At 38.5% G+C, this 288,358-nt stretch overlaps 2 protein-coding genes and 1 pseudogene across 31 annotated transcripts; 1 reads left to right on the top strand and 2 right to left on the bottom strand.

The window, feature by feature from the left end:
* The first annotated feature begins 21,233 nt into the window (after positions 1-21,233).
* On the top strand, positions 21,234-59,207 carry DCUN1D1 (defective in cullin neddylation 1 domain containing 1). Of its 13 annotated transcripts, none has more exons than XM_045386573.3 (8): positions 21,234-21,337; positions 36,359-36,575; positions 38,463-38,631; positions 41,174-41,304; positions 44,328-44,414; positions 54,949-55,031; positions 55,249-55,345; positions 57,380-59,207. In XM_045386573.3, exons 2-8 carry the CDS (start codon positions 36,401-36,403, stop codon positions 57,457-57,459), a joined length of 822 nt encoding a protein of 273 aa, XP_045242508.1. In that variant the 5' UTR covers positions 21,234-21,337; positions 36,359-36,400; the 3' UTR covers positions 57,460-59,207. The 13 variants fall into 13 exon arrangements, 12 of the variants coding, with proteins under 12 accessions (XP_045242508.1, XP_073887575.1, XP_015301056.1 ...); XM_015445570.4 differs by lacking the exon at positions 21,234-21,337 and adding an exon at positions 21,417-21,575; XR_012430892.1 differs by lacking the exon at positions 21,234-21,337 and adding an exon at positions 21,866-21,917 and having other exon boundaries at positions 44,341-44,414.
* Positions 59,208-81,778: 22,571 nt separating this feature from the next.
* Positions 81,779-217,631, bottom strand: ATP11B (ATPase phospholipid transporting 11B (putative)). 18 transcript variants are annotated; one of them, XR_012430889.1, is made up of 32 exons: positions 217,349-217,631; positions 192,444-192,560; positions 179,978-180,067; positions 178,412-178,492; positions 173,625-173,732; positions 173,297-173,425; positions 172,601-172,704; positions 167,599-167,646; positions 164,230-164,294; positions 159,023-159,104; positions 149,535-149,685; positions 148,213-148,410; positions 141,557-141,799; positions 140,872-141,047; positions 139,846-139,914; positions 138,173-138,246; positions 137,991-138,094; positions 134,455-134,636; positions 132,993-133,196; positions 127,380-127,533; positions 126,049-126,151; positions 122,560-122,705; positions 121,442-121,501; positions 119,740-119,867; positions 117,920-118,058; positions 107,441-107,506; positions 106,799-106,902; positions 105,424-105,589; positions 101,612-101,697; positions 97,696-97,821; positions 89,784-89,917; positions 84,703-85,723 (listed from the first exon to the last, which is right to left on the bottom strand). XR_012430889.1 is itself a non-coding variant. In XM_065540248.2 (31 exons), the coding sequence occupies exons 1-30, from the start codon at positions 217,373-217,375 to the stop codon at positions 89,812-89,814; spliced, it is 3,510 nt and encodes a 1,169-aa protein (XP_065396320.1). In that variant the 5' UTR covers positions 217,376-217,631; the 3' UTR covers positions 81,858-81,977; positions 89,784-89,811. The 18 variants fall into 18 exon arrangements, 15 of the variants coding, with proteins under 15 accessions (XP_065396321.1, XP_065396320.1, XP_065396323.1 ...); XR_012430891.1 differs by having other exon boundaries at positions 126,083-126,151; XM_065540248.2 differs by lacking the exons at positions 84,703-85,723; positions 97,696-97,821 and adding an exon at positions 81,858-81,977.
* Positions 98,110-98,537, bottom strand: LOC123571853 (alpha-ketoglutarate dehydrogenase component 4 pseudogene; annotated as a pseudogene).
* Positions 217,632-288,358: the final 70,727 nt, after the last annotated feature.

Below are 288,358 nucleotides of genomic sequence, written 5' to 3'. Positions count from 1 at the left end.
AGATTTTTAATAGCCAGAGCTTTCAGATCTGCAATTACCTAATTATACTACATGCTCCATTTTCATTCCTATTTAATTCAAGAAATTAAGGATCTATATTATCCCTGTTTTCAATATCAAAATCTGAACAGGTAGTGTGATAATTTTTCCTAATTTGTGAATGTGTAGTTACGTAAAACCTTATTAAAGAGCTATTTTATTATACGTTTAATTAATTACCTTTGTTGTGAAGTCTGGGCATACATACGGGGGCAAAGCACTCAGAAGGAGGCATAAACAAAACAGTCCCTTGGCTCAAGCACTTAATAATTTACTAGGAAATCAGAAACATAAACCTGAATCAATTAACTTGCTAAATAAAGTTTATGTTCTTAAAAAAATGTATAAAACATCCAGGGAAATATAAATACAAACTAGATATTTGAAGACATTCAGGAATGATTCCTTTTTTTTTTTTTTTTTTTTGAGTCTCGCTCTGATGCAATCTCGGCTCACTGCAAGCTCCGCCTCCCAGGTTCCCGCCATTCTCCTGCCTCAGCCTCCCAAGTAGCTGGGACTACAGGCGCCCGCCACCTCGCCCGGCTAATTTTTTATGTTTTTAGCAGAGACGGGGTTTCACCATGTTAGCCAGGATGGTCTCGATCTCCTGACCTCGTGATCCACCCGCCTGCACCTCCCAAAGTGCTGGGATTACAGGCGACAGCCGCCACGCCCGACCTCAGGAATTATTCTTAATTTTGTAGATGAGTTAACGGTATTGTAAGTTCTCCCCCTAGAGCCACCTTCTTTTCAGGACATATCCTGAAATATTACAAATCAAATGTTATGATATCTGAGATTTGCATCAAAATTATGCAGATTGACTGGGTGCGGTGACTTACACCTGTAATCCCAGCACTTTGGGAGGCTGGGGTGGGAGGATCACTTGAGTCCAGAAAGTTGAGGCAGTAGTGAGCTGTGATCAAGCCACTGCACTCTAGCCTGGGCAACAGAGCAAGACCCTTTCTCAAAAAAAAAAAAAAAAAAAAAAAAAAAGCAGCTCATGGGGAATGAATGCGGTATAGATGAGATGAGACTGGCCTTGAGTTGATAATTGTAGAAGTCAGGTGATGGGTACATGGATAGGAAACCATTCAGTCTACTTTTGGATACGTTTATAAACTTTTAGCATAAAAATTATTACACCTTATTTAATCTTTCTTTCATTGTGAAATGGAAACACTAAATATTACTGGAGCCTCAGTGATTTGCCATCACCATTTGAAGCTCTCTCAACTTTAAGATCCCAGCAAGCCTGCCTCTTGTTTCCTCCATTGCTTCTATACAGGTCTCAGTATCTGTCCTGTGGTTCTCAGAAGCATGTACCCTGGAGGGATATAATGACAATGGTTTGGTTAGTGAGAAACTGATTGCTTGACTCTTGCCTGAACTTTAAAATCTCCACTTATTTAGGAATAAAACAGAAATAGTTCATCTTATGAGTTTCCTCAGAGGCCAGTGAAATCCTGAATTCTCTTGGATGAGAGAAACCTACAAGGATGAACTAACTAAAAGACGTGTCAGTTCTTCTTGTCTCTGATCTTGGTGTCAAGGCTATTCTGCAGAAGCTAGGGCCTTTGTCAAAGAACTGAACACTTAAACCTGTCCTAAGAGTTGGAGAAGCTAAAGGAAGATCCAAGGGAAAGAAATTTCAGGCTTGGCTGCTGCTTCCCTTGTGCCCTTCAAATCTCCCAGGAATCTTCCTCAGGGCCCTTCCTAATGGGAAACATACAAGGAAAGGAATACAGGGAAATATAGTTGAGATGCATTCCAAGCCAGCACGAGTTGTGTTCAGACTATAAAGTTCCTGAAAATCAAGCTAAAGAGTTTGGTTGGGCTGGGCACAGTGGCTCATGCCTGTAATTCCACCTGGGAGGCCAAGGCGGGTGGATCACCTGAGGTCAGGAGTTCGAGACCAGCCTGACTAACATGGTGAAACTCCGTCTCTACTAAAAATACAAAATTAGCTGGGCTTGGTGATGCATGCCTGTAATCCCAGCTACTCAGAAGGCTGAGGCAGGAGAATCACTTGAACCTGGGAGGCATAGGTTGCAGTGAGCCAAGATCATGCCATTGCCCTCCAACCTGGGAGGCATAGGTTGCAGTGAGCCAAGATCATGCCATTGCCCTCCAGCCTGGGCAACAAGAGCGAAACTCCGTCTCAAAAAAAAAAAAAAAAAAAAAGTTTGGTTGATATGGACAATGAGTGGCCACTGAAATCTTTTTTGAGCCAGAAGCGACATGAGTGAGGCTGGGCATGGAGGCTCATGCCCGTAATCCCAGCACTCTGGGAGGCTGAGGTGGGAGGATTGCTTGAGCCCAGGAGTTCAAGACCCAGGAGTTCAAAACTAGCCTGGGCAACTTAGGGAGACACTATCTCTACAAACAATTTAAAAATTAGCTGGGAGTAGGGGTGCGTTCCTGAAGTCCCAGCTACTTGGGAGGCTGAAGTGTGAGGATCACTTGAGCCTAAGAGTTTGAGGCTGCAGTGAGCTGTTACTGTGCCACTGCACCGTGGCCTGGGTGACAAGATTGCAGTGGTGAATAGGACAGACTGGAGGGCCTGGTTCTGGTGCCCTGTATATATTTCAAGTGAGGGGTAGCTAGACGATCTGGAAGGCTCATGTGGAAAAGGAAGAGGCAGAGCAATGACTAGAAATTTTGCTGCTGGGTCTAGTATGCAAAGCTTGCTTTTGTGTGTTTGGGGGATAAGAGCAGATCTACACACAAAGTATTCCTGCCCTTGACATTGCCTTTGTCCCTCCATTTTTTAAGCCTAGAACATTTAAACTGGGTCAACATCCCAAGTTTGTGACCCTAAACAGGGTCCTGAAGGAGAGGATACAAATGGACATTTATCATGTTTTGTGACACTCAATAATAGCAATTGAAAACCCTTACTGTGAGGGAAGGCACCAAGTGGGTGGAGGAAAATACAAAAGCTGGGCTGAAGCAGGAGAAAGCTGGGAAGCCTACACAAGGCTAAGCACACCTGGGCTCCTTCCTGGCCCCCAAGAGCTCCGGGGGAATGGGAGAGTTGAACTGGCAAGGAGCAATCCACTCTCACCATCGGCCTCTGGAACCCTGTCAGGAAGAGACCCCTGGACCACAACAGACACTCAATTTGGCAGGGAGAGCTGCTTAGAGAAGTGATAGCGGCAGCACACCAGTGGATGTGGAGCCCAGAAGATGTCACGTGGGAGCATCTGTAGCAGAGCACAGCCAGGGATGTCAATCCCCCTAGATTCAACTTGCTCCCATAAGAGACTTCTGCCCTAGGGGAACTGATGGACCTGAATTCTGCAGGGTGGTCTTGTCCAACAGACAGGGCCAGTTGGACCTGAGCACCCCTTGGTCTGCTGGCACTGTCTGACGGGCCCCAGCCTGGCTATGTCTGCTTGCAAGTCAGCTTCAGGTGCCCTGGAGTCCCACACCATAGCTTCTGTGCTGGTGGACTGTGTGTGACTGGTGGAGAGCTCCAGAGGGGTGGCCCCTACAGCCACACACAAGCCCACACACTCCCTCCCCAAACTGCAGCTTCCCCGGGGTCCATAGCAGCTCCCCACATCACTTTGTTGGCACGCATCTGCCTGGGTGGGTTTTGCAATCCTTGACCTGCCAGTATGGGAATGCAACCACCCCCATTCCCCCACTGATCAACATTGCAGATGGAGCCTTGGCAAACAGAGTCGGCCAGCCCAGCCCCTGTCAGCATCCTACCCTTCACCCTAGGTGACCACTCCTGTTTGTGGGACACAGAGAAGGTACCCAGACCTGCACTTGCCAGCACTCTGCCCCCAAGCCAACACCACCTCCAGCACGATCACATGCACAGTCACCAGCAGAGGACCCCTGCACATCCCCAGCTTTGTTGCCTCCACCACTGTGGTGAATACCTGCAGGGAGGCAGATACCCTGCCACCTGCTAGCTCTTTGCCACAGCTGCCACTACCACTGCCACTGGCATGTGCAAATGAGGATGGATCTGCTGTCACTGCACTACTAAATGCTTTGGCTGACACCATCCATCAGAGTGTAGTGACCAGCAGTCCAGGAGCACCTCACTCCACCCCCTTACAGTGCAGTGGATTCCTAACCTTGAGGAGTCAGAGAACAAAGTCAGGGCCCAATACAAGTTCCCTAGAGTTAGAGCATACAGTCCAGGAGTTGAGGGCTGAGTGCTGGACCCCTAAAATCTTCCAGAAACAAAACCAGTCAGTGGAATCCACCTTATACCACAATCAAATCCTCAGGGTCATCAAATAGGATAAAAGAAAAAATTATATACAAAGGTCAGCAACCTCAAAGATTGAATGAAGATGCGGCCACAAATATGAGAAAGAATTAGTGCAAGACAGCTCAGAAAGCCAGAGTACTTTCTTTCCTCCAAATGACTGCATCCCCTCTTCAGCAAGGGTTCTAAACAAGGCTGAGATGGCTGAAATGTCAGAAATAGAATTCAGAATATGGAAAAGAATGAAGATCATTGAGCTGCAGGAATATGTTGAAACCCAATCCAAGAAAGCTAAAAATCATGATAAAACAATGCAGGAGTTGACAGAAAAAATAGCCAGTATAGAAAAGAAAATAACCCATCCGATAGAACTGAAAAACATAATACAAGAATTTCATAATGCAATCACAAGTATTAATAGCAGAATAGACAAAGCAGAGGAAAGAATCTCAGAGCTCGAAGACTGGCTTTCTGAAATAAGATAGTCAGACAAGAATAGAGAAAAAGGAATGAAAAGGAATGAACTAACCCTCATGTTTAGGTTTAGTTTACGTAATCTTATGTAAGATTATGTAAAAGAGACCAAATCTATGACTCATTGTTGTCCCTGAAAGAGATGGGGAGAATAGAACCAACTTGGAAAACATATTTCAAGATATCATTCATGAGAACTTCCCCAACCCAGCTAGAGAGGCCAACATTCAAATTTAGGAAATGCAGAAAACTCCAGTGAGATACTTCACAAGAAGTTCATCCCGAACACACATAATCATCAGATTCTCTAAGGCTGGAATGAAAGAAAAAATGTTAAAGGCAGGTAAAGAGAAAGGCCAGGTTACCTACAAGGGGAAGCCTATCAGATTAACAGCAGACCTCTCAGCAGAAACCTTATAAGCCAGAGGAGACTGGGGACCAATATTCAACATTCTTAAAGAAAAGAAATTCCAACCCAGCGTTTCATATCTTGCCAAACTAAGCTTCATAAGCAAAGGAAAAATAAGATCCTTTTTGGACACCTTTTCAGACATGCAGATGCTGAGGGAATTTGTTACCACCAGACCTGCCTTACAAGAGCTCCTGAAGGAAGCACTGAATATGGAAAGGAAAGACCATTACCAGCCACTACAAAAACACACTGAAGTACACAGACCAGTGACACTATAAAGGAACCACATAAACAAGTCTGCAAAATAACCAGCTAACATCATGATAAGAGAATCAAATCCACACATATAGATATTAACCTTGAATGTAAATGGACCAAATGTCCCAATTAAAAGGTGCAGCATGGCAAGCTGGATAAAGAATCAAGACTCATTGGCATGCTGTCTTCAAGAGACCCATCTCACATGTAATGACGTGCATAGGCTCAAAATAAAAGGATGCAGAAAACTACCAAGCAAATGGAAAACAGAAAAAAAGCAGGGGTTGCAATCCTAGTTTCAGACAAAACAGACTTTAAACCAACAAAGACAAAAAAAGACAAAGAAGGACATTACATGATGGTAAAAGGTTCAGTTCAACAAGGAGATCTAACTATCCTAAATATATATGCAGCCAACACAGGAGCACCCAGATTCATAAAACAAGTACTTAGAGGTCTTCAAATAGCCTTGAACTTCCTCATAATAATAGTGGGAGACTTTAAACCCTGCTGACAATATTAGACAGATCATTGAGACAGAAAATTAACCAAGATATTTAGGATCTGAACTCGGCACTGGACCAAATGGAGTTGATAGACGTCTACAGAACTCTCCACCAAAACCAACTGAATATACATTCTTCTCATCGCCACCACATGGCACATACTCTAAAATCATCAAATAATCAGAAGTAAAACACTCCTCGGGAAATAAAAAAGAACTGACGTCATAATAACCAATTTCTCAGACCACGGTGCAATTGAATTATAAATCAAGGCTAAGAAATTCACTCAAAACCATGTAGTTCCACGGTATTTGAATAACCTGCTCCTGAATGACTTCTGGGTAAAGAATGAAATCAAGGCAGAAATCAAGAAGTTCTTTGAAACTAATGAGAACAAAGATACAACATGCCAGAATCTCTGAGACACAGATAAGGCAATGTTAAAAGGGAAATCTATAGAACTAAATTAATAGAACTAAATTTATAGAACTAATCAGGCTGAGCATGGTGGCTTATGCTAATAATCCCAGCATTTTGGGAGGCTGAGGCAGGCAGATCACTTGAGCTCAAGACCAGCCTGACCAACATGGTGAACCCTGTCTCTACTAAAAATACAGAAAACTAACGGGGCATGGTGGTGCGTGCCTGTAGTCCCAGTTACTCAGGAGGCTGAGGCAGGAGAATCACTTGAACCTGGCAGGCACAGGTTGCAGTGAGCAGAGATTATGCCACTGCACTCTAGCCTGGGCAACAGAGTGAGAGACTCCGTCTCAAAACAAACAAACAAACAACAACAACAAAAACAAGAACTAAATGCCCATATCAAAAAGTTAGAAAGATCTCAATTTGACAACGTAGCATCACGGCTAAAAGAACTAGAGGCCAAGAGTCCACCAATCCCAAAGCCAGCAGAAGACGAAGAACCAAACTCAGAGCTAAACTGAATGAGACTGAGGCATGAAAAACACTCAAAAGATCAATGAATCCGGGAGCTTTTTTTTTGGAAAAAATTAAAATAGACCACTAGCTAGACTAATAAAGAAGAAAAGAGAGAAGATTCAAATAAACACAATCAGGGTCAGGCATGGTGACTCACGCCTGTAATCCCAGCACTTTGGGAGGCCAAAGCAGGTGGATCACTTGAGGTCAGGAGTTCAGACCAGCCTGGCCAATGTGGTGAAACCCCATCTCTTATAAAAATACAAAAATTAGCTGGGCGTGGTGGCACATGCCTGTAATCCCAGCTACTTGGGAGGATGAAGCAGGAGAATCACTTGAAGCTGGGAGATGGAGGTTGCAGTGAGCCAAGGTCATGCCACTGCACTCTAGCCTGGGCAACAGAGTGGGACTCTGTCTCAAAAAACAAACAAACATAATCAGAAATGTCAAAGAGGATATTACCACTGACCCCACAGAAATACAAATAACCATCAGAGAATATTATGAACACCTACGTGCACATAAACTAGAAAATCTAGAAGAAATGGATAAATTCCTGGACACATACAGCTTCCTAAGACTGAATCAGGAGGAAACTGAATTCCTGAACAGACCAATAACAAGCTCTGAAATTGAGTCAGGAATGAATAGCCTACCAACCATAAAAAGCCCAGATCAGATGGATTCACAGCTAGATGCTACCAGATGTACAAAGAAGAGCTGGTACCATTCCTGCTGAAACTATTCCGAAGAATTGAGGGCCAGGTGCGGTGGCTCACACCTGTAATCCCGGCACTTTGGGAGGCCGAGGCAGGCGGATCACAAGGTCAGGAGTTCGAGACCAGCCTGGCCAGCATGGTGAAACCCTGTCTCTACTAAAAACACAAAAAGTAGCTGGGCATGGTGGCACGTGCCTGTAATCCCAGCTACCTGGGAGGCTGAGGCAGGAGAATTGCTTGAACCCTGCAGGTGGAGGTTGCAGTGAGCTGAGATCACGCCACTGTACTCCAGCCTGGGTGACAGAGGGAGACTCCATCTCAAAAGAAAAAAAAAAAGAGAGAGAGAGAATTGACGAGGGGCGCTCCTCCCTAACTCATTCTTTGAGGCCAGCAGCATCCTGATACCAAAACCTAGCAGAGACACAACAAAAAAATAAAACTTCAGGCCAATATCCTTGATGAACATTGATGTAAAAATCCTCAACAAAATGCTGGCAAACTGAATCCAGCAGCACATTGAAAAGCTTATCCACCACAATCAAGTAGACTTTATCCCTGGGATGCAAGGTTGGTTCAATATTATTCAAATCAATAAATGCAATTCATCACATAAACAGAACCAAAGACAAAAACCACATGATTATCTCAATAGGTGGAGAAAAGGCTTTCAATAAAATTCAACACCCATTCATATTAAAACTCTCAATAAACTAGGTAATGAAGGAACATACCTCAAAATAATAAGAGCCATCTATGACAAACCCATAGCCAACATCATACTGTATGGGCAAAAGCTGGAAGCAATCCCCCTGAAAACTGGCATAAGAATGCCCTCTCTCACCAATTGTATTCAACATAGTATTGGAATTTCTGTGCAGGGCAATCAGGCAAGAGAAAGAAATAAAGGACATCCAAATAGGAAGACAGGAAGTCAAATTATCCCTGTTTGCAGATGACATGATCCTATACCTAGAAAACTACATAGTCTCAGCCCAAAAGCTCCTTAAGCTGATTAAAAACAAAAAACAAAAAACAAACAAAAAACTTCAGCAAAGTCTCAGGATACAAAATAAATGTGCAAAATCACTAACATTCCTATACATTAATAACAGTGAAGCTGAGAGCCAAATAAGAAATGCAATTCCATTCACAACTGCCACAAAAAAATATAAAATACCTAGGAATACAGCTAACCAGGGAGGTGAAAAATCTCTACAAGGAGAACTACAAAACACTGCTCAAAGAAACCAGAGATGATACAAAGAGAAAAATATTCCATGCTCATGGATAGGAAGAATCAATATCCTTAAAATGACCATACTGTATAAAGCAATTTATAGATTCAACGCTATTCCTATTAAATTACCATTGACATTCTTTGCAGAACTAGGAAAAACTAACCAGGCATGGTAACATGCACCAGTAGCCCTGGCTACTTGGGAGGCTGAGGCAAGAGAATCGCTTGAACCCAGGAAGTAGAGGTTGCAGTGAGCCAAAATAGTGCCGCTGCACTCCAGCCTGGGTGACAGAGTGAGACTCTCTCAAAAAACAAACAAACAAACAAAAAAAACACTAGAAAAAACTATTTTAAAATTCATATGGAACCAAAAAAAGAGCCCAAATAGACAAGGCAATCCTAACCAAAAAGAACAAAACTGGGTCGGGTGTGGGGGCTCACTCCTGTAATCCCACCACTTTGGGAGGCCGAGGCGGGTGGATCACCTGAGGTCAGGAGTTCGAGACCAGCCTGGCCAACATGGTGAAACCTTGTCTCTACTAAAAATAAAAAATTAGCTGGTCATGGTGGTGCACGCCTGTAGTCCTAGCTACTCAGGAAGCTGAGGCAGGTGAATCGCTTGAACCTGGGAGGTGGAGGTTGCAGTGAACCAAGATCATGCCACTGTACTCCAGCCTGGGAGGTTGCAGTGGGCTGAGACTGCGCCACCACACTCCAAAAAATAAATAAATAAATAAATAAATAAATAAATAAATAAATAAGAAGAACAAAACTGGAGGCATCAAGTTAACAATCTTCAAACTATACTACAGCTATAGTAATCAAAACAGCATGGTACTGTTACAAAAACAGAAACATAGACCAATAGAAAAGAATAGGAAGCCCAGAAATAAGACCGCAAGCCTATAACTATCTGATCTTCAATAAACTTGACAAAAACAAGCAATGGGGAAATGATTCCCTATTCAATAAATGGTGTTGGGATTACTGGCTAGTCATAAGCAGAAGATTGAAACTAGACCTCTTCCTTATACTATATACAAAAATTAACTCAAGATGGATTAAACACTTGAACATAAAACCCAAAACTATAAAAATCTGAAAGACAACCTAGGCAACACCGTTCTGGGCGTAGGAACGGGCAAAGATTTCACGACAAAGATGCCAAAAGCAATGTGACAAAAGCAAAAATTGACAAATGGGATCTAATAAAATTAAAGAGCTTCTGCACAGCCAAGGATACTATCAACAGAGTGAACAGACAACAGAATGGGAGAAAATTCTTGCAAATTACGCGTCTGACAAAGGTCTAATATCCAGCATCTATAAGACACTTAAATTTACAAGAAAAAAAAAAATCCAAACCCATTAAAAAGTGGGCAAAGGACATGAACACTTTTTAAAAGAAGACACACATGCAGCCAATAGTCATATGAAGAAAAGCTCAGCATCACTGATCATTAGGGAAATGCAAATCAAAACCACAATGAGATACCATCTTACATCAGTCAGAATAGCTATTAATGAAAAGTCAAAAAATAACAGATGCTGGTGAGTAAATAGAAAAAAATAAATGCTTATGCACGGTTGTTGAAAGTGTAAATTAGTTCAATCATTGTGGAAAGCAGTGTGATGATTCCTCAAAGACCTAAAATAGAAATCACATCCCATCCAGTAATCCTATCATTGGGCATACACCCAAAGCAATATAAATCACTCTATCATAAAGACACATGCACACGTATGTTTATGGCAACACTATTCACAATTGCAAAGACATGGAATCAACCTAAATGTCCATCAATGGTAGACTGGATAAAGAAAACATGGTACATATATACCATGGAATACTATGCAGCCGTTAAAAAAAAATGAGATCATGTCCTTTGCAGGAACATGGATGCAGCTGGAGGCCATTATGCTTAGCAAACTAACACAGGAACAGAAAACCAAATACTCCATGTTCTTACTTATAAGTGGGAGCTAAATGATGAGAACACATGGACACATGGAGGTGAGCAGCACACACTGGGCCCTATCAGAGAGTGGAGTCTTGGAGGAGGGAGAGGATCAGGAAAAATAACAAATGGGTACTAGGCTTAGTACCTGGGTGATTAAATTATCTGTACAACAAGCCCCTGTGGCGAGGTGGCTCACACCTGTAATCCCAGCACTTTGGGAGGCTTAGGCAGGCAGATTACCTGAGGTCAGGAGTTCGAGACCAGCCTGGCCAACATGGTGAAACCTTGTCTCTACTTGTAATCCCAGCTACTCGGGAGGCTGAGGCAGGAGAATTGCTTGAATCCGGGACCCGCAGGTTGCAGTGAGCCGAGATCCTGCCACTCCACTCCAGCCTGGGTGACAGAGCCAGACTCCATCTCAAAACAACAACAACAACAACAACAACAACAATCACCAAAAAAAAAAAAAAACCCAACAACCCATGATACAAGTTTACCTGTATAACAAACCTATACCCTTGAACACAACAGCTAAATTTTTAAAAATGTAAATTAAAACAGCAGGATATTGTTATTTTTACCTATTAGATTGGCAATAAGTAAAGGGGATTACAAAAATATGGATTTGGCAAGATTTGTAGGAAATGTACAATCACACACACTGGTAATGGGAGTACAAATTGGCATAACTTTTTTGACGGTCAATTTGGTAAAGCATTAATATGTGTTAAAATATCCCTTAATTCAGTCATTCCTCTCTAAAGAGGTTTTTTGTTGTTGTTGTTTGTTTTTTTGAGACAGATTCTCGCTGTTGCCCAGGCTGGAGTGCAGTGGTCAACCTCCGCTTCGCGGGTTTACGCCATTCTCCTGCCTCAGCCTCCCGAGTAGCTGGGACCACAGGCACCTGCCACCATGCCCAGCTATTTTTTTTGTATTTTTAGTAGAGACGGGGTTTCACCGTGTTAGCCAGGATGGTCTTGATCTCCTGACCTCGTGATCCGCCTGCCTTGGCCTCCCAAAGTGCTGGGATTACAGGGGTGAGCCACTGCACCCGGCCTTGAAGAGTTTTTTTGTACAGATATATCCACACAGGCATTCCAGGATGTATGACTAAAAATAATCATTGTAGTATTGCTTGGAAAAGAAATTTTAAAAATAAAATGAATAAAATAAAATAAAATTGGATTTCTTGTCTTACTATTGAGTTTTTAAAGTCTTTAACATATTCTGGATATAGGTCCTTTATCAGTTATATGATTCATTGTCTGGCTTGGTTTTTTTTTTCTCTCTCTCTCTCTTTTTTTTTTTTTTAGACGGAATCTCACTATGTTGTCCAGGCTGGAGTGCAGTGGTGCGATCTCGGCTCACTGCAACCTCTGCCTCCCGGGTTCAACCGAGTCTCCTGCTTCAGCCTCCCGAGTAGCTAGGACTACAGGCATCTGCCACCACGCGCAGCTAATTTTTGTAGTTTTAATAGAGACGAGTTTCACCATGTTGGCCAGGATGGTCTCAATCTCTCGACCTTGTAATCCTGCCGCCTCGGCCTCCCAAAGTGCTGGGATTACAAGCGTGAGCCACCGCGCCCAGCTGTTATTTGACTTTTTAAATGATGTCTTTTAAAGTGCAAAATTTCCAATTTTGATGAAGTCAAATCATCCGGCTGGGCGCAGTGGCTCACGCCTGTAATCCCAGCACTTTGGGAGGCCGAGGTGGGCGGATCACGTCAGGAGATCAAGACCATCCTGGCTAACACGGTGAAACCCTATCTCTATTAAAAATACAAAAAATTAGCCGGGCGCGGTGGCGGGCGCCTGTAGTCCCAGCTACTCACTCGGGAGGCTGAGGCAGGAGAATGGCGTGAACCCGGGAGGCGGAACTTGCAGTGAGCCGAGATTGCGCCACTGCTCTCCAGTCTGGGCGACAGAGTGAGACTTCGTCTTAAAAAAAAAGAAAAAAAAAAAATCATCCATCTGAAGGATTGGGATCAACCTGTAGATCCTTCTCAGGCACAAAAACAACCAACCCAATAAAACAGCTGGCTCATTGGTGGTGAACTAGGAAGCTGGGCTCTGTGCCATAGACTTCACCCAAGGTATGTTGCTCCACCACACTTGCACAGACTGAGCGAGGGATTCTCTTACACATTTCACAGCTATGCTGTTACTCTGTAGGGCTGTATCCTATTGATCAAGAATGAAAATAATCCCTTCCTCTCTCTTAACCCTTCCCACGTGGTGGCAGTTCTTTCCAGCTAGACCTGATCTGCCTATTGTGCTGTCACCAACACCTCCCCAGAGCTCACCCTGGCAGGCTTGACATGGACCTTTCTGCCTCCTCCTCTCTCCTCAGCTCCCATCCCCTGCATCTCCCTTCTGTGGCCAGGCTGTCCACAAAATTATTTTGCTTCAATGTGGTGATCTGTGGCCACAGCATTTTCCTCTCTTTTATACCTTTGGTCAATTAAGAGCTGCTATGTTACATTTGATCTCTATTCTCTCTCTCTATTTTTTTTTTTTTTTTTTTTTTTTGAGATGGAGTCTTGCTCTGTTGCTCAGGCTGGAGTGCAGTGGCGTAGTTTCAGCTCACTGCAACCTCTGCCTCCAGGGTTCAGGTGATTCTCCTGCTTCAGCGTCCTGAGTAGCTGGGATTACAGGCGTGCACCACCATGCCCAGTTAATTTTTGTATTTTTAGTAGAGATGGGGTTTCACCATGTTGGTCAGGCTGGTCTCGAACTCCTGACCTCTTCATCCGCCCGCCTTGGCGTCCCGAAGTGCTAGGATTACAGGCGTGAGCCACCGCACTGGGCCACATTTGATCTCTAAAGACCTTTGCCCTGTCATCTCCCTGCTCAAATGTCCTGAAGGAGTCTCTCTCTCCCACAACAGATTAAGCTGTTTGGGCTGCACCTTTATTTGTGCGTTTGTGTGTGTGTGTGTGTGTGTGTGTGTGTGTGTGTGTGTGAGACCTTTAGATTCTCTCATTGATTTCTTTTTTTTTTTTTGAGACAGAGTCTCACACCGTTGCCCAGGCTGGAGTGCAGTGGCGTGATCTCGGCTCACTGCAACCTGTCCCTCCCAGGTTCAAGCGATTCTCCTGCCTCAGCCTCCCAAGTAGCTGGGATTACAGGTGCCTGCCATCATACCCAGCTAATTGTTTTAAATTTTTATTTCTAGTAGAGATGGTGTTTCACTATGTTGTCCAGGCTGGTCTTGAACTCCTGACCTCATGATCCACCCGCCTCGGCCTCCCAAAGTGCCGAGATTACAGGCTTGAGCCACCATGCCCGGCCCCTTCATTGATTTCTTTTGGTGCATACATTCTCAGAATGCTCATCTCACAATATTAGCATTGTGTTATTTTTATTGTTTTCTTTTTTTTTTTTAATTCTCTTTCACAGTGCTATAGGCTAACCTGACCCTGATACTAACCTTTTTTGGTTTTATTATATTTGTACAAAAACCTTCCCTTTCTCCAAACTCTTCTCTCTTCATCCAGCCCAAATAATTTCTTTTAAAAGTGTGACATATCACGAAGGCAATGGAGAAAACGACATTTATTTACTGTATAGCCCCACAAAAAACACCTCGAAACTCTAAAGTGCTTGTGAAATGTGTTTCTGAGTTTCATATGTCTTATTTTGATTGAAAAATCCCTGTGCAGAAACTACATTGAACAGGATGACATGCTCAGGGTCAAGCAAATTATAGGTGCTTGGAAGATTTTATAAATGTGTATGTGGTTTTCCTAGTTTGCTATCTACACTGAAAACATTCATCCAAGAGATATTTATTTTTTAAGAATAATTATTATTTCCCCTTACCACATGCTTTTTTGCAGTTGAACTATGCTAACTTTCCAAATACTAAATATTTCTGTGCTTACTCTTGGTTATATATAAATATTTCAGGTTTGTTTCGGTTTTCACTTATTTCTTGAAGTTAAGAGTACTTATTACTCTCAATTGTTGAGCATCTACTCCAGCACAGCCACTGCTGAGGCACATGCTGGTCAATATGGTAGCCACTACCAACTGAGGCAACACTTGAAATATGGCTCGTCCAAATTAAGATATACGTTAGGCATAATAATATACACATCAAATTTCAAAGACATACTTGCAAAAAGAATATAATATATGTCATTGATATTTTATATTAAGCACATGTTGAAATGCTGATATTTTGGAGATCTTGGGTCAAATAAGATGCTATAAACAGGCCGGGTGCAGTGGCTCATGCTTGTAATCCCAGCACTTTGGGAGGCCAAGGTGGACAGATCACTTGAGGTCAGGAGTTCGAGAACAGCCTGGCCAACGTGGCGAAACTCCTTCTCTACTAAGAATACAGAAATTAGCCGGGCGTGTTGGTGGGCGCCTGTAATCCCAGCTACTTGGGAGACTGAGGCGGGAGAATCACTTGAACCTGAGAGGCAGAGGTTGCAGTGAGCTGAGACCGAACCACTGCACTCCAGCCTGGGCAACAGAGAGAGACACTGTCTCAAATATTAAAAAAATTAAAAAAAAAAAAAAGAGAGATGCTAGAAACAAAACAGGTGAAGCCTGTTGTTTCTTTTTACATTTATTTTACATTTGCTAGTTTATTTATTTATTTTTTTGAAACCAAGTTTCGCTCTTTCACCCAGGCTGGAGCGAATTGGCATGATCTCGGCTCACTGCAACCTCCACCCTCCGGGTTCAAGCAATTCTTTTGCCTCAGCCTCCTGAGTAGCTGGGATTATAGGCACCCGCCACCATGTCTGGCTCATTTGTATATTTTTAGTAGAGACAGCATTTTGCCATGTTGGCCAGGCTGGTCTCAAACTCCTGACCTCGGGTGATCCACCAGCCTCGGCCTCCCAAAGTGCTGGGATTACAGGCGTGAGCCACTGCGCCCGGCCCATTTGCTAGTTTATTTAAAGTACATAATAAAGGATACAGAAGACAATTTAGATGAAGAGAAGCACAGGGCAAGGCGTTGTGGGAGAAGGTGCAGAGCTTTCATGCTCTCTCCGGGGTGACGCTCTGCAGGCACCTCCACGTGTTCAGCAATCAGGATGCTCCTCACTTTGTAAAATGACACTACAAGGAAAGGTAAACTTTATTTGCCCGGTATTTGTCGCTTACATCATATTTGCCAGACAGTGCTGGTCTCAGCACTTCATATATTTATAGTGAATGAATGAGTGAAAAAATGCAACTGGCTATACTTTTCTGATCTTTGAGGGCAGCTCACAATAGTCTACCAGGAAGGAATCAAACAAAGTTACGGTTTGACGGAAATTTATTGTAATTCAACTCCATCTCATTTTGTAATTGAGAATGCTGAGGCTCAGAGATATGTTCATGCTTTATATACTATCCATGGAATAGACAGGAAAGCGGGGGGTGATTCAATACCACCATCCCTCTGTCATCATCGGTGGAAAATGTCTCAGTGAGGATTTCCAAAAGTATCCAGGGACAAATGTCCAGGATTCTAGAGGACCCTCTAGCTTGCTACCTGTGGAACTGTTTCACTCATTATGGTTTCAATGAATTCATTCTCTGCAACTGACTGGAGCTGTCAAGGACAAACACCCCAGGCTGAGCCTTGGTCTCATCTAGGAGTGGCCTCACCTCAGCTGGGGCAGGGAGGTCCAGGGTAGACGCTCTGGGACAGTGGGACATTGTGACATCATCATTGGTGGTCTTGGACAGTTTCTCATTGCTGGGTCTCCAGTCCTAGCTGTTACTGTAAGCCCATGCCTCTACCATGAGGGTGGAGGAGTTAAAATCCACAGATCCACATGTACCTTGAGGCGACAGACTGGCTCTGGTGAATATTCCCATTTTCCTATTTAGAAGTTGACCCACTGAAATACTGCTTTTGTTGGTTCTTTTGTATGAAAGGAGTAATGGTGCCCAATTTCCTAGGGGCAGTTCTTGAGGTGTACCCCTTCATCCTGATTAAGAATCCCTTTTATAATGGTTCTTATTTATTTACTTTTAATTTTATTTTTTATTTTCTGAGACAAAGTTTTGCTCTTGTTGACCAGGCTGAAGTGCAATGGCACAATCTTGGCTCACTGCAACCTCTGCCTCCCGTGTTCAAGCGATTCTCCTGCCTCAGCCTCCCAAGTAGCTGGGATTACAGGCATGTGCCACCATACCCAGCTAAATTTGTATTTTTAGTAGAGACAGGGTTTCTCCATGTTGGTCAGGCTGGTCTCGAACTCCCGACCTCAGGTGATCCGCCCACCTCGGCCTCCGAAAGTGCTGGGATTACAGGTGTGAGCCACCGCGTCTGGCCTTAGAATGGTTCTTAACATGGAGGAAAGAGGCTCATGCAGTCATTCCTTTGGCATCACCAGTAACACTGGCGGGTGAGCCAAAAGGTTCTTCTGCTTCTAGCCTCCACTGATAAGTTTGGTATGAGCTTTGAAACCGTGGCTTTCATGTTAGACTTCCTGTGGCTTCACTAGGGCCCACTCTGACTGAGGCCTAATCCTGTCTGCTTTACCCTTTAAAACATGGTTATAATTCTGAATTCATAAGATCTAAATGCCATGTTTTACTGAAAACAAAACAGGCTCCATCAGTCAATCGCATTTACCCTTAGGTATTTATAAATCAGCAAGCTTGAATCCAATAAGGACATTAGTGTAAATGTTGGGCAAAATTGAGAGCACCCAAGTTAAGTGTGGGAGGGTGGTGGCTGTGTATCTCAGACTAGTGGCTTTGAACTGTGTCTGTGTATAGTCACCCTGCAGGCTTAATTTTAGCTAGATGAACTACCAGAAATGTTAGCAATCTGTCTTTTCAGATTACTTCTGCTCTTTCTGCTAAAGACAGATTCTAGAAGTATGAAATCCTCACTTTTACATGTTTCCTTGAGCAGAACTGCAACTATTTTATCAGTGAATATTATGTCTTAATATGAAATTTTAAGCTTCTGTGGCAACAAGTATTTACATATTTATGAGTGCTGTATTAATTTTTTCATCATTCTAGGTATACAGTGAGAGGGCGTGTGTGTGTATGTGTTGGGGGTGGGAGGGGGTAGAGAGAAGAGGAGAGATAGAGAGACAAGATAGTCAATTTTGGCTAGATGTTTCCATCTTATTTCTTATTATTGTACTGAGATTGTTACTATGGAAAAGTCATTAGAACTCCTGTACTTGAAAAAACTCAAAGCCTTAATTTAAATATCTGAAACATGACAAACAAGTAATATGAGCATATTAGTTAATATTATTTTGTTAAATATTGTAATTTATGCTTTATCTTCAGGATGCTTTTCCACTTAAAAAATAATCAGGACAATTTTAACAAATACGTTTATCTCACCCAATCACGACGATTGAGTAATAATTCTCCATTTCATATTCAGTACTGAGCCAGGAAGTACAGTAATGGATACAGTTGCTACTACATTTACCATCTGACCATATGGTATAACATACATCTGCCAAGGAGGACAAGCATTCCTTTACAATAACAAACAATATAGGCACTGTCTTAAGACAGACATCAGTTACATAACTCTTTCTTTTCATTAATTTATCCCACTCTGACTATGCAGCACATATATGTCGGGCACTCACTTTGACACTGAAAACCCAAAGAATTGTGCAACCAGGCCTCTGACCTTAAGCAGTGCAGTCCGGCAGGGGAGATGGTCATGTAGGCAAATGCTTATCATATGATATCATAAGTATAACAGAAGTACATGTAAGGTGTCAAGAGAAATGCAGGGAGAGAAACTTGCCTAACTGCTGGAATCCAAGGATCAGGTCAGGAGACAATCATAGAGAAGATGGTCTTTGAGTTGAGTACTGACATCTTGGTGGGAAATATAATGTGGCAGTCAAGAGAACAGACTCTGTAGCCAGACTCCGGGATTTCAAATCCCAGCTCTACTACTTGCTAATTATGGAATCTTTTTTTTTTTTTTTTTCTTTGAGGCAGAGTCTCACTCTTGTTGCCCAGGCTGGAGTGCAGTGGCGCGATCTCAGCTCATTACAACCTCCGCCTCCAGGGTTCAAACAATTCTCCTGCCTCAGCCTCCTGAGTAGCTGGAATTACAGGCATGCATAACCATGCCCGGTTAATTTTTGTACTTTTAGTAGAGACGGGGTTTCGCCATGTTGGCCATGCTGGTCTTGAACTCCTGAATTTATCTGCCCGCCTTGGCCTCCCAAAGTGCTGGGATTACAGGCATGAGCCACTGCGCCTGGCCTAGCTAGGGAATCTTAGGCATATTGTTGAATCTCTCTGTGCTTCCATTTTCCCCTTTGTAGGATGGGCATGATAACTGGGCATGCTCATAGGGTAGAAGTGAGAATTATATGAGTTAGTATGTGTCGCAGTGAGGATTACATAAATTAGTATGTGTCATGGGCTTTCCATGTATCAGACACATGGAAAGCCCTCAGTCAGTATTAGCTAGGAAGCCAGGGATAGGAGAATCGGAGAAAGCAAGGAAACATGCAGAGGTATGGCAGTCTTGGTTTGTGAGAACTGAAATATAAGGTGCATTTGGGTGGAGGGTGGTGGAAAATGGCAATGGGAGCAGATAGATTAGAGAGAACTTCAATGCCATGCCAAAGAGGCTTATGCTTATGCAGCCCTTGGAGAATTTTAAGGACAAATTCAAATTTGCATTATAGAAAGACAACCATGGAGCAGTGGAGAAGTAGAGGCTGGAACATTAGCTAAGAAGTTATTGATAAGATGAGGAGAGATGATAAAGAAAAATCTCAGTACTTTGGGAGACTGAGGTGGGCAGATCATGAGGTCAGGAGTTCGAGACCAGCCTGACAGACATGGTGAAACCCTGTCTCTACTAAATATGCAAAAATTAGCTGGATGTGGTGGCACGTACCTGTAATCCCAGCTACTCAGGAGGCTGAGGCAGGAGAACTGCTTGAACCTGGGAGGCGGAGGTTGCAGTGAGCCAAGATTACACCATTGTACTCCAGCCTGGGTGATAGAGCTAGACTCCATGTCAAACAACAACAAAAAGAATTGGCTAAGAAATAGTAGGGTGCAGATTTAAAAGTCATTTAGGAGGGAAAATTGATGAGATGTGGAGTAAGGGGATGAGGCAGGAAGAGTGGTGGATGACTCTTAGATTTCTAGTTTGGATGATTTGATGAAAAGCCAGGAGGAAAAGTGGGTTTGGGGATAAGGTTTTAGATTTGGTGAGCTTGATGGACCTGTGGAATGACCAGAATGAGTGTTTAGGCCTGCCACTTGGGGACTGGAAGTCAAGATTTGGGATTCCTCTGGATATGGGCAGTACTTGACATCGTGGGAACGTGACAGCGTGACACAGGTTGTATACAGAAGGATGTTCAGGAATGGTCAGGAAAGCCCAAAGAGAGTACAGCCAGCAAAGGAGAGTGGTCACAGAGCAAAGAGGAGATGCAGGAGAAGGTGGAGTCATGGAAAATGAACAGGAAATTCAAGGAGGAAGTGTTCAAATGCAGGTGAGAGGTCAATTAGAATAACTAAGGCCTGTACCTTGGTAGAGCTTAGGAAAACTCACAAACGATTATTTCAATGGAGTAGAACAGAGTGGAGCAAGAGACACATGAATCCTCTTCATTAACACCCTAGGTGTTATGTTAATACTTTAGGTCAAAAGCTAGGTAATCATGGAGAACATCCGCGGACATAGTCCAGTTTCAGGCTTGCTGCATGAGGCAGATCTGGCTTGTCCCTGCAGGACTGTTTACTCAGAGCCCAGCAAGGAGCTTGGCACATTCACATGCACCCATTAAATATTGGGGGAAAGAATGGATGAATGGTTTGTGGCGGCCAGAAACCTGCCTTGGTACAGCGGTGGGAGCTCCCAGTACACGGCTAGCTCCAGAAATTCAGGAGGCCTTTGGGAGTTACTACAGAAGTTCTGTTGTTTTGATGAGAACAAATTCGTTAGTTATAGGGTTGATCTGGTCTTTTAATGCCTGTGCTGGTGATGATGGTGATAACGGGTCTACTCAGGTGGGTCTTGCTCTGAAACATAGGTAAGCTCTTGGTCCAGTTTCAGATGTGATTTTCTGAGTGGGTTTGCTTTCTTAGCTGTTTTATTTCCTTCCTGTGTGAATGTGTCTTACCTCTCCAATTGGATACTACATTTCTGAAGGGTAAGGACCACTCACTCCACAGGAGTCTTCTGTCCACTTGCAGCACGAATTTGTCCACTTGATCCTCAGCTCAGAATCCTAGTGCTCCTCAGCCTCGGCCGACTTAGCGCCCAGGGCAGGTCACACCTGGACTGTCCGCCCTGCCTGACTCGACCCTCAGTGAAAAAATGTGTAGTTGCTTCCCGAATCTCACCCTGGACAGGCCGAACTGAGGGGATACTGAGAGCTAGCAGTAGGCAGGCCACCTGGACTCCCGCAGCCGGGCCTTGGGTCCCAGTGCACCCCACCCCACCCCACTCTAGGGTTGCCCCACTGTCTCCCAGCTGACACAGGTCTGGGGAGAGCCTGGGCCTCACTAACAGAGTGACAGCTACCGCAGGGCTGGACTAAGGTCTCCCCTGGGATGCCCACGCGAGGGAACGGATCTAAGTATGATACTGAGATGGGGGGGAAAAAGAAGAAAACACGGGGCGGGGGTAGGTGTTTCCACTATCTTCTCTCTTTTTTTGGTACTGATGGGGAGGGGAGGTCTGGGATGGATGAAGCTCCTCAACCATCCGTTTCAGCCGCCCCCAGCCGCTCAACTTATCGGCCGCCGCTCGTCCCCGCTTCCAGCCCGCGTAGACCCGGCCGTGACCGTCCGGAAGGAACCGCGTAGGAAACGGAGGTGGGGTGTCCCCCGGCGCCCCCACTAGAGACCGCCCGGCGCGGCAGGAGGATGTCGGCGCGCGGAGGGCTTGCGTCGCCCGCCCCTCCCCCGCCGCGCCCCCCGCCCCCGCCCCGGGGGACCCCCGCGCCCGGGGGAAGCCCCGCGCGGGGTGCCCTCCGCCCGCCTCCGTCCCTCCGCCTCCCCGAGGCCCGGGGCTGCCTCCTCGGGCCGCGCCGGGCCGCCCCGCACTGCGCATGAGCGGGAGCCCGGCAAGCCCGTGAGAGGAGCCGCCGCCGCCGCCGCCGTCCATTCGCTGCGGAGCCGGAGGAGGAGGGGAGAGGCCTGGAGGACACCAACATGGTGAGGCACTGCGGCCGCCCGCCCGCCCTGCCGGCTGGGGGCCGGCGCTGCCGCGCACCCCCGCCCCGGCCGCCCTCCGCCCCGCGGTGACCCTGCAGCCCCGAGCCTCGGCCCGCGGCCTCCGTCCCGCTCCCAGGCGGGGGCTCTCCTGCCTGCCTCTCCCTTCCTCCTTCGCCCCTTCCCGCCCGGGCGCCGCCGCTACGCGAGAGCCGAGGAGGCGGAGCGGAGCCGGGCCTAGTCGGGAGCCCCGGGGAGTTTGGGGCGCGGGGAGCGGCCCCGGTGCTTCTCTTCGGGGCCCGGCACGGGTGGGGGAGGCGTTGGGGCGGGGGGAGGGGATGGGGCAACGGCCCTGCCCCTGCCCCTCTGCCGGCTCCATTGTGTCTGGCCGGGGACTGGGGTCTGGGGTTCCGGGTGAGTAGCCTCCCCCCGCCCCGAAGCCGGGGCTTCCCTCTTCGCCCGGCCGGGGAGAAGGAAAGACTTTCCCGGCGCGCCTCTCCCTCCTCCGCTCCCGGCTCCAGTACCCCGCAAGTCTCCCAGGCAGTTTTGCTTGGGGCGGGGTATCAGCCCTTTTCCTTTCTCCATCACCTCTCGAGGCGTCCCATGCTTTTGGAGAAGGAGAGTTTCCCCGGCCAGTTGGTGGAGGTTATATTTACCTCTCTACTGAAAACATGGGAGACTGCTGAGCTTGGGGGAGGGGGTACGGAAGTGCAACCTGTTCTCATTTCATAAAATTAGGGAACACAGACTAGCGAGCGCCCTTTCGAGCACCTATTTTATTTGCTTGGGGGTGGGAGGAGTAATTGCTTTATTATAGTAGTTAAGGGCCATTTGTGATTTTTTTTTTTAAAACAGTTTGTCAAGTTACTCTCCTTTTTTGTTTGGGGGCGGGGGGGAAAGAAAGTCCTTGGCTTGCAGACCCTTGTGGTCGAGTTGTTTACTTTGGTAATTAAGTACCTGACTCTGCTGGAAGCTCTTCGTGTTTCAGAAGCGCTGTTTGGCATTGTACAGTCTGAGCGTGAGTTGAATTCCGTGCAGGTTACTGTATGAATAGTAAAAATGATATTGTTGTCCTTTTGCTCATGGGGAACATAAAGGCCTCTTTGAGGAGGGTGTGTGTGCGGGCCTGTGTTAAGGGAATGCCCCAGTGTCTTTGTTTTTAGTTGGTCTTATTTTTGCTGAACGACACTTCTAGTCCCATCCTCCAGCTTGGCAGTATTTTGTTGTCATGTATGGATATATGGTTTAGTCTGCCACATATTTAACATTTATGTTCTGTGGCAAGTTGTGTAGGAATTTACAGTTTGAATTTGTAAGAAAACTTTCCTGTAAAGTGCAGGTTAATGTATGGATTAGTATTACAGTGTTCAGAGATCCACCAGGCAGTCTGAACAGTTTCTAGTTTCTTAAGTATTTACATGGTCGCAGACATTACTCCTGAAGTTTCCAGACTCTTAGCATTTAGATGAGTATAGTAAGCTCGAAGTAATGACATTAATTCCCTGGGAAGCACTCAGCCACAGCTGAAATGTGTGCTCTTCAGGATGGTTCCAGATCCGCATCATCCCCTAGATCTGGAGTCATCACCTGTTCAGGAATTCAGGATTCAAGTGGTTCATAGGAGAGTTCAGCTTGTAAGCTGCTATTCTTTTGGTTAATATTAAAATTAGCTACTTTTGAAACTTAGCTATAACCCATGTAATTCTACCGTTGGTGACAAGATATTAATTAAAAACATATCCTGTGGCTGAACTCAGTTTATGTCATGAGAATTGTGATATTCTCTGGTTTAGAAACTCACCATGGGGGCAGGGCACGGTGGCTCATGCCTGTAATCCCAGCACCCTGGGTCACCGAAGCGGGAGAATTGCTTGAGAGCCTAGGAGTTTGAGACCAGCCTGGGCAACATAGTGAGACTCCATCCCAAGGGGAAAAAAAATAATATTAGCCAAGCATACTGGTGCTAGCCTGTGGTTGCAGCTACTCCAGAGGATGAGGTGGGAGGATTACTTGAGCTGGGAGATTGAGGTTGCTGTGAGCCCTGCCACTGCACCTCTCCAACCTGGCTAACAGACCTTGTCTCTTAAAAAATATAAGAAGAAAGAGACTCACCACTGGCCCTAATAGAAGTTAGGCAGTAAGAACTTTATAGTTAAGAAGTTGTTTCATTATAAACTTATCTTACATATAATTGTTTCTTTATACAGTTTTTGGGCTGTGAGTTTTTTGGTGTCTGTAGCTGCAGCCCATTTCTAGAGTACGTTATTGTCAGTTCTAGAGCAAACTTAAATGATGGGATATTTGAAATATTTTGTATAAGTAAAAAAGTTGTTCTGTTAACTTATTCCCTCCCCCCTGTAAATGACTCCAAAACTAGATAATATTCTGTTACTTTGGAACTTTTTTTTTTTTTTGAGATGGAGTTTTTGCTCTGTTGCCCAGGCTGGAGTGCAATGGTGCAATCTTGGCTCACTGCAACCTGCGCCTTCTGGGTTCAAGCGATTCTCCAGCCTAAGCCTCCCAAGTAGCTGGGATTGCAGGCGTCCGCCAACATACCCGGTTAATTTTTGTATTTTTAGTAGAGACGAGGTTTCACTATGTTGACCAGGCTGGTCTCGAACTCTTGACTTCAGGTGAGCCACCTACCTCGGCCTCCCAAAGTGCTAGGATTACAGGTGTGAGCCACTGTGCCCAGCCTAGAACATATTTTTAAAAAGTGTTCAAAACGTGTGGGTGGTTTTATTTATAAGATGGCAGGATTGGACTGGATGATTTCTAAAGTGTCATCCAGCATAGACATTTTGTGATTCTAATGGTTTTCTAGACTCATAGCATCATAGAATTTTTAGATCTGACATAGACTGAGATCATCTAATTTACTCCTCCCCATTTTTACACAAGAAGAAATTGAGGATCAAGGAGGTTTTGAGGTTCAAGTTTGCAGGATTGTTGGTTGCAGAACTGAAACTATTTTCTCCTCGTCTACCATTTCCCCCAGTATTTGTGGTATATATAAATCTGTTTACTCATGAAATCCAGAAAATTACATTTGAAATTAAATCATATTGATCACTTAGAGGAAACCACGTGTTATTAATGAATATGTTAAGTAACACAATTCATATTAATGGGCGATCAGTGATGTTAATGCCTATGTTTTCAATGGCTTTAAAAATATATGAACTTTGAAATTAAGATTATATTGTCAACAAATACTAGAATTTGTAAATTCAAATGGATGTAGATTTATTCAAGGTTGTCTTTTCATAGCTTGTTGCACATTCTTTGCATATCTACAAGTAAATTAAACGAGAGTATCAATTCTTTTCAATGATTGTTATACATCTGTGTGCCAGACACAGTGTTAGGCACTGGAGGGATGTATGTATCACAGAAGAGACAAAAATTCTCACTCTGGTGAGGGTTACCTTTTAGTAGGGAGACATAAATAATAAACATGGTATATAGTTTTCTTCTTTACTGTGTTAGAAGGTGTTAAGTACTGTGGGAGAAAACGGTGTTAGGGAAGGGGATTGGGGGTGCTAGGGCATTGATGGAAGTAGGGTTACTAAGTATCTGTATCACCGGTGAGACCATTTTGAGCAGACTAGGGAATGAGGGAATAAACCATGAAGAAATATGGTAGAAATCTTGAGGAACAGTGAGACCAGTGTGGCTGGAGCAGTGTGTGTGTGTACGTGTGTACATGTGTATATGCAGGGGATCATTAGAGCAGATAAGGCCTAGGTGGTAAGGAGTGGGGATAGGCATGGGTCGGCACTGTAAGGGTATTGGGCTTTTATCCTAGAGAGAGGGAAAGCCATTGAAGGATTTTGAGTGGTATGATATACCTTGTTTTTTTTGTTCCGTAGTGTGCTGTAACAGTATTACAGATAATTATTTTTTAAAGCAGTTTTTTCAAAAGACCCTTACTACAGTTTTCTTTACCATGCAGCTTCTGTGTACAGAGTTTTGAATTCTGTTTAAGATGACTGTCTAATGTTCAATAAAAACTAATGGATTATCAAGTATACCTAACCACACTAGGGTTAATAAAAACACAACAAAACCTCTTTGATAGATTGTCGAATATGTTCTCGTGGTTTGTATTTCGTTCAGTGACTATATGCAGAAAGCCGGGCCTTTCGTTCAGTGACTGTATGCAGAAAACTGGGGACAAAGAAAGGAAATTAACGTTTATTGAGAAGATACACTCTGCTAGTCAGACAATTTACAGTTGTCATTAATCTCCACTCCCACTTCTGAAATAGGCATTATTACTACCTTTTTTTTTTTTTTTTTTAATTTATTTAGCATATCGGGAATGAAGGCTTAGCATTCTAAATGATTTGATGCTAGTGTGTGGCAGAGCAGCGGTTAGAACCCTGGTCTCTGGTTCCACACTTTATCTCCCCCTGACCCTTACCTACTCCCATTTTTCTGTTTTTTTTTTTTTTTTTTTTTTTTAAACCCAGCAAGCACTCCTTCAGTGTAGATGTAGAATCTTTGTTTAGTTTTACTCTGGTTTCTTCCTTGTCATGCTGAATAATAGTGACCTAGTTGTTTCCATGTACAATCAAATGATTTGATGTAAACATTAAGCAATTGAAAAATTATAACTTTTGGTGCATATAATAAGAAAGTTGGAGGTACAATTAATTCTGTGTTAATTTTTGGCTGGGCACGGTGGCTCACGCCTGTATCCCAGCACTTTGGGTGGCCGAGGCCAGCAGATCACGAGGTCAGGAGATCGAGACTATCCTGGCTAACATGGTGAAACCCCATCTCTACTAAAAATACAAAAAATTAACTGGGTGTGTTGGTGGGCACCTGTAGTCCCAGCTACTTGGGAGGCTGAGGCAGGAGAATGGCATGAACCCGGGAGGTGGAGCTTGGAGTGAGCCGAGATCGTGCCACTGCACTTCAGCCTGGGCAACAGAGCTAGACTGTCTCAAAAACAAAAACATAACAAAACAAAAAAAATTCTGTGTTAATTAAAAAAAAATTTTTTTTTAAAAGAACAGGTCATTTGGGTCAAGTGGCTACTTTGATTGTGCTCTTATAGGTTGGGTCAAGCATAAGGAAAATCTGGGAGAAAACTCCGTTAAAATTTCAGTATTGAGTTCAAGTTATGGTAGTGTTTGCCATGAAATTTGATGAAAAGAAATAGTTCCAAATAGGATTCAGTTGCTTTGTGGACAGAAACAAGCTCTTGACCAATTTATATAGCCACTTTAGGTGTGCACCCACCCCCACAAGAAAAAGCAAAACAGAAGGAAAAAACAGTCACTGAAATACAGTCTTTTATTATTTTATTGAATTTGTTTTATGTAATTAGTACCTAGTCACTGAGAGTGATTAGGCTGCCTGTCTGTATTATAAAATTTTAAGGGATTTAGTTTTTTTTTTTTAAATCTATAGTACTTTTGAATCACTCAACACAGAGATAAGTTGCTGAAGTACACAGCCCATTCCCTCATTAGAGTAGGGTATTTTCGTTTTAATAAACGTGGAGTGTTTATTCAGAGGATTCTAATACTTCCTGATTTAGGATTTGAGAAAATATCAAACACTAGAATTAGAAGATTTCATTTTTCAAGGATCATTTATTCTCTCTAAGAAATATAGTATGTTAGATCTTAACTATGGAATTTTATAAATCTCATTTAATTTTTCATTTTTTTGGTTTTTTTTTTCTTTCTGCCTCAGTAATCCTTTATTAACTTGAGATTACTTTAGAAAACAATGTTAGTGGAGAGAGGAAAGTAAATTTAAATTAGCTACTTGGATTTCTTGTTAGAAGTTCAAGCAATAAGTTTGAGAGAATCAATCGAGATGATGACTAATGCAAGTATTTTAAGATGGTTATTTCTTATTTATCATCAGAAATTAGCAAAAATAACATTTTTTTGTTTGTTTGTTTTGAGACAGGGTCTCACTGTGTCGTGCAGGCTGGAGTGCAGTGGCACGATCTCAGCTCACTGCAACCTCTGCCTCCTGGGTTCAAGCGATTCTCCTGCCTCAGTCTCCCGAGTAGCTGGGATTACAGACATGTGCCACCATGCCTGGCTAATTTTTGTATTTTAGTAGAGACAGGGTTTCAGCATGTTGGCCAGGCTGGTCTCAAACTCCTGACCTTGAGTGATCTGCCCCCCTTAGCCTCCCAAAGGAGTATACCTCCTGAAAGGCCAGACGAGGCTGGCCTTTTGACTAGTAATTTTAACTAGTAATTCTGAGGGGTGGAGAGAAAATCTTTTAAATTTTTACTAGTTGCCTACTTTTTAAAAACCTGTGAAGAAAAGTATACGAAAGTCTATAATAATCTATTTGAATCTTACAGATATACTTCTGAATATTTTCTTTTGAGCTGGAGTTTCGCTCTTGTCACCCAGGCTGGAGTGCAATGGTGCAATCTCAGCTCACTGCAGCCTCTGCCTCCAGGGTTCAAGTGATTCTCCTACCTCAGCCTCCCGAGTAGCTGGGATTACAGGCACACGCCACCGTGCCCAGCTAATTTTTGTATCTTTAGTAGAGACGGGGTTTCACCATGTTGGCCAGGAGGGTCTCAATCTCTTGACCTCATGATCCGCCCGCCTCGGCCTCCCAAAATGCTGGGATTATAGGCGTGAGCCACCATGCCCGGTCACTTCTGAATTTTTGAAAGGTAGGTTGCCATAATATATCATCGTGCACAATAATCACATAGTATGTATATCATTCCTATGGACTTAGTAGTACAGTAGTACCCTCTTGTCTGTGGCTTCACTTTGCTTGATTTCAGTTACCCATAATCACCTGGTGATCTGAAAATATTAATGAAAAGTTCCAGAAATAAACAATTCATAAGTTTTAAATTGTGCGTTGTTCTCAGTAGCATGATGAAATCTCATTGTTGTAGCCGTTGGTCATCCCTTTCTTTGTCCATCTTATTCATGCTGTATTCACTGCCTACTGTTAGTCACTTAGTAGCTCTCTTAGTTATCAGGTCAAAAAAAAAAAAACCAAACAAACCAGAGTGTATATATAGGGTTCTATACTATCTGTGTTTTCAGGCATCCACTGAAGTCTTGGAATGTTTCTCCCTCCCCCACGTGGATAAGAGGGAACTAATGTAATACAGAGCCTCTTTTTTTTTTTTGAGATGGAGTTTCCCTCTTCTTGCCCAGACTGGAGTACAATGGTGTGGTCTTGGCTCACCACAAACTCTGCCTCCTGGATTCAAGCAATTTTCCTGCCTCAGCCTCCCAAGTAGCTGGGATTACAGGCATGTGCCACCATGCCCGGCTAATTTTGTATTCTTAGTAGAGATGGGGTTTCTACATATTGGTCAGACTGGTCTCAAACTACCAACCTCAGGTGAACCACCCCCCTCTTGGCCTCCCAGAGTGCTGGGATTACAGGCGTGAGCCACTGGGTGTTGCACTGTTGTTCAGGCTAGAGTTAGTGATGTGATCATGGCTCACTGCAGCCTCAACTTTCTGTACTCAAGTGACCCTCCTACCTCAACCTCCTGAGTAGCTGGAACTACAGGTGTGCATGACCAGATATTGCTATGTTGCCCAGGCTGGTCTTGAACTCTGGGCTCAAGCAGTCCTCCTGCCTGGACCTCCCAAAATGCTGAGATTAAGGCGTGAGCTGCCTTGCCCAGCCTCAGCACCTCTTAAGAAGGAGTTAATTTCAAGAGTTATTCAAAGTGCAGGAAATTTAAGAATGAATGAATAAGTAATTGTTATCCATAAGCAATTATTTTAAACTTCAGATTTGAATACTATGAGGGTTTTGTTCGTTTTGCTTAGTATTTGAAATTGTACACATTTCCATATATTTTCTGGCCATAACCTATATAAGTATTTGTATTTTCTCTGAGTTTCAAGCCTTCTCTTTGGAAAAGGGAACCCTGACTTCGAGTGCCCTGTAATTTTTTTTGTTTTCAACCTCTGTACATTTAAAGCTATAGATTATAGCCATCTGTTTTTAAAATAGACTGTGAAAGGACTATAAACACATTTTTCTTTCTGTTGTATTGCTTGTCTTAAAAATAACTTATCCTCTTCCTTTTCTCCTTCCTACCCCCAACCAAAAAAAAAAAAAACCCTAAATAGAAGCTCAATCCCCAAATTATCTTTTTAGTTAGGTTGTGAGAGAATGCTTAATGGGGACTTTTAGTTGGAATGCAAATTGTTCACATTTGACTACTTTTCCATTAAAATAGGTGAAGAAATATTGCTCACAATTCTCCCTTCAACAGTCAGTGGTTGCACTTTTGTCCTTTTGATTTTCTTTTCACTTGAAGGCAGTATATAGTAAATGGCAAAACTGCATGCCTTGAAACCAGGCAGCAGGGCTTCATTTCTGGCTCTGCTACTTTTTGAATAAGTAGATAAATTATGCTGGAAGTTTGGTTCCTCATTGGTAAAATGGAATCATCTTGCAGGATTAATAAGTACCTAGTGCAGTGCCTGGCACACAGTAGAAGCTCAAATGTTAGCTGCTAGTTTTATTATAGTTTACCATTTAAATTTTTTTTGTGGAGTATTTTTTTTTTTTCTTTTTTTAAGATAGGATCGCACGCCTTCTCTTGTCCAGGCTGGAGTGCAGTGGCGCCATCATAGCTCACTGCAGCCTTTATCTCCTGGGCTCAAGTGATCCTCCCACCACAGCCTCCCAAGTAGCTAGGACTCCAGGAATGCACCACCATGCGTGGCTACTTTTTTGTTGTTGCTAATTTTAATACAGACGAGGTCTTGCTATGCTGCCCAGGCTGGTCTTGAACTCCTGAGCTCAAGTGTTCCTCTTGCCTTGGCCTCCCAAAGTGCTGGGAGTACAAGCCGTGAGCCCACCACACTTGTCCATCTTTCTTCCTCTATGAACTTATGTGGAGTCCTTACCATGTGCTAGTTACAGTTCTAAGAGTTTAACCTGAATTGATTCATGTAACCTCAACACTCTGTTTACGGATGAAGAAGTTGAAGCACAGAAAGATTAATTTTCCCAAAGTGATAACGGCAATTAAGTGGCACCGGTAGAGTTAAAATCCTGACAGTCTGGTTTGAAAGTCTGCACTCTTCTCTAGCGAATCATATTATATTGCCTCTCTGTACAGGTGGAAGGAAAGAGATAGAGCTACTCCTGCCTAGATTCCTATGCTGACTTTCCTGGAGTAGAACTTTGGTTTCTAGGTGAAAGTCTGCTCTAGGAGTTGTAGGTAGGCTCATTGGTTGAATTGATTTTTTCCTGCACTTTTGACTTCGGACCTATAGTCTATTGGAAGGCCTTTTGTGAGTGAGTAGTTTTGGATATTGGTAACGTTTTCCTGTGTTTGCTGAATACCATGTATTATATATGGAAAGTATGATCTTCTAAAGTTAAAACTAGCTCTTTAAATTTCAGATGAAGTTAAACTGTCAATATGATAATTACATAACAACATACAGAGCTTTTAGTGAGAATTATGGGTGATCATAAAAGTGTTTTGATTTTGAAAGCATTAACTTTTGTGAGCTAGATTCATCAAATCCTAAGTTAACAAGAATTGAGTTAGAAAATTAATTCCTCTAAAGATATAAAGGCCTAAGTGTCTGTTTCTGGAATTCAGGCAGAAATATAAACTTAAGGATGAGAAGATAAAAATTCAAGACAATAGAAATAAAATGGATCTTAATTTTTTCCTGTAAAAATATCACTTATTAAAATTATTTCTATTTTGAAATTGTTAGGACTTAGTTGACTAGAAAGTCATTTTCATGTTTGTTGTTTTTCCTTGGGGAAATACTTTTAATAGGAAGACTTTTTAAACTTTATTAATATTTTTTCTTCAGATAAGCTATTATTTTAAATGTGATTCTTAAATTTCTTTTCTTTTCTTTTTTTTAAGATAAGATTTCACTCTGTCACCCAGGCTGTAGTGCAGTGGTGCTGTCTTAGCTCACTGCAGCCATGAACTCCTGGGCTCAAGTGATCCTCATCTTCCCACCTCAGCCTCCCATGTAGCTAGGACTACAGGTGTGCGCTACAACAACCAGTTAATTAAAAAAATTTTTTTGTAGCGATGGTCTCATTGTGTTACCCAGGCCAGACTAGTCTTGAACTCCTGGCCTCAAATAGTCCTACTGCCTCCGCCTCCGAAAGTGCTGGATTACAGGCGTGAGTTACTGCACCTGGCTGATTCTCTAATTCTTGAATTTCTTGAGTAAAAAAAAAAAAATGCAAATATGCTAGATTTAAGAATAAAACAATATGTGTTGATAACTTGGCATGTTATATTTTGGAAAGATGAGCAAATAAATTCATTTTACTCTTCAGATTATGATAGTATTTCTAATTTTGGTAATCTTTGATACCGTTGTAATTAGCTTTCTGTTACAAGAGATAGCATTTCTCTTCTCCCCCTGCTTTTTTTTGCCAGAGTTAAAAAGCAAAATATATTTTGTTTTATGCATTTTACATCCTTTCCACTATTGCGTTTTTTTGAAAACTTCATAATATCTAGGTAGTTTTAACATTGGAATACTGAAGATTGTATTGCCTGATCTTATTTAATGATTACTCTAGTTTATTCCCTTTAAATAAGTATTTAAATAAATGGCATATATTACATTTGAGTGCTGAATCATTGTAGCTGTCACATGATTTTGCTCTTGGGAAGTTCCCCACTGTGTTTGTAGTAGAAACAGAGAAAAAATCCATCTGTTTTTTCTTCCACCTCAATTTTCTATCCACCCTCTCATCCCCTATAAAATAATTCTTCTCTGGTTAGTCACCTTTTTCTCTTCCTTATGTTGATACAAATTTAAACCTTTGGTGCCATACTGTCAACATCAGAACACTGCCTGGTACGTCTTTGTGGCTTAGGAAAAGGGGATGGGAGTGTTACAGCTCCCCTAAATTGGTCTGGTATACTCCAGCTTTATTCTAGGATAGCCTTTGAGACTACAGAATTGAATTCCCTTAGTAGGGAATTGGGTGTTACAATGTATTCTAGGAACAGAGAGCTGACAAAGAAATGGTAAGAGTGCACTGTGAGTATAAGAAGTGGAGGGTACTTATCAGACTTTATAGGAATGGGATTGTCAATATCACTTGGCTTAGCTGGAGTCCATACTGTCACTTCTTGGCCCAGTGTAACTCAGTAGCCTTTATGTTGTTGGAAATGGGTAGGTGCACCCTGTTTCTTCAGATATATTGATATTGCCCTGTATAATGGAAATTTATACCAAACCAGTTAAAATAGTTTACATTTGGCCTGGCCGGTGGCTCATGCCTGTAATCCCAGCACTTTGGGAGGCTGAGATGGTTGGATCACCTGAGGTCAGGAGTTCAAGACCAGCCTAGGCAACATGGCAAAACCCTGTCTCTACTAAAAATACAAAAATTAGCTGGGCACGGCAGCACGTGCCTGTAATCCTAGCTACTCGGGAGGCTGAGGCAGGAGAATCGCTTGAGCCTGGGAAGTGGAGGTTGCAGTGAGCCGAGATCGCACCACTGCACTCCAGTCTGGCGACAGAGTGAGACACTGTCTCAGAAAAAAAAAAAAAGTTTACATTTATATATGCGTGTGTGTGTGTGTGTGTGTGTGTATATATAAAATTTATTACATAAACATTTTTCAAATAAGATATGACATGGAATTAATTCGTTTGTATTATTTTGTTTTTAGTTTGTGTGGGTAAGACAGTTTTTTATCTTTGTTTCCCTGGTCTTCTATTATCCTGCTTTCTGATAGGAATAGAATAGTAGAATGACTAGTTCTTTTTGGCCGGTAGAAATGACTTAAGCTATGATTTTTCCTTTCCTCCCTTCAACAAAGGTGATAGACCCTGCAGGGAACAGAGCACTGGATTTAAAACTATATGATAAAACCCCAGCTAAATCTGTTTGTTTTGCCACCTCCAACTTTTAGGAGGATGGGGGAAAAATTACGCCAATAAGTTGTATCAGGTTTAATTAAAAAGTAATTGCCAAGCCAGGCACAGTGGCTTACTCCTGTAGTCCCAGCACTTTGGGAGGCTGAGGCAGGTGGATTGCTTGAGCCCAGGCGTTTGAGACCAGCCTGGGCAACATAGCGAGACCCAGTCTCTTAAAAAAAAACAAAAAAACCTACGTATTTTCCAGGATATGGTCTGTGGTTGGCATACTTGCAGGTTAATCTCCAACACTTCCTGCACCATTATACGGTGGTCACTGATGATCACAGTGAACCTTTGGTACTTTACCTTCTTTCTCAGAGGAGAATTAAAACATATGTTAGGGTACTCTATCACTCAAGGGAGAAAGGTATACTAAGTTTTAAAATAATTTTCAGTAACAAAAGTTGGAATCAAAATGATTTCCTTGTTAACTTTCATTTAAGCAAAATTAAATTAGGACAGTTATCTTCCTTGGCATTTGATTTCATTGTGAGTTTGTTGTCATTGAACAGTAAATCTCAAGGAGGAGATGGTTTTCCAAAGGGAAGAATCCTAGACACTTGAGGGATGTGTTTTGCAATGGGATATGACTTATCTGATGTCCAGATGTTGTAGAGTTATTAGTGAAGTAGCAGAAGAGTAGTGAATTTATAGTTTCTCAATTTTAGTGGAGTACAGAGGTTGAGATTTTAATCTGTAATCTTAACAGTAACATATTTGCAAAGAGAGAAGTGTGACTGACAGATCAGATTCTAGAGCATGGACATTTTTCATATTGCAAGAAATAGGGAGATAGGGTTAGTTTTCATATTTGATTTTGTATAGTGTTGTTTTTACTGTGATCAGTAGAAATATGTTGTAAAATCTCAAAAGCTTTGTAATTATGTATAGCAAGCAGTGTGATTTATGGAAAGATTACTCAGATTCATGAGAACTCTTTGTTCTTGTCTCATTTCTACTAATAACAGCCTGAGTGATATTTTTGAACAAATGCCTTAACCTTCTGGTTAGGGTTCTCTGATCTGTCTAATCTGGAAGTTGATGTTTACGATCTGTCTGTTTGGGCCAGATGAGAGCATCTGGGGCTCTCAAATGTGTTGCTTAAACCACAGGGGAAAAAAAAATATATATATATATATATGTGTGTATGTATGTACATATATATATATATTTTTTTCTTTGAGGTGAAGTCTTGCTCTTGTCCTCTAGGCTGGAGTGTGATGGTGTTATCTCAGCTCACTGCAACCTCTGCCTCCCGATTTCAAGCATTTCTCCTGCCTCAGCCTCCCGAATAGCTGGGATTATAGGCACCTGCCACCATGCCCAGCTAATTTTTGTATTTTTAGTAGAGACGGGGTTTCACCATGTTGGCCAGGCTGGTCTCGAACTCCTGACCTCAGGTGAACCGCCTGCCTGGGCCTCCCAGAGTGCTAGGATTACAGGCATGAGCCACCGCGCCCAGCCAACCACAGAATATTGTGTCTATTCATGAGTATTCTACTCAAGTTTTCCCTCTTCATTTACAATAGTAACTCAGGAAGAACCCAAGTATTTTGCTAGAAGATGGTATTGGAGCTTGGGAGGAGGAAGAGTAACAGTGATGAGGCTGCAGTTGCTCAGAGGCTGGCTTGGGTGAGAGGGAAGGGAGAACATAGTCTTTGATACTGGGAGAGAGTACCCTGCCTTCTTTTCCTGTGGGTTTAGGTCAGATGAGAAATGAGTCCTTGTCAGTGTGCAGCAAGTGAGAAGAGGTGATTATCTCTTCATCTCTTCCCCTCTCTGAGAAGAGGTAGAAGGGCTGTTTGGAGAGACCAAGGGTCTCTGCTAGGCTCTGGCTAAGGGAATGACGTGATTCTTCCAGGGGAAAAAGAAAAAAAAATTATTGCGGTAGGAAGGATGCTTCTCCTGATGTGAGTGAAAATATGAGGAAATTTTGTTGATAATTTTCTTGGTTTCTGAATACAACTAGGAGAAATGTCGGATCCTTCTATTTTATTGCTTCCTCCTATTTGATAAAAACAGCAAGAAAACAAGGTAGGTGGTGTTGGGGAGGGAGGATCCCCGCCCCCTAGCCCCATATCCTTTATAGTGGGTATTAGGACTGCAGTAAACACCTGTTAATCTCATGGTTCCCCAGGGGCATTTGCTCACTGGTCAGATCATGTCAACTTCTTCCCCACCACTACTTGTGCATCCATCTCAGAGCACTGTGCTTGTCCAGGTTTGGAGAGTAGCACCGCTTCCCTTCTGCAGCCTTTCTGTATGCTCTCAGGACCCACTGTAGGAGAAACACTGGGTGGTTGAGCTTCCTTCGCTTCTGTCCTATTTCTCTTCCAAAACTGTACCATATTTTTTGTTTCATATTTTTTAAAAGTTAGTCTTTCTGATTAATAATAGATCAAAAATAAATCTTAAGTTAAACTGTTTTAATGTTTTATGAGGAAAAAGTATTACTAAGAATGTTTTGTCAGCCATATAGAAATATTTAGTCTTACGTGATTTTACATAGAGTTTCAGTTTATTTTCTGGTTTCAATAGAACAAGTTGAAATCATCGCAGAAGGATAAAGTTCGTCAGTTTATGATCTTCACACAATCTAGTGAAAAAACAGCAGTAAGTTGTCTATCTCAAAATGACTGGAAGTTAGATGTTGCAACAGATAATTTTTTCCAAAATCCTGAACTTTATATACGAGAGAGTGTAAAAGGATCATTGGACAGGAAGAAGTTAGAACAACTGTACAATAGATACAAAGGTGAGTGCTTGCTTGTGACTTTAAATAAATTTTGGACCAGATTTTCCAAAGTGATGGGCTTGTGAGAAATCAAATACTATATATAACATAAATTGGGGGGATGTGTCCAATAGAGGTCTGTAGATCTTAGGGTTATTTCAAGAACTCTGAGGAGAAATTATTTTCTTTGCACTAAAATTTCTTCTTGGCCTCTTTATTTTCCTGCCCTCCTTTTTTTCCCTCCCCCATTGTCCAAGTTGAGCATGGGGATGGGGAACTGTTTTTTCTCCCCTCATATGTATAAAACTCAGCTGAACCAGTCTTTAAGAAAACCTGCATACTAAATCTTTAAAGAATTATAAAATAATGCATAGTTTTTAAAAAGTTCAACTGCATAATAGATGAATAAGAAAAGGTTAATAGTTTGTCTTTTCCTTATTCATTCTCCTTATTCATTCTCCTGAGTAACCAATGGTGTGGATCCTTCCATATCTTTTATGTTTTTGCAGAAATACATTTACAGAATTTCAAAGTTTTTCTGAATATGGGATGTTTTATGCATAACTTGTGCTCTAAAGTCAAATGATGTACATGTTTTTTATTGCTGGAGATATTGCCAGATTACTTTAAGAAAGGTGTTAGCAAGGCCGGGTTTGGTGGCTCACACCTATAATCCCAGCACTTTGGGAGGCCGAGGCGGGCCGATCACAAGGTCAGGAGTTCGAGACCAGCCTGTCCAATATGGTAAAACCTCATCTCTACTAAAAATACAAAAATTAGCTGGGCGTGGTGGCGTGTGCCTGTAGTCCCAGCTACTCGGGAGGCTGAGGCAGAAGAATCGCTTGAACCTGGGAGGCAGAGGTTACAATGAGCTAAGATCATGCCACTGCACTCCAGCCTGGGCGACAGAGTAAGACTCCGTCTCAAAAATAAAAAAAAAAAAAGGTGCTAGCAAATCATATTGGATAGCAGTCTATGAGTGCCTCTTTCTCTTTGTTATTTAAAATTTTTGCCTCTTTGATAAGTATTGATTTTTTTCTTTAAACAAAAGATATTTACGTTGTTGAGATTAGGGTTGAATTACATAGTTTAGTTTACAGTTTTTCTGATACTCTTAAGAAGTGGTTGTTGTGGGAAAGTGAACTTTGTTCTAAGAAAAAAAGAATTTCTGTTCAGAATGCCTACCTAAGCAAAATATGGATATATTGAATTAGAATCCCATGTCCCTATATACGAATGTCTGATTTTCTGAATGTGTATAAGTATGGGACATATTTCACATGAATAAATGAGACTTAAAAAAATCATGTCTCATCTGCATGTATCTCTTTTGTACACTTTAAGAATGCTGTTAGAGAGGAGAATGGCTTTAAAAAATGGGAAAGTGTATGTTAGAGTAATACTGTTTCATGCCTTCCTAGAGAGGAGAATGGCTTTAAATAATGGGAAAGTGTATGTTAGAGTAATACTGTTTCATGCCTTCCATATATTGTGGTCATTTAAAAAATGACATATAAGGCCGGGCGCCGTGGCTCAAGCCTGTAATCCCAGCACTTTGGGAGGCCGAGACGGGCGGATCACGAGGTCAGGAGATCGAGACCATCCTGGCTAACACGGTGAAACCCCGTCTCTACTAAAAAGTACAAAAAACTAGCCGGGCGAGGTGGCGAGCGCCTGTAGTCCCAGCTACTCGGGAGGCTGAGCCAGGAGAATGGCGTAAACCCAGGAGGCGGAGCTTGCAGTGAGCAGAGATCCGGCCACTGCACTCCAGCCTGGGTGTCAGAGCGAGACTCCGTCTCAAAAAAAAAAAAAAAAAAAAAAAAATGACATATAAAGCATTATCTTTTTCAGTTTTAGTAATGTAGCATAATATGACACTACTTTAATATTGCATTATTATTTTTAAAGACCCTCAAGATGAGAATAAAATTGGAATAGATGGCATACAGCAGTTCTGTGATGACCTGGCACTCGATCCAGCCAGCATTAGTGTGTTGATTATTGCATGGAAGTTCAGAGCAGCAACACAGTGCGAGTTCTCCAAACAGGAGTTCATGGATGGCATGACAGAATTAGGGTGAGTATATAATTACAAAAGGAAATTAGATATGTTACTGTGGAACTGAATTATGTCATGAATTTTTTAGTGTAAATTTAAAGATTTGCTGGCCTACAAACATTGGTATAAATAGAAATGGGTTAACTTGCTAGTTTCCATGTTATACAGTTTTCTGGGTTTGTCAAGTTATTTGTATAGTTAGTACAGCCTATTCTATTTGGATATATTCTTATCATTTGCTTCTAAGGCAGGTTCATTAGTATTAAAATTATGCATAAATATTTACCATGGAAGAGTGAAATGACCAAGTTTTAAAGTTATTTCCTAATGTGAGACTGTGAACCCTGCGTTTATAAAATCCTAGAATTTAAAAACTGGAAGATGCCTTAGAAGTTACTACTTGTTTCACTTACACTTTGACAGGTGATTAGCTGAATGTCTTCGGGTAAATTGATTGAAAAGTCATGGGTAGAGGTTTTACCTATGACCTCTAGTTGTCCATATTTAATGAGGTTGCAGACAGAAGTAATCAGTCTGTTGGTAGGTAACAAGTTGCCCTTTCTGTTTTTAGAGGGCCACTATTAAATGATAATAGCTAACATTTATTAAACATTATTTTATTTCAGTTAACTGTGCTAAGTACCTCTTTACAGCAACTTTTTGAGAATAGTGTTTCTCTCCCCATTTTAGAGATGAAGAAATTGAGGTACAGAGAAATTATAGAATTAGGTAGTATGAGAGTCATGATTTGAGCCTGATTGACATTGCAATCAGTCAGGGTCCAGTCAAGACACAAAAACCACACCAGGGGCCAGGTGCGGTGGCTCATGTCTGTAGTCTCAGCACTTTGGGAGGCCAAGGCAGGTGGATCACCTTAGGTCAGGAGTTGGAGACCAGCCTGACCAACATGGAGAAACCCCGTCTCTACTTAAAATACAAAATTAGCTGGGCATGGTGGCACATACCTATAATCCCAGCTACTTGGGAGGCTGAGGCAGGAGAATCGCTTGAACCCGGGAGGCAGAGGTTGTGGTGAGCCAAGATCATGCCACTGCACTCCAGCCTGGGCAGCAAGAGCGATACTCCATCTCAAAAAAACAAACAACAAAAAACAAAACAAAAACAAAAACAAAAAACAAAGACCACACCTGTAATTTTAACAGGGAAAATTTAAAGACTTGCTTTACTCTATCAAATAGATAAAAGGATAAAAGGAAACTCCAAGGCATAACAGGTAGCAGTTGCAGCAAGCTGCTACCACCTCTAGGAAGTCAGGGAAGGGCACAGACAAGGAAGAAATTTAGAAGCTTAGGAGACCCCACAAGGCTGAGATTCAGACCTGGGGGTTGAAGGGAGAGGGTGTGGCCACCTGTAATGCTGGTGAAAAAGCTGCCTAGAGGCCACTTGCTGCAGGCTGTGAGATTGCTACCACTGGTGGATACTGCTGGGACCTTCCCACACACTAAAACCCTTGCCCTCTGGAGAAAACAAACTGGGATCAGAAAAGTTCCTTCTTCCTCTTCCAGCCTTTCGTTGGCTCTTGGTAGAGCCTAACACTGAGCCAGCTGGCAAGAAAAATGACGTCTCACAGTTTGTAGTCCAATATCACAAAGTAGGGCAAAGAAGGGTAGGTTTAAAGCTGAGAGGCAGTAAATTAACTGGCCTGGACACTATGTCCTTCAGCCAAAAAGCCAGGCCCATCCTGAACTTGCTGGGATTTTCTATGCTAGGACAGGTTTCATCAGAACTTAAGGAAGCAATGTTTTTAAAAATTTGAAACTGAATTCATATAATATGTAATGAACTTTCAAATCAAAATTTTAATTTACAAACTAATGATCTGGAAGGTGTTACAAAGAATATAGAAGGAAAATAAAAGCAAAAAATGATTAGAAGGAAAAAAATGGATTTGTTTGTGGAATCTATAAGAAATAGCGTATTTCTACCATAAGGCTGTATTAGGAAACTAAAGGCTTGGTACTTAGAGCTTTTCAAACTCTTTGAAAGTTGAATGTTTTGCATGTACAGAAAAAGCTTAATATTAATTTGAGGTAATTCAGTTGGAGGTGGTAGGAGGTTCACCTGTTTACTACTATACTTTGTATATGACAAGAAGCAAGTTTCCAAAAGAAATGTTTCCTCATAAGCAAGAGACCATACTTTTAGTTAATTTAGATAGTAAACGCGATTAAGTACTGTGTCAGTAGTGTCTAATACAGTTTAAAATGATTGTTATGCTGATTACTATACATTCTTATTTATCCACTGAAGCTGACTTCTACTAGTGAAAGTGTTGATAGCCTAATGAATTATGTAATTAAAACGAATAGCCCGTTTCTTTTAAAAGTAATTATTTAGAACATTTAATCACTCTAGACTTCTTCCCTCAGCTAACCTCCATGCATGTTTGTATTTATGTAATATAAAAAGATTGAATTCCAACTATTTGATTTTTAAAAAAGTAGTTCTGGGAAATAAATGTAAGCCCTCATGGGAATAAATAAGTTATTAATTTATAGTGAAAAAGTTAATCTTTTATAAACTTAATTTTACAATGTAGATGTGACAGCATAGAAAAACTAAAGGCCCAGATACCCAAGATGGAACAAGAATTGAAAGAACCAGGACGATTTAAGGATTTTTACCAGTTTACTTTTAATTTTGCAAAGAATCCAGGACAAAAAGGATTAGGTAAGAATTTTTAAAAATTATATTTGGTGTTTCAGATATATTCAAATACATTGACAGTGTCATTTTTGTAATAGAAAGTTGTGTGTTTTGAGCATAAAGTCATGAAAATACCAATTATTGAAAAGTAATTAGAAACAGGAAACTTTTAATCAGAGAATACCATGCACACTGAATAATAAGTTTACCCTGGGTACTACATGTGAACCACTGATTTTTGTTTTATGAAAACTACAGTCAGTATAGAAGATAGTTGTTAAAATTCCACTGACATTTATTTATTTATGCATTCATTCATTTACTCATTTTTTTCATTCATGATCCTGAAGATATTTTAGGATCTTAGAATCTATAGAAATAGCACTATAAGGTTTGAGTCATAGAATGCCAGATAAATTTATTCTTTTTTGTTATGATTTATTTGAAAACTATAAGGATGAAAAAGGAAATGCTTATCATTCATAATCTTATCCAGAAATAATCACTGTAAAAGTTTAGATCAATCCATTTGTATTTGTACATTTGCTTTTGGGATAGCTAAAGGATATGAGAGTAAAAGATACAGTGTAATTTTCAAATTACCTAAAAAGATTAGATAGTGCTAGTAGATAATTACAAAATAATAAAAGTGTGTACGGGTTTTAGAGGGAGAAATGAGTAAAAGCAGGAGTGGTTGGGAAATGCTTCCTGGACAAGGTGGAATATGAACTAAAAGGTTTGGTATTTGGCTAGACAAGGGAAGATAAAAGATGTTCCAGTGAGAAGATAGTTATGAAGGTCTAAAATTTCAGCAATAAGCTTGGCTTTGTGCAAGAGAGAAGTTGTTGGTTTGATTTTAGTGGGAATGCTTGTTTGGAGATTAAATTGGTGAGACACAAGAAAGCTAAATAACCACAGACTTCTTTTGAAATCAGAAAGGGTTTTGTTTCTGTGTTTTTTGGAGTCAGAAAGGTTTCAATTGGAATTTGTGGGAAATGGGGACCCAGTGAAGATTTTGGTGATGGTGGTAACTTCCATTTAATGTGAGCTTTTAGTATGCCTGGCACTGTGCTAAGTACTGTACTTTACATATACTACTTGTCTTGTATGTAAGTCCATTTCATGTTGCTGTAACAGAATACCTGAGATTGGGTAACGTATAAAGAGGTTTGTTTAGCTCATGATTCTGCAGGCTAGGAGTGGGGCATGGCCCTGGCTTCTGCAGAGGACTTTTATGCTGCATCATCATACGGCAGACAAGGTCAAAGGGGAAGTGGACTCCTGTGAAGAGAGAGACCAAACAGGAGGAGAAGCCTCGCTTTTAATAACACACTCCAGGAACGAATCTGTTCCCTCTGGCAAAAAAACGAGAATAGCACCAAGCCATTCATGAGGGACCCACCCCCATGAGTCAGACATTGCCCACCAGACCCCACCTTACAGCACCACCACACTGGGGATAAAATTTCAGTATGAGTTTTGGTGGGAACAAACCAACCATATCCAAACCATACCATTGCCTCATTTAATGTTTACCAATTTTTTGAGTTATTCATCCTTTCATTCAGTAATTTACCACCTGCTATGTGCCGTGCCAAATACATAGTAATAAAGTGCTAGCCGTTTATTATCCTAAATTTGAAGATGAGGAAATTTAGGCACAGAAAGGTTGAGTAACTTACCCAGTGAAGGTAAGTGAGGTCTTTTTTTTTCGGTTTTTGAAGATACAGTAGTAGTTGGAGAGGCTAATAATTAGGGCCTTTTGCACTAATTCCTCTTTATTTTTTAAATTAGCAGGGGGAAAGTATTGAGAAACAGATTATATTAACAGAGATTAGACTGAGGAAGTGACGGAAAGGTAGAGAGGAAGGGATAAATGTATAACCTTTGTAATGTAGTATGGCCCCACGAGTTACTAAACATGACTGAATTGATCAAAGATTCATAACATATTTGTAAAGCGAAATTCTCAGTGATAAAGCCTTCTTGCCAGCTTGATTGTTCAATATAGATTGGATTTTATTCTTAAAGGAAAAATCCTCAATTTGCGGGCAAAATAAGCCAGGATACCTACAATTAGTTTCTCTGTCTGGGGCCATCAGTTAACTGGGATTTTTTTCTATTTTTCCCTTTCCTTTCCACAAATCTGTTAAAGTCTTTGAATTTACATGTATGTGTAAAATCTTTATTTTGTCATATTTAGAAATGTAGCACAATATTTTGATAAGATTAAATATAATGTGAATGTCAAATGTTGATTTAAAGGGACATAACCTATTTCTTAGTTATATCTCTACCCTTTACTGGAGCACAAAATAAATGGTGTTTTGGGTGAATATATACTTTTGATACTGAATCTTAGTTTTTATTATATGTGGTAAAAATTGAGCAAAATTAAAATTTTATAAGTATTGGATATATTAATATGGTAAATTAGAATTTTAGATTACAGGAAAAATTATGTGAAAGCATTATATTTAAGAATTATGTATGTTTATTCTGTTATCTAATAAGTATTGTGCTTAAGAAAAAAATGTAATATTTAAAGGATGTAGAGTTTTTGTTTTGTAAGATGAGCATTCTGAAGATCGATGGCACAGCAATGTGAATGTACTTCACACCGAACTGCACATTCAAGACATTTCAGATGATAAACTTTGTTATATGTATTTAATTACAATGAAAATATTATTTAAGACCCTCCCAAACCATACAGTGTACAATACAAAGAGTGAACTCTAATGTAGAATGTGAACTTTAGTCAATAGTAATGTATTCATATTGATTCATCAGTTATAAAAAATATACCACACTAAAGCAAGATGTTAAAAATAGTAGGAACTGACTGGGGAAGAGGGTATATGGAAATCTCTACTTTCTGCTCAACTTTTCATAAACCTAAAACTAAAAATGTCTATTAATTAAAAAAAAGAAACATGTAGTAAGAGACAAATCCTAGGTTTTTTTTGGTTTGTTTTGCTTTGGTGTTAGGTATCAGGAAATGTAATGACTTGCTTATTTGCAGAGTTTAATTAAAAAGGAAACAGTTTTTTTTAACAGCCTTTCTAAGGGTTCACAGTGCTCTTACATTACAAGAGTTGGCAGAGAGGAATTAGAAGATCATAGGAGACGAGGTAAGGCCCAAAACAAATTGGCAGAGAGTGAGTGACAACACTGTGGTTTGTTTATAAATAGCTGCGCTAATTAAAATGAGAACTGGTGTTTTCCTTTTTTTTTTTTTTTAATGCAGGGTCTTGCTCTGTTGCCCAGGCTAGAGTGCAGTGGTGCGATCATGGCTTACTGCAGGCTTGACTTCCTGGGCTCAAGTGATCCTCCTGCCTCAGCCTCCCAAGTAGCTGGAACTATATAGGCAAGCACCCACCATGCCAGGCTAATTTTCTAATTTCTTGTGGAGCTGAAGACTTGCTGTATTGCCCAGGCTGATTATTTTTTCACTTTTCATAACCTTATTTCTTGTGATACCAGGATACGGTGCTTCCTTTGTTGCCATCTGCTTTAGTAATCTGACTTAAACATTTAAAAAAAAATTTTTTTTAGATACAGGATCCTGGCTCTCTTGCCTAGGTTGGACTGTAGTGCCACAATCGTAGCTCACTTCAGTCTCAAACTCCTAGGCTCAAGTGATCCTCCTGCCTCTGCCTCCGGAGTAGCCAAGACTACAGGCGTGTGCCACCACGCCTGGCTAATTTTTAAATTTTTTGTAGAGATAAGAATTCACCGTGTTGCCTAGGCTGGCCTCAACCTCCTGGCCTCAAGTGATCACCCTGCCTTGGCCTCCCAAAATCTTGGGATTACAGGCATGAGCTGCCACACCCAGCCTGCTGTTTTCTGATAATTGCCTGAATCTTAAATTTGAAAGGGATTTCGTAAGTCCTCTATAAAATTTAGCCCACCCAAAGTAGGATCCTTACCTGGTGCTCCTTCAGCTTCTCCTTTTGCACATGCAGGGACTGGACACACATTGTTTTAGGAAGTCATCCATTCCTATCACAGAATATCCTTAACTTGTTATTACACAGTTCTTCCTTATTAAGCTAACATCTTTGTCTTTATTACTTCTACCATTGCTCTTACTTGTCCCCCAGTGCAACACAAAGGCTAAAATTAAAGATCCGCTCTCAGTTACCTTTTGTTTTTTTTCCAGGCCAGCATTCCGGTTATTTTAACTATTCTTATAGGAGACGTTTGTTACTCCCACTACTATCACCCCAAACACATTTCCAGTGTCTTTCAAAATAGAGCCCATAAAGTTGAACATCATATTTCAAAAGGACGCTAAGTAATGTATAACACTGTGGATCTGTTAATTTTTGTGAGACTATTCATTATGTTAATTTGATCAAAGATTATATATGTTCTTTAGCAGCCATATCATTTTTAGGGCCATACTGAACTTTTATTAGGCTAAAGTCTGTGAGTCACTTTCTTGTAGGTTGTGGTTCAGCTGGAATCTTATACCTCTACAATTGATTTAAATGATTTGAACATTATTCATTAAACATTTAGTTTCATATTTAGGAACAATTTTATAGTGTTTTAAAGAGCATGATCATCTATATAATCCCATTTGGTTCTCATAACAACCCCTTTGAGCTAAGTAAAAGCATATTATCTTCTCCATCATATAGATGAGGAAACTCATAGCCAGAGAGACTGACTTGTTAATAAGGTCACCTAACTGGAGAGTGGTTGGACTGGCACTGAGACTAGATCTCAGAACTTAGGACTCCACATTCTGTGTTTTGTTGTTGTTGTTATGTTGTATTAGCTGTAGATATTTCTAAGTATATTAAGACATTGTGGCTTTTGCCTGCTCCCAGTAAGGGGCAATTGTGGTTTCGGTGATGAGCTCCCAGAAGAGCAACGTGCCTCATTCCAGGCCTCAGAAGCACCGGAATATATTTAGCTTCAAAAATGACAAGTTCAGCTGGGCACGGTGGCTCATGCCTGTAATCCTAGCACTTTGGAGGCTGAGGCGGGTGGATCACTTGAGGTCAGGAGTTCGAGACCAGCCTTACCAACATGGTGAAACCCTATCTCTACTAAAAATACAAAAATTAGCCAGGCATGGTGGTGCCTGCCTGTAATCCCAGCTACCCAGGGGGCTGAGGCAGGAGAATGGCTTGAACCTGGGAGTCAAAGGTTGCAGTGAGCTGAGATCGTGCCACTGCACTTCAGCCTGGGCGACACAGCAAGACTCTGCCTCAAAAAAAAAAAAAAAAAAAAGTTTGATAAGAGTGTTCAGACCAAGAAAAGTAATGCAAAACTTCATGATGCGGCCGGGCGTAGTGGCTCACGTCTGTAATCCCAGAACTTTGGGAGGCCAAGGCAGGTGGATCTCCTGAAGTCAGGAGTTGAAGACCAGCCTGACCAACATGGTGAAACCCTGTCTCTACCAAAAATACAAAAATTAGCCAGGCATGGTAGTGGGTGCCTATAATCCCAGCTACTTGGGAGGCTGAGGCAGGAGAATCACTTGAACCTGGGAGGTGGAGGTTGCAGTGAGCCGAGATCGTGCCACTGCACTCCAGCCTGTGTGAGAGAGTGAGACTCTGTCTCAAAAAAAAAAAATAAAAACAAAAACCTCCTGATGGAGTATGTCAGCACTGTAAAACTGTAAAGAAGTTCTTGAGTGGTGTGTAAAATATAGCAAATACAAACCATTATCAGACCTAAAAAACATGTTAAATGTTTATAGAAGACAGTGGAGGATTCATATAACGTGTAGATCATGTGCCTATGAACTTGAAGTTTGCGCAAAATGTGGAAAGAAGACGTTGCTATTCTGTTCCATAAAGAACCAGGAAAAACAGAAAATATTGAAAATAGAATCTAAGTTCCAACCATAGAAGAAGTGAAGAAAGTGATGATGATTTAGATTTTGATATTGGTTTGGAAAACACAGGAGGAGACCATCAAGTGAATTAATATCACTGTATTAAAAGTCAGTTTAAGTTAGCTGGGTATGGTGGTGCATGCCTGTCATCCCAGCTACTCAGAAGGCTGAGGCAGGAGAATCGCTTGAACCCGGGAGGCAGAGGTTGCAGTGAGCCAAGATCGCACCATTGCACTCCATTCAGGGCAACAGAGCAAGACTCAGTCTCAAAAAAAAAGAAAGGTAAATTTAAGAATGTGAAATTCTGACCAACTTCTGACTGTTTCACAAAAGATACTGTGAAATCCTAATGATGAAATCAGAAAAAGCTATAGAAAAATAGATTTTAGGCATGAACAATATAAATTGTGTATGATGTATTATCTAATACTAAACTAAACCAGATTCAGAATTGATGGTTGTATAAGAAAAGAACCACCTCATGTAAAAATAAGATGACATTATTATATTGCTAGCCTCAAAAATTGGTCCTCAGTAAGGGCCTTTTGGTAAATGATCTCAAGTAAATGACTCATAGCAAAAGCCTCATCACTTGCGTTTGCATGTTACAGAGCAGAAGCAGCATTCTCAAATAATAATGTTTAACAAGTGTATAGTGATTTTTATTTGTATTTTTATATACCTCATCACATTGCTTTTACCTTTTTTCTTGTGAAATGTGCATACAGAAAAAAATGCATAGAATTTATATAGATAATAAATACAAGGAAAAGCTAATTCATTAAACAGCCAGGTGAAGAAACTACCAGCATCAGAAGATCCCAGTGAGACTCTCTCAGCAAAAGCTCATCTTTCTTCCCAGAGTTGGAAATTATTCTGAATTTTGATAATTAGAGGGACTTAATTCCTTTGCTACCCATGTTTGCGTTCCTAAACAATATAAATTAGCTTTGTCTAGTTTTTAAACTCTTTCCTCTTTTTGTTCTGAAAAATATCAATTGAAAATATCAATCAAAAAAGGTAGCAAAATAGTTCTGTGAACTTTTGCATATTCTTCACCTGGATTCCCAATTGTTAACATTTTACCACGTTTTCTTTATATATCAATGGATGGATGTACACACATATTTTATTTGCTGAACCATTTGAAATTGTTGAAGCACTGGTTTTGAACTTTATGTGAACAGACTTACACTATATATGTTATATCTCTTTTTCATTGTTATAAAATTTGTTGAAATTGATTAAAAAAAGACATTGTAAATAGGATTTTAAATCACCATTCCATCCTCCCTAGTGAGCTGGCAACATTTTGTTTCTTTTAGGGACTGTGATTGGGTCTAGTCTCAATTCATTTCCATGTTCATCCTGCATTCAGCTGATGATCTGCTGTGAAATCCCACATTATTCTTGTTGATTCTCTTTGAAAGAATAACATGGGGAGTATCTCTGTTTGCATTTTACATTTTACTGTAAGGACTTAAGGATTTATTCTGCAAGGATTCAATTTTAGGCAATAGCTTGTTATTAGGACTTGCTTATTTCTTTTTCTCTATATTTTCCTTCCATTTATTTTAACTGCTATTGCTTCTTGTTACCTTATCAATGACTTTGTTGTCTTTACCAATACTGCTTCAGAATGTAATATAATAATTCTGAAGGATTTAAAATAATGGTAATAGTAAGAACTGATAGGTTATTTACCAGATACTGTTATAAATGCTTTGTGTGTATTAACTCATTTAGCCTTAGAACAACCCAGTAATGATAGGTACTATTGTTACCTTCGTTTTAAACTGAAAGAGAAGTCAGCCCAGTTGCCCAAGGTCACTTAACTGGTTGTAGACTAGGGGTTTAAGAGACGAAAACTCATACTCTAAACTACTATGTTGAACCACCTCTCTCTAGCTAAGCTGCTCTCTTCATCACTTAGAAACTTCTTTCTAAGGGCTTCTTTTCCTATACCTGTGACAATTAATGTTTTATCCTTGTTTAATCTTATGTATTTCAGCTCTTAGTTATAACTTACTAATCTTTTTGAGTTAAAGCCTTCCTTTTTTATTCAAAAACACTTGACTGCTTACACTGAGAGCGTAGAGTCAAGAGCATTTTTAGTCTGTCTGGGGTAGTTTGCAATACCTTCAAAAAGGGTATAGTTTTTGAGCCTTGAAGAATAATGCACATTTTCAAGACCAAAGGAAAAAAGCCATTTCAGGTTGAGGGGTTAGCATGTTCACTTGCTCAGAGGTGAAAGAACATTCCACCTTTGAGGAACTGCAAGTGAGTTCATTTGACTAGAAGTGCAAATTTTATCTAAAGGTAATTGGAAATCATTGAAGAATTTTAACATGGAAGTGACACCAGATTCATGCCTGAAAGGCCCATCTCAAAGCACTGTGGCCCTTTGAAAGGAGTGAAAGCTGGACTAGAAGAGAGATTGGTTATGGAGCTATCCCAGTGATTTAGTTAGAAATGAGGAATATCCTAACATAGGCCTTCCCAGTGGGGATGGAGAAGAGATAGATTTAAAAGGTACTTTGGTTGGTTGTATATGATGAGGAAGGAAGGAGCCTTTCTCAGGGATTATCAACACTTTCAGGAGACATCTGGGGAACCTGTAGGGTTTTTGTCATAATGACCTAAGGTTTCTACTGGCCATGGGAAGGGGGTGCAGGGTGGTGGGGATGGGGGCAGTGCTAATGAGAAGTGTTTCATTGAGAAATACTGTAGTGGGTGGTGACATTGAGAGAGAGAAGGAAGAGCAGGTCTGCAGAGGTAAGACAGAGTTCAGTTTGAGCCCTGCTGAGTTGAAGTTGTTCGCGGATACCAAGTTGAAGATGTCTTCAGGCAGTTAGATATCTGAGTCTAGAATATAGAGATAGGTTTCAGATTTAGGAGCTGTTAGGGGTGGTTGAATGTATAACATGAAAAATGATACAGGTTTGAGAATCTGAGGGAGATTAGAAAAGTGGTTATTGTTGACATATATTGTTAAAAAACACCAACATTTAATGGATGAATGGAGGAAGAGGAGCCCCTGGAAAAGAAAGTGAGAAGCCTAGATTGAATGGAGGAAAATCAGTAGAGTGCTTATCATTGAAGCTGAAGGAAGTGACAGTTCTATCAGGAGGTATGCTCAGTTCTCTAGGACATAAGAGTATTCATTTAGTAACCGGAGGGTCTGATGACCCTTCAGAGTTTTAATTTCATTGGGGTGGATGACAGGTTAGACATTGGTTAACAGGATTAGAATGTGTGGGAAATGGGCAAACAGGGCAATGAATGTAGACTGTAAGAAATTCCCTTCTTTTGACCAGGCGCGGTGGCTCACACCTGTAATCCCAGCACTTTGAGAGGCCGAGGTGGGCGGATCACCTGAGGTCAGAAGTTCGAGACCATCCTGACCAACATGGAGAAATCCTGTCTTTACTAAAAATAAAAAATTAACTGGGCGTGGTGGTGCATGCCTGTAATCCCAGCTACTTGGGAAGCTGAGGCAGGAGTATCACTTGAATCCGGGAGGCAGAGGTTGCAGTAAGCAGAGATTGTGCCAGCCTGGGCAACAAGAGTGAAACTCCATCTCAAAAAAAAAAAAAAAATTCCCTTCTTTTACAACCTGAACTTTCTTTGTTTTGTGTGTGTGTGTTTTTTGGAGACAGGGTCTCTCTGTCACCCAGACTGGAGTGCAGTGGCACAACATGACCTACTGCAACCTCAACCTGCTGGGCTCCGTCGATCCTCCTGCCTCAGCCTTTCGAGTAGCTAGGACTGCAGGCATGTACCACCATGCTCGGCTGGTTTTTTTGATTTTTAGTAGAGACCAAGTCTCACTATGTTCAGGATTACAACCTGAACTTTTACTTTTGTCAGATTCTTATTTTGGTATATCAGCTTGACATATCGGCATTTATAGGTGCCACATGGTTAATACTTATTTGAGTATTTAATTGTCATCCTAATTTTATACAAATTAGTTGAAAAGGAAAAAAATACACTAGCAGTACGCTTAGTTCTCATAAATTTAAAGCATTTAAAGTGAAGTGAATTAAGCACACTAATAACAGCAAATATTTAGTCTCAACTGAACATTTTTGGCACTTAAGCCAGATAATTTTACATTGAGTTGGTAAAGAACAGAATTGAACAACCTGGAAGGAATATTGGCTTTACAGATTTTACAGATTGCAAAGATTAAAAGGGAAGTGCCATTAGAAATAGGTGTTAGGTTTTTTTTTTTTTTTTTTTTTTGAGATGTAGTTTTGTTCTTGTCACCCAGGCTGGAGTGCAATGGGGCCATCTCGGCTCACTGCATCCTTTGCCTCCTGGGTTCAAGTGATTCTCCTGCCTCAGCCTCTCGAGTAGCTGGGATTACAAGTGCCCACCATAATGCCGGCCAATTTTTTTGCATTTTTAGTAGAGATGGGGTTTTGCCATGTTGGCCAGGCTGGTCTCGAGCTCCTGACCTCAGGTGATTCGCCCACCTCTGCCTCCCAAAGTGCTGGGATTACATCTGTGAGCCACTGCGCCCAGCCGGTATTATGCATGTTTTAGTTCTCTTAAAACATGGGCGTCAGAATTTGATTTTCAAACAAATTATGTATAAAAGTAGGAGATTCTGAGTGCTATTTCAGTATTACCTGTGAAGGGAAGGAGAAAAAGGGTATAGCCAGTAAAGGTGATAAGAGATCCAAGAGAGCTACAGAGCAAGACTGTCTCAAATAATAACAATAATAAAAATAAATAAATAAACCTATTTTGATTGACCAAAAAAAAAAGATCCAAAAAAGATTTTTAAAAGATAAGTGATAACTTGGCCGAGTGCGGTGGCTCATGCCTGTAATCCCAGCACTTTGGTAGACCGAGGTGGGCAGATCACAAGGTTGGGAGATCAAGACCATACTGGCCAACATAGTGAAACTCCATCTCTACTAAAAATACAAAAATTAGCAGGGCGTGGTAGTGTGTGCCTATAATCCCAGCTACTCAGGAGGCTGAAGCAGAATTGCTTGAACCGGGGAGTTGTAGGCTGCAGTGAACCGAGATCGCGCCACAGCACTCCAGCCTGGTGACACAGCGAGACTCCATCTCAAAAAAAAAAAAAAAAAAAAAAAAAAAGATATGTTTCTGTTTCTTGATGGAGTTCAAAATGCCAGAGAACAAGGTAAAGTTGGAGATGTAGAGAAGAGGGGAAAGTGAATCAACAGACAAGATTCCTTGAAGAGGCAGGATGGTATTGGATTTAGGATAGAGGTGTAAGGGGCTTATCCTTGGATAGAAGAAAGGAGAGTTTCTTCTGTTGAGTTGGAAGGAAGATGATGATGGATTTGAAGGTAAGTACGTTTGTATGTGAAACCGTAGGAAGTTTGTCCACTTAACAGTTTCTGAATGCCTACTGTGTATTTCAGTCTGCTAGTTGAGGAATATGTAGTCTCCATCATTGAAGAAAGTTAAGGATCAGTCTTGCAGGTTTCCAGCTACTATGTGTGTATGTGGGGGTGGGGGGTAGGTATTGTTTTTTATGTTGTGTTGTCTGTTTTTAAGAGACCTCACCTGTCACCCAGGCTGGAGTGTGGTGGCATGATCATAGCTTACTGCAGCCTTGATCTCCTGGGCTCAAAGGATTCTCCTGCTTCAGCTTCCTAGAGTAGCTGGGAATACAGGCATATACCACCACGAGCGGCTAATTTTTAAATTTTTTCTGGGGTCTTGCTATGGTGCCCAGGCTGGTCTTGAACTCCTGACCTCAAGCAGTCTTCCCTCTTCAGCTTCCCAGAGTGATGGGATTATAGGCATGTGCCACTGCATGGAGCCTATAATTGATTTCTTACAAATCATCCATTTTTGACAGCGAATTAGCATAAGTTCGCTCTTTTTTGTTTGTTTTTGAGACAGAGTCTTGTTCTGTCGCCCAGGGTGGAGTGCAGTGGTGTGATCTTGGCTCACTGCAACCTCCACCTCCCAGGTTCAAGAAATTCTCCTGTCTCAGCCTCCCAAGTAGTTGGGATTACAGGCGCCCGCTACCACACCCAGCTAATTTTTTTGTATTTTTAGTAGAGACAGGGTTTCACCATGTTGGCCAGGCCTGTTTTGAACTCCTGACCTCAAGTAATCTGCCCGCCTTGGCCTCCCAAAGTGCTAGGATTACAGGTGAGAGTCACTGCGCCTGGCCTACTCTTTGTTCTTTTTTTTCTTTTGAGACGGAGTTTTGCTTTTCTTGCCCAGACTGGAGTGGAGTGGTGTGATCTTGGCTCAGTGCAACCTCCATCTTACGGTTTCAAGCGATTCTATTGCCTCAGCCTCGCGAGTAGCTGGAATTACAGGTGCCCGCCACTATGCCCAGCTAAGTTTTGTATTTTTGGTAGAGATGGGGTTTCACAATGTTGGCCAGGCTGGTCTTAAACTCCTTACCTTGTGATCTGCCTGACTTGGCCTCCCAAAGTGCTGGGATTACAGGTGTGAGCCACTGTGCCCGGCTCTTTGTTGCTTTTAAAAATTGGGGCAACACTTGCCCCAATTTTTGTCTTTCTTAATCTCTCATGGTTTCTCAATTATAAAGAATGATTTTGGCCAGGTGCGGTGGCTCACACCTGTAATCCCAGCACTTGGGAGGCCGAGGCGGGCGGATCACGAGATCAGGAGATCGAGACCATCCTGGCTAACACATTGAAACCCTGTCTCCACTAAAAATACAAAAAATTAGCCGGGCGTGGTGGTGGGCGCCTGTAGTCCCAGCTACTGGGGAGGCTGAGGCAGGAGAATGGCGGGAACCCGGGAGGCGGAGCTTGCAGTGAGCCGAGATCGTGCCACTGCACTCCAGCCTGGGCGACAGAGCGACTCCGACTTAGGAAAAAAAATGGTTTTGAGATGTCATCTATCAATAAAAGGACTTTTAAGTTACTTAGGATGTAATTTTTCTTGTGCTGAAGGAGTAAATTCAGTCATAAAAAATAGATACTTTCTTAACTACTATGGTTCCTTGAAAGAGATCATAGTTCTCTGTCATGTGATAAGTGTAGTTCTCTGTCGTGTGATCAGTGTAGTTAGTCCTTTGTCATGCGGCATTATTGCCTTCTCTACCCTTCTCTGCTCCATGCCCAATTAAAAAGTCATTTATATTGTCTTTGGCAAACTTTAAGAAATTCTTAGTTTCTTATTAATTTTAAGTTTTAGATGAGTATTTTTAATGGTCTCTTTGTGGTCAGGATCAGTCAGTAAACAATTTAGAGCATAAGGTTACTTAGGATTGAAGAGCAGTCCTTCACATTCCAACCTGTAGGTGTACCTCAGGGGTTCTCAGCTGGGTTGCCCCTCAGGTGGTCTTTGGCAATATATGGAGACATTTTTGATTGTCACCAGTGGGGGGTTGAGTGAAGCTGCTACTGGCAGCTAGTGAGTGGAGGTCAGATAGATTGCTAAGTTTCCTACAGTACACAGGACAGCACCCCTACAACAGATAATTATCTGGCCTAAAATGTTGGAAGTACCCAGGTTGAGAAATCCTGGTGTACAGTAACTAATATTTGAACACTTTTGTGAGCTACTATGTTTAACTGCATTATCTAATTTAAAATACAGAATTCCCCTGTGAAATAAGTAGTATCACTTTTTGCCCTAAAGGCCCTGGTCATTTTTGAAGGAGGAGGATATAAACTTTGGACTCATTTGTATAGGAAATTTTTAATACAAAACTATTCAGGATACAAGTTTTTTATTTTTAGACTTTCTTTGGTCTTACCTTTTATTTGTTTGTGATTTTTGCAGGGACAAATATGTATAGCATTTAAACACATAATTCTTTTTTAATATTTCAGATCTAGAAATGGCCATTGCCTACTGGAACTTAGTGCTTAATGGAAGATTTAAATTCTTAGACTTATGGAATAAATTTTTGTTGGTAAGTTCACATTTTCTGCATTTCTCTCTATTTTCTCTAAAATTCTGCTATGTTTAAAGATAAATTAACATAATGTATTGAATATAGAATGAGAAATTTGATTACCAGAATTTTGTTACACAGTTGTTTTGCATTCTTGTATTTAAAATTTTCCAAACTGTTTTTGTCCAGCTCATTTTAGTGATACAAATGTATTTTGTTTTTGTTTTTTAAATAGGAACATCATAAACGATCAATACCAAAAGACACTTGGAATCTTCTTTTAGACTTCAGTACAATGATTGCAGATGACATGTCTAATTATGATGAAGAAGGTAATGAAATTTTTTTCCACACCAATTTTTTTTGACCTGTCTTTTTATCACACACCCCTGAACTTCTTCAGTACTTTTGTTTTTCTCGGAGTTGGAATTCCCTCCTCTGAGCTTTTGTTATGATTTTTTTTTTGAGATAGAGTCTCACTGTTGCCCAGGGTGGGTGCACTGGTGCGAGCATGGCTTATTGCAAGTCTTCAAACTCCTGGGCTCAGCAGTCCTCCTGCCTCAGCCTCCCAAGTAGCTAGGACTACAGGCATGCGCCACAGTGCCTGACTAATTTCTTAACGTTTTATAGAAGTAGGGGTCTTACTGTCTTGTACTCCTGGCCTCAAGCAGTCCTCCTGCCTTGGCCTCCCAAAGTGTTGGGATTATAGGCATGAGCCACTGTGCCCAGCTCCAGGCTTTTTTTAATGCTCTTCTGAATGTATGAAATACCTTCATACATTTACCAATCTATATTTTTCTGTTTCCTTCAATTCCAACTCAGCATTCATGTCTTCCAGAAAGGCGTGAGTAATTTTCATCCATGTTTTAGGTTTTCAGTTTACTTTAGGAACCTTTTTACTTGATGTGCTTTTGTACCTATTTCTATCTCTTTTTCATCTGTTAGTCTTCTGTGTAAGCTTGATTGTAAACTCCTTAAGTTCAGTGACTTTTTTTTTTTTTTGAGATGGAGTCTTGCTCTGTTGCCCAGGCTGGAGTGCAGCGGCGCAGTCTCAGCTCACTGCAACCTATGCCTTCTGGGTTCAAGCGATTCTCCTGCCTCAGCTTCCCAAGTAGCTGGGATTACAGGTGCCTGCCACTACGCCCAGCTAATTTTTTGTATTTTTAGTAGAGATGGGGTTTCACCATGTTGGCCAGGCTGATGTCAAACTGCTGACCTTATTGTCCACCCGCCTCGGTCTCCCAAAGTGCTGGGATTACACGCATGAGCCACTGCGCCCGGCCTATTTTTTTGTTGAAACTTACTTCAAGTGCCTAATATAGTACTGCTGGCATTCAGTAAATAGTCACTGAATACTTTTCTGCTATTTCTTCATAAATGTATAAAGATGGCACTACCATCCACTACTAGGATGTGGACTTGTATTTTTCTATATGTGGCAGTGATTTACATTGATTTCTTCATACATATTTCCCTAGTCCACTTGAGAATTGGCAGGATGCAGGATGGAGATTTTTTTTGAAAAACCCCCTGTGATCTTGGTGTCTTTAAAAGTGTCCTGGAATCATTAAGGCTAATCAGGGATGATGTTATTTCTTTTCTTCATTTTCATTGTCGTTTATAATCTTCCCTCCAAAGTGAGAAATGTTGAATCATGCGTATACCTAATAATTGTGTCTTCTGTTACGTTTTACACAAAAATGGAGAGCTTTCTGAGTTGGAGATGGGCATGTGAATGTGTAGAGGCATGCATATATTGAATTTTACACCTCTTAGTAATGTATTAGCATGAAATAGGATGGAATTTGACACTTCCTGTTAATTTCCTTTGTGAGATGGCCACAGAATGCTTGAAAACTTGTTTCTCCTCCTATGCCTTCAGCACTGGCAGCATGCTATCATATCATAGCCCCTCCTTAGGCTGCCAGTTTTTTTTTTTTTTTAAGAGGGAGTCTCGCTTTTTGCCCAGGCTGGAGTGCAGTCGCGCGATCTTGGCTCACTGCAAGCTCCGCCTCCCGGGTTCACGCCATTCTCCTGCTTCAGTCTGCCAGTTTTGACCAAATTACTTCCATTGCCTGACTTCAGTGGCCTTCAGAAAATCATATTATTGATTAGTTACCAGACAAGTTGTTTTTATCACTCAAGGAACAACCAAATGTTGGGAGTAATCACAAGGAATACAAGGAATATTTGGGGTAAAAACTCCAAAAAGTTTGAGTTTTGAAAGACTTAATCAGTGGGAATAGATAAGAATGATATACTTTAACACTTATGAGGAAGTCTTAAAAAAAGGATTCTGCTGAAATATTAGTCTTATTTCTTCTTTTTCTCCCTTCTCTTTCTTTCATATTTTTTCTTTTTTCCAGGAGCATGGCCTGTTCTTATTGATGACTTTGTGGAATTTGCACGCCCTCAAATTGCTGGGACAAAAAGTACAACAGTGTAGCACTAAAGGAACCTTCTAGAATGTACATAGTCTGTACAATAAATACAACAGAAAATTGCACAGTCAATTTCTGCTGGCTGGACTGAACTGAAGATCAATCCTCACAATTCAGACTGAGGGTTGAGACAAAACTTTAAGGATACATCTTGGACCATATCGTATTTCATTCTTCTAATGGTGGTTTGGGCTTGTCTTCTAGTCTGGGCCGCTCTAAACATTTATAATTCCAACATTGTGGATTTCATCTTATATCTGTGGACCATCCTAGTTTATTCTCCCATAAGTCTTAGAAGCTTTATGGTGATTATTTTGAGGTTTTCATTCTCGCATAAAGCACAATGCTGTCTTCATCAGAAAACAGTTGGCATAAGAATTAAACATATGAACATCACAAAACAATTTATAAAAACTTCTTAAATATACGCTTTGGGCTAGTTGCAAAGACTATGCTAATAGCACTTCCAATGAGAGTGATATATTTAAGTGTACTGGATCTGGAATGGTGTTTTGGTTTGGGGGGAATTTTTTTTTCCTGGCAAATCACATGTGTTGTTGATGTGAGTATCTGATGAAAAAACAATGTCAGAATAACCAACATGAAAATTTTTTAGGATAACTTGGTGCCTACCTGAAAAATGTATTGTGTTTTAGACTCTTGATTTCAAAAGGTTCCACAGAACTTGTCTGCGCTTACCTTACCCATGTTTATATATAGCTGTCCTACAGGGAGCTTTTATTTAGAAAATGTCTGCATAATGTTAGATTCTTCTCCTGTCTACATTATGCACTACATAATTGGACTTCATTATGCTTTTGAAATGCTTATCTGCCTGTCACATAAGTTAAACTATTTAATTTGTTTTGAATGTTTTGGATTGCTACACAATACAATATTCTAAATTTAGGCATGAGGGTTTTTTTGTTTTGTTTTTACTTTTTTTTTTGTCATCGCACTATGGAACACAAATGAAATTCTCTTAATTTATAAGAAGATAGTTGCAGTTAAATTTTGAAAATGGTTGTAATGAGCCATGAAGTTCAATCCTTATAATATAGGTACTGCTCTTTCAGACAAATAGTCCATTTTCGATGACTTATTATTTTGTTGAAATTGCTTTAACTGCTAATCACTGTGGTTGCCAAATACTACTTCAGGAGCGAAGATTTTCAAACAAGCATACACGATGCAAAATACCAATCTGGCTTCTAGTCTCTCTACTGTTTTTGTTTCACTCAGATTAGCTTAGTTTTCTCATCAAAGCAGAATGCTATCTTGTATGTATTTTTTTCATTACAAGACCCATGAGCTGCTTTTATGCTGAAAATGGTCATTTCCCTGTTCCCTTACTGACATGTGAAGAAGGGTTTCTTGCTTTCTTAAACATTTCTGTAAGGCAGGCTAGAAATGTAAACTTCAAATGTCAGATGATTATGGTCTTTTGATAGGAATACATTCTGCTTGGGATATACATCCAGGCACTCTCTAAGGTTCTAGGGTTGATATTAACAAAGGAATGTACTTTAGAATAGCAGTACATTTTATGCAAATATGGAAATTATTTTAAGAAACAATGACATATCAAAACTACTTTTATTTACATGATTTTGAAATAGACTAGAAAGCTTTCCCTATAAACATATTAATATTCCAATCATAACTTTAATTCAAGAATGCAGTTTTACCAAAAGAAAAATTTGAAATTTCTATTCAGGCTACTGTAATTGGTTATTAAAAGAAAAAGGAAAAAGAATCCTGCTGCTTTCAGTATTTCCTGATTTCATTTTTTGTAAATATAAAGAACTTCAATTATGAAAAATTTTTAAAAGATATATATATATATATCTATATATATGTACTGTTTTGTTTCCTGTCTTGAACATTTTGAGTTATGGTTATTGGTTTCACATTGATTAATTCACGTATGCTGTGTTTTGAAATGAGATCCCATTAGCTTTTTTTTTTTTCCCCCAATATAAAGTGTTTTCTTTAAAAGTCTGATATTGGTTTGTGGCCTAGTGCCTTGGATTTTACATATTTTTCTTTTTAAATGCAAAACCTTTTCAACAAAATAGTGTTTGTCATCAGGTTGGTACTAAACATTTATAATTACTGTGTAATTATAAACAAAACATAAAGCTTTGAATATAATTATGTAGCATAAAAGTTAAGGTTGTTCACTATGATGGCATCTTAGAATTAAACAAAATTTTTACTAGGGCTGAAAAGAGAAGACTGATTTAATGTGGTGTGATTATTCTGAAGATAAATGTCTGGTTACAGGGAATATTTTGTACTAAAAAATGATGACACATATGGCTGTGTGTGTTTGAGTCTGTGTCTGCGAGAGAGCCAGAGAGAGAGAGAGATTGACAGAGGAAGGGAGAGAGACACACACACCCCTTGAATTGCTTTAACTCCTAAGCGTTTCAGTCCTCATTCCGGTAAACTCCCCATGCTGATTCTTTGTTTTAAACTGAACCATAGGTACAGTTTCCTTTTTGCCAAATGTCAAAACAGGTACACATTTTAAAATGTAATGCTTTTTAAATAGAAAAATGTATAAAATTAGAAGTGCCCACATATAAAAAATACTTGAGATGAAGATTATCTTTAGTGAATATCATCTGCATATCTCTGTAAGTTCGATTGTGTTTCTTACAGTCCCTGTTATATTACCAACAGAGGCAATAAAAGCTTCAGTGAAATTGCCATGACTAAATCTTCACATATTTCAGTGTATTTTTTTTATAGATTAAAAATATCCCTGAAAACTTTTCCAGGAAGAATAATTATTCATGGAAAGAGCATTGTAATGGCATGTTTTGGGGAGAAAAGACATGTCAAGTCTTGTTTACTACATTTAAAATGTTTACAACGATACTGGGCTGCTTTATTAACAATACTGTACTTGTGTAATATGGCATTATAAGTACATGTCCTTCCTTAGACTTTTAAAAGTTTTAGCGAGAGAAAGTAAATTTACTCAACAAAATAACATGAGAAATCTTTTACATAATATCTTTACTGGGGAATTCTTATTTAAGCAAGGTACACTATTTTTTCCTCAGACTTGAATGAAGTGTCTATTTTTTATTTGATGATAAGAAGTGAGTAGTAGTAGCTAACTTAATGTACACTTTGCTTAGGTTTTTAAACATGTTACTATTAAGACTACGTATTGTAAACCTTCTGTAATTTTCACATATGAATGACAGGAGAAAGTTAAACCTAATCGAAGGAGTTTTGGAATAAAAAGAAAGTGGTGCTGGGGAAATTTACCATGGTTCACAAAGTATGCCTTTGTAAAACTGAATCAACTTTTAGCAAGAATTAATTTATGTAGTTCTAAATGTTAAATTGTGTATATTTAACAGAAAATACTTATCTGGCACCTCAGTAGTTTTCTTTAAATGTTACCTTTTAACAATATGATTTATATTGAATACTTAGATGTTTTCGTAAGATTTTATCAAATTTGATAATGTAATGATAAAATGTTTTTTAAATGTGAACTATTTAACGTATAAATGAGGACACAAAACCTGAATTGTGATTTCTACATAATGTGATAATTAGGGTTCAAATTATGACTCATCATTTAATTGATTATAAATGAGTATATTTCTGAACTCTTTATTGCCTCCATTTTTACAATCATAATATAGCAATAATTTCTATTTTTATTTCATAGAACTGTGGTGAAGTTATTTATCATGACACCTTTATCTTTGATTTCTGAGGGAAAGGGGTGTGTATTTCGTAGTTAAGATAAATGAGAAAATTCCTAATAGTACAAATGCCCTTTTCCAGGTTTATCTTTGCTAATTTGTTGCCATTTTTCTTAAATATTTGCTTTATTTGTACCTGATTTCTGGAGGCAAATAGTGCTATTTTTTCAAACTCATAATACAGTTACATAAATGATTTTATCAGAGCATTCTTGCTATCTCATTTTCTTTCCTACCTGTTAGTAAGTAGCATTTCTTGCTCACCAACTCATTTATTTGACAACTTTCCACTAGGGTCAATGTTTCCTATTAATGTGTTTTTTTATTTTCCTTTGGTTAATTTTTAAAAATCTGTCACAAATAAGGAAGTTATGATGAAAGATGCACAGCCTTTGTAGTTAGTGGAATTCTTAATAAGTAATGTCTTTATGGAGTTTTAAAGGGAAATTATTTAAAGGGAATCATGTTATAGTTGTCCATTTTTTAAATTGAGATTTGAAGTGTTTTTAAGTATAGCCCCAGTTTCTATTTACTTACAAGTGCTTCATGATTGTTTTCAGTTTAAGTTTTTGCCGTTGCGCTGTGCAGAAATCATAATGTAGTTTGTAATACTTTCAAGCATTGGTCTTGAAGCTATAACTTGGGGTTGCTGTCCTTCATGAGGTAGGGCCACAGCAGGCAGGCCCCTTCCCACTTCCTTTGTGGTGTTCGACTTTTATCTGTTGTAGGCTGTTAGTGTTTCATATTTGATTTGGTTTGGGGAAAAATAGTTAAAAATTTTTTTTAATGATTGGCTTTAGAGGGACTATTACCTCTTTGGCATATCTGTCAGAGGAATGGAAAGAAATGGCGTCTGACTAAAAATCATGCCAGCTTGGTCACTGAAGGCAGCACTGCTTTGAAAAGAAGAATTTTGAACCCACGTCGTAAAAGCAAAGCCTGATGGGAAACAGTGAAGTGTTTGAAACTTAGGGGCATCATGTAAGTGGCTTAATGAGCAAACAAACTAAAAGGAACATATTCCTTTTATATTTAAAAAGTATATATGTATTCAAATACATGTTCATATGAGTATTACAATTTTATTTCCGGTTATGAAATATTCTGAGAAAACCTTATATCTGATGGAAAACTTGGGCAATATCCAATAGCAAGCAAGAGATTCTTACAAAAAGAAATACCATAGGGCACAAGGTTGGGGGAAGACAAATTAATGAAATGGCTAAGGGACAATGCTAATTCAATCGTTAACAGTGATTTTGTCACATGACTTATAGCTAAAAGAGCAATGTTTAATCAGTAAGATTTAGAGATGGGTGTACTTGGAATCCTTTGAAAGTAGTGTGTTTAGTTTTCAAGGAAATGCTAATATTCTTAATCCTAGTAGTATATTAGAGTTTGTTGTGTTGAATAAATGAGCTTTGAGCCAGAGCTTTAAAATAGTGATTTCTAAGACTTTGTTACAATGGTACTTAAAAAATTGCTTTGTATAATTTACACACTGTAAAATTCACCGATTGTAAATGTACAATTAATTGGTTTTAGTAAACTTAGGAATTGTACAATCCAGTTTTAGAACATTTCCATCAGCCCCCAAAAGTTACTCATGCTGCTCTGCAGTTAATTCACTCCTACCTCCAGCCCCAGGCAGCCACACTGATCTGCTTTCTGTACAGATTTACCCTTTCTAGAAATTTCACAGAGTTAGAATCATGCAGTTAGTCTTTTATATCTGGCATCTTTCACTTAGCATGTTTTTGAGGTTCATCCATGTTGTAGCTTACACCTGCGTGTAGTTCCTTTAGTTGCTGATTTAGTGTTCACTGTTTGGATATACAACATTTTGTTTATCCATTCACCAGTTGATAGACATTTGACTGGCCTATTTTAAAATTGTGAATAACAATGCTATGAAGATTCATAAATACGTCTTTGTGTGGACATGTTTTCATCTCAGATTCCTAGTTGTGGAATTGTCAGGTTGTGTGGTAAATTTATATTTAACGTTTTAAAAAACTGCTAAACTTTTTCCAAACTGACTGTACTTTTAGAGCTATTCCTGCCAGGTGCATGCGGGCTGCAGTGTCTCCACATCCTTGCCAATACTTGTTGTCTTTCTGATGACAGCCATTCTGGTGGGTATATATTTTATGTGTGTAAGTTACGCCTAGGCATCCCAACTCATGTATTGATTGGATGTGCAATTTGAGTGAGTTTCAAGTGGCCTGAGGGATTGCTGTAAAATTAGTTACTGTAGACACGTACTCTCTTGAAGGTAGTATTTTCTGTAGTCAGTGAGGGTAGTAATAATACTTCCGATGGGGGTTCCAGTCCCTCAGTGATCTCTGGTGAGAAGAAATGTGTCAGTGAAGAGTGGTGCTGATGACTGGTGCTTTTGCTCTGTTACTGTTTGTACCATGGTTGATACAGCTGCTCGACTAGCCTGTGACTGGTGGTGGTAATTAAATTTTATACACATTACTGTGTGCAGATAGTTACTGTCTTAATATTAAGTTTCCCAGAGATTTTACTTTTGAGATAACTGAGAATTAATGACTCTTTGAATTTATAAAAATTTAGTTGATACCGTTCAGTTGCTGCCAGCCGCCTGTGTTCTTATACCTAGGAGACACTGGAGTGAGTGCTTTTTAAAAATTTTAATGGGGTATGTAAGATACATGTAAAAGGAGAATTGCGTAATGAACTCATTTTAACATGATCAGTTCATTCTTAATTTATCTAAATGCCATTCATCTTTGAACCCCTATTTATTTTGAAGCAAATCCCAGATAGTGAATCATTTCATTTGTAAATATTTCAATATGTATGTCTAAAAGATAAGGACTGTTAAATAAAACCACAATTCTGTTATTAGACTTAACTGTTAACAGTTTGTTAGTGTTAATAACTATCCAGCAGTGTTCAAGTTGTGCCTTTTTTTTTTTTCTAATTCAAGTCAGGATTCAAATATTTCTACATTACATAGATCTCAAATGTCCTACCCAATGGATCCCCACACTCTCCACTCTTTGGCTTCAAATTCATTTATTTGAAAAAACAATGATTGCTTTAGCACTTTAAATTTCTATGCAGTTCTCAAATTTAAGGTGAAATTTTGATGTACTTAATAAAAAATATATTCTAACTTGAATATATTTTTAAAGTTAATGTAGTATATAAGAAGTTATTATATCAACAGATTTTCCTTTAACTTAAAAATACACTGTGACTTGTATCCAGAACTCCTGCAACTTAATGAAAAAACAACCCAATTTATAATTGAGCCAAGGATTTGAATGGACATTTATCCAAAGAAGATATACAAATGGCCACTAAGGATGTGAAAAGATGCTTAATATCATTAGCCATTAGGGAAATGTATATCAAAACCACAATGAGATAACACTTCATGCCCACTAGGATTGCTTTAATCAGAAACAAACAGTAACAAGTGTTGCTGAGGATGTGGAGCCACTGGAACATCTGTAAGTTGCTGATAGGACTGCAAACTGGTGCAGCTGCTTTGAGAAACGGTTTGGCCATTCCTCATTTAATAAACACAGAGGATATGACCAGCAAATCTCCTAGATATATACTCAAGAGGATTGGAAACATGTTCATATAAAAATTTGTGTGTATTTACAGCATTATTCATAATTGTTAAAAATTGTAAAACCCAAATGTCCATTAACTCATGACTGGATAAGCACAATCTTAATAGTCATTCAGTGGAATAATACTTGGCAGTAATAGGAATGAGGGAAGTACTGATACATGCTGCAACATGCATGAATCTTGAAAACATTATGCTCAGTTAAAGAAGCCAGTCACAGAAGTCCACACATTGTACTAATCCATTTGTATGACATGTCCAGAATAGGCAAATCGATAGAGAAAAAGATTAGCGGTTGCCAGGGGCTAGGGTTGGAGGTGGAGAATACAAAGTGAGAACTAATAGATACAAATTTCTTTTTGGAATGATGAAAATGTTCTAGAATTAGATAGTGGTGATGATTGCACTACTTTGTGAATCTACTAAAAATTTTAGGCTTTAAGACAGTCTTACGGCATATGAATTTACATATCCATAGTGATTTTTAAAAATATAAGCATGCATCTCTTAAGACAGTACAATGGAACTTTATAATACATTCTTTGAAAGCATCAGGATAATACATAGTTCCCCATTTTATCTGATTTTGGAGAGAACTGATTACACATAGGATTGTTGCATTTCTGTTTCATACACATGTAGCTGTACATTTTCCCTCTTCAAAATTTCCCTCTTTAAAAACAGGAAACCCTGCACCTTCTAATAATTTTTGATGAGTGGAACTTGGTAAAAACCTGAAATAGAAAATCCAGCTAATAATACTGAAGATAAAAGTATACTTCTACTTCTGTCATATCTGGAAGGAGTGTGTAGGGAATATATTTTCAGTGGTTTTTGAAAGTAGTTTAAAGCCTAGCAGACTGTAACTTTGCAATGTTTTCTTACTAGCAGGAGTGTGTGAAGGGGCTGCTCTGCATAGCATTCATGTCTGAGAGATTTACTGCCCAGCCCATGCTCAGCTGGATACAGGCAGTTTTTGGGCCTCCTTGTACCTCTACTAAGCTGCAAGGGAGAATAGGTTGGTAGTTTCTGTGGACTATCCTTATCAGGCGGAAATAATGACATGAAGTATTGATACCGTACCTAGTTGACAGAAGAATTTGGGAAGTCTGAATTCAGGTGGAATAGAATTGTTTCCTTTGATTTTTCGCTTTGAATACTCCCTAGCCTACTTTCTTCCCTTAACTTTTAATAGTGCTATGACTTTATTCAAGGGAGGATGTGTTCTTTAGACCAACCCTATCATAGCTGGAATAAATCTACATAACTCTCTTCCCCTGGATTTAAGTAGCTGGATCAGGTTTCCTAGCTGTAGCCAGTTCCTTGTTCATTAACTTGCTTGAGCTGATGAGCTGTGGGCTTTTCTAGAGGGAAGTAACCCTTGATATTTATATCTGTGAAAAAAAATAAATTTGAGATGTTGTTAAATGATCTAATTGGCTTTTATTTGCAATTTATGAATTGGGCATCATTATCTAAAAATCTACACTGGGCGTGGAAGAACAGTCAGTTTTTATAAGGTATCTTGAGCAGGAACAAGGAAACAGCGTAATACAAAATGCAGTTGGTTAACATTAGGTTACTTCAGGTTACTTTCCTTGTAAGGGTGAAATAGAGGAGACTTTCTCATCATGCAGGCTAAAACTGGCCTGTTTAGAGATTTGGCTATTCTCTCTTTCTCTTGATTTATCAGAAGCTCAGATAAACAACTTAGTTTTGGTTTGGTGGCCTGGAACTTTAGCACGAGTGACTTAGTTTTGGTTTGGTCTGTTGATGGTGCAGGAGCTCAGTCCAAATCCATGGCCTCCTGTAGGTTTCATTTAATGGTTATAGAACTTGAAGTGTGTTCCATTCTATAAGTGAAAGTTAATGTTGACTTTCATTTCAGGAAAGATTTTCTATTTATCTCTAGATGGAGAGTGATTGAGGAAGTGGTTACTTTAAAATGTTTCCTAAAAGCTAATTTATGCATCATTGCCATCTCCTCTCAGAGAGTCTGTTTGATTTGTACATTTACTTCAGAGTGAGCGATCCCAGTAAATTTGTGTAACTGCTTTGGAGAATGTCTTCCTCTTTAACCAGGCCTAGGAAGAGTCTGTCCATTGGTCTAAAGACACCGGTGCCAGGATGTGCCTTTGAAGGCAAGTTCCCAAAGTTGCATGGGAGGGAATTCAAGTTCTAAATCCAGATAATCAGTTTAGCTATTAAAGCTCCGATATGCAGGATCTTCTCTGATGACTGTTTAATCTTTTCTGGTAGAGGCTTATCTCTTCAGAGATCACAACCTATTTCCCATTGCCAATTGCATGTTTAAGTAGTAATTGGTTCAGCATGATATCCCCATCTTGATGAGCACTTTGATTGTGTTCAGTTTGAAGAAGTCATCTGTAAAATGACAATCCACCAAAAAGATGGGTCCCTTTTGAAACTGTTAGCCTGTGACTAGAACAGGCTGGCTTCTGTGCCTATTAGCTGTGGTTAGCAGGATCCCATGTTTCTGTTACCTGCCAGCCTTCCTCCTGACGGGGAGGTAGGACATATCAGTGCTTTATGGATAACTTTATTCAAAGTATTTTGAGATAGCAGAGGACCTGGTCTGTTTGCTTCAATTGGTCTGTTAATAAAAAACACCAATCTTGATATTGAGAGATCCTTGAGGATATTAATTCAAGTGTTATCTTAGAATATGTCTTCTTTTTATTGGATTATAAAAAATTGAAAAATATATTCTGGATCAAATCTTAGATATTTATTTTGTATTTACTTTTTCCTGGTTGGTGGCTTCTCTTTTCATTTTATTCATGGTGTTTTTTTTGAGACAGGCTCTTGCTCGTCTCTCAGGCAGGAGTGCAGTGGTGGAGTCATGGCTCACTGCAGCCTTGACCTCCTAGGCATAAGTGATTTTCCTGTCTCAGCCTCCTAGTAGGTGGGACTACAGGCTTATGCCACCACACAGATAATTTGTAAGTTCATAGAGATGGGGTCTCACTATGTTGGCCATACTGGTTTCGAATTGCTAGGCTATAGCCATCCTCTTGCCTTCGTCCCCCAAAGTGCTGGGAGTCCAGGTGCAAGCCACTGAGCCTGTCCTGATTTTCTCTTTGAGTGTATATTTGTGGGTCTTCAATTTAGGTTTCTTGTTTGATTCGAGTGAATTTATACATGTGGTATGTGAAGTAAGGGTCTAGGTTCTTCCTTTTTTATTTCTTTACAAAAAGATACCCAATTTTTCCAATACCATCCATTAAAAAGACTCTCCTTTCCCCCCTTAATTATCTTGGTACCTTTGTCAGCATCAATTGCCCGTGTGTGTGGGTTTATTTCTGGGCTCCCTTCTTTTCCATGGATTTCTAGGTCAAGTCTTCAACCTGTGGCAACTGCCTTGGCTACTGGAGCTTTCTGTTTTCACATCAGTGCTTTCAGTTCTCCAACTTTGTGGTTTTATGAAATTTTTGATCACTTTAGGTCCTTGATATTTGCATTTGATTATCATTATTATTATTTTTTTGAGACAGTCTTACTCTGTCACCCAGGCTGGAGTGCAATAGCGTGATCTTGGCTCCCTGCAACCTCTGCTTCCTGGGTTCAAGTCATTCTCCCACCTCAGCCTCCTGAGTAGCTGGGACTACAGATACCCACCACCACACCCAGCTAGTTTTTGTGCTTTTAGTAGAAATGTGTTTTTTTCATGTTGGTCAGGCTGGTGTTGAACTGCTGGTCTCAAGTGATTTGTCCGCCTCAGCCTCCCAAAGTGCTGGGATTACAGGTGTGAGTCACCACACCAGGCCTCTACGTACAAATTCTAGTATCACTTTTTCCTAGAAAACAACAACAACAACAAAAACCCAAAAACTTTTTTAAAAAGTCCTGCTGGGAATTTGATGGAGATTGTAACCACTGTTGAATGGTTCTCAACCAAGGGCAAATGTGCCCCAAAGGGACATTTGGCAATGTCTGGAGACATTTTTTATTACAACTAGAGTAAGGTGGTGCTACTGGCATCTAGTGGGGCCGAGGATGTTGCTAAACATTTTTTTTGTTTGTTTGTTTGAGATGGAGTCTCACTCTGTCTCCCAGGCTGGAGTGCAGTGGTGTGATCTTGGCTCACTGCAAGCTCCGCCTCTCGGGTTCACGCCATTCTCCTGCCTCAGCCCCCTGAGTAGTTGGGACTACAGGCACCCGCCACCATGGCCGGCTAATTTTTTTGTATTTTTAGTAGAGACGGGGTTTCACTGTGTTAGCCAGGATGGTCTCGATCTCCTGACCTTGTGATCTGCCCGCCTCGGCCTCCCAAAATGCTGGGATTACAGGTGTGAGCCACCGCGCCAGCCATGCTAAACGTTTTATAATGCACAGGATGGCTCCATATAACAAAGAGTTGTCCTAAGTGCCAATAATGCCAAGGTTTAGAAACCTTACATTAAATCTGTAGATTACTTTGAGGGGAATTGCCATTTTAAGAATATTGAGGCCTCCAATCCAGAAACATAGGATGTCATTTATTTAAATGTTTAATTTTTCTAAGCAGTTTTATGATTTTCTGTTTGCAGGTATCGTACTTTGGTTTAATTTATTTTTTTAAGTGTTCTTTTTTTTTTTTTTTTTTGAGATTGAGTCTCGCTCTGTCACCCAGGCTGGAGTGCAGTGGCGTGATCTCAGCTTACTGCAACCTCCAGCTCCCCTGGTTCAAGCGATTCTCCTGACTCAGCCTCCCGAGTAGCTGGGATTACAGGCATGCGCCACCATGCCCAGCTAAGTTTTGTATTTTTAGTAGAGATGGGGTTTCACCATGTTGGCCAGGATGGTCTCGATCTTCTGACGTTATGATCTGCCCGCCTCAGCCTCCCAGAGTGCTGAAATTATGAGTGTGAGCCACCGCACCTGGCCTTAAGTATTCTTTTTGATGCTGTTGCAAATTTGTTTTTTTTTAGTTTTGTGTTTTGTTTCTAGTATACATAACTAAAGTAGATTTTCATATATTGATCTTGGATCCTGGGACTGTGCTAAACACTTTTATTAGTTCTAATAGTTGTTTGATTTCTTAAGATTTACTATGTACAAGATTATATCATCTGTAAATAGACAGTTTAATTCATTTGTAAACAACGTGCCTTTAGTTATTTTTTATTGTCTTATTGCATTGGCTAGTACAATGTTGAATGGAAGTGGTGAAGATGTCACTTTTGCCTTTTTTTCCATTGTTGGGGGAAAACATTAAGTTTTTCCATTATTAAGTATAATATTAGTTGTACATTCTCTTTTAAGCCTTTGTTGAGGATTTTTATCGTGAATGGGTGTTGAATTTTTGTCACATGCTATTTTTTTATCACATGCTATTTGTGTATTGAGATCATCACGTGGTTTTTTGTTCTTTATTAATATGTTATATCACTTTGATTTTTGGATGTTAAACCAACCCTGCATTCCTGGGGCAAACAGCACTTGATCATGATATATAATCCTTTTTATATGCTGCTGAATTGGGTTTGCTAATATTTTTCATTGAGGTATAATTCACATAACATAAAATTCACCCCTTTATAGTGTACAATTCAATGATTCTTAGTATTTTCACAAGATTGTACAATGGTCAGTAGTATCTAATTCCAGAACATTTTTATCACCCCACAAAGAAACTCTGTACCCATTAGCTGTCACTCCTCATTATGCCCTCCCTTTAGTCCCTGACAGCCACTAAAATACTTTCTGTCTCTATAGATTTGCCTATCTTGGATATTTCACATAAATGGAATCATTCAATATGTGGCCTCTTGTAATTGGCTTCTTTCACTTAGCATGATGTTTTCAAGGTTTATGGGTATTGTAGGATATATCAGTATTTATTCCTTTTTGTGACTGAATAATGTTATTGTATGGATATATGTTTTGTTTATATATTCATCAGTTGATGGACACTTGGGTTTCATTTTTGTTTTTTGAGACAGAGTTTCTCTCTGTTGCTCAGGCTGGAGTGCAGTGGCACCATCTCTGCTTACTGCAACCTCCACCTCCTGCGTTCAAGTGATTCCCCTGCCTCAGCCCCCTGAGTAGCTGGGATTACAGGCGCCCACCACCATGCCAGGCTAATTTTTGTATTTTTAATAGAGACAGGGTTTTACCATGTTGGCTAGTCTGGTCTCAAACTCCTGACCTCAGATGATCCACCCGACTCGGCTTCCCAAAGTGCTGGGATTACAGGAACTACTGCGCCTGGCCAGGTTTGCATTTTTTTTTACTGTTATATTGAGTAATGGTGCTATGCACATTCATGTACAAGTAAGTATTTGCTTGAGTATCTGTTTTCACTTCTTTTAGGTATATGCCTAGGATTGGAAATGCTGAGTCATATCGTAATTCTGTGTTTAACTTTTAAATGAGGGATGGCCAAACTATTTTCCAAAGCAGTTGTACCAGTTTACATTCCTGCCTATGTAGAGTATGAGGGTTCAAATTTCTCCACATCCTCAGCAACACTTGTTACTGCCTCTTTTTGATTAAAGCAATCTTAGTGGGTATGAAGTGATATCTCATTGTGGATTTGATAAGCATTTCCCAAATGTTGAGCAGCTTTTTTCTTTCCTTTTTTTTTTTGAGTCTTGCTCTGTCACCCAGGCCGGAGTACAGTGGAGCACTCTCAGCTCACTGCAACCTCCGCCTCCCAGGTTCAAGTGATTCTTCTGCCTCAGCCTCCCAAGTAGCTGGGACTACAGGCGCCTACCACCACACCCAGCTAATTCTTTTGTATTTTTAGTAGAGACGGGGTTTCACCCTGTTAGCCAGGACGGTCTCTATCTCCTGACCTCATGATCCACCCACCTCGGCCTCCCAAAGTGCTGGGATTACAGGCGTGAGCCACTGCGCCCCGCTGAGCATCTTTTCATGTCCTTATTGGCCATTTGTATTTCTTCTCTGGAGAAATGTCCTATTCAAATCTTTGTCCATTAAATATTTTTTTTTTTCTTTTTTGAGATGAAGGTTTGCTCTTGTTGCCCAGGCTGGAGTGCAATGGTGTGATCTTGGCTCACTGCAACCTCCGCCTTCCGGGTTCAAGCGGTTCTCCTGCCTCAGCCTCCCAAGTAGCTGGGATTACAGGCATGCACCACCATGCCCCGCTAATTTTTTGTGTTTTTAGTAGAGATGGGGTTTCTCCATGTTGGTCAGGTTGATCTTGAACTCCCAACCTCAGGTTATCCGTCCACCTTGGCCTCCCAAAGTGCTGGGATTACAGGTGTGAGCCACTGCTCCCAGCCTAAATATTTTTTTGACTGTGGTAAAAAGCATAACATTTACCATCTTAACCATTTTTAAGTGTACAGTCAGTAGTGTTGAGTATATTCACATTGTTATACAACAGATATCCAGAACTATTTCATCCTCCAAAACTGAAACTCTATTCCCATTAAACAATTCCTTATTTTTCCCTGCCCCTGACTCCAGGTAACCACAAATCTGTATTATTTTTCTATAAATTTGACTACTTTAGATGCCTCACCTAAGTAGAATCATATAGTACTTGTCTTTTTGTGACTGGCTGACTTCACTTAGCGTAATGTCCTCAAAATTCATTCATGTCAATGCATGTGATAGGATTTCGTTCACTTTTATGATTGAATAATATTCCATTATAGGTATGTACCACATTGTGTGTATTCATTTATCCTTTGATGGACGTTGAGTTGCTTTCATCTCTTGCCTATTATGAATAATGCTTCTATGAACATGAGTGTGCAAATATCACTTTGATAACCTGTTTTTAATTCTTCTCGTATATATCCAGAAGTGGGATTGCTGGATCATATGGTATTTCTGTGTTTCATTTGTTAAGGAACTGCTATACTGTTTTTCATAGTGGCTTCACCATTTTAGTCCTGCCAGTAGTGCGCAAGGGTTTCAATTTCTCCACATCCTTTTGAACACTTGTTATTTTCTGTTTTTGTTTGCTTGTTTTGATGGTAGCCATCCTAATGGGTATGAGGTGATATCTCATTGTAACTTTGATTTTCATTTCTCTGATTATTAGTGATGTTGAGCATTTTTCATATACTTGTTGGCCATTTGCATATCATTTTTGGAGAAATGTCAAGTCCTTTGCCTCTTAAAAAAAGTTAGGGCCGGGCGCGGTGGCTCAAGCCTGTAATCCCAGCACTTTGGGAGGCTGAGACGGGCGGATCACGAGGTCAGGAGATCGAGACCATCCTGGCTAACACGGTGAAACCCCGTCTCTACTAAAAAAATACAAAAAACTAGCCGGGTGAGGTGGCGGGCGCCTGTAGTCCCAGCTACTCGGGAGGCTGAGGCAGGAGAATGGCGTAAACCTGGGAGGCAGAGCTTGCAGTGAGCTGAGATCCGGCCACTGCACCCCAGCCTGGGCGGCAGAGCAAGACTCCGTCTCAAAAAAAAAAAAAAAAAAAAATTTAGGTTATTTGATGTTTTTATCGTTGTTGAGTTGTAGGCATTCTTTACATATTCTGGATATTAACCCCTTATATGTGATTTATAAATACATTTTCCTATTCCATAGATTGCCTTTCAATCTGTTGATTGTGTTCATTGATGCACAAAAGTTTTTGAGTCTGATATAGACCCATTTGTCTATCTTTGCTTTTGTTGCCCGTGCTTATGGTATCATATCCAACAAATTACTGCCAAGTCCAATGTCATAAAGCTTTCCTCTTATGTTTTGTTTTGTTTTGTTTTGTTTTGTTTTTTTTGAGAAGAGTGTTGCTCTGTTGCCCAGGCTGGAATGCAGTGGTGTGATCTCAGCTCACTGCAACCTCCACCTTCCAGGTTCAGGCGATTCTCCTGCCTCAGCCTCCCGAGCAGCTGGGATTATAGGCTACAGGTGTATGCCACCACTCCCAGCTAATTTTTGTATTTTTAATAGAGACAGGGTTTCATCACATTGACCAGGCTGGTCTCGAACTCCTGGCCTCAGATGATCTGCCTGCCTCATCTCTTATGTTTTCTTACAGGAGTTTTATAGTTTTTAGTCTTATTTTTAGGTCTTTGATCCATTTTGAGTTAATTTTTGTATATGGTATAAAGTAAGGAACTAACTTTATCTTTTCTTCTAGATTTTCATTTTTCCTGACACTGATTTGTTGAAAAACCTGACCTTTCCCTACTCAGTGGTTTTGGCACCCTTGTCAAAGACCATTTGAACAGATACATGAGAGCTTATTTCTGGTCTTTTTTTAGTCCATCGGTCTATATGTTTGTCTTCATGTCACTACCACACTGTTTTGATTAATATAACTTTGTTGTAGTATGTTTTGAAGTCAGAAATTGTGAGTCTTCCACGTTTTGTTTTTTTGAGACAGAGTCTCACTCTGTTGCCCAGGCCAGAGTGCAGTGGTGCGATCTCAGCTCACTGCAACCTCTGCCTCCTGGGTTCAAGTGATTCTCCTGCCTCAGCCTCCTGAGTCGCTGGGATTACAGGTGTGTGCCACCACACCTGGCTAATTTTTTTTGTATTTTTAGTAGAGACAGGGTTTCACCATGTTCCAGGCTGGTCTAGTACTCCTGACCTCAAGTGATCCACCAACCTCCGCCTCCCAAAGTGCTGGAATTACAGGTGTGAGCCACTGTGCCCAACCTGTTCTTTTTTTCTTTTTTTTTTTTTAGTTATTTTGGCTATGCAGGATCCCTTGATATTCCATATGAATTTTAGGATGGATTTTTCTATTCTTACAATAAATGCTATTGGCATTTTCATAGAGATTGCATTGAGTCTATAGATGACTTTGGATAGTATTGACATCTTAACAATACGAAGTCTTCCAGTCTTGAACACAGAATATCTTTCCATACATTTGTTTTCTTAAATTCCTTTTAGCAATGTCTTTTCGTTGGTTAGGTTTATTCCTAGGGTTTTTGTTGTTGTTTATTGAGGCTATTGTAAATTGCTTTCTTAATTTTCTTTTTGGATTGTTCATTGTTAATGTATACAAATGCAAACAATTTTGGTGTGTGGATTTTGTATCTTGTAACTTTGTTGAACTTAACAGTTCAAACTGTGTGTGTGTGTGGACTATTTAGGGTTTTCTAACATAAGATCATGTCATCTGCGAGTAGAGATAATTTTATTTCTTCCTTTCCAATTTGAATTGGTTTTCTTGCCTAATTCCTCTGATTAGGACTTCAGTACTGTGTTGAAAAGAAGTGGTGAAAACTGGTATCCTTGTCTTGTTTCTGATCGTAGAGGAAAAGCTTTCTGTCTTTGACCAGTGTGTATGATGTGATGGGTTTGTCATATAGCACCTTTGTTATCTTGATGTACTTTCCGTCTATTCTTAGCTTGTTGAGTGTTTTAATCATGAAAGGGTGTTGAATCATGTCATATGTTTTTTTCTGCATCAGTTGAGGTGATCATGTGCCCAGGTGATCAGGTAGGCCCTCACCGAGACATCTGAATAAGTATCTAAAAAAATGAGGTAGTAAGCCATGCATATATCTGGGAATGCTTTGTAGGCAGAGGAAATAGAAACTGTAAGGGCTCTGAGTTGGCAACAAGCCTGGCGTGTTTAAGGAATATCAAGGAGGCTGTCAGGCTGGGGAGGGGGAGGGGGAGGGGGTAAGGAGAACAAGATATGAGGTCAGAGATAACAGGTAGCAAATTGTCATTCTGTTAATGTGGTATATTTTGATGATTGAGTTTTCTGTATTGAACCATTCTTTCATTCCAGGAATAACTTGGTCGTGATGTATAATTTGCTACTATTTTGTTGAGAATGTTTGCACCAATATTTATCAGGGATATTGGCCTGTATTTTTCTTGTCTTATAGCCTCTTTGGCTTTGTTTGGTATTAGAGTAATGCTGTCTTCACAGAATGAGTTTGGAAGTGTTGCTTTTTCTTCAATTTTTTTGAGAGTTTGAAGATGATTGGTGTTAATTTTTAAATGTTTGGTAGAATTCTCCGGGGAAGTCATCTTGTTCCTGGGCTTTTCTTTGTTGGGAGGTTTTATGCCCATTTTTAATTATTATTATTTTTTTTTGAGACAGTCTGACGCCCATCACCCAGGCAAGAATGCAGTGGCGTGATACGGCTCATTGCAGCCTTGACCTCCTAGACTCAAGCAGTCCTCTTGCCTCATTTTTTCGTAGAGACAGGGTCTCACTATGTTGCCAAGGCTGATCTCAAACTCCTCGGCTCAAGTGATCCTCCCACCTCAGCCTCCCAAATTGCTGGGATTACAGGTGTGAGCCACCATGCCCGGCCTAATTTGGTTATCTTGTATTGTTGACTTATAAGAGTTCTTTATATATTCTAGATATTAGACCTTTATCAGGTATGTGACTTACAAATATTTTCTACTAGTCTGTGGATTGTCTTTTTACTTTCTTAATAGTGTCTTATGGCACAAAAGTTTAATTTTTTTCTTTTCTTTTTTTTTTTTTGAGACAGAGTCTTGCTCTGTTGCCCAGGCTGGAGTACAGTGGCGTGATCTCATCCCACTGCAACCTCTGCCTCCTGGGTTCAAGTGATTCTCCTGCCTCAGCCTCCCAAGTAGCTGGGACTACAGGCATGTATCACCACACCCGGCTAATGTTTTTTTTTTGTATTTTTAGTAGAGATGGGGTTTCACCGTGTTAGCCAGGATGATCTCAATCTCCTGACCTCATGATCCGCCCACCTTGGCTTCCCAAAGTGCTGGGATTACAGGCCTGAGCCACCATGCCCAGCCACGTTTAATTTTTATTAAGTTCAATTTTATCTATTTTTTTCTCTTGTTGCTTGCACTTCAGGTATCACACCATTGCCTAATCCAATGTCAGAAGATTTTTACTTATGTGTCTAAGAGTTTTATAGTTTCAGATTATCATTTGGTATTTGATAATTGTTTAGGTTAATTTCTGTATAATGCCTGAGGTGGGGGTCCAAATTAATTCTTTTACCTGTGGATATCCAGTTGTCCCTGCACCATTTGTTGACAAGACGGGTTCTTTCCCCATTGAATGTCTTGGCACCCTTGCTAAAAATCAGTTGCCTATAAATGTATGGATTTTTGGATTCTCAATTTTATTGTCTATGTCCTTCCTTATGTCAGAACCACACAGTCTTGATTACTATAACTTTGTAGTAAAATTTTAGAATCAAGAAATGTGTCTTCCAACTTTGTTCTTTTTCAAGATTGTTTTGGTTTCTCTCTGAGTCTCTTGTACTTCCATATAAATAATAAGATCTGCATGTCAATTTTTGCCAAAGAAGCCAGCTGGTTTTTGATAGGGTTTGTGTTGAAATTGTAGATCAGTTTTGGAACCACTCATACATTTTGCCTATGTCATGTGTCCATATAATGTTCTTGATTTCTAGTGCCAGCACCTTCATTTGAATTCCTTGATGTTTGCAGTGGCTTTTTATATGTTCTCTATGGCTTTTGTCTGTTTCTCTTCCAACCACTTGTTCTCACTCTTGTCAGGATGATTTAGCTAAAAGGCTTAAGATCCTCTGGTAACTCCCCATGGCTTTCAGAATTGATTCACTAACTTATTCAAATAAATGTCTCTTAAGTCCTTAATGTGCCAGGCATTATTCTGGGAATACAGCAGTGAACGAAACAATAATAGTTACCCTTATGGAGCTTACATTCTAGTGTTGGGGATGTAATAAACAAAATCAGTCAAGTATACAGTGTGATATGTAGTGCTGCAGAGGCAAAATGAAGCAGGGAAGGGGTAAGGAGATGATGCAATTTTAAAGAGGGTGATCAGGTAGGGCCTCACGGAGACATCTGAAAAAGTACCTAAAAAAATGAGGTAGTAGGCCATGCATATATCTGGGAAGGCTTTGTAGGCAGAGAAAATAGAAACTGTAAGGGCTCTGAGTTGGCAACAAGCCTGGCGTGTTTAAGGAATATCAAGGAGGCTGTCAGGCCGCGGGGGGAGGAGGAGGTAAGGAGAACAAGATAATGAGGTCAGAGATAACAGGTAGCAAATTGTATATGGCCTTGTAGGCTATTATTAGTGCTGTGGCTTTTACAGTGAGGTGGGAAGTCATTGGAGGGGTAACAAGTCCTGACTAGTTTTAATAAAATTAGCTGATGTGTTGACAAAAATCCTGTTGTGTCGGGGGTAGAGTGGAGGTAAGATGAAAGTCGGGGATCAGTTGTGGTAGGCAGCCTCTAAAATGCCCCCAGTGGTCCCTGCCTTCTGGGATTCACACTCTTGTGTTATCTCTTCCCCTTGAGTATGGTCTGGACTTAGTGACTTGCTTCTAATGAGTAGAATATGGCAAAGTGATGAGACATCACTTCTGAGATTAGGTTATAAATAGCTTCCATCTTGCATGCCCTCTCTTGCTCACTTGGTTGGAAGCCAGCTGCCATTTTGTAAGCTGCCTTTTTGAGAGGTCTGTGAGGGAAGGAACTGAGAGCAGTCTCTGGCCAACAGCCAGTAAGAAACTGAAAGTCCTTAGTACAGCAACCCATAAAGAACTAAATCATACAAACAATCACATTAATGAGCTTGGCTGCAGGTTTAATCTCAGTTGAGCCTTCAGGTGATAGGTGATACTGCGGCTCTGACAGTTTGACTGCCGCCTTGTGAAAGACCTTGAGGCTTTGCTACCCAGATAATCTGCACCCATATCCTGGATCCACAGAAACTGGAATAAAGTCTATTCTTTTATGATGTGAAATTTTGGGGAATTTTTTTATGCAGCAATACAGAACTAATACGTCAGTTAAAGAATTAATGCAATTATCCTGAGATGATGGTGACTTAGACCAGGGTGATAACCAGGTTGACAAAAACTCTAAATATTAATGTATTTGAACTCTGGATATATTTTAAAGGTAGGTCTAACTATTTTCTGAGGAAGTAGATATAAATGGGGGGGGGGCGCAGTGGTGGTGATCATAGTGTAGTAAGAAACATCACAACCAAGTGGGATTTATTTTAGGGATGCAAAGTTGGTTTAACATTCGAAAATCAACCAAGGAAGACTGGGTGTGGTGGCTCATGCCTGTAATCCCAGCACTCTGGGAGGCTGAGGTGGGAGGATTCCTTAAGCTCAGAAGTTGTAGATCAGCCTGGGCAACATAGTGATACTCTTGTCTCTACAAAAAATTTAAAAATTGGCTGGGTGTGGTGGTGTGTTCCTGTAATCCTAGCTACTTGGGAGGCTGAAGTGGGAGGACTGCTTGAGGCCAGGAGTTCCAGGCTGCAGTGGAGCCACAAGTGTGCCACTGCACTCCAGCCTAGGCAACAGGGGGTGACTCTGTCTCTTAAACAAAAAACCATAATCAGCCAAGGTAATTCACTGTATTATCAAACTAAAAAAATTAAAACACATCATCTCAGTAAATGGAAAAAAAGCATTTTTCAAAATTCAGCACCTATTCATGGTTTTAACCATGCCTATATAACACTGTACCAGTTACAGCACACTGTACTAGCTAGTGTGCAGGGCAGCAACAAGTAATTACAGGCATAAAGATTGGAAAGAAAAAAATTAACCTTTTAGTTCTCAGATGACGTGACTGTATATGGGAAAATCCAAAGGATTCTATACAAAAGAATCCTTTGAATGTGAATATGAAGTGAATATGGCAAGGCTGTAGGTCAACAAAGTTAAAATTAATTTGTCCAGGATCATATCCTTATTTTTTTAAATTTTTTTTTTGTGAGACAGAGTCTCGCTCTGTCACCCAGGTTGGAGTGCAGTAGTGTGATCTTGGCTCACTGCAATCTTTGCCTCCTGGGTTCAAGTGATTCTCCTGTCTCAGCCTCCTGAGTAGCTGGGATTACAGGCGTGCATCAACATGCCCAGCTAATTTTGTGTTTTTAGTAGAGACGGGGTTTCACCATGTTGGCCAGGCTGGTCTTGATCTCTTGACCTTGTGATCTGCCCACCTCACCCTCCCAAAGCACTGGGATTAACAGGTGTGAGCCACTGCGCCCTGCCCCTTATTTCATATTTTATTTCTGTGTTCTAGTAAGGCTAATAGGAAAATAAATTTGAAAATGAGTCCCCTTAACATAGCATAAAAAATCATAAAAAATTAGGACTTTAACAAGAGTATTTGCCAGGTATCTACACTAAAGACTACCAGACATCGCTGAGAGAAATTAAAGAAGACCTAAATAAATGGATATACCATGTTCATGGATTGGAGGACTCAAGATGTCTGTTCTTTCCAAATTGATACATAGATTCAGAAAAATACAAATGAAAACCACATCAGGTGTTTTTTTTTTTTTTTTTTTTTTTTAGAAAAGTCAATTCATTTTAAACAGAGGCACCATACCAATTCAATGGAGAAGGAGAATATTTTAAAGAAATGGGGTTAAACCAGATAACCTTGTCAGGGGTGGGGGGAGTTGCGGGGAAGGACGATTCTCATTCCTTGCCGCCTTGCATCACACTCAAATGAATTTGAGATATCTTTGACCTAAACATAAAAGTTAAGACTAATGCTTTCAGAAGAAAACACGGGAAAATTTCTTCATGACCTTGGGGCTGACAGAGTTTGAAGTCATGAAAAGCACCTAACTATAAAAGGAAAAAAAAATTGGACTTCATCAAAATAAAACGCTTCTGCTCCCCAGAGTGACAAGTAAGAAAATAAATAGGCAAGCCACAAACTGGGGGGAAATGCTAGCAATACATACATAAGACAAAGGACTTATATCCTTACCTTAAAGATTCCTACCATTCAGTAACAAGTAGCCTAATGAAAAAATGGCCAGACTTGAACAGACATTTTGAAAAAATCATAAATCACCAGTGAGCATATGAAGAGGATTAAACATCATTATGCAAATAACCACAGTGAGATACTTTATTAGAATGGCTAAAATTAAAAAGACACCAGCAAATGTTGGCAACTGGAACTCTCATAGTTGCTGGTGGGAGTGTAAAATAGTACATATAGCCACTGTGGAAAACTTTTTGATAGTTTCTTATAAACCTACCCTATGACCCTGCAATTCTACTCCTAGTTATTTCACAAAAGAAGTGAAAACATAAGTCCACAAAGAATGTTCATAATAACTTTATTAAACAATAGCCCCAAACTGTAAAAAAACACATGTCCATAAAGAGGAGAAAGGACCAATTGTGGTACATTCATGCAATGAAACACTACTGAGTAGCAGAAAGAAAACCATGGGTCCTGGCACAACATAGATGAGTCTCTCAGACACGCTGAGCAACAACGCCGGACACAAAAGTGACACACTGTGTACTGTCATTTACATAAAATTCAAGATTAGGCAAAACTAATCTATGACAACAGGAATCAGAAAATGGTTGCTGGGACAGGACCAAGAGGGGAATATATTCACTGCAAAAGGCACAAGGGAACCTTGAGGAATGACTGAAGGATTTTTAACCTGGTTTGGGGTAAGGGTTACATGGGTGTAGAGATTTATCAAAAGTGAGTAACTATAATCTTAAAATCTATACATTTTACTGTGTACAAATCATATCTGAATACAAACCATTTTACCTTAAATTAGTATTTAAAAATCTGATTTATCACAGGGTTCTTGGGCTGTTCATAGAGAGGTGTGGTGACTTATCTCCATTTACAATAGCCTTTCCTTTGAGTCAGTTAGCTCTTCAATATAAAACTTGAATTTTTGAATTCACTAATTTTCCAGTGAAATGCTTCCAATTTTTTTGTCCTAAATTTCTTGTTCATTATTCATCATGTTCTACTTGTATATTAGAAGTTAAAGACAGTAGTCGTCCTAAAAATAGTCCAAACACTCCTTTTTAAATATAAAAACAGATGCCTAAACTGCTTTGTCTAGGATCATATTCTTATTACATCTCAAAAATACATTACATTATATAAATCATGCATTGTCATTCTTTGCAAATACTAACAGCTGGGCAAAGACAACAGCTTAACTTTTTACGCAGATGTAGATTAGACAATTATGTCTGTTCTAACTGGCAACCGAGGAAGCAGTGAAAATAACTGGGTGTCAGGAAACGGGAATATTTTATAGGGAAGTATACATTCTATCATCAGTTATATTTTTTTAAAAAGCACACATTTTCTATGAACCAGGGCATTTCCAAATTCCCAAGTGCTCTTGGCTGGCTTTTCAGGAATGATGCAATTTCTAGTCTAGTTGAGGTATGCTGGTCTTTACAGCTGGCGCATTCTTATCAGAGTCTTTTCCAGGAGTTGTACTGATGATCTATAAAAGCTGGGTAAGAACTACATTTTAAAAAACTGCAGTCAGTGAAAGGCATAAATGATATCCCTGTCCTATAATGAAGGGTAAATACAGTAAAATTTAACTTCAAACAAGTTTGGCAGTGAAGGTTGTGATAAACAGAGAGAGGCTTAAAATGCTTAAATAAAGGAACACTTTTAATTATATAGGAAAATTTTTATTTGATAAATATAACTTCATAAACTTTAAAAAAATTACTAAGAGCTGTACAATAATATACTGTATTTACTGACAATGCAGAGAATTTTTAAAGGATTACATTAGACAGCCACAGTGTCTCAGGTCCAAAATTTTAAACTAAAAGTATTGCTACAATATTTCCAGATACTCATTCCTCATAAAAATCTAACAATTACCATTATTACAAATGTATTAGTTATGATCTATTTTTTATAGGAACAACATTCAAGTTATTTCACATAAAACAGCACTTTAATAATGTTTTACTTATATGAAAATAGGTAACTCCTAGAAATAGAATGTAAGTGGGGACCAAAATCAATAAAACATGTTTTACAGAACTCTTTGGTGTGCTATTTTTATTAATACCTGCCCAATATCATACCCCAAACCGATCTTTACAGGAAAAACACCAACATGGAAGATTCTCCCTTTTCCTACAGCGATTTTCAGAGTAGCATATTTTAAAAACTTTTGGCTCTTAACTGTCAATTTTCTAGTGGCCTTGACTCCTGCTTCTCAGGAGTCTCCAGCTCTCAGGTAAGTTCAATCTCACAATCTTCTGCAGTAGAAACGGCCTCAGTCCTGGCACTAACCGTAGGGCAGAATGCAAGTGTTCCCTAAGGCTGATTTGCCTCTGTGTAGTCTCCTGTTCAGGACACTGCCTGGGCGGGGCTCAGCTCTGGAAGCCTTTGTATATCATGAGCTTTAGATCCAAGAAAGAGGACGGTTAGAAAATTCAGACCATAGATTCTCCCCTTTTCTCAACAGCAGGTCTTTGTAGCTGTAGTTCTCCCTGGCCCATACTTTGCTCCGCCCAGGGTGAGCCTATGCCTGCTAAAGCTGAGGCACGGTGCTGAGTCACTTAAAGCCTTAGCTGAGGGGCAATTTTGGAAACTGACTTGGTGCTTGCCACTATCTTCAGGCTTACAGCCCTCAGACGAGGCAAAGGAAGGCAAAAGGAGGCAAATCGATTTGAGACCACTGATTAACTAGCAATAACATATTCAGCATTTTGCTCTGCTTTTGGCAGATAAGGGTTAATTATCAACATCATACTTTCCAAAGGATTTTAAAGAAATACGCAAAGGGGACACTTTCCTTGTGATTACTGGTTACGTAGTAAGAGTTTTACAAGATGAGTATAGCACTAGAAAACTACTGAAAGCTTGTAGACTGCATTGTTACTTTCTTAAATAGAAAACTCTTCTTAAAATCAAGATAAGTTTGCTTTAAAAATGGAGTGGATTTGGGGTAACAGTTCAGGATGAGCACACTAGTGGATGCCATTTACTTTTTTTAAAAAAAAAAATAAAGTTCTCCTTAACTAACTTCAAATGGTGAGTACAGAAAATTACATCAATCACACTTTAAGCACCATTCTAGGCGAGCTGACCTCCTGTCTTGCTGCAGTTGGTCATAGGCTACTTTATGACTTTGGAGTCTTTGTCTAGTGTCAGTACTCAGTTTATTTGATGGCAAATAAACACTGTCATGTAAATGTAATGCAGGCCTATTGAATGTCATTTTGTTATATGTACGTTTTATAAGAGACTTTATAAGCAAATTTCCATATCCTCCACTAAAGTACTCTACTGAGTATATCTGCAGTATTCCTTTTCTGGAACATGAATTAGTGAATGCAGACACTGTACAGTGTATTATTCTTTTAAAGTATTTCCAGAATAACAGATCTTCCTAAATCCAACTATGGAATATCTTAAGTTAAAGAAGGACTGTTTTTGAAAATTAATATTTAGCTTAATAACTTAATATCCTTACATCACTGGAACAGACAAATGTTACATTAGCAAGAAAATAGTTTACAAGCAAACAAAGATAAAGTCTTAATTTTTGTCTCAACCATTCTTTTCCCTGCCAGCCCAATTCTAGAAGCCTTATATTCATGAAATGGCAAGGAAGCTTAGGGCTGCACAATGAATCTCCATAAAAGAATGACATTTTCAAGGGAAAACTTGGTAAAACCGCATTTAACCATTTTCTTAATATGTATACAATCATTATTTGCTTAGAGCTGGGTAATAAATAATTCTTAAGCTAATAATCACTTCTAAATCTTAAGACAACATTTCAACAAAACAAAAACAAATGACAATACAGAACTACTTGATAAATTCAGGATGGAAGTTAGGTTTTGAAGTGCAATGAGTTAATTACAGTAACATCTATCCGATTAATCATTCTTAGCATTGTAATTTATTGCTAATGTTACCTGATACAAGTTTAGCATTTTAAACTTTAACAATTTACATTCCATAGCCACACCTGAAAATATGCCTTGCACTGGGACACTGGCAGAACCCACTGTATTGTGGTAGTGTGCTATAACTTAGATAACATAACCTGAAAATAAGATTATTAACTGAAACTCTTTATTCTAAAATCTAGCTTACAAGGGGAAGAGCAATTGTAAGTTGGCCGCAGAAAGAGGCTCTTCTCTTTTTATTGATTTAATTACCCATACTATTCTGATTTGTATAATTAAACATATTTGCAATATTTAAATACTGTCCAAACTTTTTATTGATATAGTTAAACTTTACAACAATGCCATGAAATACTATACACAGAGCCTTCGGGTAAAGAGGAAAAAAAGCAAATTTAAATGTGTTAACCAGATTAAAGCATGCAAAAGATCCAATGATAAAGACATTAAATTAATAATATGTTAATGGTATCTAATTTACCCACTATAGGGTCTTCATACTCTGTCACAAAAATATTAGTAAACATCAATTTGAAGTTCGGTGAACAGACCTGATTCCTGATTTGTATATTTGATACACCCTTGCATTTATATGGCTAACTTTACAGGCTGTGTTACAGTACAGTTAGAGGAATTGGTATCCATACTGCAGTAAATAATGGTTGGAAATGATTCTCCTAATTTGCTCTGTGAACTCAGAATGCACTAATGAATTAACAACACAGGTCACTGAGGGACCAAAATTCCTCAGTATTCACATTAACTTTTCCCATGAAAAGTTTCAATATAACTCTAATAAAAAAATAGAGTTCTCAAGGCAAACTTTCAGCATAATTTACAGAAGCAGATTTAAATAGAAGAGTCAATCAAGCTAATACTAAAAAATACACGTTACTAAGATTTATCTCTTTTTTCTACATTTATATTAAAATATAATGGCCTCAGCAACAGACTGAAATGCCATTAGGAGTCCCATAAGCACAAGGGACAAACCAGACAAAGAGATGAAAAATGTCTCTTTATTCTCCAATTTTAACATGTTCAGATTCAAATTAAGGGTGTTAGGAGGGGCTTGTATTAATGCTTTCTGTTTGTCTGCCATCGTAACTCGGAGTGGGTGTGAACTGTTACAAAGATTTCGGAAATTAATTTCAGAGCTAGTGTGGCCATTAACAGGGTGATCACACTGAATTTTAGGAAAGGAGGTGAAATGGCTCCCACAAAGCACTACAGCCCCTTTAACAAGTAGATGAGTCCATTGTGGAGAGAGTCAAGACGCTCCTGTCGTTGGTATAGAAAGGATCCGATGCACTCCATGATCTAAAGTAACAATAAGAGAAAAGTTTGGCTCACCAGGACCTATGTTTTAATTGAGAAAAAAATTTACTCTAAAACTTAGGACCCAAATGCAATCACTGATTGATTCAATTAAATGCTAAAGAGAGGTTCTTCATACTAGTATTGAATGCCCAAACTTTCTATTTATATTATATAAAAACTTGGGAAAAATAATGCTCTAGTCATCATATAAAAATATTAGCCAAAATTCAAACATTCATTAGCATTAAAACAGTTTCTCTATGTAGTAAAGCATGGGATGCTTTTTAAAGTCTTAACAATTCAATAAGAAGTATGTTATTAAGAGTTATGCACATTCAGTTTTACTGAAAAGTTCAGTTTACAAAAACAAACCCAAATCCCACTTACCAAAGGCTTTGGAATGAAACAGTAGTATGTTCCTATTATTGATCATTTCATTTCAGCTATGAATCCTATTCTAAAGACTTCAGCATAATTAGCTTGAATGTAGTGAATGATGTATTCAAAAGACATCAAAGACACCTGTAGGTCACTAGTGTTTTCACTTAACTAAGAACAAACAATCCTCTACTGGTCTGGAAAAGTTAACTGGTGTCTGAATGATAAGGCCCTAAAGCAATTCATTACATAATACTTTATGTGCAGCTGTAAACTTAAATTAGCTTGAGTTAATTTAAGCTAAAATAACTCAAGACCAAAAGTAGCCTGCCATGCTTAAAATAGACTAACCTAGTTCAAGGACAATGTTAGGACTGCCAAGTGAAAGGTTGCTTTTCTTACGAGACTAAACACATTTAACAATAAATACATTTTATGTAACTTTTTCCAGGGTTCCCACCTTCCCTAAACAGAGACGTTACAGGAAGAGACGAGCGTTAAAAATGGCCCCAATTCACCTTTGTCAAATATTTTCTTTTTCCCAGAGATGCTAAGTTTGTATGTAGCTCAACTTTAATTCGACTAGTTTCTAGAAAAGCTGGAACAGTATCTACTTTAGGTTAGGGAAGGACTAGTTCACTACTGTCTGCCTAGCATCTAGAACTGTGTCTGACATATATTAGGCACCCAGTGTTTGTAGAATAAATGAATAAAACGAGAAGATGAAAATTTCTTTAACAGTAAATATTTACAGGGGAAAAGTATGCTTTTAACTATAACTTTTAACTATAATAGCTATCAATATCCCAGTTATCTGGAGTCAGATGTCCAATTCCAAACTGCCATACTTTTTATTAGTTTTTCTTCTTTCCACATCGCTTACACCCAATAATCTTATTAGGTAATGTCTCCTTTTTAATTTTTTTTTCAAAGCACACATTGTGCATTCATATGTTAAATATAATTTTTGACAGAACATTAAACACTTGAACTATGTATTACTTACTTTCTATTTAGAATATAGTTTTGATTAGGATAAAGTAACTTAACTATTAGTAATAATAGGACCAGAAAATCTTTTATTGCTAAAATCCAGCTCTTTAGGGTGCAACATGGCATATCCTTTATATAGCACCATGATGCTCCCTTTGAAACTAAGCTTGCAATATGGGATACTTCACTGACAACACCGATTAATAAAATGTAAGTCAATTTTTGTGCCTGCATGGTAAAAATGTAATCACCAAAGAAATCTGTCATATAAAAAATACTGGTGGCATTTCTCAAGTGATGCCCATTACTCTTTGAGTTTAATATGTTAATGGAACACACAGCCAAGGGCTTCCACATCTCGTAATGGCAGTCTCAGCCTTGCCTACCTCCTAGACATGAAATAGAAATGTAGAATAGATGCTGCTCTAAAGTCACAATGGAAATGCCCAACACATTTCACAAATACAATTATATGTAAAAAACAAAACCAGAACTCTACGTATCAAAATGACTTTGAAAGTTTAAATATAATCTTAATGCATCTATGGCAATTTTCACATAGCCCTTGAAAAGCACCAGGTAGCTTGGTGTTATTATATGACTTTATCCCCTAGAAAAGAATGAACAGGTCTGAAAAGACTTTCTAGATTATTCACATGAGAAAAAAGCTAAGAAAATAATAGTAACCAATAATATAACCTGTGATGTTGGAGAAAACTGGAAGGGCATTTATAGTCTGTCAAATATGGTATTAATTACTAAGTTAAACATTTTATTAGGAGAATAAAAAAATTCAGAAAAAAGAATGTGGCACAATTTTAAGTGAAAAGAAGTATAGATGATAATAGCTACATGTCAAAGTAAATTCAATAACTCCTGGGGCAGGTTCCAAAGAGGTAATGCCGCATCAAAATGGCTACGTAAAGAATAAAGGGGGTATATTACCTACATAATTGATATCAAGAAAATGGATATATATATATAGAGAGAGAGCAGAAAAAATTTGGGGCTCATTTAAAATTAATTCTAGTTTAAAAAAATCATTAACAAAAACATATATTGTCATTAAAGAGAAATTTTCATTGAAACAGAAGTTGAAAAAATTCTGTAGAGGTTCTATTGTATCTTGGTCTAACTCCCATCTTCATTCTGTGCAATGAAGCTGTGTTATTAGGTAAAATAATATTATAAATCAAGCTCTTTTAGAACTTCCTTTGGGAAACTTGCTGGCCTAGGTACATGACAGAGCCACATTTTATAATACAATTATGTGAATCATAACAAAGTCCCAGAGTTTAAGTGCTCATCCTTCTACATGAAATGAAATTACTACAAAATGATATCACAACATTATGGAAATATTTCAGATCACATGTTATAATCAAGTCAGAATAAATGGGGATTGAAACCACAGACATATGTTAACATAAGAATGCTATTTATAAATTCAATCGTAACATAAAGGCATGGCTAAGCTAAAGCTAAAGTGAGGAACTAATAAGTTCACCAGTAAAAGTTATCTGAATTTTATAATAGATGAATGATATCATACTCATTTTTTTTTTAAACATAAAGCTAACCAAATAATAAAAATCCTTTTTCCAGTAGATAGGAGTAGTGCCTTCTTCACTCTTTATAACCTGTTCCTGGGGTAATTTCCAACCTTTTCCAAGCCCTGGCACATGTAGAAAGTGCTAATATTCATGTAGCACATTTGGAACAATGGGAACCAACATCTCTCCCTGCCCATTTGTACCCTCCATGCATACCGTACACTGCTGCACTGATTTTGAGAATATGGTATCATTCACCTAAAGAACACCAAGGGTGGAAAAAGCGCTTTCTACCCCCTAACATCCTCTAAATAGTGATATAACTCTTGGGGACATGTATGAATAAATAAATTCATTGCACGTTTCAATGAATTTTAAATGGTATTTACCAAAAGGTGGTTTTTGTTGTTGTTGTTGTTATGGTGCACAACAGCAGGCATGGTGATAAACCTCAATCAAGAAATAGATTTAGAAGGGGACAAAAATGCTAAGATTCTTTTACTCCATAATTTAAAGAGCCTGTTCTAACTCATACACTTTTAATTAGACAATAAATACCAAGCAAAAGAAACTTAAAAATCATGACTCATTTCAAAACTTCATTACAGACATAAGAAGATGTAGGGGAGCAGAAATACAGCCTTTTGTGTTTATAAATACCTCAAAGCCTCAAATAAGCAACTGGAAAATATACATACAGAGTAAGAAGAGGAAAGCCTTTGACTTCACTGTTATGTTGAGATTATTTTGTAAAGACAAAAAGCAAAAAAAATTTAAAAAATAATGAAAAGGAAATAATATATGTATAATTTAAAAAAGAAAGTTATACAAACCATGAAAGAGTACCATATACACACTCCTACTCAGCACATTTTAGAAAGACTATGAGACAAAATGTTTTGTTCATTAGATGAAGTCTCTTCAAAGGTGCTTTCTCTTCCTTTGTGAGTGAAAAAGCCCCTTACCCCAAAGCCACAAAGTGAAATCTACCACCAAGGAATGCTAATAAATAGCAGACTTCCTGCTTCAGTTGGTAAAACCAGCTGCTGATTTATTAGGTATCTAGAGCTGCAGGTTCATCCTGTTCCAGATAGGATACTCATTTGCAGCAAAGGCTACTTAGAGATATTTCACACCTGCTGATGTGGGTCGGACTACATCTTCCTATAACTCGTTCCAGCATTCTTCCAACAGATGCGCACGCTGCTTCTCCTTCCGGGAAACAGCACATGGAGTCCAAGCACTTGATACCTGCATTTGTTTCAGTAAGCTGCAGAGGCGAAGCAGAAAACATTAGTTATTTAAAGATCTGGACTTCTAAAAAGCATTAGAAAATTACAACAAGCACTTTCAAATCAAAGGTAATATATATAAACTTACATGTTTTTCTATAATATGGGAAACATATGAAAGGCTTTAATTTACTAGAGTATAACCATCCAAAATTATTTTAAAGCCTTGTATCCTAAATTAGAGGTCTAGTAAAATAATTACATAAATTAAGAAGCTGGATATTATTTAAATCTACTTTTAATGTTTTATTTTAATCATTTATTATGTTCAAAATGATTTCCATCAACCACTCAGGAATGTAATGAATTCCAATTCTGCATGGAGTTTTTCTTTAGGTAAAATGCTCCTGCAATTTCAATGAAAAATGTCTAACAATTGAGAAAAGTGGAGTATGAACTATCTTGAAGACTGGGAAATAACAACCAGGCAGGGCCTCACCCCAATCTTCAATAACAACAACAATGGCAGCAAACACTTTACGTATGCTTTACTATGTGCCAGGTTCTAAGCACTCTACAGATAGCCACTCCATACTTATCTTTGAAAAAAGCATCATTTATCATAAATTGCTAAAAACTTTGAAGTGGCAATCATCCCATCATCAGCTCATCCTGCTTTTTAACAGTTAGCTGACAGCACACAGATTACAATTTATTAAACAAGTGAATAAGTAGTACTATCAAGATTTGAAACTGAATTACTTTCTGAAAGTATGCAAGATTTATGTTGATTCAGGCATAAATAGCCCAGCAAGATAATTTTATTCCACACTACTAACAATTTGAACTGAGCAAAAATGAGGGAGAAAGATGGTACGACCACGTAAATCGATGAATCCCAACCCTGGTTTTGTTTGTTAAGGATGCTCCGAAATTTTTCAAGGGCTGTTGTTTAAAAAAAAAAACACCTTATTTCAATTCACTGTCTTTTACATATATAACATCCTGCATAACACATCTTTTGAGGATAGAGGAGAATAAATACAGGGTTGCACTTCCACGAAGGTTGGGAGTCACCACGTGCTGGGTGCAGGCATTGGCAATAGAGGATGTTTGTGGAGATGCTCACAATGAACAGAAGAGACGGACATGGTGGAACAGAAACCTGGCATTCTGAACGTAAGCAACTGCTGACGTCCTGCAAGATGCATGCTCAGAAGATTCGACACCACCCAGTGTGAAACAACGTGGTTCTTATCTGGCAACTGCCTGATGACAATGTCCTAGGATCAGCTAAGCACTGAGAAAGAGCTAAACTTTACTTGTTCTTTCATTACAATACTCTTGGTTTAGAATTGTGTAGGCCACTGTTTCTTAAACTGTTTTGTGAGCTATTTACATACATTTCATGAAAAAAAAGGGCTGTGTTCAATTAAATTTGGGAAACACTAATTTAACAAAGTTCTAAACAGACTTTTAAAGTAGAGGACTGTCAAGTCAGGATACATGGTCATCTCCATGGGGGAAGCCTGAGATATCGTAATTCTCCCACTCATTTTCTTAGTGGGAGAAACCATACACTTCCACCCCACCAACCAGGAAACATTAAGCAACACCAGGAGGATCATTCATATTCAGAGGAATAGTTTAGGAAATGCTGGTTTAGGTAACAGGATTTCATGAGTTTTCCAGTGTCCTCTTTGGGTCACTGGACTCCAGTTTCCCCAATCTCAAATTTACCCCTTGTAGCAACCCAGACTCCAGGGCTCTTACATGCTCAAAGGATAAAGCCCCACACCCCATGAAGCCTTGAAGGCCTTTTACAGCCTGACCCAAGGCTGCCTTTCCTGCTCTGCTTCCCAATGCTCTGGTGCAGTATCCACTCCAGCCAACCAGGACGTGTTCCCTGCCCATGGGCATGTGTCAGGGCCTGCTATCAATCAGGGTCCAAATGCTGACCCCTACACCAGGGTTCAGCTTAAACCCCACCGTCTCCATAGAACTTCCCTCACCTCTCCAACTATGAGTCATCTCTTTTTCTGATTCTATTTCACTGCTTATTTGTATCACTTAATTGGCACAAGCACTTAAACTTCTATTGATTGAGCAAGGTACTGTGCCAGTTTCCACAGGGGATAGCAACCCTGTGCTCAATGAGGTGAGCTAAAAGTAAGAAAGAAGGTGGGAGAGAGGACAAGTCAGGAAGACATACCAACAGCGGTTACATTAGTGGAGTGCTCACCACGTATGCCCCAGTGACTATATAAGATGCTTCTCACGGATTGTCTCACTGAAAACTTAAATAGCCCTTAGGAATAGGCGTCATGATCATCCCCAGTTTAAAGAGGAGGAAACAGTTAAGAATTTGTTCAACGTCACCCACTTAATCTGGGGCTTGAATCTTGGTTTCTTTGCTTGCAGAGCCCAAACCCCTTACCACGTCACTATTCTGCCTTATGATTGTAAGAGGCAGACTACTCAGAAAATAGGAGGGAAAGCTCAAACCCAGTTGCTGTTAGTGGTACTGGTGGGAGAGCATGAAGATTTGATGAAAAAGGTGGCATTTAAAATACATCTTAAAGGACTCGGGGGGCATTTCAATACAGCAGGAGATGGCGGAGAAGAGATATTCTAGGCTGAGGGAGGAGAAAGAGTGGCTATGTGTGGGCAGCAGTGTGCTATGTATTCAGCACAAGCTTAGCCTAAGTGTAAGGGAGTGGTACTGTCCCCCTGCAAAAAGACAAGCTGTGACTCAAAGTGTGGTCCATGGATCAATGCTGATCCATAAACACTATTACCGGTCCATGAAGAAATAAGCATTTGTAATCTGTGAGAATAAGAGCTTAGAAATTTTTACAGCAGTTGGACAAACTATGTTTATAATTGTTAAATTCAATAATTTAAAAATTTGGGCTTATTTTATATATCTTTTAGATTTCATTTTCCTGTAATTCATTTTTATTGTATTTGTAAAAGCATTGGCTCAAGATAAACTGGAAATTAAAACAAAACAAGAAAATAACAAACTGGTCCTTTACCACATTTACTTGGGGAGAACTAAACCAGAAACTCAAAAGAGCAAGGATCTTGTCTGACACTTTTTAGTTTAACAACATGTGCTGTGCTCAGAGCTGGTGCTCAACCAAACTGAGGAGAAATTCATCGAGATGACACCCAGAAGGTAGCCAGCGCTTGAGTATCCATATATATGCAAGACACTGCCTTGGTCTGGATCTGACCTTACGTAATCATCTTGCTTTGCATTCATCACCTTTCACTTTATTTTTATTATTTTTAGAGAGAGGGTCTTGCTCTGTCATCCAGGCTGGAGTGCAGTAGCACAACTGATCATAGCTCACTGCAGTCTCAACCTCCTGGGCTCAAGCAATCCTTCCACCTCAGCCTCCTGGGTGGCTACTACAGGTGTGCGTCATCATGTCAGGCTAATTTTTAATTTTAGTAGAGACAGGGTCTTACTATACTGCCCAGGCTGGTCTCAAACTCCTGGCCTCCAGTGGTCCTCCCACTTCAGCCCCTCAAAGTGCTGGCATTACAGGGGTGAGCTACTGAGCCTGGCTGTCCTTTGCTTTAAAACTGAAGGACAGTTATTAAAATATAGACATCCCAGCAGAGAAGGTAAACATCTTGAAATGTCAAAAATTTTAAGAAATGACTTCTTCGGATCACTTTTTGAACTTATATATGTGTATATATAGTTTGTATGTATATGTTTCCTTTTTTCTCTAAAGAAAAAAAAAAGAACTCATCTGCTTGTTTTTTCTGAGACCGAGTCTCTGTTGTCCAGGCTGGAGTACAGTGGTGCGATCTCGGCTCACTGCAACCTCCACCTCCTGGGTTCAAGCAATTCTCATGCCTCAACCTCCTGAGTAGCTGGGACTACAGACACGCACCACCATGCCAAGCTAATTTTTTGTATTTTAGTAGAGATGAGGTTTCACCATGTTGTCCAGGCTGGTCTCAATCTTCTGAGCTCAGACAATCCGCCCACCTCAGCCTCCCAAAGTGCTAGGATTACAAGCATGAGCCACTGTGGCCAGCCTCAGCTGCTGTTAAAATGCTGAATGTTGGCTGTGTTTCTGTAAAGCTATCTATAGAAAATGCTATACTGTTCTCTAGCAAACCTCTAAGCTCTACTACTTTCCCATATATATATCTTTGATCTCAATATTCAGGAACTGAGAGCTCGGCCAGAGTACTTATATAGCCATAGTTGCCAGTATAATTGGGCGAGGGAGAATGGAGTTGACCATTTAGAGCTCATTTCATTCAAAGTAAGGAGAGGAAATCATTACATTTTTTGGGAGACCACTTATAAATAATAGAAAAGAAAAAAAAGCATAGTAATGGGAGTGAGACCCTACCTGGTGGTATCAACAGGTAACTTTTAATTTACTAGAAGTTGTGATTGGTAAGCCTCACTTTCTATCACACTTGCTCCCAGGAATGACCACATAATTTAGTGCTAGAAAGGCTGTCAAGAAAAACAACTATGCCTATTCAACATGACTATGCACAGATAATAAAAATGCTCATCTTCACAGAAATTGCCCTTTGAAATAAATTCTGGTTCACTGCTTTTATTTCCATTATTTTCATGTCAATGACAATAAACAGATATTTCTTATTGCTTATACAAAATATTTTCCTGAAATTATAAATTTTAGAAAAATATCTTACATTTCTAACATTTTTTAGTCACACTTATGACATTCTATCAAATCAAATAAAGGTTTTTGTTATTTGAAGTTTAGATAATAACTGTCAAACAATTAACCATGCTAGGTCTTTTGCCCTGAAAGGTGTTTTATATACTATATAATCAAAGTGAGCACCTTGCATGGCCTTAAAGGAGTTATTTGGAAAGAAGCTTTCTACTCTAATTATAAAAATAAAATGAAAAAAGAGGAGGTTTGTGTTTAAGGAAATGTTTTTCTTTTTAATGTAAAATCAAGTCATCAAATATTACATTTTCAAATCTGATTAAGACTCATAAAATTTCTAAAACAAGTAACAAGCTTCATCTCATAATTCAGAATTGTGATGGAGATAGCCATGTAGTGATGAAATCTGGGTAACTGGTATATCTTACTCAAGGCCTGTTTCTCCAAAACATTCTTCAAGCTCATATTCACTCTTCTAAACTCCCTTTCCTCTCTCCTTCCCTCTAAGTAAAATAAACAACTTAGAAAGATGGTTATAAAATACTTCCATAAAGTCTTTTACGAATTTCTTAAGAGAAGGAGATTTCTGTATGTATTACCTAAATTTAAGTATGAAAATAAGAATATGGGCTGGGCACAGTGGCTCACATCTGTAATCCCAGAACTATGGTAGGCAAGGAAGGTGAATCACTTGAGGCCAGGAGTTCGAGACCAGCCTGGCCAACAAGGCGAAACCCTGCCTCTACTAAATATACAAAAATTAGCTGCATGTGTAGTCCCAGCTAGTCTGTCAGCTGAGGCAGGAGAACTGCTTGAACCCAGGAGGTGGAGGTTGCAGTGAGCTGAGATGGTGCCTCTGCACTCCAGCCTGGGCAACAGAGTGAGACTCTATCTCAAAAAAGAAAAGAAAAATATGATGAGAATTATACTGATTCGGTAAATTTATTTTAATAATCTGGCTTATTCCTAGTTTGAAAGAGGACTAAGGGCCTTCTGTTTTAATGATGTACTTACTCTACTGGTTACATAAATAACAACATATGACCAGGAATTTGTAGTTTAGGTGAGGAAGAAATTAATACCTGTGAAAAATGATAAAATCCCCAAACTTAATGCAGAGGGTAAATTAACATCACAGGGTGTAAGAGAGAATTCATTTATCATTCCTTTGCAAAAGTCACCATAATAAGGCTTCCGTTATTTAATGGGAACATTCTAAGAACCCAATTCTCAACTGTATTGTACATTTAATGGACATATTAAAGCAAAGCAGTACCAGATCCACATCGTATGAAATATCCACTAGAACTCGAATGTGTGGGGAACTTTTATCACAGAGGACACAATCTTATAGTTTTGGTATTATCAGGTCTCAAGTAGATAATCTGCTTTGTAGACTGTCCAGGGCATAACATAAATCCTAGGCAGCAGCAAGCTCTTCACATGAACTTTCTTTGGAGCTCAATCAGAGCATATTAAAAAAAACTAACCATCTTTCTACAGCAAGGCACAATGCAAGAGAAATATACTGTAAATATCATATGAAGCATACCAAAACAAATAAAAATTCTGAATTCTTTTGAATATCTTTTCAACTAATATTTAATAACAGAGTTGATTAATTTTTCATGTAGGGCAATCCACTAATCTAATTTAAAAACTGTATCTTATAGAATAGTTCCGATTCTTTAAATTATTCTACCTGTTCCAAGGTCTGATTTATAGTGTTGTTAAAAGATTTACAATTTTCAAGTCGCTTTTTACAAAATTTCATCACTGCTTATCCCATATGAGACAACAGCACTTTCTTGACTAGTAATGACAATAAATAAAATAGCAATTAGTCCAAATAATACAATTATTAGTGGCAGGAAATTTTATCCTCCATAATCACTACCAATCAAAATATTCTGCATATCCCAATTAGGTCTAGAAATGTTGTCAGGGTTATTCCTCAAGAGAAAATCAAGCCCTCATCAGTTCTTATTTCTTTTTTTTTTTGAGACGGAATCTCGCTCTGTCACCCAGGCTGGAATGCAGTGGCACGATCTCAGCTCACTGCAAACTCCGCCTCCCAGGTTCACACCATTCTCCTGCCTCAGCCTCCCAAGTAGCTGGGACTACAGGCGTCCACCACCACATCCAGCTAATGATTTGTGTTTTTAGTAGAGATGGGGTTTCACGTGTCCGCCAGGATGGTCTCAATCTCCTGACCTCGTGATCCACTTACCTCAGCCCCCAAAGTGCTGGGATTACAGGCATGAGCCACCACGCCCGGCCTTTTTAAAACAATTTTTATTAAAAAGATACAACTATGAAAATTTATGAGCCAGGTGTGGTGGTTCACACCTATATCCCAGCACTTTGGGAGGCTGAGGCAGGTAGATCGCGTGAGCCCAGGGGTTTGAGACCAGTGTGGGCAACATGGCGAGACCCAATACAAAAAACTAGCTGGGCATGGTGGGATGCACCTGTAGTCCCAGCTACAGGAGCAGGGTCTGGGGTGGGAGGACCACTTGAGCCCGGGAGGTTGAAGCTGCAGTGAGCCATGATCGTGCCACTGCGCTCTAGCCTGGGCGATGAAATGAGACCCTGTCTCAAAAGATTTATGAAAAGAATGGAAAGTTTGTTGAATATCAGTCAGTAGAAAATTTCTCAGTACTAAGTCTAAGCACCCTACTCTTTGATCATTCAACTTAAAAGGTGACTTAGATAAGTAATTCAGTATCTTACTACATTAAGACAGGTAAATGATACACAACTACAACTTCAAGGGGGAAAATGATTTCAGAGAAAGCAGAAATAGCAAGACATTTTCAAAAGGAGAAGCGAAAAGGAGTATTTTCTTGAATGTAAGACAATAGGTTGTGAGAATATCTTTACAGCTTAGAATGTGAGGTGAAGTCTGATTTATCCTTGGAACTCTAAAGAGAGATTGACAAAATTTTCAGGGATGGACATATGAAAAATGTAAAGATCACAAAAAAGGAAAACAACGAAACCAAAACAACATATGAGGAACAGTGAAGGAATTAGTAACGAAATGGCAATATCAGGTGAGGTGTCCCATGACGTGCCCCCCAAGCATGAGAACTTAGCGGATGAGTCCCCAGGAAGGTCCAGCGCAGTACTACCTAGTGCACGCAACAACTGTCCTGCTGGCTGCAAGTCTCAGCTAGCAGGTGCCTACTGTCCTCCCCTCTGTGCTGGCTTTCAGCAAATTCATATGCTGAGCTGACTGAACCCTTATCTTCTTCCATCTGGAAGGACAGAAAAGCAACAAGTCTCATATTACAGAACGATACTCTTCACCATATAGAGGTTTAAAATCAAAGCAACAAGTTGGCGTCCACAATCTGAGGCACAAAAGAAATGTTCAAAGAACAGCACATTTACTGTCACAAAAGAGGGCTAACGGGAACTTTTTTTTTCAAATGTATAGTTTAATAACTATAAAGTGTATAAACAATTAGGTAAGCTTGTGGAGAAGCTGACCAAGATACATAAATTAGGAAATACAAATGTCCATCTAAATTTTCTATATTTCATTTTTTTCATAGTATTTATTAAAGGTGTTTAATACACAGTTTCTCATCTGTCATTTGGAAGTCCTTTATTGTAAAGACAATTCTATTGTCTGATGACACAGCAGCCACCATGGTTATTCAGGACCTCCATGTTGGATAAATTCAATTTCTTCTTGAGACACAAGTTTCCTTCTGTATTTCTAAGGTAATGTTTTTATTATTTCTGCAGTATCTGGTGGACCCTGATACATCAGCAAATCTGGTGATTTACTTCCCTTAGAATGTTGTGAAATTACAGAAGAGTGAGATGGTAGCCCTGCTGATCTCAAAGCTTCTGATACATTGGGTTTAGGATTGTCTCTTCTGTCAGGAAACCTTATTAATGCAGTGTGTGGTTTGACTACCTGAACGGCCCTACTGGCAGACGCCATCTTGCTGCCCATCATGACCCCCGAGAAGGGGCAGTTTCCCTAATGGGAACTTCTTAAGGGGAACATAAGCACACAAAATAAAGCCATGATTTTCCAGTGCACAAAGCTCTAACTAAACATATATTATAGCTAAGTTAAAACAAAATTTCTTTCAATAAAATTCAGTTTCTTCTATTAAATTCACTTGCCACCAAGATTTAGGGTTCTTATTGCAAAGGTATGTCCAATTTCTCACCTTTCCTGCTTCCCTTCTCAGAAGACTTCTCTATTCTAACTGGACTTCATGGCCTTAGAAATGTTGAGCATGTGTGCAAAGTGCTTCACCTGATCTATTTGTTAACAAAATAAATTTAATCCTCAGATTTTTAATGAGGGTCAATAATTTATACACATTTCAGTTCTTTTTCTGTATTTGTATTAGAGACCTTCTAAGGAAGTTTAAAGTGTGTCCACAGCCATCCTTATTTTAAATCTTATTAAATTACAAGAAAATGTCCTTAATGAATAAAAAACAATTTTGCCTCATCTCTATGTATTTTCCCAGGATTAAGACTGACCAATAATTATTTCTATGAAAGATGTAATGCTGAATTTCTGATATAAACAAAAAATTAGCAGAATTTTTTGGTTTCAAGAGTATAGTAAGTTTATGTGAAGATATCTTAATAGCTTTGCCTAAAATACAGGGGAAGAGGGGAAGGGAAAATACTCAAAATGAGTTTTGTTTATTCAAAAGAAAATTGTTAATAGTTTTGTATTGATTTTTTTTTTTTTAAAGAAGAAGTCCCACTCTGTTGTCCAGGCTGGAGTGAAGTGGGATGATCTTGGCTCACTGCAACCTCCAACTCCTGGCTTCAAGCGATTCTCTTGTCTCAGCCTCTCGAGTAGCTGGGATTACAGGTGTCTGCCACTACGCCCAGCTAATTTTTGTATTTTTAATAGAGATGGGGTTTCACCATGTTGGCCAGGATGGCCTCGAACTCTTGACCTTAAGGGATTCACCCGCCTTGGCCTCCCAAAGTGTTGGGATTACAGGCGTGAGCCATTGCCTGGCCTTAATTGTCCTTAAGAAGTACTAACTTGATTAAAGATTAAAAAGCTCTTAAAGATACCTGATATCCATACAGTTTTCCTCTCTGTCACAGGAGTAAACAGTTACGCTACTATGGATCACACCCATGGAATACTGCTCAATGCAGTTTAAAAAACCGATGCATTCAAAATTCAGAGCCTGCATCAGCAGAAAGATGTATATGGGCACTTATTCTCCATGCAGCTATGAACAAATGCCCACCTAGTGGTCACTCACTGCTCAATCTGAGTAACTGTTTCTCTACCTGGCTTTTAGTTGAGCACAGTATTTCTTCTTTTTGTTTTTCTATGATGCTGATGGTAAATAAGCAGACCACAGTATGTAAAATGATCATGTGACAGGTGAAGAACCTGGAGGCCCAGAGGTTAAGTGACTTGGTCAGGACCCACTGGGAGTAGCACCAGCTGCAGCATCAGCATTCAGGCCTGCCGCTCTCTGAACAGTGTTCTTTCCCACTTGTTACACCACCTGATTGGAGAGTGGCTTGCAGAAAGACCATCTCATCCATATCCTGTTCTCATTGTGACCTTTCACAGATGAATGTTCAGCTTACTGTTTTATCAGAGTATTACAGAATCAGTGATTTCTTTGATTTATGATTTCCTTTCTCCATTATTCTTAAATCTAGCTTTGCTAAAAAAATGTGGTTTGATTTAAGCCAGTATGATATGTGAAAATATGATTTCATAAAAATATTATTCACAATATAAAAGTTATCTTTATATGACAAAAAAGTTGGCCAGAGTGTGCTTTTAAATAATGAGCTCTCCTTCTGCTTTAGAGTTAAATAATTAGATGCTAAAAAATGTGATAGAAAGCCACTGTTTTTAAAGTCACCTACTGATAAAATTGTGATACACCTATTTGGCTGAGCCAAAAGTGAAGGTAAATCTTTGTTTTAATTTAGTTCTCATTTTAAATATAAAATTTAGTTGACTACCACTTAAACACCCATTTGTGTACTCATTTGTAATTATTACACCATTGTAATTTGAAATAGAATATTTTTTAAAGTTGAAGTTAATAACAACCTGAAAGGTTTAATAAATCTTTAAATGGCTCAATATTATGAACTTACGGAGTTTTATAAAAGGTGATTTAAGTGGTGCTTTGTAAAAGCCATTCATTTGATCAGAAAAACACAGAAAGATTAGAAACCTTGAGAATAAAAAAGAATTTAAAATTCAAATGAACATAAAGATTAGAAACCTTGAGAATAAAAAATAATTTTAAAAAATACACGATTAAGAATCTGTAAGAAACCAATAGAGCAAGAAATGGAAAAGTGCCAATTTCTAAAAAGAAAAATAATAAGTTATATTACTTTTCCCCTTCAAACCATACTTAATACATAGTTTTAGTATCTTAATATAAAAAATCCTAGAATTTAAGCTTTCATCCCTTTCTATCAAAAGACATCTCTATATTATTATTTTTTGTACAAACTGACAGAATGCATCTGTCTGTGGAGATAAAGATAAGACATACACACACATTGTTCAATTTATAGATGCACTAAATAGTAGCCAGGATATGAAATGCTTCAGCAGCCATTACAGTATACAAACATAAATATGCACATGTATTTACAATACAAATTAAGGCAAGATAAAAAAAATGGGCAACTCTCACTTCCAAATATGTAGCTTAATTACTCAACATGCAGGAGCATTCATAAATATGAATAATATGACAAGCAGAAGCATTAGAGTTGTACTAGAAAAGATAGTTAAAGTGTAAAAATATATTAACAAGGTATAGATCTCTGTTCTGTGATCATGTTGAATTTTTATCTGAATTTTCTTCTCAAAGAAGAAATGGATTTTTTTTTTTTTTAGGTTTTAACGTATATGTTAATAAAGGTCAAATTAGCCAGAGACAGGGCCATGCTAACAAAAATGCCCCACTCTTTATTCATGCCTCTGCCCATCTTTTGATATTGTTTAATTGACCTTTAGCATGCAGAAGAGTTAATGAGGTTCTACTCCTCCTACTCTACCTAAGTTTGCTCAGCTGATTCCTTGCCCTCGACAATGGCTGCAGTGCGATGAACTCGTCACTTAAAGCAACTGTGTTGGAGTACATCTATAAGTGGACAGAAAAGGGATGGACACACAACAAGTCAGTGAGCTGTATTCATCACCTAAGAGACAGACACAGGACACGCTTTGTAAATACATCTGTTCCTACAGGAGGAATAAATATCATACGTGATACACATACATGACTAACATTTGTAGGGTTGTTGGCTGTGCCATCAAAAGAATTTATTATTCACTCTTAACACCACATTGTTATTCTGGAGAAAAACAAGGCTCAGAAAACACGCTGACAGCTCTTCCTTTGATACGATTTTTCTTGCTACTTTTGGTAAACAATGAAGTAGCTGACAGTTTTCTAGCCATTTCTCCATCATTTGAAATCAGGAATGATATAAAGCTAAAATAATGATTACTGACCATAACAAAGGAATAATGTTACATATAGGATTTCAATGACCATATACTGTTTCAGCAAAAAAAAAAAAAAAAAAAAAAGGAAAGGAAAAAATACACCAACCCCAGCAGGCTAGAAGATCCCTGAGTAGAAGCAGAGATTTCCTTCTTGGATTAGACCACCTAGAACATCCAGTTAAGTCATTTAGAAGTAAATTTAGTGAGCCAAGAAGGAAGACCATACTAGCTTTTATGCATAGATAAAATGATTGATCCACTGTACATTCCATTTTTAATCAAATAGACTAAACCAATTTTAGCTTTATAGTGAAAGAACCAAAATATGTATAAGCACTTTTAATTTTCAACTTGTCTAATGGCCTACCTTAAGGTAGTCCAAATATTTCCTATGTATTACTTTAAAAAGAGGCTACCGGAAAGGTAACAAGAACTAATATTATCACCTTTTATATTATTAAGAAACCTCTATGAACACGTGTAAGTTTGCAAATGCTCTGCCTAAAGTAGAATTTCTAAGGATACATATAAATAAATCTGATTACAGGTTGAGTATCTCCAATCTGAAAATCCAAAATCTGAAACTTTGAGTGTAGACATGATGCTCAAAGAAAATGCTAATTGAAGCATTTCAGATTTTGTATTAAGGATGCTGAATCAATAAGTATAATGCAAGTACTCTTTAAACAATCTGAAATCTGAAACAAGCAGTTTGGATAAAGGATACTGAACCTATATTTACTCTTATAAAGAATTAAGTATATACTTCTTTGTGAGACGGAGTCTCACTTTGTCGCCTAAGGTGGAGTGCAGTGGCGCAATCTTGGCTCACTGCAACCTCTGCCTCCCAGATTCAAGAGATTCTTGTGCCTTAGCCTCCTGAGTAGCTGGGACTACAGGAGTGTGCTACCATGCCTGGCTAATTTATGTTTTTAAATTTTTATTTATTATTATTTTTTGAGACGGAGTCTCACTCTGTTGCCCAGGCTGGAGTGCAGTGGCGCCATCTCAGCTCACTGCAACCTCCACCTCCCAGGTTCAAACAATTCTCCTCCCAAGTAGCTGGGACTACAGGTGCCCGCTGCCACATCCGGCTAATTTTTATGTATTTTTAGTAGAGACTGTGTTTCACCATGTTGGCCAGGATGGTCTCCATTTCCTGACCTCGTGATCCACCTGCCTCAGCCTCCCAAAGTGCTGGGATTACAAGTGTGAGCCACCGTGCCCGGCCTATTTTTTTAATTTTTAGTAGAGACCGAGGCTTTCGCCATGTTGGCCAGGCTGGTCTCAAATTCCTGAGCTCAAGCCATCCACCTGCCTCGGCCTCCCAAAGTGCTGGAATTACAGGTGTGAGCCACTGCACCCAGCCTCAAGAATTAAGTCTTTAAAACAATGCCATCCATATATTTTGGTGAAATATAACTATATTTAGGTCAAAACAGGGAGACAAAGTATTCTCCATAAAGATCTAGAGTAAGTATAATGAACAAAGCCTTAAAAATAGTACTCTTTTATTGTAAATTTTTTTTCCAGAAGATTAGGAATAGTAAGCTAGGCAAACTTTCTGATATATGTTTAAGTAATATGTTGCAGAGTGGAAAAGTCTGTCCACACTGATATAAATATATATGCATAGACAGATAGAGGAATCAGATTATGCAAATTTTTTTAGCCCCAGTTGGAGATCAGTATAACAGGGTAACATTCTCATCCTCATTTTACTTACAATGATAACTGTTTTACTGAGGATCAACTATATACAGGCTCAGTGTGAGGCACTTCATACTCATTATCTCTAACAACCATGTAAAGTAGTAATTATTTATCTGATTTTATAGAGGAGGAAACTGAGGCTTATGAAGTGCTTGATCAAGGACATACATATGAACTGTTGAAACAATATCTGAATTCAAGTTTGTCAGGCTTCACAAGCCTATGCTGTCTCAATGGTGTGAATGTGTATACTGGCTAGGATTTGGTTACTGAAGCAAACAAATGCTAAAGAAATGTTGTGGACATGACCAACTGAAATTAAAACTAATGCACTGGTCAGGAAGCCTAACTTACATCACTAAATGTTTAGGAAGTAGTTTTTCTATTTGTAGGATGAATATACAACTAAATTTCCAAAATTCATCTGGCATGTTACAAGCGTGTTTAAAAAATCTCAACCTGGGAAGAACTAAATGATTAATAAACTCAGGGCATAAGAGTTGGCTAGAATATATTTTTGAGAGTATTTATCTAATACTACAATATAGTTAAAAGGACAAATTGAGAGATTTCTAGCTCAGGTACTAGTTAAATATATAAAAGAGGCACATTCAACTAAATAGCTACAATTTTTGAGCATCTACTATGTATTTGGAAATTTTTTCATTTAATCTTCACTAGAAAGGTAATACAAAAGATATTTCTATCATAATTTTACCAATGAGGAAACTGAGATTTAAAGTCACAGAGATACCAAATGGAAGACCTGGGATTTGAACTGAGATCTATCAGGCCCCCAAGATTCTTAAGCACTATGTAACATACCACTAATATTTGCTGTAGTTTAATATTTATTAATAAATGTTTAGTGAGATAATATGTTTTTAAAAATTCTATTCTGTACAAATTATTGAGGTTAAAGACCTCATTTCATATTTTTTTGGTGAAAATAATATGATCAGAAAAAATATTACTCAGCCAGGTGCAGTAGCTCACACCTGTAATCCCAGTGCTTTGGGAGGCCGAGGCAGGAGGATCACGAGGTCAGGAGATCAAGACCAGTCTAGCCAAAATGGTGAAACCCCGTCTCTACTAAAAATACAAAAAATAGCCAGGTGTGGAGGCAAGTGCCTGTAATCCCAGCTACTCATGAGGCTGAGGCAGGAGAACTGCTTGAACCCAGGAGGCAGAGGTTGCAGTGATCCAAGATCGTGCCACTACACTCCAGGCTGGGTGAGAGCAAGACTCCATCTCGGAAAAAAAAAAAAAGAAAAATTCCTCAAATTATTATGTTTCTAAAGACATGGCTATAGATCTTCATTTTATATATATATGATAGAATGTTCTGATATTACTTTAAAAATATTTACTATTATCTGGATATAACTTGATAGTTTCATATCTAAAAACATCAAGTTTTATTAACACAATGTAATTAAAAAATAATTTATCAGTAGTCATAAAATTAATAGAAATAGTAAGAAATAACTTTAAAAATATCACATTGAACAATGTTTATGTTACAAAATACTTGAAACAGGAATGGCTAATTTCCTATTTTCTGACATAAGCAAATTATGACAGCTATTCATCATTAAAGATCCCTAACTAAAAAGATAATGAATTTATTACAAAAAGTGGTTACCTGTGCCTTTTCAGTACTTGTAGGGTAGAGGTGTCGGTCAAATACCTTCTTTATGATATCAAGAAATAGACATGTAACAACCATGAGGATTATGGCAAACCAAGCAGAACCACTTGATAGGAGCTGAATAAACACAAAGTACATATTCTGGGAGCCCAAAAATGGCCTGCAAAGAAAGACAATGTGCTTAATAAAAGTGGAAACTGAAAGACTTAAATCAGGACATCATATAAAGACACTATAGTTGAACGTAACAAGTACTCCAAGAAAATGTTCAAAACTGAAATCGGTATAACTTAATTAACTGAACAACTAACAAAACAAGATAAGCTTTAATTGTTAAAAATAAAACAACTATAGTTTTTATTAGGAAAATGGCAAGCAGTTGACCAGATAACCCTATCTTAGTGGTAGCGTATCAGAAGAATAATGTACTAATACAGACTTAAGGGACCAAGCAAAGCAAGAAAAAGGGTGTAACAAAATATCTGAGAAGACTGATTATCCAAATCTTAGAATGAAAGCTTTATTCAGAAGCTCTTCTTCAAAAACATATTTTAAAATTAATGTACTCACAAATACTAGTTTTACATAGTAGTAGGTGTTATAAAGATATTCTTTTTGGGTTTTTGTATATACTACCTCAAAAGAATATGGTGAAATATAGAAACATTCATAATATCCTTTTATGATCCTAACTAGAAGCTAATGTTTAGCTAATCCAAATTTTTTTGGCCTACCTACCTTCAGAAGTTTTTTTGTCTGATAGATGAATCAAAGACATAGCAGGCAAATGTAATATAAATTCTCCAAAAGAGAGCCTTCAGTTATCCATCACTTACCAAAGAATCTTAGGAGAAACATTAATTTTTAATCTCTCAGAGTAGCCAGTTGAGTATCTGATTCTATCAATGAAGATGATGCATACTACTTACTTTTGTGAGAAAAGTGAATGATTAATATTTAATTGTTCTGTGTGACTTACTTTATTGTATATATTAATACATAATACATTAATACATAATATAACTAGTGTAAAGAAAATTAATTGTGAAATAAGACAACTGGGGTTTAAATCGTGGCTTTGCTACTTTTTTGTCTTTGTGACCCTGAGGCTCAGTTTCTACACAGAAAAAAACAGGGATAATGATTGTGATGAATCAATATAGTATCTTACACAGAAAATCTAGAAAAATTGTAGATATTCAATAAATGTTAGTTTTTTCCTCTCCATATCAGTAAGATCAAATGAAAGAAGTAAACTTACCAGGAGTCTCAAATCTGTTATGAGCAGAATATGTTCATAATGTAACCTATCACAATAAAGGTTTATTATGTCAAAGCAATCCATTTAAAATACAACATATTCACTCACCAGAGAATCCCTCCATAAAACAAGGAAAACACAAAATAAAATATAATAGATCCCCAGGTAACGAGATGGTTGATCCAAGTCCAAAAATGGGTTTCCAGAGCCATCTAAAAAAAAAGTTTTTATATCCTTAGAACTATAAACAAATAAAGCTTTACCTTAACTTTTCAGATAAAACTCAAGAATAAACATAAATATCTAAAAGTCCCTCAGAAGACAGATACAATCCCTCAAAATCCCTCAGAGATAAATATGAATGAAAAGGTCCTAGTATAAAATGAAATAATTTCAAGTTTATAATATTTTTCTTCTTTGAGGAAGCACCATTCAAATTTCACGTGATTACTCTATTTTCAACTCCATGGCCTAAAACAAATTACGTTGTCTGGCACTATACACAGAGAAGCAAAATTTTAGAGATTTTAAAAAATGTGATCATAAAAATCAGTTGAGGCTTCCTAAAATAAACTTTAAAAATAACTTTTGACAAAAATTTAAGTGAATTATTAAAATAGTAATCAGTGAAATTAATCGTTTTTGAAAATGGAAAAAGGAAAAGTATCTATGGCTAAAGAAATGAAGAAAATTAACTAATTATGTAAACAGTTGCAAAATGTGTCCACATTTCTAATTTCAGTACCATACCTTTACTGTGACTGTAATAACCATGACTGTGAAGACCAAAGTGCCAAATGTCCAGTTTCCAAACATCTAAACAGAAAGAATACACTATTACATTATGTGTTAACATAATGTTAAATAAAATGTCAGGTAAAAAGTCGTCTAATTCTCTACTAAAAATCCCTTGAATTTTTTAAGTCACGTACATTTGAAACTGGTGACTATACTCATAAAGTTAAGAGTATGAGAAGAAACAGCATAAAGCATTATTTACATGTGTTATTATTATACACAATGATCTTTTAGATATCATTATCAGACTGGAAACCCAAAGACGGGTTTAAATGGTGTGGCCCAGACTATTTTTAGTTAGAATAATGTAGTCATTAGGGTCTGCTTTATTGCTGTCGCACACTAAAAATGGTAACAAAATCCTTTTCAATCACAAGTATTTTCAGAAACCTTTCCAACCAGATGTCACAGCAGAGCACCTGCCACAGTATTTCTGGATACAGTACAGTACAGCAGGAGGAAAAAAATTTACACTTAAAACCTGTATCTGAAAGGAAGGATAATGGATCATGGAATTATTCCTCAAAGGATTCCATGTAAAAATTCTGTTATTGCCAGTCAGGAAGTATTCCCCCAGGCTTTAAGCCAAAACTTATTAAGGTATTAAACATGCAGAACCCCAAAACAGCTTCAGGATTTTATCTCTACAAATAAGAATACAACCAGAAGTTTGATAATTTAGTTTACAAAGTAATCGTTGTTAGTCCAAACTGCACCGTTTTGTAAGCTCCCTGCTATTTTGCAGACCGTGGTCAAAGTCAACATTTCACAGGGGTTCGGGACCTGGGAAACATCCTGTCTACCACCACCTGACCACTATAGAAAGATCATTATCACGCCAGGTGCGGTGGCTCACGTCTGGGAGCCACTTTGGGAGGCTGAGGCGGGTGGATCGCCTGAGGTCAAGAGTTTGAGACCAGCCTGGCCAACACTGTGAAACCCCATCTCTACTAAAAATACAAAAAATTAGCCGGGCACAGTGGCGGGCGCCTGTAATCCCAGCTACTCTGGAGGATGAGGCAAGAGAATTGCTTGAACCCGGGAGGTGGAGGTTGCAGTGAGCTGAGATTTTGCCGTTGCACTCCAGCCTGGGCAATGAGAGCGACTCCAACTTCAAAAAAAAAAAAAAAAAAAAAAAAAAAAGGACAGATCCTTATCATATCTTGCTGGATAAAGGTCCAAGGAACACCACGAAGACATCCCACCAGAACAAGGGCCAGAACCACCTCATTATGGGAACATCTTATCAATATCCTGCCGGACAGTGGGCCATACTGCCCAGACCCCTCCCGCCCATACCTGTAAGTACCCACAGCCTGTAAGCAGCTGATGGGCTCTGGCATTAGGCTGGTCCCCCACTTCTGTAGGTTTTATGCTGGACAAAAAGCTTGCATTTGCTCTTGAGCCGCCCTCTTTCTGTGTCTTTCTTTAACTCTCACCTTCCCTTCAAAACCTAACAATCATTATCTTAACACTGGTTCAAAAAAATTATTAAAAAGGCTGTGTTTTTATTATAGATTTCTAACAATTATCATTTACTTAACAAATTACTTAACCTCTCTATATCTCACTTTCTTCATTTGTAAAATAAGGATAAATCTCAGTTTTCTGTAAGTTTTCAATCAGCGTATACAAAAAGAATGAAGTACCTGGTATACAAAAGGCAGTCGGTAAATACTAGTTATGATTATCAACAATGAAACATCAATTAATATTCCTTTGAGAGCTTTTGAGGAATGTATTTGCCAAGAGGAGAATCAAAAGTCATATTGAACCTGTGGTCATCTGTCTGCTTTTATCATCTCTAGAAATGACCCAGAAATACTGATGATCAGTGGGTCTCAACTTAGCTCTCTGAGGAGGAGTGTTATTCTCCCCTTTCACAGGTATGGACACAGATACTTTTTTTTTTTTTTGAGTCAGAGTCTTGATCTGTCACCCAGGCTGGAGTGCAGTGACATGATCTTGGCTCATTGCAACCTCCACCTCCTGGACTCAAGCAATCCTCCCACCTCAGCCTCCCAAGTGGCTGGGACTAGAAGTGCACACCATCACACTTAGCTAATTTTTTTTTGTATTTTTTATAGAGACAGGCTTTCACCATGTTGCCCAGGCTGATCTCGGACTCCTGGGCTCAAGAGATCCACCTGCTTTGGCCTCCCAACATGCTAGGACTATAGGTATCAGCCACTGTGCCCAGCTGGGAGAGATACTTTGATGCAACCAGGGAACCTGGGCCTGGAAGTGGTAAGGAATGTCTATCCTTCAGTATCTGGTTTTACTGGTCCTAGACTGGGGCATGTTACATGGTATTTTCCTTAGAGGAGAATTTAGGGCTTCCTCTTGCATAGGCCCCATTCAAGGCCCTAGAAGAAGCTATACGAAAGCATTCCCATAGTTTTTTGTGGGTAAAATTATACAAAGTAATGTATTTCAATTGTAATCAACTGGTTACGACTGCTGTCTCTTTCCATTCTGATTTGCCCTTGAGCCGGTAGGTGATAATGTGAGTGGCAAAGGGCATTTTGGAGATTTGGCTACAGATGAGCTTATAGGCCGGACGCAGTGGCTCACACCTGGAATCCCAGCACTTGGAGGCCGAGGAGGGCGGATCACCTGAGGTTACGAGTTTGTGACCAGCCTTACCAACATGGAGAAACCCTGTCTCTACTAAAAATACAAAATTAGCAAGGCATGGTGGCCCATGCCTGCAATCCCAGCTACTGGGGAGGCTGAGGCAGGAGAATCACTTGAACCCAGGAGGCACAAGTTGCGGTGAGCTGAGATAGCGCCATTGCACTCCAGCCTGGGCAACAGAGCAAAACTCTGTCTCAAAAAAAAAAAAAAAAAAAAAAAAAAAAAAAGATGAGCTTACATTTGGTTTGGGATAAATGAGACATATTTGTCACTCATAGTCATCTGCATATATACTTAAGTTCATAGTTGTATGTTTTTTTAAATTTTTTTCTTAAAGAGGGCCTGTGAAAATGTTTAGATTCTACTAAGCCTGGATCTGTCCCTGCTCAGAAGAGACAGATGCTCAAAATACTTTCTTTCCCACTCTGCTTGGTTTCTAGATCACTTCTTAGATGAGAAGAATGAGTGTACCCAGTGCACTGATGAAGATCTGATGGCCTAGAACTATGTCCTAGGCCACTGCTCCATTTAGAGCGGTGGGTCTCAAGTGTGGGTGATTTTGCCTCTGTAGGGACATTTGGATGACACCGTAAGAAGCAAGATAACGTTTTCTGTTCTCTTCTAAGGTATAGCTATATCTAATACTTAATAAAGTGCCTGGAATACTGTTGGTGCTTAAATTTTTGTCTCATGAATAGATGAACATATAGGGGAATTCTATAAAGAACTAGACAAAGATCTTTTTTGCCATATAACCTTTTATTAAAAAATCTGTATCTACCTCTAGGAATTAAGTTATATGCATTCTTGAGTGACCTGACTGGTAATCACAGTAAATCATTTGAATTGAAATAAAGGATATAGCATTCTCTGTGGAATACAGATACAAGAGAGTATGTATTTCTTGTCTTAACAGAGCTCTTACCATTTGATCAGGTTTCAACAGTTGATGATAATGTACAGTATGAAAAAAAATTAATTAAAGATAGGAAATAAGGAGAGAAATCATTAAAAATTCAAGAGAAAATAGTAGTAAATACTAAACAAAGGTTTATTTTCTTTCAAAATTACAACCTGAAATTTCATGTCCTCAGTCTACCTTGTATTGCTAATTATTTACCCCCAGCTAATCTGGTTTAAATGCTTAATGGTCTAGAAGGTAATGAAGGGGTGAATAATTACATTCTCTTCCTTAATCCTTTGTTTTCCATTTAATTTTTAATGTGATATAGTATATGATTTTTTTTTTTGGAATTGTGCTGACGGTCTGACAATCAAAATCTCTACTGGAGAAGTCAAATTGGATTAAAAAAAAAAAAAAAATCAGAGATGGGATCTTGCTATGTTGCCCAGGCTGGGATCAAGTGATCGTTTTACCTCAGCTTCCCAAAGTGCTGGGATTACAGGCATGAGCTACCATGCCCAGCCCAAAGCGGAATTTACATACTTTGATAGTTTTCTACTTTTTCTTCCAATCCTATATTTTTTGAATTTTAATTCTTTTAATTTCTCAAACTGGGTACACTTCCATAAAGAGAAGAAAAATCATTAATAATAGATGCTTTCCTTTGAATTCCTGTACACTTTAGTAAAACAGACAAAACAAAAGAAACCTCTTATTTGGGCAGGATTTCATTTTAAAGAGCAGTTCGCAGTTGAGAAGAAATGGAATAGATTTAGTGTTTGGGTCACTAAGTTAAAAAAGAATTCTTTTTGTCTTTACTGTCTTTTTCTCCTGAAGCCAGGGAAACAATGACATGAAATACTACGATGGGAACTCAGCTACCTCTGAACTATTCTGGTATTTTCTTTCCTATATCAACCTAGTTTCCTGCTCTCACCATATGACAATTCCCTCCTTCTTGTTTCTTAATTGTAATATTCTTACTCATTTAATATACTCTTAAGGCAGCCATGAGGCTTTTTCCATTGCATTCTGTAGAAGTCTCTTCTAACTGGTGGTGAACTCTCTTAATCTGAATTGTTTTTCTCACCTCTCCCCATCACTTTCTTATCTATAATATCTTAATTAGTATCTTTTTTATAATTCTAAATAGCTTCTTTCCTGAGGAAGTTTCCTTGCTAAGATCACAGAAAGACAACTTAAGCTACTTCCAAAAATATTTTGTACAACAGCAACATTGTTAGAGTAAGTAAGTTATATACTAAGATGACTTATTCTGTAGGGGTCAACAAAATAAAAGATAAATTCTTCAAGAAAAAAGAAAAGAAAAGAAAAGAAAAAAAAAGAAACAGTCCTTAGTTACCCCTCTCATTTACAGTATATTTAATAAACATGTTTCATTGGTATTAACCTCCAAATTATTTAGCCTTATTTTTTTTAATAGCATGTGAGGTTTTCTGGTAAAAACCTAAAAGAGTTCTAAAAGAGCTATAACAATTATTTAGTTTTAAAAAATTATTTCATAGGTAGTCAAAGTTCATAGAAACAGATAAATAGAATGGTGGTTGCCAGGGGTTGGTTGGGGGAGAAAAAAATTGAGAAGTTATTTAATGAGTATAGAGTTTAAGTTTTGCAAGATGAAACAGTTCTGGAAAGCTGCTGCACAACACTGTGAATATTTTTAACACTACTGAACTGTACATTTAAAAATGGTGAAGATGGTAAAAAGAACTATCAAATTGTACATTTTAAATATGTGTAGTTTATTATATGTCAATTATACCTTAATAAAACTGTTTTAAAAATGATTTAAGTTTTTCTAAATGGTATATTTTGGAGGGACTTAAAATTTTTAAAGTTACATCAAAATCTCTTATAAGTATTTTATAACATAATTTTACCTTTTTCAAAATTGTAAGAAATGATGATTGTACATTTCTTTAATAGTAAATTTACTTAAAAATTTAAGGTAGCAGGACAGTAAAAATCTACCACTATCAAACATAAACCTATAGTATTCTATAGAAGCCCTGTTTAAAAACAATTACAAAAAAGTTGACCCAGACTACAGACAGAATTTAAAGTCTTAGGCTCACAAAAACAAAGATAAATAGATGGGACTTAATTAACCTAAAAAGCTTCTGCACTGCTAAAGAAATAATCAGCAGAGTAAACAGACAAGCAGAGTGGGAGAAAATCTTTGCAATCTATACTTCTGACAAAGGACTAATATCCAGAATCTACAGGCAACTCAAAAGGATCAGCAAGAAAAAGACAATCTCATCAAAAAGGGGCCTAAGGACATGAATGGACAATTCTCAAAAGAAGATATACAAATGACCAAAGAACATGAGAAAATGCTCAACATCACTATCTGGGAAATCCAAATCAAAACCACAATGTGATACCACCTTACTCCTGCAAGAATGGTCATAATAAAAAAATAGAAAAATAATAGATGTTGGTGTGGACGTGGTGAAAAGGGAACACTTTTACACCGTTGGTGGGAATATAAACTAGTATAACCACTATGGAAAAAAGTGTGGAGATTCCTTAAAGAACTGAAAGTAGAACTACTATTTTATCCAGCAATCACACGCCCTCTATCTACCCAGAGGAAGTCATTATACAAAAAAGATATTTGCATCCCCATGTTTATAGCAGCACAATTTGCAATTGCAAAAATAGGGAACCAGCCCAACTGGCCATTGGTTAAGGAGTGGATAAAGAAAATATGGTATATGTATATACCATGGAATACTACTCAGTCATAAAAAGGAATGAAATCATGGCATTCGCAGGAATCTGGATAGAATTGGAGACCATTATTCTAAGTGAAGTAACTCAGGAATAGAAGACCAAACATCTTGTGTTCTCACTCGTTAAGTGGAAGCTAAGCTATGGGGACGCAAAGGCATATGAATGAGACAATGAACTTTCGGGGCTCGGGGAAAAGGGTGGGAGGGGATAAGGAATAAAATACTACACACTGGGTACAATGTACACTGCTTGGGTGATGGGTGCATCAAAATTACAAGAACTTAATCATGTAAATAAATAAATTGTGCTGCTATAAACATGGGGATGCAAATATCTTTTTTATCTACTAAAGAACTTAATCATGTAAATAAATAAACAAACAAGAAATCTTAAGCTTATTTTTAACTTTAAAAAATAAAATGAAAAGATTACTCAATATATTCAATAAATTACTAATCTATGACTTCTTGACAAATGTCCATGGTAAGATGGTACTACTGTATTGTTAAGACAAGTCCCACTTTTTAACTAATACTTATATTTAAATACTGTGACTACTTTAAGCTTGGATAAGGGCTAGGCAAATTTTATGTGAGAGTTTGTTTTTTTTCTTTTAAGACGGAGTTTCGCTCTTTTTGCCCAGGATGGAGTGCAGTGGCCCGATCTCGGCTCACAGCAACCTCCGCCTCCCAGGTTCAAGTGATTCTTCTGCCTCAGCCTCCCTGATAGCTGGGATTACAGGCATGTGTCACCACTCCCGGCTAATTTTGTATTTTTAGGAGAGACGGGGTTTCTCCATGTTGGTCAGGCTGGTCTTGAACTCCCGACCTCAGGTGATCTGCCCGCCTCGGCCTCCCAAAGTGCTGAGATTACAGGCATGAGCCGCCACGCCCAGCCGTGAGAGTTTAACTCGTCTACTATTTAGGAAGAAAAACAAAGCTAAAAATTAGTCACTAGTTCAGCCTTCTTATTAACATATTTTTGTTCTCTGACAACTCATTAAGGAGTGATAGTAAAGGAGTATCTTTTTTATAGTGATCTGAAGGTAAAGAGCCTTCTTAGAGAAAACTGATCAAGACTTATACTTTACTAAGGGAAAGAAAGGCCTGTTAAAAAGATGTGAGATAAATACATGAAGAATGACTAGTTCTTTCCTAAGCTAAACTGAAATTAAGAACTAGTGAATACTTCAAAAGTATTTGTTGAAAATTAATATAAAATTGCTACACCCTAATACAAAAAAAAAAAAAAATGGGATAAAGTCTTAACTTTCTCTGAATCGTTCTGCCCTTAAACCCAAACTATTGCAACTCTTCCTCCTGCTCCTCTCCCAGGATCACCTGTTTGCAATGACTTCATCTTTGCCTCTAGTCACTCCTCTCAGCACTTCCCTCTAGTAACTTTGTCTGCTCTAGGCCCTCAATTGTTTACTGATATCTCATGCTACAACAATATTTAGAAAACAGGAAGCATTCAACATACTCAGTGCTGAGCAATGAGACACGGTCTAGATAGATGTCTAAAAGGATTTTTAGCACAGGGACACATAAGAGGGAGCTGGACCAAAAGGAAAGGGGTCTGTGGGCTCAACTGTGAAGAACAGGTGGTGGTGAGAGAGTCTTGGGGAAAAGGAAGCATGAGCATTCTAGAGAGGGAACAAAAGCAATGTCTTAGAATTAGAGAGTAGCATGGCGCATTCTGAGAGCCAGCAAGGTGATTTTCACAGTTAAGAGAGAGTTTCTGGGAGAATTAGACCGGGTGGTATTGAGTAGGACAGGATCTTCCAATATAATGATTTAATAGTAAAAATAACAATGAACACTGCTAAGATGCAGTGAATACTTCTATATGCTAGCCACTATGCTTAATGCTCTACAAATAATATGTCATTTAATCCTCACAGCAAATCTATAAGGTGAGGATTATGTGCCTTTTTACAGGTGAGAAAACTGAGTCTGAGAGAGGTTAACTCATCCCAAATCACTCAAACGATAGCTACAGATGCCAGGATATGAATCCAATTCTGATTCTAACGTGTGCTTCTTTATTACTGTACCTAGTATTGGGGGTAGGGAGTGGCAGATTAATTTCAATAGACAGTAAAGAGAAAAAAGCTTTCATACTAATGGCCAATAACAATTTATCCTTCACTAAGGTTTTATCTTTTGTACAAAGAATGTTCAAGATTTTATTTTAAAAAGTTACTAAAAATTAGAAACAAATTCTCAAATTAAGGGAATACTTAAATTATGACAATGTAATAGAGTATTATGTAATCATGAAAAATGTTCTTGAAGCATTTTTAATAACATACAAAATCACTTAGGCTACAATGTTAAGAAGGGATACAAATTATGAGGTTAATGAAAATAGCAAAAAGGAAGAATTGAAACAAATATGTAAAAATAACAAAGTAATAATATCTGGGTAGAGGGCCACCAGGTGATTTATTTTCTTTATACTTTTTCCTACAAACTTCAAACTTATCACAATGGGTACCTATTACTTTTAAAAATTAAAAAAAGTAGTGACTAGCAATACAAGATATCTTTAATGTCCTTTTCATCCAATGATGAAGACCCAAATTTCCTTCTTCTTAACTCTCCTCCTGTCTTAATTTTTTCTGGTTTTCACTCCACTATATAAGGTGGAAGTGTGCATACTTATTCATATGTCTATATATTTGATGGCAATTGCACTGATGGTAAGACTGTGCAGAAGGGCACCAGGTTAACAGTTGTTTCTCAAAAGAATTGAGAATCATGACTAAGCATCTAGGTTTTAAAGTCACATAGATCTGAGTCTGAATTCTATTACTGTAATTTGCTTACTGTGTGAACTTAGGCAAGTTTCTTAACCTCTCTAAGGTTAATTTTCTAACATGCAAAATTAATAATGATATTTTTCTCATACAGAGTTATGATTTAAAGAGCAAATGCACATAATGTACCAGGCACAGAGAAAAAAACTCAACAAAAAGTAGTTATTATTTGGGAAGTGCTGTAACCTTTATGCTACAAGATTCATATTTTCATCCACATCAGTCTAAATATGTCCTCAAAAGTGAACTGGCAATTATATTTATGTCCCTATTCTACAATATAAAGGGATTTTGCAGAGTTAAGGCCTCTACATTTGAAATCCATTTCCTTTATTACACCGGTGTATTTTGTTATTAGTTTACTTGCTCATTTTCTGTATCCTTTTCAAGATTCTAAGCTCCATGACCAAGTTACTTACCAGAGCCTAGTATAGTACTTGGGAAAGGCTTGTCTTCAATAAAGATCTGTTGAGCAGGTAAAACTTTATAGTGTTCCAATTTCAAATTCTGTATGTCTGTATCTCCAAACGTATTTTGCAATACTTAAGTGGTGGGAATGGAAAAGGGAAACTAAAAGTGACAACCATTTCCAGTCCACCAGAGTCCCTACAACTGCTGTCATTTCTTTTCTTCCTAATCCATTTAGCTAAGCCTTGGAAGAGAGGTCTAGCTCTGCCAAGAGTCTCCCAACATGAGCACTCCAATAAGAACACAGTGTAACAGTGTACTGTCAAAAATGCACTCTTCCCTAATTTCATACTTCAGAAAAGTGGCCAAATTAAACAGTAAGTTATGACATCTATTGAGAATTGTGAGTGTGCAATGAAGAGTATGGTAGCATTTCCTAGGCAAAAAACAATGCAATTAAAAGCAAACAAACACTAAGTCTTCATTTCTCATCTGAAAAATGAGAGTAATAATACCAGTCTAATAAGAATATTGGGAGGACTAATGGAGATATAGCATATAAAGTACTTAGCACAAAAGTAAGTACCAAATAAATGGCAGCTATCAATAAAACACAATACTAAGGTGAACAGCATGCAGGGGCAATAACATATCCCCTGTGTGAGCTAATTTTTGAATAGTAAAATTGTCTAGTAACTTGAGTTTCATTTTGAGATTACACTGTATTGCCTGTCAATTTTCATTTGTATGAAACTTTATTATTTAACCCCCAAAATTTAAATCTTTTTATATTTGCATTTTAATACTTGAAGTTCTATAATTTAAATTTTACTTTATGACAAAAGTTATAAAAAACCATGAAATATTAACAACCATTCTTTAAAAAAACTATATACTTTACCTGGCCATTTCCAAGCAGAGATGTATCTTTCCCTATTAGTAAATAGGAGCCAAAAAAGAAAATAAAGGCATGACTGAAACCCAGGATGGTCCAATAAAGAAATGTTTTAATACTTAAGAGGCGGTTTTTACTAATGTCTCTGTTAAAAAGAAGAAGAGAAAAAGAAACACATTAGGGATCATTTATTATTTGCCTACTAAACAATTACTATAATTTGATAATTAAAAAACAAGGTATTTTAAATTTAAAATTGTTGAAAATATTAGCACAAAGAATAAGTAAATCCAAATTTACAAACCACTACTTACAATACCATACATCTGTTTAATAGCTTATAGTTCACATAATATATTCAAATACATTTCTTCATTTGATAAAGAGATATGAAGACTTGGCACAATGGCTCATGCCTGTAATCCCAGCACTTTGGGAGGTCAAGGCAGGTGGACCACGAGGTTAAGAGATCAAGACCATCCTGGCCAACATGGTGAAATCCCATCTCTACTAAAAATACAAAAATTAGTTGGGCATGGTGGCACACACCTGTAGTCTCAGCTACTTGGGAGGCTGAGGCAGGAGACTCGCTTCAACCCGGGAGGCAGAGGTTGCAGTGAGCCCAGATCACGCCACTGCACTCAGCCTAGCGACAGAGCGAGACTCCGTCTCAAAAGGAAAAAAAAAAAAAAGAAATATGATAGGCTGGGCATGGTGGCTCATGCCTGTAATCCCAACACTTTGGGAGGCCAAGGCAGGAGGGTCACCTGAGACTAGGAGTTTGAGACCAACCTGGACAACACAGCAAAACCTTGTCTCTACTAAAATTAATAAATAAAAATTTTAAAAAATTAGCCAGGCATGGTGATGTGTGCCTGTAATCCCAGTTACTCCAGAGGTTAAGACAGGAGGATTGCTTGAGCCTGGGAGACTGAGGCTGCAGTGAGCTACGATCTTGCTACTGCACTCCAGCCTGGGTGACATAGCAAGATCCTGTCTCAAAAAAGAAAAAAAGAATTATGATATAGGCATAACACTTCACTTTAATTTTGAAAAGTTGATTTATTTGTTATTATATTCTTCTGTTAACATTCAGTCACTCTGCCATAATGGTCTCTTTTTAGTGAGGTTATCTGAGTTAGGTTCAGCACTGAAGCTCCTAACTTCCCTTCTAATAATAGCTATTATGGGAAGAACAATCTATGCCAATCTTAGGTCAAGCCCTGTCCTAGATAACCTGAGGAATCAAAGTCAATGAATCCAAATCTAGATAATGAGATGCCTCTATAAGTGATACTTCAATAGCTACCTCTGTAATAGCTTATGGCGAATACCACAGCTGGTACTGAGGAACAGGTCCCAGTCACATCTCTGTGATTACTTGGTTCTGGGGAAGCAGGAATAAAGCAGAGAATCTGGGGTGGGAATTAATGTCCTCACCTCTGGATTTTGCACTAATTATTACATAAATTTTGCTAACAGTAGAAAAAACACTAACTTTTAGGAATTCTAGAGATTATCAACTATGAATAACTTCTTTTGTGCACATGAAATAGAATGTTACTGGTTGCAACAGTAAGTGCAAATTACACAACTGCCCGGTGCTTTCCCAGGATGAAAGTGCTCATTCTTAAAAAACATTGGAAAAATTAATTCAAATTTTGTCTTTGAAAGAAACCTTTTTTCTCTGATATTCAACAACTGTAAATCATACCACAACTGAAGAACTTTCCTTAGGAAAGCATTAATCACCAAGACATAAATAAATCTGCTTATTTTTTACTTAAAATAACTGAGAAGGCCATTTAATACCAGAAAATACTTACCGATAGAGAGTAGGCTTATTTTGTAACACATGGGGGTCTACATGCTGTTCCAAAAGACTATATATCAGAATAGGTAGGGAAGTAAAACAAATATTGTATAAAGTCAGGTACACGCCATCATACAACGTCTAGAAAGAGAAATTGGTAGGAATGTTGAGATTCTGAATTATGCATTACTATTATGCATATATCACAACTATGCATATTAAAAACAAAATTAAACAGTTTTAAAAATTTATACTAAAATCCATTTTAGTAACTCCAATTAAATAATTCTAATTTGTTTTTAATATTGACATAAACATATAATGTTCCCAGGTTGATACTCTTTGTGCGAACTGGAATATTTTGCTATGTCAGGTGCTTCTGGAATTATAGTGAGTTAGATCAACATTTCAAGATTCTCCACAATATGATCACTGTGAAGTAATTTTATATAATTCTTCTCCATGTATTCCAGGCATCTTACTACTTGTTCCACATGCAACACATATAGTTTACCTTTCATGGCTTTGTCTCCCTTTCTACATCCTACCCTTCCTTTAAGGCACTGAACAAGACTATCTTCTTCCATGAAACTCTGCACGATGGCTTAAGTCCTTAACAATATCCTGCTCCTCTAAACAGTCACAGGTACTACTGTTGGTACTAATCACTTAGCACTCTGCCTATGCTTTACATATTGTTTTTATTGTTATTAATACTGCCTCCCAAATTACACTATAAACTCTCCAGAAAACCTAATCAAAATAGGTCAGTTTTCCTTGTCATATTGTCTTAACACATTCTTTAGTTCATTCAGGTAAACAAACTTTTACTGGTAATCAATGCCCAAGCAAATATTTGGAATTTAGAGTTACAGGTTGTAAACAGGATAAAACAGCAATTAAGAATAGGAAAAACTCATGAAAAACCTAAGATAATAAAGCTCTTTTTTTTTTCCATAAATTATAACTGATGTCTTGATCAATTTGAGATGTATAGTATGGTATGTGAAAAGGGTGCCTGCCACATTAGTCAGAAGCAGTAGGTCAAAGTCATAGTTTAGTCATTAAGTTAGCAAGACAAGTTACTTAATTTCTGTGGATTTCATTTTTCTTTTCTAGAAATTAAAACAAAGTAGATCAGGACTGGTAAGTATGTGACATGCATGCAAACAAAGACCTACCCCGTGCCCATTACAACTACTGCTAACGAATTACACTTTCCCTCTGAGCCTGCGGCTTTAGAAGCCTTTTCAATATACTCTAGGTGCCCCATCAATTATTTAAAGGGAGTTTCTGAGATAAAACCTATATGTCATCCCTGGACTAAATCACTATTGCTCCTTCCAAATCTAAGACATTTTGAACCAAAATAAAAATGAGGTGAACCTCCAAGTTATCTGGCCTGGCTTGATTTGGATTTTACAGGAATATCACAAATAAGTTATCAAAATTCTCTCATAAGCTGTTAAGGGTTATTATCTATTTTTAAAAGCATCCAGAATTATATTTTGGTATTAACACTCACCTCAAACTGAAAACCAGAATAAATAAATATTATGAATATTATGCTGGTTAAATATACTAAACAGTTTTGTCTGGTTCCCTGTAGGACTAAGAAAAATGAAAAAAGTTCCTTCAAACATCTATCAAAGTCTGAACATAAATACCTTACTCTAAAAGGACAAAACACAAAACACAAGTTTCTATTTACTTACTTGTTGAGAAAACAAACAGTAGAACTGATACAAAAACTGGGGTGTGATAAAGCACACATTCTGAAAAACAAGATGAAATGGAAAATAATTAAAATATTTAGGTCTAAAAGACAAAATAAAAAATAAAAATAATGGCTTTAAAGTATCCAAAAACAATCTCAGTTGGTATGGTAAGTAAAGGATAAGGACTTGTCTATATATAACACGAATGCAGGATTCCCATTTTATCAAAAAATGTCTAAAAACATTCTAAGCAACAGTGCAGATATCAGAATGAAAAAACCCTTGACTCCTCTCATTGCCAAGCAATACTATAATTTTGAATTTACAACCTTCAAACTATTACTCAATACTTTTCATAATAGTACAATAAGTAAGACTTACTTAAACTTTAGGGCTATGATATCTTTACAACACAAAAATGTTTAAACCACACAATAAATCAAACTATCAAAACTTCTTCCCATCTCAATATACTCATATTACAAGTAAAAGCTAGAAAAATAAGTTAGAAAAAAACTGCCATCATCATCTTAGAGCAATATGCAATCTACATATGTTCTATCACTGGATTGTAGCTATCAATTATAGAAATATATGCAACATAGTACACTCTGGTGTTATTAAATATATCGGTAACAGGGACTCTTAATGTGGGTTCTACAGACTCCCACCTTATACAAAAGGACCCAAAGATAGGACAGTATTTTGACATAATTTGTTTCTTTGTAACCCTACGTATTTTACCTTATGCACATAAAATCTCTATATTGAGGAGCTCACACATTTCACTAGACTACTAAAGGGTCATTCATGGCATAAAAAAGGCTAAAAACTTCTACTTGAAACCATTATATTGGTGTTAAAACTTATTGCTGGTTCAGGACAAAATAACTTTAAAGATATCAAATGTACTGTGTTCCAATTTGCACGGAACCCGTGGGCCACAGGCAACCACTGATTTGCTTTCTGTCAGTATAGAATAGATTCATGACAAAATACTGTTATTTTTACTTATTGAAACTATTTTAAAGAAAAATGTATACAGTTATAACATTCCTTAAATTGAAACTTCATATTACTGTATCAATAATTGGTTCTAAATACATGAAACTCACCTTATAAAAAAAATACTGTACAAGGGTAGCTATTCTAATATAATAAAAATGACCATGAACAAAAAGCAATTTGGAGAGGAATTTAAATCTGGCTATTGCATAGTCACTGTTTCTTGCAGCCTGTCTTCCTTCTTTACCCATGATTCCTATAATAAAAGGGACAAAAGATGTGTTCACTGGTAACTGGTAAGTGTAATTTTCATGATAAATCTGCAAATATCTTATTTATATTAGTTGAACATGCACTTAGGAACTTTAAATTCTAATATACAACAGATGTCCAAAAGGTTGTTCTACTTGAATATGTAATTAATATAAAGCTACGATATTTATCAGACACATAACACCAATTTCCAAAGAATTAGAATATAAAAAGATAAAATACAATATAAAAAGTAATAGTGAAAGTTAAGGATTTAGCAGGAACATCAATATTACACTAATTAGCACAAGTACTGGGTAACAGACTTCTGACGGACAGAATGCTGTATAATACTTAAATACTTAACTTCACTATTTTCAATGAATATAAAAAATATTCAAATTGAGTCATTTGAGATTAGCAAAATAAGCATGCTTAACACTTTCATGAATAAGTCAAAGTGTGCTTTTTAAAAGGAAAATGTGAATTTAAAATAAATTTTTAAAAATGTACAGTATCATTTGAAATCAGTGCATCATTTCATCTGACAAATATGAATACTTTTTTAATGGTTACAATATTCCTTAAGGTTGCAAAAGAGAAGAAGAGTCATTGCCAAGTTTGTATTTTTCAATCTAGAAGCAACTTTTAAAAACTATTTTTCAAAACTAAAACTTTTGTCACAAAAGGATGAAAGTGTTCCAAAATGTATAAGCAACAACAACAACAACAAAACTGTATTCATAATCCCTAGAGAAAACCCGTTTTTAGTCTGCATTCTTTTAGAAATTTTCTTTCTGCTTATTTCATGTCTGTGTGTGTATGTATTTCATACATACAAAAACATCTATAAAAATGTGGCTCTGCCGGGTGCGGTGGCTCACGCCTGTAATCCCAGCACTTTGGGAGGCCGAGACGGGCGGATCACAAGGTCAGGAGATCGAGACCATCCTGGCGAACCCGGTGAAACCCCGTCTCTACTAAAAAATACAAAAAACTAGCCGGGTGAGGTGGCAGGCGCCTGTAGTCCCAGCTACTCGGGAGGCTGAGGCAGGAGAATGGCGTAAACCCGGGAGGTGGAGCTTGCAGTGAGCTGAGACCCGGCCACTGCACTCCAGCCTGGGTGACAGAGCGAGACCCCGTCTCAAAAAAAAAAAAAAAAAAAAAAATGTAGCTCAGGCTGGGTGCGGTGGCTCAAGTCTGTAGGATCCCAGCACTTTGGGAGGCCAAGGCAGGTGGATCACCTGAGGTCAGGAGTCCAAGACAAGCCTGGCCAAAATGGTGAAACCTCATCTCTACAAAAATACAAAAATTAGTTGGGCATGGTGGTGGGCACCTGTAATCCCAGCTACTTAGGAGGCTGAGGCCAGAGAATCGCTTGAATCCAGGAGATGGAGGTGCCATGAGCCAAGATCGGGCTATTGCACTCCAGCCTGGGAAATAAGAGCGAAGCTCTATACCAAAAAAAAAAAAAAAAAGGACTGTTTTACAACTTGTTTTTGTTGCTTAACAGACTACGGACACTGCTTAAAATGTATACTTGTAATGTATATCTTTATCAACGTGCTCAATTTTTTTTCCTACAAGAAATTCCTGCATGCATAATTGCAATGTCAATAGGCATACATTTAAAATTTTGTTTTGAATAATAATGCAGGGCTTACCAATTTATGTTCCCACTAACATTGTATAAGACCATTTGTTAATCCATACCTTTACCAACTCCAGGTTTATCAATGTTTACAATGGATGTCAATCTGATAGGAAATTTTAACTTCCATTCCTCGGAATGTTAGAGAAACTAAACTTTTTTTTCATACATTTAGTATTCTTTTTAGATTTCTCCTTTTGTGACAATTGATTGCTCACATCCTTCCGCATTATTTCTACTGGAATGTTTTTCTTATTCTCATTAATTTGTTAATACTTTGTAGACCAGGATTATTAAAACTTTGTCATCTATTTTACAAATATTCTTTACTAGTTTGTCCTTTGTTTTTAAAATTTGTTTTGGGAGCTTTTACCTCTGCATGATCTTTTCCCTATAGTTAACTATAGTTCCTTGCTTTGGTGCTGTCCTCAAAAGATTCTTCCACACCTCAAATAACAGAATTATTCATTAAATTTTCTTCTGTTACTTTTTAGGGTCTTTGTAAGTGATTTAAATCCTAATCCATCTTGAATTTGTTTTGTTATAAGTAATAGAAAGAGACTCAACTTTTCTTTTTTTTCCAATCACTAATCAGTTTTATCCATTTATTTTTTTACTAAATAATTTGGTTTCCTACTTATATGAAATATCTCCTTTGTTATATTCTAAACTTTCAGATGCTTGAATGTATTCTAGTCACTGGTCTGCCTGTTATCATTACAGAATCAAACTGTTATAAATACTGTAGTTTTTTTATGGCTTTAAATGTATGGTATAGGAAGTTATCATCAAATTGCTATGAAGATTTACAGAAAATAACGGTATACAAACTAGAAGGACAATTAAGTTTTCAAAATGAAGAGTTAATTATCTGAAAGAGGAAGGAGTTGATTTGAGAGGCACACAGAAAATATCAGACCTGATAACTACCCATTCAGCACATTATAGAGACTATTCCAGAACAGGAATTAGCTTAACTCTCAAATTTTATCCTTCCATAAAAAATACCATGCCCATACTTTTCATTTTGCTCTGTATTTCTACAATAAGATTCTATGGCTAAAAAGGAAAGGATTAATACATTAAATATAATGAAATGATACTAGCAGTCTGAATCTAATAAAAGTTTTAGGCAAAAATAGAAAAGAATAAGGATAAAGGTTATTAAAATAAGAAAACTACTTGAGATTTTATATTTTTATTGCAGTTTGGTGCAATTTCCTGTCTTTATAATTATCTTTAAAAAGGACTGTAGGATCTTTAGATTCACAAATAAATGGAGTTAACAGTAAGATTCTAAACAAGAACTATAAGTGCAACTATGTAAATCACAAATTTAGAATTTAAAAAGGATAAAATAACATGTGAAAGTACTTTAAAAGGTACAAAATGGCACGTAAAAATAAAGCTACTTTTATTATGAAAAAGAATTGGCAAAGATAAAATTCACTAATGTGGTATTTATTTCCTTTAAAATCTGAAACTAAAATTTGGAATGAAAATATACTAACCAGTGGGCTTAATTATAGTAAGTTTCTGATGGGGCACACTGTGCTATATTATTACCATGTTGCATTTAGTTTTCATTCACAAATTTGATACCGCACTTTAATCTACAAAAAGAAAATTCAAAACCACCAAGTAATACCAGCAACTTTAAAAGTTCAGGAAAAACTTTTCAGGAAAAATCAATCACCTATGCCAACATGGGCTTCTTGTATCATGCTTACGTCATTAGCACCATCACCAACAGCCAATGTTATAGGTTTCTCAGGTGATATTTTTATTAGTCTTATTACCTGAAAGACATAATGAATTAGTTATTTATGACACAATTTCACTTTTCTTGCATTTATATAATCATTTATCTGAAATGACTCTAGTAAGAACACTAATGAAATAAATATTTAATTTTCTATTAGACAATAATATGCACTGAGGTTCATTTTTTTGAGGGCGTCTCCACTAAGATTTTAGAAATGTCTTTCAGAAATGTTATAACAAAAACAGAATTATCTTTGGATTTTATGATGAGAAACAAGAATCTTTTAAATATAGCTTAAATATTTAGAAGGCTTAATAATAGTGTAAAAAAAGACTGCACTTAATTGAACTGTTAGGCAAATGTTTTTAAGAAATTATTTTTTCATTTGATATGAAAGAGGACAATTGTTTCCTCTTGCAACACAATTTTAAGAATTTTAAAAAATCAATCAAGATTAAATTCAATGAACTCAAAAGAAATGTTTCTTTGGCATTCTTAAATGTACTTTTATAAAGAACCTGGGTATTTGCTCTGTTTGGTCTCCAGTTTTAGTCTCCACAGACTGGGGTACATGAATTGTCATAATATCGGTACTGTAACAAAATTCCGTGAAGCCCAAAAAATTGGATGTCTAATTCATTAGACCTATATGGGAAATAATCAGTATTCAGATGTGCATTGCAAAGGATATTTGTGAAAAATAGTCTAAGACCACAAATTCCAAATTTAGAATTATAAAAAATGTTTATATAGGCTTTCACTTGAATCACATAGGTAGCTAAAATTTAAATATTTCCTATATATAAGCCTTATATTACAAGTTAATTGGCTTTTCAACTTTTTACACTAAAGCTCTATTTATCACTTTACGGCCAAAAGTAACAGAGAATTATCACTTCATGAGAATGCAAGAATAAACGGAGACCAACAGAACCATCTAAAGGTGCAAGTAACTGATGTCTCCTAGGCTCCTTCACTTGCTAAGTAGCTAACTTGGGAAACATTAGTTATCACAGTTTAATTTCTGCAAGATCACAAACTGCTACTCATCACAGGTTTTCTGGGTCACTATGAATAGTTGAAACTCACTCTAAGAATTCCAGAAGTCTGATGTGCATGGTTAAAATTTACAATATGTGACTGACTCTTGGCAAAATTTATATATTGCACACCACCAAATGGAACTATGTAAGGCATTAACTTTAAATAATATGTTTATATCTAAATAGCTTTAAGGGACTTTTTATAACACATATACATACTTTTGCTTTCTGCAGTGGAGCCATACGACAGCATAATACAGCTGAACAATTTCTGCAAACTTCCATAAATAATTTTTCATGCTCCCTGAGTGCAAGAGATAGGCTGGTCCCATCCACTACCAGCCCATGCTGAATCACATGATCCTCTGTAATTCTAAAAGAGAAAAAATTATATTCTCTGTAAGATACTTTGAAGCCGTATTATTTACACTCATATAGAACAACACATTCTTACTGAAAGATGGATCTTTTACCCACAGCCTTTACTGTTATAAGACTGTTATGTCAGGAAACAAACTGTTTTATTATCTTAAGTTTAAAATTAAGCAGAATTGAGTCACTAATGAGTAAAACATATAATATTCAATTTTTCTTTTTTTTTGAAACAGGGTCTTGCTCTGTCACCCAGGCTGGAGTACAGCAGCTAACCGCAGCCCTGACCTCCTGGGCTTAAGTGATTCTCTCACTTCAGCTTCCTATCTGGGACTATATGCATGAGCCACCATGATTGGCTAAATTTTGTTATTTTAGTAGAGATGGGGTTTCACCATGTTGCCCAGGCTGGTCTCAAACTCCTGACCTCAAGTGATCTGCCTGTCTCAGCCTCCCAAAGTGCTGGGATTACAGGTGTGAGCCACTGTGCCCCGCCTAATATTCAATTTTACAACGAACTGATATAGGTACAGTAATTATATTTTCTAAAATGTGAATTGTAATACATAATCTGAGGATATTCTCCCAAATTGTATGAAAAGTCTTACAAAAATCAAAACATTGTTTTAACATTCAGCAAATCCTAATTAAAATTTAAAAAACTATATGAAATCAAGGATGTTCAGGAAAACCCATGAGCAAGATTCACCACACGCATAACAAGCAAAGAAAAGAATGAAGGAAGAGTACTGTCTTGCAATAGGAAACCGATGATGGATTGTAATGCCAGATATTACTGTGGTAGAAGATGGATAACACCTCACATGTGGGCATATGCTACTCCAAGTACAGTCTCACTGTTGGAAGGTGGGCAAACTATTTGTTGCCAGGAAGAGATAAGGAGCCTACACCAGAATGTAAATCAACAAAATCACTAAGCACACTATTTTATTAAACTGCTTCCCCCTGCAATTCTTTGGTAATAACACTTTCTTGATGAAGGAAGTATACGCAGATTTACATTTTGATGTAAGCTCCTTTATGTTGTTGAAAACCAGTACTCAGTGCAGCACTGTGCTATATACACCACAGAAAAGCACCAAAGGTTCACAGAATAGCAGACTCTGCTGAGAACTATCCCTCCAATTAAAAATAAGAAGTGAGAAGACTATTAAATGAGCACAAGGTATAAAAGCTAAACATACATTGATAGATTTTAGTCTTATAATAAGAAACTTTCATAAGTTAAAGCAATGTCTTTCATAGTATGCCTAATCACTGTTGTGTTGTACTATAGCTATAAAGCAATTCACTTTACACCATAAAGTTTTATAAAATGTATTTTTCTCATTATTACTAATTCTCCAATATCTGAAATCAACACCTATATAGACTACTTTTCTTCCCTATTGGCCAAACTTTATTTGGCAACTCGTGCTGCCTCCAATGTCTTCAGCCTGTCCAAAGCACTACCTGAGCAACAGTCCTCAGGAATGCTAGCAGTCAAGAGTGGGACAGAGATTAGTTTTCCTAGGAAAAGTTCCCAAGGCACATGCAATTAGGTTTTCCTCTGGACAGGCTTCATGAATCACATTATGATCTTACAATCCGTGGAGTAATATTTAAGAAATATGGAAAAGCACCTACATCTCTGGCACATAGGTAGCATTTACTCATCTCTGTAGCCCTCATGTATCACTACTCTTCATACCCTGTCCCATCTATACCACTCCCTGGCCATACTTTCTAATTATTTCCTTGAATATGCCCTCCTCTCTCTCAGCTCTGGGAATCTGCATGCACTGCCCCCTTTGCTGCCTTTCTTTTTCTGACACAGCAACTCAGTCACCCAGGTTGGAGCGCAGTGGTATGATCACAACTCACTACAGCCTTAACCTCCCTGATTCAATCCATCCTCCCACCTCAGCCTCCCAAGAAGCTGGGACTACAAGTATGTGTCACCACACACGTCTAATTTTTGTACTGTTTGTAAAGATGGGGTTTCACTATGTTGCCCAGGCTGGTCTTGAACTTCTAGACTCAAGTGATCTGCCTGGCTTGGCCTCCCAAAGTGCTGGGATTATTGGCCACTGTGCCTGTAAATCAGGATTATGAGCCACTGTGTCCAGCCTCCCCTTTGCTTCTTTGTGTCACTCTCTGTCCAATGAACATTTGGCCCCACAGGAGGCAACACAGTCATTGGTTGTTCAGAGCTCTCCCTGGTACCACTAGTCTAGGCTAGGCTTCTCTCCTCTGTCCTCCCAGAGCTTCTGTTCTTGCCTCAGATACAGTTCTGTAGGGATAGGACTATGACAGTGTATTTACTTTTCTGTTTTCCCCACACACTGTAAGTATCCAGGGCGTAAACAACACACTTTATGTCTCGGTTCCAAATGCCTAGACAGGTGACAATATATCTTTGTGAAGGAATGGAAATATATACTAAAGTTTTCAAAGGTACGAAATTCTTTGTGCGACAGAAGATTTTTATCAAGATTTTTAGAATAGATACTTCCTGAAAGTCTGAATGAATAGGTCTACTGACTTTTATGGTTATCTCATAAAATGTATTCCATCAAAAGGTATCTTTAAAATATAACATAAACTTCACATAGCAAGTGCTATGGTTTGAATGTCGTATCCCTTCCAAAATTAATGTGGAGAGTTAACCCCCATTGTTATGAAGCGGGGCCTTTCGGGAAGCGATTAACTCATAGTGGCTTTGCCTTCATGAAGGGATTAATGCCCTGATAAAAGAGGTTTCAGAGATTTGCCCTCTCTTGCCTTTCATCCCTTCCACCATGTGGGGACACAGCAATCCTCCCTTCAGAAGGATGCAGCAATAAGGCGCTATTTTGGAACAGGGAGCAGCCCTCACTATACAACTTGCTGGTGCCTTGATCTTCAACTTCCCAGCCTCCAGAATTGTGAGAAATAAATTTCTGTTCTTTATAAATTACCTAGTCTCAGGTATTTTGTTACAGCAGCACAAACAGACTAAGATGGCAAGCCTAAAATTCACTTTAAGAGTATAGTCTTCATTTTATAATACAGCTTTTGTACAAAAAAGAAAACAAATACTAATGATTAGCATATTCGTTAAAACCACCTATACACAGGAGACTTAAATAGCCTAAATTACAAATAATAATCTTCTGATGACTTTATTATGTTACTAACCACTGCATAAGCTTTACAATTTTCAGCATTTTTAAAGTAGATATTTATTATTTTTATAATCAGAAAAATTTTTTAAAAATTATTTTTATTTTTTAGGTGAGAGCACGGTTCACTGTAGCCTTGAACTTCTAGACTCAAGTGATCCTCTTGCCTCAGCTTCCAGAGTAACCGGGACTACAGGTACATGCCACACACCTGGATAATTTTTAAATTTTTTGTGGGGACAGGGTCTTGTTATATTGACCAGGCTGATCTCAAACTCCTGGGCTCAAGCGATCCACCTCAGCCTCCCAGGGTATTGGGATTACAGGCACGAGCCACTGTGCCCAGCCAGAAAAAGTATTTAAAAAGGCATATATAAAGTAAATGATTCTAAGCAATTAATTTCTGTGTTTTAGGGAGTTCATGATATTGCAGTATTTAAATGTTTAAAGAGCCACAATGTTGCTGACATTGTCCCCAAATTGTAGTATAATTAGCTAAATCAATTGTCTTTTTGCACTCAAAGATCCAGTGTGACCCTATTTAAGAGATATTTTAAATAGGCCCTATACAGGCCGGGTGCGGCCTGTATATAATATAACCTATAATCCTAACACTCTGGGAGGCTGAGGCAGGCAGATCACCTGAGGTCGGGTGTTCGAGACCAGCCTGACCAACATGGAGAAACTCTGTCTCCACTAAAAATACAAAATTAGCCAGGCATGGTGATGCATGCCTGTAATCCCAGCTACTCAGGAGGCTGAGGCAGGAGAATCACTTGAACCCTGAAGGCAGAGGTTGTGGTGAACCCAGTGCGCCACTGCACTCCAGCTTGGGCAACAAGAGTGAAACTCTGTCTCAGAAAACAAACGAACAAACAAACAACAACAACAACAAAATAACCCTGTATGGTCTTTTAAAAATGTCTCTTAAATAGGTTTTAAAAAGATGAAATCCAGACTTTGGTATCACATAAATGCCTGCATAAAAAATAGAAATATAAAACACTGAATGTATATTAACAACTATGGTATTGTCTCTCTCTGTTTATTTTTCTGGATTAGTATCACAAGACAGCAAACAACAGAACCCTGCAGGAGACCTAACACGCTTACATGCAAGCAGCCCTGAGACTTGAATGAAGCCCTCCCTAGTTTACTGTGAAAAATTAGACTGTGTTAAATGGGGCATCATTTGCCCCCATATGCGGCAAAACTTTGATATGCCCATAAAGCATGGATTTACAAAAAAGACAGAATTTAGAGTATAAATTCTTATGAAATAATCTTGAACAGTAAAATGTAGCTTAATTTCCCAGTTTGGTCATGTAAACTAGATCAGGGGTTGGCAAATGTTTCCTGTTATGGGCCAGAGAGTAAATATTTCAATTTTAGGTTTTGTGGGCCAAGAGGCAAAATTGAGGATATAGGTAGTTATCGAATGAGAGGAAAAAATCTCAACAAAATTTTCACTAAGTTAAGGATGTAGCGATCATTGAGTATAATTTTTTAAATGAGAGGTTTACTAATGAGAATGAAAATATTTTTGGGCAAGGGATAATATTTTGTTTAACTGGGGTTCAAAGTTAACATTGCAAATGTTCATCTGTTAATGCCTATCTGTAACGAGATTTTTACATTTCAATACGATAGAACTGTATGTAATGAGATTTATAATTCATCTTTGAAAATGTCTTTTCAAACAGGTAGCACAGCTAACATATCAATGCATAATAAATAATGCTTTGCCATCTAATTCAAAAATAAAATAATCCCCTATCCACAGTGATTTTTAAAAAAAGTGTAATGTTAAAAGTCCACTTTTCTTTTCTTGTTTTGACATGATGGCCATATACTGACAATAAAAAATGGTAAAATGTCGCGATATGGTGCTATGCATGGCACTCCAAACACTATCACATTATATGTATCTCACTGTGATTTGCAGCGTATCAAACAGCAGTGTGAAGTTGAAGAGAAGTATTTTGTAAAGTCTCTGCTGCAACTACTCAATTCTGGTGCTGTAATGTAAAAGCACTCGTTGATAACATGTAAACAAATGAAAGTGATTGTGTTCCAATCAAACTTTATAGATACTGGAATTTGAATTTCATATACTTTTCACTTCATGAAATATTATTATTCTTTGGATTTCTATTCAACTATCAAAAAATGTAAAAACTACTTTTAGCTGACAGGCTGTAAAAAGCAGGCAGAGACAGTGGGCTATATCATCGGGCCCAGGGAACCACAGTTTGCTAACCCCTGAAAGGTACGATACAGTTACCTATATTCTTACCTTCTGGCAAGCTGCCTCAACTGTTCAGCACATTCGCTGTCTGATTTCTGGTTTATAAGTTCAAGGATGTTCATGGTTCTATGAAAATGGCCACATGATAAACTCACACTAACAGCTGTTTCATGTTTATCTCCAGTAAGTACCCATACTTTGATACCAGCCATTCTCAATGCTTCAATAGTTTCTCGAACTTTATCTTGTAGTCTGAAAAGAAACAAATTAGTAGTAGAGAATACTTTTATGACTGTATTTTAAGTTAAACTACATAGTATATTTAAGGATAATTCTAAACTCCTTGACCTATGCATGTTATTACATAACATAGCAATATAACTGGAATTTCCTCTCATTAAGAAACATGAATAAACAGATTGGTGATTGGTTAACACAAAATCAATTCAAATCTACAATTTCATATATTAAGAATGTATCTTCAAAGTTGCTATTTATAGGATGAAACTATGTGCTCTTCATAAACTCCTGTTTTATTAGGAAGTCTTATATTTCAAAAAAGAAGATTTTTCTCTTTTTATTTTGATTAAAAAAAAACTCAAACCACTCATATAGTTCAAAAATCAGACTGTAGAAAATAAAGGTCTAGCTAACTTTAGGTGAGTCTCAGAAATCTCGTAAGGACAACCAAAAAGTAAATGAAAACCTAAATTTTAAAAATATGCAAACACCCTTAGGTCTAGGTGGTGGAGGTAAACATAACAACAGACTTAATCTGCAGGATTCAATCTCAGAATTCAGCTAAATTTAAGAAACTGTGAAACAGACATTGAGATAGGTGCTGGGAACAAAGACAAAGAATAAATGGACTTCAAGGATTTCACAGGTTAACAGAGGAGAAGTCTTTAAACAAATAATTAAAATATAGTGCCACAAAGACAACAACAGAACTACCTACAATGGGACTTCACAAAGAAGAGAATTTTTAATCCTCTTAGGTGTCAGGAAAGGTCTTACTGGAGTGGACCTAATATCTAAGCTATACTTTATGAATAGGTAGTCACAGAGGGATGGTGAAAGGAAGAATCACCCAGGCAGAAGGCCAACATAGGCACAAAACAGAATAGTTTTAGCTACAGATGGCATGCAGAGACAGTCTGGTATTGTTGAAACATAAAGCAGAAGGAGACAGTGGTAGGAAGGAAGGCTGGAGAATTAAGCAGGTGGTTCAAGTGTTTGCATGACACACTGAGGAGTATTCTAAAGATTCAAGCCTATAAGAAAAAACTATAGAGAGCTGGTTTCTTTAATCGATTTCAGATATCTGGCTAGAACAAAAATTGTACATACTGACTGGGAAAAATTAAGAATTTAGTTCTCTATTTTGATCTTAAATATATTAATTTATCATAGGATGTTAGTAAAGAGAATTTATGCCACATATTAGAACACTTGGTTACAAAAATTCTTATGAGAGAAAAATAATATTGTTTACTTATCTGATACTTACCTGTCTTCTACTGCTGTGGCTCCAAGTAATATCAGGTCTTTCTCTATGAACTGAAAAACATCTGCTAATTTCTCTTCCCGCTGCTGCAAGGCAGTCCTGGCTTCAAATATGCGTTTATCTATTTCCTCATACTCTTTTGATGTAAATTTTCTATATGCTATACACAGAGTTCTTAGCCCTTTCTGAAACAAACAAAAATTAAAGACAAAAATTGAACACAAACAACTAACAGAAAATCAAGAAGTCACTATCAAAATACACTGAGGACCAAGTACCAAAAGTCAATCACAAATCATTTAAAAAGTACCATCACCTAGTGACAGGAAATAAATAGTGTCACAAAGCCCTACTGATCTGAGTCATGGGACACATATACATCTTTCAACTTCTGATGCTTTTGTAAAAAGTTGCTCAAAATAGACCAGGCGCAGTGGCTCACGCCTATAATGCCAGCACTTTGGGAGGCCGAGGTGGGTGGATCACGAGGTCAGGAGATCGAGACCATCCTGGCTAACATGGTGAAACCCCGTCTCTACTAAAAAATACAAAAAACTAGCCGGGCGAGGTGGCGGGCGCCTGTAGTCCCAGCTACTTGGGAGGCTGAGGCAGGAGAATGGCGTAAACCTGGGAGGCGGAGCCTGCAGTGAGCTGAGATCTGGCCACTGTACTCCAGCCTGGGCGAAAGAGTGAGACTCTGTCTCAAAAAAATAAAAAATAAAAAATAAAAAGTTGCTGAAAATAATTAAGGTCACTGAATTGTAGAATATTAGAGCCTAGAATAGATCATAAAGACTATCCTATTAGTGGTTTTTAAACTGTGTTACATGGAAAGCCAGAAAGTTCTTAATACCTTCAAGGCTGTCGAGAGAGAGACAGCTGCAGGTTCTACCTTCCTGTTTTAACTTACAATTCCATTTTTACCTACTTCATAAAATTTCTAAAGCAAAGGAGACCATAATTTCCTAAAGGTTCACTGTATGACAAAATTTGCCTTTCAAATAAAGAAGTCAATAAAATGGCCATTATAAAAAATACTTTTTAGATTTATCAAATAAATGATTTTAAGGAATATATCTTTACCAGTGAATTGGAATCAGAATTGATTATCTGGTTCTACCAGGCTCAAAGTTTTCTTATAGTATTCATCTCTGAAAATTGATATCTAAATCTAAAGACTTATAAAAGTTCCTTTTCTTGTTACATGCATTTCCTTCAAGAAAACCAATAATAAATATTCTTTTTTATTTTTAGAGACAGGGTCTTGCTCTGCTGCTTAGGCTGGGGTGCAGTGGTATGATCTTGCCTTACTATAGCCTTGAACTCTTGGGCTCAAGTGATCCTGCTGCCTCAGCCTCCTGAGTAGCTAGGTCTATAGACACGTGCCACCATGCCTGGCTATGTTTTATTTTTTTGTAGAGATGGGGTCTCGCTACATTGCCCAGGCTGGTCTCAAACTCCTGGCCACAAGTGATACTGCCTCAGCATCCCAAAGTGCTGGGATTACAGGCGTGAGCCACTGTGCTGAGCCCCATAATAAATATTCTAACAACAACCTGGAAAGCATAGACTTAAAAATACTATATGAGGCCGGGCGCGGTGGCTCAAGCCTGTAATCCCAGCACTTTGGGAGGCTGAGACGGGCGGATCACAAGGTCAGGAGATCGAGACCATGCTGGCTAACATGGTGAAACCCCGTCTCTACTAAAAATACAAAAAACTAGCCGGGCGAGGTGGCGGGCGCCTGTAGTCCCAGCTACTCCGGAGGCTGAGGCAGGAGAATGGCGTGAACCCGGGAGGCGGAGCTTGCAGTGAGCTGAGACCCGGCCACTGCACTCCAGCCTGGGCGACAGAGCGAGACTCCGTCTCAAAAAAAAAAAAAAATACTATATGACACTATTTAGCAGATTTCCCTTTTTTTTTTTTTTTTTTTGAGACGGAGTCTTGCTCTGTTGCCCAGGCTGGAGTGCAGTGGTGCGATCTTGGCTCACTGCAACTTCTGCCTCCTGTGTTCAAGCAATTCTCCTGCCTCAGCCTCCCAAGTAGCTGGGACTACAGGTGGGGTTTCACTCTGTTAGCCAGGATGGTCTCAATCTCCTGACCTCGTGATCTGCCGGCCTTGGCCTCCCAAAGTGCTGGGATTATAGGCGTGAGCCACTGCGCCCAGCCCTATTTAGCAGATTTCTAAACATTGCCATTCCCTGACTTATAAATGACCCATACCTATAAATGTGCTTCTTTTAGTTGATAAAGAACCATCTGTTATTAATACACAAATTCATTCTATAACAAATACTAAGCACAAACTATGTGCCATCATTATTTTAAATATTAAAATGGTGATAAGGCAGAACCATGTCTTTGTTCTCACAGATGTTACAATGTGGTGGATAAACTGGAACATAAACAATTAGGAAACAAATAATGGGAAAAAAATCATAAACTGTTAAAGAAGGCAGATGAGCAGAGGTGAGTGTGGAGTATACATTTACAGAAATGCAAAAATGAGAGACCATGAAGTTCTAAGACTGAGAGACAACTGCAAAATAATTTTGTTATTTACATGAATGATGGCTCTTTGTTTTAATAAGATTCCCCTATATTTTTAAATTTTGTAAATAAGAGAGATATAATTCACATACCATAAAATTCACCTCTCAAATAGTACAAATCAGTGTTTTATTGCATATTCACAGAGTTGTGCAATTATCACCACTATCTAAATCCACAATATCTCATTGCTCCCACGAGTACTCTCCTTTTTCTCCTTCCTCCAGCCCCTGGCAATCAGTAATCAGCTTTCTCTGTGAATTTGCCTATTCTGGATATTTCATATAAATGTATTATTAATATATAGCCTTTTTTATGGCCTCTTTCACTCAGCATAATCTTTTCAAGATTCATCCATGTTGTAGCATACATCGGTACTTCATTCCTCTTAACAGCCAACTGATATTCCATTATATGGATATACCACATTTTGCCTATCCACTCATTAGTTGGACATTTGGGTTTTCCATTTTTGTGGCTATTGGAAATAATGCTGCTTATGAACATTCGTGTATAAGTCTTTTTGTGGACATGTTTTCAGCTGTCTTGGGTGTACACCCAGGAGTAGAACTGCTGTGTCACACAGTAACTCGATGTTTACCTTTTGAGGAACTTAGCCCAATTATTTTTCAATGTGGCTGTACCATTTATAATTCTACCAGCAATATGTGTATAAGGGTTCCAGTTTCTCCACATCATTAGGATTCCCCTATGTTTGTTTAATAAACACTCTTTTAAAATAGTGTAGTTTGAGTAGACTTTGCAACCAGAAATGCCCTGACTGTAGAATAGGTTTGAAGAGAAGATATATTTTAGCTTGCGTTAAAAGCGTTAAAAGTCAGTTTTCATAAAAGGAATGTGGAGCCAACATACAGTGTAACACAACTGCAGAATTTCCATAATTTTTGATAAATTATAAGAAATAAAGTCTGAAATCTCTCATAAATATATCTTTTAGAGTTTTTTAAATCATAGAAATTTGCACTCACCAAAGCAAATTCATCTACATGAATTCTGGTTTTTTCTATTTCTCCGCCTATACATTTAGGGAGAATTGATGACTCGGCTCCTTTAGCAAATAATAACTTCTCACCTACAGACAAAAAAAAAAAAAGTTATCAAACTCTTAATATTACATAAATAAAAATTCATGAAAGTTTAGATTGGTTACCTGAAGGTGCCTGAACAATTACACTCATTCTCCTACGATCTGAATCAAATTCCAGAATATGAAGCAGTTTGTACCTAAAGAAAAGTAAGAAAGACAAAAACTTTACTTTTTTAAAATAATATGAAGTGACTATATGGAAATAATCCATATCTAAGATAAAATGGCTAATTTAGAACAAGAATTAATCACATTTTCATGATAGGTTACATGACATTAATAACAAAACAGGGAAGAAATAGAAGAGACTGACACTGAGTAATTACCAAATGCCATATATTTTACATACCTTATGTCGTTTAACAACCAAGAGAAGCCAAGAAAGTAGGTCTTAATCTCATTTTTATAGATGAGGACTATTAACCTCAGAAAGATTAAGTAATTTGCCTAAAGTCACGTAAGCTTGTGAGTGGCAGAGCAAAGACTGGAATCCACATCTGCCCAGCTCCATGTTTTTCTGACTGAAAAAGGTAACTGATTCTCAGTGCTTTTTTCTGTCCTAATACACCTGACAAACACAACACACATTAATATCAAAGGCTCATTATAGCAGTGACTGTGAACCTGGGTGTGTGTGTGCAGGGGTCCATTCCCTCGTGCCTCTCTAGGGAGCTGTAAAAGAATTTGTGTGGCTACATGAGGTGTGGCTTAAAGTATTCCAGATGAATCTTACACAGTGATTTACATATGAAATCTTCACACATCTCAAAGAAAAACAATGATTGAATATGGTTTGTAAGTTGATGAAATAAGCTAGACAGACTCTCACATAAAAGTAGCCAAAGAATTGGCCCTATTTAGTATGGAAAAGCATAGTTTGGAAAAGCACAGCTGGAATTGACATATGATCAGAATTGCTAAAACCATGAAAGGAGTAAGTATATTAAGCATGAACTAATTTATCAAAGAATGGAAAAACTAGATATAGACAGCTGTTCCTTCATGTTTGAAAGATAAAAATCACAGGAAATATAAGGAAAGTTTTCTTTATTCACTGAGTAGAAACCTACAAAACTCATTACCCAGGAGCATCTAAAAATAAACATACAAGTAAATTCAAGAATCATTAAGCTAAAATATAGATGAAATATTCAAAGCAGACTATTGTTATAACTATGATGAGATACAATATAATGTTAACATCATTCTAGAGCAGAGTTCAGTAACTTTTTCTGTAAAGGGCCAGAGAGTAAATATTTCAGGCTTTGCGGCCATATATGGTCTCTGTTGCATATTTTACCTCTTTTTAATGTGGGCCAGGCACGGTGGATCATGCCTGTAATCGCAGCACTTTGGGTGGCCAAGGTAGGTGGATCTCTTGAGGCTAGGAGTTCCAGACCATACTGGTCAACATTTCCACTAAAAATACAAAAATTAGCCAGGCATAGTGGTGCATGCCTGTAATCCCAGCTACTTGGGAGGCTGAGGCACAAGCATCACTTGAACCTGGGAGATGGAGGCTGCAGTGAGCCAAGATCGTGCCACTGCACTCCAGCCTGGGTGACAGAGCAAGATTCTGTCACAAAAACAAACAAACAAAAAAAGTAATGTGATTTGTGGGCTGTAGAAAAACAGAAAATAGGCCAGATTTGCCCTGTGAGCCACAGTTTACTGATCCCTATTCTATACTATATACACTTAACACAGAGAACATTCTAATATATGAAAAAAATTACCGTTCCAGTTTTCCAAGTGTTTTAACTTCCATAGTTTCTTCAGAATTGCCGATAAACACAATACCAATCCTAGACATTATAAGGATAAAAAAGTGAGACTTAAGAAATAATACTGCATATTTCACAATGTCACTATAGCTTAACTTGAATAAAAACATTTATAATCAAAATTTAAAATGCATTTAAAAATATTTCCTTTTAATATCACTACTTTGGTGCCAGGAGTGGTGGCTCATGTCTGTTATCACAGTACTTTGGGAGGCCAAAGCGGGTTGATCACCTGAGTTTAGGAATTCAAGACCAGTCTGGCTAACATGGTGAAACCCAATCTCTACTAAAAATACAAAAATTAGCCAGGTGTGGTGCCCTGTGACTGTAGTCCCAGCTACTCAGGAGTCTGAGTCAGGAGAATGGCTTGAACCCCAGAGGCTGCACTGAGCTGAGATCACGCCACTGCACTCCAGCCTGGGTGACAGAGTGAGATTCCATCTCAAAAAAAAAAAAAAAAAAAAAAAAAAAAAAAAAAATATATATATATATATATATATATATAGACACACATTTTTATATATTATATATACATTTATATATTATATATATTCACATTTATATATTATATATTCACATTTATATGTATTATATATATTCTTATATTCTTTTATATATATAAAAGAAAATATATACACATACACACATATATACTTTTAAGGACTAGGAGGATTAGAAGGATCAGAGTCGATGTAGTGCAACATATACACAAGCATTTTTCATAAATTCTATTACACAGATTTTTATAGTAATCAGACTTTCAAAGAGATCTTAAAAAAAAGAATGCAAGCTTGATAATAAAATGACTTCAAATTGTCATTTAAAATTTAAATTGTACTTCTATTTTTATGTATTTATATGAATTCTGACAACTTAAAATGATGAATTTATGTTTGAAAAATTTAAATTATGATTCTAATATTGTTGCATTTATTTAAATGGTGTTTTTCCGAAGATCTGGAAATCAGACTAAATTACCTTGCAGCAGCTTCTACTAGTGCCTTTTCGTCTGGTGAAGATGCATAGTACTCCAACTGCGAGGGTGCCAGGTTGGATTGCCAGGGACCATCACCAATACAGTCAGTCTGAACATTGCTAATCTGTACAGTGTGACAGAGACTGACTGCTTTAAAGAAGAGATCATGTTCTTTAATCTGTAAAAATGTAATTCATATTCATGATAAAAATATCATTTCCACATACCATTTAGGAAACCAGAGGCAAAATTCTAAGATCTAGAACAAGAGTGCTACAACCTTGATTGCCTGAATAATAGTTGGTTGTTTCCGCCTTCAAAAAGTAAAATGTCACATTTGCTTAGGACCCTTCGACATGTGAGCATCTTTTTAGGAGGTACAACCAAACTGCAAGTAGAGGGGAACACTTTTTTATAGAAGAAGTGAGGTCTCAAAAAGTATTAAATAAGTTTAAGCTCTATTTTTCAAAGAAAGTCTTCTTCACTTCAAGGCAGTAAGGGCTTTTCTTAACTATGTTCCATTTAAATACTCAAAGAGCTAAGGCAGACAAGTTAAACTGTCTGATATGAATTTCAAATATATATTCCTTGCTCTACTGACACAAACTTTTTTTCCTGCAACTCATCAACTACTGCAGAGAATTATTTCATATGAAACCCTTATTAATTAATTTAAAAATTACTTACCAGTTCAGTTTCATTTTCAGGACTGGTTCTGAAAGAGGAACTGGTTGTAAGATGGGATAAGTTGTTAAGATGGGATAAACTACTAAGATAAGATAAGTTTCCTTCTGAAGAGTCTGGGGTTGGTCCTTCGGGTACGAGTCTACCATTGATTTCTTGGTATTTCATGCCATTAATTGAACATTCCCGAAACTGCATCTCATTTTCTGTCAGTGTACCAGTTTTATCTGTAAACACGTACTCTACCTATAGAGACAGCAAACAAAAGAAAATAAACCTTTGTGTTCACGGACCTATGTTAAGCAAGAAAAAAATCTCTGTCCTTGCTCTCCTGAAGTCAAGTTTATCTATTAATATTGATATATGGATGCTGAGATTCTTATAATCCAAGCACAATTAAAAAAAAAAGATGACAAGAAAACAGGGTAACACAAAATAGTTTAAAGCTACATAGATTTTGAAGTTTGTGGCATTTTTATGTACATGTTTATCTCTAGAATTGACGAGAATTTGGTATTAATGCTTCTTTTCTGTTTCTTGGCTAAGGTATTTTAAGTAGTAGGACTCAAGAATTATCTCTAAAGCAGGGCAGAAAGGATGCTTAATAACAAAGAATGTGAAAGGGTATCTGGGTGAGGAGAAATAGTGCAGGGCTGGGAATAGGAATACACAATGGTAACAACTGCAATACAAGAAGGTAGAGGTGTGAATTGTCTAAAACAGAGAGAAGTTGAAACTGAGGACAGAAAACAAATTTAGTGAAAAAAATGAATGTGTAAAAGAAAAAAATTTTTTTTTTTTTTTTTTTTTTTGAGACGTAGTCTCGTTCTGTCGCCCAGGCTGGAGTGCAGCGGCCGGATCTCAGCTCACTGCAAGCTCCGCCTCCCGGGTTTACGCCATTCTCCTGCCTCAGCCTCCCAAGTAACTGGGACTACAGGCGCCCGCCATCTCGCCCGGCTAGTTTTTTGTATTTTTTAGTAGAGACGGGGTTTCACCGTGTTCGCCAGGATGGTCTCGATCTCCTGACCTCGTGATCCACCCGTCTCGGCCTCCCAAAGTGCTGGGATTACAGGCTTGAGCCACCGCGCCCGGCCAAAAAATATTTTTAAAAGCAAGTAAGACAAATTATTTCATTACTTTTGGAGGCTAATTCCAGAAAAATTACTTTAAAAGAAGGTACGTCCATGACAAAAGAAGGATGTAATAGTCAAGTCTTGATCCAACTAGGATCATCATGAAAATTTGATTATTGCAATAATGACTTGAGAAAGAAGTCCTTTAAAAAGGGATGTAGAAATCACAAGAAAAGAAACAAGCTACAGACCAACATCCCTTATAAAGAGATGCAAATCAAATCCAGAAACATATAAAAAGGGTTATATACTACAAATATGTGGGATTTATCCCAGAATTGCAAGATTGATTCAACATTTTAAAAAATTAACGTAATCCATCATATTAATAAAATGGTACCTGGCCTTCATTTTATTAATAAAATAACCACCAAAATAGGTGCAGAAAAAAGCATTTGATAAAAATCCAATACCCTTCATGATAAAGGCATTCAACAAACTGGAATAAAAAGGAACTTCCTCAGCCTGATAAAGGGTATCTATAAAAAACTCACAGCTAACATCATACTTTATGGAGAGAGACTGCATGCTGTCTTCCTAAGATCAGGAATAAGACTGCTTTTGTCACTTTTACTCAACATTGTACTTAAGGTTTTAGCCATGACAATTAGGCAAGAAAAGGGAAATAAAAGTTAACATGATTGGAAAACTATCTCCATTTGCACATATGAATTTGTATACAGAAAATTCTAAAAAGCCACTAAAAAAAATAGAATACATAAGTTCAGCAAAATGTCAGGATAAAAAGATCGATATCCAAAAAGAAAGGCAGAGATAAATTTGGCAGAAAATTATAAAAAGTCAAAAAGCAAATAAATGGTGAAACTGGAAATAAGAGCTAGAATACCTTATCTTTACTATTTGATATTAAATGTTGCCCAGTATCTATAGCAATGTTGAGTTGGAAGTTAAAGGTAGATATAAAGACCCCATGCAAGTTAATTAAAAAACACCCACAAGTGTAGATTAGAAAGAATGAGGGATGAGTTATAAAGAAAATATATAAGATACATTAGCAGTCAAACAGAAATAATACTCCACAGGTTACTAGATACTAGAATACAGACTGACCTATCAGTCATGGAAGATTCTTTAGAAAAAAGATTAGATGGTAGGGATGGATAAAATAAATTAATTTTGATTAAAAATATATATATATATAAATTCAAGAAGTTTAATCTTTTAACTTTGGTGATAAATAGGTCACCACTGTAAACCTTCCTAAGCGTTGTTTTTTGGATAATATGGAAATAAAAGAGCATAGAAGAGTATGAAATAAAGTAGATTTCATTGGTATAAAGACAAAATAGGAATAGAGGCAATACACATACATGAAATACTTGTAGTTTCAAAAGCAAAAAGAGAGGCTGAGAAAATCAGTAATTAAAGAAATAATCACCAGAAGCTTCTTAAAGACAAAGCAGGCCGGGCGCGGTGGCTCACACCTGTAATCCCAGCACTTTGGGAGGCCGAGGCAGGCAGATCACCTGAGGTCAGGAGTTTGAGACCAGCCTGGCCAAATGGCAAAACCTGTCTCTACTAAAAATACAGAAATTAGCCAGGCATGGTGGCAAGCGCCTATAATCCCAGCTAGTTGGGAGGCTAAGGCGAGAGAATCGCTTGAACCTGGAAGGTGGTGGTTGCAGTGAGCCGAGATTCTGGGTGACAGAGTAAGACTCCGTCTCAAAAACAAAAACAAACACAAACAAACAAAAAAGACAAAGCAGACATGAGTATGCCTACACAATGTGGAGTTCCAGAAAAACAAAAATTCTATCATGAAGGAAAAAGGAGGTGAAGAGAGTTGAGAAAGAAAGGTCAAAGGTAGATTGGAAAAAATTTATTCAGAAAAGTAAAAATGGGCCTTTAGGCCTTAAATATATAATACATAATTAAAGAAATGTGACATTAATTAATATTTAACATAAGCTATTAAGGCCTCCTAAATGTTACTAAAAATAAATGCATCAACTTGTGGTTAAATATGATAGGTTGAGCACATTTAATTACCTCTGGTTCTCTTAAAACTTCACCATGAGGATAAAAAAATAGAAAAAGAACAAAAAAATGGTAAAAAAGTCAACATGAGAGGGAAGATTGACACAAGTTTGGAAGATGGAAAAGAAGATGAATGAGTGGTAACTGATTTACCAGAATTAAGAATCTGAAACCCAAGCGATGAGGAAACCCATTCTCAGAAACTCTCAGGAAGTAGACCTACCAGCTAACCCTGAATGTGGGAGTACAGGATGAGGATGAAAATACAGGCTATCAGGAGTAGTTTAATTCTGAAATCTCTTTAAAAGTTGCAAACTTCAAAATGCCCCTCATTTATTGGAGTAACAGCTGGAAGGCTAGTAGGCTGAACCAGACAGAATCTGGTCTCCACAGACAGCTGAACACAGAAGTAAGGCAGCACTCTTAAAAACAGATTTCCAATGGCCAATTCTAGCAGTCATAAGCAGCAGAAATATTACCTGCTGGGCCTGTCAGCCCATTACCTTAAGGTGTGGCCCACTGAATCAATAGCTTCTGATAAGCATATTAGTGGTTTTTTTTTTTTTTTTATAGACAGGGTTTCACTCTTGTTGCCCAGGCTGGAGCGCAGTGGCACAATCTTGGCTCATTGCAATCTCCATCTCCTGGGCTCAAGTGATTCTCCTACCTTAGCCTCCCAGGTAGCTGGAACCATAGGCACGCACCACTGCACCTGGCTAATTTTTGTATTCCAGCTAATTTTTTATTTTTTGTAGAGATGGGGTTTTGCCATGTTCTCCAAGCTGGTCTTGAACTCCTGGGCTCAACTGATCCACCCCCCTTGGCCTCCCAAAGTGCTGGGATCCCAGCCTTTCGTGTTTGTTTGTTTGTTTATTTATTTATTTATTTGTTTGTTTTTGAGACAGGGTCTCATTCTGTTGCCCAGGCTGGAGTGCAGTGGTGTGATCACGGCTCACTGCAGCCTCGACTTCCTGGGCTCAAGTCATCCTCTCACCTCAGCCTCCCGGACAGAGCACTTTTACACTTGAAATGATAGCCAAAGATTAGCATCCATTTGAGGATCACTCCTTACATAAAAGGTAGAATCTGAAACAAATTATAATCAGTTCTGCTGTAACACTGTCTTGAAAAACACAAATTTATCCCGATGCAACTGATAAAATGAGGGACAATTTAAGCGTAATCAAAACTTTGCTCAAATTTTGCCCAAACCTCAGTTACTAGCTATCTCAGTTCACCATGTGTTATGAGTCACACTCATCCACGTCTGGTATTACAACCTTCCCTCTGATTTCAGATAACCTTCCTTCTAACACTTCACAGTAACACATAAGCTGCAACCCTTCTGATGCCTATCTTCCACAGGCAAACTTCAGGTCTTTTCCAGATAAGTGCCATATTTATTGCAGTATTTGCATATTCATGAACAATTTGGCAAGTGCTGCTTTTATTAGGTTCCTATCTTTTAAAAAATGTATTATTAGGCTGGGTGCAGTGGCTCACGCCTGTAATCCCAGCACTTTGGGAGGCTGAGGTGGGAGGATCACCTGAGGTTGGGAGTTCGAGACCAGCCTGACCACTATGGAGAAACCACGTCTCTACTAAAAATACAAATTAGCCGGGTGTGGTGGCGCATGCCAGTAATCCTAGCTACTCGGGAGGCTGAGGCAGGAGAATCGCTTGAACCTGGGAGGTGGAGGTTGTGGTGAGCCGAGATTATGCCATTGCACTCCAGCCTGGGTCACAAGAGTGAAACCCCATCTCAAAAAAAAAAAAAAAAAAAGAAAGTATTATTAATGTTTTTGTGTTCTACCCCAATCCCATTCTCTCATAAACCCTGTGGCTTTAACTAATCAATTTTGCATTATGCAGTGAATTTTAGGAATGCATATATCACATTATAGCAGAACTCATTGTTCTGGAAAATGCACTACAAGCAAAGATAATACAGGGGGCAGAAGAAGACTTCAATTGACTGTCATTAATATACTAGGGGAGGTACAAGAATAGATTGTGCTCAAGGAATGGGATAAGAGGCAATTTTAAAAAACTATCCAGAGAATACCAAAATATTAGAAATTAAAAATACTATAGCAGAAATAAATCTAAAGATACTGAAAAGATAAACCAGAGGCATTCTAACAGAAAGTAGAATTATAAAAACAAATAAAAACTGAAAATTGAAGAGAATTAAAGGGTCAATATAAGTGGTATGACATGCAAATAGTTAAGTTTCAAAACAAGGGAAACACAGAAAGACATGTTATCAAAAAAAAAAAAAAAAAAGAAAATTTCCTAGAATTGAAGGCCATGTGTTTCTAGGCTGAAAAGACTCACAGAGTTAACTGCCAATGAAACAAAACATAAAAAAGGAAAAACCAACACCAAGGTACACCATCATGAATTTCACAACTATTGCATAAGGAGATCCTAAAGCTTCCAGAGATAAAACAACAGATCATACATAAATAATTGGGAATCAGAATGGAACTGGATTTCTCTAACAGCAATACTGGAGGCTAGAAAACAATAAAATCCCTTAAAATTTCTGAAGATTTCAATCTGGAATGCAATACCAGCTAAATTATTAATCAAGTGTGAAAAGAGAATAAAGATATTTTCAGATATGTCAAGTTTAAAAACATTTTCCTCTCATACATCCTTTCTCAGGAAGTTGTTAGAAGATATACAGCACCAAAAGACAATAAGCCACAGGTAGGAAGCACATGGGATGCAAGAAAGAGGAGATCCAAAACAGGAGAGAGGTAAAGGAATTTCCAGGGTGATGGTAAAGGGAAGTCCAGAGTGACAGTTGAGAAGCAAGCCCAGAAAGAATAAAAGAATAATCCAATTGAAGCAGAAAGGTGGAAGCCTCCAAAAACAGTCACCAAAAAAAAAAAAAAAAAAAAAAAAGAAAAGAAAAAAGAAAAAAAAGGAAGGCAGGGAGGAAGAAAGGAACTCCTAGATTACCTGATATGTTTGAATATGTAGACAGATGCTGCACATATTATCAGAGACTTGTTTGTGGCATATGGAAATTAAGGAAATGAAAAAACAGAGCAATTAACTCTTGGGAAAACAAAATATATAAGAAGGGAAATGTAATTATGGTATTATAGAACACACCCATAGAACTGAGAATTAGTGAACAACATTAAAACAATCATAAGAATGTTAATAAAAATATTTATTAAATCCCAAATTGTGATATGATAATATTAGGGGGCTATGGAGAAGCAAAGTGGATATGTATCTGGGTATGTGTGTGTGAAGAGTAGTGTAAGAGCTATGTCTTTATATTCCATAGTAGATAATGTCTAAAACTCAAGAATAAGAAAGAATATCAAATAGAAATATAGTGGTAAATAACAAAAGAAACAACTTAGGGTTTAAAAACTGGGAACAGCTAGGAGTGGAGCAAAGGAGTGTTGTTTTAGGTATAAGCGTCATAATATCTTGTTAATCTTTGCACATGTATTACTTTGATAATAACAAATTAGAGAAACAAAATATTAGGATCATTTTCACCTGTCCAAGCTCTTCGTTCAGATCGGAAGTATTGACTTGAGCTTTCTGATCTGATTCTTCATGATACAGATCAAGATCCCAGCCAATAAAAAATGATCCAAGAAATTTCTGCATTTCAACTGTCACATATAATGAAATTGGAATGATGAAATTGTAGAGAACCAAAAAAGCAAGGAAGTCTGAAATAAATCTCAGAATCTAGAAAAAAGGAAATAATTGTTTGATAAGAAAAAATACACTAGAATTTCTTCAGTATTATTGATGAAAATTACCAGAAAGTTTCATGTCTACATAGACTATCAACTATATTCTGAGGTAAATAGTCTCATGAATTGAAATCCATTTATTGAATTGTCCAACATTACATTTCCTCTGGTTATTGTATTGCTCATTAGAATCTTGATGAAGTAAATGATGAAAAGGTTATTTTCAAATAAGTTAATTTGTTACTTTCAGAAGCTAACAAAAAGCCTGGTATGACTGAAACTACCTTTGGCAAAATTATAATATCTGGAGTGTACTTATCCCATTCTACTATTACCCTTCAAAATCAGATAACTACTAAAAGTTGAGTGTAACTTTACAAAGTTATAAAATAATTGTGAGGCTAAAAGTGCTAGAAATTAAAACTCTTAAGTACAGATTACATAGGAATAGCCTATTTTAATGGCTTTAGTGGTTTCATATTTCAACATGCATTTGTGAAAGGAAATGTACCTAATTGTGAATGATATTAAAAATATGACCCTGTGATTATTTGCTTTATAGTCTCTTGAGATCCAAATTTGTCTTCCAATACATAGATTTTAATCTAAAGTGAAATTTGGAGAACAATTATTTACCAAAATTATAGGTTAAATTCTCTTGGTAGTCCATGTTTAATCAATTTAAAACATACGACATAATTTGTATATTAGTTCATATTAAGACTGATAATAAGCATCCTTGAATTATTAAGACAAAATGAAAAATACATCCATTTACTCTTTGATTCATTTATAAGACATAATAAATGGAAGAGAAAACTGAGTTTGTAGTATTATTAATGTGAAATGCAAAGATAGACGGATTTAAAATTTTGTGACCTCTTTGAACTATTCAAGTCAAGCCATAGGGAATACAACTTTTTATGCCGTAAACTACAAAAAGCTATCAGTACAAACACGCTGGCTTCTCTGCATCTGCAATGCCATTTTTGTCACCCTTCAGTACCAACGATTTTAGGGTTATAGTGGTCTCTCCTATCAGAAGTCGCTACCAAAGCACTAACTGTGCCAAATAATAGTTTCCTTTATGACACAGTCAATAACACCATAAAATACCTTACTGCTATTTCTTTGATGTTCTGTTTTTTGGTTATACCAAGGTTCATCCCATTTTTCTTCAGTTTGCCATGTATACTTCAAGATAGTGCTGATGACAGCTTCAGATATAAGAATTACTAGATAAATTATCAAAAATGTATTCATTGACCTAATGGAAGAAAAAGAGAATATAAAACATACAAATCATTTATTACTATATTCATTTGCTTGAAAATTAGTACTTGTATTAGAGAGGATATTAAAACACAGAAAGTACTACTGTAGCTATTTTAAAACACAGTTTTTGTTTTCAAGAAATAACCATTAAATAGAATTTATTTACTAGCAATAAAAGAACCAATACACACAGGTTACAAGCCTATTTAATATAGCCATGTTACCATTCAAAATGCTTATAGTAAGTGACGGTTTTAAGTCAGTTATTTTTGCCATAAGTAATTATTCTAAGTTTTTTTTTTTTTCACATTTTCAGCACCCATCTTAAGTGTAATAGCTAAAAATAACATTTGTATAGCATTAAAATTTTATAAAATGTTTGTCACATCTACTACCTTACCTAATCTATATGAAAACCCTTAAAGGGGAAATTATTACACACTTTTAACTGACAAAGACCAAAGCCCAAAAATAATTCTGTAAATTTCCCAAAATCACACAAGTCAGGAATTGACTTCAGAATCCCTCTTCTCTTTACTAGGTAAGCCTAATGCCACATGTCTTTGATTTTAAGTTTAAAAACATATATTATTAATACAATTAAAGGAACTCATCATTGTAAATGCAAGTGTATACAAAACAAGCGATGTTATAATGAACTCTCACATCCAACAGATATTGAGGGAAAATGCAAATCACAAGCTTTGTAAAAACCCTTAAAAGATTGAAAAATGCCTGAATTCTGATTTTTCTCCCTAGGCCTTCCATAATTTAACCTAATCTTACCTATGGAATAAGTCGATTCCACCATGTTCCAATGTAAACTCTATATATTCTGCAGTGACAGTAAATAAGGAACATAAGAAAGGAACTGGCTTTTGTTTGGTTATTATGTGTTAGGCATAGTATTCAGCACTTCACCTACAGTACTGCTAGCACTTTTATACATGAGAACACTCGGATCAAGAGAAGAAAAAAACTGGTCCAAAGCCCCACAGAGCTAGTAAGGAAGGGATATGCCATTCAAATCTACATCTGTATGACTCTAAATTTTGACCTCTTTTCACTAAACTAGTCATGTCTCCTTGCGGCAACAAAATGCCTGGTTTATTTCCATCTTTCTTTGCTCATGTCTATCCTCATCAGACATATTCTCCTTTTTCCTGACATTATTAACCTATTTTTCAAAATTTAACTCAAAATCCATCTCCTTCCTAAAGTCTGTCCTAATTACATTGGTTTACATTCAACTTCCCCTTATTTAAATTTAAAACTAGTACCACAGCCCCTATTACCTAATTTTTTTACTGTGCATTAAACTTTCAACTTGATTGAAATCCCCAAAAAGAGATTGAATTATATCTCAGAAAACCTACTACAGCAACAGATACGCAAAAAAGCTGAATAAAGATTTCTAGGACATTGGGCTGTTGCCAGTTTTTTGCTCTAACAAATAAAGTGGCTATGAACATTTCTGCTTGAGTTTTTGTGACAGCATAAAATTCATTTATCTGAGTTAAATGCCCAAGAGTGCAACAGCTGGGTCATATGGTAAACACATTTAGTTTTATAAGAAACTTCCAAACTATCTTCCAGAGTGGGTTTACTATTTTTAATTCCCACCAACAACATATAAGAGATTCAGTCTCTCCACCCCCTAGCCATTTAGTATTATCACTATTTTTATTTTAACTATTGTAATGGGTGTGGTGATATCCCAATGTGGTTCTAATTTGCTTTTCTCAAATAGGTAATGATGCTGAGTATCTTTTCATGTGCTTGTCATCTGCAGCTTTTCTCTGGTGAAATATGTATTATGCATTTGGTGAAATATGAAATATGTCTTTTGCTCATTTTCTAATTGGATCACTGAATTACTGTTGAGTTTCAGCACTCTTTATGTTTCCAAACATAAAGCCTCTGAAAGATTTGTGGTTTGCAAATATTTTTCCCCAGTCTGTAGCTTGTCTTTTCATCCTTTTAAGAGGGTTTTTCACAGCACCAAAGTGTTTAACTTTGATTAACTACAACTTACTAATTTTTTTGATTGAGGAATTACACTTTCAGTGTCATGTCTTCTAGCTCTTTGTCTAACACTAGGTCCTGAAGATTCTGTTTTCTTCTAAAAGTTTTATAGCTTAATGTTTTACATTAAATCTATGCTTCAGTTGAATTAATTTTTACACACAGTGGGGGTTTGGGTTTGTTTTGCTATGGATATCCAATTGTTCTAGCACCATTTGTTGAAAAAGATTATCCTTCCTCTATTGTATTGCTTTTGTGTTGTTGCCAAAAATCAACTGGGCCTATTTGTGTTGGTCTGTTTCTGGGGTTCTCTATTGTGTAACACTGATCTATGTACCTATTCTTTCACCAACACCAAATTGTCTTGATTACTGTCGCTTATATAGTAAGACTTAACATCAATAGCAACTCTTCCCACTTTTTCATTTTCAAAACTGTTCCTTTGCTTTTCTATCTAAATTTCTGAATAAATTTTCTACTTCTACAAAAAAACTTGCTGAGATTTTTATAGAAATTGCATTATACCTATTAATCGATTTGGGAAAACTGGCATCTTTACTGAGTCTTTCAACCCATGAACATGATATATTGTTCCATTTATTTAGATCTTTGATTTCTTTCCTCAGTGTTTTGTGATTTTCAGCATAAAGATTTGTATGTATTTTGTTAGATGTGTACCTAGGTTGTTCTTTCTTTGGGGAGCAACTGTAAGTGGCATTGTGGTTTAAATGTTAATTTCCCTTTGCCACTGATGTTTCTGTTCTAATGTAAGTATTTAGTGCTAGAAATGCCTATACTGCTTCAGCTGTATCCCACAAATTTTGATATACTGTATTTTCACTGATATCCAAGTATTTTTTAAAATTTTCTTTAAGATTTCCTCTTTGACCCTTGGATTATTTAGAAGAGTTCCAGTTGTTTCAAATCTTTACCAGTACTGGGAACATTTAGTCTTTTCAATTTTTACCATTCTAGTAAGTCATGCATTTGTATCTCCTTGTAGTTTTGATTTGCATTTCTCTCATGAGCAATGATGCTGTATACTTCTTTATGTGCTTATTGGCCATTTAAGGGTCTACCTTTCACCTTTTCCCCATTTTTAAAATTGGCTTGTTTCTCTTTCCATTGTCGATTTGTAGGCAGCTTTTTGTGTATGTGTGTTTGTGTGTGTGTGTACACAAATGATGTATGTATCATTATATACTCAGGATACAAGTCTTTGGTCAGGTATGTTTTCAAATATTGTCTCCCAGTTCATAATGTGCAGGTTCATTTCTTCAAATGTTTAGCCTGATGAGCAGAAGTTTTTAATTTTGAGAAAGTCTAATTTATCAATTTTTTATTATATTTGTTCTATCCTAAGAAATCTTTACCTACTCTAAGTCATAAAGATATCTTTCTAAGTTTTCTTCTAAAAGTGTTTTTTGTTTTGTTTTGTTGTTTTAGACGGAGTTTTGCTCTTGTTGCCCAGGCTGGAGTGCAATGGCATGATCTCAGCTCACCATAATCTCCGACTCCAGGGTTCAAGTGATTCTCCTACCTCAGCCTACCAAGTATCTGGGATTACAAGCATTCACCACCATGCCCAGCTAATTTTTGCATTTTTAGTACAGACAGGGTTTCTCCATGTTGGTTAGGATGGTCTCAAACTCCCGACCTCAGATGATCTGCCTGTCTCGGCCTCCCAAAGTGCTGGGATTACTGGCCTGAGCCACCACGCCCGGCTCTTCTAAAAGTTTTATAATTTTAGCTTTTATATTTAGGTCTATGACTCATTTTCAAAACTTTCTGGAGTACAGCATAAGGCAGAAGCTAAGTTTCATGTTTTTCTCATTTGAATATCCAACTGCTGCATCATTTGTAGAAAATACTAACTTTTTTATTGAATTGACTTGTTGCTTGGTTGAAAATCAACAAACCCACACATGAATGGTCTACTTCTCAACTCTCTATTTTATTCTATGTTAATACCACACTGTAATTACTGTAGCTTTATATTAAGTATTAAATCAGGTAAGGTAAATCTTTTAGCTTTCTTAAAGAGACTGTTTTTGCTGTGCATCTGAATATGCATTTTGGCTATTGCATTTCAATATACACTTTAGTATTACCTTGTCAATTACTACAAAAAAATTGCTGTGATTTTGAGACTAAGGGAATCTATACAGTAATTGATAGCTTAACAATACTGAGCTTGACAATCTATTAATGTGATTTCTCCATTTATTTAGGTCTTAATTTCTCTTGCCACATTTTGTAATTTTCATTATAGAAATCTTGCACAAGTTAAAAAAAAAAAACTTATTCCTAAATATATTATGCTTTTTGACACTACTATAAAAATAATTTTTTTAAAATTTCATTTTCTGTTTCTTACTATTATATAGATATAAAAATGATTTATCAGCCGGGCACACGGGCTCATGCCTGTAAACCCAGCACTTTGGGAGGCCGAGGCAGGCAGACCACGAGGTCAAGAGATCAAGACTATCCTGGCGAACATGGTGAAACCCCATCTCTACTAAAAAATACAAAAATTAGCTGGGTGTTGTGGCACGCACCTGTAGTCCCAGCTACTCGGGAGGCTGAGGCAAGAGAACTGCTTGAACCCAGGAGGCGGAGGTTGCAGTGAGCTGAGATCACGCCACTGCACTCCAGCCTAGTGACAGACTGAGACTCTGTCTCAAAAAAAAAAAAAAAAATTTCTCTTGATTTACCTTGTATTCTGAGACCAACTTGCTTATTATAATTTTCTTGTTGAATACTTATGCCTGTTTATATGAAAAATCATGTGTCTTCCAGTAGGACAACTTTACTTTTTGCTTTCTAGTACTTATGGTTTTTAAATCCTTTAACTTGTTGCACTGCATAAGGCTTCCAGAATAATGTTAAAAAGTAGTGAGATTGGATACTCTAGGTACAAGTCCTTTACAAGATATGTGCTTTGCAGACATTTTCTATGATCTATGGCTTGTCTTTTTAAATTTTTTATTTTAGTTTCTGGCATCTTCATAACATAAACAGTGCCTTTTTAAGTGCATTTTGATGAAGTTTAAGCTGTCAATTTTCGTGGTTCCTTTTTCATACATTTCCCATCTAAGAGATCTTTACTTAACCCAAGGTCACAAAGATTTTCTCCCATGTTTTACGGATTTAGTTATTATGCTTAGACCTCACACTTTGGGTTAGTTTTTGCATATGTGGGAGACGGGTAAGGGTGAAGATTCAATTTTTGACATACAGACGTCCAGCTGTTCTAGCACCATGTGTTAAAAAGGCAGAGCTTTAGTGTGCAGACTTTTTAAAATAATAACTTAAAGCTATTTGACAGACTTATGGTTATTTAGACTTTATTTCATCCTGTGCCAATTTGGTAAGTTACCTGTGTTTTCAAAGAATCTGCCCATTTCATCTAAGTTGTAAAAGTCAGTGACATAAAGTTGTTCATAATAGTTCCTTATTATCCTTGGATATGTGTAGGCTCTATGGGGCTATCCCCTCTTTCATCCCTGACATTGGTAATTTTTTACTTTTCTTCTCTTATACCACTTCTCTTTTGCTTAATCAGTTAATCTCAGCAGGAATTTATCAACTTTATAGCTAGAAATTTCCCTCTAAGCTGCTGGGCTTTGCCTTGAGTCTGCAAATGTAGATATGTTGGGTTTAAATTACCATTCTATTTGAAGAAATTTAAATTTCCTTTGTGATTTCTCCTTTGACCCATGAGTCAGTTAAGAGAGTTGTTTTTTAATTTCAAAATATTTGCAGATTTTGTTATTGATTTTTAATCCAATTCCCTCATTGTCAAAGAACACACTTTGTATGATTTCAATCTTTTGGGATTTGTTTTATGGCACATCATATGATCTCTCTAGATGAACTTTCCACGTATAATTATGGAACTATTCTGGTTTTCAGTTTTCATAGGCTTATAATATACACAGTATATCTTTTGATGTCAACCTATTTATATCTTTATATGTAAACTATATTTCTTCTAGGCAGCATGTAGTTGGGTCTGGCTCTTTTATCCAATCTGACAATCTCTGACTTCATTAGACTGTTTGATGCATTTACATTTCATGTAATTTTTGGTCAAATTTAGGACCACCATTTTGCTATTTGTTTTCTATTTGTGTCATTTGGTTTTCTGTTTCGCTGTTCTTCCTTTCTAGCTGTTTACAGTGTTTATCAAACATTTTAATATTCAGTTGCTCTAACTCACTAGCTATAAATCCTTGCCTTACTGTTTTTAATGAAAGCTCCAGAGATGAGAATATGCATCTTCACCTTATTGTAATTTATTTATAGATGCTACTGTATTACTTCATGTAAAATGTAGGACCTTTGTAACAGTTCATTTACAGCCCCTCATCATCTTTTGTGCTCTGTTTATATAAGAGAAAAAGAAAGCTTAAAATTAATCATTTGAGTTCATCTGGCACCATAAGAAGTTAAAGAGGAACAATGAGACCCAACCTGAGAAGAAACAGAGGAAATTAAGAAGATGTGAGCTGAAGCCAATGGAAAAGAGAAAAAAAATACACAAAATTAAAGCCGAAAGTTGGTTCTTTGAAAAACATGAATAAAGTGTCTTTTTTTTATTTTTTGAGATGGAGTCTCGCTCTGTCACCCAGGCTGGAGTTCAGTGGTGCGATCTCGCCTCACTGTAACCTCAGCCTCCTGGGTTCAAGCAATTCTCCTGCCTCAGCCTCCCAAGCAGCTGGAACTACAGGCGCACACCACCACACCCAGCTAATTTTGCATATTTAGTAGAGACAGGGTTTTGCCATGTTGGCCAGGTTGGTCTTGAACTCCTGACCTCAAGTGATCCGCCCACCTCGGCCTCCCAAGGTGCTGGGATTACAGGTGTGTGCCATGAATGAGTGTCTTTCTGTGCTTGCTTGCATCACTTAACATAATGATCTTCGGTTACATCCATGTTGCTGCTAATGACACGATTTCATTCTTCTTATGGCCAAACAGTATTCCATTGTGTAGGTATGTATACATTTTTTTATCCATCCATCTGCTGATGAACTGTTAGATTGAATCCTTATCTTTGTTATTATGAATAGTGCTGCAATAAACATGCAAGCGCAGATATTCCTTTGATATACTGATTTCTCTTCCTTTGGATAAAACCCAGTAGTGGGATTGTTGGACCATATGGTAATTATGTTTTTAGTTTTCGGAGACATCTCCAGACTGTTTTCCACAGTGGCTAGCCTAACTGACATGCCCACCAACACATATAAGAGTTTCCTTTTCTCCATATCCTTGCCAGCATCTATTGTTTATTTTTTTATTTTTGTCTTTTTAATAACAGCCATTCTGGCTGGCAAGATGACATCTCATCGTGGTTTTGATACACTTTTGTTTTTTGTTTTGTTTTTGAGATGGAGTCTCGTGCTCTGTTGCCCAGGCTGGAGTGCATGGCATGATCTCAGCTCACTGCAACCTCTGCCTCCTGGGTTCAAGCAATTCTCCTGCCTCAGCCTCCTGAGTAGCTGGGACTACAGGCACACGCCACCATACCCGGCTGATTTTTGTATTTTTAGTAGTGACAAAGTTTCACCATGTTGGCCAGGCTGGTCTTGAACTCCTGACCTCAAGTGATCCTCCTGTCTTGGTTTCCCAAAGTGCTGGGATTACAGGTATGAGCCACTGCACTCAGCCTTGAGTTGATTATTTCTTTGGTGAAAGACAGGGATCCAGTTTCATTCTTCTGCATGTAACTATCCAATTTTCCTAGCACCACTTACTGAAGAGGATGTCCTTTCCCCAGTGTCCTCTGTTGTTTCTGATAAGAACCGGTTATCACTTATATTGTTATTCACTTACATGTGAGGCATTTCTCTTTGGCTCCTTGAAACATTTTCTTTTTCTCTGGATTCTGGTATTTCGACCATCATGTGCTTTGGGGTGGTTTTCTTTGCATTTTTCCTGCTTAGAGTTTACTGATCTTTGTAGTGTAGGCTGAAACTTTTTCCCCAAATTTTAGAAATTTTCAGACATTATTGTTTCAAATATTTTTATTCTGTCCTTTTTTCTCTTTATTTGGGAATCAATTACACATATGCCAAACAGCTTAATATTATCCCACCTGGCTCTGAAGCTCTGTTCATTTTTCGTAATCTTTTTTCCTCTCCATTTTTCGACTGAATAATTTGTGTTTTCTTCAAGTTCACTGGTCTGACTGATTCAGTCTGGTGTTGAGCCCACCTAATGATGTTTCCATTTTAGTAATTATGTTTTTCAAGTCAAGAGTTTTCATTTATCTGCTGAGTTTTCCCATATGTTCATTCAAATTTTCCTTTAGGCCCTTGAACATATTTATAATAAATTTATAGTATCTGCTTTAAAGTTCTTGTCTGCTAAACGCAAGATCTGGATCATTCTGGAGAGTTTCTATTGAGTGCTTTTTCTCTTATGGATGAAATACATTTTCTTCACCTTCTGCTTATTTTTTATTGCAGACTGGACTTTATAAATAATACATTCTAGACAGTCTGTATTCTTTTATGTTCCTCAGAAGAGTGCTAATTTTTATTCCAGTAGGCAGTTAATTTCACCTGGTTCAACAAACTATATCTCCAATGCAATGAGCAGCAGTAAAATTCTCTGTTGAGTTGTCTCCTTTGCACATGCATAGTTCTAGCAGTCAGCCAAGGACTTGGGCAGAATTTATGTGCAGTTTTTAGAGTTAATTCCCTTCTGTAGCTTACCTCTCATTGCTTACAGAAGGGAATTAATGCTAATCCCCTTACATTATTTTCCCCTAACTTTCCAGCTGCTCTTCCAGCTATTAACCTTGTCCTCTGATACTTCTATCCAGTAAAGTTCAGACTTTTTGATGTTCCAAGCAGCATATAAACTGGGGAGTGTCCTCAGGCAAAAAGCTACACTCTAAAATTTTCCCCCTTGCTGCTATCATCTTTCAGGATTACACTCCCTGCCCATTTCTATTTGATTCAGGTTTGTCTCCAATGTTTTCAAATAGTTGTTTATTAAAAAATTTTTTTTTCAGTTTTAGAACTGTAATCTGCAGAAGCGTTAGTCTGATTAAGTGTTTCCACCATTTATTCAATAGTATTTATTTTAAAAGTCATACTATAGAGCATCTACTATATGCTCAATACTGTGCAAAATGTTACTTGTATGTAAAAATATAAGAAACGATCACTGTCCCCAAGGTTATCATCCTGTTTACTTTATATATTTTTATATAAATATTTTATACCAAATGAATAAAAAATGTATAGTTATAATTACATATAAATAAATGAAAACAGTTTTCTTACTTTTCTACTGCAGATCGTTTCTGTGATTTGCTCTTGTAATTTAATGCCATCTTAGTTTCCATTCCAGTGTATATAGCAACACCTGTAAAATAAAACAAAATTGTCTCAAAATAATCCTCTAGCATGTTTCACAAGAAATAAATATATTTACCAGCATGAAAGCTTTTAGTGTACTGCCTGACAGTTGTTATAATTTTGCTTTTCTTTAAGTGTTTTCAGAGTTTTAAAAGGCTTTCTGAGACCAATTTTGGGAAGCCCCAGTCAACTGGCTAAATGGGGGAGGGCATGGATTTTGTTCCTGAGTTATAACAGACATCTGAATGAAAAATGTATTACTTGAATTGGAATTGATAGAGGAAAGGAATCTGGACAGATAAAAGTGTCAGGGAAGGCCATTACAAATGGAGCAGTGTTAACAAAGACAGATATGGAAAACCTCACTTCCTGTTAGGTTGGGTCAATGGATTGTGGCCACAGTGTGAAAAGCCCTGAATGCTGGAATCGGGGGTCTAGACATTATTCCATAAGCATCGGCAAGATAATATGGAGGTCTATCAGAGTAAATCAAGTAAGCACACGGAAAGTGCTATTTAAAAAATGTGTGCCTACTGAATGACTTTGAGATGAGCAAAGATGATGGCAGTAATGGGACTAAAACTGGACAACAAATGGAATTAGGTGAGACCAGCTTATAAAAAAACTTTGCACCTAGACCTTGGTTTGAATTCTAGCTCTGCCACTTATTAGTTCTACATCCTCGGGTAAGTAATTTCTGTGTCTCAATCTTCCCATCTTTAAATGGGAAAAAATACCTCATAGAATTGTGAGGTCTGTATGACAAATTAACAAAATGCCTAACAACTGAGAGATGATCAATAAATGTTCATTCCCACCCTTAAATAGCACAATTTGAAAAGCAATATAGAACCTTTCATGCCCTCTTCCTAAATACTTGTCCTGGAAGTTTTATCTTGACTTATTCCTTAAAGGCAGGCTATTACAACTCAAATAGAGATTATAGAAATGTGGTAAAATAGCCAGAATGATCCAATAGGGAGAGGTGGTACTGAGATAAAACAACAGAAGACAGACCCATCTAAAGGCATTCAAATCCACATTTTCTTTTAAGAGTGTACAAAATTTGGACCCCATTCATTATGGTTTAAAGTAAACAGGAGTGACGAAGTTACTACTAGAAAGATGTGTTGGCCAGGTGTGGTGGCTCACGCCTGTAATCCCACCACTTTGGGAGGCCACAGCAGGAGGATCACTTGAGGTCAGGAGTTCAAGACCAACCTGGCCAACACGGTCTACTAAAAATACAAAAATCAGCCGGGCATGGTGGCACACGCCTGTAATCTCAGCTACTTGAGAGGCTGAAGTACAGTGGCACGGTCTCAGCTCACTGCAACCCCCATTTCCCGGGCTCAAGCAATTCTCCTGCCTTAGCCTCCCAAGTAGCTGGGATTATAGGTGTGTGCCACCACACCCTGTTAATTTTTTTGTATTTTTAGTAGAGATGGGGTTTCACCATGTTGGCCAGGCTGTTATCAAACTCCTGACCTCAAATGATCCGCCCACTTCGGTCTCCCAAAGTGCTGGGATTACAGTTGTGAGCCACCCCACCCAGCCTAATATTTCCTTTAAGAATGTGGATTGGTTTTGTGATTTTAAAAAGTATTTTCCATTGTACTGAATGGTATTCTTGACTTTTTAAAAAATATTGCAGGAAGCTTAATTAATGATCATTTTAAATGGCTATGAATAGTCCAAGTGCATGTACTAGATAGAACCTAACCATTCCCCAACCTTTCCATACTTGACTCTTTTCATTGTTTTGCTATTACAAATACTGTATGGTACCTTATTACAAATAAAATTCACCAATTCAAAATCTAGTGGTTGAATAGTTCATTACTCTCTCTTCTTTGATGCAATTTGCTAACTTGTCTTCCAGGACACTCCCGTCTCTTGGTTTACCTCCTACCTCACTATTCCCTCTGTCTCAGTCTCCTTTGCTAGTTTTTCCTCTTGTCCCAGACTTCTTTCTTTTAGAGTGCCCCAGGACTTGCACTGTTTCCTTCCCTACCTATACCTTTCACTATCTACCCTCACTCCCTTGGTGATCTCACCCAACCTCCTGGCTTTAAAGACTAGCTACGTGCTGCTGACTGTTGGATTTATTTCTCTATCCCAGACTTCTTTCCCAAACTTCAGCTGCCTGTTCCACAGTTCCACCTGGATATTTAGTAGAAATCTCAAATTAATAAGCTGAAAACGAAACTGCTAATCTTCCTGAAAGGAAGCTTTTCTACCAGCGGTCTTTCTCATCTCAGTTGATACAGTCCATCCTTCCAATAGCTCAGGCCAGAAACCTTGGAATCAGCCATGACTTCTCACATCTCCTCTCCCTTCACCTTTCTTCGCCTCCTTACTCACATCTCACCCCAACCCATCAGAACATTCTGAAGGCTTACCTTCAAAATACATCCAAAATCTGACCATCTTTTCCTAGTTTTGTCTGAACCAGTACCATCTCCTGCCTGGATTACTGCTATTTTATAGTTGGTTCTCACAAAAGCAGTCATAGTGTTCCTTTTTTAATATAAGTCAGATCATGTGACTCTTCTGCTCAAACCCTGTACTGGCTCACTGTGTCACTTAGAGTCAAAGCCCATATCTCTATAACCATCTCTAAGATCTGCCCCCATCCCCCATCCTCGACCTTTCTTCTCTGCCCTGTTTGCTATCCTTCACCCTCTAGCTCATCCTCCACATACACTGACCTCCTTACTTTTCCTTGAACATACCATGTCTACTCCCACCTGGTCACTAGACCTAGCCCTTGTCTGATGCTTGAGTAACACCTTCAAGTCTGCTTAAATCACCTCCTCAGTGAGGCCTACCTTAACTACTTAGTACTGCTCCCTGATCCTTCTTACTCTGTTCTGCTTTTCTGTTTTCACAATACATAATATTTTCTAGTACACTATGTAATTTACTTTTTTATTATGTTCCTTGCTTACCATCTCTCCCACTAGAATGCAAACTGTAGAGCAGGCATCTTTGTGTATTTGTTCACTGATGGATCTCAAGCACCTAGAACAGTATCTGTCATCTTGCAGGCCTTACTGTTTATTTGTTGACAGTTGATAGAGTAAACATTCTTGTATACCCTTTGATTGAATTACGGGTTGAATATCCCTAATCCACAAACTCAAAATCCAAAGTGCTCCAGATTCTTGCCATTTTGAAAACATTTTTTATTCATTACCTCATCATAGCCGGAGTAGAGATAGCAAGAATTCTAAATTTTTTAAAGCTTAAGGACCGATAAGTATTTTAAAATAATTTATAGCAAGAATATTGGATCATTAATATATACAAATGGTTGATTTTTGTTTCATATATAAGAATGGTTCAGGCCGGGTGCAGTGGCTCATGCCTGTAATCCCACCACTTTGGGAGGCCACGGCGGGAGGATCACTTGAGGTCAGGAGTTCAAGACCAACCTGGCCAACATGGTCTACTAAAAATACAAAAATCAGCCGGGCATGGTGGCACACGCCTGTATCTCAGCTACTTGAGAGGCTGAGGCAGGAGGATCGCTTGAACCCGGGAGGCAGAGGTTGCAATGAGCTGACACCGTGTAAGTATACTCCAGCCTGGGCAACAGAGTAAGACCTTGTCTCAAAAAAAAAAAAAAAAAAAAAAAAAAGTTTTAAAGTACAGTGTTATATTAGAGGATGTAAAAGCCCTGAAGGTTTACTCTAGTTTCTGCTATTAGAACATTCTTATGGATTTCTTTTTAATTGTGGAAAAATATACATATTTACCAGTTTAAAGTGTATAATTCAGTGGCACTTAGTACATTTATAATTTTGAGAATATTTTCATCACCCCCAAAGAAAACCCTGTACCTATTAAGCAAACATTCCCCATTCTCCTCTACTCCCCAGCCCCTGGAAACCACTAATCTGTTTTCAGTCTCTATGAATTTGCCTATTCTGGGTATTTCAAATAAATGGAATCACACAACATGTGGCCTTTTATGTCTGGCTTCTTTCATTTAACATAATATTTTCAAGGTTCATCCATATTGTAGCATGCATTAATACTTCATTCCTTTTTATAGCTGAATAATATTCCATTATATGGATATACTATATTTTGCTTATTCATTCATTATCTAATGAACATTGGGCTGTTTCCAACCTTTGGCTATCATCATTAGTGCTGCTATGAACATTCTTGTACGAGTTTTTGTTTGAACACTCATTTTCAGTTACTTTGGGTATACATGTAGTGTGGGATCACTGAGTCATATAATTCTATGTTTAACTTATTGAAGAACTGCCAAAACTATTTTTCAAGGCAGCTGCAACGTTTTACATTCCCATCAGCAATGTACAAGGGTTCCAATTTCTCCACGTCCTCACCAACACTTGCTATTTTCTGCTTGGTCTTTTTTTCTCGATATATGGACTTCTTTATCAGAGAGTCTAACACTGAGAGGTAAGATATAGTACAGGTAACAGAAAAAGAGCAAATGAGAAAGAAGATCTCACAAGCTGCAGACAGTCAGTGGGTAACACAGTAGGCCAAGATACTAAGGGCCATTCCTGAAATGTGAGGAGTCAGCTAACAGCTAAAGGTTATCATCAACTTCACAATTTGCTTATAGTTGACTCAGAGTGTACTATATTAATTTAGATCTCCAAGGCAAGAGCAGTACTTATTCATCCTTTTGATCCAGTCAGTGTATGTTCGAATAGTACCTAGTATATATTCAGATATCAGTAAGAAATTTGAATGAATATATGAATGAATAAATCTGCAGTTATTAATCCAATCTAATAATCATAATGAAATTATAGAAGTGGTTTACTGTACCATGATGCCAGATTATATTGGTTCTCACTCACCATTACTAGAAGTGTTATATAAATTATCCGCCCTCAGTTTCACAAGTATCCATAAAGATAACGTAAGAGCATGGTTCTAGTCTACTATTAAAAAACAGGGATCATCAACAGAACAAAAGTATAATACATGACTACTTTAATACAAACTTTATAAGAAAATTGTCATAAATGATAATTAATAAATTATCTAACCAAAAGACCACAAACATTGTACTTTTAGAAGTACTTCATATAAAGCATTAACACAAATCAATCATTTAAAATGTTTAAATATGTACAAACCAAAAATTTCTTTTGTGTTTTTTAATCTGGCTCCACGAAGCAGGAGACTCTCTGGACCCAGAGGTCTAGGAAAAAAAGAAAATAACCATAAAGCACTGAATATATTAAAAATTCAATTCGATTCTAAAATGGTGTCTTCAGCAGAAGGTACTTAAGCTATAGCTATAATACTGCTTTCATAAAAAAACGAAATCCCAGCTACTATAAAGCTTCCTAGGGGCCGGGCACGGTGGCTCAAGCCTGTAATGCTAGCACTTTGGGAGGCTGAGGTGGGCGGATTGCCTGAGCTCAGGAGTTCGATACCAGCCTGGGCAACATGGAGAAACCCTGTCTTTACTAGAATACAAAAGAAATTAGCCAGGCGTGGCGGCGTGCGCCTGTAGTCCCAGTTACTCAGGAGGCTAAGGCAGGGGAATTTTTTGAACCCTGGAGGCAGAGGTTGCAGTGAGCCGAGATTGCGCCACTGCACTCCAGCCTTGGCGAGAGAGCGAGATTCCATCTCTACAAAAAAAAGAAAAAGAAAAAGAAAAAAAGCTGCCTAGGCCAATCTGATGTTAGTTACTGTAACAACCTGCTTTAAGATTAGTGGCTCAGAAAAATGATTATGCATGTAAATACAGTCACAAAGCCACTAGTTTCAAAATTTTTAAACATAAAATTCAGCAAAATCAAAGAGTAAGCAGTGATTTAAAAATGTGTGGCAGAAGATGAAATTTTAAAATTTTAAAGCAAAGTTAATAAACAGCTTTGAAAGGGAAAATAATTAGAACACAACGTAAACATAAATTGTAGTATGATTTGCATATAAATGCATGAGTTCTGCACAATTAAAATTATACTGAATTATAAAACACAATGTACAAGGTATGTTAGTACTTTTTCTAGGCAAGATTGCACAGTATAACTTGACTACTTGCATTGCATACTTCTTGAAGCCCAGGTCTTCTTGCTGTTTGAATTTCTCTCCATAAAGGAGATATAAAACGACAAGGAATAACTAGAAAGGAAATTGATCTTCTTAGTGATAGCAAAATAAGAATCTTCTATGGATAAGTTAAAAAGCCATTATTTTGTTGCTATTCCTTATACTTTTCTGAAATATCCATACACAGCTATACAAACCAAACAGAATCTGAACCATTTATGAAGATACCTGCAAACCCAAACACTGTAAAAAACTGCAATGAAGCAAGGAGAACCAATACAGTCATATTCGGAGTATACTCCATGGATAGTCCAAAATCAATGTGAAAACTATTTTAGGGGCTATAAAATAGTTCTTTTTCACTCAGTGGTGCCTCTAACAATAAACAGAAATACTTTTAGCTCACATTGGCATGTAAAATTGGGATACAATGACAACTTCAGATTAAAATATAACTCATCAGTTCGGTCAGGTTGTTTTAGTAGAGAACATCGTTCATTTTTTTCAACCATTCTAGGTGCTGAAGTAATGTAACTGCTATTTTCCTTCACATATTAATGCAATTCAGACTATGTATCCAAACATTTCTATTTCCCTAAAAAAATCAAAATAAACCTAGTCATAGTTATTCAGCAGGGATCCTACACATACAAAGGTCTTGCTGCAGAGTTTACTGAACATGCTCCTATGTTAATGCTTATTAAAAATATGAATCAATGTGAATGTATGGTATTTTTGCTGACTTGTCTTGAGGATTTCATTTAAAAATGCTCATCTCTTTCTGTTAGTGACTTATTTCATGCAGCCAGTACAAACTGAACATGTCCCCAGAAAAGAGGTAGAAAGTCAAATATGATTAGAAACTCAAGAGCTGATTCCAAGACTGATTCCAAATTAGGTTTACGCTCATGAGTAACAATGTAATCATATCCCATCAGCATATCTTTGAACTGACACAAAGCTTTTCATTTAGGAGCCAGAAATTAACCCAAATACTGAGGGAAAACAATCTGAAACAACCAAACAAGAAAAAAAAAAAAAAATCAGAAAAGTAAGTAAGCCATTCTGGATTGACCAGTAAACACTCCAGCTTGCACTGAATGATTCTGAAGTGAAGGAGAACATAGCATTTATGCTTGTTAAACATTATATAAAACATTTTTCATATTCTAGACTTACTAAGCATCGTGGGTTTAAATGCATGAGGAGTGAATAAAAGCAGCTATGTTTCCTTTTAATATTACTACTTAGTATTATTAGAAAAAGAAATACAAAAACACAAATAATTTTACTAAACTATTTTGATATCATTTCATGGGATTTGTTTCATCCTCACTTGCTACTGCCACAAATTACTAGCAGATGAAATGTGAAGTGTTTTAAATTAACCCTTTCCTGGAAAAGTTTGGGTATTAATGGAGAAAAGGAGAAATAACAGATGAGGGTAAATGAATGAATAAATGGGTTACAAGTTGAGGGAAATCTCACATTACATTAACACCTTGAAGGAGGCTCAGAGCAAAAGATTACATTCTCTCTTAGCTCAATAATACCAGATGCCTGAAAGAGTGAAGCTGTATATTTGCTGAGACCATTGCTGCTTTTGGAATCTGAGAAGATTGATAAGAAGCCTGCAAACCTGAGTGACCTTACTCTGGGAGATACTTATCCACTATGATGGACTGGACTAATTATTAACAACTGAATGGGATTCTAGTAATGTGGCAGTATCTTCTGAATTATATTATTCTTTTGATGTAAGGGATTTGTGTTTGAAAACCAGGGGATGGCCTGTGACATTATGATATATACATTAGTTTTCATCCATGGTCCCTGGCTCATAACTCCCACAGCCCTTGTTACAATCTTTTGTTATAATGTTGGGTGTGCTCGGCCTCCGGGGCAGGTTTTTGACCTTCTCCTGGCCCCGTTTCACCCCAAGATAGGACTCTACTCTTCCCCCACCTTTCTAATTGTAAGTCTTAAGGCCCTCCCCAGAGAGGGTCCTACTGGGGTACAGAAAGCTGATGTCATGAAGCTTCCATAAAAAACCAAGAGAAGTGGGTTGGGAGGGCTTCCAGAGGTTTCTGGAGAGTTGCATACCCAGGAAGAGCAGGGAAGCTCCACAACCCTTCCCCAATACCTGGCCCTGAGCAACTCTTCACCTGTATGCTTTGTTTACATTTAGTGGTTTATTATAAAGGATATGATAAACCAATCAGAAGAAAAAGCAAGCAGTGCTGGGTTGACCACTAAACACTCTAGCTTGCACTGAATGATTCTGAAGTGATATAATAAATCACTAAATATAAACAAAACAAAAAACAACAAAATCAACCCTTTCCCATGATGGGCTGCTTATTTACATAATCTCCCTTTGGAACTTCTAGTCCCTCCCCCAAACAGTTCCCACTTAAAGGTAATTAGATAACAAAAATTCTTACCTTACAATTTCTTCCATTTGTTGGGTTATGATCATTCGTCCCATGAATCTACCAAAAAATTCACCATATTACAAAATTATATAATATCACTTATGATATCAATGGCTGTTTTTTTGCACCATTCTTTTTCTTCTTTTTTTTTTTGAGACGGAGTCTCGCTCTGTCGCCCAGGCTGGAGTGCAGTGGCGCGATCTCGGCTCACTGCAAGCTGTGCCTTGCGGGTTCACGCCATTCTCCTGCCTCAGTCTCCTGAGTAGCTGGGACTACAGGCACCCACCACCACGCCCGGCTAATTTTTTGTATTTTTAGTAGAAACAAGAGTTTCACCATGTTAGCCAGGATGGTCTCAATCTCCTGACCTCGTGATCTGCCCACCTCGGTCTCCCAAAGTGGTGGGATTACAGGCATGAGCCACTGCACCCGGCCTGAACCATTCTTATATATGAAACAAAAATCAACCATTTGTATATATTAATGGTCCAATATTCTTGCTATAAATTATTTTAAAATACTTATCGGTCCTTAAGCTTTAAAAAATTTAGAATTCTTGCTATCTCTACTCCAGCTATGATGAGGTAATGGATAAAAAATGTTTTCAAAATGGCAAGAATCTGGAGCACTTTGGATTTTGAGTTTGTGGATTAGGGATATTCAACCCGTAATTCAATCAAAGGGTATACAAGAATGTTTACTCTATCAACTGTCAACAAATAAACAGTAAGGCCTGCAAGATGACAGACACTGTTCTAGGTGCTTGAGATCCATCAGTGAACAAATACACAAAGATGCCTGCTCTACAGTTTGCATTCTAGTGGGAGAGATGGTAAGCAAGGAACATAATAAAAAAGTAAATTACATAGTGTACTAGAAAATATTATGTATTGTGAAAACAGAAAAGCAGAACAGAGTAAGAAGGATCAGGGAGCAGTACTAAGTAGTTAAGGTAGGCCTCACTGAGGAGGTGATTTAAGCAGACTTGAAGGTGTTACTCAAGCATCAGACAAGGGCTAGGTCTAGTGACCAGGTGGGAGTAGACATGGTATGTTCAAGGAAAAGTAAGGAGGTCAGTGTATGTGGAGGATGAGCTAGAGGGTGAAGGATAGCAAACAGGGCAGAGAAGAAAGGTCGAGGATGGGGGATGGGGGCAGATCTTAGAGATGGTTATAGAGATATGGGCTTTGACTCTAAGTGACACAGTGAGCCAGTACAGGGTTTGAGCAGAAGAGTCACATGATCTGACTTATATTAAAAAAGGAACACTATGACTGCTTTTGTGAGAACCAACTATAAAATAGCAGTAATCCAGGCAGGAGATGGTACTGGTTCAGACAAAACTAGGAAAAGATGGTCAGATTTTGGATGTATTTTGAAGGTAAGCCTTCAGAATGTTCTGATGGGTTGGGGTGAGATGTGAGTAAGGAGGCGAAGAAAGGTGAAGGGAGAGGAGATGTGAGAAGTCATGGCTGATTCCAAGGTTTCTGGCCTGAGCTATTGGAAGGATGGACTGTATCAACTGAGATGAGAAAGACCGCTGGTAGAAAAGCTTCCTTTCAGGAAGATTAGCAGTTTCGTTTTCAGCTTATTAATTTGAGATTTCTACTAAATATCCAGGTGGAACTGTGGAACAGGCAGCTGAAGTTTGGGAAAGAAGTCTGGGATAGAGAAATAAATCCAACAGTCAGCAGCACGTAGCTAGTCTTTAAAGCCAGGAGGTTGGGTGAGATCACCAAGGGAGTGAGGGTAGATAGTGAAAGGTATAGGTAGGGAAGGAAACAGTGCAAGTCCTGGGGCACTCTAAAAGAAAGAAGTCTGGGACAAGAGGAAAAACTAGCAAAGGAGACTGAGACAGAGGGAATAGTGAGGTAGGAGGTAAACCAAGAGACGGGAGTGTCCTGGAAGACAAGTTAGCAAATTGCATCAAAGAAGAGAGAGTAATGAACTATTCAACCACTAGATTTTGAATTGGTGAATTTTATTTGTAATAAGGTACCATACAGTATTTGTAATAGCAAAACAATGAAAAGAGTCAAGTATGGAAAGGTTGGGGAATGGTTAGGTTCTATCTAGTACATGCACTTGGACTATTCATAGCCATTTAAAATGATCATTAATTAAGCTTCCTGCAATATTTTTTAAAAAGTCAAGAATACCATTCAGTACAATGGAAAATACTTTTTAAAATCACAAAACCAATCCACATTCTTAAAGGAAATATTAGGCTGGGTGGGGTGGCTCACAACTGTAATCCCAGCACTTTGGGAGACCGAAGTGGGCGGATCATTTGAGGTCAGGAGTTTGATAACAGCCTGGCCAACATGGTGAAACCCCATCTCTACTAAAAATACAAAAAAATTAACAGGGTGTGGTGGCACACACCTATAATCCCAGCTACTTGGGAGGCTAAGGCAGGAGAATTGCTTGAGCCCGGGAAATGGGGGTTACAGTGAGCTGAGACCGTGCCACTGTACTTCAGCCTGGGCAACAGAGCGAGACTCTGTTTCAAAAATAAATAAAAATAGAGAAGTATTTAAAAATATGGAAAAGAAAAAGATGATTAAAAATCAGCAGAAATCCTACCACGAGAATATTACTAAATTTTCATCTACAATTCCTCCAGGTTTTTCTTTCTGTAGCTATCAATTATTCTATCTTGTCACCTAATTACCTATTTAGTATATATATACACACATTTATTTATTTTTAAACATTTAGGTTCAGTGGTACATGTGCAGGTTTGTTATACAGGTAAACTTGTGTCACAGAGGTTTGTTGTACAGATTATTTTGTCACTCAGGTACTAAGCCTAGTACCCAACAGTTATTTTTTCTGCTCTTCTCCCTCCTCATATCCTCCATCCTCCAGTAGGCCCCAGTATGTGTTGTTCCCTTGTGTCCATGTGTTCTCATCGGTTAGCTCCCACTTATAAGTGAGGACATGCAGTATTTGGTTTTCTGTTCCTGCGTTAGTTTGCTAAGGATAATGGCCTCCAGCTCTATCCATGTTCCTGCAAAAGATGTGATCTCTTTCTTTTTTGTGCCTACATAGTATCCTATGGTGTATATTTACCGCATTTTCCTTATCCAATCTGCCACTGACAGGCATTTAGGTTGATTCCATGTCTTTGCTATTGCACACACATTATTTTTACATAACTGGGATCATATGAGAGGCCCAACTTTGTATCTTATTTCATTTAATATTATATTTCAGTATGTACCTATATCATTCAATTCTTGAAAAAGATTTTAAATATCTCTATATATACCTATCTAAGCATTTTCGTACTTGGACATTTAAAATGTTTGCAGTATTTCACATGTAATATATATGAATATATATATAACATATAGCACATATATGTGTTACAAGTACATAATAAAATGAAAGATATAATTTTATATAAATAGTCTCTAACTCCTATGAGTTCCTCAAGGAAGGAAACTATTCCTATTCATCTTATTCACCTATCACAATGAGCACACAGATTTAGCTAAACAGTAATTTGTTAAATGAATGAATGAATAAAAATGGCAATCAAAGATTTTAAATAGTGATATAATTACGAGTTTTCTTTCTATTATAAAAGCCTGTTGCAATGATTACATTTTACTTATATTTAAAACAAAACATATACTTCCAATAAGAGAAACTGCTTATTTAAAAATTTTTTTTCAAACTTTCTCCCCATATTCCAAGATAATGTAAAAACCATATACCAAAGCATTAGTTACACTTAATCTCATATTGATCTTATGCTTGCTTAGTTCTTAGTTGTCCATTTTCTGGTTTTTAATAATTTTTAAATAATTTGCCATTGCCTCAGACCAGGATATAGCAGCAATATAGAAATTTTAAAATTCTTCATCCTTCACAGTTAAATATGTCTTACAGTCAGTCTATCAAGTGCTTTTTAAGCATATGATTCCAAAGTTTTTAGTTAATTGGCAAATTCCACACTGCATTTGACTTTGATGAAAGTATACAATTTTTATAACATCACATAGAGAAAACCTCCATTATAAAGATGGATCCAAAAAAAAGATACCTAAGAAGTTTGGAAAAGCCAACGGCTAAAGACTTTTGAAACATTTCAACCAACAGGGGGCGATATATAATATGACAAGAAGCTGAGGGTGATTTTTACGAAGTGGTTGTAATTTATAGTCTACCACCATTTATTGAGTAAAAATGAACTTAGTTTATTATTTAATTTTTTAGTAATAAAAAGTTGTTTCCATTACACAGCCCACATATAACTGGCAGGATTACTGAAGATGATCACTGAAGGTATACAACTGAAGATGATCACTGAAGGTATACAACACTGTATTTAGCAAACCGTAATGTTAAAAGAAGTTAGTTCCTCTGTTCCTTTCTCTCCTTTCAGAAACAAGATCTTTAAAAATCTAACAAACTAGAAAAACAGATTTTTTATTTTGTGTTCATTGTGATAGATAAGACGAATAGTAGCTTCTGTCTTTGAGAAACTCATAGCTGTTAAATATAATATTTATAGAAAATTATTTTTTACTTCATTATGTGCTACATATAAGTAAAATATTGAAAACTTTATAAGGTTCTAATTTAAAAGTAGTGTCCTCTAATTTAAAAGTAGTATCCTCTATAGTAGTAAAAACAAAGACATAGTCCCTGGCTTCATGGAGCTTACCAAAAAAATCATTATTTTCTTCTAAGAAAATAATCTTATGTCTACTATAACTACTGTTATAGCTACAAAGTGAGCATGACAGTTCAAAGCAAAATAGAAGGTAATGTGAAGAAACTTGTGAATAAAAACTCTGGCTTTGAACTATTATCCTTTGCTTAGAATTCTAGCAATTTCTGCTCTTAGTTTTTTTTCACCATTAATTGCATCCCCCACCAACCCACCCCACAAATATTGTCTCCAATTAGCTAAAGATTTCATTTTATGTTTATGGTTATTTGAAAATGAGGTCTGTAAGTAGGACTTAAAATAAGTATACTGAACATCACACCATACCTGTATAAGTCTGCTTCTGGTTGCTGGCATTCTATTACAGCTACTAGAGTGTCCAAATTGGCAACTGTTTGTAATAATGCTGTTTCTGGAACTGCCAGATGTGTCTGAAAAAAATGAATAAAATTGTAGAGTTTTCAGATCCAAATGGGACCTCTGATATCAGTTATTTCAAATCTCTTTTGTAGGTAAAGTAATGGCACACTGTACTTGAGATCACTCAGCTAGACAACAGAAGAGAAAGAAACATGTAAAATAAACAAGGGGCAAAGGCAGCTATCATTCTCTGTCTACAGAGGCCATCTGCACATAAAGAAATTAAGTCTGTGTGCATAGTCACTATTACTTTATCATAAGTAATTTAATAGGAAAAATTGTGAATTTTCACCTTTGATTACACTCTGAAAACAGAAAATAAAAATTTGCCCCTTATCTTTTAAAAGTACCACAAATAGTAAAAGATTGTATTTTTCCTAAAAACACTTTATTTTTAACTTGGATTAAACCCATGTGAGGCTACCCTTGAAATAAAGATATAACATCAATTCTTTCTTAAAACCTTTTAATTTTTGAAATAGTAATTTTAAAAACTTCCCCTTAATCTAGTCAAACTTTACTACTTTAACCAAAGGAAAGTATAATTATAATTCAAAGACATTTTGTTCACCAAGAGCAATACTCAAACATATGCAAGCAAACCTTCAGGTTAGTTTCTCCATCCAAACTAGCAGTTGTAACGTGACAGGAACCATCAAGTCGATCTGAGGACAGAAGCACCAAGTCTGCAGGAAAAATTTCATCTTTGGCTATTCGAACAATATCACCCACCTATAAAGAATTTTGGGGAAGAGTGAATTTATAAATTTTAAAAGGCAAGGACTTACTTTTATTGGGCTCTAAATAAGCAGCCTATCACAGTATTTTAGCATAGGAAAGTAGGCTTTTAATTAAAACGTAATATCAAGATTAGAATTATGTCCTGTGATATCAAGATAAAACTGATTTCCATCATTTACCAGATGCATACCCGAATGTTTTTGGATCTAGTTTTTACAAGGCCACCACTTCGAACAACATAAACAGGAGCTCCATTTACTTCATTATCTGAGTTATGCCGTAACCAATCTTCATATCCCTGTAAATATCCAAAGGGTAAAAAATAATTTTTCAGTATAATTTGAAGATACTTTTATCAAACAAGAAAAAATCTTCCCTAAAACACTACATTCCAGAATCATATTAGGCTATTTGGCTGCATACGCTCATAGGTATTTGACATTTGTTCCTACTGGAAACACTTGGTTCTTTTTTGTTATATACATTTTCCTGGCTTTCAAAGGACCTCTAGTTATTTCTTCCTTTTTTTTTTGAGACGGAGTCTCGCTCTGTCGCCCAGGCTGGAGTGTGGAGTGGTGCGATCTCAGCTCACTGCAAGCTCCGCGTCCCAGGTTCATGCTATTCTCCTACCTCAGCCTCCCGAGTAGCTGGGACTACAACCACCGGCCACCATGCCCAGCTAATTTTTTATATTTTTAGGACAGACGGGGTTTCACTGTGTTAGCCAGGATGGTCTCGATCTCCCGACCTCGTGATCCGCCTGCCTCGGCCTCCCAAAGTACTGGGATTACAGGCGTGAGCCACCACGCCTGGCCTATTTCTTCTAAATGTCCTTATGGGGGCTCCTTCTATGTCACCTTTATGGATCCTTTTCTCACATTTCTCTTTCGCACTAAGAGATTTCTTCTATCCCTGTGTCTTCAAATAGTATAAATATGCTGGTAATTCCGAAATGTGTATCTCCAGCCATATATCTCTTTTGAACTCCAAACTTGAATATATAATTGCTTTATTAATATATCTCAATTTTATTGTCTCATAAATGTCTTAAACATATTCAGAACCAAACAGATGATGTCCTGAACATGTGCTGCATGTCCAGTGTTTCCCATCTTGACAAATGACATCACCATCTACCAAGCTGTTCTTGCCAGAAATCTGGGGAGTCATTCTTGACTCCTAACCTTTTCCTAACATTTACTCAATCACTAAATTCTATTGTTTCTATGTATAAATGATATTTTAATCATAAAGCATAAATTCACAGAGCGTTACAGACAATAAGTAGAAAAAAATGAGCAGATTTTTGGAACCAAGATTGTGTTCTTTTACTTTCTTAAACAGTAGACTGACAGAATTATAATAAGTACAGTTGACCCTTGAATAACACAGGTTTGAACTGCACAGGTCCACTCATACATGGACTGTTTTCACTAAAAGTTATACTGAGTGTTCCTAAATTATCTTCCTGCCTATCCACCTCCTCCACTCTTGTGCCTCTGCCACCCAGAGACAGAAAGACCCACCTCTCCTCTTCCTCCTCAGTCAACTCAATGTGAAGACAAGGATGAAGACCTCAAAGACGATCCATTTCCACTTCATGAATAGTAAATATAGTCTTTTTTATGATCCTCTTAATAACATGTTCTTTTCTCTAGTTGACTTTAAGAATACAGTATATAATACATATAACATACAAAATATGTGATAAACTACCGTTATGATATTGGTAAGGCTTCCGACGAACAACAGACTATCAGTAGTTAAGTTTTGGGAGAGTCAAAAGTTATACATGAATCTTCAATTGCACAAGGGGTTCCCCTAACCCCTGCACTGTTCAAGGGTCAACTGTGCTTAACAAAAATACGTTAGCCTGTATGGATCATTATTAGGAAGGAAACAGACACAGGCATTTCACAAAGAATATTTTGATTAAATATTAAGGAATGGTGATGTTTTTCAAATGGAAAAGACTTCTTGTGCCATTTTACAAAAATTCAAGAACTCAAGAGATACAGGACAAGTATAGATAATGGAATGATATCTAAGAGAGAGTAATAAGTGAATAAAGAGATAAGGTACAGAACAGGTTTTGTTCTCCGTTACCATTTGTGAAAAGATATGCTTGCCTATGTGAACACTTTGTATAGGTAATCTGGACTAACCTACAAATAATTGCTCCCTGGGTAGGAGAACTAGAAGACTGGGGATTAGGAGTCTAAGATTTACTATATGCTATTTTGTGCTGTTTCCCTTAAAAAAATGTGCATCTATTATTTTTAAAATATTAAGAAATTATAAAATAAAAAGCAAAATATGAAAGACTATTTTGAAGGTATACTGTTTTCAGGTGGAAACCTTGTGGGAAAGTACTCTTAAGACACCTAAATTATGTTGGCCTTATTTAAGTTGCAGTATGTCATTTTAGAGAAATTTAATTGAGAGTCAAAATATTTTTTCTGAAACTGTCAAAAGCACACTTTCCTTTACAGTCAGATGACACTAATAGCAGAGCAATAATTCAAACATTATCTTTTTTTAATACAAGCTCATAAATTCTAATCCATCCTACACATTACTGCCAGATTAATCTTCCCAAAGCATTGTCTTGATTCACTATCCTGCTCAAAACCCCTTCAGTGATTCTCAATGCTTACAGCAAAGCATCTTCTGGCTTCCTTAATTTAGAACCAAACTACACTTCTATTATCTTGTAGTACTTTCCTAAATACGATCAAACATTAGTTCGACTTACAATTCCCCAAAATAGGTCTTGCCTCTTCTTGCACTTGGGTCTTTGCCCAGGTCGTTCATTTCTACCTCATCTTCTTCATCAACTGTCATTTTACCCATATTCCTAAACTCATCTTAATAATATTTCCTCCATGAGAATTCATATTTTCATCTGTCAGCAATTTGCATTTATTTTCTTGGAGATGATCTATGCCTTTTCACTTATTTATGTTGAAGAGAAAGGTATGTGCTCTTGGTAAAATATCTTTTAAAATTAAGATCAGCTGGGCATGGTGACTCACGCCTATTATTACATCACTTTGCGAAGCTGAAGCGAGAGAACTGCTTGAGCCCAAAAGTTGGAGGCCAGACCAAGCAACATGGTGAAACCCCGTCTCTACAAAAAAATACAAAAATTAGCTGACTGAGGTGGAAGGATCACCTGAGCCTGGGAGGTCAAGGCTGCAATGAGCTGTGATTGCACTACTGTTCTCCAGCCTGGACAACAGAATGAGACTCTGTCTCCAAAAAAAATAAATAAATAAATAAAATTAAGGGCACAGGCTCTTTGTTATACATAACACAAATGTTTCAGTTTCCTTTTAATATTATTCAGACTTTTTTTAAACACTCACATTTTATTTTTCCTATATGATTTCTTTCCTTGCTTACAACAGTAGATTAACTGATTAATTCCCAAATTGAAAATGAGATAACATTTCATCTGTATTTACTTCTACTACTTCTGTAGTTACATTAATAATCCAAATGTATTTTATTTTGCTATATGGGTATGAAGTATGAATCCAACTATTTTTTCTAAATATTCAAATGATTATCACATCACAATTTATTGTCTGATATTTTACCCAGATTTGAAGTATGACCCTTAACATGAATAAATTCTTAAATTTATGTAAAAATAATATTTCCTCCACAAAATCATCTCTGATCATCCAGATGAAAATGAAGTGTTCCCTTCCTCCTCTAAATAGCTAGCCTCAGCTCCCTGGATTTTACTACTACTCTACGGAACCATAATTTTTTAAATTTATTTTTTATTATTATTAGACTAAGTTCTAGGGTACATGTGCATAACGTGCAGGTTTATTATTTTTATATTTGGTCTTACCTTCCTATTTCATGGGTTTTAGAATCACGGAGGGCAAAGACTTATTTCCTAGAGCACTATATCTTGCATTACACAACTGGAGAGAAGACTTAATATGTAAATACAGTTGGGAGAACCTAAAAGCAAGCAAACAACTGACAACCTCATTCATATTATAGTGTAAGTAATTGATAATGGAGCCTTTTCCTATTTTGATAGAAGTACAAAGGGAAAAGGTAGACTAAAAGGGGAGAAGACAAGAAAGAAAGGTTGGAACATGGTAACTTTCACTTTTACAATTTTTCCAAAATTTGTTCTATTGATCTATAGCATTAAATAGATACATAAATCTGAACAATGTATGGAAGTATTCTGTGTATTTATTAAATGAGAAAAAGTTAGGAATAGATGTTGCAAAAGAGAAAACCCTGAGTCTCAAAATTTTGTTTTAAGTTAAGGAGAAAATCTTTGTGGATCAAATTTTCTCTTTGAAAACTGTATGACCAGCAAAGCATCTTCTGGCTTACAGCAAAAGCATCTTCTGGATTCCTTTTTTTTTTTTTTTTTGAGACAGGGTGTTACTCTGTCAACCAGGTGGGAGTGCAGTGACATAATCATGGCTCACTGCAGCCTCCACCTCCTGGGCTCAAGCGTTCCTCCCGCCTCAGCCCACCGAGTAGCTGGGACCACAGGTATGTGCCACCACACCCTAATTTTTGAACTACATAATTTTTACTCACAAATGTTCACACCAGAAGTATATACCCTGCTCTCTATAAACATGTCTTTTTTGAATTGTATTTCCTTTAAATATCACCAAACTCTACAAAGATAATAATTAAGAAATCTATTTCATATATAAATTGATTTCTATATATACAATACTTGTTTTTGGACGCTTTCTAGCTCTGTCAAGGGAACAACATATTTTAATGATGTTAATCATCCCATGAGTCACCAGGTACCTGAAATATAACAGAGTGGCTAATTCAGTTTAATTTTACTACATACCAGACACATTTGCTGCTTTCTCACGGAAATTATTTTCACAACAATAAATGTTCTTTGGAGTGGAAATATTTAGCAATTTCTAAATGACTTGGAAGAAAATAAAAAGAGAAAGTATCTCATACCTGCTTTATGGCTGTTACTGTTATCACAAAGAATAATGGAAGTCCACTGGTAATTGGACTGGTAGGTGTATCAATCATAAGCTAGATTTATAAAAAAGAATAGAGAATATTATATTTTTATATTGTGCACATCATACTATTAACATGTAAAATTTCACATTACACAGCGAGTATACTTTAGTTGACAATTTTACAACTTCACTTTGTTGGCTATTACGTGCGGTTGGAAGATTATTTAAATCTATTGCCTTTCCACATACATGGCTAGATTGGACTCGGTAACTTAAACACAAAGAGTCCTTAAGTTCTTCAATATTCACCAAGGAGTGGAACTACAGCTACTCAGATCTCATTTCACATTTCTTTGTACATCCTGATAAATGCTGAAAAGTCTGTCAGCAATTTTTACCCTTGGATTCAGAATGATATCTACACTAGGGAAAGAAAACTAGGAATGGGACTATGGAAAGAATTTTTTTCTATAAGTGATTTTGTTACATCCAACAGAGCCAGAGGGAGATAACTAGGAAAACGATGTTCCTTTACTCCAGATAGGCCAATTAAATTTGTTCTATTCCCCAGACAAGCTGAATTCATCTTAGCTAGTGATTTCACAAACGTATGGATGTTACGTGGATATGGTTAGTATACATTTCTTGCTTTTCCAAGAAAACGAAGCTAACAGTCTATGGGCAGAAAATCAGAAGTTCCTTCTCTGTTCATGAAGGAGAGCAATTTTTTTTTTAAAGCAAATGTTTCCTAAAGTATTAAAATGAATATTTGACAAGTTTCAATTTTTCATTTGAAATCCCAGGTTCTACTGAGAGAAGAGTTCAGAGTTTTATACATTCAATGCTACACTGGAATTGCAAAGTTTTATCGGAAAAGAATAACTTCTTTAAAGGAAAATGGCAATCACTATTTTAAAATGATTTATACTCATGTTTCATGGGCTGTTCTCTTGATTTTATATATATATGTGTGTGTATGTATGTGTATATATATATAATTTTTTAAGCACAGGGTGAAAATTAAGAAACTGTCTAACAGCCTATAATAGACACAGATTTAAGCAAAGAAAATTGTCTCCTGGAAAAAAAATCTATACCCACAGGGATACTTAAAACTTACAATTCTTTTAAATAACTTACATTTAAGTTAAATTTAAATTAAAAAATTAAAAGCCAAAGAAAAGTTTACTTTGTACAAAGATGATTCCATAGGCAGAAACGTACCAAAAACATGCACTATATATTAAAAGCCTAAATATTTATGTTCTGAGGCAGAATATCTGAAAGACGTTAGACTACATTCTTAGCTAAGATTATGGTTAATCTAAGTACTACAGTACATTATTGATGAAACAATATACAATTGATCTTAAAGTTTATGGGCTATTTCTTTTAGAAATCTAGATATGACTTGTATTCACCGAATACAATGCAGAAGCACTGCAGAAAAAATGGTCACATGGTCAAATGATTAACAAAACATAATTTTTCTTTGTTCTAAGACATATTTTTAGGAACTATGTTTACAAACTTAATATTGAGTAATAAAGCTTACCTGAACCAAAAATATAATAAGAAAATAAAAGTTTGCCACTCTTCTGAACTGTTCAAATAAATTTTTTGGAACAAAATTCCACACAGTATACTAAAAAGAAAGAGGAGAGATCAATAAATCAATATTTAAAAATAATATCAAGCATATAGACATAATAAGTAAAGTAAAATCAGATTTACTAACCCCTTAGACAAAATTCTGCAAGTCTATATGCTACAGAAACGATCTGGCTTTTAGAGTTCAGGACTTTTATTCTACTTCCCTTTTTTCTTCCTTTTACTATTTATTGGCAATTTTATTTTGAAAAATAAGCTGAAACCCAACAATTTTGCTACTAAATTCTGTCTTTTTTAGAAGTTAGAGAAAGCAGATCTAAAACAACATTTTAACAACTTATTTTGGATTCTGGTATACAAAACTAAACCTAATGCTAAAGATAAATATGAATTGATAGAAAGGATGATACTAGATACAATCTGTATTTTATTTAGTTTAGCATCAGAAACAGAGGAAGTAGTTTGTTTAGTATGAAACATGACAAAATAACCTAGAATATTAAATAAATAAAAATGCTTTAGATAAGTGATCACTGCGATAACCACCAAGAAAATTTCATGAAGGATATGAAAATCTGTCACAACATCAATTTTAAAAGGTAAGATAGTAGAGTACAATGGTTAAAAACATAGATGCTTTGGGGTTAAGCTGTGGTGGCCCAAATCTTAACTTTAATACTCACTAAATGACCCTGGACTTAATCTCTCTGTGTCCCACTTTGCTCCTTTATAAAATGAGGATAATATTAATCATATCTTATAGGGTTCCTATAAACATTAAATGAGCTAACATACTGACGAAACACTTAGGACAGAACCTGGCTCATACTAATTGCTATCAAAGTGCTTATTATTACTCAGCCCAAAGACCTATAATGCTGTATTACAAGGGCAGAATAATATGCTGCAAATTTTATTTGTATTACAACTCACAACATAATTCATATATGAAACAGGGAAATGATTTATAGAATTTTTACTTTATGTACATTCTCCCAGAAGAATATAAGATCCCTGAGGCCAGGGATATCATTTTATTTACTGCTCCACCTCTAGCACATATACTACTCCTTGGCACATAGGTGGAGATAAAATATTTTGCAGAATAGATTAATGAATAAATAAATATGGTTGACAATGGGTTTTTTCTCAGATAACATCCTGATCTCAGGCAATGAAGCCTCAATGGTTATTGACCAATTCAAGATTTCCAAAGAGGTACTTTACCTTACCCAATTTTCTCTGGTGTCATGTCAGATGTCTCTAATTTTTGGATTTTCATTGTCAAAAGTTCACTTCTTAATTAGCTGTTTGAGACCTAAATCACTGTTTCCCACATGAACAACCTTACAAATAGAGTTAGGTTCCCAGAAAAGCCCACAAAAGCCTATCTGACCCAGGGATATGGAAAGACTAGTCCAATACCCAATAAACTTTCTTTGGTGAAATTATATTTTCAGTTTGAATCTGGAATATGTGAAACATATTTTCTCTGAGCAGTGGCAGCACCAGGGGTTCCAGAATCTGAGGATGGGAAGTATGTTTAGGTCTCTAGAGAGAAGAGAGGTAGACACTTCCTGGAGCCAAAGGAAGTCAATGTTTAATGTATACACATGAGATGGTAATTGTGTCAAGTCACCTCCAGGTGATCATAATTGGAATTAAAAATCAGTTGTCAGAATATCTCCTTATAACTTCTTCAGTCACCAAATCGAATGTATAATACTTTATAAGGAAGGTTTGAAATCTCCTAAGTTTACAGCAATCTATTTGAAACGTAACAGCAACAACATATTTTGTATTCCAGAATCCTGAGGAGAAGAGCTATATAAATTAGCAGTAAAGTAACTGGTTTCAGGGTGTTTTCTTTGGCTAGCTCAATAATACAAGGAACAACTCAGAACAAACACAAATTTCTTATGAAGACTAGCACATAAATGGTAGAAATTGTTTCCAGTTTTTCCAAAATACAAACATATTAATAGATTGTGAATGAGTCTAAATTCTGTGCTTGTCCTATTGTATAGAGAGGGGGAACTCTAGTAGCATAATATCAAACATTATGAAAATACTGCTAAGAAAAGAATTCATTATGCTTTAAAGTTCTTTTTGTTATGTAATAATGGTTAAGATAAATGAATTAGAAGTGTAACTTCTCTATAGTCATATATGACTTTACAATTGACCTTATTTTCCACCTAAGAAAACTAAAACATGGCTATAAAATTAAATATTTTGCAAGAAGGTTATTTTATTTTATTTTTTTGAGACAGTCTCACTCTGTCTGCCCAGGCTGGAGTGCAGTGGTGCAATTTTGGCTCAGTCCAACCTCCACCTCCTGAGTTTAAGTGATTCTCATGTCTCAGACTCCTGAGTAGCTGGGACTACTGGTATGCGCCACCATACCTGGCTAATTTTTTTTGGATTTTTAGTAGAGATGGGGTTTCACCTTGTTGGCCAGGCTGTTCTCAAACTTCTGGCCTCAAGTGATCCGCCCACCTTGGCCTCCCAAAGTACTAGGATTACAGGCGTGTGCCACTGTGCACGGCCAAAGAAAGTTTAAATTTAAGACACTGCAGTTACTATGGCCAATTAAAGACATACTATGCAACCACAACATGCAAAACACTTATAGAAATAAGATGTTTAATATTAAGTAGAGGAGATTAAGAACAAAATATTAATAGCTGTATTCAAAGGTAAAGTATATGAAAAAAAAAATGAAGATGGTCATATTTGACATGTGCTTTAAAAGAAGAACATTCAACAGGCTGAAAATCCAGGGCAAATAAGGGAGAGCATTTCAGGAAGCTAGGACAGCATGAGCAAAGGGACAGGAGAAAAGTTCATCATGGCTTTGTGAGATAGAAAACAATGCAGTCTGGAAGGAGACCAATAATAGGGGAGTGAAAAGGTAGTAAAATGAGAGTAATGAGAAGCAGGCTTCATTTATGCTTAGGAAAAAAAGTGACAGTATCTGTGTAAATATTTACATTCTTGAAATTATGGTCAAAGACATGAATTCTACCTTTCTACAAAAACATAAAATCTACAATGTCCACAAATACATAAAATTTACATTTTAAAAATTGTGGCTAACAACATGAAATCAAAACAAAGGCACAGTGATAGGAAAGTTCAACATGAGTTTGTGGAATAACAGGTAATCTGTTTTGGAAGGAGTTTAAGAAAGCAATAGTGGTATAATAAAAGAAGTAATAGGTAGTAATGAGAGAGACAGTCCTCATTTATGGTAAAAATTTAAAAAGGCAATATCCACATTAAACATCCACATTTTAAAAATATGGTCAAAAACATTAAACCAAATACTTCTGTGTACAAAGACAGTCATATAAAGATACTTATTTAATCCCAAAAGCTTTCCAGGAGGACGCTCAGTTTCCACTATCGGCAGAGAAGTGGTCCTGTGAACTCCCAGCAGATAAGAATTATAAAGATCACATTTTAAAAACTGTCAAATCCTGGAAAGTGTCCAAAATATAGATGGAAACAGTAAGAGAGTTTAATTTCAAAAAATTGCAAATGGAAGAAGTATAAATTGTGAATTTTTGGTTTCTTAGCTTGGAGACAGTATCCAACTACCACACACGGCAATGACTGCAAAACAGCCAGGGAAAAACTACAGCCTCATCAACAAAATGTGACAGAGATCAGAGTTCAGGGCTGGAAAAGAAGCTGGAAATGTAAGGGGGAAAATACTGATTGTGAGAGAACCACACAAAGAAAATGGCTTACATTCAAAACATAAACCATCCAAATTCAGGCCGACAGTTAAACTATGCACTAGAAAGGAATGAACTACTGATACTAACACTTGCAACAACAAAAATGAACCTCAAAAGCATTATGTTAGGAAAAAACAGTCAGGCACAAAAGACTTTGTGTATTAGATGAAATTCTGGAAAAGACAAAACTATAGTTACAGAAAGCAGATCAGTGGTTGCTAGTGCTAGGGGTGAGGAGGAGGGGGATCGGCTGCAAAAGCCATGAAAGAATTTTTTGGAGCAATGGATATATTCTACATCTTGATTACAGCGGTGGTCAGATTTGTCAAAACTCACCAAACTGTGTCACTAATCTAATGCTCATCAATTATCCTGGATTCTGACATTTCCTCTCTCTACTTTCTGCTTTAGAATCATCATCCAAAATGAGAGATGGCACTAAGGGTATGTTACACACATAAAGAATGTGAAGGCAGAAACACAGGACAGGGCAAAGAACTGCTGACCTAAGACAACATCCTTGGGAAAGACAAGGTTAGGATTAGAGGAAAGATGTTAGTTGCTTTGGAAGAGAGGGAAGGAGCAATGCAAAGATGCTTCTTAAGGTGCCCTTTCAGGCAATAGTTATAAGGAAAACTTTACCCTCAGTCTCTCTGACTCATATCCTCTATAACTGTACCATCCAATAAGGTAGCCACTGACATTTAAATACATTTAAATACACATGTAGCCACTGACATTTAAATAAAAATTAAATTAAACTTCAGTTCCTGAGTTGCACTAGCCATATTTCAAGGCCTTGATAACCTTGTATAGTTATTGGCCATCATCTTGGACAATTGCATCATGAGAGAAAAGTCTACTGCAAAGTACTATTCTACAATCTTTAGCTTCAGAATAACCTAAGACATCTTAAGAACGCCACAGGGAAAAATGAAACAAGGAAGAATATACAAGAGTGAAGCTGTACTTTGGTACCATAAAATGTGTACAAATGGGTGATAAAATTGGAGGAAGCTGGCTTTAAAGCAACACAGAACTGAGTTTAAATTCCAATCTGTGGCTGGGTGTGGTGGCTCACGCCTGTAATCCCAGCACTTTGGGAGGCTGAAGCAGGTGGATCATGAGGTCAGGAGTTCAAGACCAGCCTGGCCAAGGTGGTGAAATCTGGTCTCTACTAATAATACAAAAATTAGCCAGATGTGGTGGTGGGCAACTGTAATCCCAGCTACTCGGGAGGCTGAGGCAGAGAATGGCTTGAACCTGGGAGGTGGAGGTTGCAATGAGCTGAGATTGCGCCACTGCATTGCAATCTGGGTGACACAGTGAGACTCTGTCTCAAAAAAAAAAAAAGGGGTGGTGGGCACGCGCCCAAGAAGGCCGAATAGAAACAGCTCCAGCCTCCAACTCCCAGCGTGAGCAACAAAGAAGATGGGTGAATTCTGCATTTTCAACTGAGGTACTGGGTTCATCTCACTGCGTCATGTCGGACAGTTGGTGCTGGTCCGTGGGTGCAGCCCAACCAGCGAAAGCTGAAGCAGGGCGAGGTATCGCGTCACCTGGGGAGTGCAAGCGGGAAGAGAATTCCTTTTCCTAGCCAAAGGAAATTGAGACACACAACACCTGGAAAATCGGGTCACTCCCACCCTAATACTGCGCTTTACCAAGGGTCTTAGCAAACGGCACATCAGGAGATTATATCCCACACCTGGCCTGGAGGGTCCCACACCCGTGGAGCCTCTCTCACTGCTAGCACAGCAGTCTGAGATCTAACTGCAAGGCGGCAGCGAGGCTGGGGGAGGGGCGCCCGCCATTGCTGAGGCTTAAGTAGGTAAACAAAGCCACCGGAAAGCTCGAATTGAGTGGAGCCCACCACAGCTCAAGGAGGCCTGCCTGCCTGTGTAGACTCCACCTCTGGGGACAGGGCATAGCTAAACGAAAAGCAGCAGAAACCTCAGCAGAGGTAAATGTCCCCGTTTGACAGTTTTGAAGAGAGCAGTGGATCCTCCCAGCATTGAGGTTGAGATCTGAGATAAATGTCCCTGTCTGACAGTTTTGAAGAGAGCAGTGGATCTCCCAGTATGGAGGTTGAGATCTGAGATAAATGTCCCTGTCTGACAGTTTTGAAGAGAGCAGTGGATCTCCCAGCACGGAGGTTGAGATCTGAGAATGGACAGACTGCCTGCTCAAGTGGGTCCCTGACCCCTGAGTAGCCTAACTGGGAGACATCCCCCACTGGGTGCAGACTGACACCTCACACCTCACACGGCTGGGTACACCCCTGAGACGAAGCTTCCAGAGCAAAAATCAGACAGCAACACTCGCTGTTCAGCAATATTCTACCTTCTGCAGCCTCCGCTGCTGATACCCAGGCAAACAGGGTCTGGAGTGGACCTCAAGCAAACTCCAACAGACCTGCAGCTGGGGGTCCTGACTGTTAGAAGGAAAACTAACAAACAGAAAGGACACCCACACCAAAACCCCATCAGTACATCACCATCATCAAAGACCAAAGACAGATAAAACCACAAAGATGGGGAAAAAGCAGTGCAGAAAAGCTGGAAATTCAAAAAATCAGAGCGCATCTCCCCGTCCAAAGGAAAGCAGCTCATCGCCAGCAACGGAACAAAGCTGGATGGAGAATGACTTTGACGAGCTGAGAGAAGAAGGCTTCAGTCTATCAGACTTCTCAGAGCTAAAGGAGGAACTACATAACCAGCGTGAAGAAACTAAAAACCTTGAAAAAAGATTTGACGAATGGCTAACTAGAATAACCAATGTAGAGAAGTCCTTAAAAGAACTGATAGAGATGAAAACCGTAACACGAGAACTATGTGTCAAATGCACAAGCTTCAGTAACCGACTCGATCAACTGGAAGAAAGAGTATCAGTGACTGAAGATCAAATGAATGAAATGAAGCGAGAAGAGAAGTGTAGAGAAAAAAGAGTAAAAAGAAATTAACAAAGCCTCCAAGAAATATGGGATTATGTGAAAAGACAAAATCAACATCTGATTGGTGTGCCTGAAAGTGACGGGGAAAATGGAACCAAGTTGGAAAACACTCTGCAGGATATTATCCAGGAGAACTTCCCCAACCTAGTAAGGCAGGCCAACATTCAAATTCAGGAAATACAGAAAACGCAACAAAGATACTCCTCGAGAAGAGCAACTCCAAGACACATAATTGTCAGATTCACCAAAATTGAAATGAAGGAAAAAATCTTAAGGGCAGCCAGAGAGAAAGGTCGGGTTACCCACAAAGAGAAGCCCATCAGACTAACAGCACATCTCTTGGCAGAAACTCTACAGGCCAGAAGAGAGTGGGGACCAGTATTCAACATTCTTTTTTTTTTTGAGACAGAGTCTCGCTCTGCCGCCCAGGCTGGAGTGCAGTGGCCAGATCTCAGCTCACTGCAAGCTCCGCCTCCCGGGTTCACGCCATTCTCCTGCCTCAGCCTCCCGAGTAGCTGCGACTACAGGCACCTGCCACCTCGCCCGGCTAGTTTTTGTATTTTTTAGTAGAGACGGGGTTTCACCGTGTTAGCCAGGATGGTCTCGATATCCTGACCTCGTGATCTGCCCGTCTCGGCCTCCCAAAGTGCTGGGATTACAGGCTTGAGCCACCGCGCCTGGCCTCAACATTCTTAAAGAAAAGAATTTTCAACCCAGAATTTCATATCCAGCCAAACTAAGTTTCATAAGTGAAGGATAAATAAAATCCTTTACAGACAAGCAAATGCTTAGAGATTTTGTCACCACCAGGCCTGCCCTACGAGAGATCCTGAAAGAAGCACTAAACATGGAAAGGAACAACAGGTACCAGCCATTGCAAAAACATGCCAAAATGTGAAGTCCATCGATGTTAGGAAGAAACTGCATCAACTAACAAGCAAAATAACCAGCTAATATCATAATGACAGGATCAAGTTCACACATAATATTAACCTTAAATGTAAATGGATTAAATGGTCCAATTAAAAGACACAGACTGGCAAATTGGATACAGAGTCAAGACCCATCAGTCTGCTGTATTCAGGAGACCCATCTCACATGCAGAGACACACATAGGCTCAAAATAAAGGGACGAAGATCTACCAAGCAAATGGAGAACAAAAAAAAGCAGGGGTTGCAATCCTAGTCTCTGATAAAACAGACTTTAAACCATCAAAGATCAAAAGAGACAAAGAAGGCCATTACATAATGGTAAAGGGATCAATTCATCAGGAAGAGCTAACTATCCTAAATATATATGCACCCAATACAGAAGCACCCAGATTCCTAAAGCATGTCCTTAGAGACTTACAAAGAGACTTAGACTCCCATACAATAATAATGGGAGACTTCAACACTCCACTGTCAACATTAGACAGATCAATGAGACAGAAAGTTAACAAGGATATCCAGGAATTGAACTCAACTCTGCACCAAGCAGACCTAAAGGACATCTACAGAACTCTCCACCCCAAATCAACAGAATATACATTCTTCTCAGCACCACATTACACTAACTCCAAAATTGACCACATAGTTGGAAGTAAAGCACTCCTCAGCAAATGTAAAAGAACAGAAATAACAAACTGTCTCTCAGACCACAGTGCAATCAAATTAGAACTCAGGACTAAGAAACTCAATCAAAACCGCTCAACTACATGGAAACTGAACAACCTGCTCCCGAGTGACTACTGGGTACATAATGAAATGAAGGCAGAAATAAAGATGTTCTTTGAAACCAATGAGAACAAAGATACAACATACCAGAATCTCTAGGACACATTTAAAGCAGTGTGTAGAGGGAAATTTATAGCACTAAATGCCCACAAGAGAAAGCAGGAAAGATCTAAAATTGACACCCTAACATCACAATTAAAAGAACTAGAGAAGCAAGAGTAAACACATTCAAAAGCTAGCAGAAGGCAAGAAATAACTAAGATCAGAGCAGAACTGAAGGAGATAGAGACACAAAAAACCCTCCAAAAAATCAATGAATCCAGGAGCTGGTTTTCTGAAAAGATCAACAAAATTGATACACCGCTAGCAAGACTAACAAAGAAGAAAAGAGAGAAGAATCAAATAGACACAATAAAAAATGATAAAGGGGATATCACCACCGACCCCACAGAAATACAAACTACCATCAGAGAATACTATAAACACCTCTATGCAAATAAACTAGATAACCTAGAAGAAATGGATAATTTCCTGGACACTTACACTCTCCCAAGACTAAACCAGGAAGAAGTTGAATCCCTGAATAGACCAATAGCAGGCTCTGAAATTGAGGCAATAATTAATAGCTTACCAACCAAAAAAAGTCCAGGACCAGAAGGATTCACAGCCGAATTCTGTCAGAGGTACAAGGAGGAGCTAGTACCATTCCTTCTGAAACTATTCCAATCAATAGAAAAAGAGGGAATCCTCTCTAACTCATTTGATGAGGGCAACATCATCCTGATACCAAAGCCTGGCAGAGATACAACAAAAAAAGAGAATTTTAGACCAATATCCCTGATGAACATTGATGCAAAAATCCTCAATAAAATACTGGCAAACTGAATCCAGCAGCACATCAAAAAGCTTATCCACCATGATCAAGTGGACTTCATCCCTGGGATGCAAGGCTGGTTCAACATACACAAATCAATAAACGTAATCCAGCATATGAACAGAACCAAAGACAAAAACCACATGATTATCTCAATAGATGTAGAAAAGGCCTTTGACAAAATTCAACACTCCTTCATGCTAAAAACTCTCAAAAAATTTGGTATTGACAGAACGTATCTCAAAATAATAAGAGCTATTTATGACAAACCCACAGCAAAAACTGGAAGCATTCCCTTTGAAAACTGGCAGAAGACAGGGATGCCCTCTCTCACCACTCCTATTCAACATAGTGTTGGAAGTTCTGGCTAGGGCAATCAGGCAAGAGAAAGAAATAAAGGGTATTTAGTTAGGAAAAGAAGTCGTCAAATTGTCCCTGTTTGCAGATAACATGATTGTATATTTAGAAAACCCCATTGTCTCAGCCCAAAATCTCCGTAAGCTGATAAGCAACTTCAGCAAAGTCTCAGGATACAAAATCAATGTGCAAAAATCACAAGCATTCTTATACACCACTAACAGACAAACAGAGAGCCAAATCATCAATGAACTCCCATTCACAATTGCTACAAAGAGAATAAAATACCCAGGAATCCAACTTACAAGGGATGTAAAGGACCTTTTCAAGGAGAACTACAAACCACTGCTCAGTGAAATAAAAGAGGACACAAACAAATGGAAGAACATACCATGCTCATGGATAGGAAGAATCAATATTGTGAAAATGGCCATACTGCCCAAGGTAATTTATAGATTCAATGCTATCCCCATTAAGCTACCAATGACTTTCTTCACAGAAGTGGAAAAACTGCTTTAAAGTTCATATGGAACCAAAGAAGACCCCGCATTGCCAAAAAAATCCTAAGCCGAAAGAACAAAGCTGGAGGCATCACACTACCTGACTTCAAACTATACTACAAGGCTACAGTAACCAAAACAGCATGGTACTGGTACCAAAACAGAGTTATAGACCAATGAAACAGAACAGAGCCCTCAGAAATAATATCACACATCTACAGCCATCTGATCTTTGACAAACCTGAGAAAAACAAGAAATGGGGAAAGGATTCCCTATTTAATAAATGGTGCTGGGAAAATTGGCTAGCCATAAGTAGAAAGCTCAAACTGGATCCTTTCCTTACTCCTTATACGAAAATTAATTCAAGACGGATTAGAGACTTAAATGTTAGATCTAAAACCATAAAAACCCTAAAAGAAAACCTAGGTAATACCATTCAGGACATAGGCATGGGCAAGGACTTCATGTCTAAAACACCAAAAGCAACGGCAACAAAAGCCAGAATTGACAAATGGGATCTAAAGAGCTTCTGCACAGCAAAAGAAACTACCATCACAGTGAACAGGCAACCTACAGAATGGGAGAAAATTTTTGCAATCTACTCATCTAACAAAGGGCTAATATCCAGAACCTATAAAGAACTCAATCAAATTTACAAGAAAAAAACAACCCCATCAAAAAGTGGGCAAAGGACATGAACAGACACTTCTCAAAAAGAAGACATTCATACAGCCAACAGACACATGAAAAAATGCTCATCATCACTTGCCATCAGAGAAATGCAAATCAAAACCACAATGAGATACCATCTCACACCAGTTAGAAAGGCAATCATTAAAAAATCAGGAAACAACAGGTGCTGGAGAAGATGTGGAGAAATAGGAACACTTTTACACTGTTGGTGGGACTGTAAACTAGTTCAACCATTGTGGAAAACAGTGTGGCCATTCCTCAAGGATCTAGAACTAGAAATACCATTTGACCCAGCCATCCCATTACTGGGGATATATCCAAAGGATTATAAGTCATGCTGCTATAAAGACACATGCACACGTATGTTTACTGTGGCACTATTCACAATAGCAAAGACTTGGAATCAACCCAAAAGTCCATCAGTGACAGACTGGATTAAGAAAATGTGGCACATATATACCATGGAATACTATGCAGCCATAAAAAAGGATGAGTTCGTGTCCTTTGTAGGGACATGGATGCAGCTGGAAACCATCATTCTCAGCAAACTATCGCAAGAACAGAAAACCAAATACCGCATGTTCTCACTCATAGGTGGGAATTGAACAATGAGATCACGTGGACACAGGATGGGGAACATCACATACCGGGTCCTACTGTGGGGAGGGGGTAGTGGGGAGGAATAGCATTAGGAGATATACCTAATGTAAATGACAAGTTAATGGGTGCAGCACACCAACATGGCACATGTATACATATTTAACAAACCTGCACGTTGTGCACATGTACCCTAGAACTTAAAGTATAATAATAATTAAAAAAAAAAACAAACCCAATCTAGCCATTTACTAGTAAGCAACCTTGGGAAAATTATTCAATTTCCTGGCACTTCAACTAAGGAAACTGATTTAAAACAAGTATAACACTGCTTTGTAAAATAGATTTCATAAAAGCTATCTCATATCTCAAGCTTTTTATTTCATAAAAGCTACAACATATTATGTTGTAAGGATTAAATGATATGAAAAGTACTTAATATAGTTTCTGGTACACAGCATATTAGTTCCTTAGTTTACTAGCAACTAAAGATAATTTTTTGGCATGTGGGCTACTGGTATGAGCAATTAGCAACTCCTTTTATTCTACAGTTAACCATTTTGGTTAAGATAAATCGACCACCACCATTTTCTTGAATTTGTAAGGATATAAATAAATATATATACACACATATAATCACTTTTAAAAATAAAAGTGATTTATATCCACAGTTTTAATAATTTTTTTTTTGAGACATGGTCTCACTCTGTTGCCCAGGTTGGAGTGCAGTGGTGCGATCATGGCTCACTGTAGCCTCGACCTCCCAGGCTGAAGCCAGCCTCCAGAGCAGCTAGCAGTACAGGTGTGCCACCACACCTGGCTAATTTTTTGTAGAGACGAGGTCTCATTATGCTGCCCACACTGGTCTCAAACTCCTGGGCATAAGCGATCCTCTCACCGTGGCCTCCCAAAGTGCTGGCATTATGGGTATGAGTCACTGCACATGGCCTAACAATAAAAACTTAATTCTTACCTTAGATGAAATGATTCGGTTATCTATAAATTTCTGAGGTGTGTAAAGGCCATTCTGAGGAAACCTGTTGGCTACGTAGATGGTTCTTGTGTCACTCTGATGTGGTGGGTCAAAACCCTAAGACCAGCCAAGCAAGAGAAAAAGAAATACTAGTCAACCAGGTTAGTTATGATACTTTACTGTTAGCTTTATTTAACTGGTCAGATTACATACATTACTATTGCCCTTAAAATGCATACAGACTCAATCTATTTAATTAGAAGAGCTATGCCACCTATTTTTTTCTTTCACAGGTAAACAGGTACATTATCTCCAGATAGAAACTTAACTAGGTAATGCCGTTAGTAATGTAAAACAGTTCATTCTCTGTCAGAAATACTCCTATATTGAAAAAAAAAATCTCATGGAAGACCTATAGAAGTATTTGAGGACAAGTTTTCTATCCCTACTACATTCCTTCCCTTTCATTTCTGTGGATGGATTTCTACTCAAGTGATGTGGAAGTCCTGTGTAGCTACAGCCCAGTAAACACCTACCACATCTGATGGCAAAGGTTTATATTTATTTCACTTTTCCCATCACCAGACTGACTTGGTTGCAAGGAGCTTTGTTCCCAGATGACTTACAGTACGTTAGGTAGGATCTTGCCCAGACTCATTCCACACAATTACTTATTGGTGCAATTATAGTATCAATTGACTTACTGAAATATAGATATGAATACACTGTAATTCCTGGCCTTCAGGAACTCATATCCTGACCTCAAATTTAGAAGACCATCTGTCAAGGCATATTAGTAATCATCTCCAGTAGAAAAGATTCCACGGGTGACAAGAATACTGAAACTTTATCCTCAGAGGACTGTACTATCTTCCACAGTTGCAAGTGAATCTTCAAGACAACTTTACCATTCGACATACTGTCTAGGGGTTTGAAAAATTAGAGGAAAAAAAAAAAACCAGACTCTTCTGGCAGATCCTGGGAACCCACTGATAGGCTGAAAGCAATATACAAATGAAAGACTTTCTTTCTTTGGTTCTAACAGGCAAATGATTCAAAATTCCTTAGGTTTCTTTTTTTTTTTTTTTTTTAATAGTGGTCATGGGCTATAAAACTTGGTATTCATAAGCTACGATAATCCATTTTTAGATATTAGTAAAGGCTCTAATTTAGTAACCTACTAAGAAAGTACTCTGGCTGCCATTCAATGCTTAGCATCCCTGTAACATTTCCATTAAGCACAGACATACACAGACAGTGGGAGATCCCACGTAAGCTAGAGGGATATTTTGCTTAGTTCATTGGAATATTAAGTGTTATGTATGGTATTCAACTGTTATTATTCTTGGTTTTAAACTTTTATTCTGTGATCTCAGAAACAGCTAGTACAGGACTGTACAAATGCATTTGTATGCATCATAACAAACATGTTTATCTGTTCAGACTATTTAAAGTCCTAAGATTTTTCTACCCTGCTTTTGCAACACTTTGCAATAGTGATGAACACACTTTGTAGATGTGAAAATGGCATTATGTGTCTGATTTCAAAATAGGTCTCTTCAATGAAAAAATATGGTGGCAGAAATATTTATTTTCCTCATAAAGTGTCTTTAAAATTTTTCACAATTTGGCAAATAAATGAATAAGTGAACAAACGAATGAACAAATAGTTTCAAGGCTACTCCTTTAGTCTAGGACTGTATTTCTCAAAAGAGGTTCACAGGGAGTTTACCTATAAACAGGTATCTGGAGCATTAGACTGCAGGGAGGCATATTTATTCAGCATCTGCTTTGTAAACATGTTAACATCTCCCCCCATACACTAGCTCCTGCCTCTTCATATGCTTTCTGCCATCTTTCTCTCCAGCATCACTCTGCTTTCAGCTCAACTCAACAGATTCAGATGGACACCTGTTTAAGAGCCTATTAAAACAGGTAAAATGTTACTAACATGTTATTACTTCTCTTTAACACTAATTTAAACACTGATTTATAGCTTCTGGGATTTTTTTTAAAAAAGAAAGTAAATTTCAGGGCCTCAAACAATACATAAATCTTTAAGATGTCAAGAAAACTGAGACTGAGAACCACTTAAAGAAAATTTTAATTTTTTGCTAAATTCTCACCAAGACTGGAATTTATGTACATCTAAAGTTAAGAAACAAAAACCAAAGGACCCAAAGTAACAGCAAGATAACTACAGCAATACCTCAGTTATGACTAGAATTTCTATTAACATATAAATGCACATAATTTACATGAAGCAAATGCTCATCATTTCCCATTTATCTCTACTGGATGGATAAGAACCAATGACCACATACTAAAATTCTGGAACTCCTGAAGGTTCTATAATTATTTCAAAGGGATATATTAAAATGTTCCCCCTGGCTGGGCGCGGTGGCTCACGCCTGTAATCCCAGCACTTTGGGGCGCCGAGACGGGCGGATCACGAGATCAGGAGAGTGAGACCGTCCTGGCCAACATGGTGAAAACCCATCTCTACTAAAAATTTAAAAATTAGCTGGGTGTGGTGGTGGGTGCCTGTAGTCCCAGCTATTTGGGAGGCTGAGGCAGGGGAATCGCTTCAACCCGGGAGGTGGAGGTTGCAGTGAGCCGATATTGTGCCACTGCGCTCCAGGCTGGCAACAGAGCAAGACTCTGTCTCAAAAAAAAAACCAAAAAAAATATATATATATTATACATTAAACCAAATTTTAAAAATCCTATAGAGCATTTCTATATTCCAATTAAAAATAAGATGACAAATCTAAAAGGAGAATGACAAACTTTTCTGTATTTCCAATGATGATACAGTATCTACTTATGCATTCTGAGGTTTTTCATTAATTCACATAATCTCATCTAATCATATTATAGTCAATGGCATGCATTTGTGGGGATGTACGTGTGTTATTTTCTTTCATACGCAAAACAGTTAAATTTAATATATGTGTCTATTGTATAAATATGGCCAAATGTCCCTTACGGAAATTAAACCTATAACTTCAGTTTATTAATATTTAATATCAACTTTGCTGCAACAAATTAAACTAGCCACAACCTAAATAAAAATAAAAGAACAAAACTATCCAAAAATGAAGAAAGTGATTTAGAGCAGGATCGATAAATGGGCTTCAGGTCTCTGAATCCCTTAAATTGTGTGTAAATTTGCATATATGTGCATTTTTCTGATAAGCGTGTACATAGGTTTCATGAGCTGTGCATGATGAAAAGAAGCTTAAAAGTACTTAACTTAAAATCGTGCTTTGTAATTAGTTCTCTAGCTTGAAATTCTACATTTAAAACTACCTCAAGAGAATCTTTATGTTTCAGTGATACCTTTATCTTCTTTAACAGGAATCAAAACAAGCTATTAACAAAATTATCTGTGTAACTACATGTTTAGTACGAAGTTCAAGCATATTTTCACACTATTTCTAGTAAGCATTGTCAGCAATTCTATGACACTGGAGAGGAAATATAATTTGAACTCCCTAATCACTAGGTCAAGGCTACATGCCAAGGTTCAGAAACCTTTGGCACATAATACATTTTCTCTTGTTATCCTAGGTTACTCATTCACACCCTCAACCCCTTGATGCTTGCCTGCTCCTTTCTTCTCTGATTTTATCTTGTCCCAGGCAAAGGAACTGAGATAGATTAATGCTATTCCAACTACCATGGTTTAATGTTAATGTCTACTAAAAAGTAGAGTTTAGGTATTGTAGGCACACAAATTTAAACTATGAAAGCTATTATAGTCTTAAAAATTATGAAATTCAAAATCCCTTTTTTTTCTTACTGGATTTGTGAGCATAGGTTAAAGCCATAGGTACTAAAAAAAAAAAAATTGTGGGGAATATTTAAAAGGGGAAAAGTCTCATGATGGCGGATAGGGGAAGAACTGTTAATACAGAAGACAGGATTGATTTGAACGAGACTCCTCTTGTAACCAAACTGAATGAGACCTGGAGAAATCAAACCAGCAAACAGCTATATGAATTTTAGGAGGAGGTCTCTGGCATAAAACAATACTTAGGAATGAATCTCAACATTTTCAATTGTAGGCCAAGTATATTAGCCTCTTCATTATCTTAAAATCCCAAAGATTTTGTAAGCATTACAAATAAAAGAGCTAAGAAGAGACTAAAACTACAGTTATGAATAATTTAATTAGTCATACTTCTTTAATATAACTAAGAAAACATCATCCTTAGAGTTCACAGCGCTTTCTAGCATTCCTACATATGATCTATTTGCTCTATGACAGAAAGAAAAAGCATCAAAACAAACAAAATACCTCAAAACAACAAAAACAAAAAGCAGTTTCAGGGTCAAAACTGTAATACCATTAGGTTATTAAAACAAACGAACAGAATTTTATTTAGATCGCATGCATGACAGAAAGTGATTTTTGTTGGCTATATGTTTCAAAGTATACAGGCACATGAAAATGCCTAGGGAAAAAAAATACCAATGCTTCTGGGGAGGAATTATTTAACGTCTTTTACTGAAACCTACAAAGTTAATTGTGAATTACTGTTTCCTAGACATAAACTTTCAATAAAACATACCTATTCAGTAACATATACCTATATAAAGGTACCATTAGGGCAAGATAATGTGACACAGTTAACAGACCAGAGTAAGGTGACAGAGAAAAGCTTAAAACACCCACAATGTAAACAGTTGTAATTTATCTTAGCTTTTTGCTTTGTATTACATAACTTTCACTTCAGGATTTAAGTTAGTTTGCCATCTATCAGACCAGTCTGGTCTTCCAAGAGCTCCCGCTTAGTGCAGGGGTGAGTTGGGACTGGATTTTTCAAGTTGTAGGATATAAAATCTAGTGTAATCTTAACGAAAGATAACTCAAAAACTCTCAAATCATTTGCCAAAGTTTTACTAAAGGTTGCTCATTTCTTTGTTATAACATTACTTCCCAAACTTGATTTCCTATTCCAACGTTGGCTCCAGCAAAAGCCTACTCATCCTTCATTTTTCAGCTTAAGAGTTTCCTTCTCAATGGAGCTTTAGCTGATGCCCCTCATTCCCCAGAGACAAAGGCAGGCATGTGTTATGTACTACTCTCACCAAACCTTTTATACAGTCCCAGTATAGATTTCATTTCATCACACTCAATTGTAATTACTTATCTCTGTAACTATCTCCCCCTCTAGACTGTAAGATTCTTTTGAGATCAGGTCTTGCTCTGTCACCCAGGCTGAAGTGCTAGTGGAGTATTCACGGCTCACTGCAGCCTCGACTTCCCAGGCTCAAGCGATCCTTCTCATTTCAGCCTTCTGACTAGCTGGGACTACAGATACACACCACCATGCCCAGCTAACTTTTTAAATTTTTTGTAAATATGGGTCTCACTGTGTTGCCCAGACTGGTCCCAACCTCCTGGGATCAAGCAATCCTCCTTCCTCAACCTCCCAAAGTGCTGGGATTACGGGTGTGAGCCACTGTGCTCAGATTGTGTCAGATGTCTGACACAAATTAATTCTTTAAAGAATATTTACTCAATGGATTAAATTCTCTAGTTTTCACATTCTAAGTTTGGTTTTAAAACATCACTAAAGGCCGGGCACGGTGGCTCACGCCTGTAATCTCAGCACTTTGGGAGGCTGAGGTGGAAAAATCACCTGAGGTCAGGAGTTCGAGACCAGCCTGTCCAACATGGTAAAACCCCATCTTTACTAAAAACACAAAAAATCAGCCGGGTGTGGTGGTGCATGCCTGTAATCCCAGCTACTTGCAAGGCTGAGGCAGGAGAATTGCTTAAACCTGGGAGGCGGAGGTAGCAAGTGAGCCAAGATTGCACCACTGCACTCCAGCCTGGGTGACAAGAGCAAAACTCAAAAAAAAAAAAACGTAAAAGTGATACTGTAGAGTGAAATATACCATTACTAGTATAAGAAGGGCTAGCAGGAAACTTTTTATTCTGGTGTTCCTAGAAATGTCTTATTCTTCTCAAAGCTATTTATTACAGTTTTACAGTTGGTGGGGATCCATTCCTGAATGTCAAAGAAATCAACTTCCATTAGGGGAATACAAATCAAAACCACAAGGATATAACACTTCACATCCATTAAGATAGTAATTACAAAGACAAATCAAAACAAAAAAACCAAAAAACCCCACAAAACAGAAAAAAACTATTGGCAAAAATATGGAGAAACTGGGACCCTTGTGCATTGCTGGGGGGAATCTAAAATGGTGAAGCTACCGTGGAAAATGGTATGGCAGTTTCTCAAAAAATTAAAAACAGAATTAACATAAGATCCAGCAATTCTACTTCAGAGAAGTGAAAGAAGGAGCTCAAAGAATATTTCTACACCCATGTCCGTAGCAGCATTATTCACAAAAGTCAAAAGGTGGAAGCAATGAAATATTATACAGCATTCAAAAGGAAGAAAATGTTGGCACATGCTGCAATATGGATCAACCTGAAGGACATTATGCTAAGTGAAATAAGCCAGTCACAAAATGACAAATATCATATGATTCCTCTTATATAAGGAATAAGAGTAGTTAAATTCATAAGACAGAAGCAGAAAGTGGTTGTCATGGGTTGAGTAAGGAAGAGAATAGCAAGTTTATGAGTACAGAGTTTCAGGTTGGGAAGATAAAAAAGTTCAAGAGATGGATGGTGGTAATGATTATATAACAATGTGAATACACTGAATGCCACAGAACTGTATACTTACAAATGGTTAAAATGGTAAATTTTATATTATGTATATTTCACATAATTTTTAAAAATCAACTTCATCCATTTGGGACTTCACTATGGATTTTCTGCATCAGGCAAGTCCTATTTGGCCATAATTCAACCATGATAGTAAATATCCCTTATATGCTGTACTGGTAGTTTCCATGCATGGAAACATAGGGGGTATTTATGATAAAAATAAATGTGTAAGGTTGTTTTAGTTTAGATCAAATGTAAAGATCACAGGTTTCAGTAAGGGAGAATCTAAGGTTTCTATAACCAAGAACACTAAATTTGAGTTCTTTAATTTGCCTATCCAGTTAACCATTGTCTGGATAAGGAGTGAAACTAGTAAATTTTATAGCTGCAGTATCCAGATTGAAGATAAATGGGTAAAAATACATTTTCACTCATATCTAAAACACTTCTGAGCTTCCTCCTTCTCCCCCAATAATCACAAACAAAAATGGCCATGAAAATGGCTTTCTAAATCCTCCTTGGTATATCAGCAATAGCTGGCTACAGCTCTGCAAAGAGGCTGGAGACGCAGTCAATGAATAAACATATCTTTTTCACAATATCTTCAAAGTTTACTATTTAAAAAACATACCAGTCACAAACGTACACCACCAAATTCTAAACAACATTAAAAAATACATTGAAGTAAAAAAAAGATGTCCTGAGTGAATCCTATTTGGTTATTTAGACAAGAATTAACACAAAAAAAAGTTTAAAAAAGTAGAAAAAAGGTGAATGGAAGATATGTAATTTTGCTATTAATTTTACATGCTGGAAACCTGTTTTCAGTAATGCCTAGACCAAGAAACCATTACTAAATAAATAGCAGCAGCAACAACAAAAACCAACTACCTTGTACCAGTCTCACCACAATCTAGTTGTCCTACTTTTCATCTTCTCATAATTATAAACATTTTTAATGTTTCTCAAAATACATAATGCTCTTACATATAATGAAAGTATATGCTGTTCCTGTTATCAGATACTTACAATGTAATATAAAGAATTTAAATTGGACAAACCAACCAAAATAATAATATCACTGAAGTAATGTTCCCAAATAATCATATACACTTAGTGTTCTACAAGCTCTTCAATCCACCTATCATTTTCTGATTGGTTGCTTAAGTGTGTTTCCCTATTCTCATATATCAAACTGTATGTACTAGTTCTATTATAGTTAAAAGGTGTATGCCTCAAAGTCAAAACTCCTTTTTGGGGTATGAGCCAAAGGAAGGAAGGTGGACTTCTACGGAACTTTTCAGAAATAAGGTTGGTATTGATTTTCACAATGACTGGGGGGTGCTAGTGGCATTTAGTTACTGGGTGGATGAGGCAAAAGTATTAAGACATTCTACAATGGATTGCAGAGTCTTGCCAATGAAGAACTGTCCTACAAGCATCACAATTTCCAGATGCCATGTTTGCAAAAATCCCTTTGAAATAATCCAAACCTTCTATTTAAACATAAACAAAACAATTTTATATGGATTTATGAATTTCCCAGGAATGCAATTACCAGGTAAATTGAAGAAAGATTATACTTTTTGACAGAACTTTTATGAAGTAGTGTTTACTGTTTCAGAAAATCACATCACCAGTGAAAATGTTATGAGTCACCATAACAATATATTTTTAGCAGTATATTTTAGAGCCACAGCATTCACAATGACTTCAGCATCTGATTATTCATTATGTCTAGTGTAGTCATGATTGTTTACATACTGAAATAGATTTTATTTAATATAAATGTATTCATTTATTTTTCCTTCATATGACAATTAGGTTGGTAATGTGGATTTAAAAAAAATTACTTGTATAAGCAAGTTATTTAAATTTTATTTCAGGATTAAAAAAGGAAGAAATATTTATAAAATATTTGATAGGAACAGGGGAAATATGTCTGACAGTGTTGAGAATCAACTATGTACTTGGATGCTAAAATGTAAGTTACACCACAAGTATTCACTATCTCTTAAGTTAGAAGGTGCTGCTTATCTCACATGAGCAGTACAGACAGTATTCACACCAGGAAACTACTGTACAACAAATATTTCCAACTACAGATTTAAAAATAGGATTAAAGTATAGGTAAAAATATTCTCAACAGTAACAGCACAAAAAACATACTGAGGTCAAAGAATAAAGATGCTAGGGGAATCCTATTTATTTAGATAAGAATAGAAACAAAGGTAGAAAAAAGTAGGGTGAGAGGAAGATACACAATTGTCTAATTAATTTTATATGTCAGAAATGTGTTATCAAGAACCTGGGAAACATGCTTCAAAAGAAAGTAAAGCATGCCTACACAGGAAAAAAAGTAAAAAAAAGACTCAGTAAATCCTAAACTAATGCCATGAAAATTAAACTTTAAGTAGAGAAATGATTATTTAGCATCACTGGATCACACTAACATAATTCTGAAAAATTTATTTATTTATTTATTTATTTATTTATTTATTTTGAGGTGGAGTCTTGTTCCATCGCTCAGGCTGGAGTGTAGTGGCGCCATCTCGGCTCACTGCAACCTCCGCCTCCTGGGTTCAAGCAATTCTCCTGTCTCAGCCTCCTGAGTAGCTGGGATTACAGGCACCCACCACGATGCCCAGCTATCTTTTATATTTTTAATAGAGACGGGGTTTCACCATGTTGGCCAGGCTGGTCTTGAACTCCTGATCTCAAGTGATCTGCCTGCCTCGGCTTCCCAAAGTGCGTGAGCCACCGTGACTGGCTGAAAATGTATTTTTAGAAAACAAAAGAATTTTAGCTTATTTTCAGTTATTTCAAAAGCAGCTCATTTACCCTGTATAATAACTATGAAAATTCTACTGCTGATCTGCAATTCTTGCCTTCTAATATCTTCCTGTATTCAATTTTTTTTAAATGTACTTTAGAAACCAATCAAAGAATACTTACTGAATACTTACTATGTGCTTTGTAGTGTGCTAAGGACTAATGATGATGAAAGAAACACATGACTTAGTCCCTGCCCATATGGAATTGATGAAATCTTAGTGATTTATGCCTTAAGCTATTTCATCTCAAATACTTAAGATCAAATCAGAATTGTTTTCTGTTTCAAATGTGAGACAACTAGCATGGATATCTAACAATCTGGTAAGCAACTGGATATACTTGTTTAGAGCTTAGAAAAGAGGGCTGGACTTGATACTGGAACCCAGCAAGCAAAATGGTGACAGTTCAAGCAAAGGATGTGTACAGAATTGCCTATTAGTGTACAGAGTGGGCAGGGCGTGGTGGCTCACACCTATAATCCCAGCACTTTGGGAAGCCGAGGCAGGCAGATCACTTGAGGCCAGGAGTTCAAGAATGGCCTGGCGAACATGGCATAACCCTGTCTCTACTAAAAATACAAAAATTAGCCAGGTGTGGTGGCGTGCCTGTAGTCCCAGTTACTTGGGAGGCTGAGGCAGGAGAATCACTTGAACCCAGGAGGCAGAGGTTGCAGTAAGCAGAGATGGCACCATTGCACTCCCGCCTGGGCGACAGAGCAAAACTCCATCTCAATAAAATAAAATAAAATAAAATAATTAAAATAGATAAAACAGAATATAAATAAAATGTAATTAGGAAACTTAGAGAGTCTTTAATTGTTAATGGTTATCACACTGACTTCTAACAACCAAAGGCACTGGTTCTCAGAGTTTTGGATTTCTATTTTTTTAATCTCCTATAGGAGGGAACAGTTCTGGATTTTACAAATCGGTAAACCTTTTTTAATTAGGAAACTGGCATAGGGTTGCCAACTTTTTATTTTTCCAACCAAAAATATTAAGAAAAAAGAAAGCAAAGGAAACAATCTAAGACTTTAAAAAGTCTGAGAAACTAAACCAGAAAAGGGAAATTAGGAAAAAAACTAATAAAATTCAAATAAAGTATGGAGTAAAATAACACGTCAATATTGGTATAACAAACACAGCATAGTAATATAAGATGTTAACAGTAAGAGAAACTGGGTGGGAGAAGAGGGTACAGGAATCCTCTCTACTATATTTGCAACGTTTTTGTTAACCAAAAACCATTCTAAAATAAAGTTTATATTTAAAATGTTAAAAAAATTACTCAAAAACAAGCACATCTATAAATTTATGCAAACAAACAGATTACACTGACCTCATTTTTCTCTTTTTGCCATAGACCACTGAGAGCTTTATCTCAATCTACATGAAACATCATCATTATGAAACCCATGGCCTGGGAGACTACCAACTAAAAAAAACTGTTAAAAGTATTCTTTAGAAATTTTGACTTTCCCTTTCTCATATTAAATTCCTAAGATACTTCAGCTTTTCCCTCTTTTTAAAAAAATACTACAAATACATGCTGGAAAAAAAATGTTGATCAACATGGGCAGGTTAGCACTGCATCAATTCCTTTTAACTTTGCATAAAGATTTGGATCCACAAAGTATGAGGATCTCCTACATATCCAAGTTAGAAACCAATTCCTTTACAACACTTTGGAAGTTCAATAGGAAAACACAAGAGTACAGAACTACTTTACAGTCTCTCCACAGTAAACAATCAGGCTCATTCTCACTGTTTCTGAACTTACTATACATTAAAGAGCACAGTGTAGGGCTAAGATAAGCAAGAATATCTACATTCCTCTTGTAGTTCAGGAGGTGATACAGTGAAGAAACAATTTTCGAGGTAACATGATTAAGATTTGAACTTACTATATTGTGCTCAAGCTTTACCTGCCCATTACACTCATTTCAGAAGACTCTTCAAAGCAAAATCTTACAATACCAATGTGTAACACTTATAAAGAAAAATGTGTTTGCTACTCTGCTAGGCTCTGTACCAAATTTAAGTTAAAATGTTTGATCATTCTGAAGTATCAAGCCACTTAGTATTTCATCTTATAATTCAATTTATAAATACCATGAGCAAGGTAATATGCTTGGAACTATGGAAATACCAAAATGAGAAAACCACGCCCCTCCCCTGAATAGAATTCATTTTTTTTAAAAGCCCTTTTAATAAGCACAAAAAGTAAAATATCATGTAGAATGAGTACAGTTTTGACTAAAATAGCATTAAATTATACATGACTCACTTATTTTCCTACAGAATATTATAAAATATAATCTTAATAGATTTAAAAGTATGGCATAATTTCCTTATGGATATGATAAAAGCTATTATTAAAAATGGGCAACCACTTTATCTCTTTGCTGCATTTCTAATTTCTATTTCAAGGTCACAAATTTCTCAAACATCAAAATAATTTTTGAGCTCCCAAGGAATTAAAAACTTTCAAAAACTCTAAAAAATAATTTGCCACGCTATTTAAAATCAATGTACACATTGCCATTTACACTATACAACATTTGTAAGAGGAGACATACATTAAGATATAAGCCAGGCCTAACTAATAAAATATATTTCACATTGAGAATGGCCATGGCTGGACTACAGAAACTCTTGATTATTCTTTTTCTTTTTCCTCTACTAACTTGTCACCACCATCTCCAGAATACCACTGCTAGACATTCCTTCCCCTAATGCATTCTGTACTCTTATCTCACTTTCAGGCAGATTTAAGAGATAACGGTGGAAGCTACTGCTATTTCATTCTTCCCACTACAGCTAATTCTATTCCAAACTACTAAACTCCCTGGAAAAACTCTCTAGGTTCAAGTACTGGCTGTGGCATTAATTGGCTATTGGCTTTGGGAAGGTCTACATTTTGAACTGTTCCCTTTACTTCACAAAAGCAAAGACAGATAGTCTTTTTATTTATTTTTTTTTAATTAATACTTAGCCAAGCTTAACATAAGATAATCATTTCTGTCATCAGGGGCTGAGCCTCTGGGACTCTCAGTGTGGAAATAAGCAGTCTGAAGTTCAACTCCTGTAGGATAAGAATAGCCGGGTAAGAATCAGCAGTATTCCCTTTGCACCAGGGTTCTAGAGTCAGGTTCAATTAGTAGTATTGTGCTTGGGTCCAGGCTTGCTTCCACCTTTGAAAGAAGGCTGGAAAAAGCTGGGTACCTTTAAAATAAGTATGTTTAAGATCTCCAAAGGAATAATGGAATAATATTTTTAATGAAAAATTATGAAACAAGTCAGGCACATATGCAGAAAAAGCAGACAGAAATGAACAAGGTCCAATAATAGATGCTGAAAATGAGAAATTGTCACTTAAGTAAAAATTCAGAAGAGAGGATAAACTCTTCAGTAAAAACCAAGAGAACTGGTGGACTTGAAGCTAGAAATACAAAATTTCCGCTGAAAACAGCAGATAGAAAATGAGCCGAGAAGAAGAAAAGAGCCATAGAGGACAAATTAAGAGGCTTCAACATATGTCAAGCAAGAGTTCCAGAATGAGAAAACTAAAGGCTGAGAAATAATATTTTAAAGAAAAAATGGCTAAAAATTTTTCTGAACTGTATAGACTTCAGATTGAAAGCACATGCAAATGCAGAGCAGGAAAAATAATATGAAAAAACATAATGGATCTATCATAGTAAAATTACAAAATATCAAGGACAAAGAGATAATCTTAAAAATAATGTGAAAAATATTACCAACAAAGCAATGACAATTAGATTAAAAGCATATTTCATACCAGCAATTATACATGTCAGAAAGTAAGCAGTATCTCCAATATATAGAGCTAAAGTAACTATTAATCTAGAATTCTGTATCTAGCTAAATTCGCATTCCATAGTGACTATGAAATAAAAACATTACCACTCATGAACCCTTGCTTAAAAACGACTAAAGAAGTTATTTCAGCAAGAATAAAATTAAATCCAGAAGAAAGAGGTGGTATGCAAGAAACAATAATGAGTAAAAGATACCACTAAATCCTTGTGCTAAATCAAAATTACCATATTAATTAAAAATTAATGTTAAAAAACGAGTTTAAAAAGAAGGACTACAACCCACATTATGGGAGAAAATATTTGCAAATCACATATCTCATAAAGGTCTTATATCTGGAATATATAAAGAAGTCTTACAACTCAAGAATTTTTTAAAAAACACAAGAAATAACCCAATTAAAAATAAGCGGCCAGGCGCGGTGGCTCACACCTGTAATCCCAGCACTTTGGGAGGCCGAGGCAGGCGTATCACCTGAGGTTAGGAGTTCAAGACCAGTCTGACCAACATGGAGAAACCCCATCCCTACTAAAAATACAAAAAGAAAAAAAAAATTAGCTGGGCCTGGTGGTACGCACCTGTAATCCCAGCTACTCAGGAGGCTGAGGCAGGAGAATCACTTGAATCTGGGAGGCGGAGGTTGCCATGAGCCGAGATCGCACCATTGCATTCCAGCATGGGCAACAAGAGTGAAACTCCGTCTCAAAAGAAAAAAAGAGAAAAAAAAAGCAAAATATCTGAATAGGCATTTCTCCAAAAATACTATACAAATGGCCAACAGGTATATATAAAAAAAACTGGACATCATTAGTCATTAGGGAAGCACAAACCAAAATCACAGTAAGATACTATTCATACCCACTAGGATGACTATAATCAAAAAGACAGACAAAAGTAAGTGTTGGCAAGGATATGAAGACATTGGAACCCTCATACATTGCTAGTGGGAATGTAAAATGGTCCAGATAGTTTGAAAAGCACTTTGGCAATTCCTCACAAAGTTAAAAACAGAGTTACTATACAACCCAATAAAAGTCTACTCTTTAGGTATAAGCCCAGATGAAAATACACATCTACATAACAACTTACAGATGAATGGTGATAATACCCAAAAGGCAGAAACAACCCAAACGTCCATGAATTGATGGATGAATAAAAAAATACAGTATATCCATAAAATTGAGTATTATTTGGCAATAAAAAGAAATGAAGTAGTGATACATGCTACAACATAGAAGAATCTTGAAAACATTATGCTAGGTGAAAGAACACTGTTACAAAATACCACATATTGTTATGATGACATTTATATAAAATGTTTAGAGTAGGCAAATCTAGAAACAGAAAGTGGTTGATTTAGGCTGGGGGCTTGAAGTTTGGGAACATGGGGAATGAGAGTTAATGAGTATGTAGCTTTTTTTGGGAAGAAAAAATGTTCTAAAATTAGAGTATGGTGATGGTTATACTAACCTATGAATACACTAGAAAAAAATTGAATCATATACTTTAAATGGGTAAATTGTATGGTATGTGAGTTGTAGCTCAATAAAGCTGGTAAAAGAGAAAAAAATAGAACTAAACTACTATGCAATTGTAATGCGGAAGATGAGAAAGAACACTGGAGTTAAAAAATCTAAATTCCTATGTTATTTGTAGATGTATAGAGATGCTCAATGACTATAGGCATAACTAGAAAAATAAATAAAAATGAAAATACAATCCATAGCTTATAATCATCAAAGGGAAAAATATGAAGAAACTTAACTTCGGTGAAAGCTAATCAAAATCTAGAATGATTTTCCATGGAGTTAGACAAACACTGTAAGTGGCGTATGGAAGAATAAAGGTCAATATAATTCTAAAAAGAAGAAAAAAAAAAAGAAGGTGGGGGTTCTGCCTGCCAAATACCAAGACTTATCATTAAAATACTATAATTAAGACAGAGCATTATTTGTGTACCAACAAATGAATGAAACGGAATACAGAATCTAGAATGAGACCAAGGTATATGAAAGAGAATGCTGGTATATGACAGAGTATGTGAAAGAGAATGCTGGTATGTGTCTTAAATGTGTCATTTATGATAGAGAAGGCAAACAACACAGACTTGTGGAGGAAGGATGCCTCATTCAATAAACAGCATTGACACAACTTTCTATATGGGAGAAAACAAATTCCCTACCTTATTCCATGCACAAAAATTGATTCCAGGTATCTTTAAAGATCTAAATGTTGAAAAAGTAAATTTTAAAACAATTTGAAGATTATGCTAGAAAAACAGCTTTATGATCCTAGTATAAGAAAGGAATTGTCAAATATGTCATAAAAAGCAGAAATCATATGCCTAATAAATTTACCTACAAATAAATTTAAAATTTCTGTATAAAAAAGATACCATAAACAAAATTAAATACAAGGGACAGACTAGAAGATATTTACAACACATATAACAAAAAATTAGCATCCAGGCTATAGCAAGAATAAGGAAAGGCCAAACTACCCAATGGAAAATGGGCAATCTATTCATATGAATGAAATTGAGGATACCTGCATCTCACTAGCAATCAAGAAAATGCAAATTAGAACAAAATGAGACACTGTTTCACACCCATCAGACTGGTACATTTTTTCAAGTCTGACAGAACAAAGTGTTGAGCAAGATGTAGGGAAAGGAGAACTCTGTTTTAGAAAATACTTTGGCAATATTTAGTAACAGTCATAATGTACATAACCCATGACCCAGCAACTCCACTTCTAGTATTTCACTTAAAAATAAATAAATTAATAAACAAGCAATAATAGTCATTGTAACACTTTTTGTAACAGGAAAAAATTGGCAACAATCCCAATACACATTAGAAAAGAAGAACCCCCCAGAAGATTGGCTGGGGCAGGATTACTTCATTTTGGTAGTTCCAAAACCTAGCAACAAACACGCTATCACAGAAAATCAATTCACTTATAGAAAATGAGTGAATTCATGGCATGAGAAAGAAATGGTATCACCTAAAGGGGATGCAGAGTTGAAAAATAGCTTTTGTTAAATGGAGAACAAAACCAAAGCAGACAAAATCCCTTCTTTCCTGAGATAAACGAGACAAGTAAGTTTTAGAGTAGGTTAAACAGTGTTAACTTCTGAGAAATCAAGCAAGGAAAGGCAACGGGGAAATATTGGAGAGGGTCAGAACATTATACTGAATGGCTGGAAAAAGGTTCACTCATGAATAAGGCAATATTTGAATAAAGACTTGAAAGGAGCAAAGGAGCCAGCAGATGTCTGTAGGAAGAACATTCCAGGTAGAGGTAGTAACAGTCAGGACAAACATCCTAAAACTGAAGTATGCCTGGGATGCAATAGGCTAGTGTGAACAAAGAGGGAGAGAAGAGTGAATGAGGATGAGAAATGAATTGGAAGAAGTGTAGGGGTGGGGATACAGATCAAGCAGAGACTTTGGCTTTTACTCTGAACCAAGCAGAGACTTTGGCTTTTACTCTGAACAAAAGAGGAAGCAATTGGAAAATCTTAGGCAGAGGAATCATATGATCTAACCTGTTCAACAAGATCACTCTGGTAGGTATACTGAAAACAGACTGCAAAGACAGAAAGGGAGAAACAATGAGATGAACTAGGAAGCTTTTGCAATGATTTAGGTAAGAGAAAGCTAGTGGAGGGTGGTGGCAGAGAAAAGAGAGAAATGGTTCTGGATATATCACTTTTAGCAACAACAAAAAGGGAGATATGATTTGCTCCCCAAACACTTAAATGCATTCATGTTATAAGTAAAACACCTTTTAAAATGCATTTTTTAAAAAAATTGACAGAAATTTTGTATATTTATGGTGCACAACATTATGTTTTAAAGCAAAGCATTTTTGGATTCATGTATTTCTGTGATTTCTTCTCCCCACAGATGTATCCACAGAAAAAGAGCAGCTGACTAACTACATATTCTGCTTAGAATTTGACAGATTCTTAACAAATTTATTAGCAATACATATTATGCATATACCTTTTGTTATCAATATAACTGAATTAAATCAAGGGGAGAGTTTTACATGAGCTTATATTAATAATCACTGATGTAACTGACATAAAATTTCTACACTTATAAAAATAAGAATTTGAGAATGGAAAGAAAGGAAGAAGCAATTTTGGAGATAAATACAAAAATATTTATGGGTAAAATTATATAATGTCTGGGATTTGCTTCAAAATAACTAAAGGGAGTGAGGATAGTGGGTGGGGGGAATAGATAAAACAAGTTTGGTCATGTGCCGATAATTATAAAAGTTGGGTAAAGGATAAATTATGCCATTTGCCCAACTTTATACCATAAAGGGGCTCATTATACCATTTTCTCTACTTTTGTATGTGATTCAAATTTTCCGTAATATAATGCTTAAAGAAAGAATAAAAATAACCTGTACCAGCTCTACCGGCTTCACACGGTAAGAATAAGCTACATATATACAACCTCTGTTTCTGTTCCTAACTTTTCCAAAATGTAGGGGAATGAATGAATGGTTGATACCTATGCATATCATCCTATTCTTCCTCCTTTCCTGAGGGGCACTCCACTTCCAATTAAAATGTGGAGACAGACACAGCTTAACTAATTAATATCCTTAATTTGATATTTCATCTAAATTTTGGATACTCTAATAGTTTTAAAGAGAAACAAGTATGATTATCTGCATAAGCTATAACTTAATGTTAAGGAGGTCAGACTACATCCTAAAAATTCCAAAGGAAGGCCTGGTGGGATGGCTCACACCTGTAATCCCAGCACTCTGGGAGGCCAAAGTGGGTGGATCACCTGAGGTCCGGGGTTCGAGACTGGCCTGGTCAACGTGGCAAAACCCCATCTCTACTAAAAATACAAAAAATCAGCTGGATGTGGTGGGATGTGCCTATAATCCCAGCTACTCAGGAGGCTGAGGCAGGAGAATCGCCTGAATCTTGGGGGGTGGAGGTTGCAGTGAGCCAAGATTGCGCCACTGCACTCCAGCCTGGGCGACAAAGCAAGACTGTCTCAAAAAAAAAAAAAAAAAAAAAAATTCAAAAGTATTTGCCAATACCATATATAGGATAAGAAAATAAGAAAATTAAAAACTGTACAATTTTAAGTGAGCCAGTCAGCAAAAAAATTTTAGTGTTCTAGTTTTCTCCTACGCACACCCAAGAGTCAAACAGTTCCCTCAGAGCCATTCCCAAGTGCTAAGAAGTAATAGAAATTCAATGCATGTCACTCCCAATACAGGTGAATGTTTACTAAATGCATTATAACTACACATGCAAAAGAATTAAATACAAACATTGTCTGGGCACAGTGGCTCACACCTGTAACCTCAGCACTTTGGGAGGCTGAGACAGGAGGACTGCTTGAGGCCAAGAGTTTGAGACCAGCTTGGGCAACATAGTGAGACCCCATCTCTACAAATTTTTTTTTTTTTTAAATTAGCTGGGTGTGGCGGCAAATGCCTGAAGTCCTGGCTACTCAGGAGGCTGAGGAGGAGGATCACTTGAGCCCATGAGTTTGGGGTTGCAGTGAGCTATGATCACACCACTGCACTCCAGCCTGGGAGACAAAGTGAGGCCTTATTTAAAAAAAAAATTACATATATATTTTCTAACTTGTTAAAAATAAGTCTCCTAGTATTTCCCATATAAATATCCAATTAAGAATGTTTTTGTTTCTTTCTTTTTTTATTTTTTAGAGACACAGTCTCACTCTGTCATCCAGGCTGGAATGCAATGGCACAATCATAGCTCAGTGCCCCCTTGAACTCCTGTGTTCAAGCGATACTCCTGCCTCAGTCTCCCAAGTAGCTGGGACTAAAGGCAGGCACCACCATGCCCAGCTAATTTTTAATTTTTGCAGACACAGGGTCTCACTATGTTGCCCAGTCTGGCCTTAAACTCCTGGCCCAAAACAATCCTCCGGTGTGTCTCCCAAAGTGTTGAAGTTACAGGTTTGAGCCACCACACCTGGCCCAGAATGTTTTTCTTATACTAAATTTTATAACAGAGAAACTCCAGGAAGAAAAGCAAAATAAAGAATACCTGAGAATAAAATCTTTCAACCATGTTTATAAACTCAAATCTTGAGTTTCATTTTGATATTTTAAAAAAATACACGTTTACTTCCTTTTAAGAATAAACAAAAAAAAATGCACATTTCTAGCAAAAACTAAGCTAATCATGAATATTCTCTTGCTTAGAATGATCACTCAGATAACTGTAGGAACAAAATGAAGAATCAACAGCATGGCTAAATCTAGAACCCCACAGCAGCCAACAGAAAACTCACAGAAAAAAAGCCTGGGTAAAATCAGAAAGTCCTTAGAATCAAAAACTTTCTTGAATCTGCCTATGCCAGGCATTATATATTGTTACCATAATCTAAAACAATGCTGTCGAACAGAAATATGACCTAAGCCACATATGTTAATTTTCTTAAAATAAACAAGTAAAAATAAAAAAGGTAAAAATAAACAAGTAACATTTAATATTTAACCCAATATATGTGTATTTATATAACCCAATATAATTTCAACATGTAATCAATCAGAAAATGAATGAGATATTTTACATCCTTTTTCCAAACTAAGTCTTCAAGATCCATTGTGTATTTCATTCACACACATCTCAATTCAGAGTAGACACATTTCAAGTGCCTACATTTTGACAGCCATATGTGGATACTATGTTGAATAGCACAGGTCTAGAAAACATTTAATGACAATAATGGTAATCATAAGGCTCTTTAGAGGATCTGGAGCAAGGTCCCTACTTCAGTGTTGCTGGGAATACCTGAGATTCCTCTAATGCTCTATCCTCTTCCTAACCAAATGCAAAAATGGGTATCTAAGAATGTATGTCTGAAAATTGAGATAAAGCAGCACATATTCACAGATCTAGGTTCTTAAACATTAATTATTGAGGTTAAGACTTAACCACAAAAAAAATACCACCATAGGCCAGTGCTTCCTTTTTCAATTCCTTCATTCATTCCTTGGAAAAGAGGCAAAGAAAGCAGGTATTTTCAAACTGATGCTGAATTAGATTTGATACTCACTCATTCATTCAACTAACATTTACCTACAATGGGCCAACTGCTGTCTTGAGTGTAAGGAATATAAACACAAGTAAGATATGGTTCTTATCCTAGTCTAGTCTAGTAAGTGAGATATCTAGACTTCTGTAATGCGTTCTGTAACAACAGGAGCTCACTATTCTTTTCAGACAGGGTCTCACTCTGTCACCCAGGCTAGAGTGCAGTGGCACGATCATGGCTCACTGCAGCCTCAAACTCCTTGGCTCAAGTATCTTCCCACCTCACCCTTCCAAGTAGCTGAGACTACAGGTCAGTACCACAATGCCCAGCTAATTTTTTTTCTTTCCTAGAGATGGGATCTCACTATGCTTACCAGGATACAGAAATTCACTTTTAATGTTATATAGCAGCACGAATAGAAACAGAACATGAGTCACAGATGCAAGTCACGTAGGTAACTTTAAAATTTCTAACCACTTAAAAAAAAGTAAAAAGAAACACATAAAATTCTAAAAATTTATTTTACTTTACCTATATATCCAAAGAATTATAGTATTTCAACATGTAACTAATAAAAATATGAGAGTTCTTTTTTTTTTTGAGACAGAATCTCCCTCTGTCACCCAGGCTGGAGTCTAGTGGAGTGATCTTGGCTTACTGCAACCTTTGCCTCCCAGGTTCAAGAGATTCTCCTGCTTCAGCCTCCTGAGTACCTGGGATTACAGGTGCCCACCACCATGCCAGGCAAATTTTTGGATTTTTAGTAGAGACGGGGTTTCACCATGTTGGCCAGGCTGGTCTTGAACTCCTGACTTCAGGTGATCCGCCTGTCTCGGCCTCCCAAAGTGCTGAGATTACAGGCATGAGCCATCGTGCCCAGCCAGGTTTCACATTTTTTAATACTGTTTTTGAAATCCAATGTGTATTTTATATGTAAGAATAACTCTACTCAAACCAGCCACATTTCAAATATATCAGCCAGCATAGTTTTATAGAATAGATCTGTTTTTCAGAAAATTAAAAATAATTTGGCAGTTACAGGTATAGGAAAAAGTAGCAGAGAGAGGCCTGACCATGTTCACAAGAGAAAAGAGAAAGAGAAAGAGAAAGAGAAAGAGAAAGAAAAGAAACATACTAACGATAACTGATGGAGTACGGACAGCAGTATGAAAGAAAAGGATCAAGAGCTTAAGTGGAATTGTTATCTTGGAAAAGAGGGTTGCATCTTCCTTGTGATTGTGGGAAAGAAGGGAAGAATTAAGTACCAATATAAGCAAGTTTGGTGAGTGTGAGAAAGAACAGAAAGTTGAGTGAGTTCAGACTAAGACCTTCTCATTTTTCTCAGTTAATCAGAAGACAATCTTAGCAGCCTCCTACCACCATCACCAATACAATCTAAAAGGTTTACATTTGTGGAACAATTTAAGAAACAGTTATCCTAGTAATATTGGTTTTGTGTAATTACTTATTTTCTAACTGTTTTCTGGGCTAGCCAATCTTAAATTTTGTCACTTTTGTTTCCAAACACAGAAAGAACACTAGATTCACTCTTTCTTTCCTCATCTATTATTTGTTCAGCAACATGTACCCAATGTCTACTCATGTAGAGTGTGACCCTGACCAACATTTGTACCCCCAGTATTCAGCATATTTTAATACCAGCACACAGCAAGTGCTTTATTACATTCAAATGTGTACTGACACAGACTTTCATTTAAAAGCCTAAATTGGTGCTGTCCACTAGAATTTTCTGTGATAATAAAAATATTAACAGTCCAATATAGTAGCCAATGGCAGCCAATAGACACATGAATTCTAATTTTAATTTTAATAGCCACATGTGGTTCAAATTTTAATTTTAATGGCCACTTGGGCCTAATGGCTACCGTACAGGTCTAAATATTAGAATACAGTGAGTAGCTAATGGCATTTCCATAATTACAATCAAGGTATTGTCATCTCTAATGAGTTAACACACCAAATATGCTATTGAAAATGAGTACACTTTGAATAATACTAACTGTACCACAAAGACACCATAAGAGAATTTTCTTAGTGTAAAATAACTTTAACATTGTGTGCCAAAAAACAAAAACAAAAAAGAAAAGCATATTCCAATCTTTTCATTTTCAGTCTACTTTCCCAATAGAAAAGATCAAGCTCCTGTCAACCCTCTGGTTTTTTCCATCTTCTCAAGTAGTGAAAACACTTTGTCATCATAAGGAGTCACACTTTTTTTTAATTAAAAAGAAATTACTAGAGCATAGGTGTTGTTTCTGTAATAAAAGGACAACTTTTTTGAGACAACATTAGTTGAAAATCGAGATTCATATAATGAATTAAATATGCTTATAACTCCAACCTGTCCTTAGGATTTGCTTGTCAATTTCCCCAAATTTGTCCTATTTATCTGAATTTTAAAATAAACCCATTGCTGAAAGTCATGGTGATTCAATCCATTAAGCCAATGGAAGTATAATCTAAACTAGCTTTCACCTGGGTTAAATAATTTCTGGTGCAATAACTAGAATAGCTGTTTATGACTGGGATAGTAAAATATACTTTCCTTACTCTGTATCCAGTGTCCTTGATGTTTACTTTACGTGACCATACAAACTTAACCAGAGACACAAAGTCCTACGCTGGCCCAGTAGAGGATCTGATAACTTAAAACCAGTGAGGTGAGCAACTAAATGTCAGAGATAGCATTTTTTTATGCACAGCAACTTGTTCAACTCGTTAACCATCCCTGTAAGACGGCTGCCTTGTAAAATAACCACACACAACTTCCCGCCCTTCCTTTCAGCTGTGTTCATTTGAAGCCATTTTAAAAAACATTACCAGATTTTCTGTCTTGAAGATGAGCGTGGTTATACAACCAGGATTTTATTCTGGCTAAAAAATATCTAACAGTGCGAAAGGATGTCTCAATATATTTAAAAAAAGCTTCAAGAGAACCACTTTAAAATGATCTTCCTACCACACAAAAACACCAGGAGGTAAATCAGCCCTCTATACACGAAGCTTTGGCAAATCAAAAGCATAAGATCAAACCTGCAATAATTAACTTCCTGAGTAAAATTACTGTGCTACAGCTTACGGCAACAAATCCAAAGTATTACAAGATGGTATTATAACGACATCATTAGCTTGGTTTCCTAATAAAGCATATATCTGGGATATCTGAATTTACAATGCTAAAAATAGAGAGCCAACATTTGTAGGAGGGAGTGGGAGTCAGTTCTTATTTATAAATCTTTTTTTTTTGAGAATGATGCCCACTGCAAAACGAAGTAACAGAAGGCTGGCTCTGAAACCCCACACTTCTTGGTCTTAACGTTAAAATGCTTTTCTAGAGCAGAAGGGGAAAAGAGGTATCAATGCTTTCGTCCCACAAAAATAGTTTGTTTCACTAAATTGTACCACTGCCTTTAGAATTAGTAAATGAAAACACTAACTTGTAGAAGCATTAAGTTAATGCGATTTAGAAATTAAATAGTAACCGGCCTCATCACACAGATAAGGTTAGGCTTCTTCAGCCAGGGGCAATTTCTGTCCTAATTGTCACAGCTGCCTTAGTGCTGTACTTTCTGCGCTGTAGCTGCCAGGAGGCAGAAAAGATTTTTCTCTTTGAATTGATTCTGGGAAAGGTGGCACTTCTTACAGGCCTCAAATCACCCTTTTCTAAGATCTTTTGTTGGTGGTGTCCAGATGTTCCAGTAATACTGGAGAGTTAACTGTTCCTTCCAAACCTGTCTCGCTCAAACTGCCTTGAGGAGAACGGGAAAAAAGTAAGGTTCACATTCGAAAAGTTTCACTCGGGGTGGGGTGAGGACGAGGTAGGAAGGAAACGACAGTACGTATTGTTCATACCTATCATACGTGTCGTTTCCGAAGCTAGACCAGGAGCTGGAAGTCTTTCCCCTTTCCAGGTCCTGGGGAGAAACGTCTCTCGCTGAGGGGGTTAGACTACCTACGACAGCCTCCTCCTCGGGAATCAACACAGCTGTGAATCGTGACACGCTTCCAGAAGTCCGTGACGAGAGGAGGCAGAAGACAGGTTCTTCGATTCCCCTTCACCCAAACACGTCCCAAATTGTTCGAGGCAGGAAGCGCACGCCTCTCTCATCTCCCCAAGACCTACTCTCGCTCAGCTCCCTCGCCCTGTTTCCTCAGAGGGCACCGCCACTCCGCTCGGGACTCCCTCCTCTGGTCACAGCCGCCCCGGAGCGGCAAGGGGGAGGAAGTAACGGAGAAGCGCCAGCCTCGGGGGCTCGGGCTTGGAGGCGAGACGAGCGCGGGGGCCGCACGGGGCTTCTCCGGCTCTGGGCCCCGCGCCCGTCCCCGCTGCGGCCTAGCCGGGCGCCCGCGCCCTGGCCTCCCGGCTCGGCGCCGCCGGCCTTTCCCCGCCACCCCGGGCCGAGAGGCCGCGCAGGGGCGGACGAACGGAAGTGGAGGGACGGGAGCACCTACCAGCTGCTGCCGGATCCAGCGCCACATTCCCCCGTCGTCGCCGTCCCGGTCCCGCGGGGCGCGGGGGCCGCGGGGCTGCAGGTGGAGGCGGACAAGACAGAGGCGGGAGCGGGCGAGCCCCTCGGGCCGAAGTTCCGCTTACCGCCGCCGCCGCCACTGCCTCACTCCCCGCGCCGCGTCCCCATCCCGCGGCGTCGGCCCTGAGTCCTACAGGCGCGGCCCCGGCGCCGCCCCCGCCCGGCGCAGCTGAGCCTGCCGCCGCGCCGCAGCCACCTTCATTATTGACCGTTGTCACCCGAAGCACCCCCGCAACCCCACCCCCGCCCCGCCCCGTCCCGCCCCGCCCAGCCCCCCGACTCCACCCGGGACCGCCCCCGGCGCCCCGGCCCGCCCCCGGACGTGACGAAAGGGGATGGGCAGACTGAGGGGGGCCTGGCGAGCTCCGCCGTGGTTCCGAGTGGGGGTGGGAGACTGTGTTGTGGGTCCGGGAAGAAGGGAGCGTGGAAAGGTGCCGGGTTCTCGGACGCTCTTTCTGTCCACCGCCACCCTCCTCCCCGTTCTGAGAGTGGGATTAAGTCGTGTCTGTGGGTCTGGCCGTCTCCGGAGTCTGCCGCTTGGGGCTGATTCCTCGGTGTCTACCTCCTGTTGCAGGTCTGTTTTGGGCTGTCTGGCTTCTTGGTCCACCAGTCTCCCGACAAGCACACGCACAGTCCTGAGCTTATGTGACTGAAAGTTAATCCCCAGAGGGCCCAGTTTGGGTTCCATCAAGTTGTCAGAGCTTTTGTCTCAACACAAGTCAGGCCTCTTGTTTAGCAAACGGCTGAGACGGGGCTAGGGAAATCGTGATCACACCCATTAAGTGATTGGAAAGCATTGCAACTCCCCTGAGCCTGGTACAGCCTGGGCCCGTGTTTCTAGGAGAATGGATGAGATATTCTGTCTTGTCGTGTGCTAAATTGGACAGGTTCAGGGGAAGATAATTTGTATAAAAAGGTAGTTGTTCACTGTTAACTGCCAAATTTCTGCAATCAAAAACACCCGTAGAAGTAACTTGACCTGGGTTAAAAAAGTGTGTGGATGACAAGCTCATAAGGAATATACAAGCAACTGGAACAAGGCTTTGACTTAAAGGTTTGGCGTTGTTTAAAAGCAGCCCGGTATACATATTGTGTTATGTATATGTATTGAATGCTGTATTTTTGCTGAATTAAAGCACACTTCACCGACAGACGTTTGTGGTTAAAAAAAAAATTAAGAACAAATCTAAATGAGATTAGCATGACTAGGCAGGTCGTTGCATGTGTATCCTCAATCTTCTAGTTTCAGTAGACCTTTCTTATTATATAATGCTTATCCAGCACCACAAATAGAATCTTTCTTTGGGGATATTTATGATCTATAAAACCAGCATGGAATTTTATATTATAAATCATCTAACTTCAAAAAAAAAAAGCTAGATACTTGAAAAGTCATCTTTTATTCTTACGACTAAACCCTACTTTATGACCCTAAAAGGAAGTTTGAGATATATTTAGTGACAAAACCTTACTACCATTCATGGAGCACAGTGTCCATTCATGGAGCACTCAGGTCCTGTATCAAGTTCTTTCCTTGTATGCTGTAATTTAACTCCAATCAATCCCTTGAAGTAGGTATTATTCCCATTTTGTATAGATGCAGAAAGGGAGGCTCACACTAATTTGGCAAAGCCAGGATTCAGATTCTGGATTGTCAGGCAATAGTGCTCATGCTCTTAAGCTATGTCTAGAAATAAAAATATGGTCATGCCTACTTTATTCATCTGCAAATAGTTTGATTACAAATGAGGCCTGGAAATTTTTATTTATATGCCTCTAAAATTTCAAGATAACATAAGAAATAGCAATCTGGAGAACACTTTGTGTATCATTATTTAATTGTGCCCCAAATTTCAAAAGGAAGAAATTGGGGGAAGGAAGGGGTTGATCCCTAGTGCTCTGGTGGAATATGGTAAGAAGGAATCTCAAGGTAACTATGTAAAGATCAAATTGAAGCTCAAACTGTCAGGAACAGAATGAACAGCCCAAGTAGTATTTTAAGCCTTTTTTTTTTTTTTTCTGAGACATAGTCTCACTCTGTTGGCAGGCTGGAGTGGAGTGGCCTGATCTCGGCTCACTGCAACTTCTGCCTCCCAGATTCAATCGATTCTCCTACCTCAGCCTCCTGAGTAGCCGAGTAGCCGGGACTACAGGCGCATGCCACCACAACCAGCTAATTTTTGTATTTTTAGTAGAGACGGAGTTTCAGCATGTTGGCCAGGATGGTCTTGATCTCTTGACCTCGTGATCCACTCGCCATGGCCTCCCAAAGTGCTGGGATTGTAGACATGAGCCCACCGCGCCTGGCCATTTTAAGCATTTTTTTTAAGAGCAGTACTATACACCTCATGTTAATATAAGGCGCATAGGAGAGCGTTTTTCTACCGTAGAGGTCAAGGGAAAGCTTTCCCCCTTGGCCCTCTGAAGATTTGCCGAAAAATCAACTTGCAAAAGGCAGATTAATTAGAGAAAAGGCATATAAATTTATTTAGTGTGCACACAGTATGCACATGCGGAGAATCATAAAGTGATTGCCCACCCCCAATGTGGTTGGCAAGCTTATATACCATCCTGGCAAAACAGGTTATGGGAGTGGGGAGAAGAGGAATTCTGTTGAGGAAGTTACTAGGGAAGATGAATGGATCAGGGAACAGAGATTAATTAACTTGTATGTTATTTTGTCAAAGGGTCTATTAGGTGTGGTTACATTCTTGGTCTTACAGGAAGGGGAAGGAAAAACAATTGTTCCTTTTGATGGGTCTAGATCTTGGGCAGATAAAGGAACTTCAGCTTCATCATGTGCTTTGGGAGAGGTGGTGGGGGCAAAGAGGGGAGGCCAGAGAGATTTTACGGCTTCTTCAGTTCAGCATGTCAAAACACTATATTTGGGATATTGATTTCTGAGTCCCAACAATACTGTAATTATAACCCCTTGGTGGTGAAATCAATTTAGTGTATCATGATCTGTATTTTAAAAAATAGAAAACATCAGAATACATGGCACAGAGTAAGTCCTTACACGTTTTGTGAATTTTTCATATACATGTACATCAGGTCACAATATAAAAGCAATTTCTTCCTATTGGTTATGGTTAGAAAGGTTTGAAAAACACTGAGATGGGTAAATACAGAACTTAAGGACTTAAGAAGGCAGGCATCAGCTATAAAGGAAAGGGGAAAAAAAAACATGCTTGGAGCCAGTGGTAATTTATTCAATCCACACTTATTTCTTACGTGTATTAAGCATCAAATGTATGCGTAACAACTGCCTAAAACTAGGAGGAGACACAAAGGCAACTTTTAAGGTGAGCCTCTTTTCTCTGGATAGTTTAAAATCTAGGTGGAAAAAGAAGTTGCAGAGGGAAATCAGTTAAATAACAATCCAAGTCAGTATGGGATTAAGTCCTAAAGAACTATACTGACAGTAGACGCTAATTTCAGAAAATTGATGTGAGCAATAGCAGTTGGGGAAGGCTGCAGAAGAAAGGAGCTGAATTTAAGCTGATCTTGAAGTGGGAGGATGAAGGTGGGAGGGAAAAACTTTCCAACAGGAAGAACTGCAGGAGCAAATACAGAGTCAAGAAAGCTCAAGTTGTTTGAGGTATAACTAACTTGGAGTAATAAGAAGTGAGACTGGGTAAGTAAGGGGAGGCATAGTGTGGGGTGAGTTTCTGTCTAGTCATAAGAGTTTACAGGAAATGGGCAATCTGGAATTTTGTGATCAGGTTAATAGCAGGATGAAATCAGAATATTAGTCCATAGACACTATATGTGATAGGTTGGAGAGAGAAGACAGGTTAGATAGGAAGTTATTGTGAGAGTGAAACATTAAGTTGAAAAGTGCTGGACTGGCAAAGAACCAGAAGTAACAAACTGTTATAGGAAGCTGTGCTGTGATGCAGGGAAACTGGAAAGTTAATCTGTTCCAAGTGAAGTAACAGAACCTCCGAGACAGTAAGTTTACCGGCATCTCGTAACAACCACTGAATAAATGGTAAATATGGTTCTTTTTGTTGAGTAAACTTGTTAAAATAATTCTGTGCTAGTTACACTGTGAGACATGTTCATTCCCAAGAGAAAAACATCTCCTAGTTCAGTACAATATTCTCAGCTACAACACAGACAAAACAAAGAGGGCTGTTTTTCCTGATGAGAACATCTTGGACCGTCAATAGGAAGCACAGACTATGATCAACATTTGTGGCTCATTCATTCTGGTACCCACAGCGTCTAAGGAGTACTCAATAAATGTAAAATGAACTAAGAAAGCCAATGACTGAGTAGATAGGGAGAAAAACATCAAAGTGATATAGAGCCAAGCACCCTGAATAACTTTAGTAGATCCCAAACTATGCAGTAAGACCAGTGGTCACCATCCTTTAGATCCAGGGCACCTCCTATTGTGTGCCTCTCAGAACTCTTCAAGGGTCAGTCGGCTTGAAGGACACAGCCTTGCCAATCTGTTGCCCTAAATATTTCTATAGTGACGGAGATATCAGATGGGCACTAGAATCTGCTCTATCTCATTTTTTAAAAGGACAACTTTTGGCCAGGCGCGGTGGCTCACACCTGTAATCCCAGCACTTTGGGAGGCCGAGGCGGGCGGATCACGAGGTCAGGAGATCAAGACCATCCTGGCTAACATGGTGAAACCCCGTCTCTACTAAAAATGTTTTAAAAATTAGCCAGGCATGGTGGCAGGCACCTGTAGTCCCAGGTACTTGGGAGGCTGAGGCAGGAGAGTGGTGTGAACCCGGGAGGCGGAGCTTGCAGTGAGCCGAGATCAGGCCACTGCACTCCAGCCTGGGCGACAGAGTGAGACTCTGTCTCAAAAAAAAAAAAAAAGGACAACTTTTCACTTCCTCAAAATTATCAGTCTAGTACTAGGTTACAAATTATTCCATTTAAAAAGCAGTTTCCTTCTGATTATCTTTCAGGATTTCCAGACCAGACTGTGTATATATTTTTAAGCCACCTTCAATGTTTTTTGAATAGAAGAAACAAAGGACAATATAAGACATAATTATTCATGATTATGCCACAAAGATTAATTTTAAAATGAGGTAATGAGCTTCAAATAATCTAATCTGAAGATTATTCAATTTCCTTACCTCCACCATAATTACACGTATATTTTCACTATTTTACAATGACTGTACATGTAATTTGTATGAGTAAGAGATTGACAGAAAAGAAACAAAATGATGAGTAAAGGCTGAAGCCAGGTAAGGCAGGGTGTGAAAAGAGGGGAAAAAATGTAAGTGAGAAGGAAATATGCTGAATCCAAGAGAAAGCACCGTTCTTTCAGGTTGCAAGAAGTAGCACGGGTTGGAAGTGGAGAACTGGGAAATACTGATTCAAAGAGACTGCTGTATGGGAGACAGGAAGAAAGTGGCTAGTGGTTCAAGAGATTAGCATTCCCGCAGTATTCAGTATCTCTGCAAGTACTTTGCACACTGGTCATCGTGTAATTGTTTGCTGTAACCTCTTTAATGTCTGTCTTCCCCATGAGACTGTTCTGAAGGGCAACTACTCAGTTTGTGGAATTCATCAAGAGCTCAAGTGTTCGTTTGTGTGACCAGCTGTTCTATAAAGAATAAGCAAATGTTATGGCTAGGTGCGGTGGCTCAGCACTTTGGGAGGCCGAGGTGGGAAGATCACTTGAAGTCAGGAGTTCAAGACCAGCCTAGCCAACATGGTGAAACCCTGTCTCTACTAAAAATACAAAAATTAGCCAGGCATGGTGGCAGGTGCCTGTAATCCCAGCTACTCAGGAGGCTGAGGCAGGAGAATCGCTTGAACCTGGGAGGTGGAGGTTGCAGTGAGCCAAGATCTTACCACTGCATTCCAGCCAGAGTGACAGAGGGAGACTCCATCTCAAAGAAAAAAAACAAACAAACAAAAAACACCTAGCTTTTAAGTCATCAGTGAAGAAATCAGGGAATTTTCTAGACATCAATGATAAAATGGAGTTTTATGAGTGAAAAAAGGGATAAAAGAAGATGACTTACTAATTGAAAAGACCAAATAAGTAAGAGGTGTTTTCCTACACAATACTGATTCAATCAGAGACTTCGCAGACTATTTAATGTTGCTATTCTGGTGAGGTAAATTGGTTTCCTGTAGATAATTCCTAGTGAAATACAACATAAATGTGTCATTACAATCAATTGCTGACAGTTTTATATGGCCCATTCATAAAATCATACTAAGAACTTTCCTATTCTGGTATACTAGCCTCTGGACCTGTCTCTCCACCATCACCTTTTCTGCCACCATTCAGTTATTCAACAAATGTTTGCTAAGCATGTAGCAACCACTAGCCATTGTCCTAGGTGCCTGGGTGAAGAGTCCCATAGGCCTTGCCTTCAAGGAGTTCATGGTTTAAGACTTGGGACACTGCTTCAGAATTAGGTTATTAACAGCAACACAATTTTATGTCTACCATCTTGAGTATAATAAAAATATTGTAGGTGAGAGTATTCAGACAGGTACTGACCATACCTGTGTTGGAAATTACAGATACATGGAGTAAAAGATAAAGTTTAGAAATTGTTGGTTTTGTCAGCTCCCATTTAAGACTTTCTTGTTCACTGACCAGGTCCTTAATAATTCAACAGAGACATGATAACTTTTTTGGATGGATCAATACTTCTTGCCAGTCAGCATATACACACCCAGTGACCTTGCATGAAGAAACATCCTGTCTGCAGAAGATTGTGTCTCATCTACACCAAGCAGGAGTGGTGTTGTCAGTGTGTGTGCACGCATTTATGTATCTGTATGCTTGTGCAGAGAGGGGAAGATGGGGGAGGGGATGTGGGTTTGTTACTTAGCTTGCTTGATTTTTATCCACAGTTTTTAAGAGGTAAAATATTGTAGCTCAACCCCTAGAAGTGGTCGTTAGCTTTACAGAGAGGAAAATCTCTGTCCCATGACCATGGCTTGCACTTCCAGCCCCAAAAGGCAAAAAGAGGGAGCACGTAACTCAGTGGAATCAATAGCATGACCAGAAAGTCAATTCAGTCATATGATGGTGGATCAGTATCTTCACTCTAAAGGAGAGGAGATCACTGTTACTGTTAGATGCGCCACTCTGACTTTCCCCCATCACTGTGGAAAAAGGAGGGAAAAAAACCCTCAATCGTAATAGGAAAGGTAAACAGTTTTTCGAACTGACAAACGTATGTACATGTCTTCCTCTGTATTATTTTATATATGTTGTTTTTATGTATGTACCAGTACAAAGAGATGTAAATATCACTTAACCTTGAGTAATATAATAGTATGTGTGAATTCTAATTAATAGGTTTTAATTCCATTAAGTATTAATAATTAACGGTAACTTCATTGAGTGTGAGAATTCCACAAGTTTGCGTTAGAATTCTGAATGACATTTTGTTTTTGCTTTACTGGGTTTTGATATGTCAGACAAGAGAATTCAACTTTTCTCCTGTGTGAATGAATTCAATAGTCTGTTGTGAGAGATGCCAGTTTTCAGGTTGCATCCACCATTTTTATTTTTAGCTCCATCTGTTGTCTTTTATCAAGTCGCTATTAAAACTCTGATAAAATACTTGGTTTGTGGCATTGATATTGTCCCCACCAGCTTCCCTAAAATGAGCGCTCCAATTCTAGTCCCCAAACATGTTCTTATGCTCCCCAGCATTGCATGGGTATACTAGTCTACTATCAGAAAGAGCCTATTTTTATTTGAGGCCAGTTCATGGACATGTCAGAGTCTCAGAGTCCTAACAGTTTTCAGTGGGGCTTTTTCTAGAACATATGGATGGAATTTGTCTCCAGTTGACATCCAAAAGTCTCGTCTTCCTGGATTTCCTTCCTCCTCTTGCCCCCTCTGCCCTTTCCCACTACCCCAGTTCCTAGCATCTCCCTGACCCTTGGGTTAGAGCCCAGGGAGAAGCACCACCGAATCCAACCTGGGAAAATGACAGGAAGTACGTGCATTCTTAAAAGTGGGGCACTTGCTGTTATTGATCATCTATTTTAACATAACTTGGATGCAGTAGTATTAATTTGTATATTAATATTTTATTTAATAATAATAATTGAGGCTGCCCTCTATATCAGAGGTAAGCATATACAGTACAGCCTGCTCTTTAATTCCTTTTTCCTCACCTTACTCAATTTTCTGTTGATTAAATGTTAGACTGAGAATAAAAGTGTACTTGTTAGATTTGGCTACTTATTGTAAGCTGCAATTTTGGCTAGGCATAGCGTGGCTCATACCTGTAATCTCAGCACATTGAAAGGCCGAGGTGGGAGGATGGCTTGAGACCAGGAGTTTGGGACCAGCCTGGGCAACATAGCAAGACCCCATCTCTACAAAAACTAAAAAATAAAAAAACGAAAAGAAAGCTGCAGTTTAAATGTGACTCTAATCACACTATTAAACAGTGTACGTTCTTGTAACTAATACAGAAGTTTGATTCATGACAAATTTAGTTATTAATAAATGAGGCCTCAATATGGTATTCAAAGAAAATACTTGTGGAATGAAAGACATCTTTTGTGACTATACAGTGAGGGAAGTCTCAAAGTCTGTTACTTCTTTATAGTTCTCTCTCCAACAAAATATTATCTCTGTGGATGACAGATCTTCAATATCTTGCTCTTACCTATCTTTATTATCTTTATCCCAATTGGTTTCAGTTTCCCTCCTCTGCAAGCAATTGTCTTTATTTCGTCATTCAGATAGACTGAGCCTTTCGAAAGCCGTTGGATCAACAGGAGCCAGAAAATTATATATGCACGCTGTATGTTTAATACTGGTGTGCAATCTGATTACTGTAAGCACAATGTTTTTTAAAAAATCTGTTCAAACAGAGTTTATACGAATAGCCACCTTTGTTCTCTCAGGCTTACCCGAGTGGAAAAAATCCTTTTGAGGCTATAAAAGAACTTGTGGTACAATATTGATTAATCAGTAATGCAAATTAGCTTTGAGTTTACCATTCAAATGTGGAAAAATATCTTTGAATAAAAAAGTGAGACCCTCACTTCTGGCTCTGTGCTTCTTTCAGTGGTAGATTCTCTCAGACATACCTCCCTCATAATGATGATGAGGATTATTACCTTATGAATTTAAAAGAATGATCTGTTGACTGTTACTATCATGCCTGAAATAAAGCTCCTAAGAAGAAAATATTAATTTCAGTTGAAGGTAAGTTCAATAGAGTTTCACTTCATCTCAACCACATTTTCCAAACCACTAGACCACTAAATGTTCACTGGAGATTTTAAGGTCATGGTAAAATTAGATAGCAGTTTGGTAATAATTGATTTGAGGGCCAAGAAACAATAGAGTCTGAAAACCCACAAACCCCCAATCTATTAAATCATCCTGTTTTGAATATTTACTTTAAAAAAAGAGTAAGCAGATGATTTTAAAACACTTCATTTTGGATTGTATACCCTTCTGAGGAAGGATTAAATTGTACAGTATAACAAAGCTTTCTGAAGACTCAAGATTTGAGCTGATTTATTTTAATAAGGAAAAGTTATTACCTGCTTGTTAATTTGGTCAAACAATATTATTTATCTATTTTTTAAAAATTAGCTGGGTGTAGTGGTGCACACCTGTAATCCCAGCTACTCAGGAGGTGGAAGTGGGAGGATCGTTTGAGCCTGGGAGGTTGAGGCTTCAGTGAGCTGAGATTGTGCCACTGCACTCTAATCTGGGTGTTAGAGCGAGACCCTGTCTCCAACAAAAAAAAAAAAAAAAAAAAAAGTTATTTATCTCTAAAGTCCCAGAGATGTGAAAATATATCATTAAATTTTAAGTTATCAGTAACAATCAAGATTCAAGTTGCTTCAAGAATGCTACAATTGACTTTATTTTATTGTCAGTTCCTTTATATTTTGCCTTTTCTGGATTAGTAGCCAATAATTTGTTAGATCCAATTATGTTTATTAATTTAATTTTCATTTTCACTATATGACAAACTAGATGTATTCCCAGATTATTGTTTTGTAGGAATTACTCTTTGTTTTTCTTAAAACTATACACTGGTTTTTTATATGATTTTCCATGCTCTTATTTAATCTCACAGCATGAGTTTGGTAATTATTTAGTAGCTATATGCCCACATTTTCTTGGCCCTGATTGGCCTTTTAATCCACTGTATACAATTTAATCCATATACCAGGCATTCAACAACAACAATAGAATCAATAACAATGCGTACTATTTGTTGAGGACTCCCTAGGAGCCAAACCCTGAACTAAATACATAACACATTATCTTATTTAATCCTCTCTAGGCCCAATGAGGGCATTATTTTATTGCTATTATGACACTGTTACTATTATATAGCTACCATTTGTTAAACTTGTTGGTATGAACTAAGTGCTTTACATATATCATTTAATCCTCACAACAACTATATTTTATTTATAGTTACATCAGGTTACTATATGGTTAAAATGTTTGTTATAGTACTGAATACTTCCATAGTGGTCAGTGAAGAGCTGTTGCCCTGAGTTCCCCAAGTATCCTCCACACCACACTCTATTTCTCCGGTTGCCCAACTCTTCTCCTAGGGACCCCTACACCTTGTCCTCAAATTCAGAAACTAAAGGGTTAACACTGGGCACAGCAGGTGCTCCCAACATCAAGGGTGATACCAGAGTCCATTCTGATTGGTTGGTGCCCAAGATGTACCAGTCGTTAAATATTTTGGCTATTAACAGCAATGTAGGTATTATAGTTCCCATTTTGCAGGTGAGGAAAATCAGGTAAGTACACAAAAATTAAGCAGCTTGCCTAAGATCACCCACTTAGGAACTGTCAGAACCAGAACACAAACCTAGGTCTCTTTCAGGTTAAAATCTTTGATCTTAACTAGTATAGTGTGCTAAGAAAACGGAGAATACCAGCTGACCATTGATGGAGGCTTCCCAGGCCCAATGTGAATAGCTTTGGAACTCTGTGCTCTGTGTCTGGCTACTTGTACAATGGATTTAATGTTTTTCATTCTTAAAGCTGTGAAAATACTGTTCTCTTAACTGGTTCCCAAACATAATAATGAGCATGCAAGAACTGGATTGATGATGGGTATTGCTTTGCATTATTTTGCTCTCATCCTATATTCACTAATTTAGCCCATGTTGTGTTACTTTGCAACAATCTCTCTATAAGTAAAAATTACCTTATTAAATTTATGACTGTCCCCACATAAATAGCCTTGGTATTCAGGCTAATAATTAAGCACACCAAGAATGGTAAGTTATAAAAGTAACATTTTAATATACTTTTAAACTATGCTTACTTTTATAAAATTTAATGTCTAAAATCCCAAGACCAAAGACTGAAAATCTTTATTATTACATTTTGCTTCTCTACTTCTGTGTCTCATCTACCATGTCTTTCTCTCCATTCCTGATAAAAAGCTAACTTCCAATTTAATGTACATCATGTCCAAGCCATTTATACAATCCCGTCCCTAATATTTAAGAAAATTCTAATGCTATTATTACAGTTCTGTGTATCTTTTAAAGTCAGTAACTTAGACCGACACATGAACCAACAATTCTGCCAACTACAAAGCACACTTTTATTTAACAAAATGCAGCAAATTCCCAGAACTGAGTATGCCACATCCATTCACCAAAGCAGGAAAATTTGACTAGGAGAAAAAGCAGAAATACAGTGGTCATGGTGAAAGGGTGGTATTTGGAGATAGAAGAGGCGGATCTCTTGAAGATATGTCTGGCATCAAGTTGCAGAGTCAAGAAGTTTTCTTTTTCTTTTTGTTTGTTTGTATGGTTGTTTGTTTCTGACAGGGTCTCACTCTGTCCAGGGTCTACTCACTCCAGGCTGGAATGTAGTAGCACAAGCATAGCTCACTGTAGCCTCGACCTCTCGGACTCAAGGGATCCTCCCGCCTCAGCCTCCTATGTAGCTGGGACTATAGGCATGTGCTACCATGCCTGACTAATTTTTGAATATTTTAGAGAAACAAGTCTCACTGTGTTGAGAACTCCTGGCCTCAAGTGATCCTTCTGTCTCAGCCTCCCAGTGTTGAGATTACAAGCAGGATCCACTGTGCCAGGCCAAAGTTAAGTTTCTTTTTTTTTTTTTTTTTTGAGACGGAGTCTCGCTCTGTCCCCCAGGCTGGGGTGCAGTGGCCGGATCTCAGCTCACTGCAAGCTCCGCCTCCCGGGTTCACGCCATTCTCCTGCCTCAGCCTCCCGAGTAGCTGGGACTACAGGCGCCCGCCACCTCGCCCGGCTAGTTTTTTGTATTTTTTTAGTAGAGACGGGGTTTCACCGTGTTAGCCAGGATGGTCTCGATCTCTTGACCTCGTGATCCGCCCGTCTCGGCCTCCCAAAGTGCTGGGATTACAGGCGTGAGCCACCGCGCCCGGCCCAAAGTTAAGTTTCTTAATGGAGGCCTCAGCATTATAGCTAAAGGCAGTCTGGCTCTTTGGGACAGCATGTACCTATCGGTTGCTCTGCTATTGCAAAATATATATTTAATCTTGTCCCCCATTTCCTGGCATAGTGCTCCTAAAATCCTGTATGCTAATGAGATTATATATATATATATATATACACGCACACACACACATATATATATGTAGATGAGTCTTGCTCTGTCACCCAGGCTGGAGTGCAGTGGCACAATCTCTGCTCACTGCAACCTTCTCCTCCCGGGTTCAAGCAATTCTCCTGCCTCAGCCTCCCAAGTAGCTGGGATTACAGGTGCCCACCATCATACCCAACTAAGTTTTATATTTTTAGGAGAGATGGGGTTTCACCATGTTGGCCAGGCTGGTCTCGAACTCCTGACCTCAGGTGATCCACCTGCCCCGGCCTCCCAAAGTGCCAGGATTATAAGTGTGAGCCACTGCACCTGGCCTGTAGTATCCTTTATAATAAACCAGTATATGTAAGTATGTATTTCCTTGAGTTCTGTGAGCCACTCTATCAAATTAAGCCTGAGGAGGGGGCCATGGGAACCCTGATTTATAGCAGGTCAGTCAGAAGCACAGGCCATAACCTGTGCTTAAAACTAGCATCTGAAATGGAGGGGGTTCCTGTGGGACTGAGCCCTCAACCTGAGGGATCTGATGCTATCTCCAGGTAAATAGTGTCAGAATTGAATTGAATTGGAAAAGCTACACACATATGGGCATAACAGAAGTGTTCTGTGTTGTGAGAGTATAAATTAGTAGGAGAAAATGAGGGGTTTTTTTCCCACATATTCTTACACTTGCATTCAAGTTTGCAGTAGGATTTTGGCTCTATCTGAGGCTCCTGGGACCAGCAGAGGAGTCAATCTCCAGCATCACCAAGCAACCTCACCCCAAAGCAGCAGCAGGGATGAAATACCCACCTGCTCTCTCTCCTGGGCCCTGAGCAACACCTGGGGCCCTAAGGTTGTGGCTGCACAGCTCTCTGGTGATGTTTAATCCTGGGACTTCTAGTAGCATTTGGAAAGGAATGCAGTGTGCCCCAGTATCATCTTTGCACAAGTTCAAGGTGGCTGCAGGAAAGATCTGAGCTCAGAAATTTGTAGGAACAACCAAAGCTGGAGTTTTTCCTCACCATTCTACCCAAAGAGATCAGGATTGATGGGGAGTAGCCAAGGTGGAAGGTATTTGGTTGCTGAGGACTAGTGCAAGCATGGTGTGGGAATTGCTTGAGGACCTAATGGAAGACAGAAGGGACTTGGAAGGGGAGGGCTGAATCTCTGGCAATACCCTGGAGAGAGGCCTGAGCCAGTGATGATTGTGGTATCCTCATTTCTTTGCATTGTTTTTTTCCTGCAAACCTCAGGAGTGTCTGGAAAAAAAAGTCACATGGAGGGGCTTTAAGATGGCTCACCAGCCACCTGCCTATGGCTACCCCCAATTAGAGCAACTTCACCCTCTCTAGTAGGAGGGCCACAGTGGGGCCACTGCAGCCCCCACCTGAGCATTCCACAGATGACCGGAAGGTCACCCACTTCTACCTACCATAGCTAGTGCCTGCATGCACAACTGGTGGAGGGACCTGAGGACAGGTCCAACCAGCCTGGCTCTGCCACCCTCCCAGTACCCAAGCATGCCATCCAGGGATCTAGGGATTGCCTAGCCCAGTTAACCACCATTTACAGCTGAGTAGTCCTCCCGGGGTCTGAAGTGGGGCCCACCAAATCTGCTACTACTACCACAGCTGGCACCCACCCTGTGAACCTGGGGATTGGTCCACCTAGCCCATCACAGCCACAACCAACACCAGTGCAGACTGCTTGAGTCCCAGAGGGTTGTCCCATGACCGCTACTGCCATCACTCATGTCACACCTGCTGCTCCATGGCCTGAGAACCCACCGACCCACCCATCCCATCGCCACTATGCCTGGCATCCAAGAAAGCCACCTGGAGACCCAAGAACTGGCATGCCTGGGCCCACTAATACTGGTACCAATTTGCGATGCCCTAGGGCCCCAGGACAGGCACCACTGCATCACTGGGGCCCAAAGAATGGCCCACCTGGTGTCCCAGTCCCCAGCAAAATGTTACCAGAGCCTCCACTGACAATAAATACAAATTGAAATAAATACAATTCTAAAAGATCTTCTCCATGGCATATTGCAGTCAAACTGTCAAATATCAAAGGCAAAGAGAATTCTAAAACAGCAAGAGAAAAACATCTACTCACTTATGAAGGAACTCCCTTCAGAGCAGCAGATTTCTCCACTTGATCTCAGCCAAAAGGCTGAGAAACAATAACAGATTTCTCTAAAAGCAGAAACCTTACAGACCAGGAGAGAATGGGATGATATAGTTAAAGTGCTGAAAGAAAACAACTGTCGGTTGGGCATGGTGGCTCATGGCTGTAATCCCAGTACTTTGAGAGGCTGAGGTGGGTGGATCACTTGAGGTCAGGAGTTCAAGACCAGCCTGACCAACATGACAAAACCCCATCTCTACTAAAAATACAAAATTACCTCTGTGTAGTGGCAGTCACCTGTAATCCCAGCTACTTGGGAGGCTGAGGCAGGAGAATCACTTGAACCTAAGAGGCAGAGGTTGCAATGTGGCAACATGTGGCAGAGCGGGACTCCATCTCAACAACAACAACAAAAAGTAAAACAACTGTCTGCCGGGCGCGGTGGCTGAAGCCTGTAATCCCAGCACTTTGGGAGGCCGAGACGGGCGGATCACGAGGTCAGGAGATCGAGAGACGATCCCGGCTAACACGGTGAAACCCCGTCTCTACTAAAAAAATACAAAAAACTAGCCGGGTGAGGTGGCGGGCGCCTGTAGTCCCAGCTACTCGGGAGGCTGAGGCAGGAGAATGGCGTAAACCCGGGAGGCGGAGCTTGCAGTGAGCTGAGATCCGGCCACTGCACTCCAGCCTGGGTGACAGAGCAAGACTCCGTCTCAAAAAAAAAAAAAAAAAAGTAAAACAACTGTCAACCAAGAATATATTCAGAAAACTTTTCCTTCACAAATGGAGAAATAAAATCTCTCCCATGTAAGCAAAAGTTGAGGGAATTTATTACCATTAGACCAGTTCTTCAAGAAATGCTTAAGGGAGTCCTACACCCAAAAGTGAAAGAACAATATCTACCATCATGAAAACATAAAAACCATGGGTAGAGAAGACACACAAACAAGGAGGAGAAAAAATGCTCAAATGTTACCACTGCAGAAAACCACCAAACCACAGTGATAAACAACAAGAGAGAAAGAAAGTAATAAAGGACACGAAACAACTAGAAATCAATTAATAAAACCACAGGAATAAGCCTCACATATCACCAATAACCTTGACTGCAAACAAATTAAACTTTCCACCTAAAAGATACAGACTGACTGAATGGATTAAAAAAAAACAACAACACAGACCCAACCATATGCTGCATGCAAAAAACTCATCTCAACTGTAAAGACACATATAGACTGAAAGTAAAGGAATGGAAAAAGATATTCTATGCAAACAGAAACCAAAAGTGAGCAGGAGTGGCTATACTTATATCTGATAAAATAGATTTTAATTCCAAAACAGCAAAAAGAGACAAAGAAGATAATTATGTAGTGGTAAAGACATCAATTCAGCAAGAAGATATAACAATTCTAAACATATATGCACCCAACACTGGAGAACCCAGATATGTAAAGCAAATATTATTAGATCTAAATGGAGAGATACACAATATACAATACAATACAATAATAGTTGGGGGCCTCAATACCCCACTGTCATCATTAGACAGATCATCTAGAGAGAAAATTAACAAAGAAAGATCCGAACTGCACATTAGACCAAATGGACCTAACAGATATTTAGAGATCATTTCATACAACAGCTTCAGAGTTCATATCCTCTGATTAGCACATAGAACATTCTCCAGGATAGGCTATATGTTAGGACACAAAACAAGTCTCAACAAATTTTTAAAATTCAGATCTTTTATGGTATCTTCTCAAATCACAATGGGATAAAACTAGAAATCAATAAAAAAGGAACTGTGGAAACTGTATAAATACATGTAAATTAAATAATATGCTCCAGAATGACCACTGGGTCAAGAAAGAAATTAAGGAAGAAACCAGAACAAATTTAAAAATGAATGAAAATTGAAACACAACATACCAAAACCTATGAGAGATAGCAAAAGCAGTGCTAAGAGGTAAGTTTTTAACAATAAACACCTAAATCAAAAAAGTAGAAAGGTTTCAGACAACCTAAAGATGCATCTCAAGGGACTAGACAGGCAAAAACAAACCAAACCCAAAATTAGTAGAAGGAAAGAAATAACAAAGAACAGAACAGAAATAAACAAAATAGAGACAAAAAACATTCTAAGGATCAAGGAAATGAAAAGTTGATTTCTTGAAAAGATAAACAAAATTAATAAATCACTTGCTAGACTAAGAAAAAAGAGAGAGCCAAAGAAATAAAATCAGATATGAAAAAGGAGACATAAGTGATACTACAAAAATGCAAAAGATAATCAGAACTATTATGAGCAACTATATATGAATACATTGGAAAACCCAGAGGAAATGGACAAATTCTTGGTCACATATAACCTACCAAGATTGAATCAGAAAGCAATAGAAAACCCAAACAGACAAATAACGAGTAATGAGATTGAATCAATAATTAAAAGCCTCTCCACAAAGAAAAGTCCAGGACCAGATGGCTTCACTGTCAAATTCTACCAAACTTTCCAAGAAGAACACCGATTCTCCTCAAACAATTAAAAACAAACAAACAAACAAACAAAAAATCATGATAAAGTGGGATTTATACCAGGGATGCAAGGGTGGTTCAACATTTGCAAATCAATAAACATGATATATCACATCAACAGAATAAAGGACAAAAAACATATGATTATCTCAATAGATGCAGAAAAGGCATTTGATAAAATTCGACATCCCTTCATAATAAAGACTCTCACAAACATGACGTAGAAGGAACATACTTTAACATAATAAAGGCCCTATGTGACGAACCCACAGCCAACACCAAACTGAATGAGGAAAAGCTGAAAACCTTTCCTCTAAGAACTGGAAAAAGTTAAAGATGTCCACTTTCACCACTCCTAATAGGAGTACTGGAAGTCCTAGCCAGAGCAATCAGGCAAGAGAAAGAAATAAAAGGCATCAAAATAGGAAAAGAAGAAGTCAAATTGTCTCTCTTCACTAATAATGTGATCTTTTTTCTAGAAAAGCCTAAAGATTCCACCAAAAACTCTTAAATATGATAAGCAAATTTAGCAAATTGCAGATAGAAAATCAAAATACAAAAAACAGTACCATTTATATACACCAATAATAAGCCAGCTGAGAAAGAAGACAATCCCATTTACAATTGGTACAAAAAATCACCTAGGAATAAATTTAACCAAGGAGATGAAAGCCTCTACAAAGAAAACTACAAAACACTGATTTATAAATTGAAGAGGAAACAAACAAATGGAAAGACATTCCATGCTCATGGATCCGGAGACTTAACATTGTTTAAATGACCATACTACCACAAGCAATCTGGAGATTCAACGCAATCACTAACAAAATGCCAATGTCATTTTTCACAGAAATAGAAAAAATAATCCTAAAATATGCAAGGAACCAAAAAAGAGCACAAACAGCTAAAACAATGCTGAGCAAAAAGAACAAAGCAGAGACATCATACTACCTGAGTCCAAAATATATTACAAGCTTATAGCAACCAAAATGGCAGAGCATTGGTATAAAAACCAAGAGATGGATCAGTAAAATAGAATGGAGAACCCAGAAATAAATCTAGATATTTACAGCCAACTGATCTTTCCCTAGAACATACACTGGGGAAAAGACACCCTCTTCAATAAATGGTGCAGGGAAAATTGGACTGCCGTGTGCAGGAGAATGAAACTGGGCCCCTATCTCTCACCATATACAAACATCAACTCAAGATGGGTTAAAGACTTAAACGTAAGACTCAAAACCATAAAATTACTAAAAGAAGACATGGGAAAAACACTTCAGGACAATGGTGTAAGGCCAAGCTTGTCCAACCCACGGTTCACAGGTCACATGCAGCCCAGGACAGCTTTGAATGCGGCCTAACACAAATTCAGAAGCTTTCTTAAAAGATTATGAGTTTTTTTGTGATTTTTTTTTTTTAACTTATCAGCTATTGTTAGTGTTAGTGTATTTTCTGTGTGGCCCAAGACAATTCTTCTTTTAATGTGGCCCAGGGAAACCAAAAGTTTGTACACCTCTGGCCTAGGCAAGGATTTTATTATTAAGATCTCAGGCCGGGCGCGGTGGCTCAAGCCTGTAATCCCAGTACTTTGGAAGGCTGAGACGGGCAGATCACGAGGTCAGGAGATTGAGACCATCCTGGCTAACATGGTGAAACCCCGTCTCTACTAAAAAATACAAAAAATTAACCAGGCAAGGTGGCGAGCGCCTGTAGTCCCAGCTACTCAGGAGGCTGAGGCAGGAGAATGGCGTGAACCCGGGAGGTGGAGCTTGCAGTGAGCTGAGATAAGGCCACTGCACTCCAGCCTGGGCGACAGAGCGAGACTCCGTCTCAATGAAAAAAAAAAAAAAAGATCTCAAAAGCTCAGGCAGCAAAAACAAAAACAGACAAATGGGACTATATGAAACTAAAAAGCTTCTGCACAGCAATGGAAACAATCAGCAGAGTGAAGAGACAGCCCATTGCATGGGAGAAAATACTTGCAAACTATTCATCAAATAAGGGAATAATACCCAGAATATACAGGGAACTCAAACAACTAAACAGTAAAAAATAAATAATTTCATTAAAAAGTAGACAAATCAACATGGTGAAACCCCATCTCTACTAAAAATACAAAAATTAGCAGGGTGTGGTGGCGCACTCCTGTAGTCCCAGCTACTCAGGAGGCTGAGGTAGGAGAATTGCTTGAATCCAGAAGGTGGAGGTTGCAGTGAGCCAAGGTCGCGCCACTGCACTCCAGCCTGGTGACAGAGTGAGACTCTGGCTCAAAAAAAAGTGGGCAAATTAGTGCAGGATGAGAAAACCAAATACTGTATGTTCTCACTTAAAAGAGGGAGCTAAACATTGAATACAAATGGACATAAAGTTGGGAGCGATAGACACTGGGGACTACTAGATGGGAGAGAGAAGGAGGGGATGAGGGTTGAAAAATCACCTGTAGGGTACCATGCTCATTACCTGGGTAATGGGATTATGTATACCCCAAACCTCAGCATCATACAATATACCCGTGTAGCAAATACGCACATGTACCTCCTGAACCTAAAAGATGAAAAATTTTTAAAAGTGGGTAAAGAGCATAAACATTTTTTTTCAAAAGAAGATATACAGATGGCCAACAGGCATATGAAAAAGTGCTCAACATATTTTTTATAATAGCAGGAAAATGCAAATCAAAACCACAATGAGATGCCTTCTTACCCCAGTTAGAATGGTTATTATTAAAAAGACAAAAAATAACAGATGCTGGCAAGGATATGGAGAAAAGGAAACTCTTATACACGGTTGGTGGGCATGTAAGTTAAGATAGCCACTGTGGAAAATAGTCTAGAGATGTCTCAAAAAACTAAAAATATGATTACCATATGATCCAACAATCCCACTACTGGGTTTTATCCAAAGGAAAAGAAATCAATTTATCAAAGGAATATCTGCACTTGCATGTTTATTGCAGCACTATTCATAATAGCAAAGATAAGGATTCAATCTAACAGTTCATCAGCGGATGAATGGAGAAAAAATGTATACATATACAGTGGAATACTATTTGGCCATAAAAATAATGAAATCATGTAATTAGCAGCAACATGGATGTAACTGAAGGTCATTATATTAAGTGAAATAAGCAGGCATGTAAAGACACATATCACACATTCTCATTTATATGTGGAAGCTAGAAAAGTTGATCTCATGGAGGCAGAGAGTAGAGTAATAGATATCAGAGGCTTGGAAGGATGGTGTGGGTGGGAGTGGGGATAAACAGAGTTGGTAAATGGATACAAATATATAGTTAGGTAGAAGGTATAAGTTCTTTTTTTTTCCTTCTCTGGTCCTTGATTCAAAAGTTATTATTATTATTTTTTCCAAGACATAAGTCCTAATGTTCCATAGCAGAGTAGAATGACCATAGTTAGCAACAACGTATTGTATATTTCAAAGTAGCTAGAAGAGAGGATTTGAAATGTTCTTAACACATAAAAATAATAAATGCTCTAGGTTATGGATACCTCAAATACCCTGACTTGATCATTACTCATTTATGCATGTAACAAAATATCACATGTACCCCCATAAATATGTAAAATATTACGTATCATTTTTTAAAGTCAACCAAATAATGAGAAATTGTTTTCTTTAGGGCCACATTCTGAGACTAAATGATCCAGTCATGTATTAGCAGTTAGGAAGATAGAAGATACTATCAGGATGGCAAGTTGCCTCCGTCCCTCTTGTGAGAGACCATCACATTTGTGCAAGTGCAGCCATCATTTTAACACATATTTACGAACACCTTCTATATGCTAGGAGCTGTATTAGCTACGACATAGTTCAATGGAGATGGAGTAAGTGAGGTCACACAACCTGAAGGAAACAGTGAACTTCCGAATGTCATCCCTGTACATCCCCGTCACGTTTGTAATACATTCTGCAGCTGAAGTGTGACCTGGAGCACACACTGTTCACTAGTAAGGGTGTGAAAATTTTAGAATAGAAAAGGTTTGCTTGACATTCATCAATACAGAAGGGATTACCTGGGAAAGACTTGGAGAAATGACTGTTTATTATAGAGTCTGTTCCAGCATCACAGGATTAGCAAACTTGTTTCATCAATATTTTGAAGTTGATCAGATGTAGAATGTTCAGTTTAGCAAACCTCCCAACAGAATGACATATGAAAACAGAAATATGTTTTCTTTTCTTTTCTTTCTTTTTTTTGAGACAAGCTCTCACTTTTTGTCCAGGCTGGAGTGCAGTGGCACGATCTCAGCTCACTGCAGCCTCGACCTCCTGGGCTCAAGTGATCCTCCCACCTCAGCCTTCCTAGTAGCTGGGACTACAGACATGCATCACCACACCTGGCTAATTTTTGCATTTTTTGTGGAGATGGGGCTTTGCCATGTTGCCCAGGCTGGTCTCCAACTCCTGGGCTCAAGTGATCTGACCACCTTGGCCTCTCAAAGTGCTGGGATTACAGATGTGAGCCACTGCACCTGACCTTCCATGTACTATTTTTCCCCTATGTATTATTTATAAGAGCAATTGTTGAATGTTTAGCTATTAATTATTTTGATTTAATTTTCAATTGTATATTCGTTTCAAAAATAGAAGAAATAGGGATAATGAAAATACAGTGTGTCAATAACAGGCTAGGTTTAATATTAGAGTTTCCTAATGCCTAAGCCTTTGATAAATTCACTAGCTTCATAAGTTAATTCTCTATTATTATTACTGTTTTAATTAGCATGCTTGTTTAATTAGGCACTAAAGTGCCAATTAAAAGAAGAAAAGCCCACTATATCCTAGGGAAATAATTGATTAAGCTTCCTAGAAGTAAAATCCAAGGGAAATAGAAAATGTTCTGTAAAATCACTGTCACCTTGGCTTTATCTCACTGTGATTGTGTCTCTGTGGGTCAAGAAAATTGCTAAAGCCAACAAATTGCTCAAAATAGATGAGCAAAAATTCTGTCAGTTTTAAACAAGCTAAAGTCAATTTGATTCCTTGCCAGTGAGAACTCTGACTCCAATGCAAGGTCTAGACTGGGGTCAGGTCTGGCTGGCTGTTCTGTGAATATCTTCCCCAGAACCCCCTTCTTCTCTTGCATGCCCCTCTGGATTCTGCCAGAGCCCTGGTTAGCCTTGGAAAATCACCCCCGACCCCGGAGGAGGATACATTGACCTATATCTGGATTGGCCACAGGATAGGCTGTCAAATCCACTGGGTTTTCTGATGGAAAAACAAAACGAGAGGGAATGTCATCATGTATTCCAACCCCTAGGGAAGCTTCCTCCTCAAAACATTACCCACATTCCCATTCTCAAGAAATCCAATGAAATAATTAATGTTTGCTAAATAAATTGATTTTTAGAACTGCTTTTTTGTTAAAAAAAAAAAAGTTTAATTTATATTCACTCCATTTATCCCCCTAAACAGGAGTGTGTAGAGGCTAATAGTTGTGTTATTCCCAATTCCAAATGCTATGGTCTGAATGTTTGTCTTGCTCCAAAATGTATTTGTTGAAACATAACATCCAATGTGATAGTATTAAGAGGTGGGGCCTTTGCGGAGGTGATTAAATCATGACCAAATGAATCGGATTGTGGTTCAAGTATATTCAGTTCAACTTTACAAAAAAGGAAATTAAAATGAAAAATATTTATATACCTTCCTACTAAGCCAATTCATGAAAACCGAGAATTCACCAGATTCTGAAATGTCCTGCTCCCATTATAGTTATCTTGTTAAACAAAAATAGCTCTTCTACCCAAGAGGAGATATAATTAGTAAATAAATACATAGAAAAATGTTCATTCTTGATGGTAATCAAAGGAATGCAAGCAAAACAACTTTGAAATAGCATTTTATAAAAGAGGCCTGAGGAAACTTGTTTGCCCCTTCCACCACATGAGGATGCTCCAAGAAGACACCATCTATGAAGGAGAGAGTGAATGCTCACCAGATAGGGAACCTGCTAGCACCTCGATCTTGGACTTCCCAGCCTCTAGAAATGTAAGAAACATTTCTGTTGTTTATAAGCAATCCAGTTTAATATATCTTGCTATAGCAGCCCAAACAGACTAAGACACCGGGTTCAGGGATATAATTGAATGTAAAGAGATTCAGGGACAATCTTGGGTTAATTTTTAGTTTGTAATGCTAAATACATATGTTAAAGTTATGCTTTTAAAAATATCAAATGTAATTATTGGGTACATCCTTTTTCACAAGAATTTAAGCTATGTACACTCATGGAATTTTCTGAATAACCTTCTGTCGTGGCTAAAATATATTCAGTTCAACTTTACAAAAAAGTAAATTAAAATGAGAAATGTTTATATACTTTCCTACTAAGCCAATTCATGAAAACTAAGAATTCAGATTCTGAAATGTCTTGCTCCCATTATATAGTTACCTTGTTCAGACATGCTTTTTCATAGTTTAAGAAAAATATCTCTTCTACCCAAGAGGAAATATAATTAGTAAATAAATACATGGAAAAATGTCCATCCTTGACAGTAATGAAAGGAATGGAAATGAAAACAACTTTGAAATATCTTTTCATATCTACGAAGAAACAAAAATGTAGAGCTTTTTATTGTAACAATTGTCAATGTTAAAGAGAAATTCTGTACTTTCTTTTTTTTTTTTTTTTTTTGAGACAGAGTCTTACTCTGCCTCATGCCTCCTGGTTATCCTTGGAAAATCATCCCAGACCCCGGAGGAGGATACAATGACCTATATGTATCCACCTATGCCTCCCAGAATGAAGTGATCCTCCCACCTCACCCTCCCAGAATAGTTGGGACTACAGGCACATGCCCCCATGTGGGGCGAATTTTTATATTTTTTGTAGAGATGGGGTTTTGCTATGTTGCCAGGCTGGTCTTGAATACCTGGGCTCAAGCAATCCACCTGCCTCAGCCTCCCAAAGCACTGGAATGACAGGTGTGAGCCACTGGAGCTGGCCATGTACTCATTCTTGATGGCACTGTAAATTAATACAATCCTTTTGAAAAGAAATATGGCGATAAGGAACAATAGCCATAAATATAGTAAAATCCTTTGTTCTAGTAATTCTACTTTGAAATAATTAAAAAGAAATGAAAACATAGATACATGAATACTCCCATCCATTACATCTTTATCCATAATAATAAGACTTTGGTGTAAACTAAATAATTAATATTAGGCTACAGATTAAAATTTTGATTGATCATCTACCACACTCCTTGATCAACCTTAATTGAGAATAAGTATTTATTGCATAGGTCCGGCACGGTGGCTCATGCCTGTAATCCCAACACTTTGGGAGGCTGAGGGGAGTGGATCACCTGAGGTCAGGAGTTCAAGACCAACCTGGCCAACATGGTGAAACCCTGTATCTACCAAAAAAAAAAAAAAAAAATTACAAAAATTAGCTGGGCATGGTGGTGGGTCCATGTAATCTCAGCTACTCAGGAGGTTGAGGCAGGAAAATCGCTTGAACCTGGGAGGCGGAGGTTGCAGTGAGCCAAGATTGTTCCATTGCACTCCAGCCTGAGCGACAAGAGTGAAATTGTGTCTCCATCCCCCACCAGAAAAAAAAGAAAAAAAAAAAAAGAAAATGAGTACCTATTTCACAATACAATGTGCATTATAGAGATTATAGGCGCAATCCAGCAGCTGAGAGTGACTGATTGATTCTACAATGTAATATCAAATTTATAAAATTTAATTATCAAACTTTAAATAAGGGTGTGGTTTCAATAGCCATTGATCCTAATATGACCTGTGCCTCAAAGTAACCTAATGGTTGATGAGAGAAAGTTTATGTTTTATAGCATTATAGCCAACAAATAAAGAAGGAATAGCAGAATCAGGATATCACTAGGTAGACATTACTCAATAATGGCTGCTAGCATCCCAGGGAGACAACCAGACACTATGTAGCTTCTGATGGAAGAACTTAAAACCTGTAAGGTAATCTTGTCCTTCACCAAAAACAAAATCTAAAAATTATCAAGTTTAAGATTTTAATTTATAGAAAATACTCAGGCTACAAGAACATGTTTAATGTCTCCATAGATACTGTCAGCAAATTCAGAAAGTGGAGACTTGTGTAAGACTATGACCCTTTTTCTTCAACAATAAAATTACAAGAAAAAAAGAGAAAAATTTAGGAAGAAGTTTATAGATTAAACAAACAAACAATCTTCAAGGTATATATCAACCAATAACAGGCAGACCTTATTTGTATCTAGATATGGACAAACGGTTTTTTTAAAAAATGATTGTATAGCTACAGTAAGGAAAATGTGAGCACTTGATATTTAGTAATGTTAAATAATTTTCCTTTATTCCTAGGGGAGTGGAGGCTCTATGGCTATTTAAAAAGGAAAGTCCTTTTTAGAGATGCATATCAAAATATATATAGAAGAAATGATGATCTTAGGTTTGCTTCAAAATAATCTGGAGTTTCTTTGAATAGAACTCACATCGATTTTGTTATGTGACTAAAGCCTGTAGAATGCTGTTCGTATGCTCCAGATCTTTCCATCTGTAAATTTATTTATTCCTTTGAAGGTCCTTATCTTTCTTCACCAGAGCCTATTTAGAGCTTGTTTCTGCGTCATGGATTTCGTCTAGCGTCCTCCACCCTTCAGTAGCATATGAACTATTTTTTATATTGGTTTGTTTTTAAAACACACATACACACAAGGACAAATTTTGCTATTAAAATATACCCCTGACCCTGGTATTCTTATCATGAAAATAGAGTCATAGAATCTGAGAGCAGTTAAACTGATCAAATGCACATAATGCATTAAGCATAGAGTGTGATTGAGAGAGGCTAAAAAAATCTGCCTTGAAGAATAGACCATTTAGTCGAGGACAAAATCATACAGAAACAACTGCAACAACAATGAACATTTATTGACTTCTTACTGTGAATGTGATCAGTACTTAGCTAAGTGCTTTATGTGCAGTTAATCCTCAGAACTCCATGAATAGGTACTATGTACTATTATTACTCCTAAAATACAAAAGAGGAAACTGAAGTGTACAAACTTTAGATAACTTGCTCAGTGTCGCACAGATAGTAGATTGGCATAGTAGATCCTAGACCCCAGGTCTCTCTGAAGCAAAAGCTCATGTTAGGTATAATTGCACAAAACCAGCAGTATCCTCTTCAATTGAGACTTACTCTGAACCTTCATTTGCAGAGCAATACACAGCAAACCTTGCCTATTCAAACATTGACTCATGAATGTTGTGATAGCTAATTTTATGTGTCAACTGGTCAAACATCCAAAAACACCCTCAAAAACCACCCAGAATAATGAGATTAACGTTTTAATTGGTAGAGTAAAATAGGTTGCCCTCCATAATGTGGGTGGGTCTTGTCCAATCAGTTCAAGGCCAGACTAGAACATAGAAACCACCTAAAGACCCTAGTAAGAGGGAATTCTCCAGAAGACAACCTTTAGACTTCATTTGCACCATTGGGTCTTCTCTTGCCGCTCTGCCTGCTGGCTCACAGATTTGCCTGCAGATTTGAACTTGCCAGTCTCCATAATCATATGAGCCAATTCCTTATAATAAATCCGTTTCTAGAGAGATAGAAGGATACTCCTATTGGTTTTATTTTTCTGGAGAACTCTGACTAATACAAGTGTATTTCAAGAAACCCAAATAGAAAGAAGGTAATATAAATTACCGCTAAATTATGCAACACTGACATAAAATAATTTTATAGGAAAGGGGTCTTTTCTTCCTATGAACCAATTCCTGAAGTAATGTGCTTCCAAAAATCATGAGCAGATGGTCGTACCTCCTATGTTGGATTTTGTCTTGGACAAAAGGCTAAGGGAAATAGGCTTAAGTTTTGTCATCATCATTTTTTCCAATATAATTCCATTGGTAGAAATGCAGACCTTCTACTATCTCATGAACTACAATTATTTATTAATTTAGTACACATTGGCAGACCCTATACTAGGCACAGCAAATAGTCTCTGACCCCAAGCAGCTTAGTTGGGAGCCAGACAAGCTAAAACTGTGACACCATAATACGATAACCTGCTGTATTGGAGGCATGTCCCAAGTGCAATGGGTACAAAGAAGTGGCGTCTAAATCTGTAGGAGAGTCAGGAAGACATCCAGAAATAATAGTTTTAATATAAAAATATATTTTGGTAGGGTATCACAGACAGGTTTTTTTCTTTCAGACCTTCACCTAAGGCAGGCTCCAGGTTGCATCAACACAAAAGAAATCCCTATTTTACTTTTTTTCTTTTTTCTTGCTGCTTGGCCTACTCTACCTAGTTGTAAAATTGATAAGGATTCTACTTTAATATCCATGAGGAACTCATGTTTTCCTAGGCAATGTCGTTTTATTTTTCTCTTTCTGGCCTTTACAGAGTCTTTGAAGGGTGGGTTTCTGAGCAAAACTATGCTGAATAAAAACATGCGCGTCCAAAATGGAGTCACAACCCTTTTTCTCCTACCTTAGATCAATAATGTCTGCTTCTGACCCCAGTAGCAGATCTCTGATAAAGAGTGATTCATTTCTCCATTGGTTTTTCACACTCTAATGCAATTAAGAATTTTGAAATTGCTCAGAATAATTAACTATAAGCGCTTCTATCTTCTTCCTTCTCTGAATTGGTTTTACTTGGAAGCCAAGCCTGAGAAGTCATATTTAAGAGCTTGATCTTTCCGGAAAAGAAAAGTGGTTATATGGAAGGAAGGAAGGAAGGAAGGAAGGAAGGAAGGAAGGAAGGAAGGAAGGAAGGAAGGAACGAAGGAAGGAACGAAGGAAGGAAGGAAGGAAAAGAAGCCACTGTTACCTTACAAGCAGCTCCTTTATGCCTACTTGCTCAATCATAAAGAAGTTTAATCACTTCAAGGCATGCTGGAACTAGACTGCTCTCAAATTGGACTCCTTGCCAATTCGTGTCTCCTGGAAACTTTCTTGATCCAATTGGAATCTCTAAACTAGAATATTAACACATTGTTTTCATACATGGATAAGACAGTAGAAAATAAGCTGGGTGAGGTGGCGTGCTCCTGTAGTCCCAGCTACTTGGGAGGCTGAGGCAGGAGAATCTTTTGAGGCCAGGAGTTCAAGGCAGCAGTGAACAATGATAACAGCCGTGAATAACCACTGCACTGCAGCCTGGGCAATGTATTTTAATTTTTTAGAGACTCCATCTCTAAAAATTTTTTTTAGCCGGGCGTGGTGGCATGTGCCTGTAATCCCAGCTACTTGGGAGGCTGAGGCAGGAGAATTGCTTGAACGCAGGAGGCAAAGGTTGCAGTAAGCCAAGATCGTGCCACTGCACTGCAGCCTGGGTGACAGTGAGCAGTGAGACCCCATCTCCAAAAAAAAAAAAAAAAAAAAAAAAAAAAGAAAAAGGATTTTTTTTTAAAGAGAGAAAGAGAGTAGGAAATAATGATCAGATTTTAGGCATAATTCTATTATTTAAAACTGATCTAATTATACATGTATAACATATATAAGAAGTTTAAATCAAGAGAGGCTAGGGTAGGTACATTTCATTTTCATAAAAAGATTTCTGCCCCCCTCTCTCCTTTCTTCTCTCATAGAATGGCATTCTAAGAAATGAGGAGAGATTTTGAGCTGAGACAGATCTGTGACTTACTGGCTAATGATATTCTGACTAGGGTGTACCTGTGGTGGTTTGGAAAGCATAAGAGCTTGACAATACCTTGCTGAGGTTGGAAGGTGATTGCATACAACAAAGATCATTTGTTTTATGCAGGGGTCAGTGGCCAAATGGAATCCAATTTGAAGGAACAGAGCAGGCAGGTCCAGCTCTGGAAACGGGGCCAGCAGTAGCCAGGAGACAGTGTGGTCCCCAGCCAGCTTGCTGGGGTTCAGAGCTGGGCTCCAATCCCACAGAGATTCAGGAAGGGGGTACAACCAGGCACCAAGGGCCAGCTATGAACTCGGTCATTGTTAGTGAAATTTCAATCTAAAGTTTTAGATAAAAATAGTGGCTCCTTGGTGCTCATGTGGGCATCCAGGGCTTACTTTTTATCCTGGGGAGCTCAGGGGAGCAGATGAGCATCATCCCCATGGGAGAATCATGTAGGAATGAAGCTGAAGCTGCGGAGGGGTAAAAGTTTCAGCCAATTGTAATGGATTTCACAGTTGGAGTCATTCGAGTCCGGATAGCCTGAGAACTAAGAACCAGTGACTCAGAAAGGAGTCCAGTGATGGGAGTTGATGGTACACAGGAGAGATTGCTGTTAATACTTTCCAAAGTCCTATGTAACATTTCTCTTTCTCTGTCTCTCTGTCTCTCTCTCTCTTCTGTGTGTGTGTGCATGTGTGTGCGTGTGTGTGTGTGTGTGTGTGTGTGATGGAGTCTCGCTCTATTGATAAGATAATAGAAAATAAACTGGGTGACATGGCATGCTTCTGCAGTCCCAGCGACAGCTACTTGAGGGGCTAAGGCAGGAGGATATCTTGAGGCCAAGAGTTCATGGCTGCAGTGCACAGTGATCACGCCTATGAATAACCACTGCCCTTCAGTCTGGGCAACATAGTGAGACTCCATCTCTAAAAAAGTTTTGTTTTTTTTTGAGACGGAGTCTCGCTCTGTCGCCCAGGCTGGAGTGCAGTGGCGTGATCTCTGCTCACTGCAAGCTCCGCCTCCCAGGTTCACGCCTTTCTCCTGCCTCAGCCTCCCGAGTAGCTGGGACTACAGGCATGCACCACCATGTCGGGCTAATTTTTTGTATTTTTAGTAGAGACGGGGTTTCACCATGTTAGCCGCGATGGTCAGGATCTCCTGACCTCGTGATCCGCCCGCCTTGGCCTCCCAAAGTGCTGGGATTACAGGCGTGAGCCACCGTGCCTGGCAAAAGATTTTTTTAAAGAGAGAGAAAGAGAGTAGAAAATAATGTTGCCCAGGCTGGAGTGCAATGGCGCAATCCCGGCTCACTGTAGCCTCCACCTCCTGGGGTTCGAGGGATTCTCCTGCCTCAGCCTCCAGAGTAGCTGGGACTGCAGGCACCAGCCACCATGCCTAGCTAATTTTTGTGTTTTTAGAAAGAGATGGGGTTTAACCATGCTTGCCAGGTTGGTCTTGAACTTCTTACCTCAAGTGATCCTCCTGCCTTGGCCTTTCAAAGTGTTGGGATTATAGGTGTGAGTCACTGTACCCGGCCAATGTAACATTTCTACTTGAATTTCATTGTCCAGAATTTAGGCACATGGCCACAACTAGCTTCAAGAAAGGCTGGAAAATATATTCTTTTATTCCAAGTGACAGTTTGCCCAGAAAAAAATAGAGATTTTGTTAAGGAGGAAGAGGAGAATTGATATAGGTAGGCAATAAACCCACCCTTCCTTCCTTCCTTCCTTCCTTCCTTCCTTCCTTCCTTCCTTCCTTCCTTCCTTCCAGACAGAGTCTCACTCTGTCACCCTGGCCAGAGTGCAGTGGCACGATCTCGGCTCACTGCAACCTCTGCCTCCCGGGTTCAAGCAATTCTCTGCCTCAACCTCCTGAGTAGCTGGGATTACAGGTGCCCGCCACCATGCCTGGCTAATTTTTGTATTTTTAGTAAAGACAGGGTTTCACCATCTTGGCCAGGGTGGTCTTGAACTCCTGACCTCATGATCCACCTGCCCTGGCCTCCCGAGTGTTGGGATTACAGGCGTGAGCCACCGCGCCCAGCCAACACTTTCTATGACAAACCTTATATGCTTTGTAAAAGCATTGCCTTTGCTTTTTTAAATCCTAACTGCCACTTACTAGTAGTATGATCAGGAACAAGTTAATTAACTTATCTTAACCTCAGTCCTAGTATCTGTAAAATTGGCATATCATTACCTAGCTCACAAGGTTGTGAAGAGTAAATAAAATTAATGTATGTAGACTAAATACATGTTGGTTTCCCTCGTCATGAAGTTGGTCCTGCTTTTCTCTGGACCACATTCCTTTACCATTGTCCTGGTGTTATTTTGATTCTTTGATCATGATTACTACAAGGGATTATCTTACTCATGCAGGCAAGGAGGAGAAATTATTCAATTCAATTAATCCCAGGTTCTGTATCCTCAAGGAATGGAGTTGGTAGTATAATGAAACAGATTACATGAATTCTTTCTATTTAACAATTATAGGTTTCATGACAACTTTTGAAGAAATGTATTAACTTGGGCCCAAATTGGTATATTTCTAAATATGGAGCCATAAAAACAGTTACATATGTCATCCTGAAGTTGTAGTTTATTTAAAACAATTATGTTTTTTGTGTCTGCCCTAAATGAAGTTCACAGTTTATGGAACCTACACACTGCAATTGCCTTATGGCAACATTTTTATCTTGCTATGTGACATTCACCTGTTAGACCTCATTATCATCATGGACTCATAACTTTGGCTGCAGCTCTCGTTTGCTAGTGTAATGTTGAACGTAGATTAGATATGAACTCTTTGCCAAGCTCAGTGGTGGAGAAAGTCCCATTAGAATTGCAGGACTTTTGTTCTCTTTTTGACCTCTTTGCATTTTCTTTCTTATCTTGGTAACCATAGAAACAGCTTGGAGAGGTGTAGCCGCATCAGATCCATTTTTTTTCATTGCATGGAAGGCGCCAGTTGCATCAGGGCTTTGTCAATGATTATTTGACACAAAAGGTGAAGGGTTGAACTTAGAACGGCAACTAGCCTGGCTTTTAAAGGCATTTGGGAACAAGGGGGTTTATTACCCCTGCGGTCTGTTTCTATACTTACACATCACTGAGCCCCTTCACTTCTCCCTCCGCAGGCCCCTGGTGCCCGCCCTTACATGGTCAGTCTTTTGTACTTAGACTCCTTTGTCCTTATCTACTTCCGTTGATGTGGCTACCTCAGTGTCCTCTCTCAAGGTGTGCAGTGAATGTGAACTTTGGATTATAGCAATCTCTTATGAGCAAGGGCACCTGGTTCTCAATTTCCTGCTATATATAAAGGAAATAAAACCTACTTCTCAGAGTTATTTTAAGAATAAAATGAGGAAAAAAAGTTGTGTTTGGCCGGGCGCGCTGGCTCACGCCTGTAATCCCAGAACTTTGGGAGGCCGGGGTGGGATGATCATGAGGTCAAGAGATTGAGACCATCCTGGTCAACATGGTGAAACCCCATCTGTACTAAAAATACAAAAATTAGCCGGGCGTGGTGGCGTATGCCTGTAGTCCCAGCTACTCGGGAGACTGAGGCAGGAGAATCGCTTGAACCTGAGGTTGCAGTGAGCCGAGATTGTGTCATTGCACTCCAGCCTGGCGACAGAGCGAGACTCTGTCTCAAAAAAAAAATAGTGTTTATGTATATATTTCTAGGCATACAGTAGGCATTCTATAAATGTTGGTTTATTTCCCTTCACGTTAATCTTTCTCCTCTGACATTTCCATGTTCTTTTTACCTGTGAAACTGTACTGCTTAGAGTGGTGTCTGAACCAATGACATTAGAAATGACAAATCTCAGGCTTTACCCCAGGCCTACTGGATCAGAATCTGCATTTTAACAATATCCTAGATGTTTCATATACATATTAAAGCTTGAGAAGTACTGCTCTACAGTAGACGTCCTCACTTTTTTACCACCTTTCCAAGGGGGAAAGAATAATGGCTACCACTGATTCCACACCTTGTCTGTTCCAGATGCTAGCTTCTTAACTGCACTTTTCTCATCCTCACTCTGAGCTTGGCACTAAAATCTCCTCTTTACCTGTGAAGAAATGGAGACAAACAGAGTTACCTCCTTAGCCCAAGATTACACATGGCAGACACACACAAAAACGATTTTTAATAAACTGTAACTTTAATTTTAGTAAACTGTAACTTTAATTTTGTTTTCAGTATGAAACGCTTAACTGGTTTGAAGACACCATATCCAGAAATATACCAATCTAGACTCAAATTAGTAAATTTCTCCCAAAAGTTGTCATGGTACTGGGCACAGTGGCTCATGCCTTTAATCTCAGCACTCAGGGAGGCCGAGGAGGGCAGATCACTTGAGGTCAGGCGTTCAAGACCAGCCCTGCCAACATGGTGAAACATCGTCTCTACTAAAAATAAAAAAATTAGTTGGGCATGGGGGCACACACCTGTAGTCCCAGCTACTTGGGAGGCTGAGGCAGGAGAATCACTTGAACCTGGGAGGTGGAGGTTGCAGTGATCTGAGATCACACCACTGCACTCTAGTCTGGGCAACAGAGCAAGACTCCAGCTCCAAAAAACAAAGCAAAACAAACAAACAAAACGTTATGGAAAGGTCCAGGTAAGACTCTAACTCAGGCCTTTTTTACCCTGAACACTTTGTGCTACTGCCAAACCACCTGGGCCTACTGGCTTTTGTTGCTGGAGAAGACTGAAACGGAAAAAAGAAGAAAAAAATTAAAACCAAAAAACCCTACAAAAGATGGAGACGTAAAACTATTAAAGGTAACCTTGGGTTTCAGTGAAATCAATAAAGAACCACTTCCTTGATGAATTATTCCATCTGTCCTCAATTCTTTTCCAGGTTCCTTGCCCTTTATTTGATATTGACATACACTGGGCACCTAATAATTGATAATAAAACATTCCACATACACCAAACTGAATGGTTGTTTAATTTCAGCCTGTTTAGTGAAATGATGTGTTAGCTGATTGTGGCATCTAATCTAGTGTGTGATTGTGTTACTTTGTTTATTAATTTTTTTCAGTTGTATTTTTTTCTCTCAATAAGATTGTAAAATTGGGCTGGGCACAGTGGCTCACGCCTGTAATCGTTGCACTTTGGGAAGCTGAGGCGGGGATTCAAGATCAGCCTGGCCAATATGGTGAAACCCCATCTCTACTAAAAAAATACAAACAAGCAAACAAACAAAAATTAGCTGGGCGTGGGACGGGCACCTGTAATCCCAGCTACTTGGGAGGCTGAAGCAGGAGAATCGCTCGAACCCGGGAGGTGGAGGTTGCAGTGAGCCGAGATCACGCCACTGCCCTCCAGCCTAGGTGACAGAGCGAGACTCCATTAAAAAAAAAAAAGAGGCTGGGCGAGGTGGCTCACACCTGTAATCCTAGCACTTTGGGAGGCGGAGGCGGGCGGATTGCCTGAGCACAGGAGTTCGAGACCAGCCTGGGTAACACAGTGAAACACCATCTCTCCTAAAATACAAAAGAAATTAGCTGGGCATGGTGGCTCATGCCTGTAGTCCCAGCTACTCAGGAGGCTGAGGCAGGAGAATCGCTTGAACCCCGGAGGGGGAGGTTGCAGTGAGCCGAGATCACACCACTGCACTCCAGCCTGGGTGACAGAACAAGACAAAAAAAAAAAAAAAGAAAAAAGATTGTAAGATTGTTAAGGCAAGGCAGCCCCTTCCTTTCCCCCTTTTCTCCTGCTTTCCTCTTCTCCCTTTCTCCCATCTCCCCTTCCTTTCCTTCTTTCTTTCATCTGTATAATTTTGTAATGCCAAAGGAAAAAAAAACCTACTAGTATTTATATTTCTGGAATGAGAAATGTAATTTAACTTCAGATTATTTAATAATTTTAGTTTGTTTGCAATTAACAGATTATATTTTGTTAATACTTCTGGTTTGGGCAAGGAATCTGTTCTGATTGATTTTGCTTTAGATCGAGAGAGTATCTCATACTTTGTCTATTGCACTAATCTTGATGTCTTAAATTTCTTGTTATGTTAAGAATAAACACCCTAACTATGGGTTTTGAAATTACAAAGGCATGAAAACATTACGTTTGGGAACCCCACTAAATTAGTGAGTTGAAAGTATTTGATGGAGTCTTTTAAAATTAGCCAAAATATTTTTTTCCAATGTGAATTTTAATAATTATACTAAGGATTCTATATGGATCAAAAGAAATAAAATCTAATTGACTTATGTAGAATATACCTTCCTTTCCTCTTTAATGTTATTAAGCAATAAGAGGTATGCTGAAATTATGAATTAATTTTTGATCTTATGGCGAGTTCTTTCTCAGAGGCAAATATTCTACCTTTATAGTATTCTTAAATCTCTTGAAGTTCTCATGATATATACTATAACTATAAATGCACTCCATATTTGAACTATCAGAATTAACAAACTGGACTGATTTACCTATTTTCCATACTTTTAAGCTTAATCCACCAAACAATATACCTAACTAGTCAGAAATGGGATGATAATGACTCCCAACGAGGAATGACTTTTTAAAAACTTCTCCACTCCATTTATTCATTGGAATTTATTAAGACATCATTCTGTAAGAGGGGTCAAATATCTGATTTTATCTCCACTGGACATGAAAACTGTGCCTGTGAAAGTCAGGTAGTGTCCATTGTTCCAGATCCCTGTCTGTTGTGGGAGTGAATTCCAGTTCACGAGCTCAGCTGTGCAGAAAATATCACATTTCCTTATTTTCCTCAAATCAACAGAAATCTGACTCTGAGCCCCCATCCTGCAGTACAGGGACAGCATTCACTGTCATGACTGGCTCTTCCCATGGGACCATGCTAAGATTCTGGGGGAACACTGATCGTTCTGTTTAGTGAGAGATGGCTCACGCTGGTTTCTGCTGATGTACCTGTGTCTCACCAGCAAGGTTTAAGCACTTAGCTGCTTCTGGACCGTGCTCGGGGTAGGAGAATCTTTGGGCATCCTGGGAGCCCCTATGTCTGGGGGTCTGTTCTCCTTAGGAGGATGACAAGCCTTCCCCCTTGGATATCTTTCCTCCTCATTTGGGCGTGGCTATCAAGTTATCCATAGGCTCCTGATACTTTTCAGGACCCACCAATGTCTGTCGCTTGTCCAGTCTCCAGAATCTGTGCTTTCTCTCTCCCTTTCTTAAAATGACGAGGTGCAGCACACCAACATGGCACTTGTAAACATATGTAACAAACCTGCACGTTGTGCACATGTACCCTAGAACTTAAAGTATAATAAAAAATATATAGGATTTTCCTTTTCTACTTCTACTGCAAGACACACAGCGTTATGTCTTCTATGGACTTTGGTTTTACAGAGACCAGAAGAGCCTCTGACTTCATATGTCTATGTTTTGGGCTCTGTAAAAATTTCTTAGGTAAAAAGTTACAAAGGACTTTCCTTCTTGCTTGAGACTGGAGGAGAATTGCAGGAGAATTGAATAAATCAGAATTTAGGGCCAGGGTGGTGGCTGACGCCTATAATACCAGCACTTTGGGAGGCCAAGGTGGGTAGATTGCTTGAGTCCAGGAGTTTGAGACCAGCCTGGCTAACATGGAGAAAACCGATCTTTACAAAAAATACAAAAATTAGCTGAGTGTGATGGCGCATGCCTGTGGTCCCAGCTACTCGGGGGGCTGAGGTGGGAAGATCACTTGAGCCTGGGAGGTCGAGGCTGCAGTGAGCTGAGATCATGCCGCTGCACTCCAGCCTGGGTGACACAGTGAGACCCTGTCTCAAAAAGTATCCAGACACAGATCTATGCTAATTGCTCAGAGAGGTTTCTTAACGTGGGGTTTTATAAGGACAATAAAAGCATTCATGTTGATTAAATCTACTTGAGCATGAAAACTCTTTGCTGTAAACTACGTTAAAGATAAATACACAATTCTCATATACATTTCCAGTGCCTTCTGGAACCGGGAAGAACCTGTAGCCCGGGTTTAGGTTTGATCTGCATTCCTTTCCCCACCAGGTTCTATTGATCCCTTTCTGTGTGAGGTTCACACTGACCTTGTCTAGTAAGGATGTCAGTTTGTTATAACAGGGCCCATTTACACTGGGTTCTTAAGCCTTTGCTAATGTATGCATTACAGTTTTCTTTAAATTCTTTGTAGACACTTTATCCCTGCATTAGCCAGGGTGGATTGTTCTATTTCTACCTTCTATCTTCTAACTGGGTAGAATTGTTATCTTCTACCAGTAGAAGATTGTTCTATCTTCTACCAGGCTGAAGAATTCCAGGCATCAGCTGTACCTGGGAACATGGGGGAGGGTGGCTGATGTGTAGACCTTCCTCTTGCTCAAATCTGTGCACTGTTGGTCCTCTATTTTCCTGGTGGTATTTCCTCTCTTACTGCAGCTCATGGGGGCATTTAAAACTTCTTACATTAGGTAGAGACATTTTTATTTGGTGTATGAGGGGAAAACAGATTCCAAAGCATTTCCTTTGTAATATAATTATACATTCTTCCTGTTAGACATTCCAGTGTATCATTTTACTGTGATACAGATTATAACTGCGCTCACAGGAAACTCTTTACTTAATTAAAAAAATATACATTTTATTACATATTTTATGCCAGTGCTATTTGGCTTTTATTATATGTTTTGGAAAAAAAATCCTGATGTCCCCCTTTTGCTAATTTAAATTATTTGTTAAAGTAACGTGTGAGCCTAGTTTATGAAGTCAAACACTGTTTTTTTGTTATAAACCATTTATGGCTGTTTGATGTTATAAACTGCTGGCTCCCCAGTCCCACTCCCAAGAGACCACAATTTTCAACTCTTTTAACAGTTTATTCTGGCACTTGCTTCCACATTTGTAAATAATATGCTGTTATGTCTTAAATTTTTAATTGACAGTGTTCCATGGGAGATTAAGATTTAGCTTGTTCCTCTATTGAACACTGCCCCCCCAACCCTCTTCTCCTGCTGTAGTTAATATAATTGTGTCATAATCCTGGTTAAATGAAAATTCAGGCTACATTATGATGATCATGTGAGTGTGACAGGTGGTGGTATTGGAAGTTTTGATCTAGGCACTGACATACAATTGATATAAGATTCCAGTGTCAGCATTAGACCAATAAGAAATTTCCAAAAAAAAATGTATAGATATATACTGATTTCATGATTCAGATAATCCCTTACCCTTAAGGAAGACAGAGAAGTATAAAGAGAGAAGATTGGAAAAGGATTTTGTGAAAGAAATTTCTTTGGTGAAGCTGTGCTGATTCCCAACTATTAAAGATGGGAGGACGGCCGGGCATGGTGGCTCATGCCTGTAATTTCAGCACTGTGGGAGATGGGGAGGATGGACCAATGGAGCTCAGGAGTTCAAGACCAGCCTGGCCAACATGGTGAAACCCCATCTGTACTAAAAATACAAAAAAAAAAAAAAAAAAAAAAAAAAAAAAAAAATTAGCCAGCCATAGTGGCGCAAGTCTGTGGTCCCAGCTACTTGGGAGGCTGAGGTGGGAGGATTGCTTGAGCCCAGGAGGTGGAGGTTGCAGTGAGCTGAAATCATGCCACTGCACTCCAGCCTGGGTGATAGAGTGAGACTTTGTCTCAAAAATAAATAAATAAATAAATAAATAAATAAATGAGGAGAATGTGGGGCGCCTCCCCCTTCACCTCAAGTCTGATGACAGATACGTTAATAGGACCATTTGGAGAGCTTAATATGTGTCCTTGAGCCACCAGGCACAAAGACTCATGTGTGACTCACATCTGTGGCAGACTGGTTTCTCTGATTGTGGGAGTGAGGAAACATTGTCTCTAAATTATGAATGTCCTGGCTACTCAGAGTTTGTTCTGGTAAAGAATGTTTCTAGATGTACACTGTGCAAGAGAGAGTGAAATGTTTTGGGAATTCTCTTAGATTCTGTCTAACTGAGCCCTTTAGAGAGGCAATGGGAACTAAGGAGATGAAGACTAGAGATGAGCCACCAGATTATTGAGGCTGTGGAAAGAGCAAAGTGACCAGCCAGAGTAGAAACGTATCACTTAAGTCAAGGGAGCTATGCAGAGGCTGGGCGCGGTGGTTCATGCCTGTAATCCTAGCACTTTGGGAGGCTAAGGCGGACAGATCACCGGAGGCCAGGAGTTCGAGACCAACCTGGCCAACATAGCGAAACCCTGGCTCTACTAAAAATACAAAAAAAAAAAATTAGCCAGGCTTGATGGCAGGTGCCTGTAATCCCAGCTACTCGGGAGGCTGAGGCAGGAGAATCACTTGAACCGGGGAGGTAGAGGTTGCAGTGAGCCAAGGCCATACCACTGCACTCTAGCCTGGGCGACACAGTGAGACTCTGGCTCAAAAAAAAAAAAAAAAACAAAAAAATAAAAACAAAACAAAACAAAACCCAGAAGGCTATGTAGAAAAGCTTCACTTGCTGGGGAATCACCAAGGAACCAATGAAAGCACCTCTGAAACAAACAAACAAACAAAAAAAACACCCTTAAAGAAGTGGTTCAGGAGGCTCAGAGAGTGTGAAGCGAGACCAACTTATAATAGTAACATCTGAGTGAGAATATACCTGTCCTTCTTTCATGCCTTCCACCCCAACCTCAGGGCAGTTAAAACAGCAGTTAGGGAGTGAGGATGGAATTGACTAGGAAAAATAAAAGAAGCAAGCCACACTTTTTACCCAAAGGTTGCCAACCCACCTGCAAATGGTCCTGGTTGGGGGAGGCCAGGCAGGAGTTTCCCTTTTAAAAGGAGATTGATGAATTGATGTGTTAATTAATATAAACCTTTAATTCTAAATTCTGAATAAAGACTGTGTATTCTTTTTTGTCCCCGAATTCCCCCTCCTATATGTTCTCTTTCTTGATTTAATACCTCATTTCAATAGTACATGTGTTCCAGTAGCTTCGTGTAAAAGAATTCATGGAGATGAAGTTTTTGAGTAACATATGAAATGACTATTTAATCTCACACTTGATTGATAGCTAGACTGGATATAGAAACATAGGTTGAAAATCATCTGTCTTTGGAAGTTTGAAGGCTTTGCTGTATTGTCTTTTCTAATGTTATGGTGAGAAGTCAAGTGTCAGTCTAACCCTTGATTTTCTACATGTGACATGTTTTTTCTTCATGGAAGTTTTCTTTCTGTACCCTCAGAGACTGTGGAATTTCACAATCACTTGCTTTGTTGTCCATGGTTTTTCATTCGTTTTGTGGAGGACCAAGTGGATTATTTCAATCTAGAAAGTCATGGTCTTCTGAAACATTTTTTTAAAATTTCATAATATTCTTCTTTTCCTCCTCACCCCTTTTTACTGTTCTCTCTTTCTGGAAGTCTTTCTGGTTAGATACGCTAGATTTGTCTTCTAGGTTTCTAATCTTATCTGTCCTGTTCTCTACCTCTTTGCCACTTATTCTAGTAAGGGAGATTTCCTCAACTTTATCTTTAAACGTCTATTGTATTTTTAACTCCTGCTGTCTTATTTTTAAAGTAAACTTTTGTATTAGTTATTTATTGCTGTGTAACAAACCACCCCAAAATATAGCAACTTAAGCCTTCAGATATGTGTTGTGTCAGTTTCTGTGGCCCAGGAATTCAGGAACAGCTTAATTGAGTGGCTTGGCTCAGGGACTCCTGTGAAGTTGCCGTCAAGACATTGGCCAGAGCTGCAGTCATCTTAAGGCTTGACTGGGGCTGGAGGATGGGCATCTGAAATGGTAATATGCATGGCTATTGGCAGAAGGCCTCACTTCTTTGTTGTGTGGACTTCTTTATAAAGCTACTTGAGCAGCCTCATAACATGGCAGCTAGCTTCTCACAATTAAGTGACCTGAGAAAGAATAAGGCAGAAACACAACGTCTTTTATATCTCAGTCTCAGAAGTCAAATAGCATCGCTTCTGTTGTATTCTGTTGGTCAAGAAGACCAACCCTGATGCAGTGTGGGAGGAGATAACATAGGCTTTGAATTCTAGGAGGTGGGAATCAATCACTGGGGACCATCTTGGAAGTTGGCTGCTGTATATTTCCTGTTCTCCAAGAATTCTTTTTTTAATGTGAACCTGTTTTTGTTTCATGGATTCAGTGTTTTATCTTTTTTCTCTAAAGATACTAATCATAGCCTTTTTGAAATTTATTTATACCCTGCAGTATCGTCTATCACAGGAAACTATGTTACATATATATGCATCTCCAAATAGAAAATGGTATTTTTGGTTTTGTATGTTTTAGATTTGTATTTCAAGTACATTAAGGAGTAATCATGTACAGATTGATTTAAAAGCATTTAACCAGATGATTTTAAGGTAAAAAATATTTTAAAAGGAGAGTAATATGTTATTTTTCCAGAGTGAACTGATAAAAATAGTTTTATACAAATTTTATGCCCCTGAGATGTGTGTGATACAGGGTTTTATAAGTGATACCATGTTTTAAAAGCATTAGGATATGCTGACAAAACTTTTAGTAGGCCGGGCGCGGTGGCTCAAGCCTGTAATCCCAGCACTTTGGGAGGCCGAGGCGGGCGGATCACAAGGTCAGGAGATCGAGACCACAGTGAAACCCCGTCTCTACTAAAAATACAAAAAAAAACTAGCCGGGCGCGGTGGCGGGCGCCTGTAGTCCCAGCTACTCAGGAGGCTGAGGCAGGAGAATGGCGGGAACCCGGGAGGCGGAGCTTGCAGTGAGCCGAGATCGCGCCACTGCACTCCAGCCTGGGCAACAGCGTGAGACTCTGTCTCAAAAAAAAAAAAAAAAAAAAAAAAAAAAAAAAAAAAAAAAAAACTTTTAGTAAACTTTTTTTGAAAAGTAAAGAGTTGTCTGATAGTTTATCTCTTTGTGACATAATGAGATGGTTAATAATATGGGCTAAGAAGATCAGACTGCATGGTTTTGAGTCATCTTTACGACTTCTATGTGATATTGAACAAACGTCTTAACCTCTCAGAACCTCCATAAGATTAGCATAATAATGATATCTACTTCACAGCTGTCATGGGGATAGAATGAGAAAATACATGTAAAGCACATAGAACTATTCCTCACACATATTTAATACTCAGTAAATGTTAGCTATTATTAACACTTTTTATATAAAACAAGGCACCACTGGGAATCATCATGGTATACAATCCATCTCGCCAATTATTTACAAACAACTGTTATGCGTTCTTTTGTGAAAAAATTATTGTGTATGATATATTTGACATACTTACTTCTTATGATAACAATGACGTTTCAGAAAATCCACAGTGTGTTATCAAGTGTGATTGTCTTCAAGAGCTATTGAACATGATCTCAATCATTAGAGTGGAAAAAGTTCACTTTGAGATTGCATGGAATACCCCATGAAATTCTCTGATACATACCCACCCCTTAAACAATACTCACACCTTCACATATATAGCAGAAGGTACTGTTTGTCTCATTGTTTGCATGCTAAAAAACAAACAAGAGAAATCCATGTCTCTGAAAATATAATGTTGGTTTTTTATGCCAACATATGTATTTTTACTTGGGGAACATCATTTAGTACAGAGGCATTCAAATTTTACAGTTGCTCATTTGTGGCTCTGTATTTTAACTTAGCATCTCAGTCAACCTTTCTGAAGAGTAATGTGTTTTCTTCTTTCTTAAATATTAGTCCTAGCTGGGCTCATTGTCTCACGCCTGTAATCCTAGCACTTTGGGAGTCTGAGGCAGGAGGATCACTTGAGCCCAGGAGTTCAAGACCAGCCTGAGCATCATCCTGGGGGCCTGTACAAAAAAATCAAAAAATTAGCTGTGCGTGGTGATACATGCCTGTGGTCGCAGCTACTTGGGAGGCTGAGGTGGGAGGATTACTTGAGCCTTGGAGGTTGAGACTGCAGTGAGCTGTGTTCCCTCCACCGTATTCCAACCTGAGTGATAGAGTAAGACTCTGTAGGTAAAAAAAAAAAAAAAAAAAAAAAAAAAAAAATTGATCCTAATAACAGTGGTATCTAACATTGACTGGCCAATTACTTCATGCCTGTGCTTTCCTTTTATTAGCTTGAAGTAACCCTATGAAGTGGATACCCGTTATGTCCATTTTGGAGGTAAAGCATTTGGAGGTGAAGTTTGAGTAACTTGCCTAAGGTCAATAGCTAGTGAGTTACAGAGTCAGGATTTGAACCAGACAGTGTGGCTCTTAAGCCAACTCACTTAACCACTATACCGTACTATCCACCAAGGTATTTGTTAGTGAGTTAACTGTATGATGTTCCACAAAATGCCTTATTACAGTTTGCATTTGCCATTAGGCTGGGTTTAAATCAAGTGAAAATCAGAAATCTGATTATGTTATAATAAACTTTTATCATATTTTTGTAAAATATTTTATTGAAATATATATTTTTTTCTTTTTCTCTTTTGAGATGGAGTCTTGCTCTGTTGCCCAGGCTGGAATGCAATAGCACTACCTCGGCTCACTGCAACCTCCGCCTCTCAGGTTCAAGTGATTCTCCTGCCTCAGCCTCCCGAGTAGCTGGGACTACAGGCACGTGCCACCATGCCCAGCTAATTTTTGTATTTTTAGTAGAGACGGGGTTTCACTATGTTGTCCAGGCTGGTCTTGAACTCCTGACCTCATGATCCACCTGCCTTGGCCTCCCAAAATGCTGGGATTATAGACATGAGCCACTGCACCTGGCCTATTTAAATACATATTATCCAGTTAACATATATTTTGTTTTTTAAGCTCTGTTTTTTTTTTTTTTTTTCTAAAAACAGTTATATAATGAAGTTTGCTTTGTCAAGGACTATGTTGACTGATAATAAAAGTATCATTTTATATTTGTCAAGTGTTTTATTTTTAAAATGTCTATAAGTGTTGAATTCCTTATTACAGGAGGGGAAATTCTTCATTTTACAAAAAAGTCCAGCATATTCTAAGAATTTCATTTTCACATTTATTTAACTAACAAACTCCATAATGCTTTTTACTTTTTAACTTTTATTTTAGGTTTGGGGGTACATGTGCAGGTTTGTTATATAGGTAAACTGGTTTCATGGGGGCTTGTTGTATAGATTATTTTGTCACCCAGCTACTAAGCTAAGTACTCAATAGTTATTTTTTCTGCTTCTCTGCATCCTCCTACCTTCCATCCTCAAGTGAGTCCCAGTGTCTGTTGTTCCCCCTTTTTTTTTCTTTTTTTGAGAAGGAGTCTCACTGTGTTACCCAGGCTGAAGTGCAGTGCCACAATCTCAGCTCACTGCAACCTCCATCTCCTGAGTTCGAGCAATTTTCCTGCCTTAGCCTCCCGAATAGCTGGGATTATAGGCACCTGCCCCCACACCCGGCTAATTTTTATATTTTTAGTAGAGATGGGGTTTCACCATGTTGGCCAGGCTGACCTCAGGTGATCCACCCACCTTGGCGTCCCAAAGTGCTGGGATTACAGGTGTGAGCCACCACGCCCAGTCTGTTGTTCCCTTCTTTAAGTTCATGAGTTCTCATCATTCAGCTTCCACTTTTAAGTGAGAACTTACAGTATTTCGTTTTCTGTTCCTGTTTAGTTTGCTAAGGATAATGGCCTCCAACTTCATCCATGTTCCTGCAAAAGATATTATTTCATCCTTTTTTATGGCTGCATAGTATTCCATGGTATATATGTACAAAATTTTCACACATATCCAGTTTGTCATTGAGGGGCATTTAGATTGGTTCCACATCACTGCAATACTCGTAAAGCATCAGGTTCCATCAACAGAGTAAAAGGAACCTGATGCTTTACAAATATCATCCACTGTCCTCTGACAACAGAAAGGCAAAAAAAAAAAAAAAAAAAAAAAAAAAAAGGAACTTAGTTACTGGCCTCAGGAATGTTGGGCTGATAGGGGAAAGTTCACTTTCTTGCTAATTCCAAGGAGCTTTTAAAAATAAATGGTGTGGATATTACCTATTGTTTATTCAGGAATAACTCTTATCCTTTTAATAATTGATCAGCATTTCATTTGTTGTAAAACTCTTTGTCCTGTGAAGCTGGAGGCCCATGAAAAGTGTCCATGGTGTTCAATTTCATATCTCAAGCCATCCAGGTAGATTTGAGATGGGACTTGGTATTAGGCTAGAGTAAAATTTTCCTCGATCTGCAAGCTTATCTGGTGTTTGAATTCTCCTTATAATTATCCTTGTCAAAAACCTGGCCAGGCACGGGGCTTATGCCTATAATCCCAGCACTTTGGGAGACCAAGGCAGGCAGAACACTTGATGTCAGGAGTTTGAGACTAGCCTGGCCAACATGGTGAAACTCCATCTCTACTAAAAATACAAAAATGAGCCAGGCTTGTTGGCGGGTGTTTGTAATCCCAGCTACTCAGGAAGCTGAGGCAGGAGAATCGCTTGAACCCGGGAGGTAGAGGTTGCAGTGAGCAGAGATTACGCCATTGCACTCCAGCCTGGGTGACAGAGCCAGAGCCAGACTCCGTCTCAAAAACAAAAACAAACAAAAAGCACACACACAAAAAAACAGAAAGTCTGTCCTGCCCCTTCTAGAACAGCCCCACAGATACCTAAGAGCTCATCACTTCTAAACGTATCTCCTAACTTCCTTCCTCTGCTCTTCCTTTTCTCTCTTCTCTCTCCATTTCTTTCCTTTTACCAGCTCCTTATGACTTATACCAACTTAAAAAAATCTTTTCCTCAGGGTCATAAAAACAAATCCAGTCTCTGCTACAACTCATGCAGATAAATAGTTACTATCATTTTTATCTACATATCTCCATCTAAGATAAAAGAATCACTCCAGTTAAAAGTCATAGTTTTCAAGCATTCTGTATAAACCAATATTAGCAAACATTTATTGAGTGCCTACTATGTGCCAGGCACTAGCTATATATAACTTATAACCCTTACAGCTGTTCCAGGTGAGTTCATGATAGCTAATACTTACAAAGCCTTTACAATCAACTCATCTAGGATATGGTAAACACAAGTAAAGAGCTTATGCTAGAGGCTGACACATAGTGACATTCAATAAATGTTAACTGTTACTATCTCTTATACTTTGGGAAGAATTTGGAGAATGTTCGACTCAACTACAGTGTTCTACATAGCACTAACCTGGGGAAATTTTTTGGCTCCTGATGGGCTATTTCTCCTACATTTGTATTAACTACACAGTTTGGTCCTTAAAGCTATTCAAAAGAATGATTGAGGATGAAGGATGGAGACCTGCATTTTTCAAAAGCTTCAGGTTATTCTGGGCCAGGCCTTTGCACAGTTCTTTGAGGTCCGGTTCTTCCACGGAAGAAGCACTATCAGGTACAAGAAGAATGGGACCTGAAAGTTGAGTTTCAGCTCTAATGTGAGACTGCTAAAGAGACAGCTCTAGTTTGAATTTCACAAATTAAAATTCATCTTGAAAAATTGCAACTTTTCTCAGGTCGGTTAAAGGGAAGAGGGAAGTGTTGATGCCCTCAGTTGATCAGGCGTGGGTCTGCTGGTGGCTGCCAGTACTCCAGCCTGAGAACTGATAGGTATAGGTATTGATTGTTTTGGGAACATCATTTAGTAAACAGGCATTAGAATTCTATAATTCATCATTTAAGAGGCTGTGTTTTAACTCAGCATCACTCTTTTGCTCCTACAAGCATTCCCTTGGACTTTTGTGCCAGTTCCCTTAGGCTCGCACTTCTTTAAACCCAGAAGGACTTGTCAAACTAGTCTAGGTGATCAGACAAACCTCAGCAGCTGGATATCTGTACCTGCTGATCTGGCATGTTCTCCTTTAGGAAGGGGGGTGTGACTGGGCACGGTGGCTCACGCCTGTAATCCTAGCACTTTGGGAGGCCGAGGAGGGTGGATCACAAGGTCAGGAGTTCGAGACTAGCCTGGCAAATATGGTGAAACCCCATCTCTACTAAAAATACAAAAATTAGCTGGGCATGGTGGCACACGCCTGTAGTCCCAGTTACTCGGGAGGCTGAGGCAGGAGGCGGAGTTGAACCCAGGAGGCGGAGGTTGCAGTGAGCCAAGATCATGCCACTGCACTCCAGCCTGGGTGACAGAAGGAGACTCCGTCTCAAAAAAAAAAAAAAAAAAAAAAGAAGGGAAGTACTCTGGAATAAAGAGTTCCCAGTCAGATTTAGGGGGGAATATGGGAAGAAACCTGGTAGGAGAAAACCTGGGATTTGATTCCTGGGTGCTCCACACAGTCTCGATGGTGTTGGGAACTGTTCTTGCTCTGAATATGATCATGTCAGTTCCACAGCTCTTTCTGTTTCTCTTGTTGGCTCCCTTCTAAAATTTAAATTTGACATAAAGTTAAGGTGCCTTTGAAAGCACACCAAGTCACCCTAGTGACCCTAGTCTCCTGTGTCACAAAATGTCAGAGCCAGAAGCAAGGTTGGCTTTCCATGAAGCTAAGGAAACTTTAGCACTAGAGCTCTATCTTGCATGGGCACCTTCCCAGGTCCTGGGAGGGGCCCTAGCAATGTGTTTATATTGGTATATTGCTAAAAGATAAAGGTAAAATCATGACTTTCATAGAGATAAAATAAACGTGTATCAAAAATTTTATTTAACTCATTGATTAATAAAGGAACAAATAAGAGATTACAACTAGTTTGAAGGAAAATTTAAACTACATATACATCATATATCTAATGTGTGTGTGTATATACACACACATTTTATATGTACACACATTTTATATATATATGCACACACATATATACACACACATTTTATATATATACACACTTTTTTTTGGGGGGATGGAGTCTCACTCTGTCGCTAGAGTACAGTGGCACCATCTTGGCTCACTGCAACATCCGCCTTCCGGGTTCAAGCAATTCTCCCGCCTCAGCCTCCTGAGTAGCTGGGATTACAGGCACGCGCCACCATGCCCGAATAATTTTTGTGCTTTTAGCAGAGATGGGGTTTCACTATGTTCGCCAGGCTGGTCTTGGACTCCTGACCTCGTGATCTGCCAGCCTCAGCCTCCCAAAGTGCTGGGATTACAGTTGTGAGCCACTGCGCCCGGCCTACACACACACACTCTCTCTCTCTATACACACACACACACACACACACACACACACACATTTTATATATATGTATACACACATTTTATATATATATACACACACACGCATTTTATATATGTAAATATGCAACTAGGATTGTGCAGATGCACTTACAAAAGTAGTAAGTGTCCACAGAGCAGTAATCGATAGTATTCCACAAGGTAACATGCATTTGCATTTCTATGGACAGCAATCATTTATGAAAAGACACAGGCCCATATAGAATCAGAAAACCGAGTAGGCTGTGCCAATAAGGCACTCATCACCTTTTTTTTTTCTGGTCCATTTCAACGTCATTCACATTTTTTCCTGGCAGTACGGTCACATGTTTTTAAAAATTTCAATAGTCACATATTCAGCCATAATAGATTTATTTGGTATAACTTTCCACTCCAACTTCCCCCCTGTAACTCTTTCCCACAGGGCCTTGGAGGGGCCGTGAACAGTTTTGGGATCCAGCTTAGGGACAGTTAAGCTAGAAATACAGTTAGTGAAGATTTTATAAGATATATTTGTATGTTCACTGTCACCCTCATGGGTAAAGTTATCGCTAGCCATTCCAGTATAGAAATGGAATGGCTTCGAACCTCTTGCTGACTCACTTGTCATTCTTCACCCAAAAGAGCAGGACCAGAATTCTCATCATGATATGTGTACATCCCATAGCACCCGGCACCAGAGGCAGTAGGTTGTGGAGAAGTAACGAGGTTTAAAATATGGAGAGCCAGAAACTAGTCTGCTGAAAAATTTTCAAAACCTTAAAGATCATAGATTTTTAAAAACTTGATAGTAGCACTCTCCCCAAATTTGACAGCATTCTAAATATTTATCTGACATTACCAAATATGAATTATGAAGCTGACATATATTTTGAAACATATCAATAATAAAAAAGCAGAAAAGCTCACCCAGGCTAGAGGAAATACTGAATTACCTTTCTGTTTTCTTTACAGAAAATATTACAAATCAATTATCAAATGAAGAGATGATTAAAGAATACACAGCCAAAAATGTAGCAAACAAGTATTATAGTGGGGTGCCAGGTAGTTCATTAATAAAAATATTGTTGCTTTGGATCTTGTAACGTTTGTGACATGGCAGCTTTTCAAAATCAATAATTAGTTGTGATTTAATTTCTCATTCTAAATAAGTATTCACTTTCATATCAACTTTCTCTATCTTTATCAATCTTTTGGTTAAGTGTTTACAGTCTGATAACAGACACTGTCTCCTATCTGACCAGCTGGCAGTCAATCAATATTAATTGAGTCAATAAAAGCATAAAATATTGCAATCTGGGAGGGTAAAGTAGACCAGAAAGAGGGTGGCCTAATCTTGGTTTTGGAGGATGGGTAGAATTTGAAGACATGGTAGGGCTAGTGACATTAACAAAGGTGTAGAAATAGGAAAGACTGTGGAGATAGCAGGGGATAACAAATAGTTAATATTGGCTAAAGTGAAAGGTTTGCATTGAATAAGGCAAGAGAAAACAGGAAAGGAAGTTTTAGGCCACATTGAGGTATAAGGATCTTGAATGTCAGTCGGACTAAGGGAATTTAACGTCCCATGTAGTCATGGGAGAATCAACTGGACATTGGTGGTTTTTGTTTACCCAGAACCATGCTTCCTTTTGGTACTAGTACCTTTATATTCTATGGGAGACATGCTTTTTCTACTCTTAATCCATGCAGTTTGGGTGGGTTGACATTACCCTCCTGATTCAAGGGTTGGGCCTATGACCCTGCTGTTTCTTTTCTTTTCTTTTCTTTTCTTTTTTTTTTTTTTTTTTTGAGATGGAGCCTCACTCTGTTGCCCAGTATGGAGTGCAGTGGTCTGATCTTGGCTCACTGCAGCCTCCGCTGCCTGGGTTCAGATGATTCTCCTGCCTCAGCCTCTTGAGTAGCTGGGATTACAGGCAGGTGCCACCACGCCCAGCTAATTTTTTGTACGTTTAGTAGAGACGGGGTTTCACTGTGTTAGCCAGGATGGTCTCGATCTCCTGACCTCATGATCCGTCTGCTTCACACTCCCAGAGTTCTGGGATTACAGGCGTGAGCCACCGCACCCAGCCAACCCTGCTCTTTGAAATGGAAGTAGTGTCAGTACTTCTGCTGGGCGACTGGGAAAGAGTACTCTTCCTTCTGCTAATGATTACACTTTCACTATAGGTCTACAGGTGGTGGCTGCTCTTTCACCACACTCAGGAAGAACGTGTCTGAGAGTGAAGCCACCCAACAGCCCAAGGGTGTTGGGGAGAGATTCCTAATGACGTTGCTTGAGTATCTAGATTCAACCATGCTTGAAGATTTTTGCTGTTTCATTTAAGTGTTTGCCAAATTTTCTTCATACATTTTCATTTGAACTGACATTTTTATTTATGACTGAAAACTTCTGGCTAATGTAGGCATTAAATGTTTGTGATCGGTGTTTTATGAAGATGAAGCTAGTAGTAGATGGGTTACAGAAAGCAAGGTGGTGGCATTGGAAATGGTAAGGGAAAAAAAGAGAAGAACAGAGAAAGAATTAAGAGGGCTTGGTAATTAGAATAGGAGAAGGGAGCAAAAACGACTGGTTTTTGAGATTGACTGAATGATAATAACATTGATAACATTTGTCAATATTAAAATTAAAATATTGGCTGGGTGCAGTGGCTCACGTCTGTAATCCCAGGACTTTGGGAGGCTGAGGCAGGCAGATCACCAGGTCAGGAGTTTGAGACCAGCCTGACCAACATGATGAAACCCTGTCTCTACTAAAAATACAAAAATTAGCTGGGTGTGGTGGTGCATGGCTGTAGTCCCAGCTACTCGGGAGGCTGAGGCAAGAGAATCGCTTCAACCCAGGAGGCAGAGGTTGTAGTGAGCCGAGATTGTGCCACTGCACTACAGCCTGAGTGGCAGAGTGAAACTCTGTCTCAAAAAAAATAAAAAAAAATAAAATAAAAATATTAAAATTAAAAAAATAAAAATTTAATTAAAAAATTTAAAATTAAAAAAATTAAAAATTGATAACATTTGTCAATATTAAAATTAAAATATTAACATTTAAAAAATTAAAAGGGCACATAGTTGGCTGTATACCTTAGTTTTGTAACTTTCAGTGAAAATGGGCAACTGTGTTGTCATAACAAAAAGTAGGCAATGCAATCTCATCATGACATGATATAATAATGTCAGGGTACCATGTTCCCCCAACTCCCCCATGGGTAAATACATTTATTCATATGCTTTGAGTTTGAAGTGATAGGAAAAGCAAGGGGAAATATTTAGGAAGTTGCTAAACTGTAGAACTACACTTCAGGAGAAAACTCAGGATCCGAGACACAATAAACACATGTGCTGCCAAGATGGAACAATGTGGTGATGTGAGAGCGGTGAGTCTGTAACAGTAGAATGAGCAAGGAGCTGATGGATAGGAATATCAGGGAGAACAGGGCTAGGAATGAGTCAGGCCTTTTTTCCAGCCAGACATCCAGTCTCCACCTGCTGCTGTTCAGGAAGCAAAGTCTGTGAAAGAGTGTCATGCCACTTAGGTAGGCACAGCTGCTTAAAAGTGCCCTGTAAGGCTTGAATTGAGCAGTTGGAAGACCTGAGTCTGGGTGAGATTTCTGGGGGAGTGGTTGTAGAGAAGAAAGGGATGAAGAGTGAAGAAAACAGAGATGAGAGGATTGATTAGAAAATTCTCTTGGAATTCAAAGAAAGAGAATCCTTCAAAAAGGGGATCATCAACTTCGGAGAACTGCAGATAGACAAGATGAACCTCACTGGACAATGTAGATTCACTGGAACTTGAGGTTGAAAATGATTAAAGTGGAATGGATGATATAAAAGTGGAAGCAGTGGGTGGAGAACAGAAGTTTGGCAGAGAAGGGAAGGAGAGGAGCAGGGTAATGTACTAATGGAACAACTTCACCAAGGATTTTTGTTTCTAGGGCAGAGGAGGCTTTTTTGTTGTTGTTGTTGTTATTGTTTTGTTTTGTTTTTGAGATGGAGTCTCACTCTGTCGCCAGGCTGGAGGGCAGTGGCAGAATCTCAGCTCTTTGCAACCTCTGCTTCTCAGGTTCAAGCGATTCTCCTGCCTCAACCCCCTGAGTAGCTAGGGCTACGGGCGTGTGCCACCATGCCCAGCTAATTTTTGTATTTTTATTAGAAACGGGGTTTCACCATATTGGCCATGATAGTCTCGATTTCTTGACCCCATGATCCGCCTGACTTGGCCTCCCAAAGTGCTGGGATTACAGGCATGAGCCACCGTGCCCAGCTGGGGAGGCTTTTTCTGAAGGGGAGACAGAGAGAAGAAGCAGTGAACCAGAAGATACTAACTAAGTGAAATTACTAGAAAGAGAGAGAGAATCAATGGAATAAGAAAGTAGATATGACCAACAGTAGTAGAGAGAACAGATAGAGAGGGGAGCAGTACATTCCCTGTCTGAGACTGGTGAAGAGGTTGAAAGAAAGGGTGTAAAGAGAGATGCTTGGAAGCCAAAGGGAGAGGAGATGAGGCATCTCTAATGTGTTTCCAGCATAGATAAGACAGTAACATGAGATGTCTGCTGCATTCAACAGTCTGTGGATCAAGTTGCAGTGGGGATGTCCAAATTGCTTTACTCCCCATGAGATCTCACAGATTGTGTTACTGTAAACTGATGTTTGAGCTAGGAAAAAAATTTAAAAGGACACACAGTCTCTGCTGTATACCTTAGGTTTTAACTTTCAATGAAAATGGGGCAATTGTTGGTGTTTTTATGACAAGAAGTAGATAATGCAATCTCATCATGACTTAATACATCCAACACAACTTGTCATCACTTATATAAAGTAAAAATACAGATTTAATTGAAGGTGACATAAATTTCATAACTGTGTGCTGTGAAGGATGTACACCTTTTTCTGGGAGAATCCCAGAGAAGTCAATTATCAAGTTTGGCAGCTGTGGTTTACTTTGGTGAGTAATAAATTCATCACCACAAGAAGAAAAACTTGCTATGATTTAATCAGAGGCAGAGCCAGGAAGTAGTCCACCCCTGGTTCTTACTATCAGGTCAAACTATTGAAAGGTGGAGGAACTGGTGAAACCTGCTGGAAAGGAGCGAGTCATTATGCCTTGTTTGATGAAGGTTGCTGCATTCTCTCTCTCTCTCTCTCTCTCTCTCTCTGACAAAACTGAATTATTCTTCAAGGCAATACCTTTTTCCCCAGAAATGTAGCTTGTGTTAGTGGTGTACTGTGATGGCTCCTGCCCAGTTCTTCCCTTTTTGATCCAGTCACTTGGTATGTAAACCTCTTTAACATTGTCCCTTCCTGGCACCTTCTGTGCTCTTGGGCACACCCCTCCTTGGGTCTATATAAGGAAATAAAAAGCACAGATGGTAGAAGGACTGGGCGGGCAGGTGAGTAAAGCAGGGCAGAACTCTCTTATTAAAACTTTCTTACTTAAAGACAGTTACTTCAAAGAAGTGTGAGGCTAAGGGAACTCGCCAAAAAGTCCAAGCTGGTACTTGTAGGAGGCAAAGAGTGTGGGAAAACAATTATTTCTTGCAAAATAAATTGCTGAAACCACCTCGGTATCATGAACTAGTGATGATGTAATTGAGTTAGATGATCTGACTATGACAGATGAGAGTACCCAGAGTCCAAGTGTTGTAATAAGTGCACAACTTGTGGGTCTCTGCTGGGATGGGTCAACACACTCAATGGGTATTTGGAAATGTGTGGGGTGTCTAGCATCTAGAAGAGTGCGTTTCATGTATTAGGTATTCGCCAAATTCGCCAAATATTTGTTAATGGATGAATAAATTTGCTTTTTTTTTTAATAACACTTCTGTGAGATAGGCAGAGAAAATATACTCAATCCCATTTTACAGAGATTCTGAACTTACCAAAGTCACATAAATGGTAAAACTAGAGCAGAACCTAAATGTTTTAAGTCCCCTACACCGCATATTCTGCTGTGTGTGTGTGTGTGTGTGTTTTCTTTCTTTCTTTTTTTTTTTTGAGACAGAGTTTTGCTCTTGTTGCCCAGGCTGGAGTGCAATGGTGTGATCTCGGAACACTGCAACCTCCGCCTCCCGGGTTCAAGCCATTCTCCTGCCTTAGCCTCCCTAGTAGCTGGGATTACAGGTGCCCGCCACAACGCCCAGCTAATTTTTTGTATTTTTAGTAGAGATGGGGCTTCACTATGTTGGCCGGGCTGGTCTGGAACTCCTGACCTCAGGCGACCCACCTGCCTCAGCCTCCCTAAGTGCTGAGATTACAGGCGTGAGCCACTGCACCTGGCTCTGCATTCTGTTTAATAGTTCATAAGCGTTCATCTTAGCCATCTTAGAGGATGGAAGAAGAAGGAAGTAGAGTGCTTGGAAAGGTTACAAATCATACCCTATGCACATTCTCATTCACAAAATTGTACCACAGATAGAAAAGAGGGAAGGTTTATAGCTACCATGGTTGATCTCTCCCATCTCCACATTGAATCCATGTGTAGCACAGCTGGAGGAGGCAGTTACTTCAAAGAAGCGTGATGGTTCATGGTGGGCTTTGGAGGGAGACAAACCTGGAGCCTACTCCTAATTCTTTTTTATTTTTCTGGAGATGGAGTTTTGCGCTCGTTGCCCAGGCTGGAGTACAATGGCGTGATCTCGGCTCACTGCAACCTCTGCCTCCTAGGTTCAAGTGATTCTCAGCCTCCCAGGTTGCTGGGATTACAGGTGTATACCACCATGCCCAGCTAATTTTGTATTTTTAGTAGAGGCAGGTTTTCTCCATGTTGGTCAGGCTGGTCGTGAACTCCTGACCTCAGGTGATCAGCCCACCTTGGCCTCCCAAAGTATTGGGATTACAGGTGTGAGCCTCTGCACCTAGCCTCTTAATTCTATTACTTACTTGCTATGTGTCTTTAGATAAATTAGTTATCTTTTCTGAGACTCAATTCCCTTTCTTATAAAATGAGAATAATGCCGCTGACATTTTAAAGTTCTTTAAGGGGTTAAATCAGAGTCAGTGTCTAATGTTTGGTGTAGAATAAGTGTTGGATTAAAAGTGTAGGGTTGGAATGTTATGAGGACAGGACTGAATGCGCCTAAGAGAAGTTAAATTTTCCAGCATGGCTTCCCTTCACCTACAGATATGACAGGAAAGTTAATTTCTAGCATTTAGAACTGATAGGCCCTTGATACTTATCCAGTCTAGCTGCTTAGTTTATACTTTGAGGACACTCAAGACTAGAGAAGGTGGTGACTTGTCTGGGTTCACTTGGTGAGTGGTGTAGGAATTAGAGACAGAAATAGAACCTAAATAGAATGACTCCTGTTTGTAACTCTTTCTGCTCATGGTTGACATCACAAGGCATGGTAATCTAAGATTTTCACTTACTCTTTTCCTCAGTCGGTGTATACAGCAGAAGCCAGAAGGCTCCCGTTGGGGGCAGATAGGATTACACAGATAGGGACAGAGCCTACGGGCTCCTGGTGTCCTCCTCAAAGCCCACTTACTGGTTGTGTGACTTGGGCCAGTCACTTCCTCTCACTGAGTCTTAGTTCCACCATATATCAAATAGGGATAATAATACTACCTACCTCTTAAGGTTATCATAAAGATTAAATAAAATAACTCACAAAAAATTGCCTGCAGCATAGCAAACACTCGATAATAGACTTATTTCTAAACTTTTCTTTTTTCTTTTTTTGAGACAGAGTCTCGCTCTGTCACCCAGGCTGGAGTGCAGTGGTGCAATCTCTTGGCTCACTGAAACCTCTGCCTCCCGGGTTCAAGCAATTCTCCTGCCTCAGCCTCCTGAGTAGGTGGGATTACAGGTGCCCATCGCCACATCTGGCTAATTTTTGTATTTTTAGAAGAGACAGGGTTTCGCCATGCTGGCCTGGCTGGTCTCAAACTCCTGACCTCAGGTAATCTGCCCACCTCGGCCTCTCAAAGTGCTGGGATTACAGGCATGAGCCACTGTACCTGGCCTTATCTCTAAACTTTTATTAAAAGCGACTTTAAAACTTTTTTAGGGGAAGATATAGTTTTGTTTGTGTAATATAGTATAATATATAATGTTCTATTAACCTTTGGAAAATATAAAATACATAGCTCTAATGAAATATGTTGATTACCATTAAATATTGGTACCTATGACAGAAATAAAACATCACGAATAGACTGGTTAATTAAGCTTTCTGCCAGACATGTGGTGCTGCAAAAGGAAAAATAATGGAACTGTACTAGTACAGTTTGTACTAGTATTTCTAATGGAAATACTAGTACTAAAAAGTGAGTTACAATACAAAATATATTAGAATAAATTTCTGCATAGTCTGTAAGGAGTAAATATATCAATTAAAATGGGCACAAAGCAGGCAGCAACATAACTTTGAATGCCTTTCTATAAAGATAGTGACAGCACATGTAGCCAAACAAATAGCTCAGTAAAAGCTAGCATTAAGTATGCGAGCAAATTACTACATTTGAAGCAATGGCAATATCATAGTCATGCAGGCAGTTATATCAAATATTTTGCACAATGTTAGGATACAGAAAGCAACAAGGAAATAGACTGAATTCCAACAGAAACCAGCACTATAATTCATACCATATTCCCATAATAATGAACAGACACATGTAAAAAGGCACCATAGAGGTTTCACTCTTTATTCTCAGAACCGAGGAAGACTTTTTCTTTAACACCAGCCAAACATCAAGCCCATACCCTTTGTACTGCTGAATCTTCATCACTGGCTGTCACTGCCCTAGAAATGGAGCCGACATTCCTTAAAAACCAGAAACCCACATTTTTTAACAGACTGATATCACCACTCTCTTTTCTTCTACAATAGAGTGCTTACTATCAACTCACTGCTTTTCTTACTGTTTTCTCCAAGTCTTTGTACTTTTCTTGGTTGTTTCAAGATCTGAATATTACTTGGCAGCCCTATTATGGTCCTTTCTCCCAAAGTCTTAAAATACTAAACTGATTTTAATGTTAGAGAAATGCTTGTATTGCCTTTGAACCATGACTTATGCAAAAGAGAGATAACTATAAAGAGAAATAGAAATTATTACAAGACTAATATAAACTCTACATAGATCAGCTTTGTGCCCTATGACACAATTAATTGTAAGATAACTCTTCAAGAGTGTTTTATGTTGCAGCAGCCTGCCATTAGGAGGGTATCACAAGTACTATTGCCTGTCATTCACTATACTCCTTGCCTCATGGTACTGAACTTTTTTATTGGTAGTATTTAATTTGACACGGGATAATTTTGGGGTACCTCTTTCAGTGGGAAAAATACAAAGTTATATTAACTTATATGAGAGTTTCAATCATGTGTGTATATATACACTTTAAACCCCAGGGAGATATTTTTTTTTTAATGGTAGCCTATTAACCTGAGCATGATAATAGCTAATTTCAGTGCTTTTAAAAAAACCTGGTTCATGGAACACTTGCATGAGAATTTCTTGGGGTGTTTGTTAAAAATCCAGATTCATAGTCTCCATCCCCTGTTCCCCTCCAAAATATACTGAATTTGAATCTCATTTTTAACAAAGTCCCCATTGATCCTAGGCCCACTAAAGTTTGACAACCAGGGCATTTCAGCTTGGAGTTGTTCTTCCCTCTGCCATGTCTCACTGAGCATGTAAAAGCTGCCTGAAGGGAACGGTCCTCTTTGGTATTTGCCCAGATGGCCTATCCAGTTTTGGCTCTGCTGGAATCCCCAGGTTCTTTAAGCTCTTGGGTTTGAACTTTGACTTGTGATGTTTGTCATGGAACCTTCTCCTTGTTTGATCACCTTCCTGAACAGTCTTCTCTAGACAGTTACCATTTTCCTGACCTGTTTTCTCATCCCCCAAACCGCATACACTCCACTGGCTGCTTTGCCCCGTTTACTCCCTTCATTCGGATACACCTCACCTGTGGCTGAGGAGAGAGAACTCCCTGTTAGTGGGGTCCTGCTTAGGCAGCCTCTCTCCTCAGCTCAGACAAGCCATGGAAAGGGGTACTTAAAAAGATGTCATGTAGCCTCCTCACTCAGAGCGTAGAGCTGTAGGCATCCCAAAGAGGAACCTGTGACCAAAAAACATAAATTAGACTTCAGTGGGATGGAGAGTAGATGCTCGTTTGTGACCAAATAACTTTCTACAATATAGAAATGAAGAAGTTTCAAGCTCCTCTCCACCTCAAATTCAGGGCACGTTTTTCATGATGAAAGTTTACACGAAAATCTGAGTTTTTGTGGTATGTTCTTCAGTTCTGGCCCATTTTTAAACAAATTAACTACGCTAATCAGATCATTTAGGAAGGAGCTAGGCAAATGCGCCCAACATTTAGGGAGCAGAGTGCCACTTGGGCATGAAAGGATCTAGGAGGATTCTGATTGGCAATGTGGAAGATGCCATGAAGTCACCTGAGTGTTTTGGCTACTGAAACAATAATCTTCCATCATAGGTACTTATAACCGTTGCTAGGTAGGGTTTTCTTAAATGCTGATGGATGGATCTTGGTATACAGCAGCGGGTTTGCCTCTCAACAGTAACTGAGTATGACAGTGGTCTTCCGGGTTAATGACTGTTAACACAGCAATGAGTGCAAGTGGACCCATTCAAATGTGGAAAGAAAAATATTAAAAATTATAACTGCTAAAATGTCATATGATGAATAAGATGAATGTTCACTTTTGCTTTTTCTAGTTTTCATATAGCCTCTAAAAAATAAACAGACGTTTATTGAGAGTATGTGATCAACAGTTTTTTTTTTTTTTTTTTTTTTTTTTTTTTGAGACAGAGTCTCGCTCTGTCGCCCAGGCTGGAGTGCAGTGGCGCGATCTCGGCTCACTGCAAGCTCCACCACCTCCTGGGTTCACGCCATTCTCCTGCCTCAGCCTCCCGAGAAGTTGGGACTACAGGCACCCGCCACCACGCCCGGCTAATTTTTTTTTGTATTTTTAGTAGAGACGGGGTTTCACCATGTTTGCCAGGATGGTCTCAATCTCCTGACCTCATGATCCACCTGCCTCTGCCTCCCAAAGTGCTGGGATTACAGGTGTAAGCCACTGTGCCCGGCCAACAGTTTTTTACTAAGAGACACATTCAAAAAAATATTGGAGACCACTGGTCCATAAGGCAATCAGTTGGCATACAAAGCAGAATAGATTAGATTTTGCTGAGCAATTTCTCAATTGTGTGCTATTTACTTGTCATTTAGCCGTTGAGTTCTTGGCTAAGAGTACAAGCCTATAGGTAAGGAAGGATCCACTGCTGGTAATTCAGGAACTCCAAGCAAAACCACGGAGTCACAGCCATGGTTGGCTGCTTTCTCCCCTCCCCTTCCCTTAGGTGGAGGGATGCAGTGAAAATACAGTGGCTTAGGAGGCAGACACACTTCAGTATGACTCCAAACTCTGCCTCTTATTAACTTTATGATTTTGAGAAAATAACAACCTATAACTGAGCAGAGCCTCAGCTCCCTCATATGCATGATGTGTTTTTGTAAGAACAAAATGAAATAACATAAGTAAAGCCCCTAGGATAGTGCTTGGTGCATAGAAGGCACTGAACAAAGGTGGCTGTCTCTGCTTCCCTCATTTCTCACTTGTACATCCCCTCACACATACTGAGAGCATCCCTGAGTCTGTAAGATATGGCCAAGTGAAATATTTGAGAATGACATGGCTTGGGAACTACATGGCCATAAGCCTTGCCAAATTAAAAGCAAAAACATTGCAATTAATCATGAAAGGGAACCATGCCAGATGGTGCTGTCTAAATGGAAGCTCTTTGTCTACACAGAGGGCCTTATACGCCCAGTCTCCACCCAAGGGAGAGGACAGTACAGTATGTAGTCTCAATCTCTGGTGCAGGCCTTGGGTGGCCTCTGGGTGGGTACTCCAGAGGAAAGAATCCCCTCACACCCCCCTAGTGCCTTTCCCTGTTGGAGTACTGCCACGTGCCTAGACATTCTGGCATTTGCAAATAAAGCCCCAGCTGGGCAGGCAAGGCAGGGGTGACAGAGCTTTGTGAAGACTATGCTATGACTGGGTGACTTGTGAAGTTTCCTTTCTGATTTGCTTTTGCCAGGATAGAAGTATTTTCCTATGCAGCTAATTTTAACCCAGGATGAAGTAGGATAAGGGAGTGACAGGTTGGCAGGATCATTTTGTGTTCAATGTATTTGATGAGGTTTTTAAAAAGTCACTGGATTTCCCCTTCTCCCTAAAGCATACTTTGTAGATTTCCCTTTTCTCCCCTAAAGCATACTTTGCTGCTTCTGCTCTGTCCCCCATGCCTTGCCTGCCCCACTGGGGCTCTATTGCAAATGTTGCAGGCAGGTGGCGGAGCTCCAACAGAGAAAGTTCACTGCAACCTCCGCCTCTAGGGTTCAAGCGATTCTCCTGCTCCAGCCTCCCGAGTAGCTGGGACTACAGGTGTGAGCCACCACGCCTGGCTGATTTTTTTGTATTTTTTGTAGAAATAGGGTTTCACCATGTTGCCCAGGCTGGTCTTGAACTCCTGAGCTCAAGCAATCCTCCTGCCTTGGCTTCCCAAAGTATTGGGATTACAGGTGTGAGCCACTGTACCCGGTCAGTGGTCACTTTTCAACATGAAATTTGGAAGGGTCAAATATCCAAACAAAAGTATAGAGCAAAAAAAGATTTTATTTACATAATCTTATTGGATCCCCACAATGACTCTATGGCATATATACTATTAAGCCATTTTATAGATAGGAAAATTGAGGCTCAGAGACTTTAAGTAATGAATGGCCTAACATCATTCAGCTAATAAGTAGAGGGATATCGGGATTTGAGCCCAGCTCTGTCTCACTGTAGAGAGCCTGTCCTGTTAATGATTATGCACTTTTACTCATCACTATGTACATTTTACTGTTGAGAAACAAGTCACAAAGAGGTTGGCATTTGCCTGATGACATAGCAAGGAGGGGTTGCAGATAGAAGCTAATATTACTGATTATTTTCTAGGGTCCTTTACCAAGATATAAAGAGTGAGGAGAAGGTGGGTAACAGACATTTACCTTCCCTTTTCTCAGACTGTTTACTTTCTTTTTTTTTCTTTTTCTTTCTTTCTTTTTTTTTTTTTTTTTTGAGACGGAGTCTTGCTTTGTCGCCAGGTTAGAGTGCAGTGGCGCGATCTTGGCTCACTACAATCTCCACCTTCCGGGTTCAAGCGATTCCCCTGCCTCAGCAGAGCAGCTGGGACTACAGGTGTGTACCACCATGCCCGGCTAATTTTTTGTATTTTAGTAGAGATGGGGTTTCACCACGTTGGCCAGGATGGTCTCTATCTCCTGACCTCGTGATCTGTCCTCCTCAGCCTGCCAAAGTGGTCGGAATTACAGGCGTGAGCCACCGCGCCTGGCCTACTTTCAGAAAAAAGAGTCACACTGAGTCTTTTAGATGTGCCTGATTGGGTTGATGTAAGGCTGGTGGTTTCCTATCTTTCTTTTTCTGTCTCCAAGTTTCAGTTTTTGTGTTTGGGTCACAAACCGAAATCAAGAGTGACTCCTTTCTCTGAGTTGCTTCTAACTTGTGAGCAAAGAGATAGAAACTTTAGGGTACAAAGAAATCAAAGTGTTGATTGCCACTTTTGCATCCATTTAAACCAATGCTAAACAGCAGTATGATACTTTGCTCTTTCTAGCCCTCTGCTTATGGGACCTTTTCCTCTTCCTCATCCTTCTGAACATCTGAGAAGTTGCACTTCTCAATTTTTGGGTTTGGGGTCGGGAGGGGATTTTACTTACAAGACTGGGCAGCAACTAAAATACTGCTTCTGAGAAGGGAGTTTGTTCCCCTTCCTCACCTCCCTTTGGGAAGATGGGATTGGTGATGTTGAGATTCAATACTAAGTCCACTCCCTTAATGCACAGGTCTCACAGTTTTTATTTGTTTATTTATTTTGAGACAGAGTCTCACTCTGCCGTCCAGGTTGGAGTGCAGCGGTGCGATCTTGGCTCACTGCAACCTCTGCCTCCCCGGTTCAGGCAATTCTCCTGCCTCAGCCTCCTGAGTAGCTGGGATTACAGGCATGCGCCACCACACCTGGGTAATTTTTGCATTTTTAGTAAAGATAGGGTTTCACCATGATGGCCAGGCTGGTCTTGAACTCCTGACCTTGGGTGATCCGCCCACCTCAGCCTCCCAAAGTGCTGGGATATAGGCGTGAGCCACCGCGCCTGACCTCAGTTTTTAAATGAACAACATGAAAGCCTTAACTGTGGACACAGGCAACTCCTCTCTACCCCTAGTCCCCCCCAACCAATGGACACTTTGAGTGACAGCCATATTGGGGGTGGCTGTCCACCCCAAATCCGATGATCCATGTATGGATTTCTGACTAATTTTCTGCTTTTTGCCCTTCACAGCATCTCTTGCCTTCTGTGGCCCCCCATTGTAAGCTTCTTGACTGTTATACAGGGCAAGGTGGTTTGCTTTTACTTGGGATCCCTTCCTACAGACAATGTGGTAGCTCTTTCCTGAGAAATCAGCTAGACAAGCTGCTTTTTGTTTTATAAAAATGTGTTACATCTACTGTTGTCTCTTCTCCTATTCTCTTTGTCCTTATGGATTTAAACGTTTTTCCTCACTTAGTGACATTTTAGAAAAGAAATAGATGTATATGTTAAACTATTAGTTGAACCAGAAATCAGCCTTTTCAGTTGGTGGTTCAATTTGTTTTTAATTATGTCTCTTCGAGACAATGCATGATGGAATTTTAAAAAATCATTTTGTAAGGAAGACAGAACTTTACCACTATCCTCTTAAAGTTCCTAGGTGGGCCTAAGAATTGACATAAAATAGATTAACAGGAGAAAAGCATACAATTTAATATGTTTTGCATGACACTGGAGCCCTCGTAAGGAAATGAAGATGCAAAGAAGTGGGAAAACCCAAATGCCTTTATGTCAGGTTGAACAAAGATAGCCAGTTATGCAGGTAACTAAATTATGTGGGAAGGTTAAAGGAAGATAAGAATTGTTTTAACAAGGTCTGCTTGTACAGAATTCTCTTGGCTATGACTCCACCATCAAACAAGGAGATACAAGGAGAGCATCTTTCACAAGGGAGTTTTTCTTTCTCTCTTTTTTTTTTTTTGAGACAAAGTCTGGCTCTGCTGCCCAGACTGGAGTGTGGTGGTGCGATCTCTGCTCACTGCAACCTTTGCTTCCCAAGTAACTGGGATAACAGGCGCCTGCCACCACACCTGGCTCATTTTTGTATTTTTGGTATAGATGGGGTTTCACCATGTTGGCCAGACTGGTCTCGAACTCCTGACCTCAGGCGATCCACCTGTCTCAGCCTCCCAGAGTGCTGGGATTACAGGCGTAAGCCACCACACCCGGCCTGCACAAGGGACTTTTCAGGAAGAAAAGGAAGGACATTAGAATACTCTTCTGAATCTGCTGTGTTTTAAGTGCCTTTAGCTCAGAATAATTCTTATGCCAAAGCGGCACATTTTGGGGAAGCTAATCTGCCATCCACCCATCCCTCCCTCCATCCATTTATTTATTTATTTACTTATTTTTGAGACAGGGTTTTGCTCTGTTGCCCAGGCTGGAGTGCACTGGCACAGTCACAGCTTACTGCAGCCTCAAACACCTGGGCACAAGTGATACTCCCACCTTGGCCTCTCAAAACACTGGGATTACAGTTAGGACCCATGTACCTGGCCCCAAGATCTGGCTCTTTTGTTTTAGTTTTCCGAATATTTCTATTCCGTAGCTGCAGATTTGATTGGATTATCTATATGCCCTTCGTGAAATTTCAACTTCCCAAATTCCCTATTTTGTTAGAAAATTTTGTCAATATGTTCCACTTGACAAATTTCACCTATGAGACATTTTACAAACAATACAAACAAAACCAATAAAATTATAATACGTATCTAGATTATATTATTATTAATCTAGATTATATCTAGATTGTAATATTATAATATGCATCTTTATTGCTTTACAGGTGTTTTTATATATATCATTTAATTTTCTTCTGCCAACAACCTGTGAAGGAGGCAGTGAAGATATTCTCCAAACTGACAGAGGAATAGTTGGAACCTGGGAGGGGTTTTATGACTCCCCTAAAACCCATATCTCCTGGAGCCACAGCCAGGCTCAAGTTGTTACAGGAGGCAGAAATAAATTATTTAGGTAGACAGTTAGGGTAAAGCGAGTCCCCAGCAGAAAACTTTCCTTGTAACAAAAAGCAGCTCAAAGGTAACTCCCTTTCTAACCTCATGCAGTTCAAAGAAGTCACTTCTCTTCTAACAACCAGCAGCCTGAAAGAGCAAACAGCAAAACACAGATAAGACAGCTCAGACACAGGAGGAGCTGGGGAAAGTCTCCTGGGTAATCACCAAACTTCACACCTATACAGTGCGTCCCAGTAAAACAGTGGCCGTAATAAGCACATTCCTTTCCCTTTAGGTGCACTAAGATAGGGAAGTTAAAAGCAGACTTGAGGGGTATGCCTGCAGCTGCAGGAAGATGTATGGGAACAGACACAGAAACTCTCCCTCCCAGATAGATAGGCAAGACAGAGAAACACAGACTAAAAGTCAGCCCATGTGGCCCAGAAATGGGATGAGAGCTGATAAAGAAAAACTCTGCTCTACACAGATAGCACATCTGGTCCCAACTGAACTGTCAGGCCCTGGGAGGATAAGACATCCCCTCCTCATGAGCCCCCTCCACACTAGCCCATTTATAAAAACCCTGACATTTGTACTACAACGTGGCAACCTGCTCAGGACTCCTCTCTGTAACAGAGAGCTGTTCTTTCCTTTTGCCTATGAAACTCCTGCTCCAAACTCACTCTGTTTGTGTGTGTGTCTGTGACCTCAATCTCCTTGGCTGTGAGACCAAGAACCTTGGTATTTACCCTAGACAACGAGGGCACTTCATTTTGGGGGCCCGTCTGGGATTTGAAGGTGAATTCATCGGAAGAGTGAGTAAAGTAGTGGACTCTGTAAGGGAGCAGATTCTGTCCTTTCACGTTCGAGGCTTCTCATCCTCAGTTTTTTATTCTCTCAAAGAACGATTGAAAACACTGGTCATCTGATGGCCGATTAAGGAGCCACAAGAGCCTGCCGCTGGTCTTAAAGACTCATGTGAGGCTTGCTGGGGAGGACCTAGTCAATCCCCCAGTGCCCTCAGGTTGCCGGGAATATTGGCTCTGTCCAAACTATTTTTTTTTTTCCTTTTTTCCACAGAGACACTGGCTGTGGTGCTGGAATAGGTCTTGGAGCAACTGAGAATTTCTGGCCAGGGCCACACCCTGATGTTATTCAAAAGGTTCCTGGACTGATCCCAGGCTCCGTCTGCCCAACTGGGTGTCAGCTACAGGATCCCCAAGCTTTCCTATTGCAAATCTTATTTTTCTCCTTGCCTTTCCGGGGGTCACCATACCTCCCATCCTATCTCTGTATGCAATGCTGTGGGAGTTTTTATAGCCCAGGGAAATAAGTCAATTAGGCAGGCTTAGCAACCACCTTAGCAACCAGGAATGCAGGTCAAGGGATTGCTGTTTTTGTGACTCTTTACAGACAGGGGGATTTCATGATCCAGATCTCAAAGACTCTTTAACTCCTAGTGATAGCACTTCCTGGGTTTGGCTGGGAGGTCGCTTCCCCCAGTAAACGCCCCTCTGTCCACCTAGGCTGTTTCTTTTACCATATGAGGAGCCAGCACTGCCCAGTGGACTGGATAGGCCCTGCAGGAGGTGAATTAACTTTCTCCCGCTAGGAGGTTTGCTGTGGGGACAGCTTGCCACAGGTCAAACTTCTCTCTGTCCTTTGTTTAAAGAGCATACGGAGGCAAAGTTACTGCCTGGTATTCCACTAGCATCACCTAGTAGAATGGGAATCCTCTCCAGGGCGAAACTTGCCTGCCCTTTGCCAAAAGCCTCTAGCTTTCCAGTTCTTCTCCCTTTTATGTCCCTGTAATAGAGACCAAACCTGATGCCGCCTCTGTGAGCGAAAGAACTCTGCTTTCAGCAGTGAGGAGGAACATATCCTCCAAACCCGAATTTTAGTCTCAGTACTCTCTCTATTAGCAGGAAGACCACCATATGACCCTTATGTTCTCTTAAGACACCTATTTTACCTACAAGTAGAATGGCATCTAAATAGAAAGGGGATTCATTTTTATTTTTATTTTTTTGAGATGAACCTCGCTCTTGTCCCCCATTCTGGAGTGCAATGGTGCAATCTCAGCTCACTGCAACCTCCGCCTCCTGGGTTCAAGCAATTCTCCTGCCATAGCCTCCCGAGTCCCTGGGATTACAGGTGCGTACCACGACGCCCAGCTAATTTTTTGTGTTTTAAGTAGAGACGGGGTTTCACCATGTTGGCCAGGCTGGTCTCGAACTCCTGGCCTCAGGTGATCCGCCCGCCTCGGCCTCCCAAAGGAGCCTTGATTTTAATCTTATCCAACAATTAGATCTTTTCTGTAGATGGGAGGGCAAATGGCCCAAGGTCCCCTATGTATAGGCTTTCTTTGCCCTGCGGGACAATCCAGACCTTTGCGAGTGTTGCCGGATCGACTCAGCCCTCTTGGTAATCATATCAGGCAGGTGTCTGTAGAGAGTAGTTCCCCTAAGTTAGAAAAGCAAGTTTTGGAGGAGCCACTGGAGGCAGCTTCTAAGTGTCCCAGTCCTTCTAGTTTTCCTTATCTGGCCCCCCTCCAACTGCTCCTCCAGCTCCACCATCTGCGAAGCTCGCCACTGCCCCAGCTTCACTCCTACCCCTACAAAAAAATGCCAGATGGAAGGGGCATCACTAGGGTGCCTGTTCCCATCTCATTACAGAACCCTAGGCAAATAAAGGGAGACTTGGGCTGGTTTTCTGATGACCCTGATAGGTATATCAAGGCCTTCCAAAATGTAACTCAAGTGCCTGATCTCACATGCAGGGATGTTATGCTGCTTCTAAGCCAAACCCACACTGCAGCTGAAAAGCAGGCAGCTCCAGATATTAGAAGGAAGCTACAGAAACAGGCCATAGGACCAGGTAGTACCTTGGAAGACCTCCTGAAGGTGGACACTTTGGTCTTTTACAATAGGGACCAGGAGGAGGCCCAGGAGAAAAAGAGAAAGCACAAGAGAAAGACTAAGGCTCTAGTGGCTGCTTTGCAGCCTTGCAGAATTCAGGATCCCCAAGGAGCACCCACTAATCACTATCAGTGTGACAAGCCCACGCACTTTAAGAAGAATTGCCTAGGCAACAAGAAAAAGCCACCTCAGTGCTGTCCAGCCTGTGGTGGAGATCACTGAGATCAGACTGCCCCTGGGGACAGAAGTCACCTGGTCCAGAACCAGTCTCACAGAGGATCCAGCAGGACTGATGGATTCTGGAGCTCAAACCCCTGGCTCCAGCGACTCAGACTGCCATCATGCTCAGGAGCCCCGGGTGAGTCTGGAAATTGAAGGGAGGAGGGTGGGCCCCCTCCTGGATACTGAAGCTAGTCTCTCTGTTCTCCTCTCCAGTCCAGGCCTCCCCTCTTCCCATAGCACAACCGTGATGGGTATCTCAGCAAAGACTCTAATCCGACATTTCTCTCAAACCCTTAGCTGTAGTTGTGGGTAGTTATTGTCTACACATACCTTCTTGATTATGCCTGACAGTCCCACTGTTTCATTAGATAGAGACATTTTAGCCCACGTGGGGGCCAGCATCCTCGTGGCCCCAGGATAAACTTTGTCTTCTCTTAGTGGAAGCCAATATTAATCTAAAAGTGTGGGCAACTCAAGGAAGAAGGGGTCGAGCTAAAACTGCTAGGCCAGTTCAAATGCACCTTAAAAATCCCACTTCTTTTCCTAACCCGAGACAATATCCCCTAAGGCCAGAAGCCAGGAAAGGGCTAGAAGCTATTATTAATAACCAGAAAATGCAGGGCCTCCTCAGACCCTGTAACAGTCCTCGAAACACCCTGATACTAGGAGTGCAAAAGCCCAGTGGGGAATGGAGACTAGTTCAGGACCTTTGTCTCATGAATGAGGCCATAGTCCCAATTCATCCGGTGGTTCCTAATCCCTGCACCTTGCTGACCCAGATACCGCAGGGAACTAAATGGCTTACAGTCCTGAATTTAAAGGATGCCTTTTTCTGCATACTGTTACATCCTGACTCTCAATATTGTTTGCCTTTGAGGATTCCCCACCGGCCAGACCGCCCAGTTAACATGGATGGTGCTGCCTCAGGGATTTCAAAACAGCCCTCACTTGTTTGGACAAGTGCTGTCAAAGGACCTCTCTAAGTTCTTCCATCCTCAGGTCAGGGTCTCGCGATGTGTAAATGACACTTCCCTCTGTGCCCCAATCAAGTGCTCAGGAAGGCATTAAGACTCTCCTCAATTTCTTAGCGGAAAGAAGTATAGGGTCGGCTGGGCACGGTGGCTCACGCTTGAAATCTCAGCACTTTGGGAGGCCTAGGTGGGCGGGTCACTTGAGGACAGGAGTTCGAGACCAGCCTGGTTAATGTGGTGAAACCCATCTCTACTAAAAATACAAAAAAAAAAAAAAAAAAAAAAAAATTAGCTGGCCATGGTGGTGGGCACCTGTAATCCCAGCTACTTGGGAGGCTGAGGCAGGAGAATCACTTGAACCCAGAAGGCGAAGTTTGCCGTGAGCTGAGATCACACCATTGCAATCCAGCCTGGACAACAATAGCGAAACTCTGTCTCAAAAAAAAAGGAAGAATAGGGTCTCAAAATCTAAAGCTCAGCTCTCTCAAGAATTCAGTAAAGTACCTAGTTCTGGTCTTATCAAAAGGGACCAGAGCACCTGGTGAGGAAAGGATTAAGCCCATTTCCTTTAACAGTTAAGAAAATTCTTAGGCATTATTGGATTTTGTAGACTGTAAGTACCTGGGCACAGGAAAGTAGCTCATCCTTTATACCACCTCATAAAAGAAACTCAAACAGTTGCAACTCAACCCCCTTTGGGAACCTAAAAACACAAAAGCTTTAAACTAGATAAAGCAAGCCTTCCTTAAAGCAACAGTTCTGGCCGGGTGAGGTGGCTCACGCCTGTAATCCCAGCACTTTGGGAGGCTGAGGAGGGTGGATCATGAGGTCAAGAGATTGAGACCATACTGGCCAACATGGTGAAACCCCGTCTCTACTAAAAATACAAAAATTAGCTGAGCGTGGTGGCACGCACCTGTAGTCCCAGCTACTAGGGAGGCTGAGGCAGGAGAATCGCTTGAACCCAGAAGGCAGAGGTTGCAGTGAGCTGAGATTGTGCCACTGCAGTCCAGCCTGGCGACACAGTGAGACTCCGTCTCAAAAAAAAAAAAAAAAAAAAAAAAAGGACCAGTTCTTAGTCTTACCATAGGGAAGGTATTTAATCTTTATGTATTGAAAAGGAAGGAAATAGCCCTGAAAGTTTTAACTAGGGCTTGAGGTCCAGCTCAACAGCCAGTGGGTTACTTAAGCGAGGATCTTAACTTGGTAGCTTAAGAATAGTCAGCCTGCCTTCAAACTGTTACAGTGGTGGCTTTGCTGGTACCAGAAGCCGCTGGGTTAACCATGGGAAATAACTTAACTATTTAACTCCATACCATATAACGGAATGTTGTCCACTAAGGAAAGTCTCTGGCTAACAGACAATTGCCTCCTCAAATGTCAAGCTTTCCTGCTAAAGGGATCTGCAGTCCAGTTAAAAATCTGCCCTTGCCTGAGCCTAGTCACTTTCTCCCAGAGAAAACTGGAGAACCTGAACATAATTGTGAACAGGTAGTGGTGCAAACTGGAAAAACAAATGGTAAGAATTACTGTTTGTCTCCTCCACAAAGTGTTAATTAGTGAAAAAGGATTTTCTTAAAGAGCACTCAGCTTAATTAAAAATGGATATCCAAGTTATGAGTACATTCAAAAGGCCTTTATGTTTTTCTCTTCATAAATCTAGTTTTCCTGGAAAAGGTTTTTTTTCCTCACTCGATTGAATTACTTTTCTCCACTCTGTCTTGCCACTCTTGTTGCATGCATGAAAGACCCTAGAATGACTTCTGGTGGCCTGGGATGCCTTGGGAAATCAGAAAAGGTGTCACGATCCCATTTTGGGAAAAATCTCTGTTTTCCTTATGGAACCCCTGGAATTAGAGGTGAATAAGTACCTCTCCAAATCTGTCCTTGTCTTCTGGCTATGCTTGTTTATTAGGCCCTGGAAATTGTAGCCCTGTTCTTATAGGGCCTCACCCAGAGGCCAATAATCCAATTGGGAAATTGGCAGATGTAAATTTTATAACTACTGGATCTTCTTCTGTTTGTCTGTGTGGTTATATATGTGTTATGCGGGCAATGTCTATTAAAAAGAGTTCTAATTAATTGGCCTAAGAAAAATAAGCACTTAAATCAAATGTTTTTAAAGGAAAAGTAAAAGCTGTGGTACCTTTCAGTTCACGTGACTTTAATCTTTAAAAATAAAAACGGTCTTAGGAATTATTGGTAAAATACAAATGTCTTCGAGGTGTAAAAATGTAGTCTAAATTATACAGGCCAGATACTAGGTATGCTAAATGATTTAAGGTTGTAAACTGTTTCTTTGGTTTTTTTTTTTGAGAGGGAGTCTGGCTGGGTCACCCAGGCTGGAGTGCAGTGGCGTGATCTCCACTCACTGCAAGCTCCGCCTCCCAGGTTCAGGCCATTCTCCTGCCTCAACCTCCCCAGCAACTGGGACTACAGGCGCCCGCCACCAAGCCCTGCTAATTTTTTTCTGTATTTTTAGTAGAGAAGGGGTTTCACCATGTTAGCCAGAATGGTTTCAATCTCCTGACCTCATGATCTGCCCGCCTTGGCCTCCCAGAGTGCTAGGATTACAGGCGTGAGCCACCGTGCCCAGCCATAAACTGCTTCCTTAGCCTTTAAAAGCTGTAAACTTGCCTGTTCACAATTGGTAAGGCCAAGAACATGTGGAAGTCGCCACGTCCCTAATTGTGCTGGAAGGAGTCAAACTTCATCTGCATCCAGTGCATAATTTAAAAAATGTAGCAGGTTTTACATTAAAGT

The sequence above is a fragment of the Macaca fascicularis genome, chromosome 2 (assembly GCF_037993035.2).
Source record: "Macaca fascicularis isolate 582-1 chromosome 2, T2T-MFA8v1.1".
Lineage (NCBI taxonomy): Eukaryota > Metazoa > Chordata > Mammalia > Primates > Cercopithecidae > Macaca > Macaca fascicularis.
Note: the sequence above shows the minus strand (reverse complement) of the source record. Positions and strands in the feature narration are given on the sequence as shown.

What these genes read in the sequence shown, in the direction of transcription:
- DCUN1D1 (XM_015445568.4), top strand. An exon ending in AGAAGATCATAGGAGACGAG is followed by an intron (nt 44,415 to 54,948) that starts GTAAGGCCCAAA and finishes TTAATATTTCAG; the next exon opens with ATCTAGAAATGGCCATTGCC. An exon ending in TATGGAATAAATTTTTGTTG is followed by an intron (nt 55,032 to 55,248) that starts GTAAGTTCACAT and finishes TTTTTTAAATAG; the next exon opens with GAACATCATAAACGATCAAT.
- ATP11B (XM_045386574.3), bottom strand. Translation starts at nt 217,375, where the DNA reads ATGTGGCGCTGGATCCGGCAGCAGCTG. An exon ending in CAAATGGAAGAAATTGTAAG is followed by an intron (nt 164,295 to 167,598) that starts GTAAGAATTTTT and finishes TTTTTTTCCTAG; the next exon opens with ACCTCTGGGTCCAGAGAGTC. An exon ending in AGAAGCCCATGTTGGCATAG is followed by an intron (nt 122,706 to 126,048) that starts GTGATTGATTTT and finishes CTTTTATTATAG; the next exon opens with GAATCATGGGTAAAGAAGGA.